This window comes from Strongylocentrotus purpuratus, unplaced genomic scaffold (genome assembly GCF_000002235.5).
Source record: "Strongylocentrotus purpuratus isolate Spur 01 unplaced genomic scaffold, Spur_5.0 spur5_scaffold_18, whole genome shotgun sequence".
Taxonomy (NCBI): Eukaryota; Metazoa; Echinodermata; class Echinoidea; order Camarodonta; family Strongylocentrotidae; genus Strongylocentrotus; species Strongylocentrotus purpuratus.
In genome coordinates, this window is record NW_022145603.1 from 25,076,778 (window position 1) to 25,365,135 (window position 288,358).

A 288,358-nucleotide genomic window follows, 5' to 3' on the forward strand; every position below is an offset into this window, starting at 1 on the left:
GATCTTATTTTCTGCTTTCGTACAAATGAAATTATCACTAAGGTTACATTGCCCTTAAAGTGTCTGCACACACAACCCCCCCCCCCCCCCCCATAATTGTCTTTAGATTAGATAACACTGCTTAATTGGGGTTTGGAGTTCAAAGTACACCAAGTAAAAACAAAGTCCATAGGGTCTAATATAGCCAGTCATTAACAGATTTAATCAAAGCTGGTCAGTGGCGGTTCTAGATCAACGGAGGCTTAGGGGCTAAAGCACCCTTTCCCAAATGTTACTGATTACAAATGAATTTAAGTGAGGCATGTGTAGAACATGAATCTAAAAGCACCCCAATGCCCCACCCCAAAGCACCCCCTCCTTAAAGCCCCCTTCCCAAATAATACTGATTACAAATGAATTTGAGGCATGTGTAGAAAATGGCTCTGGAAGAACCCCAATTTGTAACTGAAATGTGAATCCTTACACAGATGGGACCTTAAGGAGAGTGGTGCGCTTTGCTGCGGGGACACATCGGCTTCAGTTCACCAATCCGGAGAGAACCACCGCAGAGATCGTCTCTCTGCTCGACGCTTTGGGGAGAAGATGATGATGCTTGACTGCAGGGTGAGGGACACACTAAGGGTGCGTTCTAGCGATTTTTTGAAGCTAGCATCACAAACATGAATCACAAATCAAAACGACGTTAAAAACCATAGTTACTGCGCAAAAGCGTTCAAGCGATTTTTCATCAACGCTGATTCTCGCTCATTTCTACCCAGCCACTGCTCATAGAATCATGATTGAGATCTCCGTTCGTTCAAGCTAATTTTAGCGTCTGCAGAACGATACAAAACTCATCTTTTTCAGCGTTTCATGTGTTTATTTTTACGACCGACGAAAAATTGCTTGAACGCAACCGTGTTTATAAACGTCTTTGAAAACCGTGATTCTAGGGTGAAAAAGTGTTGATTGAACGCACCCTAAATGAAAGGAATAGTAACGATAGTCTATAATTCACACAAGACGATAGGTCAATTAAATCTGTTTATCCATCTATGTCCCACAATGAAATGGACCTTTAGACATGGGTTCTCCATAACTTTCCATCTTCAGCTGTTCTAGTTAGCTTCTCAAATGATATCCTCATCCACTGTTTGATGTTATCAGTCCTTGTCCTGGGTGGACTGCCCCTCTTTCCTCTCCCATAAAGTTCCTCCTTGCAAGATGGCGTTTGCCCTGCACTCTGGATGTGGACTGCGGTCCGGACTTTAGACAATTACTTTCAAAATTTCATCACGCACCCAGAACTCAAGTTCATCTTTAATTTAAGCGTGCCAATGATAGAGGATTCATGCCATACTGTAAGAGAAAAACAACAACTGGGAACTGAGGAAAGATAAGTTGTTCTCCCATTTTACACTTACCAATACTGTTCTCTACCTTTCTGCAGCGATCTGTGGTGTAATTCCAGAATGATTATGAAGAATTTAAGATACACCAACAACATGGTGGCCTGTACTTCAACAGAAGAAGAAGAATTGGAGATGGTGCACCTTTACCTCAGCATCCGATGAACTGAAATCGGTGATTACTGGTATACGTAGCTGTTTTAATCGACATCTTTATGACGCACAAGTACATAAGGTTCATAAACAATCTGCTTTGCCACTAGCAATTGTTGAAACGGAATGGTGTACTACAATTTTTTAAATTTTGATTACATTACTGTAATTATTGTAGACCTGGATGACATCTTTATTATACTTCATAAACCGATGTTTCAAGTTATTGATTTATACATATATATATATATACCGGTATGCATTAATTATGCAAGAGATTTATTGTATCCTTCTATGAATATGTTTTGTGAACTGAAAAGTATTGATAATACATCATTGAAATATAAACAGTATTGTTGAAACAATTTTTACTTCAAAATATTTTATCAAAATCGATGTCTTCCTATGCTGTGTTTGGCCAAGCCTTTATTCTGAAAGTCAGAAATGTCAAGACAAGGTAAACAAGACAAGGTAAACTACCTTTGTGTGCAATATGTGAAGACTTCGCATGTTCAATGGTGAATGGAGAGATTCAATTTTATGGTGGTAAAAAAGACCCGCTCTAACGAAAAATATTGCTGTTTAGAATGATAGCCACCATGTATGCTCTCCAGTCTGTGTGCTTTGAGATACAAAGTGTGCTACCTCAGTCACATTACCTCAGTCACATTATAAGAATTTATGAAGTTTTGAAATTGTAAATGATCAAATGTTGATAAAGTAATAGATTTGTCATATATGAAGTTCGTAATAACATAATTGCAGTTAATATATTTTAAGTACATAGAAAACAAATATTTTTATGAAAAAAGAAGTATGAAGTTTTTTTGGGGGGGTTTTATTACAGTGCAAATTTGGGAGGACCTTAAAATATGCATCATAGAGTTGTCAAGTTATATTTCATTACAACTTCAAATATTCACTAGTTTCATATTTTTTGTTACATTTTGTCAAAATCTAAATAATTTTTCTTCTTCTTTTTGGTCTCCTAATTTTTCTTCTTCTAGTATAAGCACCATAATTTCAGGGTGGACATCCTTTTGATATTGCTATAAAAATGAAACAATTTTTGTTGTTGAAATTTATACAAATTGCTTTCATGATTACAGTCATGTGGGAATGGGCATTTAAAAAAAAAATATGTATACACCATTCAAACTTTCTGGGGAGTGTCCCTGTTATTATCATTGCCAGCAGTAGAAAATTGTATGGCATTATCCAATGTGTGTGTGCTTTGATAAAACTGAATATATACCGTATATTTTGTGAGAAGGAGACATAATTATATGAGAACATGATTATAATATTATTAACCTAATTAGAGAAGAGCTCAGGTCTACTTTAGATGACAGTCTCAAACAATCTGCATCATTACAACAATTTAAGTATAAATATAAACAATATCTTTGCAATTCTAAATAGTCATATCAATTTAAAAACAATTATTATTATGTTTCAAATCGCAATTATGTTACCATCGGGTCAATTTAATCTAATTATAAAACCAGAGACATTTGAAGGGAGAGTCCACCCCGAGGATGGGTTTACTCCGCCTTAACTTGGCCACACACATTCTCAGGGTGGACTTCCCCTTCATTGCTACCGGGGCTAGACTCGATAAGCTTCGCTTTTTCTAGCCCCATCTACATTACTCACCTTTTTATGTTTTAATGTTGATGTTTGTTAACTGATGTAGATTTTCATTGTTCTTTTATGCTTATGTATCTGTTTTTCATTTGCTTTGTGTCAAATGTATAAAATGTATTTTCTTACCTTGTATATTCTTCTGGTTTTTAATGTGGAAAATAAATGAAATGAAATGAAATGAAATGAAATGAAATGAAATGAAATGTTTTGTTCTCTATCTTGTTATTTTTCTTAGACTTTTTTGAGATATCTTGCTTTTGGGTAAATCAAGTAAATCTTAAAAGTATATTCCTTCTGGGTTTTAGGAAATTCACTGTTTAGATTCAGTTGAGTTCTAAAGAGTGAATGTGAATTTGGAAGAGTGGAGGGTGTGTGGGAACAGTAACAAAAAGGAGAATGAGGAATGGAGGGGGAGGGGGGGGGGGGGGGAGGGAAAGAGGAAGAAAGTTGTGGAGAGAGGACAACAAAAGGGGACAGATTGATATAGGGACAGAATTTCATCAAACTCGCCGGGACGTATCAAAATTACCCAGAGAAAAATAAACGCCAACACGCCTTTACCTTTGGAGCCCATTTTGCGGTCCACATCAACATAAAGCAAATAACACACAAAATATGAAAATACCTAATGTTAGTTTTATTAATATAAATACAGTATAAAAAAGTAAATAAGTACAAATCTGATTCTAAAGCTATTATTAGAAAGTCTGTATAAAAAGATCAAATGCAAAAATATGTCAAAAACCTGAAACTCCTTATAACCAAGACATTGTGCTATGAAAATTACCTTAATCAGTGGTTAAAAAAAAGAAGAGAATAATATAAAGAGCTGGGAGCAGCAATAGTACGTTATCGCACCAGAGTTCTTTACTATGAGTTTCAACTGTAATAATACTGATAATAATATGACGTATACAGGGCGTATCATAATAAAGGATATTGAAGTTTAATGACGATTTATATGAAAACTACTAATTTATAATCAAGCATTTTATGTCTGTTGTAAAGGACAGAATGTCCTCTTTTTAATGACACCCCGATCATACTACTACTGTCACAGTTGACTGAATAACAAAGCATTGCTGTCCACCATGTGAAAGGTGCACTGTGACAAGTTAGCATTCACAGATAAATTATAAAGATTAGTGCTTGTGTCAGCCCAGACATATTGAAATGCTGAACAATGAGTGGATTATGTGTCTAAGAAGGAAATGTTATCAAACTTGGCACAGTGCACCTTTCACATGGTGGACAGCAATGCTTTGTTATTCAGTCAACTGTGACAGTAGTAGTATGATCGGGGTGTCATTAAAAAGAGGACATTCTGTCCTTTACAACAGACATAAAATGCTTGATTATGAAATCAGTAGTTTTCATATAAATCGTCATTAAACTTCAATATCCTTTATTATGATACGCCCTGTATATCACAGAATGTCGACACTATCAGTGCTCCCAGACTTGTGTTTTTAAAGGGATAGTTGAGTTCTGTTTTCAGACCGCAAATGCCTTCAAAGTGCACGGTTATTGCTCTTATTCTTATCTATGACTTTTCTGGTGCCCTTTTAGAACCTAAAATTGCTATGAAGGTAATTTTAGACCCCAAAATGTGTGAAATTTAGCCAATACGAGCATACTAATTCAGCTCCACTTTAAAAAAAACACAGTGACCCTTAATTAATTATTTAATTAAAAATAACAATACATGGGTCGGCTGGTTGTGCGTAATATAAGCAACACAAAAAAGCAAAAAAACCCACCAACATCGGCATTGGCTGAAATACAACGTAATAGGCGTTAATTCGTTTTTTTTTCAACATTTTTTTTAAATTTTTCAAAATATCTAATATTTGTGGTGGTACACAGGTATTAGAAATTGTTATTTTTCAGCCGTCTCTGAACTAATTTTGACCAAACAAAAATGATTTTGTCATTTAAATATTATGCTCTTTCAAATTTGACACTCAGTTTTTCATTATCTCACAAAAAATTATTTTGTGTAGCGCCCTCTGCAACAGAACTCAACTATCCCTTTAATACAACTTTGTAAAAATGTTACATAATAATTTTCAACTTATTGTTAGGACTGCACTTTTGTTGGATACTGGAAAGAGTTAAAATTAGTTCTAATTAGCTTTAAAGCCCCTCTGCACTAGTTTGGCATGGAGGGATTAGACCTCCTGCAAGGTCACTGGCAGGTGGTTATCTCATCAAATCAGCTCTCAATTAACATAAGAAAAAAGGCGATCATGGGGGACCAACGGTCATTGATTAGGCATTGTTTGCTATATAGAGAGCGCAAGTAGCTATACATGTGTACGTATTGCAGTGGGGCTTTAAGATTAGGGTTAAGTTCAGAGTTAGGGTTTCAGAGCTTGAAGCAAGAAACTGGTGAGTGTAAAATTTGTCATCCAGCAACTATCGCCAGAGCCTGTGTCGTACAACCAATCTATCACATTATTTCTCTCTTAAAGGCCCACTGCACTACTTATAGCTACTTGCTCCCTCTATATAGCAAACAATGCCTAATCGATGACGATTGGTCCTCCATGATCCTCTTTTTCTTATGTTAAGGGAGAGCTGATTTGATGGGATACCCACCTGTCAGTGACCTTGCAGGGTGGTCTAATCCCTCTTGTAAACTAGTACAGATGGCCTTTAAAGCGAAACTGAACTGATGAACTCTCTGCACTAGCCTACTGCTTATTGCACAGTGCTATCTCATGATCAACTTGCCAACAGTGGGTAACACAATACCTAGGAATTGATGCAAGTACCAACATACCGCTACAGGTGACCCAAAAAGGTGCTAGAGGGAATTAAGCGGTTGTTCTTCTAGTAATTTATGGCATAAATAGACATAAAATTCTGGCATTCCCTTGGCCAATATTCTACCCTATCACTCATAAATAGTATTTATATCATATATATATATATATATATATATATATATATATAAAAACGTATCAAAAATATTTCCTTTAATTTCATTTCAATGATGGAGCATGCATCAAATGCATTGGATGCTAACAGGCCGTATGACGACCATGCAACAAAAACTGACGCACCATGTGCAATACTTTTTTCTCTTTAATTGTGCTCAGTTTGTGTATCTGGTACATCTTAAATGCTATTAATAATAATAATATTTATAAAGCGCACATATCCATTGTAAAAGACTGCTCAAGGTGCTCTGTACAATATCAAAATAATTATACAATATTAAAACTACAACATAAACACATGGTGCTTAGGTTTTTTGTTAAATATTTAAATTGATAATGATTGCCTTATTTTTAAAGTGTTTCATAAATTGGGTGCAATGTTAGCAAAAGCCATGTCCCCCCCATTCATTACTGGTTTTGGGTGTACATAACTGGAGCTTTGAACCTGGGCCCTGTTTCATAAAACTTGATATCAATAACAAGTTACAAGCTACTGTTATAAGCTACTGTTATAAGCTACTGTTATAAGCTACCGTTATAAGCTACTGTTATAAGCTACTGTTATAAGCTACTGTTATAAGCTACTGTTATAAGCTACTGTTATAAGCTACTGTTATAAGCTACTGAAATCATGGCATCTGATTGGCTGAGAGCAAATTTGTCATAGAAATTTAGCAGTTGTTATAGATAAAAAGTTTTATGAAACGGGCCCCTGAACGCAAGTTCCGCTGTGGATTGTACGGTTTCAAAATCTGATACAAGTAGTGGGGTGAAGAATGAAGAAGTGTTTTGTAAGTTATGAGTAAAATCTTATACATGATTCTTCTACTGCTGAGAGTGACGAGCCGAGCTGCCATCTTCTGAACACGTTGCAGACGGGATTTTTGATTCTGAGGAAGGCCAAAATACAACAAATTGTACATATTCAAACAATATGTAATAAAATAATGAACAATCTGCTCAGTGGCTTTCTGATTCAGCTATTTTCTGATCCTCCAAATATTGTGAATATGGAATGATGCTGAACTAACAACATTTGAAATCCGAGAGTTCATGGTCATTCCAGCATATTGAATCAAGACTCTATACATCTATTTAATTTTGAAGCCCATCTTCTTTGACAAGGATGCATGGCTTCATCAGTGATTTATAAATCAGATTTTCCTCCTCAAATTGGTACTACCGGTTAATTACTGCTATATTTTTCACTTTATTCAAAATATGAGCTTCAAATATTACTTCTGTTAGTCAACATTAGAGCGACTTGGGAATGGAATACTTGACATAACCGTACCCGCTCACTAAAACCCAAATCTGATTTGGGTTCCATGTGCAGTGTTTTGTGTTATTCTTTATTTTCTTCATACTCCTTATCCGTCAGCCTATGGAATGGCAGGTATTTTTTTTTCAGTCTGAATTGATACATTCTAGCTGGAAATAATTTATGGCTATTAGGTGATTGGTACTCACTCACAAGCAAATCCGCATACCGGTCTATTATAGTCAAACCTGCTTTTTGACCTGTATAGAAAGACCATTGTTTTTTAGAGAATGGTGTACCTCATTATTTCCACGTCAAGATAAAAACATTATTATACAATCTTTAAAATACAAACATATAATATCCTGTTAATAATGATCCTCTCAAAATATGCAAAATAACAATAACTTTGGTACGTTATCTAAATAAAATCAAGATTACCAAGAAAAAAAGGGAAGATAAAAAAAATAGAGAAAAGAAGGAGGAAACATTGCATGAACATAGACATTATAATTGGAATTACTGCATGCAACTGAGCCGCGATAGAAAATGAAGTTATAGATATATACGATTAAACGGGGGATGAATATTTTGGGCATCTATATTAGGAACCTGTTCATTAAGACCACCTGCCTATAAAGATCCTGTTTTTAGTGTCTCTTGAGCGGTCTTTACAATATATCGGGTAACTTCCTACAAAGTGGGCCTTTACATATAGGTTTCACTGTACTTTAGATCCATATCACGATAATCCTGGGCCCCGTTTCACAAAACTTGTCATCAGTGACAAATGACAGTGTTTGTTATAAGCTACTGAAATCCTTGCTTCTGATTGGTTATCAGCAGATCTGTCATTGATTTTTGTCATTTGTCATTGAAAAAAGGCTTTGTGAAACGGGTCCCTGGTGCTGTGCTTGTATCATCGACCCAAGGGACCCAGCAGTTGTCATGGTATTTTGGGTAGCTCCGTGGGTCAGGTTCCTTGTTCCTGATGGGAACCATCGTTGCTCTGTACTCTTCAATTCTCGTCAGGAGCAGCTCAACAATGTCTGTGAAAAGATGGATAGATGCTTCATGAAATTTCCTGAGATGGTCAACATTATTGCACACAAGAGGCCTGTTTCATAAAACTTTTTATCAATAGCAAACTCTAAAATTCTATGACAGATTTGCTCTCAGCCAATCAAATGCCGCAATTCCAGGACCGGTAGCTGTAGCTGTAACACAGTAATTGTAACTTGTTATTGATAACAAGTTTTATGAAACAGCGTCCTATAATTATTGAACTTCTGTCAAAATAAAATAGGATATATTATATCCCACAACTCCAGTGCAAAGATTGGCCACATACAGATGGCTCACATGACACGTAATACTTCCACAATGAAGAAAAAAAATGGATTTTGCTTGAACAGTGATGTCAAACAGGGCTTATCCAGGATATTAAGCAAATAATTACCATTGTTGAAGTTGACGGGACAAACTATCACTTCCAAGGCAATCTGGATGTAGCTATCTTTCCGAAGCGAAGCCGAGGAAAGATAGCGTATACATCCAGATCGCCGAGGAAGTGATAGTTCGCCATCACCTGAAACCAAAAGGTGATTTTTTGCTTAATATTCCACATCAGAAACATTTCACTTCTTCCGTCATTTTAGAGCAACAAGTCATCAATCATCAATTAACAGCTAGCAAACGGTTTACGATACGTACAGTGCATGCGGTACTTACGTACGTACGAATACGCAACGTATACAATCTTCAGTGTAACAAACTTTTCATCTCCCATCAATGATGGGCGAACTATCTTTCATCACATGATTTACTTTTAACCAATCGTAGCGGAAAAATCTTTGTTTGTGGAATATAAACCCCATTTGCATCACCGTTCTAAGCAATCAATAGGCCTATCATAATTGCCACTGCAGCCACTGTGACGTGGGATGTGTAACGCAGCGTTCTTTGGAAGCGTAGTGTGTATTTGTATTTTGGACTAAGGCGTGAGTTGAAGTTCATTTTGAGATGCATTTCCTTTTAATTCACATTTTTGGTTTTTCATTTTTTGATAGGGGATATATGTCAAATATACCACACAAGCTTTTCGAGGCACCTGTAAAATTATGGATATTCGTTGACTAGCATAATAACTATTTAATGTGGGGCTGCACCCTTCCGAAAAGATTGCTACGCCCTTCAGAAAAAAGTGCTATTCCTGCCACCTCGATCCATAATTTTAACTAGAGCCTCTCAGTGCATAGTATATTTGTATACTATCACCCACCCTGATTCCAGTTGGCTATGTTGTTAAATTCACAGGGATCATGGCGAATGTTGAACAGACACGGTTTCTTATAGGGATTACAGTTGGTAGAGGCATTGGCAGGCTTGTATGGGCAACTCACAACAAAGGCGTTAGGAACTGGTTTAGAATCCAGATCTGCTGTAAGAAAGAGAAAGAAACAAAATGAGACATGTATTTGACTTTATGGAGCTTTTACCCCACGTATCTAGTATTAAACCGATCGCATGCCCATTGGGCAGAAGTTATCACTGGTACATTTCCTAGGAACTTATCTCATCTCTCAAACAGTTATAACCCTTTTTATTATTTGGGTCTCTTTAAACTTGCACCAAAAGGGTTTCTCTGATTATTTTTTCGCTTTCAACTGAAGATATTCACAGGAATTAGTATCGACTTACCATACCACAATCACAATTATTAACACCATCACCATCATCATCATCACAACGTTACCACAACCATCCCATGCATCACCACCACTATCATCACCACCACCACCATTACCATCAACACTAACATCATCACCACTTCTACAATTACATATAACACCATCATCACTACTACCACCGTCACCACCACTACTACCACCACCACCACCTTACCTAATGACACGCCTTCTGGTGGATACCAGCCATTCCTACCGGTTCCTCTTTGCCCTTGTACAAGCTTGTAGTCTCCTATACGTATGGCCGACAGGTCAAGCAAAGGGTCAATAGTGTGGAGAATTTCTTGGCGAGGTGATTGCTTCCCTCTAGGAAGGAAAAAAAAACGGAAAGTAATAATAATAGTCATCTGGGCCCCGTCTTACAAAGATGATAAATAATCCTGGGGCCCGTTTCATAAAACTTTTTATCTATAACAAATGCTAAATTTCTAAGACAAATTTGCTATCAGCCAATCACATGCCATGATTTCAGTAGCTTACAACAGTAGTTTGTAACTTGTTATTGATATCAAGTTTTATGAAACGGGCTACTGGATTTATATAGCGCTTAATTATGAAATACCGTCTCTAAGCGCTTGACAGATATTATTACCCCGGTCATCAGATTCAATCATGTACATTGTGCACCATTTCCACTCCCTGGGGTCTATACCTACCATATGGTCACCATGAGGGCATATGGCAATTAATATCACAATGGCTTTTGTCATCCTACCAGGTCCCCATTTCTTTCCTGGTAAGGAGTGGCAAATGTAGATTAATGCCTTGCCAAAGGACATCGGTGCTGTCGCAGGCCAGGGTTCGCACCCACAACCTTTGCAATCCAAGTCAAGTGCTTAAACCATTTGGGAGAGAGCGTGCACTGTTGCAGACACATTCCGAGTTTCATTATGTGCTTACTTCCTGCTTGCGGCATACATGTATTTGTCAGGTGCTCCAAGATTTGCTCCGGTGACAATTGCTCTGGACTTTATGCACAAATCTGCCCGGGGGTCTCAGTCATGTAGAAATACTGTAAGCATTCGTGACCACAGGTTTTCCACACATCCCCTAAACGAGGATATTGCTTCTGTAGCCAAAATACACCCTAAATGAGGATTTTGCGTGTTTTTTTTCTTCCCGAAGTCACATCCTAAACGGGTATTTCAAAAAAGTGTACATACTCCTAAACAGATGCGGATCCAGGATTTCTTAGGGGAGGGGGCCCAACAAAAATCGCGCCGGCCAAAACGTCGCTCAGTGGGGGGTTTGGAGGGGGGTGGGGGGGTTGTGGGGGGTAGTGAGCACTTTTTTTTTGTTGCTCCCGAAAATTTGAAAATCGCGCTGGCCGAAAATTCGCTCAGTGGGGGGGGGGGGGGGGGGGGTAGTTAACACTGTTTTTTTTTTTTTTGTCCTTGAAAATTTAAAAATTTGCCAACCCCCCAAAAAGGTAAAAAATCACGTGTTTTAACATGATTTTTTTCTCACCCCGGGCCCCCCCTGGATCCGCCACTGCTCCTAAACAAGTATTGGTCTGGCACTGAGGGTTAGAAAAATACTCCTAACCGCGCATACCGGCGCGTACAGCAGGATATTGAATGATTTTGTTTTCTTGAAAAATGGCAAAAAATGGACATATTTTAACCCCTTAATTAGTGTGGGACCGTGCCGACCGGGTCCAATCTAAAAAAAACCACCCCTTATACGCGTTTTCTTGGTTACGCATACTTACCAGGCTCGTAGCCAGAGTTTGATGTTTGGGGGGCACATACAAGTAATCGATCGATGTCCTGGGGAGGGGTCTAAAAAAGTTCAACCGATCCTGGAAATTTTGTAGGGGGCATGTGCCCCCCCGCCCCCCCCCCCCCCCCCCCCCCCCCCCACGTGGCTACGTGCCTGATACTTACAGTATTCATTTTTGACTGAGACCCCCCGGGAAAATCTGTACTATTGTTTGCACTGGAAACAATCAAATAATCTTGAACTTTCAAGCCATTTTTAAATGCAACGTGGCATAGGGAGAGTTGAAGTAAAATGAAGACAACTCAATCCTACGTTAGCATAGCACTCACCTTGAGAGCATTGGCCAGACATCAATACCATCTAGATGTTGCAACGTGCTGGTATTACCGCCCGCTAAGCCATACAGCGTAGGAACCCAGTCACATACATGCATCATCCCATCGCTCATTCTCCCTGGCTTCTCAATGAGGGCGCCCCACAGGAATCCCACGCCACGCAGTCCGCCCTCCCATGTCGTATGTTTCATTCCTCGCAGAGGCCAGTTGCTGGCGTAGTTAAAGTCGAAGCCGTTGGCGGGGCCCCCGTTGTCGGTCGTAAAAACTATAAGGGTGTTGTTGTAGAGGGAGCTCTCCTTTAAAGACTGGGTGATATTTCCAATAGAGTCGTCCAAGGCTGCCACCATTGCTGTCACAAAGCAAAATAACCAAATAACAGAATTAAAACGAGTCAAAGCATAGCATCCCCTCGCCGGGTACAAATGGCCATTATTTAGCATTTTTTGCATATTTAGTGAGCTGTGACCTTTGACATACATACTCAACAACATTAAACGTTAAAGGACTGTTGGTAATCTTTCTGAGCTTATAGTTCTAAAGAGAACCATATACCGCTGGTTGGAGAGGATGAGTGGTAGGAGAGGATGAGTGGTAGGAGGAGCTCGACGTTTTCGAACAGGTTGACTATCCGTCATCAGGAGTAGGGAATAGCTGGCGTGCGTGGGCTTAAGTCACCAGGTTATAGTTCTCTTTAGAACTATTTAAGCTCAGAAAATAACCAACAGTCATTTTCAGGACTACACACACTCAAGAAAGAAAGATTACAGACACATTATATCTAATAAGGTGCAACAAAGAACATACCAGCATATTTTCTCCTGTTTTCATGTGTGATGTTAGGGAATCTCTTGTAATATTCATGGGGTGCTTGCAGTCTCTGACCGTCGTAGTTGGCGCTGTGTACAGCCTGGTGGGCTAGGTAGATGTACAAAGGCTGGGTGATAAAAAAGAGATAAATTATCAGGTTTTTCAAAACTCTTTTCTACCGAATTGCAGAACTACCAAGTTGACATGATTAGTGATTTAGCCTGGATTATGTCTGGGTTAGCTCATAATCTTCAGTGTGGCAAGCTGGAGCCAGGTGTTGTTTGTATACGCTACAGCACTAATTTCAAATAATGATTTCTAATGTAACAGTTATATTCATCAAGGTTCAATACTCATGGTGCTTAGACATTATTACCCCAGTTATGGCAGAGCTGTAAAGATATCTAGCCCTCAAGCGTATCTCATTTATACCTGGGTAGAGATTGGCATATCTATGTATTGTATTCTTTTTTAATTATCATGATTATTATCATTACTATTCTTATTACAACATTTATTGAATTATCATCACCATCATCATTATTATCATTATTATTACTTTTACTATTATTATAACGTATCCGGACACCTACCCCCTGGACTTCCACCCCTAGGACAACTACCCCCCTAGGACAACTACCCCCTAGGGCAACCACCCTGTAGGATGACTACCCACCAGGACAACTAGCCCCGGATAACTAGCCCCATACAACTACTACCCCCTAGGACAACCAACTACCCCCCGGACAACTACCCCAGGACAACTACCCCTGGACAACTACCCCCCCAGACGACTACCCCCTAGGACAACTACCCCTTAGGATAGTTGTCGTAGGGGGTAGTTGTCCGGGTGGTAGTTGTAAGGGGGGTACTTGTCCTAGGGGGTAGTAGTCCAGGGGGTAGTATTCTGGGGGTAGTTGTCCGGGGGGTGGGGGGGGGGGGTAGTTGTCCTAGGGGGAAATTTATTTGGGAGGTAGTTGTCTGGGGGGTAGTCGTCCTAGATGGTGGTTGCCCTAGTGGAAAGTTGTCCTAGGGGGTATTCGTCCTAGAGGGTTGTTGCCCTAGGGGGTAGTTGTCCCAGGGGTAGTTGACTGGGGGTGGGTATCCGGGTGGATGTCCAGGGGTAGGCGTTTTAGAACCTTATTATGATAATTATTCTCCTTTCTCTTCTTTTTATTATTATTAGTACTGTCATTATCATCACCATCATCATCACTATTATTACTATTATCAGTATTGTTTAAAAATGCAATCAATATCATCATGCTTATCATAGCTGCTCACCTCCTTGGGATTATGTTTAAGAATAATCTCCTGGGTCCTCTCCGTAAATATCTCGGTAGAATACTGACCAAACACGGGCTTATGGACAGACCCATCCATGTGAAAATCAAAACCTGTCATGTTACCGTCAGACTGGACAAAAGAAAAATTAAGGTAGAAAACAATATTTTTAAGAGTTAAGATTAAAACTTAAAAACTTGGTTCAGATATGTAGCGTCAAATCATGGCCGGTTTAACGATGAATTTAGCGTAGCAGGCTTCACATTTTGGTATCATATAACGAAGACCTCAGTGATTACATATACAAGCTCTGTTGCCATAATTGCCATTCATATACACATTGTACAAAAAGTCTTTTTACCATGGTCTACCTCTTTATATCTGAATGGAGGGAAGACAGGAATTTTTGATTTTTTTTTTAGGGGGAGAATTTTACTGCATTCAAGTTACCCTACCTTTCGTGAATATTTTTAAACAAAAGATTGCGTAACCCAACACAAAGACCTGGGCCCTATTTCACAAAACTTGTCATCAGTGACAAATGAGAGTTTTTGTTATAAGATAGTGAAATCCTTGCTTCTGATTGGTTATCAGCAGATTTGTCACTGACTTTGTCATTTTTCATTGAAGAAGGCTTTGTGAAATGGGTCACAGACTAGGGCTTGTGCCGACATACTACATGCAACTCTCACCGTTATTTCATGCGTATAGTAGTCCCCCATTCCTGCATAGTAACCGTAGAAGGACTCAAAGCCACGATGGCTAGGTGTAAGACTCTCCTTGAAGAACCCCAGGTGCCACTATAAACCCCATTGAGGAAAAGATAGGATGGATGGAGGAGGGGGAAGGGGGCAAAGGGGAAGGGGGAAGGTGGAAGGGGGAAGGGGGGGGGGGGGGGGGAGAGAGAGGTGCAGGATCGGTGCAGAGTGTGGAAAGAGAAGATGTAGAGCAGGGGAAGAGAAAGGACAGAGTAGAGGTGCAGTAGGGTGGAGAGTGGTGGGGTGGGGTGGTATAGGGGAGGAATGGGGGTGGAGTAGGGTGATATAGGGGTAGAGAGGGGTAGTATCGGGAAGAGGAAGGAATATGGGTGGAATAGAGGTGGAGTAGGAGTGGTATAGGGGTGAAATAGGGATGGAGTAGGGGTTACATAGGAGCAGAGTAGGGGTAGATGAGGGTGGAGCCAGAGTGGGAGAAGAATCAGGACAGAGAAAGGTTGGTGTAGGAGTGAAATAGGTGCGGAATGGGAGTGGAGTGGGGACGGAGGAGTAAAGTAGGGGTGGCAAAGGGGTGGAGTAGGTGCAGGATAAGGGCGGAGTGGGTGCAGAGTAGGGATGGAGAAGAGGGTGAGCTTGCAGGGTGGGGGCAGGGGCATCGAGGGAGCAAGGTATGTGTATGGGAAGAGTCGGGTTGGAGGGAAGTTGTACAAGGAATTGAAGAAGTAAAAGGGAAAAGACAAGAAAAAATAATTGAAAGTTAAGTAATCCCACAAGTAATACTAGAACCTGCAGGCAGTCTAAAGGTTGTCCACGCTGAATATGTCTTCTTGAAAATAATCATTATTCATTCTGCATCAAAGACAGTATACTTTCTATCATAGGCCTATAGCTACACAGGTGGAAGTACTCTTTTCAAGAGGACTAACAATTCGTGAAGCGCATCCGCAACTCTTGCATTGACTATTCCTACATGCACAGAGTTAGATTTCTCCATGAGATATTTGGGGCTCATTTGTACCTGTGCTATCTCTGCAATGGTATATTGTTTGTTTGTTTAATCATATTCTGCATTTTTTATCATAATAAAAAGGTGCCTATACATACATATATATATATATATATATATACTGGTATATATATATATTAACAAAAGTAAAAAAACACACATATATAATCATATCATAATATAAGTCAATTAAATAATTATGCCTTTCACAAAACACAAACCGGTAGTTGACAAATTTTAATGTTGAAAAATGCAAAAAAATATTCTCAAATTGGTCCACTTACCTTTCCTACCATATGCGTCCTGTAGCCTAGCTCTCTGAGGTACTGAGGCATTAACTTCTCCTCCAGCCCCAATCCATATGGGTGGGATACTCCTATAACTCCATGTTCTAGACCTACAATGAAACAATCAAAGGCATCGTTTAACAAACTTAAGCTCATGCACGCCAGCTATTCTCCAATCCTGATGACGGATAGTCAACCTGTTCGAAACGTCGAGCCACTCCTGCCACTTATCCTCTCCAAGCGCTATGGTTCTCCTTAGAACTACAGTGTATAAGCTAAGAGAGATAACCAACAGTCTTTTTAAAGACTACACAAACAGTCCTTTTCAGGACTACACACCCTCAAGAAAGATAACCGAGAGTCCTTTTCAGGACTCCTCAATCCTCTCTCTCTCTATCACATGGTGCACCCGCAAGCCTACTGTATAATGTTAAATCTGAGATGGATGGCCCTACGTGTTATCAGTGTTTGTGATATGGTGTAATATTAAAGCCCTAAAAAAATTGTGCTTCAAAATGATCATCAAGTTCTTCAAAAAAGTAAAAATCTTTGAGAGACCAGTTTTACCATACTCATTTTCTCTAATAGACTGTTGTTATGAAAACGCAAAATTTGATTTCAATTTCCAATCATAAATATCTTGATAATCAGACAGGCGATTAGCTTGTATATGTCATGGGATTCATGTATGCCCTAAATTGCAGTATGAGCTAAATCAAAGATTTTTTTTTAAAGGATCCGAGACAAAGTTACCGGATCCCTTTAAGAGACATCACCAATCCCATTTGAGCAAACTGCTGCAAGTCTTAATTTGCTCTCAACTTATTCAGGATACGTGGAGACCTATACAATGTAACAATTAAGAGACGAAACAAAGAATGAGTTAAACATCCCTAGTCCCACCCATGCAAACTCTTGTAAGTCTTATCCATTAACATATTCTGAGTATGTTGAAGACCTAAATATAGAGACCAAGAAACAACAAAGAATCATTATTATATCAACTTTGTGGGTCTTTGCAATAAACATTTTCAGGACATGTTGAAAACCTAAACAGAGACCAAAAGACAGGGGGAAAAAAAGAATGATTTTGATATCATCAGTCCCACCTATGCAAAGTTGTGTAAGTCTTTGCCATTAATATAGATTCAGGACATGTTGAGACCTAAAAAGACACCAAACGACAACAAATAACTTAATAAGATCTATAGTTCCAACAAAGCAAAAGATGGGTATTAACCTGGCCTTTTAGCCGTGGGTTATCAGTTTTTGATGGGAACTGTTTTGCACGATCTGAAACTTTGGTAGAAGAGAATGATGAACAGTCCCCTGGTCATAATAATAATAATAATAATAATAATAATAGTAATAAATAATAATATGGGTTTCTTGTATAGCGCTCATGTCTGTCATACTTGACACTCCAGGCGCTCTGCAATTATTTGCCCGGCTTATATAAGCATGGCTGCCATCACAGGCCCCTCTAGCATTTCAAGGAATTAATTCCCGCCAGGTACCCATTTACATCACCTGGGTCGAGTGTGGCATATGGTAATTAATGTCTTGCCAAAAGACATTAGTCCCGCAGCGGGACTCGAACCGCTGACCTTTTGCTCCAGTCTGGTGACGTTATCTACTCGACCATGACACCTCCATGGTTCCATTTGACCAATCAGATTGCCTACATTCTTGAACCAGTACGTCTTATGAAAGGGTACCTGGCAATGCCCAAAGGGAGAGCACCCTTAATAGACTAAATTCCATTACTATCAAACCTGTGTGTATGGGATGCTTGCCGGTCATGATGGCGCTTCTCGTTGGCGTGCAGATGGGTGACACATAGTAGTTGGTAAGAATCACGCCCTCTTGTGCCAGGGCATCAATATGCGGGGTCGGGATCTGTGAAGAACCGTGGAAACTGACATCGTTCCAACCCTGCAAAATTTAAAATATCATAAAACATCAGCACGGAACCAAAATCGAGCTTGGGTTCTGTGCGGGCATATACCTACTGTCTATTTACAAGTCCCTTTTTTTTTGTCAATTAAGAGTGTTTTTAAGATTGCTATATATTTTTGTGAAAGTAATATTTAGAGTTCATATCTTGAATATAGTTTAGCAATATGGAATATTATATGTGTGTAATTTGTACACTTTAACAAAAAAAGAATTATCATTTTCAGAAAACTACCCCCTGGGGCAACTACCCTCTAGGACGACTACATCCCTAGGACAACTACCCCCCTGGAAAAACACACCCTAGACAACTACCCCCCTGCAAAAACACATCCCAAACAACCACCCTCTAGGACTACTACCACCCACACATCTACCCCCTAGGAGATATACCATCTATGGCAACTACCACCCAACTAATCAGACAATAACCACTTGGGGTAATTATCAATCAGGGGGGGGGGGGGGTAGTTGTCCTAGAGGGCGGTTTTCCTAGGGGGTAGTTGTGTGGGAGGTAATCATCCTGGAGAGTAATTGTCCCTTGGGGTAGTCATCCTAGAGGATGGTTGCCCTAGAGGGTGATTATCCTAGGTGTGGTTATCCGGAGGGTGGTTGTTCAGGGGATAGGTGTCCTAGAACCTCCAACATATCCACAAGACCACGATTCCTCTACACATTAGTACCATGTCGAAAATAGAACGGCAAACCATGTGGTCAGATTCTGAAGACGTAAACATCTCTACTCACCAGATCATCTGCTAGAATAAAGATGATATTTGGAGGCTGGTCTGTGTAAACACGCTGAAGCATACAGCCCATAAAGAATGCAAGGACAGCCACCTTGAACGTCATCATCATCATCTCCTCACTTCACATGAGCTCTTTGAACAGAAATACGCTTCAATCTAGATCTGACTTTGCAGTTTCATCTGAAATTAAATAAACACAATATTGATAAAGCAGAAGAAGAACAAATATTTTTGTACGTCCTAAACACTAAACTTCCTTATTCAGAGCCTTTGAATTCCACCCACTTGCACAGCCCACACGCAGGGGATTTACAAGTGATTGCATTCACTTTTATGTTAACATGTATTTTTTTGTTCATATCATTTACTGATAGTATAAAGTACATACATTTCATTTTGAAAGTCCTTGGGCGGTACTCTGAGAATCCAGACAAAGACTCTCCCACTGCACCCTTTCCGTAAAGATAGAAGTGGTTCCCAATACCGGGACAACCTTTTGTTGTATAAAATTGGAGAGTGTAATTTTGTAAAGCTTCTAACAAACACTCCTATGGATCTTTTATAATTTACACAATTTCTTACTGTCTGCTGCCTCGAGATCATTGGAGCGAAGAAATTACCGTAGCTATCCATATTCAGTGAAGGATTAATCCTTTTTATGCAGACGGAGCTCATAATGCAAAGCTTTACAAAGTGTTGTACAGGTACAGTGCGTTTCAAACTCAAAAAAGTGGGCATCCTTCCATTGAATTTGTTGTAAGTATACATTGCACTTTAAAAACGAGAGTACAATTTAAATAATAATAATAAAAATAATTGCATTTATAGGGCGCTTTATACAGGCATTTCTAAATGCACAGGTGGTACTGTCTAACTTAGTATAACTATTCAACATGTTCAATAGCTTAAAGCTTATCTGCCATAGTTTACAGGACGGATTAGACCGCCATACAAGGTCACTGGACAGGTGGTTTTCTCATCAACTCAGCTCTCAGTTAACATAAGAAAAAGAGGATCATGGGGGACCAATGGTCACCGATAAGGCATTGTTTGTTGTATAGAGGGCGCAAGTAGCTACAAGTAGTGCAGTGGGCCTTTAAAAGCAACAAAATTGTTCTCCTACTGAATGAGATGGAATGCCTAATAGACTATGAGGGATTTTTTTGCTCTTTAAGAAGAGCACCGATAGGGGCACTCAGGCACTGCAATTAAAATTTCAAAGGATGGATTATACTTTTTATCGCTCACGACGGCTATCTAGAATGTTCTGAATTGCCATACTCAAGAGCGTCCTGGGGCTCTGCTAGGCCCCCCAATCTCTGCCATGTTGTACTGATCCATTAGAAAGTAATTTAATAAGCCCCAATAAAGAGCACATTTTTTATTTTTTGAGGGTCCCAAAATTTGGCTGATCGATATTTTGTTCGTTGAGGGGGGGGGGGGGGGGGGGGGGTAAGGTCAGCTTTTAATATTTTTTAAATTTTTAATTAAGAAAATTAAAAAAAAAAACAAATTGAAGGGGGGGGGGGGGTTCCTTCCTCCAAAACACACACATAAAAAAGTTTAAGGGGGGGGGGGGGTTAAACCCCTCCCCCCTCCTGCATATGCGCCTGCTACTACTAGCACTGTAGCATTGCTCAGTTTTAGTTTTAATAAAACTAAGATTTTAGTTTTATTTTTTTAACTGATGACATATGTGACTCATGCCTGATCGATGTCCGACATTTCATCTCTTCCAATGAAAAGGTTGAACATGGTGGCCTGCGTATTGTTGTTGAGTGTTACTTTCTAGTTCTAGTAAAATTAATCACCTCCTGCTCCCGAATGATGTACATTAATCACAACTGTAAACAATTACAAAAACACATACAATTATTACAATCCATCAAGAACGAATTGAAGTTAGCTAAAGCTTACCCAAAATATAAACTCAGAATGATGTAGGCCTACACACAACTTCAAGGTAGGTATTGGTAGGCGCGTACAAACATGTATTGGTGCCACGCATGTCACGAAACCAATATCCAACTATAAATGCATTCCAGCCTGCCAAATCCAGCCTTAATTTAGTGCTTTACCTGTCTTCTTAACTAGACAATGCCCTCCCATAGCTCATCAATACACCACTGCACTGCATAGCTGGATCTGTGGGATTAAACTCAACAGGATTATCAACTGTAGCCGGGGATTAGTCTATGACTAAACTCGATAATCTGGCTTAGCTTAAAGTCACATAGAAGTGAGCTCTCATGGGGAATTTGACACCATTCGGGCGTTTACCCAATAATAAGGGTTAGCCTTGAGTTTTATGACCATTATACCTTATGTAATGCTACGCTTTTCTTTCACCCGAAGCTCTCCGAGCGATAAGGGGGTAATTTTTGATGGGCCAACGGGTTTGCGGTGTGCAGATTTGTACTCCCATTAATGGTATTTCCACGAAGTCTGGTGTCAGCGAATTATAGCCTGCTGTACATGAAAACTGCCGATCCAGTCCCTTTAATTGCAGAATTAATAATACCCTAATCGGAGGTAGCATTAAGGGCTGGCTGGAAATGTTTTTTATGATATTGTATTCCAGATCCAGCGAGCTTTATTAAACGCACACATAGGAGCATCACTATCCTGGCTGTGTAGTAAAAGCTGTGCTTTTGATTAACAACATTTCAAACATGCACTGGTCTGGCACTGTACAAATCTCAACTGATTTCACTCAAAATCGTTACTTTAGTGACAATTGATGACACCTAAATAGCAGTAAAATAGATTATTTTCAACTTACTGATGTTAAAAAGAATCATTTAAAAATTCAAATTGTAACTGTAAGTCTACTGTCAAACTTTGCTTACAGCCGCATCGGCATGATTGTGTGCAGTCTTTGAGCGCGTTTATCTAGGCTTGCCACTAGATATCTACATATCGTACCCCACTATCGAACCCCACTATCGTACCCCACTATACGATCGTGATTTGCGGGATGTCGCGTTTATCGACCCTTCACGATTCAAAATAAAGGCCTTGTGTCTGCCCAGCCGTTTTGACCCGGGAAGCAGACAGTTTCTCGGAGGTCAACTTCACACGTATGCTTGTACACAACACCTGGGTGATCATATTTGTATGTGAGGTTCAAAACAGCTTTGCGTTTATCGATCTCTCAGAAACGTGATTCTGGCTGTATGTCACATTCAAAACGCACCTTTTTGCGTCTTTAGATATGCCCATATCTAAAGACGTTTGAAAAAGGCTTTGCGTTTATCTACTTCTAAATTTGCCTAAAAGACGTTTGAGAAACCTGATTCTAGCCAAAAATTTGCTAGATAAACGCAACCTTAGACAGAAATAACCGACTGGTATGGGTCATTCTTTAATAAAACTGACATTTGTTGATATTCTAGTGGAGCCAGACGTAGTCTCAGTGGAACAACCGACGATATGTAGAGACTGAAGCTTTTGGTCTAGTGCAGTCTTAGACCGAAAACTTCAGTCTCTCTAATCGTCGGTTGTTCCACTGAGACTACGTCTGGTTCCACTAGACCTCCGATTATAGATGTATTGGGGAATGACAACAAATGTCAGTTTTATTAAAGAAATGACCCAAATCAGATGGTTATTGCTGTCTAGTGCAGTCTATGCAATATGTTCTAGTTCTAGTTCGATCCTCATGATCCTGCTATTAATAAGTGCTAGTGCTACATGTCAAAGTCTGCATGATATGTGGAGTGTATATTTGAGTATAGATCGAGGTCTACCTGCGCTGGAGTGATTAAACGGCTCCCATAGTACTAGACAGCAATAACCATCTGATTTGGGTCATTTCTTTAATAAAACTGACATTTGTTGTCATTCCCCAATACATAATCGGAGGTCTAGTGGAGCCAGACGACGTAGTCTCAGTGGAACAACCGACGATTAGAGAGACTGAAGTTTTCGGTCTACCATAGTACTAGACCGAAAGCTTCAGTCTCTATACCGTCGGTTGTTCCACTGAGAAAACTGTGATAACGCCATTACGAACGTGTAGATGGCGCACAGTTTTTCCTTCATAATCATTTTTGCCTTCGGCGTAGACTAGAAGGGATGAGATTGACGGCAGCGAGAGTTTAACACGGCTTGCAAGATTTTCAACATGGATGTCGATTTTGACCCATAATTTCCTTAAAAGGGACCATTAAACGGATTATTTCAATCAAGTTAGTAAGTGGAACCGATGTATTATAGCCTAGGCCTAATGTAAAATTGGATATGCACAAGGTAAAATGACATTTTGGGGGATTTTGGGGGCATAACAATACGGCCGTGGCAAGTTTGTTCATGTTTGTGGGAGGGGCCTAACGGCTAAAATCTAGCCGTGATATCTTCAACATAGGCTGGCATAGGCGATCGTTCTGTCTCTATAACCGGAGGTCTAGTTGAGCCAGACGTAGTCTCAGTGGAACAACCGACGATATAGAGACTGAAGCTTTCGGTCTACCATAGTACCAGCCCGCAGAGAAGCGAGTATTACAAACCCTAAAATAACCCTTGAACTTTGAAGTAGACCTCGCCTCTCAGACTAGGGGTCGAGTCTAAACAAACCCTTAAAATGTGTGTCCCAAATCACACTTCCCCGCACCCGACCAATAATATTGGACAGTGACCTCGATACATTTATTTTTATGCCACTTCTTCACCTAGACTATCTGCCTGCTTAAATTACAATTTGGATGACAAAATCACGAAATATCTTACCAGACTAATGCAGCTTCTTAATCTTAGCTCCCGGTCCCTTTTCACGTGTAGCGTGCATGTGTGTTTGCAATAAGAGTCTGTGCCCGCTAAAACGTAAACAACAGGTCAGAATATCACGTGACTTGTGAAGGTGACGAAGTCATGTGACACTGATGCATGCAGCACAGGCATAGGATAGAGGCTAGACACTACTTACTTACTAGACACAGAGCTGAGCTGAGATCGAGCTCGGGATAAACGAAAACAAAGGGATAACTCCAGCTCCAGGGCACGGATCGCTGGTGAAGAAAGGTAAATCTAACTGAATCTGTATTTGAATGATAGTTTAGGTGAGAAGATGAGATCGTCTAAGGCAGCGGCTAGCTAGCTAGCCGTATTAAAGCGATCACGGATTCAGCCTTCTTAAGAAGTTCAGTTTCATTTTTACGCAGAACTAGGGCAGGCGCAGGCCACACATAGACCTCTAGGCCTATAGCTGCATTACTACTATCCTGGCTGTGTATCAAAAGCTGTGCTATTGATTCTCAACATTTCAAACACTTCTGTACGAAACTCAACTGATTTCACATAAAAATGGTACTTTAGTGACAATTGATGACACCTAAATTGCAGTAAAATACAATTTGTTCAACTAGGGTCTATTACATACATGTACATTACCGTCCGATGTAAAATAATAATTAAAAAATTCAAATTTTACAAAAACTATGCACTAGCTCTGACAAGAGTTTATGATGCTGGTTCACAAAAATATCAGTTTTTTCGGTTTGCCAACTTGATAGTTACTTTATAATAGCGATTAGTTTATTGTACTAAGGCACACGCACTGAGTTAGCTGAATTTAGCAAACTTCATTGTTGTGCCTTTTTAAACAAATTGCTATATTATAGCCAAGAGAACAAAATAAAATAAACGTTGCGTGAGCACAGCAGCCTGTCATCAGCATGCTTTGACACTTTAATGTATTTTATTTCTATTTTTCTTTCATATTTTCTTTATGCAGGTCTTCAGCTAAATTGCTTAAGAGTGATTAGAACTGCATGATTTTGTTGAAATTCATGCCAAGCTGACTTGAGGGACATGCTTTCTAAGATGTTCAACTCGGCCATCCTTACGTTTTTTCTTCTTGGCTGTATGCTTGAGTGTGTGTATACCGCTCAGCCTCCAAACATCATCTTTGTTGTCGCAGATGATCTGGTGAGTAAGAGGTCTTCAACGCCAATATGATGTAAGCTTTACGGTCCACCAATGAACGACTATTAGTATTCTGGGTTTAGTCTCCAGTCATTTTGTCCCATACATGCATTATCAAGGACATTTAAGAGGTTGGTGGGGTATTCTGATCATTGCATTTAATGGTTTTTGTGTACACTGTAGAACGTATAAAATCAATTTAATAAACCTTTACTTGACACTCTGGAGGTAACAGTTAAGGAGTGTGAAAAATTGGGGGGGGGGGGTATTTATTTGAATATTATCTCTTTGTTTACAAGATTTTGGCCTGTATTATCTCTCAAATTCCATGCAGGGTTGGAACGATGTCAGTTTCCACGGTTCTTCGCAGATCCCGACCCCGCATATTGACGCCCTGGCACAAGAGGGCGTGATTCTTACCAACTACTATGTGTCGCCCATCTGCACGCCAACGAGAAGTGCCATCATGACCGGCAAGCATCCCATACACACAGGTTTGTTTTACTGTGATTCCCTACCGTACATGCTTTTTCTTGTCTCACCAGCCGAAAGTCGATGCGAGACTTAGAGATCCAAATGTTATCTGTCCATTGTCCCTCTCAAAGGTTAAAGTTTCAATTTATCTTGTGATCCAGGATGCTGTAAATCATAAACAAAATCCCTGTTCTCTCATATCGTAATTCATCTACTCTCTATATTGAAAACTTCAGTCCTGCAGTATGACGTTATAGCAGATGAGTGCTATACCCCTACGTAGCACAATATTTCATACAGTGGAACCTCATTATAAAGGGCTCTGATATAACGAGGTATCCGTTACAACAAGATTTAAATATTCTTTTTTTTTTTACCCAGATGTAACAAGATTTCTGTTACAAAAAGGGTAATTCCCATAGTCCAAAGGACCTCGTTATAACGAGGTTCCACTGTAATTGTAAAAGAAGTAAAAGAAATATTCATATTCATATTCATATTCAACATGATTCATAAAAATATTCTTGATGCTACTAAGGTATGATGTACTTGCTTTACTTGCTAAACTTCACTGTCAAACACTATTGAGTGACTGACTGGCTTTTTTTCTTCTTTGGTAAAAACATACATAAAATGAGCTGTAAGGGTACATGAGCATTTGTCTACATCAATAACCCACTTCTTGTGATGGCCAAAATTAAACTGATCGAATCTTTGCGCAGCATAAAACGTATGACCATTCGGTACAATGGTCTGAAAATCAAGACTATTACTTATTGGCTCTATAGCTCCTAAGTCGATTTTGACAACTAATAGTCGTTATTTTCCCACTTTACATTTTCAAGCCCCACCTTTTTTAGGGAAGTTCTTTCAAAGTTAACCTTTTCATTTTTTTGGCCTGCAAATGGGACATAGTACCTTTAAAGGCATCATATTGTAATTAATCTACATTTTTTGTCCTATGTTGCAAACTTTAGGCCTGCAGTACTCGGTTATTATAGCAGACGAGCCCTATGGTCTTGGGACCAACGAGACCATCATGCCTCAGTATCTCCGGTCTTTAGGATACCGTACACACATGGTCGGAAAGGTAAGAGAAATCTATGCTCATTAAAGGCCCGCTGCACTACTTGTAGCTACTTGCGCCCTCTCTGTATTAAAGAATGCCTAATCGGTGACCATTGGTCCCCCATGATCCTCTTTTTCTTATGTTAACTGAGAGCTGAGTTGATGAGATAACTACCTGTCCAGTGACCTTGCAGGGCGGTCTAATTCCTCCTGTAAACTAGTACTGATAAGCTTTAAACCATCGCCTTAGTGACAGTTTTGTATTATCTTTTGATCCGTAATGCTAGGAATTACACAATATACATGAACAGAGAGAACAAAAATTACTGGATGATAACATAACTTAAATTTCTAGGTATTATAGGGCTCGCACGAAACCCAAGTCGTCTTTGGATTCAGTGCACGCCCTATTCTATACATTTGTCTTCCTGTGCATTATTAAAGTAGTCTACTCATCAAGTCATTTTACAGTTTGCTGGGAGTGTATTTAAACCGCAATATCTCTTTGTAGAAATAATGTTTGAAGCTCATAGTTTGTCTACAGTTTAGCAACATGGAACCCCTTACATCAAGAGTAAAACATATTTTTCAGTGGGTTGTACACTTCCACCCTATATTGTAAAATATGACCGTACCCTGTATGTGTCTTCATATCCACGCTTTTCGTGTGCCACAACAATGCTTGTCCCCCTAAACCTGAACCATCCACTATGGTGATAGAGCTTTGCGCCATGTCGCACCACTTTTGTGCAACAAACTATACCTTGTACATGTAGTATCAGAAATAGTATCTTAAAATTTTTAAAATGAAACTGAAGCATCTTCTGTTTACCAAGAGCTACACTAACTAATTTTGTGTATGTGTTGTATAACATGTACATGTATTTTATTTAACTTAAACTATGAATGTAATTGTACCATATAAACTTTAGTATATTAAAGTGTTTGTTTGTAGAAACAATTATTGTAGTGCCTTGACTGGCTTATTTTGTCAGAAAGTGCTGAATAGAAATCTATATTATTACTATCTTATGTTATACTACACATTATCTATACACTGTATATTTTGTTTATCTGGGTTTGGGGTTTTAGTGGCATTTAGGGTTTTACAGCAAAGAGCATACACCGATCGAAAGAGGATTCGAGTCGACGTTTGGCTATTACCTTGGGCAACAGGACTACTTCACCCATGAAACTCAAGTGAAAAGAAAGGTAGTGGATTTGAGGCCTGAAAATGCTTCGGTCATTCCCTTTAGTTCATGATTTTTCCTTGCATTTGCATGTACACTCAAAGCTATGCATGTGGAGTGTCATTGAGAAGGTGCATGGTTCAAATACAATAATAAATAAGGATCCAGAATGCAGGCTGCGTTCATCTGATGGCATTCAATGGAGCAAATGGCGGCTTGCAATCCTCTCCGAGGGACTTGGTAATGAGGATTAATGCCTCACCAAAGGGCAATAGCGCATTGACTTGGTCCACACCCAGGACCTCCCAGTTCTGAGACCACTGCTCTACCACTGAGTCATCACCCCTCCATGCACTTTCTCTTGTAAAGCCTTGAGTGTGCATGCGTCCAATTTTTGTAAAGCGAGGAATAGGGAATTGATTTTAATGTTTCTATTCTCATTTGCTATCTCTTCCGTGGCAATAATAACACATCCATGTTGAACATTAACCTGGCCTGGCTGCATGCCTGCACCACCCTACTGACTACTCACCTACTACTACGCACCTCACCCCACCCCCACCGTCTTCTAACTCAACCCTTGCCCCACCCAACCTGGCATCCTATCCTCAATGGGGACTGCATGCTTTATAGTGGCATCTGGGGTTTTTCAAGGAGAGTCTCACACCCAGTCATCGTGGCTTTGAGTCTTACTATGGCTACTATGGGGGAATGCAAGATTACTTTACGCATGAATCCACCGAGGTAAGAGCTTCGCGCTCACTAAAGCACATTTTGCACTCGTACTAAAAAAAATTGTGCTTGTGCATACATATTTCGCATTCATACATGTATGCATGATTTCGCACCCATACACACAATACAATACAATACAATGAACATTTAGGGCGCCATTCCCATAAGGCTCAGAGCGCTAACATCAAATAATATTATTGGTCTTTACTACATTTCACACACATTTCGCATTCAGCATTCACACACATTTCGCATTCATTCGCACACATTTCGCACTCACACACACACACACGTTTCGCATTCATACACACACATTTTGAACTCATACACACACATTTTGCACTCAAACACATACATTTTGCACTCATACACATACATTTTGCACTCATACACACACACACATTTCGCATCCATAAACAAACATTTTGCATTCATACACAAACATTTCGCATTCACACACAAACATTTTTTCATACACAAACATTTTGCAATCACACATGCACAGAATGCATGATGGCTCAGTGGTAGAGCAGTGGTCACTGGGAGGTCCTTGGTTCAAAACCAAGTCAATGCGCTTTTGCCATTGTGAAGGCTTTATTCTGCCTTACCAAATCCCTGAGAGCCTCAGAGCTAGAGGACTGAATACTGTAATAATAATGAAAATGTTGTAGATAAACCAAACTGTAGCCAATTCTTTTTCATCATTTCCGTTCATTCAGCCCATTTTACTCTCAATTATATTTACTTCAATCTGGTCCGTAAAGATTTGATCACATCCACTTGCAAAGCTTGCAAAAGATATCATGTAACATTTCCGTATATTTAACTTCAACAAATAAAATTGATTTGAATTGAATTAAAGACATGTGCTTCACAAAATATGAGATTTATATACTGTATGGTGAAGTTGAAGTGTAATGATGTTTGAAAATAATTATTTTCCCCCTCGTTTCTACACAGCATACATTAACTGGGTTTGATTTTCATGTGAATGGATCTATCTACAAGCCAGTGTTTGGACAGTATTCTACCGAGATCTATACAGAGAAGACCCAGGAGATTATTCGTAACCATAATCCCCAAGAGGTAAGATTTTCTTAAACTTGTATGGGTGGTATTCTTGAAAGCAGACTAACTCTAGTCATGGTTTAATCCACCGACTGAGTATGGAATGCCAAGTGTCCATGTAAATATGTTTTTGAATAACTTAATCTGTCACTATATTAAAATAAACTGTAATAAAATTAATAAACAACAATATAACTAGATGTAATTATGTTATCATGGTAATTTAGGGACATATCAAATTATTCAAAAATATGTTCACATGGACACTTGGCATTCCATATTTAGTCGGTGAATTAAACCATGGACTAAAGTTAGTCCACGTTCGAGGATACCACCCATAGAAGTTCTATACAGAGAGGACCCTGGGAATAATTTGTAACCACAATCCCCAAGCGGAAAATTTGTCTTAAACTCATAGGCTCGAATTCACCAAGGAGGTTTGTCGACAAACCGAGGTTTATGTACGTCATATGACGCGTTTTGACACGTTTTTTACAAACCTGGTTTGTAAATAACAAAATGAGGTTTGTCGAAACAAAAGGAGGTTTGTCGACAAACCTCCTTTGTGAATTCGGGCCATAGAAGCTCTATACAGAGAGGACCCAGGAGATAATTTGTAACCATAATCTCTAAGAGGTATACTTAAACTCGTAGAAGGTCTATATAAAGAGGACGCAGGGGATAATTTGTAACGATAATCCCCAAGATGTGAGAGATTCTCAACCAATAGAAGTTTAGTGTCTCCTTTTTATGACTTTAAAACTATATCTTTTGATCTTAAAGTCTAGAAAATTACATCTCACATGAGCAAAAAGAACAAAAATCACTATAAATTATGAGTCCATTTCTAATGTGGTACATTGTGCCATTCATGAATAAGCAAGATTTAATTATATGTATAATGTAATCATTACATGGTCTAGATTAGCAATGCGGTGCGAAAGTTAAAATCACTCTTTTTGCACACATAGTGGCATTTTTAAAAAAAATTAATAGATTTCCACTCACATTGGTTTATTTTGTTTACAGTTTTTTGTTGTTGTTTAACTATGTACAAGTGGAAAATGAAAATAACCATTTTGTTGGTCCATTGTGCTCTCAGTCTTGAAGCCTGTCAGTCTCTTGACCCATTTGTCAAAGTTGGTCTCCTGGACTGTCGATCTACTAAGATGACCCCATTTAAAGGAATCCGGTAACTTTGTCTCAGATTCTGAAACAAAATCCTGGATTTAGCTCATGCTGCAATGATAGTTATAAACCTTTAGGGCAGTCAGGAACCCCATGACTTTTACAAGCCGAGCGCCTGTCTGATTATCAAGATATTTATGATTGGAAATCAAAATTTAAAAATTTGATTTCCTAACGTTTTTTATAACACTACAGTCTATTGGGGGAAAAGACTGGTAAAACCGGGCACTCAAAGATTTTTACTTTTTTGAGGCACTTCATGATCATTATGAAGCGCAATTTTGTTAATGCATCAATATTACACCATATCACATACACTGATAACACGTAGGTCCATGCATCTCAGATTTGACATTGTTAAACGATAAAGAGAAGGTTGTGTAGATTGAAAACTAATTTGGGAGCTTTCTCATTCTTTATAAACTATTTGTCGGTTCGAAGAATGTCATCCAGTAGAAAGGTGAACCCGGTAATGGCAAAACTCAATATGGATTTTATTTTAGTATCGTGATATTTTTATTTTATCTGAATATTGTGTTATTTAGCACTTTATTATAACGTACTGAACGCTTTAAGCCACTTCTCTTTTTGCCTCTCACTATTTTGTTCAGCCTTTGTATATCTACCTAGCCCACCAGGCGGTACACAGCGCCAACTACAACGGCCAGAGACTGCAAGCACCCTATAAATATTACGAGAGATTCCCTAACATCACCAATGAAAACAGGAGAAAATTTGCAGGTACACACTGTGAAGAAGCTGTTGTGAAATCGCGAGTTGTAACAATTATTGTCATTATTGTTATTGATATTACTATTTTTGATCTGATCCAATCTGATCCATATTTTGAAGCATTTTCAAACACAATAGTTGATCATAAATGTTTAATAGTTCATGAATAATATTGCAGGCCTTAAATTTCAATACTTTTAGGGCAAGGCCACTTTTCTGTAGGGCACATTCCTATATTACAGCACAAATAGGAAGAATTGGAAAGGGCACAAAAAATCTCCAAGGCCAATGAGAGGGGCATTGAGGCCAATCAAGGCCTTGGTGGCCTTGGATTAATTTAAGGCCTGATATTGGTTGAGAATGAATATTAACCTGTAGCTAATTTCCAAACCTGTACAATCATAGTTTCAAACCTGTCGCTGTTACATGTTTAAACTATTGTGGACAATATTGTGTTACATGTAAGATATGGGGGACAACTTTATCTCAAAAATCTTATTTCAGTCCACCTTTATGAGTATGAGCTTATGATCTCTTTAAAAAAAATATCCTTTTGTCTTTTATTAATTGTCCCGTTGATAGCCATGGTGTCTGCCTTAGATGACTCTCTCGGAAACATCACTCAGACTTTAAAGGAGAGCTCCCTCTACAACAACACCGTTATAGTTTTTACGACCGACAACGGGGGACCCGCTCATGGCTTCGACGCAAACTACGCCAACAACTGGCCACTGAGAGGAGTGAAGGACACGACATGGGAGGGCGGGCTTCGTGGCGCGGGATTCCTGTGGGGCGCCCTCATTGAGAAGCCAGGGAGAACGAGTGATGGGATGATGCATGTATGTGACTGGGTTCCTACGCTGTATGGCTTAGCGGGCGGTAATACCAGCACGCTTCAACATCTAGATGGTATTGATGTCTGGCCAATGCTTTCAAGGTGAATAGCCCAATTCAATTCAATTCAATTCAACTCAATTCAATGCATTCTAACAGTAAATTGAATTGAAATTGATTGAATTGAATTGAATAGCCTAACGATTGGCATTTGAGATTGTAATTAGTTTACTGTTTAAGTGGTTACTTTCGCGGTGTTTCATTCTCGCAAATTTCGTAAATCACTAATTGATGAAGTAGTGCAGCGCAGTTTGATACAACACTGATCATAATGGGGCACTTCAATAGATAATAATCACTTATTTCTCCTGAAATAATTCTTATATTACAATGGTTAGGATAATCAGTATTGAGTTCATGATCCATGGAAGAAGAATGATTATGATTGAAAAGTAAAAAATTGATAGTGGTTGTGGCTTTACGTGACTTTGTCCATGAGCTTCTGATCCGCAAAAATTTGTTTATGCATCATCACTTTTGTTATCTCTATGTTTATTTTGTAAATCATTTCTACCATTGTCTGATTGTTATGTTTTATTTGTACAGTCAAACCTGTCTATAGCGACCGCTCAAGGGAGACACTAAAAGTGTTCTTTGTAGACAGGTTCCTTTGATACACATTTCAATGAGAAACCATTTTTAAGGGAAACAAAAAATGTGGATTTTGTAGACAGGTGGTCTTTATAGACAAGTGGTCTCTAAAGCAGGTTTGACTGTATTTGAAATCTAACCTTTTGGTTCCAATAAATATGAATAACACAATACATTGTATCGTTTTACAGAGCGGAACCCTCGCCTCGCAAGGAAATTCTGCACAATATAGACCCTGTGCGCAATGTGTCTGCTATACGTATAGGAGACTACAAGCTTGTACAGGGTCAGAATTACAATGGTTCGTGGTCTGACTGGTATCCACCAGAAGGCGAGTCTTCAGGTATAAAGTCTTTTTCCAAGATTTAAGGCACATAGAAGTGGGCTCTCATGAGGCCTGTCCTCATCAGCTCGAGTTGGCCAAATAGCCCGCTATTTCTGATTCAGGAAATTAGCCCGATCACGAAATAGCAGGCTATTTGGCAGGTGAAGATGCAAATAGCGGGCTATTTGCTCAGGAAATCTTCTCAAGATATCTCGAGCTAGTTTGCAATATAGCTTGCTATTTGTCCGGTCCGTCTTCACCAGCCTGAAGATTTGCACTGTGCGCGAACACTGAGCAAATTTCTAGACCTTTAGTTTCGAGCTGATGAAGACACGATTTGTAACTTCGGGCTAATTTCCCGAATCACAAATAGCGGGCTGTTTGGACAACTCGAGCTGATGAAGACAGGCCTATGGGGAATTTGACAGGGTTCAGTTGTTTACCCAATAATAGGTGGTGTCAAACACCAGGATAAGCCTTCAGTTTTATGACCAACAGGCTTTATTATATGCTCTGCCTTTTTCCCCATGAAGTAAAGTAATTATCTGACATTTGCATGACCCGAACACTCTCCAAGAGAGCAAGAGGCGAGGGGGTGTTTCTTGATTAATCTACAGGTGTGCTGTGTGCAGACTTGTACACCCATTATTAATGGGTGTACAAGTCTCGGTGTACTTGGTGGAAATACCATTACCGGTAATGATTAAGGGTATTTCCACCAAGTCTGGTGTCATGGAATTATGACCTTCTGCACATGTCATATAGTACAGATGATTCATGCACAAGAAAAACAAAACAAACATCTTTATAGTAAATGAGAGATTACAACCAAAAAAACGGACAAATAATATGAATGAGGTGGTGATGTTCTAAACATTTGGAGAGATACCTAAACAGGTCTAACAAGAATCAACCTGGATATGGATGCAGTATAGCGTGTGTAGTACTAATAGTCATAGTGGATTCATGCGCTATTTTCTAAATTCTAATGAAATTTAAATATGGTAACAATGGTAAGTGTGACATACGGTTCATGCAAATTTCAACAAACTTTATTGCCTTCAAAAATATTAATATTTTCATCATCCTAGTATTTCAAGAGATTCTTCGAATTCTAAAATGCATGAGCAGGAATGGTGTAAAGCACAGCACCTCTTAGATCGATTTCTGTTGCACTAGGTATATATTTATACTATTGGTAAATAATGCATAAAATATAGAAGAACATTAAAGCTCTACTGCACTACTTATAGCTACTTGCGCCCTCAATATAGCAAACAATGCCTAATCGGTGCCTGTTGGTCCCCCATGATCCCCTTTTTCTTATGTTTAATTGAAAGCTGATTTGATGAGATATCACCTGTCAGTGACCTTGCAGGGAAGTCTAACCCCCCTGGCCAAATTAGTGCTGACAGGATTCAAATAAGCAATACAATGAAGTGAATGCATTTAGTTGTTGCCTCCACAGATTGGCACTTTTGTGTCTACAGCCTGCTTTTTAATATTATATAGATGTTTCTTCACTCCTTTCTAGTCGATGTGGATTCTAAACCAGTCCCTAACGCCTTTGTCGTGAGCTGCCCGTCTAAGCCTGCCAATGCCTCTACCAACTGTGATCCCAAAGAGAAACCTTGTCTGTTCAACATTCGCCATGATCCCTGTGAATTTAACAACATAGCTGACTGGAATCAGGGTAAGTGATAGTAAACAAATAATGAATAATAGATATGAGTTCAATAGTGATGATGCCTCGTTGAATAGAACGTTAATCTTACAACTCATGAAAATATTTGCACTATTGAACGTATGAAAAACATTCATTATTTGTTTTATATATAAGATCTAAGTACATCTATGTAGATCTTTGTCATTTGCTTCGAGGAAATTATACGGAAAATAAAATTGTAGGCTGAATATAACCAAAATGCATGGCGAATATAACCATAAAATGCACGCTCGATGACGTAGTCATCCAATAGATTATTTATTGAATATCATGTGATCAACAATCCTCTAATCAAATGACAAGGATCTACTCATATTTTATATAATATATACCATTTGATTTTGGCCTGCCTATGCCTATACTGACTGTAAGCCTGTAGGAAACCCTCCAGAAAAAGAAAAATCAACTTTATATTGTTGACTGATCACCAAACGATTTTAAGTGTACAGGTGTAAAGTTATGTTGACAATTTTTTATGGCATTTCGTACGTTTTTTTATCCCTCTTTTCACAGACATTGTTGAGCTGCTCCTGACGAGAATTGAAGAGTACAGAGCAACGATGGTTCCCATTAGGAACAAGAAACCTGACCCACAGAGCAACCCAAAATACCATGACAACTGCTGGGTCCCCTGGATTAATGATACAAAAACATAAATTATAGTATAATATGTCTGAAGTATTCTTTAAGATTTTTTTTAACTCATTTATATTTTGATAATTTAAAATTTGGTAACATATAGTCTACATGTAGTTTATCCGTCTCCTTTTTGGCTAAATCCAAGACATCTGGTTATCTTGTGTCCCATATGGACTTTGCCAAGTAATTTGAAGTTCCAAACACGAATTGACTTCAAATATGTAACTTTACTTCATACTTGGTTTGATCTTGGCTTTAGTTGTGGCTACTCACTTAACCCCTTGTCTATGGGGGGGGGGGGGGGGGGGGGGGGGGTCTCTGTGTTAAGCTAGTATGTGATTGAGAGAATTCAGTATTCTACAGGTTAGATATGATCAGTAATGTATGAGATGGAAAAGTTTTCAGTTAACCACTTGTTGCTGTTTTTATGATGAAGCCTCACATTTCTGTATCTTAACACAGATATCAAAGTGAATGGTGCAAAACCACTGTTAAAGATGAAGTTGAGTTCTGGTCATGCGATTGCATTGTGAAAGAAACGGTGTGGAACCGACCAGAAAAGGTTGATCATCTAGCATATAAGAATTTGTGTGTACGGTATTGCAAGGTTCTGGAATCATCAAAATGATAAGAAATTTGGCCAAGTCTTGGTAAAGTTACAAACACTGTACACAGAAAGATTTATATGGGACTATACGAACACGTGGCGTAAAAAGCCGGCCCCCCCCCCCCGATTTTTACGATGTTCAATATTTAGAATATGAAGGCATTTGAAGAGCCATGCTTTTCAGGGAACATGTCTTATCTGATGTTCTTCCACACTTGCATAATACGAATGAGTAATGCTCACAAATTATTTTTCACCTCTTCCCAGAACTCAACCTTCTCTTTAAGTGTAGTTGCCATTCATAGTACAATCATGTTAAAAAAAACTTTGCGGTTTATCGCTTCATATCGAACAAGCTTTCAGTGTTTCAAATTATGGAAGTACATGTATTTGATTTGTGCAGTATCTCTTGTAAATATGAATTTCTTCATGAATATTTGTAGTGGTTTATTGAAAAAAAGATTATCAAGCATTTAAGCTAAATTATGACATTGTTAAAATTCATATTGTACATGGCATAAAATTTGGGATTATATTTTTGTACTATGTTATGTGATATAGTGAATATGAAATTGAAAGGACTGGCTCCTATTATATATCATGATGTCTTTTTACCGATTCATTGAGTGTTTTATATGTTGGTGAATATTTTTTCAATTGGCTTACTACATGTATCTTTCCATTGGGTTTTCATTTCTGGTCGGGTTGTCGGGTTACATAAACTTGCATGAATAACCAAGCCCTCTTTATGAATAGTCAGGTGTTACTTTTGTGAATTACATCCCTGTAATCTTCAAAGTGCCGGGTCCAGTTTACCAGACACTTTATGACAAACTTACATTGAATCTACAAAAAATTTGTGTCTCAACTTATCATCTTTTCATATGAGATTAATAATCACTAGAGTACGTAATAAAGGCTGGTGATCAACACATTTTCATTGTAAGGGTATGTTGTCACATGACGCATCCCAACCTTTTGTATGTATGGAGGTATGTCTTCATGAAAGTTTGTGTAACTTGACAATTAATTAATTGCTCGTCATGTCAATTGTGTAAGTTATTATATATCCTACTTCTGTTCCTTTATTTTTAATGCAGGTGCTTCAATTTATATGATCCTTTTTTTTCTTTTTTTTCTCAAGTGTGACTTGATCATTTGATTTCAAGTGGACACGGTGCCTTATAAATCTCATATATTATTATCATTATTATGCAATTTCGTCTTTGTGCACAAAACAACTTTTCGACACTGCTGTGCTATGATCGATCTACATGTAGCGCAAGATTTTGGATCGAAAAAACAGACAATGTTTTAAAAAAAAAAAATAATAGTAGGAAGCAAAAACTTTAGTTAAGTATAGGGCTTCTCAAAGTCTAGACCGCCCAAAGGCAGGAAGCTCTGTTTTTGTTTGTTCTAAACAATAACATTATACAAGTGCGATTACCAGTACTGTAAATTTTAGGACTCCTAAAATTTACAGTACTGGTAATCGCACTAGCTTGTCTGAACATTTGCATCAATGTCTTTTTCTTGTAATCACTCCATCTGTGCCAATGTCTACTGGTTTAACCAGAGCAATATAACACTGATTTCCTATAGGAAATCTATTTATTCAAATGGTCATATCTCAGCCAGTACTTAACATATACAATTGGTTTTCGACATTTGGACATTATTTTTGATGCTCTTTCGGAAAATGAAGAAACACTTGAGAAATTCTAAAAATAGATTTTGGATGACATCATCACACTTCACCAGCTATATACCCTACATGCATACCAGAACTTTCACTTTGTTAACTCTAGAAATGAAGAAACACGGTGTAAAGACACGTTTCTCACAAACTTATATGTATGGAAATAATTGATAAAGCAAAATATATATTTGCCCATTTGAGCTTTCATGGAAATCACATCTGGACCGTCACAGATAAAGTTTGAGAACCCCTGGTCTAGTAAACCAACGAATTCCATAATGGTATCAGTTCATATTAGCTCATCTTGGGGCCTTTTTACTACGGTATGTATATTTGTGCATTGTGTCATAATGTCATGTTATGTTTTTCCAATTTTTCACTGATTTTCAATGTAATTATTTCCTATTTCAATGTTATGCTTTTAATGTCTGTTCATACATGATTTTAATATAAACACAATTTGTAAAAATCCCACAATGATATTCCATGTCATTATTTAATGAAATAAAATTTACTTGAATTTAATTGAATTGATAAATTTCTCATAAACAGGGTAATATTCTTTTTTATTTTATTTTTTATTTTATTTATTTATTTATTTATTTATTATTATTATTATTATTTTTTTTTTTTTGGGGGGGGGGGGGGGGGGCTGGGGGTGGATTTCCCACACTCTTCTATGTTGGCGTTGTATGACAAAGGGCAGCCGGTATGAGTTGTTGAACAAATAAGGACTTTCATAAGAAAGGGACATATTTCCTCTAAGTTTGCAAATGTAGGAATGCCTATATGTATAAAATTGGGTACTTTGGAACGATTACTTGATAAGCCAAAGTTACATTTAGAGCCCATTTTGTACTCATTTTATATGCAAAAGGGAGTCCTATTTTGCAGAAAACAGATCTTGAAAGTATTGAAAATAGGGGGTGTTGTTCACTGGCGTACCTATGGGGGGGGGGGGGGCAGGGGGGGCAGAGTGCCCCTCCTGACGGGCTCCAGGGGAAAATAGAAAAAGGGGAAAGAAAAGAAAAGAAAGGGAAAGGAAAGAAAAAGAAAAAAGGAAAAGGAAAGAAAAAAGGAAAGAAAGAGAAAAAAGGAAAAAAAAAGAAAGAAAAAAGGAAGAAGAAGAGAAAAGGAAGAAAAAGGGAAAAGAAAAGGAAAGGAATAAAAATGGGGAAAAAAATGAAGAACATGGCCGTAAGCACCGGGGGGGGGGGGGCAGTTGACCCCAGATATTTTGAAATCGTACAGTTTTTTTCCTGAAAATGTAGTGTAGGCCTATACCAAATCCTTCAATTCTACTTTTGAAAATGCAAAATTACCCTCATGACCAGTTCGGTCGCTCGAACTCCCTTCACTCCTTTTGCTTTTGAGATTCTTCGAAAACTTTTAACGCATCTTTCTCCCTTCCCCCATCAGAAAAATATTCCGCATACGGCCCTGAAAAATTAAAACAAATGAAAATAGGAAAATATAAGTGATATAACTAATTTGAAACTCTTCGCTGGCGCGAACTGCTTGCTAGCCTATTTTGTATTAAATATTTTCACTTCCTCGTCCCCCTGAAAAAAGAAAAGGATTAGTATTGCCTAGAATACAATTGTGCCTGCCCCAACGGGCCCCGACCTGCAACCATGGCAACAATAACACACAATATATGTACCAAATGTTACTAAAAGAGACTAATTCATTTTTCTCGCTCGCTACACTCGCTCGCGAATAAAATGAATAGACATTGCTTTGGAAACAATTGTGCCCACCCTTGACCTGCAACAATATCATTAAAAATGGAAGAGTTTTTTCGCCCTCTCGCCAAAAAGGAATTGAATCGCGTTAAACGCGATTGCGTCCATCCTGACCTGCACCAATAAAAACAAGTTTATTTATTAATTTCTATTAAAAGAGAATTTATTTGTTTTGCTTGCTCGCTATGCTCGCTCGCCAAAATGGAATTGACACCGCTAACGTGCCCGCCCCAACCTGCAACAACCAATTAATAATTATGTACGAAACGTTATTCAAAGAAGTTTTGGTGTGCTCGTGCTCGCCAAAACGGAATTAACATCACCTTAGACATGATTGTGTAAGCCCTGCCCTGCAACAAAAAAATCTGAAATTTATGAACCAATTATCATTACAAAAATTTTGCTCGCTCGCTACGCTCGCTCGCCAAAATAGAAATAACACCGCTTTTAATAATCACGTCCCTGACATGGAACAATTAAACCAAGTTTATATACCATATTTTCCCTATAAAAAGAAGTGATTTTTTTTTGCTCGCTCGCTACGCTCGCTCGCCAAAATAGAATTAACACCGCTTTTAATAATCATGTCCCTGACATGGAACAATGAACCCAAGTTTTATGTACCATATTTTCCCTATAAAAGAAAAGTGATTTTTTTTTTCGCTCGCTACGCTCGCTAGCTCGTGGAATTATATGCCCACCACTAACCTGCTACAATATCATTAAAAAGAGAAATGTAGGGGGTTGCCTGCCCGCCAAAATGGGATTGACATTGCCTTAAACACGATTGTGCCCGCCCCCTACCTGCAACAATGAAACAAATTTTATATAGCAATTCATTGAGAGAAAGATGTATTTTCGCTCGCTATAGCTAAAATGGGTATAAAATCACCCTAAACACAATATTGTTCCCGCGCCCTGCATGGGACAATTGAACCAAGTTTAAGTGGCAATTATTAAAAAAGAAGTGATTTTTTTTTCTTGCTCGATCGCTACACTAGTTTGCAAAAAAATGAAATTAACGTCGCTAACAAGTGTATGTTCCCACCCCCAACTTGCAACAATACCAGTTTATATACCAAACGTTACTTCAAGATTTTTTTTTTGCTCGCTCGCTCGCCAGAAGTGAAAATTAGCATCGCCTTTTTTGTTTGTTTCGGTCGCTTGCCCCCCCCCCCCCCTGACGGAGTACCCCAGGTACGCCACTGGTGTTGTTTACTCCACAAATGATCGTTTGAATGTGCAAAAGAAATGCCGGGGGCTATGGATATATATGTTGTGGTCTAGTGGTTAAGTTCCAGACTGAACCACAAGGGACAGGGTTCAAATCCCAGATACAGCACTAACTTTCTTTGGCAAGACATTTAATCTACATTTGCCACACTTGACCCTGTAATGTAGCTGAAACTATATACCTCATTTTGTGGTCCTAATGGAAAATTATTTTCTTGTATTATTAGACATATTTGAAGATGTTATTGTCCTTTAAGCACCAGCAGGGCATTAAAAAATACACTTTGACTCGGGGTTAGCTTCTTTATGACTATTTTTGTATAATATGCTACTTCAAAAGTATGCATTATAGTTTTACATGAATTACAAAGTATATTATAGGCCTTATACTGTGTATCAAATTAACAAAAAGATAATATATACATATTTCATTCAATGAATTCAAGAGAACATGAAAGGAAAATGGGTGCGTAAATCATAAATGAGGCAATTAAGGAGGGGATCGAGAGCTACACGTAGATATGTGTGAGAGAGAGAGAGAGAGAGAGAGATGTGATATATAGAAGCATGGAGAGGGAGAGAGAGATTTCTGTTTCAATTGTGCATCATTTCCATGCAATGCGTGCGACCATGGCTGTAAGTGTGCCCTTCCCCCCCCCCCCCCCCCCCCCCCCCCCCCCCCGTCGCTCGAATCGACGTGCTAATATAATGCTAAACCCTGACCCTAAAAGATTTCATAAACATCAATCATGCCGGGACAACTCGGGCCCCGTATTCGGAATCGTCCCCGGGTCCGAGTTATCCCGACTCCCTCATTGAGCACCTTATCGGAGAGAAGTGAGTGTCCCGGGTGAGTGTACACAAAGACGTTTAAATATAATTACTAGACGGAAAGCAGCACGCGCGGAAACCATGCAGACGAATGGGATTAGGCTCCGCCTCTTTTGGATCATTTGAAGACAAAATAAGCACCCGAGGCGGCTTTTTGATTGGATATGAGCCTCATGAATATGTATTTTATCGATAGTATCGTTTAAGAAACCGGATAATATATTTGACCTCATTGCGTCACTTTAATTATGCAGATTTATGCACGACGCAGGCTACTCGCACAAACTGAGAAGATTTTAGTTCATTGAGAATGGGTGAGTAATTGATTGAAATATGAGTAGATTAAGTGAATTTAGTCATCAATTTTGAAAAAGCTGCAATAGTCTTCGTGATCTACGGTAATTTCGTTACATTGTGAGACCGTTCTCAACAGATTTTTGGGGAAAAGACTAGGAAATTATTGCTCTTGAAATTGAACTTTGATTTTCATCGTCATGAAGTAGTTTGACTGCGGTTTGCCGTCATTTCACCCTAGTACTCCAGTTAGGGGCCCGGCCGTTCCGCCAGGCCCACACCGGGGAATTTCGGTGCTCATCTGCATCAAGATCAAACTTTCTAATCAAGTTTTATTTGAGATTTGATCGTCATCATGAATCTAATTCACCAATCATCGATTTAATTTAAATATAGATTTACCGTTACACCTTACAATAATCTCTGAAGCATGATTTTTTTTGATAATCCAAGTGGATTAATTCTTGTTAAAATCTTTAGTAGATGTTGACTCTGATGGCTTTACTTATCAGTGCCATCCGTTCGCTCAGTTGCATCCGTGTCAACTTTATATAGACCAAAATTATCTGTGACCATTGATAATCAAACAACTCCAAATCCTATTTCATTTAGATGTAAACCTGGAACTTATTAATAAAAAGTATTCAAAAAACATCAACACTAGGATTTGTTTATTTAATAATTAGATTTTGTGTGCATGGGTCCAGCATGCTTGTCAAGTTATCATTATAGTCTAGACCTTGACCTTACTAGAGTCTACTAGATCTAGATCTAGACCCCTATCGGTGGCGTACGCAGGATTTTTTCAAGGAGGAGGGGGGTTAACATTTTGAAATCGGACCAAAAATTTCGCAACGACTCAGCCAGCCACTGAATAAGCATTGGGGGGGGGGGGGGGGGGGGGGTTTAGGTCATCCATTTGGATTTTTTTTGTATTAAAAAAAAAAACAACAACAACAACAACACTAAAAAAGGGGGGGGGGGTTTCCAGAAAAAAATGAAGGTAGGGGGGTTTACCCCCCCCCCCCTGCGTACGCTTCTGACTCCTGTTATTACTTTATTATTAGAGATTTTTTTCTTTGAATTGTGCAGTTCATGTTGATAAATCTATTTGTGTAAGAGAAGACCCCTTGTCCACAATTATGTTTACTTATGAAGTCCACTTCTTCTTGTCTTAATAAACCAATTCTACTTAAGACTACTTTATGTTTATAGGCCATATAAAGCACTTTTTGAGGCACAAGTTAAATCTTCCATTTGATTTTACTTTGAACTGTGGTCCATTAAATTGGAATGTTGATTTCCACACTATATTAAAATTAAGGCCAACCATGACATGAAAAATAGCTTTTATGCTAGATCTATTTTTATTTTGTTAAGGAGAAAGGGACGCCTTGATTGTCGTATTGATTTTGTTTTCTTTTTGTTCCAACAGATGGAAACTGATGAAGAGCTGGAAGGAGCTAACTGATGAGTAGACATTACAACATTTCTTATATTTTCAAGATGAAGCTGAAAGTCCCATGCAGGTAAAATTTTCAGGATATTTAGCACACAAATATTAAACGACCACCTATTAATTCACTAAAAAGGAAATGGAACTAAGTGTATGTTTCAAGTATGTATAATGGAGGGAATATTTTATTCTAGTTCTTCCCTTTCTTTGTTTACAAAGGGGTTTGTCCTTATTTACAGGAGGTCCTGTGTGTAGAAGAACGATGTCTAATGCACATTCAATAAAGCACTACATAATAATGATAATGATCATACATGTAGGGTATACACAGGACCCCTCATTACTTTTTTTTGTAAGTGGTCCATTCACTTCTTGAGCAATGAAGATGAAGAAGAACACAACATAAGATTAACGAAAGTCTGTTTATACGATGAATTATGGTTGATATGTATCTATTATTATCACTTTTTAATTGAAGTACCTACATTGCTTTCTCTTATGTAGGATGATGCTTCTCTACAGTGGATGATGAAAGCATGCTGATTACAAACCCAGGAGAGGAATAAAGAACAGATATTGACAGAATCATATCTAGAGATGTGGGCCTACTGCACTTCATACAAGCAAGTGTGCTAATATACCATGTAGGTACCCCCAATAAACTATTGTAGAACACATTTATCATGCAGAAAGTTATAGATCTGACAATTATATTTTTCATTGTCCATTGACTTGTAAAAGAATACTTGACTGAATATCACAATTGTGATTTAGATTAAAACTAAAATGTCAATATGCATGAAATATAAGCATACATGCCAACTGTTCAGATTAAAGAGGAACATTCCTCTTTTTGGGAGAAGATAATTATCATTTTAATGCAGGTGTTCCTCTTCCTGTACAAATTTGTCTGTAGTATTGAATAGGAGAGTTAGGATTGTTCCTCTTTTTTTTTTAAATAGCATAATTTGTACAGATTTCTGATTTTCAAATGTTGGCATGTATGTATAAGTCTACATAACGTATGTTTCAATAGCATTATTTCCTGTACATTCTCTGTTCCAAGTTGTTTGGTCATTTTATGTAAACCGAGTACTATTCATTTATGACCATGAGTTTACATTACAAGTACATTGTACATGTACCAGTATTACTTATTTCATACTTGTCTGATCCAAGCTCCATCAGGCCTATTGTCTTAATGGGATCATCAGAAATAATCTAACATGTGGTCAGTAACTAGTTTTGTAGGAAAAAAAGTTTAGGTTTCCCACTAGAACCCCAAGTGAATATTAGTCCTTCCTCTTTTTGTCAGAGCAGGTATCAGGGTGTATGTTATTAGTTGTTGTTTATTTTCTTATACACTGTATCTTATTTCATTTTTCCATTCAACAGACTTGGGTTATCATCACAGCCCTTTCTTCTGAAAACTAGCCTACAACTTCATCGATGAATGCAGAAGACATCTACATGGGACTACGTCTTAAAGATGCCCCCTCATATAATGAAAGAGGACAGTAGAGATGGGTTTAATCTTGAATATTTACATACTATTTATTTATTATGTTTGTAGAATACCACATTTAAAAAAAGCTAATGAATTTATCATCTTGTCAACTTTCAAATAATTAAAGATAACTAATCATCAATGAATAAACATTAATGACATTTTAACAATGTCAACTACCATCTTATAGGATGAAACTGAGTGCTGGGCAGAAAGAAATTTCCTTGAAATTTGAGTGATAAAGATTTATCAGTCTATATCAAAGATTGAATCAATCAATGATATTTATAATTATAATTATACATGTTGAAATTCATTTACCTCAGTCTATGGACTTCTGTATTTGAAGTTTTGTAGATTATTACATTATTGCTGCTTCAAGTATTGTATGTAAGAAGGTTTGAAAGCCGACCCTCTAAATGCACTAAATATGGAAACTGCTAATCATCATTGCCTGTTGTATCCAAACTGCTAATTTAATAGAATCATGTTTTGATACTTCCTAGCTTAAGAAAACAGGGGGGGGGGGGGGGCTTGTTATCCTCTTCCTGGTGCTGTTTCTAAATGGACCATGTAACAGGTTGCAAAAGTGTAAACAATATTATATTTGTTATATGTTTATATTAGAAGGATTTAGAAAATGAAAACGTTTTGAATTATAGAATTACTGTTGCTAGAAGTAATGGCAGTATTGATGTGTAAGGGAAGGGGTGGTTTTCCCAGTGAAATTAACGGTATACCAATGTCAAATTGATAAAAAAGAGAAAACTATTCCTAAAAATAAAATTATAAAGGACATGGGCCTCCCAACTAACTAACCCTGGTACCACTCCTGGTTTTTTTTTTTTTTTTTTTTTGGAGGGGGGGGGGGCGCCCCAATTCAAAATTTCCAGTGTTAAATTCCATTGTCTTTAAACAAAAAATATGTCAAGATATTGAAAAACAATGTTTCACTTTCCGTTTTCAATTCGAATAAAATGATTAACATATTTTCCGATCTCTCTGGTCTCTACATTAAAAATGTTCAAAGCTCCTGCAAAGGCTGCAAAAAGGAAAAGTGAAGATAATCCAAGTGAAATGTGGACAGTAATGGAGTGAATATGGATCAATGGTTGATCGTAGTTGATAACGAGTAAATGTAAATGAATGGTATTACGACTGAAAGTGAGACAGAAAGGAACTGCAACAGATTGTTCAGTCAAGACAACAAACCGTTAGTTGCAGAAGATAATTTACGAAAGACAGAGAAAGAGAGAGAAGGGGAATCATTAAGGTACGATGAGAGTGGGTGGAGAAAAACCATCCTCTTTGCCACATAATTTGTTTGTATAAAATAAGGACACTTTATACATTAGCATATTTAACATGTATAATCATAGCCAGAGAATGTGTTGTTATATGGCTTATAGCATGTTTGAGTTAATAAAACAAAAACAGACCCAGTTATTGATAGACTAAAAAGGGAATAAGATCGGATCAGTATTTCTTATTCAATGAAGTTAAGGCCACTCCCCCATATTAAAAAACAACAACAACACAACAACGAGAGGTCCACTTCCCGATGCATTCTGGGTACACCAGCTGTTATACTGGTGATCGATAATACAAGTTCGAGCGCGTATTTCACCTAACGGTGATCGCATCAGAATAGTCCACACTGATTCGCTGAATCACTTGCGTTGCTAGCGCGCAGCGTGATGAATAAATTACCCATAATCCCGTACAGTAGATTATTTGACCTCTCTAATTACGCTGATACGCGTATTGTCTTGTACCATGTAGTGAACATCATTCCAGTACACGTTTCGTGGGGATCATCCTACAGAATGCATAATTCATAGGGCTCATGAATTATGCAAGGGGGCTTATTTTGGCTTCTAATGGATCCGGACAAAATGGCGGAGCTTGGGGGGCCTGAGTGTACACCAGTCTTGTTTTTGTCCTGTGCACGCGAATATAAATTCTCACACGTACGGTATGGTACGGTACACGCGTGCAGGACAATGTTGTTGCTCCGATGTTTTCATCACATGTTGTGGGACAGTGCAAGTAGGCATCAGCAATGTCGTCGCCGGTGTCGTCGTGGGTGAGTTGACCTCAATTATTTTTAACTTATCCATTATAGACCGGCTGTACTCCTTTTGCTTGAGCCTTACCGAGTCTTGATCTACGAGAATGCAGTACGAAAGCAGCCGTGAGCTGATCTCGACTCTAGCACGCTAGCTCGCGCTCGCATGCACTTCATTTGACTTGCGGTCACACAGCTGCATTACTATCCTGGCTGTGTATTAAAAACTGTTCTATTCAGGCGCGGATCCAGGATTTCTTAGGGGGGGGGGGGGGGGGGGGGGGGGCGGGCCGGGGGGGGGGGCCCAAATTTGAAATTTTGTGAGCCAAATATTGGTACGTAATGGTGACTAACAGTGACGTAATGCGGGGGGGGGGGGGGGTCAGTGCAGGGAGGGGCGAGTTTCCCCTCCCTCCTCCGCGAAACGCGGAAGCTTTGACGCTTCATTAAATTATTACAGAAAGAAGACGATTCGTTGTACCGTTCTCGAAAAAAATTCTCGTCTGAATTAAGTTTTTCACCTCCCACGCGAAGCGCGGAAAATTTCACGATTTATTATTAGAGAAAGAAGACGGTTCGTTGTAGAGTTTTCGACTCTTAATCCTCGTCTGAATTCAGGTTCCCCCCCCCCTCCGCGCGAAGCGCGGAAGCTTTTAAGTTCTTTCAATCATTAGAGAAAGAAGACAATTTGTTGTACCGTTTTCGAAAATAATCCTCGTCTGAATTTAGATTTTCCCCCTCCCGCGCGAAGCGCGGAAGCTTTTACGTTTCATTAAATCATTCGAGAAACAAGACGATTCGTTGTACAGTTCTCGACTCTTAATCCTCGTCTGAATTCAGTTTTTCCCCTTCCGCGCGAAGCGTGGAAGCTTTTACGATTCATTAAATCATTAGAGAAAGAAGACGATTCGTTTTACCGTTCTCGACTCTTAATCCTTGTCTAAATTCATCCCCCTTCCCTCCCCCTCCTGCGCGAAGCGCGGAAGCTTTGACGTTTCATTAAAATATTAAAGAAAGAAGACGATTCGTTGTACCGTTCTCGACTCTTAATCCTCGTCTGAATTCAGGTCCTCTCCCCCTCTCGCGGAAGCTTTTAATTTTTAATAAATCATGAGAGAAAGAAGACGATTCGTTGTACCGTTCTCGAAAATAATCCACGTCGGAATTTAGTTCCCCTCTATCCCGCGCGTAGCGCGGAAGCTTTTATGTTTCATTAAATCATTAAAGATTCGTATTATAGTTCTCGCCTCTGAATCCTCGTTTGAATTCAAGCTTTGACGTTTCATAAAATTAAGAGAGAAAGAAGACGATTTGCTGTACCGTTCTTGATTCTGAATTTCAAAGATATCCTTTGTCTGCTCCTTTTGCTTCCTACGCCCCCCCCCTGGCTACGTGCCTGCGGTCCGATAAACACATTTTGATACCTTGTCCGACCCCGCAAGCTCAGGGGTTTAAGGCAATAACTTACGGTCAGGTAAGCATTCAGGGGCCCGCCTTAGGGCCCCTGGTGGGGTCGAGACGGCGGAGCCGGCCCCGGAAGCTCAGGGGTTTTAGGCGTTTAACTAAGGTCCGATGAGCATTTTTTTTGTATACCTCTGAATCCTCGTTTGAATTCAGGTTCCCCCCCCTCCCGCGCGCAAAGCGCGGAAGCTTTGACGTTTCATAAGATTAAGAGAGAAAGAAGACGATTTGCTGTACCGTTCTTGATTCTGAATTTCAAAGATATCCTTTGTCTGCTCCTTTTTCTTCCTACGCCTCCCCCCCCCCCCCCTGGCTACGTGCCTGCTGTCCAATAAACACATTTGATACCTTGTCCGACCCCGCAACCTCAGGGGTTTAAGGCAATAACTTACGGTCAGATAAGCATTCAGGGGCCCGCCTTAGGGCCCCTGGTGGGGTCGAGACGGCGGAGCCGGCCCCGGAAGCTCAGGGGTTTAACTAAGGTCCGATGAGCATTTTTTTTGTATACCTTATTATTTTGTGACACTGGCAGGACACTATTGGCGTGGGGTACAGGGGGGCAGAGCCCCCTAAAATCAGGGGTTTTAGGCATTAAAGTACCGTCAGATGAGCATCTATGGGCCCCCGTAGGGCCCTATAGGTGGAGTCCGTACCTCGGGCCCTGACATGTAGGAATCTCAAGAATCATATTTCTTGCCTGGCTGTAAATTTAGGAATTTGTCATTTTCCAACAAACACATACAAACGTATAATTTACTAAAAAGTGAGGAAAAATCTCGGAAATTAAGTAATTTCAGCATTATTTGTAATCCACCGTTGTGGAATTAGAAATAATCCACGTTTGAATTTGATTTCCCCCAAGCCCCCCCCCCCCCCCATCCGTACGCCAGTATCTCCTCTTTTCCTTTTTTCTTTCCCTTTCCTTCCTTCTCTCTTATTTTTTTGATTAGGGGGGGGGGGGGGGGGGTCAACAGCCTGGGAGGCAATTAGGCTCTTTCGGCCCCCCCCCGATCTCCTTCTTTAACCTTTTCTTTTTTCTTCCTCTTTTTTCTTTCCCTTTCTCTCCTCTTTCCCTTTCCCTTCCTTTCCTTTCTTTCTCTTTTTTTTTTTTTTTTTTTTTTTTTTTTTTTTTTTGCGGGGGGGGGGGGGCCAAGGCCCGCTCGGCCCCCCCCTGGATCCGCGCCTGGTTCTATTGATCATTCTCAACATTTCAAACACCATGTGACCATGCACCACTGTACAAAACTCAACTGAGTTCACTAAAAATCGGTACTTTTGGGCCCGGTGGGGTCACTCAATGTGACTTCCGGACCGCATGACCGTTACCAAAATCGCGGAAAAAGGGGTCAATTTCAAGCAATGTCCGCGGACAAAATATTCCTCGAAATATAGAAAATAGGGGTGCACAGGTGTCCTCGAAATTGATAAATAGGGGTCAGAAAAAGGGAATAGAGAAAACCGGGGAAAAAAATGCTCGGAGCCGAGTCTTGTCCTTGAAATATGGTAAAATAGGGGTAAATTTGCGAAAGTGTCCTCACAATCTTATAAATAGGGGTATTCCAAAGTACGATTTTGTCCTTGTTTTGACGTAAAAAAGGGGGTTAAATATCACAAAATTTCCTTGAAATTGACCGCAATAGGGGGGTATTTGCATTTGTGGTAACGGTCATATGCGTCACCCTCTGCGGAGGAGTGACCCCACCGGGCTTTTGGGACAATGGATGACACTAAATAGCAGTTAAATACAATCTTTTCAACTTACCGATGTTAGAATATTTTGAAAATTCAAACCTGGAGTTTAGACCTAGGTCTACTGTCAAACTTGTCGATAAGCCATTTTGTATTCATTGTGTGCATTAGTGTTCAATTGCGTGCAGGGTATGTATTGTGTGTAATTGCTGCCTCTCAGCAAGTAAACAGCGCGAAAGGTCAATACGCATTAATTAGCATTGATTGACTATGCTTTGCTGGAGTGCTTATTGGTTTAATCTGATTAACACCCAAAGAAGACACTCACTGGCATCAAAAGTTGGACGGAGGCGCGATTTCAGCACTTGCCCCAGGCGCTGTTTCTATTAGATGCAATTACCTTTTCGTTTGTCATGTCCACATAGACGATGTAATTTCAGCGATTTGCGCCATGCACAGGTTGTCTCATGTCGTCTGGCCAAATTTGAGAACCCGGGCCACAATTTGAGGTTCGCGTCAGAAAACTTGTACCCTTTCGTCAAAATTACGTCATCTTGCTATATTGCAGCGTAAATCAAAGAAAGAAAGAGAAAGTGATATTAGAATGATATAAACAAAGAATATAAACATAAGAGAAGGTGAAGGAAGAAACAAAGAATAACATAAGGAAAGAAAGAGAAAGTGATAGAATGATAGAAACAAAGAAGAACATATGAGAAGGTGATAGAAGGAAGAAACAAAGGATAGCGTAAATAAAGATAGGCGAGTTGGCTCGGGCTGTATAAAGTGTCAGCCTGTCGAACCAAAGATCCCGGGTTCGAATCCCATGCACCCAGGCGGATGACTGAAGCCTGTGTTGTGTATTAAAGGGGAAGTCCACCCTGAAATTAAGTTAGTTTTAATAGGAGTAGAAAAATGAGAGAAACAAGTCGGTGAAAGTTTGAGCAAATTCCGATTAAAAATAAGGAAGTTAGGATGTTTGAAGTTGTGATCAATCAGACACAAATTGGCAACTCTATGACGTATCATGCGAGCTCAACTTCCATTTGCTCAGTACTAAAAAAATCTAAAATTTTCATTTTCCCTCAAGAAAAATTTCAACCATACATGCACCCTAAATATAATAATTGCAAATATGTTTCTATACTCCCCCTGCAAGGAACAAATATATATTCCGTCATCAATAACGAAGAAAACATGATTTTATGGAATATTATGCACAAAGCAAATGAAGGAGAGCTCGTATAATAAGTCACAGAGTTGCCAATTTGTATTTGATTGATCACAACTTCAATAATTCATAACTTTCTTATTTTCATTCAGAATTTGCTCAAACTTTCACTCACCTGATTTTCTTATTATTCTGCCTCTATCGAAACAAACTTATTTTTGGGGTGGACTTTCCCTTTAATGTGCCCTCCCCTTGTTCACAGACGCAGGCTATGTTAAGTGGAAAACACTCTGTCCCTTGGATAGGACGTTAAATGAGACCTGTGTAGAGAAGAGTCACTACCTTTGCACGTTAAGAACCCTCTGCACTATTCGTATAAGAGTAGGGGGAAACCCCGGTGTAGTGGTCCACCTGCCCCTGCCCCCCCCCCCCCACTCCGAGAACGGACGGACCCCATGCGTGATACCAAAATGTCCGGTAAAGGGGTACTTTTCGTGCGACAAAGTCCGGCCCGAGAATTGTAAAAAAGGGGGTGTATTAACTTTTCACCCGGAGATTTCTTTAAAAAGGGGGTGTCTTTTCTTTTTTTTCTCTCATCTCTTTGGACTCCTGGGAAATTATTCCGAATTTAGGGGGGGGGGGGGTACATTGACCATTTTTCATGATTTAGGGGGTCTCCAGGGCAGGAAAAGCCTGCGAAAAGCCCGCGAAAGGGGGGTTCGGAAATGTTGGCAGTCCTCAGATGGGTGCTTTCAAAAAGAGGGAACAAGCATATATGCGTACCCTAAATAACACTGAGTGGGGGGAGGGGGGGGGGGGGAGGCGGGCCACCTGCACACACTCTGTAAAGAGGTATGTACTCAAAATGGAAGAAAAGAAGAAGAATGGGAAATAAATAGAATAATAAAAACAAAGCATAACATAAGAGAAGGTGATAGAAGGAAGAAACAAAGAATAACATAAAGAAACAGAAAGAAAAATGATAAAGAATAGATAATGGACAGATAGAAGAGAAGATGAAAGATTGAAAAACAAAGAATAACATAAGAAAAATAGAAAGAGAAAATGATAGAATGATAACAACAAACAATATTAAACATAATGATAGACAGAAAGAGAAAATGATTTTAGATAATGGAAAGATAGAAAAACAAAGAATAACATAAGAAAAACAGAAAGAGAAATGATAGGAAGAAACAAACGATAACATATAATGAAAGACAGAAAGAGAAAATGATAAAGAAAGAAAAGAAGATGAAAGATGGAAAAACAAAGAATAACATGAGAAAAATAGAAAGAGAAAATGATAGGAAGAAACAAACGATAACATATAATGAAAGACAGAAAGAGAAAATGATAGGAAGAAACAAACGATAACATATAATGAAAGACAGAAAGAGAAAATGATAAAGAAAGAAAAGAAGATGAAAGATGGAAAAACAAAGAATAACATGAGAAAAAACAGAAAGAGAAAATGATAAGAAGAAACAAACGATAACATATAATGAAAGACAGAAAGAGAAAATGATAAAGAAAGAAAAGAAGATGAAAGATGGAAAAACAAAGAATAACATGAGAAAAAACAGAAAGAGAAAATGATAGAATAACAAACGAAGAATAACATACATGTAAGAAGTGAAAGAAGGAAATATAGGACAAAAGGGCATCCCGGGGAGGGTTGATACGGGACGTGGAACAAATGATGAAAGTACGGGACGATCCTGTTTATATATACGGGACATCTGGTCACCCTGAATTTTTGATTCTTTGCAATTTTTTTTACAGTGCAGTATCTTTTTCTTCTTCCTCCTTGTGGGCAGTAAGTTATTTGATACCATTAAGGAATATCATGTAGTGCAATGATTTGGGAAGTAATAGATAAAAGAGTCAAACAGTGGACCACTCGACGTTACTACATCATGCACTGTCAGTCTGAAAAACAACTTAAACCAGATGGACTTTTGTTTTAGGCAGCTACATTCTGTTCCAAAATAGAGTGTAGTTGTGTATTTTGGCAAATTAGCTTCAAATTGTTAACCCTGCAGCATCTCTTATTAGATCTTTCCTGCAATTACTAAGTCCCTGAAATATTTTTTGTTCTACTTGTCTCATGAGTATTTTTTTTTCTTCCAATTTCATTTCTCTTCAGATTGGAAGTAATCCAGAGCACATCGTCAATATGTTAAAATACCGCATATCTCCGGCTATATATCTCCCACATATTGAACGTGGAGGTACTCTTCTGGAGTTACTGGACATACTAGGCAAAGATTCCAACAGTGAAGAGAGCGTGGCAGAATCTGAGAGGGACGAAGAAGAACTAGTGCCAGTGAAAATTGAGCAAGAAGAAGAGAAGGAATCAGAAAGTGGTGACAGTAATGACAATGATGTTGACAACGTACTAGTGCCAGTGAAAATTGAGTATGAAGAAGACGAACTTCAAGAAGAAGAAGAGAAGGAACCAGAGAATGGTGACAGTGATGACAGTGATGACAATGATATTGACAACGTACTAGTGCCAGTGAAAATTGAGCATGACAAAGATACAGAGAAGTTGCATCCTGTGGAAACTATAGAGACAAATAAATCTGTAAATGAAGGAGTAAATGAAGAATGGGATCCAACAAATGACATTGATTTTTATGTACAGCTGTTTACTTCTGAAGGCGGTTTAAAAGAAGCGGATGTGACACAAAGTGGTATACAAATATCAGCTTCCAGCATCAGGGAAAAGGGTAAATTATGTGTTGAGTATCGAAACAAGAAGGGAGAAGTAAATGAAAAAGAACAAGAAGAAGAAAACAATGATGAAGAAGAAGAAGAGGAAGAAGAAAATGACAACGAAGGAGAAGAGGAGGTGGAAGAAGAAGGAGAAGAACTTCAAGAAGAAGATGACAATGATGTTCACAACTTAGTACTAGTGCCAGTGAATATTGAGCATGAACAAAATGAAAAGCACAAATCTAAGGATGAGAAGTTGCATCCTGTGGATACTGTGGAGAAAAGGAAATTTTTAGATGAAAGAGAAACAGAAGAATTGGATCCAAAAAATGACATTGATGCTCCTGTAGAGCTGTTTACTTCTGATGGCGGTTCAAAAGAAGCAGATGTAAAACAAAGTGGTAGACAAAAAGCAGCTTCCAGCGTCAGGAATAAGGGTAAATTATGTTTTGAGTATCTACATTATACAGTGTGTCTCTAAAAAAAGTAAACCCAACTTCAACGGCAAATTTTCAGAAAACTATGAAATATTTACACATTATTTTTTCATGGTTAGATAGTCCAATAAGTCCTCTGTCCAATTATATCACTTAGGTTATCTGACGCTCATGCATGACTGAGCATGATTCAACTTAGTGAACTGGTGTCAAATCATCACTGTGGCAAGTTATTTCTTGCTATTGTCATGCATTCAGGGCCTATTTGAAGTTAAATCTTTGTCACATGTTAGGCCTATGATTACATAACAACTTCAGCAAAGGTTGTTCCTAACACAGGCACACTTCACATGCTTTCCAAACATGGTACAGTTGACAATTGAGCAGAGAGTATTCCTGGTAACTCGATACCAGGAAACAAGAAGTTTCGTGGAAGTTCACGATGCTTTTCGGGTGCAGTTCCCCGAGAGGCAGCCTCCAACAAAAAGAGCCATCTGGTACAATGTGAGAAAGTATGCTGATCACGGAACCAGTTTGAACAGGAATAAAGGACACTCTGGCCACAGACGAACTGGGAGGTCTGCTGAAAACATCCAAGTGGTAAGAGAGGCCATCCAAGCCAACCCACGCATAAGCACCAGGAGAAATGATACTGGAATACCACGCGCAACTTTTAACAGAATAGCAAGACTGGATTTGCATCTCCATCCATATCATGTTCATGTTCAGCACCAACTTCTACCAGCTGATTTTCCCAGACGACTTCAATTTTCACAATGGTTTGTGAACCGGTGCAACCGAGATCGACAGTTCCTCCAGTTTTTTACCATCGGGGATGAAGCAACGTTTTCCATGGATGGAATGGTAAACACCCACTATGAGCACGAGTATGCTGAACTCCATCATCCACCGGGATATGCTTTTAATAAGAACATGAGCAGGGAGAAAGTGAGTGTCTGGATTGGTCTTTGTGGCAATGGTTCATTGGTGGGACCTTACTTTTTTGAAGGCAACATCAATGGCAGGGCGTACCTTGACATGCTGAACAATTTTATTGTGCCTGAGATGGAACAGATCTTCCCCCGACAACGACGTGGAGCATTCCGCAGGGCCTGGTGGGCTCAGGATGGGGCCCCAGCCCACAGACTTATTGCTGTGAGGAATCGTTTGACTGAACTCTTTGGCAATCGCATCATTGCTCTTCATTTCCCAGTTGAGTGGCCTGCACGTTCACCAGATCTGACACCATGCGATTTCTTTCTTTGGGGGTATCTTAAAGGAAAAGTGTTCCAAACCCCACCGGCCACAATTTAGGAGCTGAGGCAACAGATAACAGGTGAAGTGAACCGATTACGACAAGATCAGGGAATGATCAGGCGTGCTGTCAGGGACATGAGGAGGCGTTGCGAGCTTTGCATGGAAAGGAATGGCGGTCATGTCGAGGGTACACATCCCTAAGCTATGCTTGTGAGAAATCAGACATTTCCTATGTCATTTGATTGATGAACTTCCAGTGCAATTCTAACTTGCCACAGTGATGATTTCACACCCATTCACTAAGTTGAATCATGCTCAGTCATGCATGAGAGTTACATAACCTACGTGGTATCATTGGACAGAGGACTTATTGGACTATCTAACCATGAAAAAATAATGTGTAAATATTTTATAGTTTTCTGAAAATTTGCCGTTGAAGTTGGGTTTACTTTTTTTAGAGACACACTGTATATTATTTGTATTTGGTACTCTCTTCGTCTTTTTAAAAGCATCCACCTGTACATTCATTGCTTAAGCCTTTGCAGCTTTCACTATTGTAAAGCATGTCATTAAAGTGAGTTTTGCAAACCAGTAAATACAGTTTACAAACTGATATGTATCTGTTTATATACTTATTTACTGAGCATAATTTTATGGTCTTCTCAGAATAATGAATATATGAGTTATGATTTAGATTTTATTTATTATCACAGAGCTTTGAAATGACTTCTATAGTTCAAATGATTAAAGGTAATCCAAAGTTTGGGAAATTTTGAAAATTGGGAGGATAGGGATTCTTTACAATTTTGATATATTAGGATGCCCCTGTGGATGTATTATAAGCACTAGAAAATTTAGCCCCTAAAACACTTCTGCTTTTGAGAAAATTTGAGTATAAAATTTTACCGGTGCTCCCGGTAAATTGTGATAAATTTCAAATAGCGCCTACGGCCGTACAATGGTAGCAGCGACCATGAAAATCTCAGAATATGTAGTTGTGATATATAATTTCCAAACGGGAATAGCTAATTTGTTGATTTTAGTCAAGAAACATTGTTTTATAGCTTCATTAATATCTTGACCTTGAGAGGGAGCTGTACAACATAAAGAGTTTATTTTTTACAATTTCATAACTTTAGACTCGATTTCAACCCTGACAACGATCACTGCATATTGTAGGGTCGCATACATGTATGCTTCCAATATGTTCATTTGAACCACATTCATGACCCCATACCAAAACTTTGTATTACCTTTAAAAGAGTTGGCCAGGGTCAGTTGCAATCGCATATCATAATTAATTTCCAATTGCAATATTTAAATGATTGTTTGTCTGTTACATTCCCAGAATTACTTAAATCACTAATTACAATTTTGTCTTTCCTTATCTGAATTGTATACCCTACAAATTTCATATTTCCTTCCGTTTATCCTTTACCTACTAGGGAAACGGTTCCGAATTACAAGGGTCTGTGAAATATGTTCTGCATCTACTGATGACATGTCAAAGCATCTTGAAAGGACACACAAACTGTCGAAGGAGGAAAGGCAGAAATATCTATTGGCTGCACGGGGCAGGTAAAATGGATTTTCATTTACTTTTTTGTAATTTGTGACCATGTGACCATAAAGAGCATTACTATAGCTGTTAGAATCCATCAATTGTAAGAGTTTTTGTTGATTTAATTGAGAACTAGACTGCTGTGGTAGTCTAAAATCACTCAGTAACAGTACTAAAATGGGTGAATATCCACCTAATAATGAATTTTGTTAAACAAATATTTTATCATGATATCGATATATTGGTACTTGTAGAAATAATTTAGTATGTGCTCTTTAAAGTGACTCGGTAACATTGTTGAAGGTTGATGAAAAAAATTGCTTAATTTTTGTATAAAATGTTACTTACTATATTTCTTCTACTATACTAACCCTCTGACATGCAAAAAATCCTGAAAAAATTCTCAAACCACGAAGATATCTATGGTTTTCTTTGCAGGCGTCGATGTTAGACACCCTCTAACAGTGATTAACAGTAAATTCTCCCAACCATTTTTGAATTTTCCCAACCGTTTTTCCATGAAAAAAATACATAAAACAGGCTGTAAAAATCTGTCAACACTTAACTGTCTGGAATGGAATGTAGAGCCATTTTATTGCTTTGTGACGATTTACATTCACCTAAAATGTAATAATATTGTCCTTGTCTAGATGCTGAGCAGGCTTTGACAAGTAGCAGAATAGAAGTAGAATAATATAGTTGGGAGAATTAAGGAATCGATCAGATCAGTTTTTCCCAATTTTGCCATGAATAATGGTCCGTTTTCACTCAAATTTTCAGATTGTCTTTAATTGTACATCTAGCATTGAAGTCACTACCTTAGCACCATGCACTATCTCTCATCTGAACAATGTTACCCAGTCCCTTTAAGACATTTGTCGTGATATTGTAATCATAATCATGATCATTTTGTTTGTGCTTCATGAGAACATTCAGAAACACACACATTTTCAAGCATGACAGTTTGATTTATTGTATGATTCATTTAATGTTTCACATATTCTTTTTCCATAGAATCCCAATTAGAAGAAGAGCGATGATTGAGAATCCCAGTACCGGTAGAAAGCAAAGCAAAAGAGCAGACTGTCCATTGTGCCAGGGAAAAAATTATACTTCATTACAAAACCACTTCGAAACCAAACATGGACTTGAGGCCAATGAAGCAAAGGAAATCCGTAAGAGAATGAAACAAGGTACTGTAGTCCTTCATTGATATGTTATTTCATTCGGTCTTGCTGTTGCTTAACCCTAAAAAGACACGGTCCATTTGTTATTTCTCTGGAGCAAGCAGTTTCCAGTAATCCTTCCACCTCCCTGGAGTTTCATTTCTCTGCCATAAAGTCAAAATAAACTAGCCTGTAAGGTTTTCATATCCATCTCAAACTGATCTGGAATTATGATAGTGGTAGGATGTTGAATGAATGAATGTTCCATAGGGTGTGGCAGTAATGCAACTGAAAGACTGTGCTGTAAGAAGGTGAATGAAAAGGGAACATGAGCTGGGAAAATGAATATGCAAATGAAGAATGCAAATATATAAATGAATATGTAATAGTGGATAAGGAAGAAAGTATGAAATTTGCTAACTGAAGTGTAAAGACATATTCAAAGTGTTGCACTAATAAGATTTATTCTATGTCCATGTATACCTATATACTTTAAGAATGGAATACTTGCTACATGTATATCATGGTACAGGTGTAGAACTGGTTGAAGCTGATCAGCTAGGAACAGATGCAGCAGATTCTGAGAGGGAAGAATCTGAGATGGAAGAAGATATGAAGGAACATCAGGAAAGCTTAGAAGATGCAGGAATGAACAAGAAGCAGAGACAGACAGAAGAGGAGAGTAATGATGAGGATAACGAAGATGATGAAGGTGATGACAAGGATGAAGACTGGGTGCCTCCGAGAGATTGGAAAAACACAAGGCAACAGGAATGTGATCGACCAAATGTAGAAAAGGAAAACAAGAAGGAAGAAGAACATGAAAAAAAAGAAGAAGAGGAAGATGACAACAAAGGAGAAGAGGAGGAGGAAGAAGAAGGAGAAGAACCTCAAGAAGAAGAGAAGGAACCAGATAGTGTTATCAGTAATGACAATGATGTTCACAACTTAGTACTAGGGCCAGTGAATATTGAGCATGAAAAAAATACAGAGAATGAAAAGCACAAATCTAAGGATGAGAAGTTGCATCCTGTAGAAACTGTGGAAACAAGTAAATCTTTAGACGAAGGAGAAACACAAGAATTGGATCCAAAAAATGGCATTGATGCTCCTGTAGAGCTGTTTACTTCTGATGGCGGTTCAAAAGAAGCGGATGTGAAACAAAGTGGTAGACAAAAATCAGCTTCCAGCATCAGGAAAAAGGGTAAATTATGTTTAGAGTTTATTATTTGTATTTGGTACTCTCTTTGATTTTTTAAAAGCATCCACCTGTAGGCCTACATTCATTTGCTTAAGCATTTGTAGCTTTCACTATTGTAAAGCATGTCATTAAAGTGATTTTTTGCAAACCAGGAAATACAGTTTACAAACTGATATGTATCTGTTTAAAAACTTGTTTACTAAGCATAATTTGTATGGTTATCCAGGCCTTAAATTTCGTCATTTTTAGGGCAAGGCCAGTTTGGCCTTAAAGTACCTCATATTTTTAAGGGCACCAAGGCCATTACAAAGGGCACCAAGGCCAAAATATTTTTTACAAAAAGGGCATCAAGGCCAAAAAAAAAATTGATTCTATTTTTGTTAGATGTCATGTGTATTTTATAATGAAACTTGTGCGGGATCAATTTCCCATGACTTTTAGCACCAGCTTCTTCACAGAATGTCTACGGTACATACAAACAACGGCGGTAGCCCCGCAAGCCTTAGATTAAGCAGCCAGGAGTAAGGGGCAATTTTTTTTTCTAAAGTTGCCCCTTGCCCACGGAAATTTACCAGAGCAAGGGGCAATTCCCTAAGAACCAGGGGCAATTTTCCAAAAACAGATACACTAGGCCCCTAATCTAAATATAAGTTCAAAGATACAATGTTAATTTCATAATGTGAATAGAACGATCAATTTAATAACTTTTTAATCCTAACAATATCAACAGGAAAGATTGATTAAGAACATCAAACTTGCATATTTTAAAGTAACCAAAAATATTGATGAGCAAATGAATAAATAAATTGTAAATTTCACAAACATCGAAAGTCAGAAGGACTTGGCAAGTTTACCGGGTATCCCAAATCGAAATCGCATCTCACACACAAACCTTCCGCCACACTCTCGGTAACTGGTAGTAGGAGAAAATTTGAAGAAATTATCTTTTTAATTGTTGTATAACCAACCCAGGGAAAAAATTAAGTTTTTCATTTCGGGGGCTCCATTTCAAATTTTTGGGAAATTTTCGGGGGCTACTTTTTCAAATTTTGGGGGCTTTTTTTTCCATTTCGGGGGCTACTTTTTCATTAATTCTTAAAAGGACAGGCCTAGGGAGTCTACAGTTTGTTGAGATTTGTTTAGTAGGCTAAGGTTTCGGGCTTCCTGCTTCATAATTGCCTATTAAAAAAGAAACCCCTTTTTCTAGTTCAATTAACTAAGTTTTCATGCATTGATTTGATGCAAGAACTGTGACATAATAGACCTCTAGCTTGTGATTATTTCTGGCCATGAATTTCGATAATCATTTTTCAAAGTAAAGTTTTTCCAAGAAAATCAGACAGTCGTTTAAAAACTTAGACATTAGTAATACTTTTACTAATTCTAAGCTCAGGTTTCGTACATCTATTCACGAAACTACATGTATATTGAAATCGCGGCAATAATGATACAAACCAACAGATAGCAATTTCAAAGTGTCAAAACTCTTTGACTCAGCTCAACTCACACACTGCACAGCGCGCAGCGTGACTCCAGGAAGGTCCAACACCGGCCGCCGCAGCCGTCCGCCTGCGGTGCTTGTGTTGGAGCCTCCTGGAGTTAACTGCCGCGCAGCGTCCGTCATGGTGATTTTGTCTGATTTTCTTTACTTTAAAGAAATGATTATCAAAATTACGTAAACATGGCGATGTTGGAAAATAATCACAAAATAGGCTTTAAGTTCATACCTCTATTCATGGAAACTTTATAAAATTGCGGCAATCATGATGGAAAGATTTCAGTTTCGCGATTAGAGGTCTAGGTTCAGCTAATATGATCCACCAAAACAAAATCGACCGCGAAAAACTCGATCCCTACTCGATCTCGCAACTGCGAAAACGTACGTGTTTTGGCATACTTGCGTGCGACATGGTAAGCCAGGTAAGGTCTGGAATATGGTTCGATTTTTTTTTACGACCGATTTTTTTGTGTATACAATTTTACACGGAGATTCAGCAAAACGAAGCTAGTAGAGAGCTCATGGGCAGCAAACTGTTCGTGATTCGTGCTGTTCTAATAATTTATGGGCGCATTTTCACGGAAAACACTTGCGCCTTGCCGTCTAGTTTTAGATGATTATGGGCGCAATTGGTGGTTTTATGAGCGCAAATTTCTAAAAAGGGGCACGTCCAGTTGGAAAAAAAGGCACGTCGGCCAGTTTGAAAAAAAAGGGCACGGCCTTTTTGGCCGTGAATTTATCTTTAATTGGGAGAGCACCACGGCCAGTCGATGGCCGTCGATTATTTTAAGGCCTGATGTGGGTTCACGACACCCTTTTACCACCAGCTGATATAAGATTACACCTGTGTGTAGGGGGGGGGGGTGGTGTCTTATTTGAGAAGAGTGCAGAGAGCTGTGTGATGTGGGTTCACGACACCCTTTTACCACCAGCTGATACAAGATAACTCCTGTGTGGGGGGGGGGGGGATCGTCATGTTTGAGAAGAGTGCAGAGAGCTGTGTGATGTGGGTGCATGTTCACCCTTTTACCACCAGCTGATATAAGATTACACCTGTGTGTACGGTGGGAAGGTTGTCACATTTGAGATGAGTGCATAGAGCTGTGTGATGTGGGTTCACCACACCCTTTTACCACCAGCTGATATATGTTTACACCTGTGTGTAGGGGGGGGGGGGGGGGGTGGTGTCTTATTTGAGAAGAGTGCAGAGAGCTGTGTGATGTGGGTGCATGTACACCCTTTTACCACCAGGTGAAATATAATTACATTTGTGTGTAAGGGGGGGGGGGGGGTTGTCATGTTTGAGGTGAGTGCAGAGAGCTGTGTGATGTGGGTTCACCACACCCTTTTACCACCAGCTGAAATATGATTACATTTGTGTGTAAGGGGGGGGGGGTGTCATATTTGAGATGAGTGCAGAAGGCTGTGTGATGTGGGTTCATGACACCCTTTTACCACCAACTGATACATGATTACTCTTGTGTGTAGGGGGGAGGATTGTCATATTTGAAAAGAGTGCAGAGAGCTGTGTGATGTGGGTTCACGACACCCTTTTACCACCAGCTGATACAAGGTTACTCCTGTGTGTAGGGGGGGGGGGGGATCGTCATGTTTGAAAAGAGTGCAGAGAGCTGTGTGATGTGGGTGCATGTACACCCTTTTACCACCAGCTGATATAAGATTACACCTGTGTGTTCGGTGGGAAGGTTGTCACATTTGAGATGAGTGCATAGAGCTGTGTGATGTGGGTTCACCACACCCTTTTACCACCAGCTGAAATATGATTACATTTGTGTTTAGGGGGGAGGATTGTCATATTTGAGAAGAGTGCAGAGAGCTGTGTGATGTGAGTTCACCACAACCTTCTACCACCAGCTGTTACATGATTACTCTTGTGTGTAGTGGGGAGGATTGTCATATTTGAGAAGAGTGCAGAGAGCTGTGTGATGTGGGTTCACCACACCCTTTTACCACCAGCTGAAATATAATTACATTTGTGTGTAAAGGGGGGGGGGGGGGTTGTCATGTTTGAGATGAGTGCAGAGAGCTGTTTGATGTGGGTTCAGCACACCCTTTTACCACCAGCTGAAATATGATTACATTTGTGTGTAAGGGGGGGGGGGTGTCATATTTGAGATGAGTGCAGAAGGCTGTGTGATGTGGGTTCACGACACCCTTTTACCACCAGCTGATACATGATTACTCTTGTGTGTAGGGGGGAGGATTGTCATATTTGAGAAGAGTGCAGAGAGCTGTGTGATGTGGGTTCACGACACCCTTTTACCACCAGCTGATACAAGGTTACTCCTGTGTGTAGGGGGGGGGGGGGATCATCATGTTTGAGAAGAGTGCAGAGAGCTGTGTGATGTGGGTGCATGTACACCCTTTTACCACCAGCTGATATAAGATTACACTTGTGTGTACGGTGGGAAGGTTGTCACATTTGAGATGAGTGCATAGAGCTGTGTGATGTGGGTTCACCACACCCTTTGCCACCAGCTGAAATATGATTACATTTGTGTGTAAGGGGGGGGGGGGGGTTGTCATGTTTGAGATGAGTGCAGAGAGCTGTGTGATGTGGGTTCACGACACCCTTTTACCACCAGCTGATACATGATTACTCTTGTGTGTAGGGGGGAGGATTGTCATATTTGAGAAGAGTGCAGAGAGCTGTGTGATGTGGGTTCATGACACCCTTTTACCACCAGCTGATACAAAATTACTCCTGTGTGTAGGGGGGGGGGGGATCGTCATGTTTGAGAAGAGTGCAGAGAGCTGTGTGATGTGGGTGCATGTACACCCTGTTACCACCAGCTGATATAAGATTACACCTGTGTGTAGGGGGGGGGGGGGGGGTAGTGTCTTATTTGAGAAGAGAGCTGTGTGATGTGGGTTCACGACACCCTTTTACCACCAGCTGATACAAGATTACTCCTGTGTGTAGGGGGGGGGGGGGGGGATCGTCATGTTTGAGAAGAGTGCAGAGAGCTGTGTGATGTGGGTGCATGTTCACCCTTTTACCACCAGCTGATATAAGATTAACCTGTGTGTACGGTGGGAAGGTTGTCACATTTGAGATGAGTGCATAGAGCTGTGTGATGTGGGTTCACCACCCCTTTTACCACCAGCTGAAATATAATTACATTAGTGTGTAAGGGGGGGGGGGGTTGTCATGTTTGAGATGAGTGCAGAGAGCTGTGTGATGTGGGTGCATGTTCACCCTTTTACCACCAGCTGATATATGTTTACACCTGTGTGTAGGGGGGGGGGGGGGTGGTGGTGTCTTATTTGAGAAGAGTGCAGAGAGCTGTGTGATGTGGGTGCATGTACACCCTTTTACCACCAGCTGAAATATAATTACATTAGTGTGTAAGGGGGGGGGGGTTGTCATGTTTGAGATGAGTGCAGAGAGCTGTGTGATGTGGGTTCACCATCCCCTTTTACCACCAGCTGAAATATGATTACATTTGTGTGTAAGGGGGGGGGGGTGTCATATTTAAGATGAGTGCAGAAGGCTGTGTGATGTGGGTTCACGACACCCTTTTACCACCAGCTGATACATGATTACTCTTGTGTTTAGGGGGGAGGATTGTCATATTTGAGAAGAGTGCAGAGAGCTGTGTGATGTGAGTTCACCACACCCTTCTACCACCAGCTGTTACATGATTACTCTTGTGTGTAGTGGGGAGGATTGTCATATTTGAGAAGAGTGCAGAGAGCTGTGTGATGTGGGTTCACCACACCCTTTTACCACCAGCTGAAATATAATTACATTTGTGTGTAAAGGGGGGGGGGGGGGGTTGTCATGTTTGAGATGAGTGCAGAGAGCTGTTTGATGTGGGTTCAGCACACCCTTTTACCACCAGCTGAAATATGATTACATTTGTGTGTAAGGGGGTGGGGGGTGTCATATTTGAGATGAGTGCAGAAGGCTGTGTGATGTGGGTTCACGACACCCTTTTACCACCAGCTGATACATGATTACTCTTGTGTGTAGGGGGGAGGATTGTCATGTTTGAGAAGAGTGCAGAGAGCTGTGTGATGTGGGTTCACGACACCCTTTTACCACCAGCTGATACAAGGTTACTCCTGTGTGTAGGGGGGGGGGGGGGATCGTCATGTTTGAGAAGAGTGCAGAGAACTGTGTGATGTGGGTGCATGTACACCCTTTTACCACCAGCTGATATAAGATTACACTTGTGTGTACGGTGGGAAGGTTGTCACATTTGAGATGAGTGCATAGAGCTCTGTGATGTGGGTTCACCACACCCTTTGCCACCAGCTGAAATATGATTACATTTGTGTGTAAGGGGGGGGGGGGGGGTTGTCATGTTTGAGATGAGTGCAGAGAGCTGTGTGATGTGGGTTCACGACACCCTTTTACCACCAGCTGATACATGATTACTCTTGTGTGAAGGGGGGAGGATTGTCATATTTGAGAAGAGTGCAGAGAGCTGTGTGATGTGGGTTCACGACACCCTTTTACCACCAGCTGATACAAAATTACTCCTGTGTGTAGGGGGGGGGGGGATCGTCATGTTTGAGAAGAGTGCAGAGAGCTGTGTGATGTGGGTGCATGTACACCCTGTTACCACCAGCTGATATAAGATTACACCTGTGTGTAGGGGGGGGGGGGGTAGTGTCTTATTTGAGAAGAGAGCTGTGTGATGTGGGTTCACGACACCCTTTTACCACCTGCTGATACAAGATTACTCCTGTGTGTAGGGGGGGGGGATCGTCATGTTTGAGAAGAGTGCAGAGAGCTGTGTGATGTGGGTGCATGTTCACCCTTTTACCACCAGTGATATAAGATTACACCTGTGTGTACAATGGGGGTTCATGACACCTTTTACCACCAGCTGATACAAAATTACTCCTGTGTGTAGGGAGGGGGGATCGTCATGTTTGAGAAGAGTGCAGAGAGCTGTGTGATGTGGGTGCATGTACACCCTGTAACCACCAGCTGATATAAGATTACACCTGTGTGTAGGGGGGGGGGGTAGTGTCTTATTTGAGAAGAGTGTAGAGAGCTGTGTGATGTGGGTTCACCACACCCTTTTACCATCAGCTGAAATATGATTACATTTGTGTGTAAGGGGGGGGGGGGGGGTGTCATATTGAAGATGAGTGCAGAAGGCTGTGTGATGTGGGTTCACGACACTCTTTTACCACCAGCTGATACATGATTACTCTTGTGTGTAGGGGGGAGGATTGTCATATTTGAGAGAAGAGTGCAGAGAGCTGTGTGATGTGGGTTCACGACACCCTTTTACCACCAGCTGATACAAGGTTACTCCTGTGTGTAGGGGTGGGGGGGATTGTCATGTTTGAAAAGAGTGCAGAGAGCTGTGTGATGTTGGTGCATGTACACCCTTTTACCACCAGCTGATATAAGATTACACCTGTGTGTACGGTGGGAAGGTTGTCACATTTGAGATGAGTGCATAGAGCTGTGTGATGTGGGTTCTCCACACCTTTGCCACCAGCTGAAATATGATTACATTTGTGTGTAAGGGGGGGGGGGGTTGTCATGTTTGAGATGAGTGCAGAGAGCTGTGTGATGTGGGTTCACAACACCCTTTTATCACCAGCTGATACATGATTACTCTTGTGTGTAGGGGGGAGGATTGTCATATTTGAGAAGAGTGCAGAGAGCTGTGTGATGTGGGTTCATGACACCCTTTTACTACCAGCTGATACAAGATTACTCCTGTGTGTAGGGGGGGGGGGGATCGTCATGTTTGAGAAGAGTGCAGAGAGCTGTGTGATGTGGGTGCATGTACACCCTTTTACCACCAGCTGATATAAGATTACACCTGTGTGTAGGGGGGGGGGGGGTAGTGTCTTATTTGAGAAGAGAGCTGTGTGATGTGGGTTCACGACACCCTTTTACCACCAGCTGATACAAGATTACTCCTGTGTGTAGGGGGGGGGGATCGTCATGTTTGAGAAGAGTGCAGAGAGCTGTGTGATGTGGGTTCACCACACCCTTTTACCACCAGCTGAAATATGATATTACATTTGTGCGTAAGGGGGGGGGGTGTCATATTTGAGATGAGTGCAGAAGGCTGTGTGATGTGGGTTCACGACACCCTTTTACCACCAGCTGATACATGATTACTCTTGTGTGTAGGGGGGAGGATTGTCATATCTGAGAAGAGTGCAGTGATGTGGGTTCACGGCACCCTTTTACCACCAGCTGATATATGTTTACACCTGTGTGTAGGGGGGGGGGGGGTGGTGTCTCATTTGAGAAGAGTGCAGAGAGCTGTGTGATAAGGGTGCATGTACACTCTTTAACCACCAGCTGAAATATAATTACATTTGTGTATGAGGGGGGGGGGGGGGTTGTCATGTTTGAGGTGAGTGCAGAAAGCTGTGTGATGTGGGTTCACCACACCCTTTTACCACCAGCTGAAATATGATTACATTTGTGTGTTAGGGGGGGGGGGGGTGTCATATTTGAGATGAGTGCAGGAGGCTGTGTGATGTGGGTTCACGACACCCTTTTACCACCAGCTGATACATGATTACTCTTGTGTGTAGGGGGGAGGATTGTCATATTTGAGAAGAGTGCAGAGAGCTGTGTGATGTGGGTTCACGGCACCCTTTTACCACCAGCTGATACAAGGTTACTCCTGTGTGTAGGGGGGGGGGGGGGACCGTCATGTTTGAGAAGAGTGCAGAGAGCTGTGTGATGTGGGTGCATGTACACCCTTTTACCACCAGCTGATATAAGATTACACCTGTGTGTACGGTGGGAAGGTTGTCACATTTGAGATGAGTGCATAGAGCTGTGTGATGTGGGTTCACCACACCCTTTGCCACCAGCTGAAATATCATTACATTTGTGTGTAATGGGGGGGGGGGGGGTTGTCATGTTTGAGATGAGTGCAGAGAGCTGTGTGATGTGGGTTCACGACACCCTTTTACCACCAGCTGATACATGATTACTCTTGTGTGTAGGGGGAGGATTGTCATATTTGAGAAGAGTGCAGAGAGCTGTTGATGTGGGTTCACGGCACCCTTTTACCACCAGCTGATACAAGGTTACTCCTGTGTGTAGGGGGGAGGATTGTCATATTTGAGAAGAGTGCAGAGAGCTGTGTGATGTGGTTTCACCACACCCTTTTACCACCAGCTGATATATGTTTACACCTGTGTGTAGGGGGGGGGGGGTGGTGTCTTATTTGAGAAGAGTGCAGAGAGCTGTGTGATGTGGGTGCATGTACACCCTTTTACCACCAGCTGAAATATAATTACATTTGTGTGTAAGGGGGGGGGGGGGTTGTCATGTTTGAGGTGAGTGCAGAGAGCTGTGTGATGTGGGTTCACCACACCCTTTTACCACCAGCTGAAATATGATTACATTTGTGTGTAAGGGGGGGGGGGGGGGTGTCATATTTGAGATGAGTGCAGAAGGCTGTGTGATGTGGGTTCACGACACCCTTTTACCACCAGCTGATACATGATTACTCTTGTGTGTAGGGGGGAGGATTGTCATATTTGAGAAGAGTGCAGAGAGCTGTGTGATGTGGGTTCACGGCACCCTTTTACCACCAGCTGATACAAGGTTACTCCTGTGTGTAGGCGGGGGGGGGGGGGGGGGGGGATCGTCATGTTTGAGAAGAGTGCAGAGAGCTGTGTGATGTGGGTGCATGTACACTTTTACCACCAGCTGATATAAGATTACACCTGTGTGTACGGTGGGAAGGTTGTCACATTTGAGATGAGTGCATAGAGCTGTGTGATGTGGGTGCATGTACACTCTTTTACCACTAGCTGAAATATAATTACATTTGTGTATGGGGGGGGGGTGTCATGTTTGAGATGAGTGCAGACAGCTGTGTGATGTGGGTTCACGGCACCCTTTTACCACCAGCTGATATATGTTTACACCTGTGTGTAGGGGGGGGGGGGGTGGTGTCTTATTTGAGAAGAGTGCAGAGAGCTGTGTGATGTGGGTGCATGTACACTCTTTAACCACCAGCTGAAATATAATTACATTTGTGTATGAGGGGGGGGGGGGTTGTCATGTTTGAGGTGAGTGCAGAGAGCTGTGTGATGTGGGTTCACCACACCCTTTTACCACCAGCTGAAATATGATTACATTTGTGTGTAAGGGGGGGGGGGTGTCATATTTGAGATGAGTGCAGGAGGCTGTGTGATGTGGGTTCACGACACCCTTTTACCACCAGCTGATACATGATTACTCTTGTGTGTAGGGGGGAGGATTGTCATATTTGAGAAGAGTGCAGAGAGCTGTGTGATGTGGGTTCACGGCACCCTTTTACCACCAGCTGATACAAGGTTACTCCTGTGTGTAGGGGGGGGGGGGGACCGTCATGTTTGAGAAGAGTGCAGAGAGCTGTGTGATGTGGGTGCATGTACACCCTTTTACCACCAGCTGATATAAGATTACACCTGTGTGTACGGTGGGAAGGTTGTCACATTTGAGATGAGTGCATAGAGCTGTGTGATGTGGGTTCACCACACCCTTTGCCACCAGCTGAAATATCATTACATTTGTGTGTAATGGGGGGGGGGGTTGTCATGTTTGAGATGAGTGCAGAGAGCTGTGTGATGTGGGTTCACGACACCCTTTTACCACCAGCTGATACAAAATTACTCCTGTGTGTAGGGGGGGGGGGGATCGTCATGTTTGAGAAGAGTGCAGAGAGCTGTGTGATGTGGGTGCATGTACACCCTGTTACCACCAGCTGATATAAGATTACACCTGTGTGTAGGGGGGGGGGGGGGGACCGTCATGTTTGAGAAGAGTGCAGAGAGCTGTGTGATGTGGGTGCATGTACACCCTTTTACCACCAGCTGATATAAGATTACACCTGTGTGTACGGTGGGAAGGTTGTCACATTTGAGATGAGTGCATAGAGCTGTGTGATGTGGGTTCACCACACCCTTTGCCACCAGCTGAAATATCATTACATTTGTGTGTAATGGGGGGGGGGGGGGTTGTCATGTTTGAGATGAGTGCAGAGAGCTGTGTGATGTGGGTTCACGACACCCTTTTACCACCAGCTGATACATGATTACTCTTGTGTGTAGGGGGAGGATTGTCATATTTGAGAAGAGTGCAGAGAGCTGTGTGATGTGGGTTCACGGCACCCTTTTACCACCAGCTGATACAAGGTTACTCTGTGTGTAGGGGGGAGGATTGTCATATTTGAGAAGAGTGCAGAGAGCTGTGTGATGTGGTTTCACCACCTTTTACCACCAGCTGATATATGTTTACACCTGTGTGTAGGGGGGGGGGTGGTGTCTTATTTGAGAAGAGTGCAGAGAGCTGTGTGATGTGGGTGCATGTACACCCTTTTACCACCAGCTGAAAATAATTACATTTGTGTGTAAGGGGGGGGGGGGGTTGTCATGTTTGAGGTGAGTGCAGAGAGCTGTGTGATGTGGGTTCACCACACCCTTTTACCACCAGCTGAAATATGATTACATTTGTGTGTAAGGGGGGGGGGTGTCATATTTGAGATGAGTGCAGAAGGCTGTGTGATGTGGGTTCACGACACCCTTTTACCACCAGCTGATACATGATTACTCTTGTGTGTAGGGGGGAGGATTGTCATATTTGAGAAGAGTGCAGAGAGCTGTGTGATGTGGGTTCACGGCACCTTTTACCACCAGCTGATACAAGGTTACTCTGTGTGTAGGGGGGGGGGGGGGGGGGGGGGGGGATCGTCATGTTTGAGAAGAGTGCAGAGAGCTGTGTGATGTGGGTGCATGTACACTCTTTTACCACCAGCTGATATAAGATTACACCTGTGTGTACGGTGGGAAGGTTGTCACATTTGAGATGAGTGCATAGAGCTGTGTGATGTGGGTGCATGTACACTCTTTTACCACTAGCTGAAATATAATTACATTTGTGTATGGGGGGGGGGGTTGTCATGTTTGAGATGAGTGCAGAGAGCTGTGTGATGTGGGTTCACGGCACCCTTTTACCACCAGCTGATATATGTTTACACCTGTGTGTAGGGGGGGGGGGGTGGTGTCTTATTTGAGAAGAGTGCAGAGAGCTGTGTGATGTGGGTGCATGTACACTCTTTAACCACCAGCTGAAATATAATTACATTTGTGTATGAGGGGGGGGGGGGGGTTGTCATGTTTGAGGTGAGTGCAGAGAGCTGTGTGATGTGGGTTCACCACACCCTTTTACCACCAGCTGAAATATGATTACATTTGTGTGTGAAGGGGGGGGGGGTGTCATATTTGAGATGAGTGCAGGAGGCTGTGTGATGTGGGTTCACGACACCCTTTACCACCAGCTGATACATGATTACTCTTGTGTGTAGGGGGGAGGATTGTCATATTTGAGAAGAGTGCAGAGAGCTGTGTGATGTGGGTTCACGGCACCCTTTTACCACCAGCTGATACAAGGTTACTCCTGTGTGTAGGGGGGGGGGGGACGTCATGTTTGAGAAGAGTGCAGAGAGCTGTGTGATGTGGGTGCATGTACACCCTTTTACCACCAGCTGATATAAGATTACACCTGTGTGTACGGTGGGAAGGTTGTCACATTTGAGATGAGTGCATAGAGCTGTGTGATGTGGGTTCACCACACCCTTTGCCACCAGCTGAAATATCATTACATTTGTGTGTAATGGGGGGGGGGGGGGGGGTTGTCAGTTTGAGATGAGTGCAGAGAGCTGTGTGATGTGGGTTCACGACACCCTTTTACCACCAGCTGATACAAAATTACTCCTGTGTGTAGGGGGGGGGGGATCGTCATGTTTGAGAAGAGTGCAGAGAGCTGTGTGATGTGGGTGCATGTACACCCTGTTACCACCAGCTGATATAAGATTACACCTGTGTGTAGGGGGGGGGGGTAGTGTCTTATTTGAGAAGAGAGCTGTGTGATGTGGGTTCACGACACCCTTTTACCACCTGCTGATACAAGATTACTCCTGTGTGTAGGGGGGGGGGGGGATCGTCATGTTTGAGAAGAGTGCAGAGAGCTGTGTGATGTGGGTGCATGTTCACCCTTTTACCACCAGCTGATATAAGATTACACCGTGTGTACAATGGGGGTTCATGACACCCTTTTACCACCAGCTGATACAAAATTACTCCTGTGTGTAGGGAGGGGATCGTCATGTTTGAGAAGAGTGCAGAGAGCTGTGTGATGTGGGTGCATGTACACCCTGTAACCACCAGCTGATATAAGATTACACCTGTGTGTAGGGGGGGGGGTAGTGTCTTATTTGAGAAGAGTGTAGAGAGCTGTGTGATGTGGGTTCACCACACCCTTTTACCATCAGCTGAAATATGATTACATTTGTGTGTAAGGGGGGGGGTGTCATATTGAAGATGAGTGCAGAAGGCTGTGTGATGTGGGTTCACGACACTCTTTTACCACCAGCTGATACATGATTACTCTTGTGTGTAGGGGGGAGGATTGTCATATTTGAGAAGAGTGCAGAGAGCTGTGTGATGTGGGTTCACGACACCCTTTTACCACCAGCTGATACAAGGTTACTCCTGTGTGTAGGGGTGGGGGGGATTGTCATGTTGAAAAGAGTGCAGAGAGCTGTGTGATGTTGGTGCATGTACACCCTTTTACCACCAGCTGATATAAGATTACACCTGTGTGTACGGTGGGAAGGTTGTCACATTTGAGATGAGTGCATAGAGCTGTGTGATGTGGGTTCTCCACACCCTTTGCCACCAGCTGAAATATGATTACATTTGTGTGTAAGGGGGGGGGGGGGGGTTGTCATGTTTGAGATGAGTGCAGAGAGCTGTGTGATGTGGGTTCACAACACCCTTTTATCACCAGCTGATATATGATTACTCTTGTGTGTAGGGGGGAGGATTGTCATATTTGAGAAGAGTGCAGAGAGCTGTGTGATGTGGGTTCATGACACCCTTTTACTACCAGCTGATACAAGATTACTCCTGTGTGTAGGGGGGGGGGGGGGATCGTCATGTTTGAGAAGAGTGCAGAGAGCTGTGTGATGTGGGTGCATGTACACCCTTTTACCACCAGCTGATATAAGATTACACCTGTGTGTAGGGGGGGGGGGGTAGTGTCTTATTTGAGAAGAGAGCTGTGTGATGTGGGTTCACGACACCCTTTTACCACCAGCTGATACAAGATTACTCCTGTGTGTAGGGGGGGGGGGATCGTCATGTTTGAGAAGAGTGCAGAGAGCTGTGTGATGTGGGTTCACCACACCCTTTTACCACCAGCTGAAATATGATATTACATTTGTGCGTAAGGGGGGGGGGGGGGTGTCATATTTGAGATGAGTGCAGAAGGCTGTGTGATGTGGGTTCACGACACCCTTTTACCACCAGCTGATACATGATTACTCTTGTGTGTAGGGGGGAGGATTGTCATATCTGAGAAGAGTGCAGTGATGTGGGTTCACGGCACCCTTTTACCACCAGCTGATATATGTTTACACCTGTGTGTAGGGGGGGGGGTGGTGTCTTATTTGAGAAGAGTGCAGAGAGCTGTGTGATGTGGGTGCATGTACACTCTTTAACCACCAGCTGAAATATAATTACATTTGTGTATGAGGGGGGGGGGGGTTGTCATGTTTGAGGTGAGTGCAGAAAGCTGTGTGATGTGGGTTCACCACACCCTTTTACCACCAGCTGAAATATGATTACATTTGTGTGTTAGGGGGGGGGTGTCATATTTGAGATGAGTGCAGGAGGCTGTGTGATGTGGGTTCACGACACCCTTTTACCACCAGCTGATACATGATACTCTTGTGTGTAGGGGGGAGGATTGTCATATTTGAGAAGAGTGCAGAGAGCTGTGTGATGTGGGTTCACGGCACCCTTTTACCACCAGCTGATACAAGGTTACTCCTGTGTGTAGGGGGGGGGGGGGACCGTCATGTTTGAGAAGAGTGCAGAGAGCTGTGTGATGTGGGTGCATGTACACCCTTTTACCACCAGCTGATATAAGATTACACCTGTGTGTACGGTGGGAAGGTTGTCACATTTGAGATGAGTGCATAGAGCTGTGTGATGTGGGTTCACCACACCCTTTGCCACCAGCTGAAATATCATTACATTTGTGTGTAATGGGGGGGGGGGGGTTGTCATGTTTGAGATGAGTGCAGAGAGCTGTGTGATGTGGGTTCACGACACCCTTTTACCACCAGCTGATACATGATTACTCTTGTGTGTAGGGGAGGATTGTCAATGTCATATTTGAGAAGAGTGCAGAGAGCTGTGTGATGTGGGTTCACGGCACCCTTTTACCACCAGCTGATACAAGGTTACTCCTGTGTGTAGGGGGGAGGATTGTCATATTTGAGAAGAGTGCAGAGAGCTGTGTGATGTGGTTTCACCACACCCTTTTACCACCAGCTGATATATGTTTACACCTGTGTGTAGGGGGGGGGGGGGTGGTGTCTTATTTGAGAAGAGTGCAGAGAGCTGTGTGATGTGGGTGCATGTACACCCTTTTACCACCAGCTGAAATATAATTACATTTGTGTGTAAGGGGGGGGGGGGTTGTCATGTTTGAGGTGAGTGCAGAGAGCTGTGTGATGTGGGTTCACCACACCCTTTACCACCAGCTGAAATATGATTACATTTGTGTGTAAGGGGGGGGGGGTGTCATATTTGAGATGAGTGCAGAAGGCTGTGTGATGTGGGTTCACGACACCCTTTTACCACCAGCTGATACATGATTACTCTTGTGTGTAGGGGGGAGGATGTCATATTTGAGAAGAGTGCAGAGAGCTGTGTGATGTGGGTTCACGGCACCCTTTTACCACCAGCTGATACAAGGTTACTCTGTGTGTAGGCGGGGGGGGGGGGGGGGGGGGGGGGGGATCGTCATGTTTGAGAAGAGTGCAGAGAGCTGTGTGATGTGGGTGCATGTACACTCTTTACCACCAGCTGATATAAGATTACACCTGTGTGTACGGTGGGAAGGTTGTCACATTTGAGATGAGTGCATAGAGCTGTGTGATGTGGGTGCATGTACACTCTTTTACCACTAGCTGAAATATAATTACATTTGTGTATGGGGGGGGGGGGGTTGTCATGTTTGAGATGAGTGCAGACAGCTGTGTGATGTGGGTTCACGGCACCTTTTACCACCAGCTGATATATGTTTACACCTGTGTGTAGGGGGGGGGGGGGTGGTGTCTTATTTGAGAAGAGTGCAGAGAGCTGTGTGATGTGGGTGCATGTACACTCTTTAACCACCAGCTGAAATATAATTACATTTGTGTATGAGGGGGGGGGGGGGGGGTGTCATGTTTGAGGTGAGTGCAGAGAGCTGTGTGATGTGGGTTCACCACACCCTTTTACCACCAGCTGAAATATGATTACATTTGTGTGTAAGGGGGGGGGGGGTGTCATATTTGAGATGAGTGCAGGAGGCTGTGTGATGTGGGTTCACGACACCCTTTTACCACCAGCTGATACATGATTACTCTTGTGTGTAGGGGGGAGGATTGTCATATTTGAGAAGAGTGCAGAGAGCTGTGTGATGTGGGTTCACGGCACCCTTTTACCACCAGCTGATACAAGGTTACTCCTGTGTGGGGGGGGGGGGGGGGGACCGTCATGTTTGAGAAGAGTGCAGAGAGCTGTGTGATGTGGGTGCATGTACACCCTTTTACCACCAGCTGATATAAGATTACACCTGTGTGTACGGTGGGAAGGTTGTCACATTTGAGATGAGTGCATAGAGCTGTGTGATGTGGGTTCACCACACCCTTTGCCACCAGCTGAAATATCATTACATTTGTGTGTAATGGGGGGGGGGGGGGGGTTGTCATGTTTGAGATGAGTGCAGAGAGCTGTGTGATGTGGGTTCACGACACCCTTTACCACCAGCTGATACATGATTACTCTTGTGTGTAGGGGGAGGATTGTCATATTTGAGAAGAGTGCAGAGAGCTGTGTGATGTGGGTTCACGGCACCCTTTTACCACCAGCTGATACAAGGTTACTCCTGTGTGTAGGGGGGAGGATTGTCATATTTGAGAAGAGTGCAGAGAGCTGTGTGAAGTGGGTGCATGTACACCCTTTTACCACCAGCTGAAATATAATTACATTTGTGTGTAAGGGGGGGGGGGGGGTTGTCATGTTTGAGGTGAGTGCAGAAAGCTGTGTGATGTGGGTTCACCACACCCTTTTACCACCAGCTGAAATATGATTACATTTGTGTGTAAGGGGGGGGGGTGTCATATTTGAGATGAGTGCAGAAGGCTGTGTGATGTGGGTTCACGACACCCTTTTACCACCAGCTGATACATGATTACTCTTGTGTGTAGGGGGGAGGATTGTCATATTTGAGAAGAGTGCAGAGAGCTGTGTGATGTGGGTTCACGGCACCTTTTACCACCAGCTGATACAAGGTTACTCCTGTGTGTAGGGGGGGGGGGGGGGATCGTCATGTTTGAGAAGAGTGCAGAGAGCTGTGTGATGTGGGTGCATGTACACTCTTTTACCACCAGCTGATATAAGATTACACCTGTGTGTACGGTGGGAAGGTTGTCACATTTGAGATGAGTGCATAGAGCTGTGTGATGTGGGTTCACCACACCTTTTACCACCAGCTGATACATGATTACTCTTATGTGTAGGGGGGAGGATTGTCATATTTGAGAAGAGTGCATATACTTGTGATGTGGGTTCACGACACCCTTTTACCACCAGCTGATACAAGATTACTCCTGTGTGTGGGGGGGGGGGGGGATCGTCATGTTTAAGAAGAGTGCAGAGAGCTGTGTGATGTGGGTGCATGTTCACCCTTTTACCACCAGCTGATATAAGATTACACCTGTGTGTACGGTGGGAAGGTTGTCACATTTGAGATGAGTGCATAGAGCTGTGTGATGTGGGTTCACCACACCCTTTTACCACCAGCTGATATATGTTACACCTGTGTGTAGGGGGGGGGGGGGGGGTGGTGTCTTATTTGAGAAGAGTGCAGAGAGCTGTGTGATGTGGGTGCATGTACACCCTTTTACCACCAGCTGATACATGATTACTCTTGTGTGTAGGGGGGATCGAGGATTGTCATATTTGAGAAGAGTGCAGAGAGCTGTGTGATGTGGGTTCACGGCACCCTTTACCACCAGCTGATACAAGGTACTCCTGTGTGTAGGGGGGGGGGGATCGTCATGTTTGAAAAGAGTGCAGAGAGCTGTGTGATGTCTGTGCATGTACACCCTTTTACCACCAGCTGATATAAGATTACACCTGTGTGTACGGTACGTGGGAAGGTTGTCACATTTGAGATGAGTGCATAGAGCTGTGTGATGTGGGTCACCACACCCTTTGCCACCAGCTGAAATATCATTACATTTGTGTGTAAGGGGGGGGGGGGGGGTTGTCATGTTTGAGATAAGTGCATAGAGCTGTGTGATGTGGGTTCACCACACCCTTTTACCACCAGCTGATATATGTTTACGCCTGTGTGTAGGGGGGGGGGGGTGGTGTCTTATTTGAGAAGAGTGCAGAGAGCTGTGTGATGTGGGTGCATGTACACCCTTTTACCACCAGCTGATACATGATTACTCTTGTGTGTAGGGGTGATTGAGGACTGTCATATTTGAGAAGAGTGCAGAGAGCTCTGTGATGTGGGTTCACGGCACCCTTTTACCACCAGCTGATACAAGGTTACTCCTGTGTGTAGGGGGGGGGGGATCGTCATGTTTGAGAAGAGTGCAGAGAGCTGTGTGATGTGGGTGCATGACACCCTTTTACCACCAGCTGATATAAGATTACACCTGTGTGTACGGTGGGAAGGTTGTCACATTTGAGATGAGTGCATAGAGCTGTGTGATGTGGGTTCACCACACCCTTTGCCACCAGCTGAAATATCATTACATTTGTGTGTAAGGGGGGGGGGGGGTTGTCATGTTTGAGATGAGTGCAGAGAGCTGTTTGATGTGGGTTCACCACACCCTTTTACCACCAGCTGATATATGTTTACTCCTGTGTGTAGGGGGGGGGGGATCGTCATGTTTGAGAAGAGTGCAGAGAGCTGTGTGATGTGGGTGCATGTACACCCTGTTACCACCAGCTGATATAAGATTACACCTGTGTGTAGGGGGTGGGGTAGTGTCTTATTGAGAAGAGTGCAGAGAGCTGTGTGATGTGGGTTCACGACACCCTTTTACCACCAGCTGATACAAGATTTCTCCTGTGTGTGGGGGGGGGGGGGGGGGATCGTCATGTTAAGAAGAGTGCAGAAAGCTGTGTGATGTGGGTGCATGTTCACCTTTTACCACCAGCTGATATAAGATTACGCCTGTGTGTACGGTGGGAAGGTTGTCACATTTGAGATGAGTGCATAGAGCTGTGTGATGTGGGTTCACCACACCCTTTACCACCAGCTGATATATGTTTACACCTGTGTGTAGGGGGGGGGGGGTGGTGTCTTATTTGAGAAGAGTGCAGAGAGCTGTGTGATGTGGGTGCATGTACACCCTTTACCACCAGCTGATACATGATTACTCTTTTGTGTAGGGGGGATCGAGGATTGTCATATTTGAGAAGAGTGCAGAGAGCTGTGTGATGTGGGTTCACGGCACCCTTTTACCACCAGCTGATACAAGGTTACTCCTGTGTGTGGGGGGGGGGGGGGGATCGTCATTTGAGAAGAGTGCAGAGAGCTGTGTGATGTCTGTGCATGTACACCCTTTTACCACCAGCTGATATAAGATTACACCTGTGTGTACGGTGGGAAGGTTGTCACATTTGAGATGAGTGCATAGAGCTGTGTGATGTGGGTTCACCACACCCTTTGCCACCAGCTGAAATATCATTACATTTGTGTGTAAGGGGGGGGGGGGGTTGTCATGTTTGAGATAAGTGCATAGAGCTGTGTGATGTGGGTTCACCACACCCTTTTACCACCAGCTGATATATGTTTACGCCTGTGTGTAGGGGGGGGGGGGGTGGTGTCTTATTTGAGAAGAGTGCAGAGAGCTGTGTGATGTGGGTGCATGTACACCTTTTACCACCAGCTGATACATGATTACTCTTGTGTGTAGGGGGGATTGAGGATTGTAATATTTGAGAAGAGTGCAGACAGCTGTGTGATGTGGGTTCACGGCACCCTTTTACCACCAGCTGATACAAGGTTACTCCTGTGTGTAGGGGGGGGGGATCGTCATGTTTGAGAAGAGTGCAGAGAGCTGTGTGATGTGGGTTCACCACACCCTTTGCCACCAGCTGAAATATCATTACATTTGTGTGTAAGGGGGGGGGGGGGGGTTGTCATGTTTGAGATGAGTGCAGAGAGCTGTGTGATGTGGGTTCACGACACCCTTTTACCACCAGCTGATACATGATTACTCTTGTGTGTAGGGGGAGGATTGTCATATTTGAGAAGAGTGCAGAGAGCTGTGTGATGTGGGTTCACGGCACCCTTTTACCACCAGCTGATACAAGGTTACTCCTGTGTGTAGGGGGGGGGGGGATCGTCATGTTTGAGAAGAGTGCAGAGAGCTGTGTGATGTGGGTGCATGTACACCCTTTTACCACCAGCTGATATAAGATTACACCTGTGTGTACGGTGGGAAGGTTGTCACATTTGAGATGAGTGCATGAGCTGTGTGATGTGGGTTCACCACACCTTTGCCACCAGCTGAAATATCATTACATTTGTGTGTAAGGGGGGGGGGGTTGTCATGTTGAGATGAGTGCAGAGAGCTGTGTGATGTGGGTTCACGACACCCTTTTACCACCAGCTGATACATGATTACTCTTGTGTGTAGGGGGAGGATTGTCATATTTGAGAAGAGTGCAGAGAGCTGTGTGATGTGGTTCACCACACCCTTTACCACCAGCTGATATATGTTTACACCTGTGTGTAGGGGGGGGGGGTGGTGTCTTATTTGAGAAGAGTGCAGAGAGCTGTGTGATGTGGGTGCATGTTCACTCTTTTACCACCAGCTGATATAAAATTACACCTGTGTGTACGGGGGAAGGTTGTCACATTTGAGATGAGTGCATAGAGCTGTGTGATGTGGGTTCACCACACCCGTTTACCACCAGCTGATATATGTTTACACCTGTGTGTAGGGGGGGGGGGGGTGGGTCTAATTTGAGAAGAGTGCAGAGAGCTGTGTGATGTGGGTGCATGTACACCTTTTACCACCAGCTGATATATGATGACTTTGTGTGTAAGGGGGAGGGTTGTCATGTTTTAAAAGAGTGCAGAGCTGTGTGATGTGGGTTGACCACACCCTTTTACCACCAGCTGATATATGTTTACACCTGTGTGTAGGGGGGGGGGGGTGGTGTCTTATTTGAGAAGAGTGCAGAGAGCTGTGTGATGTGGGTGCATGTACACCCTTTTACCACCAGCTGAAATATAATTACATTTGTGTGTAAGGGGGGGGGGGGGGGGTTGTCATGTTTGAGGTGAGTGCATAGAGCTGTGTGATGTGGGTTCACCACACCCTTTTACCACCAGCTGAAATATGATTACATTTGTGTGTAAGGGGGGGGGGGGTGTCATATTGAGATGAGTGCAGAAGGCTGTGTGATGTGGGTTCACGACACCCTTTTACCACCAGCTGATACATGATTACTCTTGTGTGTAGGGGGAGGATTGTCATATTTGAGAAGAGTGCAGAGAGCTGTGTGATGTGGTTTCACCACACCCTTTTACCACCAGCTGATATATGTTTACACCTGTGTGTAGGGGGGGGGGGGGGGGAGGTAGTGTCTTATTTGAGAAGAGTGCAGAGAGCTGTGTGATGTGGGTGCATGTACACCCTTTTACCACCAGCTGAAATATAATTACATTTGTGTGTAAGGGGGGGGGGGGGTTGTCATGTTTGAGGTGAGTGCAGAGAGCTGTGTGATGTGGGTTCACCACACCCTTTTACCACCAGCTGAAATATGATTACATTTGTGTGTAAGGGGGGGGGGGGGGTGTCATATTTGACATGAGTGCAGAAGGCTGTGTGATGTGGGTTCACCACACCCTTTTACCACCAGCTGATACAAGATTTCTCCTGTGTGTGGGGGGGGGGGGGGATCGTCATGTTTAAGAAGAGTGCAGAAAGCTGTGTGATGTGGGTGCATGTTCACCTTTTTACCACCAGCTGATATAAGATTACGCCTGTGTGTACGGGGGGAAGGTTGTCACATTTGAGATGAGTGCATAGAGCTGTGTGATGTGGGTTCACCACACCCTTTTACCACCAGCTGATATATGTTTACACCTGTGTGTAGGGGGGGGGGGTGGTGTCTTATTTGAGAAGAGTGCAGAGAGCTGTGTGATGTGGGTGCATGTACACCCTTTACCACCAGCTGATACATGATTACTCTTGTGTGTAGGGGGGATCGAGGATTGTCATATTTGAGAAGAGTGCAGAGAGCTGTGTGATGTGGGTTCACGGCACCCTTTTACCACCAGCTGATACAAGGTTACTCCTGTGTGTAGGGGGGGGGGGATCGTCATGTTTGAGAAGAGTGCAGAGAGCTGTGTGATGTCTGTGCATGTACACCCTATTACCACCAGCTGATATAAGATACACCTGTGTGTACGGTGGGAAGGTTGTCACATTTGAGATGAGTGCATAGAGCTGTGTGATGTGGGTTCACCACACCCTTTGCCACCAGCTGAAATATCATTACATTGTTTGTAAGGGGGGGGGGGGGGGGTTGTCATGTTTGAGATGAGTGCAAAGAGCTGTGTGATGTGGGTTCACCACACCCTTTTACCACCAGCTGATATATGTTACACTGTATGTAGGGGGGGGGGGTGGTGTCTTATTTGAGAAGAGTGCAGAGAGCTGTGTGATGTGGGTGCATGTACACCCTTTTACCACCAGCTGATACATGATTACTCTTGTGTGTAGGGGGGATTGAGGATTGTAATATTGAGAAGAGTGCAGACAGCTGTGTGATGTGGGTTCACGGCACCCTTTTACCACCAGCTGATACAAGGTTACTCCTGTGTGTAGGGGGGGGGGGATCGTCATGTTTGAGAAGAGTGCAGAGAGCTGTGTGATGTGGGTGCATGTACACCCTTTACCACCAGCTGATATAAGATTACACCTGCGTGTACGGTGGGAAGGTTGTCACATTTGAGATGAGTGCATGAGCTGTGTGATGTGGGTTCACCACACCCTTTGCCACCAGCTGAAATATGATTACATTTGTGTGTAAGGGGGGGGGGGGGGTTGTCATGTTGAGATGAGTGCAGAGAGCTGTGTGATGTGGGTTCACGACACCCTTTTACCACCAGCTGATACATGATTACTCTTGTGTGTAGGGGGAGGATTGTCATATTTGAGAAGAGTGCAGAGAGCTGTGTGATGTGGGTTCACGGCACCCTTTTACCACCAGCTGATACAAGGTTACTCCTGTGTGTAGGGGGGGGGGGGGGATCGTCATGTTTGAGAAGAGTGCAGAGAGCTGTGTGATGTGGGTGCATGTACACCCTTTTACCACCAGCTGATATAAGATTACACCTGTGTGTACGGTGGGAAGGTTGTCACATTTGAGATGAGTGCATGAGCTGTGTGATGTGGGTTCACCACACCCTTGCCACCAGCTGAAATATCATTACATTTGTGTGTAAGGGGGGGGGGGGGGTTGTCATGTTGAGATGAGTGCAGAGAGCTGTGTGATGTGGGTTCACGACACCCTTTTACCACCAGCTGATACATGATTACTCTTGTGTGTAGGGGGAGGATTGTCATATTTGAGAAGAGTGCAGAGAGCTGTGTGATGTGGTTTCACCACACCCTTTTACCACCAGCTGATATATGTTTACACCTGTGTGTAGGGGGGGGGGGTGGTGTCTTATTTGAGAAGAGTGCAGAGAGCTGTGTGATGTGGGTGCATGTCACTCTTTTACCACCAGCTGATATAAGATTACACCTGTGTGTACGGTGGGAAGGTTGTCACATTTGAGATGAGTGCATAGAGCTGTGTGATGTGGGTTCACCACACCCGTTTACCACCAGCTGATATATGTTTACACCTGTGTGTAGGGGGGGGGGGGGGGGTGGTGTCTAATTTGAGAAGAGTGCAGAGAGCTGTGTGATGTGGGTGCATGTATACCCTTTTACCACCAGCTGATATATGATGACTTTTGTGTGTAAGGGGAGGGGGTTGTCATGTTTTAAAAGAGTGCAGAGCTGTGTGATGTGGGTTGACCACACCCTTTTACCACCAGCTGATATATGTTTACACCTGTGTGTAGGGGGTGGGGGGGGGGGGGTGGTGTCTTATTTGAGAAGAGTGCAGAGAGCTGTGTGATGTGGGTGCATGTACACCCTTTTACCACCAGCTGAAATATAATTACATTTGTGTGTAAGGGGGGGGGGGGGTTGTCATGTTTGAGGTGAGTGCATAGAGCTGTGTGATGTGGGTTCACCACACCCTTTTACCACCAGCTGAAATATGATTACATTTGTGTGTAAGGGGGGGGGGGGGTGTCATATTTGAGATGAGTGCAGAAGGCTGTGTGATGTGGGTTCACGACACCCTTTTACCACCAGCTGATACATGATTACTCTTGTGTGTAGGGGGAGGATTGTCATATTTGAGAAGAGTGCAGAGAGCTGTGTGATGTGGTTTCACCACACCCTTTTACCACCAGCTGATATATGTTTACACCTGTGTGTAGGGGGGGGGAGGTGGTGTCTTATTTGAGAAGAGTGCAGAGAGCTGTGTGATGTGGGTGCATGTACACCCTTTTACCACCAGCTGAAATATAATTACATTTGTGTGTAAGGGGGGGGGGGGGGTTGTCATGTTTGAGGTGAGTGCAGAGAGCTGTGTGATGTGGGTTCACCACACCTTTTACCACCAGCTGAAATATGATTACATTTGTGTGTAAGGGGGGGGGGGGGTGTCATATTTGACATGAGTGCAGAAGGCTGTGTGATGTGGGTTCACCACACCCTTTTACCACCAGCTGAAATATGATTACATTTGTGTGTAAGGGGGGGGGGGGGGTTGTCATATTTGACATGAGTGCAGAAGGCTGTGTGATGTGGGTGCATGTTCACCCTTTTACCACCAGCTGATATAAGATTACACCTGTGTGTACGGTGGGAAGGTTGTCACATTTGAGATGAGTGCATAGAGCTGTGTGATGTGGGTTCACCACACCCTTTTACCACCAGCTGATATATGTTTACACCTGTGTGTAGGGGGGGGGGGGGGGTGGTGTCTTATTTGAGAAGAGTGCAGAGAGCTGTGTGATGTGGGTGCATGTACACCCTTTACCACCAGCTGATATATGATGACTTTTGTGTGTAAGGGGGAGGGGGTTGTCATGTTTGAAAAGAGTGCAGAGCTGTGTGATGTGGGTTGACCACACCCTTTTACCACCAGCTGATATATGTTTACACCTGTGTGTAGGGGGGGGGGGGTGGTGTCTTATTTGAGAAGAGTGCAGAGAGCTGTGTGATGTGGGTGCATGTACACCCTTTTACCACCAGCTGAAATATAATTACATTTGTGTGTAAGGGGGGGGGGGGGGGGGTTGTCATGTTTGAGGTGAGTGCAGAGAGCTGTGTGATGTGGGTTCACCACACCCTTTTACCACCAGATGAAATATGATTACATTTGTGTGTAAGGGGGGGGGTGTCATATTTGAGATGAGTGCAGAAGGCTCTGTGATGTGGGTTCACGACACCCTTTTACCACCAGCTGATACATGATTACTCTTGTTTGTAGGGGGAGGATTGTCATATTTGAGAAGAGTTCAGAGAGCTGTGTGATGTGGGTTCACGGCACCCTTTTACCACCAGCTGATACAAGGTTACTCCTGTGTGTAGGGGGGGGGGGGGGATCGTCATATTTGAGAAGAGTGCAGAGAGCTGTGTGATGTGGGTGCATGTACACCCTTTTACCACCAGCTGATATAAGATTACACCTGTGTGTACGGTGGGAAGTTTGTCACATTTGAGATGAGTGCATAGAGCTGTGTGATGTGGGTTCACCACACCCTTTGCCACCAGCTGAAATATGATTACATTTGTGTGTAAGGGGGGGGGGGGTTGTCATGTTTGAGATGAGTGCAGAGAGCTGTGTGATGTGGGTTCACGACACCCTTTTACCACCAGCTGATACATGATACTCTTGTGTGTAGGGGGAGGATTGTCATATTTGAGAAGAGTGCAGAGAGCTGTGTGATGTGGTTTCACCACACCCTTTTACCACCAGCTGATATATGTTTACACCTGTGTGTAGGGGGGGGGGGGGGGTGGTGTCTTATTTGAGAAGAGTGCAGAGAGCTGTGTGATGTTGGTGCATGTACACCCTTTTACAACCAGCTGAAATATAATTACATTTGTGTGTAAGGGGGGGGGGGTTGTCATGTTTGAGGTAAGTGCAGAGAGCTGTGTGATGTGGGTTCACCACACCCTTTTATCACCAGCTGAAATATGATTACATTTGTGTGTAAGGGGGGGGGGGGTGTCATATTTGAGATGAGTGCAGAAGGCTGTGTGATGTGGGTGCATGTTCACTCTTTTACCACCAGCTGATATAAGATTACACCTGTGTGTACGGTGGGAAGGTTGTCACATTTGAGATGAGTGCATAGAGCTGTGTGATGTGGGTTCACCACACCCGTTACCACCAGCTGATATATGTTTACACCTGTGTGTAGGGGGGGGGGGGGTGGTGTCTTATTTGAGAAGAGTGCAGAGAGCTGTGTGATGTGGGTTCACGACACCCTTTTACCACCAGCTGATACAAGATTTCTCCTGTGTGTGGGGGGGGGGGGGATCGTCATGTTTAAGAAGAGTGCAGAGAGCTGTGTGATGTGGGTGCATGTTCACCTTTTTACCACCAGCTGATATAAGATTACGCCTGTGTGTACGGTGGGAAGGTTGTCACATTTGAGATGAGTGCATAGAGCTGTGTGATGTGGGTTCACCACACCCTTTTACCACCAGCTGATATATGTTTACACCTGTGTGTAGGGGGGGGGGGGTGGTGTCTTATTTGAGAAGAGTGCAGAGAGCTGTGTGATGTGGGTGCATGTACACCCTTTACCACCAGCTGATACATGATTACTCTTGTGTGTAGGGGGGATCGAGGATTGTCATATTTGAGAAGAGTGCAGAGAGCTTTGTGATGTGGGTTCACGGCACCCTTTTACCACCAGCTGATACAAGGTTACTCCTGTGTGTAGGGGGGGGGGGGATCGTCATGTTTGAGAAGAGTGCAGAGAGCTGTGTGATGTCTGTGCATGTACACCCTTTTACCACCAGCTGATATAAGATTACACCTGTGTGTACGGTGGGAAGGTTGTCACATTTGAGATGAGTGCATAGAGCTGTGTGATGTGGGTTCACCACACCCTTTGCCACCAGCTGAAATATCATTACATTGTGTGTAAGGGGGGGGGGGGGGTTGTCATGTTTGAGATGAGTGCAGAGAGCTGTGTGATGTGGGTTCACCACACCCTTTTACCAGCTGATATATGTTTACACCTGTATGTAGGGGGGGGGGGGGTGGTGTCTTATTGAGAAGAGTGCAGAGAGCTGTGTGATGTGGGTGCATGTACACCCTTTTACCACCAGCTGATACATGATTACTCTTGTGTGTAGGGGGGATTGAGGATTGTAATATTTGAGAAGAGTGCAGAGAGCTGTGTAATGTGGGTTCACGGCACCCTTTTACCACCAGCTGATACAAGGTTACTCCTGTGTGTAGGGGGGGGGGGGGGATCGTCATGTTTGAGAAGAGTGCAGAGAGCTGTGTGATGTGGGTGCATGTACACCCTTTTACCACCAGCTGATATAAGATTACACCTGTGTGTACGGTGGGAAGGTTGTCACATTTGAGATGAGTGCATAGAGCTGTGTGATGTGGGTTCACCACACCCTTTGCCACCAGCTGAAATATCATTACATTTGTGTGTAAGGGGGGGGGGGGGGTTGGCATGTTTGAGATGAGTGCAGAGAGCTGTGTGATGTGGGTTCACGACACCCTTTTACCACCAGCTGATACATGATTAGTGTGTAGGGGGAGGATTGTCATATTGAGAAGAGTACAGAGAGCTGTGTGATGTGGTTTCACCACACCCTTTTACCACCAGCTGATATATGTTTACACCTGTGTGTAGGGGGGGGGGGGGGTGGTGTCTTATTTGAGAAGAGTGCAGAGAGCTGTGTGATGTTGGTGCATGTACACCCTGTTACCACCAGCTGAAATATAATTACATTTGTGTGTAAGGGGGGGGGGGGTTGTCATGTTTGAGGTAAGTGCAGAGAGCTGTGTGATGTGGGTTCACCACACCCTTTACCACCAGCTGAAATATGATTACATTTGTGTGTAAGGGGGGGGGTGTCATATTTGAGATGAGTGCAGAAGGCTGTGTGATGTGGGTGCATGTTCACTCTTTTACCACCAGCTGATATAAGATTACACTGTGTGTACGGTGGGAAGGTTGTCACATTTGAGATGAGTGCATAGAGCTGTGTGATGTGGGTTCACCACACCCTTTTACCACCAGCTGATATATGTTTACACCTGTGTGTAGGGGGGGGGTGGTGTCTAATTTGAGAAGAGTGCAGAGAGCTGTGTGATGTGGGTGCATGTACAACCTTTTACCACCAGCTGATATATGATGACTTTTGTGTGTAAGGGGGAGGGGGTTGTCATGTTTGAAAAGAGTGCAGAGCTGTGTGATGTGGGTTGACCACATCCTTTTACCACCAGCTGATATATGTTTACACCTGTGTGTAGGGGGGGGGGGGGGGTGGTGTCTTATTTGAGAAGAGTGCAGAGAGCTGTGTGATGTGGGTGCATGTACACCCTTTTACCACCAGCTGAAATATAATTACATTTGTGTGTAAGGGGGGGGGGGTGTCATATTTGACATGAGTGCAGAAGGCTGTGTGATGTGGGTTCACCACACCCTTTACCACCAGCTGAAATATGATTACATTTGTGTGTAAGGGGGGGGGGGTGTCATATTTGAGATGAGTGCAGAAGGCTGTGTGATGTGGGTTCACGACACCCTTTTACCACCAGCTGATACATGATTACTCTTGTGTGTAGGGGGAGGATTGTCATATTTGAGAAGAGTGCAGAGAGCTGTGTGATGTTGTTTCACCACACCCTTTTACCACCAGCTGAAATATAATTACATTTGTGTGTAAGGGGGGGGGGGGGTGTCATATTTGACATGAGTGCAGAAGGCTGTGTGATGTGGGTGCATGTTCACCCTTTTACCACCAGCTGATATAAGATTACACCTGTGTGTACGGTGGGAAGGTTGTCACATTTGAGATGAGTGCATAGAGCTGTGTGATGTGGGTCACCACACCCTTTTACCACCAGCTGATATATGTTTACACCTGTGTGTAGGGGGGGGGGGTGGTGTCTTATTTGAGAAGAGTGCAGAGAGCTGTGTGATGTGGGTGCATGTACACCCTTTTACCACCAGCTGATATATGATGACTTTGTGTGTAAGGGGGAGGGGGTTGTCATGTTTGAAAAGAGTGCAGAGCTGTGTGATGTGGGTTGACCACACCCTTTTACCACCAGCTGATATATGTTTACACCTGTGTGTAGGGGGGGGGGGGTGGTGTCTTATTTGAGAAGAGTGCAGAGAGCTGTGTGATGTGGGTGCATGTACACCCTTTTACCACCAGCTGAAATATAATTACATTTGTGTGTAAGGGGGGGGGGGGATTGTCATGTTTGAGGTGAGTGCATAGAGCTGTGTGATGTGGGTTCACCACACCCTTTTACCACCAGCTGAAATATGATTACATTTGTGTGTAAGGGGGGGGGGGTGTCATATTGAGATGAGTGCAGAAGGCTGTGTGATGTGGGTTCACGACACCTTTTACCACCAGATGATACATGATTACTCTTGTGTAGGGGGAGGATTGTCATATTTGAGAAGAGTGCAGAGAGCTGTGTGATGTGGTTTCACCACACCCTTTTACCACCAGCTGATATATGTTTACACCTGTGTGTAGGGGGGAGGGGGTGGTGTCTTATTTGAGAAGAGTGCAGAGAGCTGTGTGATTAATATCCAATTGAATTACTTAAACAATTACTTACAATTCAATATCTGAATTGTATACCCTACAAATTTCATATTTCCTTCCGTTTATCCTTTACCTACTAGGGAAACGGTTCCGAATTACAAGGCACTGTGAAATATGTTCTGCATCTACTGATGACATGTCAAAGCATCTTGAAAGGACACACAAACTGTCAAAGGAGGAAAGGCAGAAATATATATTGGCTGCACGTGGCAGGTAATTTTTTTTTGAGGGGGGGGGGGAGGGGGGTGTTCTCATTTCAAGAGCAGGTACTTTGTATATTCTGAAGATACATGTAGGTGTAATAATACATAATGTTTTGCATTTTTTTGGACATTTTTTGTGATTGTAATTTGTGATCATGTGAGAGCATTATTAATATAACTGTAAAATGGATAATTACAGAATCCATCAATTGTAAGAGAATTTGTTGATTAGATTAAGAATTAGAACGTTGTGGAGGTCTAAAATCACACAAAAGTAACAGTACCCAAAATGGGGAATGTCCACCTACATGTATGCATTTTTGGTCAAGAATTATGAAGGATGATTTGGTTCAATATCATGATAAAGAGATCATTTTATTTGTACTGTATAAGAAATTTTGTCATGATATTGTAATCATAATTATGATCCTTTTGTTTGTGCTTCATGAGAAAATTCAGAAACACACACATTTTCAAGCATGACAGTTTGATTTATCGTATGATTTATTTAATGTTTTACATATTCTTTTTCCACAGAGTCCCCATTAGAAGAAGAGCAATGATTGAGAATCCAAGTTCCGGTAAAAAGCAAAGCAAAAGAGAAAAACTGTCCATTGTGCGAAGGAAAACATTATACTTCATTACTGAACCACCTCAAATCCAAACATGGACTTGAGGCCAATGAAGCAAAGGAAATCCGTAAGAGAATGAAACAAGGTAATCCTTTATTGATATGTTGTTACATTCTGTCTTGCTGTTGCTTAAAGGCATCGTTTAACAATGTTATATCTGAGATGCAAGGCCCTACATGTTATCAGTGTCTGTGGTATGGTGTAATATTGAAACCCTAAACAAATTTGCGCTTCAAAATGATCATGAAGTGTCATTAAACAGTAAAAATCTTTGAGTGACCGGTTTTATCATACTCGTTTTTCCCCAATAGATTGTATTGTCATGAAAACCGTTAGGAAAAAAAAAAAATTGATTGGGATTTTTAATCATAAATATCTTGATAATCAGACAGCGATCGGCTTGTAAAAGTCATGGGGTTCCTGACTGACCTAAAGGTTTATAATTATAATACAGCATGAGCTAAATCCAAGATTTTATTTACTGAGCAGAAGACGTGTTGAGATTTTTCTCATGGTCATCTCAGAATAATGAATAAATAAGTTATACTTTTGATTTTATTTATTTTTGCAGAGTCTTAAAATGACTTCTCCAGTTTAAATGATTTAAAGAATTGGCCAGGGTAAGTTTTAATCCCATATCATGATTAATGTACAAGTGTATTATTTAAATGAGTGTGTGTCTGCTACATTCCCAGAATTACTTAAATCACATATTACAATTTTTCATGCCTTATCTGAAATGTATACCCTACAAATTTCAATTTTCCTTCTGTTAAAAGTTTTTATTTTATCCTACACTACTAGAGAAACAGTTCAGAACTACAAGTCGCTGTGAAATATGTTCCGCATCTACTGATGACATGTCAAAGCATTATGCAAGGACACATAAACTGTCGAAGGAGGAAAGGCATTATACTTCATTACTAAACCCTCTAAAATCGAAACAAGGAGATGAGACCAATGAAGCGAAGGAAATCCGTAATCATAAATCTAAGGATGAGAAGTTGCATCCTGTATATACTGTGGAGACAAGTAAATCTTTAGATGAAAGAGAAACAGAAGATTGGGATCCAAAAAATGACATTGATGCTCCTGTAGAGCTGTTTACTTCTGATGACGGTTCAAAAGAAGCGGATGTGACACAAAGTGGTAGCCAAAAATCAGCTTCCAGCGTCAGGAATAAGGGTAAATTATGTTTGGAGTTTATTATTTGTATTTGGTACTCTCTTCATCTTTTAACAAGCATCCACCTGCATATCCATTGCTTAAGCCTTTGTTGCTTTCACTATTGTAAAGCATGTCATTAAAGTGTCTTTGCAAACCAGGAAATACAGTTTACAAACTGATATGTATCTGTTTAAAATCTTATTTACTGAGCATAATTTTATGGTTATCTCAGACTAATGAATATACGAGTTATGATTTTATTTATTATCACAGAGCCTTAAAATGACTTCTATTGTTAAAATGATTATTAGAATTGGCCAAGGTCAGTTGCAATTGCATATCATGATTAATGTCCAATTGAATTACTTAAACAATTACTTACAATTCAATATCTGAATTGTATACCCTACAAATTTCATATTTCCTTCCATTTATCCTTTACCTACTAGGGAAACGGTTCAGAATTACAAGGCACTGTGAAATATGTTCTGCATCTACTGATGACATGTCAAAGCATCTTGAAAGGACACACAAGCTGTCGAAGGAGGAAAGGCAGAAATATATATTGGCTGCACGTGGCAGGTAAAACATTTTTTTTTTGGGGGGGGGGGGTGGGGAGGAGGAGGGGGGTGATCTTATTTCAAGAGCTGGTATTCTGAAGATACATGTATGTGTAATAATTATATAATATTGACTGGCCTTGAGGGGTATATCAGAAATATTGACCAAGCTCAGATCATATTGCCCCGAGTCGAAAGACGAGGGCAATATGGTCTTAGCGCGGTCAATATTTCTGATATCCCCCGAAAGTAAAGCCAGTCAATATTTTTATTGTTATCCAAATCAGACATCTAGAGCAAATACAGAAATCCACCATGACAATCTCAAGAACTGAACAAACTTTGTCAAACCAACACTGTGCATCCAGTGCTTGACAAAATTTTCGATACACTGCAAACAGTGTGTATTTGGTGTGATTATTACGTCACAATGGAGTGCGCGCAAAGTGCGCAGGTTCTCGTACGCATAATAGATGCGCAATGAAAATGCTTCACGGTCAATACAAGATGCCCGGATACAAGACCGTGGAAAATACCAAGGTATATTTTCACTCGTCTCTACACACGCAAAGTCAATACGCGCAGGGAGACCAAGGAAAATACAAAGAATATACCCCTCCGTTCCCACTGCTAGTGAAAACTAGGGCAATACGGTTTTCTAAATGACCAGCTCAGATGTCTGATACGGGTAATAATACATAATGTTTTGCATTTTTTATTGATATTTTTTGTGATTGTAATTTGTGACCGTGTGAGAGCATTATTAATATAACTTTAGTATGGATAATTATTGAATCCATCAATTGTAAGAGAATTTGTTGATTAGATTGAGAACTAGACTGTTGTGCTAGTCGAAAATCACACAAAAGTAACAGTATAAAAAATGGGTGAATGTTGACCTACAGGTATATATGCATTTTGGTCAAGAATTATGAAGGATGAATTGGTTCAATATCATGATAAAGACATCATTTTATTTGTGCTGTATAAGAAATTTGTCATGATATTGTAATCATAATTATGATCCTTTTGTTTGTGCTTGATGAGAACATTCAGAATTACACACATTTTAAGGCAGGACAGCTATGCTGCTATGATACTTAGATTTATTGTATGATTTATTAAATGTTTTACATATTCTTTTTCCACAGAGTCCCCATTAGAAGAAGAGCAATGATTGAGAATCCAAGTTCCGGTAGAAAGCAAAGCAAGAGAGAAAACTGTCCGTTGTGTGAAGGAAAACATTATACTTCATTACAAAACCACCTTGAAACCAAACATGGACTTGAGGCCAATGAAGCAAAGGAAATCCGTAAGAGAATGAAACAAGGTAATCCTTTATTGATCTGTTGTTACATTCTGTCTTGCTGTTGCTTAAAGGCATCGTCTAACAATGTTATATCTGAGATGCAAGGCCCTACATGTTATCAGTGTCTGTGGTATGGTGTAATATTGAAACCCTAAAGAAAAAATTGCACTTCAAAATGATCATGAAGTGCCATTAAACAGTAAACATCTTTGAGTGACCAGTTTTTATCATACTCGTTTTCCCCAATAGATTGTAGTGTCATGAAAACTGTTAGGGGGGGGGGGAATTGATTTTGATTTTTAATCATAAATATCTTGATAATAATTAGACAGGCGATCGTCGTGTAAAAGTCATGGGTTCCTGACTGACCTAAAGGTTTATAATTATAATTACAGCATGAGTTAAATCCAAGATCTTATTTACTGAGCAGAAGATGTGTTGAGATTTTTCTCATGGTCATCTCAGAATAATGAATAAATAAGTTATACTTTTGATTTTATTTATTATTTCAGAGTCTTAAAACGACTTCTCCAGTTTAAATGATTAAAATAATTGGCCAGGGTAAGTTTCAATCCCATATCATGATTGATATGGGATTGATACGGTTCGAGTCCCGCCGCGGCACTATTGTCCTTTGGCAAGACATTAATTGATCTACATTTGCCACACTCAACCCAGGTGAGGTAAATGGGTACCTGGTAGGATTATTCCTTGAAATGCACTGTGCGCTGATAAGGCTGCCGGAGCTAAAGCTAGGGTAATAAAGTCCAAAGCTCTTTGGAAGCGCATAGAGATGTTATTTCATGACGTATTATGCGCTATACAAGAACTGAACTATTATTATTATTATTATTGATGTACAAGTGTATTATTTAAATGAGTGTGTGTCTGCTACATTCCCAGAATAACTTAAATCGCATATTACAATTTTTCATGCCTTATCTGAAATGTATACCCTACAAATTTCAATTTTTCTTCTGTTAAAAGTTTTTATTTTATCCTACACCTAGTAGAGAAACAGCTCAGAACTACAAGTCGCTGTGAAATATGTTCTGCATCTACTGATGACATGTCAAAGCATCTTGCAAGGACACATAAACTGTCGAAGGAGGAAAGGCAGAAACATTATACTTCATTACTAAACCCCCTAAAATCCAAACAAGGAGATGAGACCAATGAAGCGAAGGAAATCCGTAATCATAAATCTAAGGATGAGAAGTTGCATCCTGTAGAAACTGTGGAGACAAGTAAATCTTTAGATGAAAGAGAAACAGAAGAATTGGATCCAAAAAATGACATTGATGCTCCTGTAGAGCTGTTTACTTCTGATGGCGGTTCAAAAGAAGCGGATGTGAAACAAAGTGGTAGACAAAAATCAGCTTCCAGCATCAGGAAAAAGGGTAAATTATGTTTGGAGTTTATTATTTGTATTTGGTACTCTCTTTGTCTTTTTAAAAGCATCCACCTGTAGGCCTACATTCATTTGCTTAAGCATTTGTAGCTTTCACTATTGTAAAGCATGTCATTAAAGTGATTTTTTGCAAACCAGGAAATACAGTTTACAAACTGATATGTATCTGTTTAAAAACTTATTTACTAAGCATAATTTTATGGTTATCTCAGACTAATGAATATACGAGTTATGATTTTGATTTTATTTATTATCACAGAGCCTTAAAATTACTTCTATTGTTAAAATGATTATTAGAATTGGCCAGGGTCAGTTGCAATCGCATATCATGATTAATGTCCAATTAAATTACTTAAACAATAACTTACAATTCAATATCTGAATTGTATACTCTACAAATTTCACATTTCCTTCCGTTTATTCTTTACCTAATAGGGAAAACGGTTCCGAATTACAAGGCACTGTGAAATATGTTCTGCATCTACTGATGACATGTCAAAACATCTTGAAAGGACACACAAGCTGTCGAAGGAGGAAAGGCAGAAATATATATTGGCTGCACGTGGCAGGTAAACAAATTCTTATTTCAAGAGCAGGTACTTTGTATATTCTGAAGATACATGTAGGTGTAATAATACATAATGTTTTGCATTTTTATTAACATTTTTTGTGATTGTAATTTGTGACCATGTGAGAGCATTATTAATATGCCTGTTAAAAAATCAATACGGATAATTACAGAATCGATCAATTGTAAGAGAATTTGTTGATTAGATTGAGAATTAGAACGTTGTGGAGGTCTAAAATCACACAAAAGTAACAGTATAAAAAAATTGGTGAATGTCCATTTTTGGTCAAGAATTATGAATTGAAATTGAATTATGAATTGGTTCAATATCATGATAAAGAGACAATTTTATTTGTGCTGTATAAGAAATTTGTCATGATATTGTAATCATAATTATGATCCTTTTGTTTGTGCTTTATGAGAACATTCAGAATTACACACATTTTAAGGCAGGACAGCTATGCTGCTATGATACTTAGATTTATTGTATGATTTATTTAATGTTTCACATATTCTTTTTCCACAGAATCCCAATTAGAAGAAGAGCGATGATTGAGAATCCAAGTACCGGTAGAAAGCAAAGCAAGAGAGAAGACTGTCCGTTGTGTGAAGGAAAACATTATACTTCATTACAGAACCACCTCAAATCCAAACATGGACTTGAGGCCAATGAAGCAAAGGAAATCCATAAGAGAATGAAACAAGGTAATCCTTTATTGATATGTTGTTACATTCGGTCTTGCTGTTGCCTAACCCTAAAAAGACATGGTCCATTTTTATTTGCTCTGGACCGTAAACTTTCCACCTCCCTGGAATCCCAGTTCTCTGCCATAAAGTCAAAATAAACTAGCCTGTAAGGTTTCATATCCATCTTAAATTGATTTGGAATTAAGCTAGTGGTAGGATGTTGAATGATTGTTCTAGACTAATGAGATGTAGTCTATGTCCATGTATACGTATATCTTGCTATATCATGGTACAGGGGGGCGTTTCACAAAACTTGTCATCAGTGACAAAGACAGTTTTGTTATAAGCTACTGAAATCCTTGCTTCTGATTGGTTATCAGCAGATTTGTCACTAAATTTTGTTATTTGTCATTGAAAAAAGGCTTTGTAAAACAGGGCCCAGGTGTAGAACTGGATGAAGCTCATCAGCTAGGAACAGATGCAGCAGATTTTGAGACCAATGACCTGCTCAGCAGGTACCGCTCATTTATTAATCTTGCCTCTGACACTACCTATGGGGAATCTTCATCTACTCAACATTGTAGGCAGTTAAAGAAAATGTGCGAGATGGCATTTTCAAAGCTGCTCAAAGGAGGCCTGACCCCCAGAATAAATGTAGGTATGCTGAAAGATTTCCTGCCTAGCTAACCAATTTTGACAGGATGACCAGATTTCGAAAATGAAATTTGGGACACTCCACGATGAGCGCAGTAGGCTACATGCAGTGGCGTATCTTTGGGGGAGGGGGCAAGGGGTGACGCCTTGGAAGCCACTTTCAGGGGGCGCAAAAAAGGCAAAAAAGAACAAAAAGAAAAGGTTTACCGGAAATCTAATTGTTGTGTCTATCAACATAGACTATGTCTAGTTTAGTAAAAGCTAATCCAAGTATGAATAATAAAGTGCAGAGGCTAATTTTCAAAGCAGTTTGAACCAGTAAGCATTCTATTAAAAGTTAGTGTTCAACTACAAATGTATCATAAGAATATATGGTAAGTTAATAACATTTTTGTATTCTTTGAAAAGGATGATGTGGTTCCCTCTGGAGAATGCAGCAAGCAGAAGGAAAGAGAGGCATCAAATTCTCAGATGGATGCAGTTAAGGTATTATGAATATACAGTATGCCCCCCCCCAAAAAAAAAAAAGATTTACCAATGTTAAATCATATCTTAAGCCCCACTGCACTACTTACAGCTACTTGCGCCCTCTATACAGCAAACAGTGCCTTATCGGTGCCTGTAATTGGTCCCCCATCCTCTTTTCTTAATCTTATGTTTATTGAGATCTGATATGATTAGATAACCACCTGTGCCTATGCAGGGAGGTCTAATCCCTCTTGGCCAAACTGGTGCAGATGGGCTTTAAAATTTGTTATTTAAGTACAAACCTATTATAAGACTATGGTAAGTTGATAACATTTGTTGTATTCTTTGAAAAGGATGATGTGGTTCCCTCTGGAGAATGCAGCAAGCAGAACGAAAGAGAGCAATCAAATTCTCAGGTGGATGCAATTAAGGTATGACTATACAGTGTGCCCCCCCCCCCCCAAAAAAAAAAAACCCCACAGGATTTACCAATGTTTAATCATATCCTAATCTCCAAAAAACAATAAAAGAAGAAGCACTAAGCTTTTCAAATATGTGAAATTTATTATTTATTATTGTAATTAAGATATGATTAAACATTGATAATTCTCAATTTCGTTTTTATGGGACACACTGTAAAGCAATATATCAATGTTGTGATAATGTTAAATAAACAATTTCTGTCATTCAGGATGTTTTTAAAGGAGAAAGAAACCCCCTTATTGTACCGTAATTACGGTGTATTAACCGCACCTTTTTGCCGCCAAAAAAAAACAAAGTCGGGTGTGCGTTTTTTTTTTTTTAAAGTTTTAATTTATGCCCCTCCACCTGGCCCTATGCCTGGCAATGTCTCCCAGCTCAGTAATCGGTGTGTTGACTCACCACTCGGAAACTAGAACAACACTCAAATTTGTCTGTCATCTTGGTTTGAAAGTAATCTTTCTGATAGATTTCAATATGTAGTTTATAATAATAATTCCTCCAATTTTTCTTCTATTACATGGCGTACCACAAGGTACTATCCTAGGTCTTCTACTGTTTTTTAAGTTGGCAAAAAAAAAGTCAGCAATTTTTTTTTTTTTTTAGGGCGAAACAGAGGGTGCGGTTAATACACGAGGGCGGTTTATACAACGTTAATTACGGTATGCACTTTAACAGAAGCATATTCGTGTTACATAAAAAAAAATCTCCTTTATTTAATCTATTGCCTGGTGGTGATAAAGAGGATCTTTCATCAGTTCCTGAAACTACAAAAACACTACACTACAGAACTTATCTTATGACAGGACTTAGCCTGAGACTTATTTTAAAAAAAATTGTGTTCTTTTGATGTTTCAATTGAAATTAATCAGCCTTGAAAAAAAGATTAAATGAATATCTAGATATATTAATTTTCTTTGATAAAAATTGATATACCGGTATCCAAAAATGAGTATGGAAGCTAGGTTTGTTTTCTCGTTTTTATTTCTTATTTGGTTTCATTTTTAGGCATATTATTTTGTTTTCAACATTATATTTGTAATTTCAATTATTTAAACATATTTGTGGCTTACACCCAGTAAATAAGATGGACCAGTGATGGCCTGGTGGTAGAGTCGCTGCCTGGCAAGCAGTAGATGTGCAGGTTCAAGTCCCGCTGGTTCCAAGATTTTTTCTGACTTGTTTTTCAATACAGATCGATCGATCAATCTTATTTACTGGGTGTAAACCACAAATATGTTTAAATAAATGAAATTGAAATTTCTCGCCGGAAGCATTACATTTATAAAGTTATTGTCCTATGACGGACTAATGAATATTAATAAGTCAGAATAAATCAGGAGAACTTGGGTATTTGTTTCTGGTTCATTGTGACTCTGCCATGGACCAGTGATGGCCTGGTGGTAGAGTTGCCTGCTGCCTGGCAAGCAGTAGATGTGCTGGTTCAAAGATTTTTTCTGACTTGTTTTCAATACAGATCGATGAATCGATCTTATTTACTGGGTGTAAGCCACAAATATGTTTAAAATAATTGAAATTGAAATTTCTCCCAGGAAGCATTACATTTATAAAATTATATTTGTAGTATCATGATTTAGGAAAATTATGTTTTCTTCTTACAGGATGTTCCGGGAGAAGGTGCATGCAGTAGCGTAGAAGAGAGACCTACAAAGGTAAAGAATGTTACAGCCCATTTACAATATTTGTCCAAAAGCAATAATGAAAGTTCTTATATTTATTCTGACATTGTTGTAATTGTATGAAAACACATGTGCCACACATTTTTATATTCCAGTTGTGTTTTTTTTCGCCTGCGTAGCAAAAAGCGGGACATAGGTGCCGCTTTTCCGGTGACAGCGGCGACAGCAGCCTCAACATCAAAAACTTAACCTAGAGTTACGGCCCGGTCACACATAGACGACGTACGACCGGCGCATTAAAAATCGGAAAAAGTTGTGAAGTGACTTGACCTTAGAAGAAGCATCCACCCTCAGTCGTGAGCCCGGCTTTTAAAGGATTTAAAATGCAAAGCGTGTTGCTAGCGCACTGGGCGTATACAGGGCGTGTGCTCCGCATGTGTCTGGCGTTGGTCTAGCGCGCTCCGCGCATGTCTGGCATCCTTTTGGCGTGTACAATCATGCCTCGAGCTCCGCGCACACTTTTGAGCATGCTCAAAATATCCTGACGCACACAGCGAATGACGACGAATGCATAGCGTTGGTCCAGCGGGCTCGAGGAACGAGTAACGAATGATGACGCACACCTAGTGAACCACAATATTGCAAATTTCCATTGTGCTGGCCATGCGTCCCCCATGCGTTCCCTATGTGTGACCGGGCCTTAAGTTTTGAAATTTAATATAGTTCTTCTTCAATCAAAGTATCCCCAATTGTGTGAGTAGAATTAGGTTTCTGTATAATGATCACTGAAGGAGTTGAAATTGATAAAATTTGGTTGCTCTTGTTGTATACATAAACTAGAAGCCATAAAATTAGCAACTTGAGGATCATTTTCATCAAGCCTTCATATCTACATGTATCAATGATCACATTTTACCATGGAGATTTCTTGCATCATTTTTTTCTTCAGAGGAAGCGAAAACTCCTGGATAGCGAGGAGGAGGACATTTTAAGAACAGAAGTACAACAAGCGGTCAACAAGCCAAGAAGGAAAGGCTTGCGTTTCAGAGAAATAGTAAGTTGCTTGTTTGGTGAATTTGTAAAGGTGCTCTCACACTAGAGCATCGGTCTGGTGTTAGTCATGTTGGTCAACGACGGTTAAGTGACCATTCTGGACCGCAATACTGCCGTAGTAGAGCGTAGTAGTACTTAGTAGAGCGTAGTAGTGCGTAGTAGTGCGTAGTAGACCGAACATGAACCGTTCTCAGTGGTATGGTCCAGAACGGACAAGACGGTCACTCAACTGCAACTGACTCTGACCGTTACTCTAGCGTGAGCCAGAGCACCTTGACTAAAGTAGACACGTATTAGAATATTTTCATCTTTAGAAATACCACATAGATAAAAAAACAAACCATAATACTTCAGAGAGTTTTTGATTAGAGAAAGTTGATAGTTCCAACTAGATTTTGGTCCATTCTAAGCAACACAGAATCTTTACCCATTGGCTAAGGGAGCTGGGTGGTCACTGTATTAAGCCTATGGGAGTTAGAGATATCAGATTTATATCTTTATAAAGCCATTTTGCTCTATGTATGATACTATGATAATAATAATAATAATAGCTAGACATGTTCAGGCGCGGATCCAGGATTTTCCAATAGGGGGGGGGGGGCCGGAAATTCGAAATTCGCGCAGACCGTTATATAAACTTACCAATACTGACAAGGTCATATAAGAAGCACTGTACTTTAATAGTGTATTGGTACCTACAATTATTTTGGAAAGGGGACATGCTCACGTCACATCTCTTGTCCGATATCAACATTCCCCATTTTCAAGTTATGCTCGCGCGCAATTTTTTTTTGACATTTCCATCAGTGGGGGCTGAAGCCTCTTGCCCCAATATCTATTTCCTGGTTTAATAATTTGGCGACGAGTGAGCGGAAATTTGAGCTTATGTATGTTGTGAAAAGTGTTAATTGTCACCAAAATATACGAGATAAGATATAACAAATGCATATTGGTAATTTTTAAATTTTCGGGAAAGAGAGGCTGCAACACCATCACGCATTAACTGCAGGTATTTTGAAATCAAATCAGACTCCCAAAAAATTGTTAACCAAAACGCACGAATCCAGTTTCAAAAATCCAAAAAAATGTCAGCTTCAGAGGGGGCACATCACCCCTCAGACTCCCTCTAAAAGTATTAACCAAATCGCACGAATCTAGGTAAAAAAAAAAAATCAGCTTCAGAGCTAGAGAGGAACCCCCCCCCACACACACCCACACACACACACACACACCCTGTGCGCGCAAGCGTGAAATTAACGCTGGTGCTAATGCGTAAGCAGGGGCGGAGGAGCTATTTCCAAAGTGGAAAGCACCAACAAAAAAGGGCACCTACAAAGTGAAATCTCAAAGCGAAAATATACATTTTTTTAGGCATTGGTATAATACCCTTTCATTGTGATCCCATTATCAGGGACGATTTCAATATTTGTTTTTCTTTATATATCATACAAGTTATTGCTTAAGCATCACACTTTCGGCTAAGTGTGATTGTCTGAATATTCATTTTGCGAGCGAGCAAAGCGAGCGAGAAAAAATGTAAGATCTGTGAGGTCGTAGAGTGAAAAATCACATCTTATAAAGAGGAAAAAAAAAAAAAATCATGATGGGGTTATAAGCATCACGGAAGACTAAAAAAACATTTGTTTTAAAGTGACATATAATTGTATCATCTATAAATGCGAGCGAGCGAGCGAGCTTTAGGGGAAATTACTCTTAGTCGCTTTAAATTAGGTGCAAGACTAATGATGAGCAGGTTAGGGGGCACATGCCCCCCCCCCCCCCCCCGATGATGAGAGGTTAAGGGGACACATATCGAAAGGGATAAAGACACTTATTAGAAAAGAAAATGGGCATGTGTCAAGGTACAAAGAGTAATTATCAAAGGTTCAAACTGGGCACTTCTTACACCTGAAAGGAGGCACTCACCAGAAATGAGATAGGGCACTTATGAGTATGGGAAATGGGCATTTGTCGACGGAAAAGGGGCATCCATCAGAAATTGATTTATCAGAGGTGAAAAGGGGCATTTATGAAAAGGGGATAGGTCCCTATATAGAAAGGAAAAGGGGCACGATTCAAAATTAAAGGGCAGTTAGCAAAGGTGAAAATGGGCACCCATCATAGATGAAAAGAGTACTTATCAGGAGGGGAAGGGGTACTTTTCAAAGTAAAATGAGCATCTCTCAGATTCGAATAGGGGCAATTATCGGAGGTGAAGAGCGCACTGAAGTGAAACGAATTAACTTCATATATATGAAAATGGTCATTTACCAGAGATGAAAAGGGACACTTTTTATTTATGAAGGGCCTCATTTTTCTAAATAGCCCTATTCAGATAGGAAAGGGGGCACATGTGTTGATGAAATGTGCGCTTATCCGAGTTAAAAAGGGGAAGGGGCACTTCTTTACAAAGTAAAAGTGGCCCTTTGGGGGGGGGGGGGGTACTTGAAGAGTGGGGCGAACTTTGCCCCCTACCCCTGCCACCCGCCCCATCTTCTGAAAATCCAAAATGATGTTGTAGGGGCCGGGCGCGGCTTTATCATGAGTGCTTTTATGTGAACCTCTTTTTTTATAAATATATTATGCTGGATTCTGACCCAGATTGCACACTCTAAAATGATAGTATGATCATCCCCAATACGCTTGTAGTTCACGTATGCATCCCTTCCTCCTAATTCGTCGTTACCATCACTGTCATTTACGTATGGCCGGTGTGACCGCGTAGAATGTAACCCGCACCGATCGTCCGACTATTAGAGATCGATCGAGAGCGGACGATCGGTGCGGATTTTATCCGCGCAGAATGTCCGTGTCGGACATTCCGTGCGCGCCTCAAATGTCTGACGGACAATCCATGCGGAAGAGGTCTCGCACCAATAGTCCGCCTGCCGCACCGAATGTCCGTACTCTAGTCCACACATATACATAGTCAATATAATGGAGGCTGTTAGGGCTAAATAGGGGTTGTTTGGTGCAGATTCTTCTAAAAGCACCAAATTTGGCCCAGAGGTAGATTATACCATACTTTTATGATTTCTTCCGGACGCCAAGAAGGGTACCCTCTGGGTATGCCATATTGGGCAAATCCAAAATGGCCGCCATCTGAGTTAAAGGTCAAGCGTAGTTCCAAAAGGAAAAGCGGTTGTATGATAATAGTTTATATATTTATGGGGTTTTGGGGTCAGAGAATCTGATTATGATATTCTTTCATCAATTTAAGATCTCCTTGGGGCTGCCATACTGGTCATATTGGTCAAATCCAAAATGGCCGCCATCTGATAGTTACAGGTCAAGTGTAGTTACGAAAGAAAATGGGCTAGTATGATAAAAGTTTATATATTTATGGGGTTTTCGGGGTCAGAGAATCTGATTATGATATTCTTTCATCGATTTGAGATCTCCTCGGGTCATACTGGTAATATTGGTCAAATCCAAAATGGCCGCCATTTGATAGTTCCAGATCAATAGTAGTTCCAAAAGGAAAAGAGCTAAAATGATTTAAAAAAAATTATATAGTAAGGGGGTTTTCTGGGTCAGAGAATCTGATTATGATGTTGCTTGTATCAATATTGCAGGTCTCCTTGGGGCTGTCATGCTGGCCATATTGGCCAAATAAAAAAAATGGCCGCCATCCGAGTTAAAGGTCAAGCGTAGTTTCAAAAGGAAAAGGACCAGTATGATAAAAGTTGATGAATTCATGGGGTTTCCGGGGTCGGATAATCTGATTATGATGTTCTTTATCAATTTTATTTCACCATCCTGTCCTAAGGCTACAATGAAGTCCATTTCCTAGTTGAAGAAGATGAGTGAAGATGCGCCAAATTCACACTTGAGTGGGTTTAAATCTTGGCCTGCGCCCATATGTTTCATCAATATGCAAACTTTCCTCTGTGAAATGCATAATACATTCGTTTTCGAGGATTGGCAAGGAAAAAAGATAAACAGTAAAAACAGACCATGAATAAAGAAATAAACAGCTTGTTCGATTTGTTTTGAAGCATTATATTCACTGACCCTGACAGCTTTATCTTTATTATCCATATAAATAATGTCTCTAATCACTGTCAGACGGGAGATAATACCAATACGAAATGCATTAAGCAACGTCTAGACATAACGGTCGAATCTCAACTTTAGTTTTCTCGTTCTTCTTTACATTTCGAAGCGTTACATGGGATCTTAATCCTTTTTTTCTACATACATCAATGCCCTCGTTTAAGCATACTTTGAATCTGGTCACGCTTCGAAAAGTTCGTGGCCTAGCATTTTGCTTCTGTTGATGATCAAATAGAGAAAGCACCCTTTATAGATCAAGGAGAGTGTGAACAAAGCACGAAGTAGGAGCAGTGCAATTTAAATATCAAGGGATGGATTAGAGTTTATTTCTAAAATGAAATGAAAGGGCTATTTTATTTTCATGAGTCCTTTCACTTCATTGAAGAAATAACCTCTCTTTATATCTTAGAGACACTTTCTCTTGAAAGTCAAATAAACTCGAGAGCATCCTGGGGCTCCGCCATGGAACCCCTGGTAGGGGCTCTTCCAGGCCCCTAAAGCTGTGCCATATTGTACGGATCCATTAGAAAGCAAAATAAGCCCAATAAATAATTTGTATATATATATATATATATATATATATATATATATATGTATACATATATTTTACTAAAGGCGTCATTAGAGGGACATTTGGAGTGAAAAAATGAGTCATTAAGTAGACATTGTCATTAGAAGGACAATATGGTGTCCTCTTAACGTTTTTTACGTTTTATTTCTCATAGAAGGCCCAATTTGTTTATATATCTCTCTCTGTAATTTCACTAAAGGCGTCATTGGAGGGACATTTGGAGTGAAAAATGAGTCATTAAGTAGACATTAGGGTTAGGGTTAGGGTAAGGATTAGGGTTAGGGTTAGGGTTAGGGTTAGGTTTAGGTTTAGGGTTAGGGTTAGGGTTAGGGTTAGGGTTAGGTTTAGGTTTAGGGTTAGGTTTTAGGGTTAGGGTTAGGGTTAGGGTTAGGATTTTTATGATGTCCGCCTAATGTACCATGTAGGGTTATATAATATATATATATATATATATATATATATATATATATATAGTTCTCCTATGCAAACTTCCTTTGTGAAATGCATACTAAATTCGTTTTCGAGGGTTGGCAATTAAAATAGATAAACAGTAGAAACAGACCATGAATAAAGAAATAAACAGCTTGTTCGGTTTGTTTTGACGCATTATCTTTAAAAACCCGGACAGCTTTATCTTTATTATCCTTAAAAAATAACTTCTATAATCACTCTGAGATGGAATAAAATACCAAAACGAATTGCATTATGCAACGTCTCGACATAAAGGTGAATCTCAACTTTATTTTTCTTATTCTTCTTTTAAATTTCGAAGCGTTGCATGGGATCTTAATCCTGTTTTTTTTTTCTACATACATTAATGCCCCCATTTAAGCATACTTGGAATCTGGTCACGCTTCGAAAAGTACGTGGCCTAGCCTTTCGCTTCTGTTGATGATCAAATAAAGAAAGCAGTCTTTATAGATCAGGGAGAGTGTGAAAAAAGCACACAGTAGGAGTAGTGCAGTTTGAATATCAAAGGATGGATTAGAGTTTATTTCTAAAAGAAATGAAACTGAAAGGGCTATTTCATTTTCAAAAGTCCTTTCACTTCATTTAAGAAATAATCACTCTGAGATGGAATTAAAATACCCAAACGAATTGCATTTTGCAACGTCTAGACATAAAGGTGAAATCTCAACTTTATTTTTCTTATTCTTCTTTTAAATTTCGAAGCGTTGCATGGGATCTTAGTCCTGTTTTTTCTACATACATCAATGCCCCCATTTAAGCATACTTAGAATCTGGTCACGCTTCGAAAAGTTCGTGGCCTAGCATTTTGCTTCTGTTGATGATCAAATAGAGAAAACACCCTTTATAGAACAGGGAGAGTGTGAACAAAGCACAAAGTAGGAGCAGTGCAATTTAAATATCAATTTAAAAAACCCAGACAGCTTTATCTTTATTATCCTTAAAAAATAACGTCTATAATCACTCTGAGATGGAATAAAATACCAATACGAATTGCATTATGCAACGTCTAGACATAAAGGTCGAGTCCCTGGGGACTTGGATCACGATAATGCCGATAATACTTTACCGATGACCAGATTTCAAGTAAAGTTTACTATAAAGAACCAATTCCGACATTCAGAAATGATTTTCGGTGACTGATGTGTCAGATGTGATCATTCACAAAGGAAAGGCCAGCACACAAAAACAAATTACAGTTCCTCTCTCAGCTCTCTTTATGTTCATGTAATCTTTGTAAAAGTTCGTTCCCGATTTTGGCGCATGCGGAGTGTGCAATTACGAACTCGCTTATGGATAAAAGAACATCATAATCAGATTATCCGACCCCGAAAACCCATGAATTCATCAACTTTTATCATACTAGCCCATTTCCTTTCATAACTATACTTGACCTGTAACTCAGATGGCGGCCATTTTGGATTTGACCAATATGACGAGTAAGGCAGCCCCAAGGAGACCTCAAATCAATGAAAGAACATCAAAATCAGATTCTCTGACCCCCAAAACCCTATAAATATATAAACTATAATCATACAAGCGCTTTTCCTTTTGGAACTACGCTTGACCTTTAACTCAGATAGTGGCCATTTTGGATTTGCCCAAGATGGCAGTCCCAGAGAGCGCCCTTCTTGGCGTCTGGCAGAAATCATAATAGTATGGTATAATCTACCTCTGGGGCAAATTTGGTGCTTTTAGAAGAATCTGCACCAAAATATCCCTAACAGCCCCCACTAATACAAGTATAATTATACTTAATGAATGAAACGACTGGATAACCCATATTCAGCTTTGCCAGCTAGCTAGGGACTACACTACAGGTCTTCCCGGCGCGGGTCCATGGGGGAGGGGGGGGGGGGCGCGGGGCGAGAGGGTCTTGACCCCAAACCGCCAACAAAAAATGAAGAGAGAGAGAGAGAGAGAGAGTCAGAGAGAGAGAGAAGGTAAAGCGGAGAGTAAGGGAAAGGAAGAAGAGGAAGAAGAAAAGAAAAGGGGGAAAAGAAGGAGATCGGGGGCGAAAGGCCTTTGCCACCCCCTCCCCCCTCCCCTCAGCAAAAGAGAGAGAGAGAGAGAGAGAGAGAGAGAAAGATAGAGAAAGAAGGAAGGAAAAATAAGGGAAAGGGAAAGAAGAGACAAAGGGAAAGGAAGAAGAAAAGAAAAGGGAAAAGAAAGTGATCGGGGAGCCGCCGAAAGGGCTTTGCTTCCCAGGTTGTTGCCCCCCCCCCCAAGCAAAAAGAAAGAGAGAAGGAAGAGGAGGGAAAGAAAAAAGGGAAAAGAGGAGATAAAGGGAAAGAAAGAAAAGAAGGGGGATATCAGTTGCAGTTTTCCCGCCAACAAGTTGGGGATCGGGGGAGGGCAAATGGCCCTTGTCCCCCCCCCCCCTTCTACAGCAAACTTAAAAGAGAGAGAAAGGAAGAGAAGGGAAAGGGGAAAAAAAGAAAGGTACGGGAGATCAATTGTGATTTTTCCCACCAACGCGGTGTGGATCGGGGGCGAAAGGCCTTCGCCTGCCCTCCCCTGGCAAACAAAGAGAGAGAGAGAGAGAAGGAAGAAAAAGAAGGGAAAGGGAAAGAAGAGAGAAGAGGAAGGAAGAAGAAAAGAAAAAGGGGAAAAGAAGGAGATCGGGGGGCGGAAGGGCCTTGCCGCCCATGCTGTTGCCTCACCCCCCCCCCCGCAAAACAAGAGAGAAGGAAGGAAAGGGTAAGAAAAGAAAAGAAGAAAAGAAAAGAAGGGATATCAGTTGGGAAAGAGGAGAGCTAAAATGGAACACAAAAGAGGAAGAAGAAAAGAAAAGGGTGAAAAGAAGCAGAGATCAGTTGCGATTAATCCCACCAAAATCGTGTGGATTGGGGGGAGGGGGCGAAAGGCTCCTGCCTCTCTCAGCAAACTTAAATGTGTGTGAGAGAGAGAGAGAGAAGTAAGGGAAGGGAAAGGGGGAAAAAAGAGGAAGAAGAAAGGTAGGGGAGATCAGTTGCAATTTGTCCCGATTTATACCCCTCCCCCCCCCCCCCCCCTTAGCAAAGAGAGAGAGAGAGAAGGAAGAAAAGAAGGGAAAGGGAAATAAGAGAAAAAGAAGAAGAAAAGAAAAAAGCGAAAAGAAGGAGATTGGTGGGCCGGAAGAGCCTTGCCGCCCATGCTGTTGCCCCCCCCCCCCCCCCGCGCAAAACAAGAGAGAAGGAAGGAAAGGGAAAGAAACAAAAGAGGAAAAGAAAAGAAGGAATATCAGTTGCAATTTTTCTGCAAACAAGATGTGGATCGCGGAGAAAGGCCTTTGTCTCTGCCCCCTCCCCTCCCCTCCCCTCCCCGACCATCCCACCCCTCCCCGCCAAAAAATAAGAGAGAAAGAAGGGAAAGGGAAAGAGGAGAGCTAAAATGAAACACAAAAGAGGAAGAAGAAAAGAAAAGGGTGAAAAGAAGCAGAGATCAGTTGCGATTAATCCCACCAAAATTGCGTGGATCGGGGGGAGGGGCGAAGGGCCCCTGCCACCCTCAGCAAACTTGAATGAGAGAGAGAGAGAGAGAGAGAAGTAAGGGAAGTGAAAGGGAAAGAGGAGAGAAAGGGACAGAAAACAAAGAGGAAGAAAAGAAAAGGAATTAGGGAAGATCAGTTGCGATTTTCATTGGTTCTTCTATCATCATTTTATAATTATCATTGTACAAATGTATTTATATATTCATTTAGTTATTCTTGTTTGATAACAAAAATATGAATATAAACTCATAAACTCATAACAGCAACAAAATTAAATGTAGAAGGAAACTATCTTGCTGGGAGCAAGAAGCGCAAAAATTATCATGCATTTGCATGTACATGTCAGTGTATCATTAATATAATTCATATTGTTTAATTACATCTTGTGAAATAGTATGCATTCAAGCTTTGGGGATTTTTTGTTGGTGTATTTGTTTGAAAGAAAGCGTTTGGAGCTTATAATGCACATGTTGCAATTTCAGGTGCAACTTAGTGTTCAAATATGGAACACGCACGGCCAGGCACTAGTGTAGGAAATCTTCAAATGTTAATCAGGTATATGACTAAATTACTTGTCTGTTGCCTTACGAAAAAGTTTATATTTAGTCAGGCCTGAATTGAGTCGCAAAACAATTATTATATTAAAAGGAAAAAAACATATGTGATGACATTCGAAATTCCCCAATAACCAATACGATTGGAGAGCGAGTACTCGTTTTTGTTTTTCTTCAAAACTTACTCAACTATAAATAGCTGGCCCGGATACTTGAGCCTCTCACAAAACGCAAGTATAGGCCTGATGTGTCGTCAGTGGCGTCGCTAGTCGTTTTTCAGTGGGGGGGGGGGGGGGGGGGGGGGATAGAGGTCAACGATTCCCAACAAAACAAGCCACCAATTAATTACCGACAAAATTAAATGTTCCAATATCTACAAATTTAACCCTATAAACCCGGGGCCAAAGGCTAAATTGTTATGCGCAAATGGTCATTGTCGTCGACGACATCAATATACAAATTATTTCGTCAACTTAATAAGCATCATAGCTATATATTTTAATGCAGGCGCGTAGCTAGGATCTTATTTCAGGGAGGGGCGGTATTGAGCAAGCGAATCACTTAAAGAGTGCGCAAAGCGCTCCCTAGGTGGGGGAGGGGATGGGCGAAAGGCATCCCGCGCGAAGCGCAGTAGCTTAGACGTTCCATTAAATTATTATGAAAAGAAGACGATTTGTTGTACCGTTCTCGACTCTTAATCCTTGTCTGAATTCAGTTTCCCCATCCCACACGAAGCGCGGAGGCTTAGACGTTTCATTAAATTATTATAGAAAGAAGAAAATTTGTTGTATACCGTTCTCTACTCTTAACCCTAATTGTCTGAATTCAGTTCTCCCCCTCTCGCGCGAAGCGCGGGAGCTTCGACGTTTCATTAAATTATTAGAAAAAGAAGACGATTCATTGAACCGACTCTAAATCATTGTCTGAAGTTTCAAAAATGTTTCTTTGTCCGATAAAAAGTCACAGCTCTAAGGGGAACAAATTGCTGGCCGACCGACATAAAAAATACCACCGACTTCAACCCCACACCCCCCCTTTAGCGACGCCCCTGAATGTAGAGTGGCCTGAGCGGGTAGGCACAGGGCGTGGTTCTAAACTTACAGAGACACTTCGATGAAGACACCTTTATTTCATGATTGCGTGTGTGTTGAACTGCCATGGGCTTTACAACTTTAAACCTCCAGGGTTTATTTTGCATATATAGGGATTTACATGGTCATTTATATAATAAAAGGAAATAATGAATATTCAAATATCATAGGTAGCAAATAAAGGATGACTAACAGAGGAATGAAAACAAACAGATAGGAGAGGATGATCAAGCATAATGATGTGCACCAATCTATACATGTGAATTACTAAGTAGCCTGTTCACACTACAGCTCTACAATAACAAAGCATTTGTAGCCTTACTTTTAAGCAGTTGAAGAAATAATAAAAGTAGGCCTACTTGAAGAAATCGTTGAATTATAAAATATTCAGTTTATTTTATTAAGTATGACAAAACACACATTTAACACCTTTGGAAAAAATAATACCCCAGGAACGTGAAAAACAAAACTTTTATTGTCACACATGCCTATTATCGGACATATTTGAAAACGGAAATGTGGCACTTTGTCTTTGTCTTTAATTTGCACCTGAAAATAAATTCTTTGTTCCTCGTCTATGTCATCGCGGCGAAAAATTTCAGACTTTTCTTCTTTTCATGCAGCCTCAGACAAATGTGCCAAAGAAGTTCTGTCTTCTTGTATTCCTGGAAACAAAGTTTGGGCAATAGTTTTCAAGTTCAGTTTATCTTTACGAGATTTCGTGTAATATTAAGCTTTGGTTGAGATTTCTTTGGGTCATTGTACTTATCAGAGAAGTTTTGATCCGTTTCAAGACAGCGAGATGTTCTCTCGCAAGTTGCCGTTGTAACCGGGATTGTAAGGTAAATGAGAAGAAGGATGTGCACCTCTGAGAATGATCTCTGATAGATTGGACTGTTGTTGAAAATCTCACAGATTGTTTTAATGTATATTTGATAGGTTTACTCTCATCGTCGCACACGTCTTGGAGGCTTGTTAGCTGCCGAGTTAATGCTACAAAGTCAATATCTCCGGCATACACTTCCCAAACTCATCAGCACGAACAAAATATTGGGGAGGGGGCTCATGATAACCGAGCCCGGCTGAAATATATATATATATATTTTTTTTTTTTGGGGGGGGGGGGGGGGTGGTTCAATGATATCCGGGCCCCTCAAAAATATCGGGGGGCTCCGTTATGTTATCCGAGCCCCACACAAATATCGGGGGGCTCCGTGATTTTATCCGAGCCCCACCAAAAACACTTGAGGGGGGGGCTTATGATATCTGAGCCCCACCATTATATGGGGGGGGGGGGGGGCTCAATGATATCAGAGTCCCTCCAAAATATTTGGGGGTTTAAATGATATCCGAGATCTACCTCTCTTCCTCTCTTATGCTATGGTCACATTACCCAAAAGTAGCCTGCTCGGCGGGCCGAGCGGCGATTTTTCAACCAATTCTGCCCGGCGGCTGCCCAGCCACCGAGCGGCGACCGGCCAGTCACCGCTCGTTGTTAGGGCATCGCTCGGTCGCCGCTGAAGTTTTAGCGCGGAGTTAAAATTTGGGCGGCGCCTGCCCACTTTTCACTCGCCGCCCAAAATACGCTCGGTGCCTGGGCGGTCGCCGCCCGGGCACCGAACTAATCGCTGGGCGATGCCTAATTCCAGCAGCGACCGAGCAGGCTACTGATCGGTCGGTCGCTGCTCTAATTTGTGACCATAGCTTTATAGACAATTTTCTCTCTTGAAAGTCAATAACCCTTTCATTTCATTTTTAGAAATAACCTCTTTTTTCTCCTAAAGACAATTTCTCTCTTGAAAAGGCTCTGCCAGACCCCTCAAGCTCTGCCATGTTGTATGGATCCATTAGAAAGCAAAATAAGCCTACTCAATAATTGATATATATTAAAACGTCATAGCCAGGGCTCAAATTAATTTTTTGTCCACGGGGGCTCTTCCCCCCCCCCCCAAAAAAAAAGAGCCCCCGTGAGCCTTCTCACGGGGGCTCTTTTAGTACTGACGGGGGCTCTTTTTTATACAAATATTCATTGAATTGGTACCTACATGTATGATACTCCTCAATTATTTGCTATTTCATCATTATCATTCCAATCAGCATTTTCCCTCTTACAAATTTACAAGCTACATAGCTGTTACTGGCCTGTGTATATAATATATACGCATACAACACTGATCTTTATGATGTCTTTAACGTGACATATCTTCTTCTCCCCTTGCAAACGAGAAAGAAAACAAGGTCATTAAAAGGGATTAAGCGACAAATAATGATTGTGATTCAAATTGATGCGAATATTATTTTGTTTGAATAAGCACTGCTATTCACCCGAATCTTCTTTGTACAAACAACTTTTACAAATCTCAGTCATGCTTACTGAGTTGAGACTCATAGCGATTCATCCAAATAAGAAATCCAAGTAAGAGGCATTTTGAAAGTTTTAAGAAAATTCTTTCAAATTCCAGGATATTGGGTGTTCTTTTTCAGGAAACTCTATTTAAACGAGTGGAAGCACTGGCGGTTCTGTTTTTTTAAACTGTAACAATTCTCCTTGGATCAGATATAGACCAAAAACAAGCCTCATTATCTTCAGTAAACAAGTGTCATTTCGGACCTTACAGCTTTCATAGAAATCGCTTCTGGACCGTCAAAGAAAAAGTTTGAGAACCCCTGGTCTACGCATTATACACATCAGGACCAACTTGACAACTTGACAAAAATTTGAGGGAGGTTCGACCCCCCCCCCCTCCCCCCCCCCCCTCCCCCTCCCCTCCCCCTCCCCCCCCCCCCCCCCCCCCCCCCCCCCCCCCCCCCCCCCTGCGTACGCGCCTGCATGTGCATCCCTTCCTCCTTATTCCCTTATCCATCGTTACGGTCACTACCATTTGAGTAGGGCCGGCCCCCTCCTTAATAACGACTCCAAAGCCATCAAGAATGACCCCATAATTTATAGATTACCATTCTGCCGTTCTTTGGAGGGGCCGGGCGCGGCCTTTTCAGAAGTGTTTCTACACTAACCTTTTCATGCACTCCGGCTTAACATAAACAAGCATGCTAAGATTGTTTTGAAAAGAAGCATAATTTCGACCCAGTTTCGCATAACCTAAGAATAAGAATACGGCCAGTCACCCCTTCCCCCCCCCCCCTCCCCTCAATGCATCCTCCTTCACGCACCCCCTTCCCCTTGTCTTTCCCTTATTCGTCGTTACTGTCACTATTTTTTAGTGCCATTTCGTTGTCTTTCTTTCTCCCCGGCTCCTCTCTTCTTTTTCTTTCCTCTTTTTTGAACTCTCTCTCTTTTCTTTACTTTTTTGTTCTCTTTTCTTTACTTTTTTGTTCTCTTTTCTTTTATCTTCTCCTTTTTCCCCCTTTATTTTCCTTCTTTTTTCTTTCTCTTTTTTCCTTCTCAATTTTTTTTGCTTCGCCAATAGGGGGGGCCGCGGCCGTTTCGGCCCACCCCTGGATCCGCCACTGATGTTGGTTTCCTAATTATTCAAGAGATCATTGTTGAAGCAAGTATGCTTCCGCCAACTGATCATGAATGTGGGTGCCAGAAGCATTATGCTTTCTGGTTGTTCGTCCGTCCCTTTATCGTTCTCTAACAATGTACAAACCATTGGATAGATCAACTTCAAACTTGGCTGTGGTGGTGGTGGTGGTTATTTTACCTGACTGCTAAGAAAGCAACCAGACGGCCGACGGCTTTAGGTCCTCTCCGAGGGACCTGGTAATGAGGATTAATGCCTTACCAAAGGGCACTAGCCCATCGCGTTGGTTTCGAACCGGGTCACCGGATTACAAGACCACTGCTCTACCGACTGAGCTATTGCGCCCCTTATGTATATTGGAGGGACGATGATCTGATTAGATTTTGGGGTCATGAGGTCACTGTCATAGGTCATAGAGGTTATTTACATATGAAAATAGCAAAAATGTACATGAATGTATGATCCATTTCAGATCTGGATATGGAGGAGGCATTAATTTTGACTGCACAGTCGAGAATCCATCTACATTTAGTCTTAATCTATGTCTCTACCAATAGCTGTGAAGTTTTTCATCAAAGTTTGATTTCTGCAGCAATAGCCATTGGGGTACAGCTTTTTATTTCATTGTTACTCTACAGATTGCCGAAGCATACAGCAACAGCCAACTCAAAAACGTGGTAGTGGTTCAACAGTACTACGATAAAGCAAGATACATGGGTCTTTTGAAGTGAAGCACCGTTATCTACAGAAGGAGTACAAACAACTTTGCTAGGTCCATCCAATCCCATCTGAGTCTGAGTCCTGATTGGAACCCTTAAAGGCATTGTTTAACAATGTTGAATCTGAGATGCACGGTCCTACATGTTTTTAGTGTCTGTGATATTGTGTAATATTGAAGCCCTAACAAAATCACGCTTCAAAATGATCAAGAAGTGCTTCAAAAAAGGACAAATCTTTGAGTGACCGGTTTTACCATACTCGTTTTCCCCAATAGACTGTAGTGTTGTGAAAACCGTTTGGCAAATGCAAAATTTGATTTCGATTTTCAATCATAAATATCTCGATAATCAGACAGGGGATCGGCTTGTAAAAGTCATGGGGTTCCTGATTTGACTGACCTAAAGGTTTATAATTATCATTGCAGCATGAGTTAAATCAAGGATTTTTTTAAAGGATCTAAGTTACCGGATCACTTTAAAGAGAAATCCAACCTTATTAACAAGTTGTTCGGGAAATTTCAAATTGGCCAAATCGCTAATATCACTGTGATGTAGTTGCGGACATCTCCCCCATTGGCTCCAACACAAGTTCAAGTTTATTTGTCTTTCTTCCAACATGAATGTAATACAATTGAACAAATTTATAACATGTAGAGTACATAAAAGGAACACTAGTAAGGATCAAGTTCATATAATGCATTTAAGTGAGAAAACAGAAGAAAAGATGAGGAGACCTAATTAAAGCGTGGCTTGTAGAGGTCAGGTCCCTCAAAACAATAACATTTCATTGTTTTTTTAACTTATGTATTTTTATTGTTTTTGTTGTTTTATTTCATTTCCAACTACAATTTTGACTCCCAGAATAACCACCTCAACTTTAAACAAGACCCAACAACCCATGTTTGATCTATTTTTAGGAAAAATGACTTTTCCATATGTTTTGTACACAAATCACGAAAATGAGGGATTTTTGGGCTGGCATGCAAAGACAAAAGGTCACGTGACCTTGTAACCGTAGGTCCGATTTTCAAAAAAATTCTTTTAAAAGTTGCGCAAGACTTGAAAGAAAAAAGTCAGCTAGCAGCGGGGCGCCATCCATATGCATTCTCAAACAATCCGAAAAATCGTGGAGAAGGGGGGGGGGGGGGCCATGATGCCCCCTGGTCTTATTAGGGTTAAAGGGATAGTTGAGTCTGTTGCAGAGGGCGCTACACAAAATAATTTTTTTGTGAGATAATGACAAACTGAGTGTCAAATTTGCAAGAAGATTTTTTGTTAATATATAGAGCTGAATTGGCATGAATCTACTGGCTAAATTTCACACATTTTGGGATTTAAAATCACCTTCATAGAAATGTCATGAACACGAATTAGAGCAAAAACCATGCAATTTGAAGGCATTTGCGGTCTGAAACAAAAACTTAACTATCCCTTTAAATTACATTTGAAATAAGTAGATTTTATTTCTCTGTGAATTTGAAAACTACCTAATGCGGTGGTCACATCCCGCCGTACTTGCAAGTGCGTGCTGTCTACGTGCAAAAACGTGGGCAAAATTTGGGTATCCGTACGTGATGAGTACCGCCTCCGTACAGATTTGGGAGCACGCAGACACACCGCAGCACTTTTAGTGCACGAGGAACTTTCGCTGCGTTCGGGCTACCGATTCACCCCAGTGCGTGTGACGCGCGTTGCCGGTACTCCCTCCCTGCCTTTGCCACTCTCTCTCTACGTTTTCAGAAAAACGTGGCGGCCGTGGCCTCCCCAAAAACCGTACGGACTAAAAACACGCACGGTGGGATGTGACCAATGCTTTAGATTTGTTGTTTTGTCTTCGAGGACACGATTAATTTCCCAAGATTCTTTGAGCTATGATTTCCTGACAAATAGATGTTGAAAGTTGTTGTGATCAGATTCAAAACATCCCAAATTTACCTAATGTTTCATGTTGATATTGCCCAACAAGAATATAATATGAAAATTAGATGTTTGCATTCAATGTATATCTACAAAACGATTTTTTGTTGGTAAATCTTTAGTGAGATGTTTTGAGATCAAAGTTTGTTTTGAAAATATTTATTACATACACTGGGAATAAATGTGCAATGTATCCGCTACACTGAAATACTGAGGAGTGTTAATATCATAAACAAAATACCTAAAATAATATGTATTTACCGGTAGTAAAACAAGATTATTATGATGACAGGATATAAATTTTGGTGCTATAAATATGAGTTTTCAAGTTAATGAAGCAGAAGATGTATTAGAAAGTTAATTTGTTTTCTGTAAAAATATCAATTATATGTTGAACCTTCAAATTTTGAGAAGTTCAGATAAAAAGCAGTTTAGCTTTTCGAAAGAGACATACATCTAAATTAAGTCTGCTTTGCTCAAAATGTAGTTCAAAGAAAGCACATACATGACATTTTAGAGTATAGGCCTATGTGCATTGGAAGCTATAGCGAGTTCTATGAAAGCGGTTCTTAAAAACAGCAAGTAGACCCCATCCAAATCGATCATCAGTGCTTTACTTTGATTAAGGAAATTTGTTCAGCTCAATATTGGGTGCATCATTGGAAATTTAACCCTATTTTAACTGGGCCATTTCAGACCAGGTTTTTACTGGGGGGGGGGGTCAATTTGACCCCCCCCCCCTAAGATCTCGGCCGTTTCACCGCCGATCGCCGCGAAAATTTGCATGCATGTCAAGTGAAGTGTATAGAATACTATGGTAATTTCAAATTTTTGAAAAATTCACTCATTTGCATATTTATGGTAATTTATGCAAATAAGGTCATAAAATTCACATTTCGGCCCATAAATCATAAATTATTCATATTTAAGCATTCTTTTTCACTACATATATTTATTAGACCATTTGGAATAATAATACAACACAAAAAATTGGAAGAGCCAGGTTATTCCTTATGTTATCTCTTGTTTATATAATTTCTTATGTATTTCATTGTTTTTTTAACTTATGTATTTTATTGTTTTTGTTGTTTATTTCATTTATAACTACAATTCAACTATTTTGACCCCAAAACAAACATCTAAACTTTAAACAAGACTGAATAACCAATTTTTATCTATTTTTAGGAAAAATGACTTTTACATATGTTTTGTACACAAATCACGAAAATGAGCGATTTTCGGGCTGACATGCAAAGACAAAAGGTCACGCGACCTTGTAACCGTAGGTCCGATTTTCAAAAAAATTGTTTTAAAAGATGCGTAACACTCGAAAGTAAAAAGTCATGAGAGGAAAATTTTATATCTGCCGCGGTTTCGGAGTAGTCGCTAAATTTCTACAGGGGGGGGGTCAAATTGACCCCCCCCCCCCCAGTTAACGTAGGGTTAAGACATTTCAATGTAAACATAATGTGAACGAAAATCTTAAGAACTCTGGTGGAATTTATTGCTTAATTAAGCTGGTTGAGATAGCTTCCTATCACAGTAATCCATTTTTATATGGTATAAAGGTTTATATTAAACGTCAAACGTCAACATTTTAAAGAAATCTTAATTCAAATGATATGTCGCATACCATTTTGATGAAAAACATATTTTGGGGGAATAATTAACTCAGAAAATAATTTTTATAAAATTCATTTTCCATGAAGCTTTATCGCTAAAAAAACTTAAGAATAGCAAAAGTATACAATACTACTTCGTTTCCATTTGAAAGTGAGTTTGAAAAATTGTCATTTTGGCTCATCGGCAGGTGAAACGGGTGTTTGGAGGAGGAGCAAGAATTTGCATAATGGTTAAAATTTTCTTTTCGTTCGAACTATATTGAAATATTTGGCAGAATGAACATAATAAGTAGGAAAGAGGATCTTTTGCTGGTCATTAGCAAGTGAGCTAGAACAAATAATGAATAAGACTAAAAGAGACATATTTTTTTGTCAGAAAGAATTGAGGGGGGGGGGGGGTGTTGCGCGTACGAAACTTATAAATCACGTGACCAATGGATTGCAAAATCACGTGACCAATGGATTGCGAGTCATGTCACGTGACAATAACACGCGTCCATGAATACATCCTTGCCTTGGACTTGGTTAGTCGCGTCTGATCGTGATGGTGCTGGAATTTTAAGAGGTGACGTACATAATTAAATTCTTAGCTCCTCCGTTTGACTAGAAATGAATGATGTTAGAGTGTAGCCGAAAGTTTAGCAATATTTCCATTAGAAGGATTCATTGAATTTCAAGTTGTTTTGCTTTGCTGACTGCGGACCGCGGACTGCGTCCGCGCCGCGCTGCGCTGGCCGAGCCAGGCCCAGGGATGAGGGGATGTCCCAGTGGGCAGCTTTCGGGTCTTGCACCATGCACCAGGCTAGCTAGGGTCATTTTCACTTCTGTCTCTTGCTTGCTGGGTCACGTGTATAATCAGGATTGTCATAATGCATAATTCAGACTTATAAATTGTAGTACATTTATTACTGGACATTGACTTTCGGCTTGGGGATCATATGGAATATTAGACCGAATTTTCCGTCTCTTTCGTTCGTTAGCCTCTTATTGGTGTAGGGTCGGCCGGCTCTCTCTTTAGAGACGGAAACCGTCTATACACATTCCCTTGATAACGCCACGGCCATTTCAGGTCGTAGCGTTTTGCCCCCAAAATCCCCCAAAATGTCATTTTACCTCGTGTAGATCTATATCCAAATCTAAATTAGGCCTAAGCTATAATACATCGGTTCCACTTACTAACTTGATTGAAATAATCCGTTTAATGCTCCCTTTTAAGGAAATTATGGGTCAAAATCGACATCCATGTTGAAAATCTTGCAAGCCGTGTTAAACTCTCGCTGCCGGAGTCATCTAAATCAATCTCATCCCTTCTACGAAGGAAAAACTGTGCGCCATCTACACGTTCGTAATGGCGTTATCACAGTTTTTCCTTCATAATCATTTTGCCTTCGGCGTAGACTAGAAGGGATGAGATTGATTTAGATGACTCCTGCAGCGAGAGTTTAACACGGCTTGCAAGATTTTCAACATGGATGTCGATTTTGACCCATAATTTCCTTAAAAGGGACCATTAAACGGATTATTTCAATCAAGTTAGTAAGTGGAACCGATGTATTATAGCTTAGGCCTAATTTAGATTTGGATATACACGAGGTAAAATGACATTTTGGGGGATTTTGGGGGCAAAACGCTACGACCTGAAATGGCCGTGGCGTTATCAAGGGAATGTGTATAGACGGTTTCCGTCTCTAAAGAGAGAGCCGGCCGACCCTACCCCAATAAGAGGCTAACGAACGAAAGAGACGTAAAATTCGGTCTAATGGAATATGAGAGATCTAGATCCACACATAGGAGCATCACTATCCTGGCTGTGTAGAAAAAGCTGGGGGGGGGGGGTGGTGTCCGAACACTTAAGGGTCACGGTTAAAACTATAGCTCTTGGCCTTGGTGATCTCGAGAAATGAGCTAGCCTAGAGCTACCGGTATGCCCCTCGACTTTGTCTTGGGGAAATAGGTTTATCGGGTGCGTGCGGCGTGCCACTCAAAGCAGACATGAATTTGACTATGATAGATAACTTAAAGACTGTTCACACCGGCAGAGAGCGCGCGCTAGTATAAAACTTCTCTTTCACCTTTGGATTTATTAAAACTACAAAATATTTATTAAGAAGCACTAGCGATTGATGTACTAATATATAGATATTTGTTGTTTATAATATTTTTGTTCAACATAAGTCTTAAAATATTTATGAAATATTACTTGTAATTATAGCTTCTTCAAATTGCTTTAAAAAAAAAAAAATCAACTGTCTGGAAACACCATGTGCGGAAACAGGCAGGGGCACAGCCAGCCAGTCCCCCCCCCCCCCCCTTTTGCAAGCTACAAACAAAAAGAGAAAAAAAAGAAAGAAAAGAGAGAAAGAAAGAAAGAAAAAAAAAAAGAGAAAAGGGGATAAAATTAACTGAAACAAGTATGGGTAAGAGCAGTGCTTCTCATCTGGACCACCTGGGACAGAGTCTCCAATTGCCTTATTTTAAGCATTTACAGAAAAATCAAAAATTCAAAAGGAATGTAAGAAATCCTGAAAAGTAAAAATATTCACTATTTTATCATTTTATTTGTTAAGCTTTAGAAACAGTGGAGGATCCAGGTGAGGGCCGAATGAGCTGAGGTCCCCTTTTTCCTGGCGGTCTAAAAAATTAAAGAAAAACGAAAGAGAGAAGGGGAAAAAAGAAAAAAACATACTAATAATATAAACATTGCTACTCTGAGTAACTGGTCGGCAGCGTATCAGATCTAATGGAAACTAAATCCCAACGCATCACTGGCTGATTGAGCGAAAGAGGGGGGGGGGCAAATCTGCTGCCCCTTCCAAAAATGGAAATTGAAAAAATGAGGACGAGGGAAGGAAAAATGAGAAAAGAAAGAGAAAATAATATAAAAGCGAAGAATGTAGAGGGTGGAGGAAAAGGAGAGAGAGCGAGAGAGAAAGAAAGAAAATGGATTTAAATTTACACTTACAGATTACATTTCTGATGAGTAATTGGCTTGACCTAAAGAAATCTGCTGACGAAAGTACAATGCAAAAAAAAGTTCTATAAAATTGTCTTTCAGAGAAAAAGAGAGGTAACTTCTAAAATTAAATGAAAAGGTTAATGTGACTTTCAAGGAGAAAATTATAATTTTTATTTATTTATTATTTATTTCTAATCTTTTAACAGGGTAGCCCATTCACCAGCAAGAAGTGGTCTTCTATGGGGCTCTGAATAAACATGAACATATTTACATCGTTTATAACGTTTATACATCTAATAGTTTAAAAAAATAATACTCATTTGCAAAATAAACATATATCATTAACCTAGTAAACAGTAATGTCAATAGGAAAATATTGATGAAGTCGCAATTATGTGAATAAGTCATGTTTGTTAAAATTACAGAACATGCACGTAGTGTATGTTCGGCTAAGCCATTCACAAATTACAACTTTGTTTAAATGTAGTAATGTGAGATTGTTGCCTCCTGTGACTGGACCTGGGTTTGGTGCAGGCTATTGTTCAGTGTGCACTCGGGCCTCTCTTGCAATGGCTTGAGTGCACGCTGGACAATAACCTGGGCTTGGGTTCAGTTGCAGGAGGTGACAGCTTTCACATTACTGGAGAAGACATTACTGCAGAGAAGTCACAAGTGGTGCACGTGCATAGTGGGCATTTGAGTTACATGTGAGTTAATCATTCGATTATCCTTATAAATGTTACATTTATTTATTGTTATATATGTACATGTACCCTACTTATATGCTTGTTGAACAATTATTGATGTCCCTATGGATATTGACAGAATTTGAGTGTGTAATGGGTTCTTGCAATGCGATCCTTTTTATAGTATTTGAGTGGTGTATGTGCATGTACACAAAGTGAAATCCTAAACTCGCACTTGTTAATTTTATTGGTGGTACAATGTTTTACGATTTTACACAGATTAATGGTCTATATTACTGAATTGTATGTATTCATACTGTAGCATAACTAGCCCAGTAATTTAGTAAGACATAGAGGGCGTTATAGCTAATTGTGAAATATATATGTGGACATCGTGAGATGTCAGTCAGTTTGGTGTTGACCTGTCGTTGCGACAGGTCGATCCGTTACCAGGAACGAGTAAAGTTACTTGAATTGCAGATATACTGTGCAAGTGTTGTTTCTTTAGTCCTGTCAGACATTCAGTGATTGCGGGAGTGAGTAAAATGAGAGCTAGTCCACGTTATTTCTTACACAATATACTTTTGTGAGAGCCCACTGAGAGATATAGTTGATGAATGATTGTCGAGAGCGTGGACCGGGTTTTGAGAGACTGCAAGGCAGAACGCTACCCCGGCAGAGCCCGGTTACGCCACAATACCTTTGAATTTTGCTGTATGCTAATTGTAATATATTACGTTTTATCCCTCATAGGACCACAAAGACTGCATTGTACAAGGGCGTACGTTGAAGACAAGCCTTTTTTTATATAGTGAGGGCGGTGAGTCTTATTGGATTTTTAATTTGTATTAAAAAGATATTGTTTGCATTATGTATTGAATGAATCTGTTGTTACTTTTTACACTTCTAATGTAATTTAGGTTTTGCTTAAGTGATGTAAGGAATTATATTGTGAAATGAAAAGTTAACTGTCCTTCAGCCGTTATATTAGACATGATATATTATTTAATTAACCTGTTCATTGAAGTCATGAAAATAATAGTGATGATTATTTAGTTGATACGTTTGAAGCTGGTCTATAATGAACTTATTTACTGAACACCTTCTTTGTTGCTGATACAGATCATGAAGTATATAATTATGTAATTGGTTATTTGAATATCATGATGTTTTTAATTTACATTTGTTTTTACTCTTGTGTTTCTACAGGGGCTGTTTTTGTTGCCTTCAAAATAAAATAACCTTCCATCAACTGCAAAGCGTCTAAGAGTGAAGTTATTGGCCTTTCTTTCATAAACAATCTCTTAAATGAATTGACAGAGGAAGTCGTTCTCAACAAATTTATCTAGCTTATTCCATTCAAATATGGAAGAAACGATTGGGCTACACTTAAACAATCAGTGTGAAATCTAGGCACACGTAAACATCCACTGTCTATTTTGCCTTGTATGATGCTCATGTACATCATTAGGATTGATTAAGCCTACCTGAAGGTAAGAAGGTGCTAAGTTATGAACGCATTTATATATCATCATAACGCGACTTAACTCAAACCGCTTGTCTAGTGTCATCCGTTTAAGACTTGTGAAAAAATCAGCCGACGGTGTGTCATGTCTTGTTCAATAATATATAGCTCGTGAAGACTATTTTGAATTTTTTAAATGTTAAAAAATGCAAGAACTTCCGCCCCCTAGACTGCACCCCATATGTAGAAGTTGTTCTCAATACAATGTTTTGTTATATAACATTGGAGAGAGAGTGTGAACTTTATACGTAGTTTATAAGCTTCTAACAACCAAACTTGTGGACCTTGTATTATTTACACAATTTCTTGTTGTCTGCTGCCTCAAGATCATTGGAGTGAAGAAAAGTAACAATGTATAGAAAGAGGCCCTTTTTGGTGAAGGATTAATGCTTTTTATCCAAATGGATTCTTCTAGGCCTTGAAGACTTGAATAGCTTTTCCGGGATAAAAGATCTTATGGTCCCTACACAATGATATGGTAGTTATGGCTAGCCTTACATGGTAGGCGATAATGTGATAGATGTATAACTAGCACCCTGCATGAAAAAGCAGGTAAATAAAACCTAGAATAAGCTCAAAATCCCCCCTTTCTGCACCCAACGATCATTGCAACCGGCTTCAGAGTTCGCTAGTGGACTCTTCTTTCTTATAAAAAAAAATCGGTCAAGAATTTAATAACAAATGTGAAAAATTGATATCGGAGTGCCAGCGATTCGCTTACCTTCAACGTTTTCCTAATGTTAATTACATGTAGTTAATGTGTGATTTACATTAAAATAATGCTGACTTCTAATTGGAGTTTACGATTAGGGTTCAGCCGGAAATGCAAATACACATGGTTTAACCATATTTAATGTACGGTAATAGTGATTATTGTTTAGTATGCTAAGGTTGCAAAATTCATGCCTTGGAAGTGTGAATTTGATCAATCAGAGGCCTTCGGTTCGGGCAATATCAGCGTGCCTTGGCCCCCCCCCCCCCCCCCCGCAAAAAAAAAAAAGGAGAGAGAGAGAAGGAAAAGAAGGGAAAGAGAAGAGAAAGGGAAAAAAAGAAGAGGAAGAAGAAAAGAAAAGAGGGAAGAAGGAGATCGGGGGGGGGGGAAGGACTTGCCTCCCTCCTTCCCCCCCCCCCACCAATAAAAAAAATAAAAGAGAAGGAAGGAAAGGGAAAGAAAAAAGATAAAGAGGAGATAAAGGGAAGGACAAAATAGGAAGAAGAAAAGAAAAGAAGGGGGATATCAGTTGCAATTTTCCCGCCAACAAGGTGTAGATCGGAGGGGGGGGGGGGGCCACTGGCATACTGATAGGGGAGGGGGGGGGGGGTTGGAGAAATAGAATTCAAACGTGGTTTATTTATAATTCCATAACGGTGGTTAACAAATAATGCTGAAATGAGATAATTTTCCTCACTTCATGCGTTTGTTGGAAAATGACAAATTCCTAAATTTACAGCCAGGCAAGAAAATGCTTCTTGAGGTGCCTACATATTTATCAGGGCCCGCGGAACGGCGGGGATCGGGATCCTCGAGCCCCTCCCCCACACTTTCTTTGAAAAAGTATATTAAAGAGAAATAGAAAGAAAGAGAGCGAGAAAGAAAAAAATGTTAAGTGCCAGTGTCACATTATAATGGGGTATCAAAATATGCTCATCTGACCATGATTAAAATGAATGCCTAAAATCCTAAGGGCTCTGCCCCCTGGATTCCACCTAGGGCCCTAAGGCGGGCCCTTAGATGCTCATATGACTGTCATTTAATGCCTAAAACCCCTGATTTCTGGGGGCTCTGCCCCCTGGACCCCACGCCAAATAGTGTCCTGCTAGTGTCACAAATAATAAGGTATAAAAAATGCTCATCTGACCGTAATTAAACGCCTGAAACCCCTGAGCTTCTGGGGGATCTGCCCCCTGGACCCAACCAAGAGCCCTTAGGCGGGCCCCTCGATACTCATCTGACCGTAATTGAGTGCCTAAAACCCTTGAGATTCCGGGGCTCCGCCCCCTGAACCCCAAGCCAATTAGTGACCTGCCATTGTAACAATTGGGTATCAAAATAATGCTCATCTGACCGTAATTAAATGCCTAAACTCCTGAACTTCCGGGGCTCTGCCCCTGGACCCCGTCTAGGGCGCTAAGGCGGACCCCTGAATGCTAATCTGACCGTAAATTAAAACCTTAAACCCCTGAGCTTCCGGGGCGGACAAGGTATCAACATATGCTCATCTGACAGCAGGCGCGTAGCCAGGGGGGCGGTGGGGTGGTCCCCCAATAAATGCCGGCCAAAAAAGAAAGGAGTGTAAAGGAAGAGGACGTAGGAAGAAAAGGGAATAGACAAAGAACATATTTGAAATTCAGACAAGGTCTTCTTTCTCTAATGAATTAATGAAACGTCAAAGCTTCCGCGCTACGCGCGATGGAAGGGCAGGGGGAACTTAATTCAGACGAGGATAATTTTCGGGAACGGTACAACGAATCGTCTTCTTTCTATAATAATTTAATGAAACGTCGAAGCTTCCGCGCTTCGCGCAGAAGGGGGGGGATTGATTTAGACAAGAATTAAGAGTCGAGAACGGTACGACGAATCTTCCTCTTTCTCTAATGATTTAATGAAACGTAAAAGCTTCCGAGCTTCGCGCGATGGGGGAAACTAAATTATTTTCGAGAGCGGAACAACGAATCGTCTTCATTCTCTAAAAATTTAATGAAACGTCGAAGCGGGGGGAAAACTGAATTTAGACAAGGATTAAGAGTCGAGAACGGTACAACGAATCGTCTTCTTTCTTTAATGATTTAATGAAACGTAAAAGCTTCCGCGCTTCGCGTGAGAGGGCGGAAACTAAATTTAGACAAGGATTAAAAGTCATAACGGTACAACGAATCGTCTTCTTTCTCTAATGATTTAATGAAACGTACAAGCTTTCGCGCTTCGCGCGGGAGGGAGGAGGGGAAAACTGAATTCAGATGAGGATTAAGAGTCTAGAACGGTACAACGAATCGTCTTTTTTCTCTAATGATTTAATGAAACGTAAAAGCTTCCGCGCTTTGCGCTGGAGGGTAAAAACTATTTTCAGACGAGTAAGCACGTACGGAAGGGGGGGGGGGAGGGGGTTAGGGGGTTGACCCTCCCCCCTTCGGTTTTTTATGTGTGTATTTTGGAGCACCCCCCCCCTTTTCTGTGATTTTTTTTTCCTCTCCCCCCCCCCCCCGCTTATTTAGCGGCTGGCTGAGTCGTTACGATTTTTTTTCGGACCAAAAAAAAAAAAGTGGGCCCCCCCCCCCTAAGAAATCCTGGATCCGCGCCTGGGCAATATAATATGTTGTATTGCCCTGAAGGCAGTCAATATATTACTTAATTATACCTCAGTAAAAAATATATAAATTTGATATTTCTTTACTTGCTCTCTTTATGAATAGACAAAATTACTATGGAATGGAGGAAAGCAATGGAGTTCATCACTTGTTTCATGGTTCTCCTGGCTGGGGCTTTGGGGGATGAAGAATCTAAAGATCATGGCCAGCCACCACACATTATCTTCATTGTAGCTGATGATTTGGTAAGATGGAATATGTTTAACCTTTGCTTTGTAGACCCTCAAGTTATATTAATAATAGCCATATTTGTATAGCGCTTGATACTTTTTTTCTATTAAAAATTAAGTGCTTTACATTTTAATTGATATCTGCAAGGATGTTGCTAGAGGTTTTGATCTGGGCTTCATTACTTTATCCCTAAATTCACCATCCATCCATCTACCCGTCCATATATCCATTCATTTATTTATCAATCGATCAATCCATCCATCCATCCGTCCTTTGATCTATCCATCCATCCGTCCTTTGATCTATCCATCCATCCGTCCTTTGATCTATCCATCCATCCGTCCTTTGATCTATCCATCCATCCGTCCTTTGATCTATCCATTCATCCTCATATCCATCCATCTACCCATCCATCTATTTGTCAATCAATTGATCGATCCATATATAATAATAATAAAGATAGATTTATTGACGGCATAATAAACTGAAGTTTTTTCTATGCGCTTTACAAATTAAAAAATAAAAACATGTACAAGTATATCCATCCGTCCTTCTATCTATCCATTCATCTTTCTATCCATTCATCTATCCATGTACATGTACATGTAGATCCATCCCGCATTCTTCCTATTCATCCACATTTTATCTCCATTTTCTATCTCCCTCCATATTTAACCATCCAATTAAGGCAACTATATGTATCCATCATTTAACTGACTCCATTCATGCATCACTTGTATCCACCCATCAACCCGCCCCATCTACCCACCTACCATCCATGCAGCCATGAATCAACCAAATAATTCATCCATCTATCTATTCATCCATCATTCCACCCATTGATTCATTCATCCATCCATCAACTATTCATCCATCTTGTCATCTGTCCATCTATCTATTCATCCATCATTCCACCCATTCATTCATTCATCCATCCATCAAGTATTCATCCATCTTGTCATCTGTCCATCCATCTATCCATCCATCATTCCACCCATTCATTCATTCATCCATCCATCAACTATTCATCCATCTTGTCATCTGTCCATCCATCTATCCATCCATCATTCCACCCATTCATTCATTCATCCATCCATCAAGTATTCATCCATCTTGTCATCTGTCCATCCATCTATCCATCCATCATTCCACCCATTCATTCATTCATCCATCCATCAAGTATTCATCCATCTTGTCATCTGTCCATCCATCTATCCATCCATCATTCCATCCATCCGGCCATCCATCTATCCATCCATCAGTCCATCCATCCGGCCATCCATCCACCCATCTATCAGTCCATCCATGCATCTGTCTAGCTACCAGTCCACCCATTCATCTATCTATCCATCCATCATTCCCCCAATCATTCATCCATCAACTATTCATTCATCTTCTTATCTGTCCATCCATCCACCCATCAACCTATCAAACAGTCCACCCACTATTCCACCCATCCATTTATCCATCCATTCACCTTCCAGCCATCAACCAACCAATTCATCCATCTACCATTCCACTTCCATTCTGAGTTATGCAATGACCGTTTGGGTAGATTTCCAATTTCATTTAATTTTTGGTCATCATCAATAGTGATCCGTCAGTTTATGACAGGTTCAGTGACCCAAGCAAAATTCTATATCAAGTGTCTCTCCAAGTTCCTCGGTCTTGACCCGTCCGTTTCAGTGTTTCATACCCTGTTGCTCCACATTCTGTGATTACATCGTCTAGAAAGCCTTTACGAGGTCTTCCCCTCTTCCTCTTTCCATGAATGAGACCTTCTTTGACTCTGAGCATCAATCCCTCATCATGCCGCATTATGTGTCCGAGCCATTTCTTCTCTCTCTCTCTAATCTTTCGGTATTCATCTATTAATTTCTATCAGGGTTGGGATGATGTCAGTCTCCACGGTTCTAGTCAGATCCCGACCCCAAACATCGACACCTTGGCACAAGATGGCGTAACATTGACAAACTACTATGTGTCGCCCCTCTGCACGCCATCGAGAAGCGCCATCATGACTGGAAGACATCCTATTCATACAGGTATGCATAGGTTTGAGCCCAGCGCACTCAAAACGATCCAACTTTAATCCAATTTTGGAAGAATTTGCCGTAGCAATTCATATATATATTGAAATGCATGTAAAAACTTTAAGCAACACTGCACTACTTGTACCTACTTGCTCCCTCTATATAGAAAACAATGCCAAATCGGTGACCATTGGTTACCCATTTTCTTATGTTTAGTGAGAGCTGAGTTGATGAGATAACCACCTGTCCAGTGACCTGGCAGGTGGACTAATCCCTCCTGTAAACTAGTACAGACAGGCTTTGAGAGCACAATCCTCTCTGGTTTAATACTTAGAAATGAAATGAAATGAAAATTAGAATGAAACCCTTCATTGTAACCTACGTCATTATGTAGAGGACATTTACTCGCCTTTTCATATACAACAATCAGGTTTGTAGGATATGTATATTCACTAAAGTTTCCAAAATAAGAAGACAGTTATCGTCTGCTATTTATAAGTTCAGAAGGGAGCAGCCATTACATATTTGCGCTGTACTCCGCCGATACCACGGTCTTTACGTGACCAATTTGCCAAAGTTGACAATGGGAGGATATGCGTGCGATTGGCAAGGCTTGCATACAGGGTCCAAGTTTCAAGCGATTCTCATTTCCTGAACCGTATACATTGGTTCAAATGCACATAGCTGCTGACCATTCATTTTCAAATGCAAAATTATCATTTTTTGACTTTCATTCACCTTTAAGGTTCTGTAAAATCAAAGAAAATCTAGATTTGGCTTGGGAGGCCTCCATGTGGGAGGGAAAGTCAAATCTGATCCGAATCGACAGCAGATCTTTTATGCAATTGTCTATGATTTGAAGCCGATGTCTTCGAAAATGTCAAGTCGTATATTGTACGATAGGCCTTGGTGAAAGATTCAAAATTCAAAGATTTATTTTGCTTCTCTTTATATTATTTTCAACGGTTACATTTCATAAGTAACAGAGAATACATAACATCTTGTGTAGTATATTGAATATCATAATTTTGAGAGTGCTTAGGGAATTTCATTGAAAACGCCCTCTATTGTTTTCATTTTTACAGGCCTGCAGTTTGGTGTAATATCTCCAGAAGCGCCATATGGATTGGGTCTGGAGGAGAAGACTATGGCACAGTATCTTAAAACATTAGGATACAGTACTCATGCAGTTGGAAAGGTAACATTTCACATCCACAAACCTTTTATATGTTCCACAATCTCTTATTTTTTTAATAAGCGGAGGGCCAAAGTAAGAAAAAGAGGGGTTAATACACCTTGTTCATTCAAAAGATTTTATCACAATACACAATATTTCAGCAAACACCCCTAAATCGGAGGGGGCGTCCAAAAAAGACACCCTTTTAAAGAAAAATAGTATTTTTGTGAATACAGAATTAAATGATCTACATTTTAATAATAATTTTAACAGAATTGGGATTCATTTACATCAAAGATTTCCAAGTGAAAAACATTATTTTAGATTTTCTTTTCTCGAAATATTGATTTTTTTCCCCTTTTTTTCCATATATCAAATCAGAGAGGTCCTTTTTTTGTATAACTTTCCAGGAATTTGTTGAATTAAGTATTGCTGTAAATGACAAGCCTTTTGTTGACGATGTTGCCATTTAACCCTTACTGTACTGGGCTATTTTGAGCACCCACTGACTGGGGGGGGCCTGGGAGGCCCCCCCCTATGATCTCGGCCGTCGATTGTCCGATGAACACGAAAATTTGCACGTTTGTAGATATTTACGTAAGGAACAAGATGGTATAATTAGTTTTTTCCGAATATGCAAATTTTTGTCGTTAGCCTAATTTATTATGCAAAAATGCTAATTTTATGCATTTTACAGAAAACGTTTCAAACTCCACTTTTTGAATGTTGAAACTCATTATTCATATGAAACTTCTTTTTTAACTCAAACAAGTTAATTTAATGTAATTAATAATGATAATTTATGCAAATTTTGATGCAATTTTTTTTTTTTTTTTTTTTTTTTTTGATGACATGCGCATACTAATTGTTATGTAACGCCTTACAGGTATATCCGATTTCGACGGAAATGGTATCAAAATGTGCGTGAGACTTGAGGGAAAAAAGTCATGAAACGACAATTCAAAATTCCAAGCGGTTGCGGCGCAAACTCAGAAAATGTCGAGGGGGGGGCCTCCCAGGCCCCCCCCAGTACAGTAAGGGTTAAGAGGGAAGATGACATGTCAAGAAAGAACTTTTATTGTCGACATATTATGTTTCAATTGTATCTTTTGACGTACGTCCGATTTTCTTTAAATAAAAAGTAATTCATTATCTTAATCAACTAACACCCCAGTTCACAATAATTATGTTTCTCATTTTTAAAGAAAGGTGTGATGTAAATTCATCATTCAATAAGGAAGTGATTAATTAAAATTAATCAACTTATGCCTTGGTTCCCTCTAACATTACTCATTTTTATGCCTCCGCCACCGAAGGCATCATGTTTTCGGGTTGTACGTCCGTCCCGTTTGACCGTTATCACAATATCTCAAGAACCATTTAAGATTTAAAATTAAGACTCGGGAATAGTATTTATCACCATAGGAAGACGATCTGATTAGATTTTGGAGTACGTAGGTCAAAGGTCACAGGTCACAGAGGTCAACTTATGAAATTCCTTGTATTGAGTTTGTTAGCGCGATATCTCAAGAACCATTTGAGATTTAAACTTCAAACTTAAGGATAGTATGTATCACCATAGGAAGACGATCTGATTAGATTTTGGAGCACGTATGTCAAAGGTCGAGGGTCACAGAGGTCAACTTATGAAATTCCATACATTGAGATTGTTATCATGATATCTCAAGAACCACTGGAGATTTAAACTTCAAACTTAGTGATAGTGTGTATCACTATAGGAAAACAATCTGATTACATTTTGGAGCACGTAGGTCAAAGGTCAAGGGTCATGGAGGTCAACTTATGAAATTCCATACATTGAGATTGTTATCATGATATCTCAAGAACCACTGGAGATGTAAAAACTTCAAACTTAAGGATAGTATGTATCACCATAGGAAGACGATCTGATTAGATTTTGGAGCACATAGGTCAAAGGTCAAAGGTCACAGGACTCATTATGTATGCAAAAACAGCTTGTGATCGCGTTATCTGAACAACCGATTGATGGATTCCTGCCAAACTTTGGTCATGTATGTATCTTGCAGAGCTGATGAACTGATTAGATTTTGGGGTCACGAGGTCAAAGGTCAAAGGTCACAGGGCTCATTATGTATGCAAAAACAGCTTGTGATCGCGTTATCTGAAGAACCGATTGATGGATTCCTGCCAAACTTTGGTCATGTATGTATCTTGCAAAGCCAATGAACTGATTAGATTTTGGGGTCACGAGGTCAAAGGTCACAGCGCACATTGTGTATGCAAAAACAGCTCGTGATCGCCTTATCTCAAGAACCGATTGATGGATTCCTGCCAAACTTAGGTCATGTATGTTACTTGCAGAGCTGATGAACTGATTAGATTTTGGGGTCATGAGGTAAAGGTCAAGGTCATGCGGCTCATGTATGCAAAAATAGCTTGTGATCGTATTATCATTAGAACAGATTGATGGATTCCTGCCAAACTTAGATCATTTATGTATCTTGCAGAGCCAATGAATGGTTCATAAGATCAAAGGTCATGGGCTCATTATGTATGCAAAAATAGCTTGTGGACGCATTCTCATTAGAACTGACAGATGGATTACTATTTAACTCAGGAAATCTTGCAGAGCCAATGAACTGAGTAGATTTTAGGGTCATGAGGTCAAAGATCAAAGGGTCATATATGTATATGAGAAATTGCTTGTAATCACGATATTCTGAGAACATGTTAATGGATTACAATTGAACTTGAATTTGAAAAATTTCTTCCGTTTCGGTTTGTAAAATTGCTCTATGACGGAGGCATCATTTTCGACTGCGCGCAGTCGAATTCCATCTAGTTTTAAGATGGCCCAATGTACATTGGAAGTGGGTTCATTCCTAGATGATGAAATGATTAGTTAATATGTTAACCCTATATTGCCTTGGGAGGGGGGGGGGGCTTTAGAAGCCCCCCTCTACATTTTTTTGTGATAATTTTTTAACACAAATTAAATTTGCGCTAAAGTTTTATGACTTTTCCCTTTTGAGTCTTGCGCATCTTTTGAATTTTTTTTTTGAAATCGGACCAAGCGTTGTTATGTAGATCAACTCACTTCTGTTGGAGAGTTCATGAATATTGACAGTGTAAGCTTTTCAAAGCTCAGCTTACTGCTGGTAATACAACCCTTTTCACACTTCAGGTTTTTATTTTCTGTGTTGGTCTTTTCTTTTCTTTGGTTACAGTGGCATTTGGGATATTTTGCCAAAGAGTACACCCCAACGTGGAGAGGCTTCGATTCTTTCTTTGGCTTCTATAATGGAAGAGGCGATTACTACACTCATGAAGAAGTGGTAATATAAATCAAGCAATATGGTGTCAAAGAGGGTGTCGGGTGCTTTAACGGTATGATGATCACTAATGTTTCACTAAAAAAATATCATCCATGTCATAGTTTCTCCTCTAACACATATTTTCAATCTATCACTAACAATCGGCACTGTTCCCAATAAAATGAAGATCGCAAAGGTTATACCTATTTTAAAAAAGGTGATCAACAAGACGTAGGAAATTACTGCCCCATTTCACTTCTAACCATATTCTCAAAGATCCTTAAAGGGGAAGTCCACCCTGAAATTAAGTTAGTTTTAATAGGAGTAGAAAAATGAGAGAAACAAGTCAGTGAAAGTTTGAGCAAATTCCGATTAAAAATATTAAAGGAAGTTAGGATTTTTGAAGTTGTGATCAATCAAACACAAATTGGCAACTCTATGACGTATCATGCGAGCTCAACTTCCATTTGCTCAGTACTAAAAAAATCTAAAATTTTCATTTTCCCTCAAGTAAAATTTCAACCATACATGCACCCTAAATATAATAATTGCAAATATGTTCCTATACTCCCCCTGCAAGGAACAAATATATATTCCGTCATCAATAACGAAGAAAACATGATTTTATGGAATATTATGCACAAAGCAAATGAAGAAGAGCTCGTATGATAAGTCACAGAGTTGCCAATTTGTATTTGATTGATCACAACTTCAATAATTCACAACTTATTTTCATTCAGAATTTGCTCAAACTTTCACTCACCTGATTTTCTTATTATTCTGCCTCTATCGAAACAAACTTATTTTGGGGGTGGACTTTCCCTTTAAAAAAATTGTTTATTCTAACCTTATTGCTTTTTTGAATTGTAATCATGTTCTCTCCGGCTCCCAATTTGGTTTTCGCAAGAAGCACTCAACCGTGCACGCACTTCTATTATTTATCAATAAGATTGCAAATGCTATCGACAATGTGTTACATACTGCAGGTACTTTCCTGGACTTCTTCAATAATAATAATAATAATAATAATATTTTAGTCCACTCCAAATTTTATTAAACCGAAAATGGAAATTCTTTTTGCCCAATTGATCGTGAGCCCGGCAGCCACTGAGCAGCGCCAGATCGACATTGCTCTATCCTTCGATACAATTAATCACAATATTTTACTCCATAAGTTATCCCACTATGGTGTTCGAGGGAGGGCCTTGGAGTGGTTCAGGAGCTACCTCAGTGGTAGAAAACAGTTTGTATATATAGATGGTTCGGAATCGACTCTTCAACCAATTACCTGTGGCATCATCCAAGGTTTTCTATTAGGTCCGCTCCTTTTTATTTTATACATCAATGATCTCAAAAACTCTTTTGAAATGTCATCATTTATTCTTTTCGCGGATGACTCCGATTTTTTTTGCTCCAACAAAAACCCAGAAACACTTTAAATTGATCCAAGCAAATAAATTGACACTTCATATAAATAAAACATATTTCATGCTATTCAGTAATTCTGTATCATCCTTACCAGGTCATATCAAAATCAATAACATAACTATCAACCAGGTTGAATCCACCAAATTCTTTATAGGTGTCTATATAGACAGTAAACTAACATGGACAGTTCACATCAATTGTTTATGTAAGCTGTTGTCACGGAACTCAGGTGTAATGAATAAGTTGAAACCTTTTGTACCTCCTCATGTCATCTTTCTACTCTATTCTACCTTGATCTTGCCTTATCTTAATTATTGTATACTCCCATGGGGGAATAGCTCTATAAACCTTATGGACAAAGTTAACGTTGTACAAAAACGGGCTGTTAGAATAATAAATAATGTTGGTTTTCTTGCCAATACAAATATACGTTTCTATAATTGTAATATTCTTAAAATATCTGACTTACACTTATATAATATTGGAATATTTATGTATGAACTATCGAAAGATAATTTACCAGATGCTAGGAGCCTATTCACATACAAGCTATGCTTTTTTGTTTAGGCTCCCCACATTTTACATTGTTCTACCTTGCCTGTTATATCTACATATTTCTTCTTTTTTTTTCTTGTGTGAAATCTACTCTTTTAATAATATACGCCTGTTTAAAAACATTATAAAAAGAATATAAACAGTTTATATTCTTCTATGTAAAATGTGGAATAAATAAAACTTCAAACTTCAAAATGAGAAGGTTGAGTTCCGGGAAGAGGTAAAAAATATTTTGTGAGCATTACCATGTATTATGCAAATGTGGAAGAACATCAGATAAAAAATGTTCCCTGAAAAGCATGGCTCTTCAAATGCCTTAATATTCTAAATATGGATCATAAAAGATCGGGACAGATTTTTATGCCACATGTCGGTGTAGTCCCATATCTTTCTGTGTACATGTAACTTTACCAAGACTGGGCCAAATTTCTTATCATTTTGATGGTTCCAGAACCTTGCAGTACACACCAATACTTATGCTAGATGGTTAACCTTTTCTGATTGATTCCACGTTTCTTTCGCAATGCAATGGCATGACCAGAACTCAACTTTATCTTTTAAGTGGACCATTCACCTTAACAAAAAATTATGTTCAGCTGGGACGTGTAAAATCAACCTAAAAAAAAACTTCTCACATTCAATGGGATATCTGATAAAGAGTATGAAGAAAATAAAGAATATTATTAAACTGCACAGAACTGAAAACGTAAAACGGGCCTTATTTCATGCGAGGCAAGTTTTATGCAGTGTCTCGAGTAGTCTTCTTACAAGTCACTTTTATTTTCATTGAGAGTGTCATGGAAAGTCTCTTATCAGGAGTACTATTTGAAATTAGTATTTTGACATAGTATTGCCACATGGAATGACTAACATACAGAACAAATATTTTGTGGTTATTAGTTCACTTGAAACCCTTGATTGGAATTGTAATGGTACTGGGTTTGAGCCCAGCCCAGCACTGCACCAGTGTACTTTGGCAAGACATTTATCTATATTTGCCACTCTCCACCCAAGTGTTAAATAAGTACCTGGTATTAAAGATGTGAACATTAATGTGGTTGGATTGGCATGTTTGTGCTTGTAAGCTGCGCCTGGCTAGATTACTCCTCAGAGAGAGGAGCGTGTGCACTGTGATTACAGATCAATAATTGAATCCATAGACCAGGGTAATAGTTATTACAATGTAAAGCCCTTAGAAGTTAGAAATTTAGTAAAAGCGCTATACAAATATGACTGCTAACATTATTATCATTTTTTAAAATTCAATATCTAATCTGTGATTTTTTCGCCAATAAGACAAATTAGAAGTGGTTGCACATCTGACATTGTTTTACTGTACAGGAAATTACCCAAATATATACCTATTCCAAACTCTGTTGTATGTGATTTTTGCGTACATGTATTTTGATAACCCTACCTGCATATGAAAGCTTGCCTACTAAAGTTTAAGGTGGGTAGAAGCAAAATTACATCAACCCAAACAATTTATTTTTATCTACTGTGATTCCATATACCCCTTGATAACCCTTGAGTACAATGTCTGGTCTGGTCTGCAGCAAAGCGAGGTTTCTGGATATGACCTACACAAGAACGGAAAGGTTTATAGGCCTGCCTTCGGCCAGTATTCTACAGATATCTTTAATCAAGAAGCTGAGCAGATTATCAAGGCCCACAATGCATCACAGGTGAGAACTGAAAATATTCATCACTAGTTGGTTATTATTCTACAGATATCTTTACTGATGTTCTTTCCTTCATATATTTCAGACGAAAGATAGTCAACCTGTTCAAAACATAGAGCCACTCCTTCTACCCATCCTCTCCAACTCAAGAAAGATTACCAACAGTCCTTTTCAGGACTACACATGTGCTCAAGAAAGAAAGATTACCAACAGTTCTTTTCAGGACTACACATGTGCTCAAGAAAGAAAGATTACCAACAGTCTTTTTCAGGACTACACATGTGCTCAAGAAAGAAAGATTACCAACAGTCTTTTTCAGGACTACACATGCGCTCAAGAAAGAAAGATTACCGACAGTCCTTTTCAGGACTACACATGTGCTCAAGAAAGAAAGATTACCAACAGTCCTTTTCAGGACTACACATGTGCTCAAGAAAGATTGATTACCAACAGTCTTTTTCAGGACTACACATGCGCTCAAGAAAGAAAGATTACCGTCAGTCTTTTTCAGGACTACACAAGCACTCAAGAAAGAAAGATTACCGACAGTCCTGTTCAGGACTACACATGCGCTCAAGAAAGAAAGATTACCGACAGTCCTTTTCAGGACTACACATGCGCTCAAGAAAGAAAGATTACCGACAGTCCTTTTCAGGACTACACATGTGCTCAAGAAAGAAAGATTACCGACAGTCCTTTTCAGGACTACACATGCGCTCAAGAAAGAAAGATTACCGACAGTCCTTTTCAGGACTACACATGTGCTCAAGACAGAAAGATTACCGACAGTCCTTTTCAGGACTCCCCAATCCTCCCCCTTCTCCTTTTCTCTCACATGCTGCAACCGTAAACCTACTGTATATGTATTTCTGTCCTGTCTTTTCTTTCTTATTTCTGTTATCCTTTTCTTTCCTATTCCTGATGATGCAGCTTTGAAACCTTCATTGATAAAGCCATACAGCTTCTTGTTCATTATTAATGTATCATTTGACATTTCCATATTATGTGCATTTTACTTTTACAATGTTTCATTAAGCTGAATCAACAGAATTCTCGTTCATTTGCTTACATTTTTTTGTCATAAATTGAACTCTCTTTTCTTTTTTCTCTTTATCCTTTCCCTCTCCCTCTCTTCCACTTTTCACTCTTTCTTTCTTTCTTTCTTCTCAATTCACTGACAAACTGATTATCACCATTTTATAATTTACAATCACTTTTTGTTGTACTATAAGTTATTACTGAATTTTTAAATCTACTGTTTTTAATGCATTTTTATGTTTTCTGGTTGTCCGTCCGTCCGTACGTGGTACCGTACGTCCGTCCGTACGTCTGTCTGTACGTCCCATTCTCGTGATCGCGTTATCTCTAGAAATGATTGATGAATTCCTGCCAAAATTGAATCAGGCATGTATCTTGCAAAGCCAATGAGCTGATTTGATTTTGGAGTCACAAGGTCAAAGGTCACAGGGCTCATTATGTATGCAAAATAGCTCGTTATCGCGTTATCTGTAGAACCGATTGATGGACTCCTGCCAAACTTAGGTCATGTATGTATCTTGCAGAGCCAATGAAGTCGTCGCTGTTTTCATGAAGTGACGGTAGTGAAAAAAAATTGCATTCGATTTGCGTTACGATTTTCCTCACTACCGTCACTTCGTGAAAACAGGGACGAAGTGATTAGATTTTGGGGTCACGAGGTCACAGTTCAAAGATCACAGGGCTCATTATGTATGCACAAATAGCTTGTGATCACATTATCATGAGAACCAAAAGACAGTTTACTATCAAACTCAAGACATGTATATGTATCTTGCAGAGCCAATGAACTGATGAGATTTTAGGGTCATCAGGTCAAAGGTCAGTGGGCTCATTAAGGATGCCTATAAATAGCTTGTGAATCCATTATTAAAGACGACAGATGGATTACAATCAAACTTGAATTTTAAAAGTTGCTTCCGTTTTGGTTTGTAAAATTGCTCAATGGCGGAGGCATCATTTTCGACTGCGCACAGTTGAAGTTCCATCTAGTTATATGATACAAGGTGAGCAATGTACTTAACTTATTACTGAATTTTTAAATCTACTGTTTTTATTGCATTTTTATATGATACATTGTGAGCAAATTATTGTTAGTCTTTGGACATTTTATTTGGTATATTTGTAATTAAACTGAAATTGAATTGAATTGAATTTAAATTATTTTCTTTGTCATTTCTGTTTATTCAGCCACTGTTCCTGTACCTTGCACATCAAGCTGTCCATGCAGGAGTGTATCCTGATCGACTTCTTCAAGCACCTGACAAATACTATCAGAGGTTTCCTCACATTGAGACAGAGGGGAGGAGAATGTATGCAGGTAACACTTTATTTTCACTGATTCTATGTAACATTTTTGTGATCCTTCACCAGAAAACCACCAACAAGTTTTAAGGGCATAGTTTAATAATGTTTCCAGCTATACAAATATGAGATGCATGGCCCTAAGTGGTATCATTGTCTGTGATATGGTGTAATATTGAAGCGCTACACAAACTGCACTTCAAAATGATCAGGAAGTAACTAAAAAATGTAAAAATCTTTGAGTGACCGGTTATACCATACTCATTTCCCCCCGTAGACTGCAGTAAATAAAAATTAATGTGCACTTAACGTGCCAAAAAAAATGCGCGCTAATATAATTTTGCGCAGGTTATGACACTGGGTTAGAAAACCATGTGCGTGCCTATCAAGGCCTCCAAATATTTGGATTAAGTCTTGTAGGGAGCTGTCTTAAATTTAGGGTACAATACTTAGCCAAAGGTTTGAACTGAATACCAAAATTGGCTAAGTATTTTATCGAAGCCAAAAACTGAGTAAAATACTCATATTTCAAACTTGAGTGTTGAATTGAATACAAACCCAGACCTCTACAAAAGAAAGCTACCAGTAATATAGGGCCCTTGATAATGGTTTCAAGATTCATTTCACCATTGTGCTTACAAATTATTCTGTAATGTGCTTAGAGAAAGCATGTCATGAATGGGACATACATGTGCTTGAGTGTGCCATTTACCAGTTTCTATCGTTTTTCCTGATCAGCAATGGTGTCTGCTTTGGATGACTCTGTAGGCAGCATCTCCCAGACGCTACGAGATGCGGGCCTCTATGACAACTCCATCATCGTCTTCACAACCGACAATGGAGGCGCCACTTATGACTTCTTTGACGGCACCCACGCCAGTAACTGGCCCCTGAGGGGATGCAAGCACACTCTATGGGAGGGCGGGGTGAGGGGCACTGCCTTTGTAAACAGCCCTCTCATTAAGAAGCCCAGACGCTTCAGCGACCAGATGATGCACGTCTGCGACTGGTTACCCACGCTGCATAGCGTAGCCGGGGGTGACCCCAAGGAATTGAAGAATTCGGATGGATTCGACCAGTGGGATGCACTGTCCAAGTGAGTTAGACTTTAATGCATTAAAGACGCACAGGAGAGAGCTCCCATTGGGAGTTCGCCTCCACTTGGGTGTTACCCAATAACAGGTGTTATATAGGTTAAAGGTTAGGGAGTATGAAGAAAATAAGGGGTAGCATAAAACAGTGCATATGGAGCCCAAGTTCAAATTGAGTTCTATTTGGCCTCTAATCATATGAGTGCCTATACGTGCGTCAACTTGTCTACTTTACAAGTATTTTTACCGTTTACTGACGGCTATATTTGAACTGCATTATATCTTTCTAGAAGGGATAATTTTAGCTTATATTTAAGAGCAAAACATGTTATGGTGAGCACATGGCGTGTCATTTTGCTGACAGGAATTTGTCATATTCTACTGTGGTCTTTTCCCATAACAGTGTTAAACCGTAACCAAATACATGTAGAATGCATATACAGGGAATAATTTTTCTCAAATTTTTTGATTAGCAATGTCAACCGATGGATAAATATTTTAAATGAAATTCTGTACATTTCTATGGAAGAAAACTGCTACACAAAAGATATTTTGTATAGCAGTCATGCAAAAATGCATAGCAAATTGCGATGCGATACCAGGAAAATTATTCCCTGATATACCGGTTATATGAAAATACAATACTACATTGATTTACTAGTTTGTAGGTTGCAAAGACTTGATAAGTGTGGATTATAACGAATTGAAAAAATGCCTGACGCGGAACTGGTATTTCTTGTTCTGTTGTGTATTGCCTTCATCTCTAACTCATATCCTGCCATAAGGCCGCATGCATGTTACCGTTATAGTGCTTTGTACACGCGAGCGCGCTATCGATTGGAGGCACAATTCATGCGAGTGAGCCACAGCTTAACTGCTTCATGCATGCATGCTCGCATTCGTAATAGCAGTTATTGTTCATGCTCATTGTAATGTGCTGAGTGTTTCCCACGCGCTATTGATCGCACCATCAGATTCTCAGATTATCTCAAAATATACTTGGCACTGCAGGGGGGGGGGGGATTTTTGGCTTGGTACAATGGGAATTGGCCCTGTGGCACTGGGCTGTATTCATCATGGCAGGATAAGAGTAAAGTGGCTGTTGTTCCCACGCTGATGGGTTGACGCTTATTTTTCCTTATGGCTCCTATCCAAGCCTTCCTGTCTTCAGCATCTGCCTGGGTACGGACCAGGGCCGTATTCAATTCAATACTTTAGTACAAAATTCGAGCTTTTTACTTAGTATTTGGCTTAGATAAAATATTGGGTATTCAATTCAAACCTTGGCTAAGTATTTTACCCTAAATTTAAGACAGCTCCCTACCAGACTTAAGCCTTGAGACTTGATATCCTGCTAGAGAACTCTCTTCTCCAGTTTGTTAATGAAGTTACCCGCCCTGCATCTGAGAATACACTTGATCTTCTTCTTGCGTCAAATCCAACACTGGTGTCCGATGTCCTTGTCCATCCAGGAATATCGGACCATAACATCGTTGCTTTTTCGATCTCGGGGAATCCAAGAACTTGCCGCATTCCGCCAAGAAAAATCTACCAATTCCACAAAGCTGATCTTCAGAAACTCCGCAAGGCTGTTGCGAAATTCTCAATGGATTTTCTATCATCTTCACCAGAGCTGAAGTCAGTTGATGAAAACTGGACCTGTATCACATCACTCATCAACAAGTGCAAGGATGAATTCATCCCATCCAAGATGTCAAGAACCAGACGCAACTTGCCTTGGATCACCATTTCCCTCAAAAGGCAAATGAGGAAGCGGGATCGTTTGTTCAAGAGGGCACGAAGTCAGCCTAGTGCATCCAATTGGAAGGCCTACAGGCAGCTTCGAAACGTACTGACCAAACGTGTCCGCCAAGCTCATCACAATTACGTCTGCAACATAATAGGTGAGAGCCTATATGCGAACCCCAAGGCTTTCTGGTCATATGTAAAACAGCGTCGATCTGAAAACTTTGGTATACCACCCTTGAGAAATGATAACAAGCTCCATATCACAAACAAGGACAAGGCTGAATGTTTGAATAATTACTTTCATTCTACCTTCACCAAGAGCAACGTGGATCAAGTTTGCATAAACCGGCCCTCCCTATACAATGACATAGGGCATCTCCACATCCACCGGTCTGGTGTAGTTAAGCAACTGCTTCAACTGAATCCATCCAAAGCCAGTGGCCCAGATAAGATACATCCAAGACTTCTGAAGATGCTAGCACACGAGATAGCCCCTGCATTGTCATTTCTGTTTCAACAGAGTTACAATACCGGAGAAGTGCCTTTGGACTGGAAACGTGCACTTGTAGCCCCTATTCATAAGGCAGGAGATAAATGTTGCCCAGGTAACTACAGACCTATATCGCTGACGTGTATCTGCAGTAAGGTGATGGAACATATTATGCTTAGCCACATTTCTAAACATCTTGCAGCTAACAACATACTCATTGATGAACAGCATGGTTTCAGACAGAATCTTTCGACAACAACACAACTTGTCACAGCTACCGATGATTGGTCATCCTCTCTTCAATCTAGAGGCCAAACTGATATCGTCTTTCTCGACTTCCAAAAAGCGTTTGATCGCGTACCACATCCACACCTTAGATCCAAACTACATTACTACGGAATCAGGGGAGACTCTCTCCGCTGGACTATGTCACTCCTAGCGAATAGACATCAAGCTGTCGTCGTCAATGGTGCTCGCTCAGCATGGATGCCTGTTACTTCAGGAGTACCGCAGGGTTCTGTCATCGGCCCCGTACTTTTCCTGCTGTACATCAATGACATCAAACTCAACATCAAGTCCACAATGCGTCTATTTGCAGATGACAGTGTCATCTACCGGCGTATCGACTCTCCCTCAGACACTCATATACTGCAAGAAGATCTCCATGTTCTTGCAGACTGGTCTACTAAATGGCTGATGGGATTCAACATCAAGAAGTGTGCTTCATTGTCAATCACAAACAAGAAGCACCCCATCACAGTGGACTACACCCTACTAAATGAGTCAATTCCTCGAGTAAAACAATACAAGTATCTTGGTGTCACGATTACCCATGACCTTAAATGGAACACCCAATGTAAACTCACCACCCAGAAAGCCAATAGAACCCTTGGCCTCCTACGCAGAACTCTATCACCGTGCACCAAGAACATCAAATCCAAAGCCTACACAATGCTTGTTCGTCCCCAACTTGAGTATGGCAGTGAAGCTTGGAACCCTCGGACTCTGACATCAATACAAAGTCTTGAGAAAGTACAGCGAGCTGCCGCCCGTTTTGTATACCAAGACTACCGGAGAGTAACATCAGTCACAGCACTTGTCAACAAACTGGGATGGGATACCCTTCACAATCGCAGGCTTCTTGCACAGTCCACTTTGTTTTACAAGATGCACCATCATCAACTCAACATGCCTTTTCCCACTCACATTATCCCAGCTACATATCTGGGCAGAAATGATCACCCTCTGAAGTATGCAGTACCCCCAGCTTCCATTGATAGCTTCAAGTACTCCTTCTATCCTCGCACCATCTGGACGTGGAACCACCTATCAGCTGCTGCGGTAATATCTCCAACAGTGACCATCTTCCAGGAGGCTGCTCTACCCATCATCAGAGCGTTGCCTCCTCCTGTTGGGTCCAAGCTACTGTAGACTCCACGTCTTGGCTTTTACTTGCACGTCCACCGTTTTATTGTAAATAATAGACATCATTCACTGTTTTGAATTACTTCATGCACTGTCACTATGCCAGCACGTTGCACGGACATCCCAGTTTAGCTGTATGATAGCTGCCATCGGGATTATCTCTACAAGTAACAAGTAACAAGTAACAAGTAACAAGTAACAAGTAACAAGTAACAAGCCAATTATTTGGAGGCCTTGATTGGCGCTGGCAGGCAGGCATATGGTTTTCGTACACAGTATTATAACATGTGCACAATTATATCAGCGCGCATTTATTGCGTATTACTTTTGATTGACCGTGTGATGTCACGATGCTTATCAGTTAGTATTTGACTTAGATTTTGTCTTACATAAGTACAAGTCTAAGATGCAATTAGAATATGAGATAAGTAAATGTCTTAGCTTAGCCATTTACTAAGTAAATTTTTTACTTATGCTAAGTATTGAATTGAATACCGGCCCAGGGCCCTGTTTCATAAAACTTGATATCAATAACATGTTACAAGCTACTGTTATAAGCTACTGAAATCATAGCATCTGATTGGCTGAGAGCAAACTTGATATCAATAACAAGTTACAAGCTACTGTTATAAGCTACTGAAATCATGGCATGTGATTGGCTGAGAGCAAATTTGATATCAATAAAAAGTTACAAGCTACTGTTATAAGCTACTGAAATCATGGCATGTGATTGGCTGAGAGCAAATTTGATATCAATAAAAAGTTACAAGCTACTGTTATAAGCTACTGAAATCATGGCATCTGATTGGCTGAGAGCAAACTTGATATCAATAACAAGTTACAAGCTACTGTTATAAGCTACTGAAATCAAGGCATCTGATTGGCTGAGAGCAAATTTGTCATAGAAATTTAACAGTTGTTATAGATAACAAGTTTTATGAAAGGGGCGCCTTATTCCCTCAAGTCTTCCCTTCCAGGTTTGTGGGGTCTGCTTTTTAAGCGATAAACTGAACATTCTTTGTTTTCTAAAGCCAGTCTCCATCAAGCCTGTCTACACACTCAGAGCTATCCATTCTTTAGACACTGCTTCATTTATTTCTCTTCTTCCTCCAAATGTATGAAACCAGAAGCAATTGTTGCTTGAACTAAGCTCAAAGCAGTGTGTCTTTAATATCTGCTTTTCTTACAGTAATGTGCCTTCACCTAGAAATGAAATCCTTCACAACATCGAGCCTATCGAGAAGTACGCAGCCATCAGAGTAGGAGACTTCAAACTTCATTACGGTGCCTTCGGGGGTAAAATCGGGAGTAAATATTTCTCCGGCTGGTACCCGCCAGAAGGTACGTTTGATTATTTTCTGGGTGCTCTACATACCATTATCTCCATGATAATGATAATAATATTGATAATAATACAAGACTACAAACTTTTTTACGATTCCAGATGGTACATTTTTTTTTTCTAGGTACCCTTTGAACCAAGAATCTTAAAGGTAATACAAAGTTTTGGGAAATTTTGAAAATTGGGTGGATATTGAATCTTTACAATTTTGATATATTTGGATGCCTCTGTAGATGTATTATAAGCACTAAAAAAAATTAGCCCCTAAAACACTTCTGTTTTTGAGAAAAATTGATAATAAAATTTTACCGGTGCTCCCGGTAAATTTTGATAAATGACCGTACAATGGTAGCTGCGACCATGAAAATCTCAGAATATGTAGTTGGGATATATTATTTCCAAACGGAAATAGCTAATCGGTCGATTTTAGTCAAGAAACATTGTTTCATAGCTAAATTAATATCTTGACCTTGAGAGGGAGCTATACAACATAAAGAGGTTATTATTTTTAATTTCATAACTTAAGACTTGATTTCAACCGGGACAATGATCAATGTATATTGTAGGAACGCATATGCTTCCAATATGTTAATTTGAACCAAATTCATGACCCCATACCAAAACTTTGTAATACCTTTAATGATAATAATATTAATGATAATACAAAACTACAAAATTCATGACGGTTCCACAAGGTAAATATTGTTTTTTCTAGGTATCCTTTGAACCAAGAGTACTAATGATCATGATGATGATAATATTGATGATAATACAATACCGCAAACTCCATTATGGTTCCAGAGGGTACATATTATTTTTTCTAGGTACCCTTTGAACCAAGAATCTTAATGATAATAATATTGATGATAATATGAGACTACAAACTCCATTATGGTTCCAGAGGGTACATATTGTTTCTAGGTACCCTTTAAACCAAGAATCCTCCTAATAATGATGATAATACGAAACTACAAACTTCATAACAGTTCCAGAGGGTACATATTGTTTTGTCTAGGTTCCTTTTGCCCCAAGAAACTTAATGATAATGATAATAATGCTGCTTGTAAGTATCGGCTTGCATGTTGATGTAAATATACATACTATTTTTTCTAGGTACCCTTTGAACCAAGAATCTTAATGATATTGATAGTAACATTGATGATAATACGAGACTATAAACTTCATTACGGTACCAGAGAGTACATATTATTTTTTATAGGCAACTCTCAAACCAAGAATCTTCATGATAATAATATTAATAATGATGATGACTGGAGATTATAAGCATCATTATGCTACCTTGAAGGATTATCTCTCATTTAAATTCATTTATTTGATGAATTTTAATTTCTTCCATTTCTGAATTGAAAGAAAAAAATGTCAACCCTACACAAAATCTTATCCCATACGTTACCGACCACATCTGGAATTTTCATATATCTGATCACTTTGTAAGGTTTTAACAATACATCTGGTTTTATTAAGTGCTAAATACCAAATACTGTCTCTAAGCGCTTTACAGATATTGCCCCAGTTATCTGATTCATTCACGCTCACAGTGTGCGCCATTTCCACTCCCTGGGGAGTTTTTCTACCATATGGTCACCGGGAGGGCATATTAAAGCTACTATTGAAGGCTTTCGGCTTCCTACCTTGTCCCCATTTCTCTCCTTGTTATGGAGTGGTGTAAAATGCAAATAAATGCCATGCCAAAGGACATCAGTGCTCTACCATGGATCAAACCCAATGGCCCAAATTCACAAAGGAGGTTTAGATTTAACCCATGGTTTAAATATTCATTGACATAACCAATGGTCTAGTGGCGCAAAATAAGCGCGACACAGTCAGAGGTCCAATATTAGACACGCCCAAGACAAGGTACGCTTATTTTGCGCTACTTTTCAATCCATGGGTTATGTACATGAGGATTTAAACCATAGGTTAAGTTAAACCTCCTTTGTGAATTTGGTTTGTTATCTTTGCGCTGTGAATTGCCGTTTGGTCTACAACCAGTTCGTCTACTATCCACATGATCCCATAATCATTTTGTCTACTTATCATTTGGTCTAATGACATTTAGGCTAATCTCCAATAAGTCTATCACTCATTTCGTCTAATTTGCCAGTCGGTCTAATTTCCAGTTTGTGTTATGCTCATTTTGTCTACTGTCCATATGGTCTCATAATAATTTAATCATGAATAATAATAACCATCAAATGGTTATTAGACTTCATGGATGGTAAACAAAATTGGTATTAGACAGACAAATATAACCTTTATATAAGTTACCTCTTTCATTTATTTGTTTTAGGAGCAACTTCCAACAAGGCAGAGTACGTTCCTAACTCGTTTAGGGTACGATGTCCCTCCAAGCAAGCCAATGCTTCCACCAATTGTGACTACGGTGACCGCAAGCCTTGTCTGTACAACATCCGTGACGATCCCTGTGAATATAATAATATAGCCGACTGGAACCAAGGTGAATATACATGATGGGTAATAGTGTTGATGGTGATGATTATTTTCAAGATGATGCTCTCAATGTTATTGTTAATGATGATGATGATAGTGAGGATGATGATGATGATGGTGATGATGATGTTGATGATGATATTGATGGTGAGGATGATGTTGATGTTGATTGTGATGATGTTGATGATGTTATTGATGATGATGTCGATTTTAATGTTAATGTTGATGATGATAGTAAGGATGATGATGATGGTGATGGTGGTGATGATGTTGATGATGTTGATGATGGTGATATTGATGGTGAGGATGATGTTGATGTTGATTGTGATGATGTTGATGATGTTATTGATGATGATGTCGATTTTAATGTTGATGATGATGGTGATGATGTTGATGGTGATGATGGTGATGATGTTGATGGTGATGTTGATGATGGTGATGTTGATGGTAGTGATGATGATGGTGATGATGAAGATGATGATGGTGGTGAGGATCATGTTGATGTTGATGGTGATCATGTTGATGATCATGTTGATGATCATGATGATGGTGATGTCGATGATGATGGTGATGTTGATGGTAGTGTTGATGATGGTGAGGATGATCATGATGAAGATGATGTTGAGTATATTTAAACTGCCCAACAGTCCTTTTTCAGGACTAAAAATATGGTGAAACTGCAAAAATAAGGAATGTTATATGCAAGATCTAACCTTCAGAGATCGTCTGGCATAAGTGGTGATGTCTATCATTTTAACCCTCATCGTTTTCCTTCCCAGATATTGTTGAGGCTATGAAGGCTAGACTCCAGGAGTACCGTCGATCAGCCGTGGAGCCTAGGAACCAGCCCTTGGACCCTCAGAGTAACCCAAAACTCCATGGAAACGTGTGGGAGCCTTGGGTTACGCTATCAGAAGACGATCAGCATGTCACATACGCATAGCTTCCACTTAGACCCCAGCACTTCTGTCAGAAGGGCAAACTAAACTCAGAGGGTACTTTTCGGTGAAACCAAATCCAAATTGTCTTCAAATCGACCAACGGTTGGCTAATCTGGGTGATGTAAATGGAATTTTTGTAAGTGTAGTGTGGATCTCGCCCAAATGTTGGCAACCGGTATTCGGGGATATGATATATAATTTTTGGTTTGGTCAATTGGAAAAGAGAAAGAAATTTCACGGAAAAGGGTCATATCAAAGAGGGATCTGCAACTCAAATTATGTATGTCAAACTCCACAAAAAAATAGGGTATTTTATTGTGAATCTGGACTTGATAAGCCATGATATAACCGTTAGAGTTTGAGCCAATTTTGTTTAAAGGTAAAAAAGGGTCATATTTTGTGGTGTTATATTATGGTGCTACTAATAACTACTTTAATATACATGATATCTTTTGTAAATTTGTATTCAAATTATATTTTTTGGAACATGTACTTAAACTTTTGCTATGGAATCCTTTTTGAGTCTTACATATTATGAACTCTAGAGTGTATACAATTTTAAAGTTGTAGAGATTATCACTATAATTCTACCCCGCGAAGGACTCGATCTTATATTGTGTTGTCTTCCATAAAAATATATGAACAGTGTGGTTTCATTTTGGGCTTTCAAATCGACTTCAACTGTATGTGATTATGATAGTACACTATTCAGACGAATGCTGTGTATATTTTTTCTTAAGATATAGTATTTGTATGTTATTTACATTTTCTTGATTATATAATTCTTTTGAATTATTTCATTTGATGAATACAAGACAATAGGGAATGCTATAATCCCCTCACGTGGCAGTACTTTATAAGCGACATTACTGAATGTCATGGAGAACAATGTTTGTGTATATTTTGTAGAAGTGTCGTGGTCAAGTGGATATTATCACCGGACTGTAGATCACAAGGTCCGCTGTTCAAGTCCTGAAATGGCACAAATCTTCTTTGGCAATACATTGATCTACATTTGCCACTCCCCACCCAGGTTTTAAATGGGTACCGGTAGGATGCAAAAGTAAATGTGGTTAGATTAGCAAGTGTGCGCTTGTAAAAATGATGCCTGGCTGGAATGCTCCCCAGGGAGTGGAGAATGTGCATACATTGTGTGCGGGTAAGCCTGAATCTAATGACCGGGGTAATAATACATATCTGTAAAGCGCATTGAGAGGGCCTGTGGTCGAACAAACTCTTATGTGTAGTATTAAATTAATCAACTAATTGATACCTTCTTGATTATTGAATTCTTCTGAGTTATTTCATTTGATGAATAGAACCTCTCCAATAGGAAATGTTATAATCCTCTCCCATGACAGTATTTCAGAAGAAATTTTTTTCTATACCATAGGGAACAATATTCCTGTACCGGTATAGTAATGGACTAATTAATATCTTCTCGGTTATTGAATTAATTTTAGTTTTTTCAATTGATGAATACACAAGGGTGAACACAATAGAAGAGTGATTGGACTAGTTGCTAAAATATAAGTCCACTACCTAGGACTTTAAGTATCGTGTAATCTATCATACAACTATTTGTACTTGAATGTCTGGGGTCCCCGAAAGCCTTGATTTGTGAAAACATCATTTTATGTCATACAACTGTACATTATTCTTCAAGTTTTGGTCTTTCAAATTCAGAATTACACACTGGATGAGTTAGAGCTATATGAAAATATGCAAAACTACATGTATTTATATTTTTTCATATTGTCATGGAATCAAATTTGTGTATATATGTACGAAAGCCCTCTTTGGTATAGAGTTCTCTCAAATGTTTTTGATGTGAAGAAAGCAAAAGTGCTCAGCAGGTGGTAAGGCTGAATGCTATAATAGTCCTTGCCAATTACAGTACATGTACTTCATAAGTGGCATTATTTGATATAGTATCATGGGAGAATATTTGTGAGCCTATTTTCCTCACCAATTACAGTACTTTATAACAAATTGATTTCTTCTAACAGGAGAGTATTTTTATGCCAATAAAATAAGGGGTCAATAGTCACTGTGCTTTGAAATTGTTAAAAAATACTAAAAAAGATGTTGTTTCTGCAGTATGTAACTGGAATTCCATTTAAGCAATTCAAACGAAACTAGGACGAAGCATGAATTAGGATAATTCCACAGCACTTACATCTACGACAATTACCCCCTCGACAATCGCCACCCAGAAAATTACCCCCGGAAAGTTACCCCTGGAAAGTCCCCCCCCCCCCCTGGAAAATAACCCCCGGAAAATGCCCCCCAAGGACAATAACCCCCGAGGACAACTACTCTCCCCCCAGGACAATTACCCCCTGCACAATCACCCCCGGAAAACTACCCCTGGAAAGTTCCCTCCGAAAAACAACCCCCAAGGACAATAACCACCGAGGACAACTCCCCCCCCCCCCCTGAAGACAATAACCCCAAGGACAACTACTCCCCAGGACAATTACCCCCCAAGGACAATTAATAATGCTTCTGATGAAATGTGCGGAAGAATTGCATGGAGGGTGGAGGCGTTATTCAATTTCACGCAGTCAACTACCTCTTGTTGCATTTCATGCTACTATACAAATTCAGGTATATCAGTGTGTTTTGTCTTTCAAAGTAAACCAGCATTATATTTCAATATGTGTTTAAGACACGATGAATACTGCCTATATATCATTTTGAGAAATGAAAATGCAGTCAATTACCTCTTGCTGTATTTCATGCTATGTGTATTTACCATACAAATTCAGGTATATCAGTGTGTTTTGTCTTTCAAAATAAACCAGCATTACGTTTCAATATATGTTTAAGACACTATGAATACTGCCTATATATCATTTTGAGAAATGAAAATGGTGAGTACCATTATTCTATGACTTTCATTTCTAAAAAAGTATTTATTTCCAAGAGAGTCGTAGAAAGAACTTATATTGGTGTATCTTATATTAACATTACCGTTTATTGTATGTATCATCCAAAAAAAAATGTTGATAGAAATTAAATTGCAATACCTTTTTTTAAATCTTATTTTGAGTAAATTTATATATTACAGCTTAAAAAGCACATTAAAAGTGTTTTGTGCAAGGTATTTTAGTGTACTGGAAGACACATATATTATATCTCGCATTTATTTTGTAATACACATTGAAGAAATTTACCTCAAAAGTTATCTTTTTAGAGATTTAATTTCTTGAGAGACAGTCATAGTACAGTGTTTTATTGCTTGGATTTGTGCCCAAACTATGTTCGATGGCATTTTACCGTTGGGATTTTATCGTTGCTACCAAATGTGAGATATGACCTCAACTTGAACTGAGTTGAATTTATAAGTGAACGGTTTCTAATAAAACTACTTCAGGGAATTCGCTGTCATGTTTGTTCATTCACAATACGGATATGTACATTGAACATAATATACGAGTTTTGTTATTATTATCATTATTTGTACTATCATTTTTTTGGTGAGATAATGAAAAACTGAGTGTCAAATTTGAAAGAACGTACAATCCAAATGACAAAATCATCTTTGCTTGATCAAGATCGGTTCAGAGAAGGCTGAAATATCCATAAATATAATCATTTCTATTATTTGTGTACCACCAAAAATATTAGATAATTTTACCCAGCCGTTGAAAAATGAAATAACGCCTTATAAGTTGTTTTTTTCTGGTGGCTGTCCAGACAAACCCTCTAGGGTTTTTATACAGCAACCTAATTCCTATTTGTTTGTTTTTACTGTCAATATTGTACTATGTTAATCATATTTATGTAAAAGTAATATTTTGATGTCACTGTTAATTTTACTATGGAATTTAATAAATACTGAACTTGAACTTGAACTTTTGCTCCAGCCGATGCCGATGTTGGCTTTTTCGTGTTGGTTATAATACGCACAACCAGCCGGCCCTTAATTAATTAATTAATTAATTAAGGGCCACCGTATTTTTATTAAAGTAGGGCTGCATTGGTATGATCGTATTGGCTAAATTTCACACATATTGGGGTCTAAAATTACCTTCATAGCAATTTTAGGTCCTAAAAGGGCACTAAAAAATGTCTTAAATAAGAATAAGTGCAATACCCATGCACTTAAAGGCATTTGCGGTCTGAAACAAGAATTAAACTATCCCTTCAATACTATTATCATTATTTTTGTTTATTGTTTTGATATCATTATTATAATTATTAAAATTATATATAATAATTATTATTATTACTATTACTATTATTATAACAATCTAATCTGCTTTAGTGACCACTTGTCCACAAAGACCACAGATTTTGTTTCTTTTGAAACTGCATCATTGAAACATGTACTAAAAGAGTCTGTCTACAAAGACCACTTTTCGTGGTTACCTTGGGCGCTCGCTATAAACAGGTTTGACTGTATTATTATTATTCATATTATTATTACTAGAAGGGCATTTTATCATATTATTTTACACAGAGTTAACGCCTTTCTTCAAACAGACCAAATCAAAAACTCAACTTCACCATGGGCATGCATTGCGAAAATGTTAACCGTTTCTGAATTTCGAACCTTAATTCCGATGCATGCACGAACGATCAGAATAACGATCATTGGGCCTACAACAAAAAGGTGTTGTATAATTGCCCTTTGCGACCGACCCAAAATTTCGAAATCTACGGTCGGCTTTTTTTTTAACCGTTTTTTAGAGAAAAAAAAAATATTAAAGCATTAAAAACTTAAAATATTAGTCCAAAGAGGGAGAAAAAAAGAAGAGAGATTTCCGACCGACGACCCATGTTTTGGCACTGAAAAGGGCAATACAACATATCCCCCCTAATATTTCAGGTTGGGGGAGGATGGCCTGTACAATCATCCCCCCAATAATTCACCATAAAAAAAAAATTAAAAAAAAAAGAGAAAATTAATGATGAGAGCCCGATGAGAATAGTTGATGGTTATTATTCGCAAGATGACCACCAATTTATACATTTTACTATCTCATTTTCATAATACATACATATATAAATAGAAAACGAAGTAAATGAGACGACCGTATAAGAGACATGAATAAATTGAATTCTCGCGCATACGGCTTCATCAGGAATTGATGAATTTATTCAATTTATTCAATTAACAGCATCATATAAATGCAGTGCGCCAAATGCAAAGCCACAGCGTTAAAAAGCAACGAGCTTAGTAAATGTTAAGCGCAAAAAAGCAAAAAAGAAGAAGAGAGTGGGAGAGAAAGATAATGAGAGACAGAGAGGATACAGGCGCGTAGCCAGGGGTGGTGGGGGTGGTCGCCCCCCCAACAAAAAAAAGCCGACCCCTCCCCCCTCCCCCCAAAAAAGAGAGAGAAAGAAGAAAGGAAGAGGACGCAGGAAGAAAAAGGATTTAGAGTCGAGAACGATACAACGAATCGTCTTCTTTCTCTAATAATTTAATGAAACGTCAAAGCTTCCGCGCCTCGCGCGGGAGGGGGAACTGAATTCAGACAAGGATTAAGAGTCGAGAATGATACAACGAATCGTCTTTTTTCTCTAATAATTTAATGAAACGTCAAAGCTTCCGCGCCTCGCGCGGGAGGGGGGAACTGAATTCAGACAAGGATTAAGAGTCGAGAATTGTACAACGAATTGTCTTCTTTTACTAATAATTTAAGGAAACGTCAGAGCTTCCGCGCTTCGCGCGGGAGGGGGGGGGGGGGGGGGGGGGGGGGACTCCCCTCCCTGCACTCACCCCTAGGAGGTGCTCACTACCGCCCCTAAAATAAAATCCTGCCTAGTTTGAGAGGATAATAACCCAGGTAGCAAAGCATGTGGAACCACATAGGTCCCATATTCTCTCAAATGTTATCTTTATTGAGGATGACTTGAAAAAGTTAAAAACTTGGAAGGGAGGGGGTGCAACCTGCCACACGCCTCTACCTCTTGGTTGCTTTGATCCATTGCCGAAAATATTTTGGCACCCATCATCCCCCCCCCAACCAGGGATACAAATCGACACCCTTGGTGATTGTTATTGTGAATAAGAGCGTTGGCCCAGCGATATAATAGACCGTATTCATGTAAGTGCAGTGCACTGCACTTACGGATGCAAAGAGGATGTAAAACGTAAACAAATCTTGCCATCCGTTGGAAAACGCTATGCATCCGTTGTGTACTCACTGCATACGTGTTTCATACGCTCTATCCATCGAGCATCAGTCCACTGTGATTTCATCCGCGCAAAAAGTTATGAGCTGCAAAAAACTTTTAGAACGGATGAACTTCCGTCATTGTCAAAATCAGTCCATAAATTGGGGTAAAAATAATTATTCCACTATTATGACCAACAGTGTAGAATCATTGATTGATGTAACTCATGAAGTGTCTTGTACCAAAGATCTTGTTTTATATTGCTTATTTTGATAATTTCTTGTTATGTGAAATTATGAGAAAGGAAATAAAATGTCATTTAAAACAAAAAATATGTCCTTCCTCCTCCTAATTGAATAACAAGAAACCATAGGAAGCGTACCCCGACGTTCTTATTATAATCTTTGATTTGTGACAGCCAATCTAAGGTATTCACTGTCCTGTGTATATGAAGGGGCAAAGGGGCAAATCCCCCCCCCCCCCACCCCCTTCCCCCATTGCAGTATTACTCTACATATCAAAATAAGGATCGACATACATTTCTTGGCAATGATTCCCGGGGTTTTAGCGATCGAAATTTATTGATAAATGAATCTTCAAGATAATATGAACAGTATCTGTCGGGATTGGGTCGTATTGTCGGGGTCATCTCTTGGGGGGGGGGGGGGGGGGGTGTGGTAAAGAGCCCCAACTGTTGAGACCTTCAGAAGCACGCTTTAGCATGTACCACCTGCCATACAAGTTAGCGACATGCGGAATACCGCCCTTCTGACTTCAATTTCAGAACGGAAAAAAAATACTTTCAGTTTTGTGTGCAACATTGCGTGTATTATATTCCTGAAGAGGCCAATGGTTGTATGTAATTTTGAGGGTCATTTCTGTTTTCTAGTGAATGTAATTTCACATTTGTACTCATTTTGACTAACTATATTCATATACGATATATCTTTGATAGTTATGATTCGTTAACAGAATTTCGACGCTACATGCTACAGCAACATATTGAATTCGAATCTGAATTTGAACACATACATAATTGTTTTACTATCATGTTGTCTTTTATTCTTTAAACAAATTGTAAAAAGTAATAAGAGTGATTTGATTGATTTTGAACTCTTTATTATATTCCAAAAGAATCCATTCCTTGTTATTGTAATTTTTGTAATTTTGACTTTTGCACTAAATTATCTATGTTACACCAAATGTGAAATTCGTTATCCATTGTTATAAAGAAAATGAGAATGGTCCTATTTGGTGGGATTATAATCAATACAAAATTGAATTGAATTGAAATTGTTTTAACAAAAAATAAAATAAAGAAAAATCTTCTTATTCCTCCAACCTTTCCCACTGAAATCAGGCCCCGGAAAAGTAATTTTTCGTTTCGGAACTACCCCGCCCCCCCCCCAACAAAAAGGCAATGTCTGTATACAAACGCCACCGACATTTAAAGGTAATACAAAGTTTTGGGAAATTTTGAAAATTGGGTGGATGGTGATTCTTTACAATTTTGATATATTTAGATACCTCTAAGGATCTATTATAAGCACTAGAAAATTTAGTCCCGAAAAATTGAATACAAAAATTTACCGGTGCTCCCGGGAAATTTTGATAAATTTCAAATAGCGCCTACGGCCGTACAGTGGTAGCTGCGACCATGAAAATCTCAAAATATGTAGTTGTGATATATAATTTCCAAAGGGAAATAGCTAATCGGTCAATTTTAGTCAAGAAACATTGTTTTGTGGCTTAATTAATATCTTGACCTTGAGAGGGAGCTATACAACATAAAGAGTTTATTATTCACAATTTCATAACTTTAGACTCGATTTCAACCGCGACAACGATCACTGAATTTTGTAGGATCGAATATGCTTCCAAAATGTTCATTTTAACCAAATTCATGACACCATACCAAAACTTTGTATTACCTTTAAGACAGTCTGTATTGTATATATGTCCCTTTTGCAGCCAACATCAAATTCTGTAGCACTTTGCAGGAATTATGAATATGTCATGTATGTCGTACCTGTGAAATGTAAGCATCAGCAGTGTCCTAGTATTTAAATTATGCAAGGAAACCCGTTTACCTTTTAGATTTCACTGTTAGACACTATTGAGTGAGTGACTGCGGTTTTTCTTTTCTTTGGTAATAACATACATAAAATGAGCTGTAACAGGTACATGAGCATTTGTTTACATCAATAACCCTCTACTTGTAATGGCCAAAATTTAACGGATTGAATCGTTTACGGTACAGCACAAAACGTACGACCATTCGATAAAGGGGTATGAAAATCAGACTATTACTTAGGTGATTGCAATCACTTCAGTCGATTTGACAACTTACGGTCGTTATTCTCCAACTAAAACCATTTTCAAGCCCTTTCGTGTTGAGGGAGGTTCTAAATTAGTATCGTCTTTCAAATGCCGTTGGAATTTAATCTTTTCATTTGTTTGGCCTGCAATAAGACATTGTACCTTTAAAGAGAAGGCTGGGTTCTGGGAAGACGTGAAAATAATTTGTGACCGTTATAATTGTTATTATGCAAGTGTGGAAGAACATCAGATTTAAAAAAAATCCCTGAAAAGTATGGCTCTTAAAATGCCTTAATATTCTAAATATGGCATTTATTGTGTAGTCCCATATACATCTTTCTGTGTACAGTGCTTGTAACTTTACCAAGACTGTGCCAAATTTCGTATCAATTTGAAAATTCCTGAACCTTGCAGTACACACCAATACTTATATGCTAGATGATCAACTTTTCTGATCGATTCCACACAGTTTGTTTTACAATGCAATCGCATGACCAGAACTCAACTTTGTCTTTAAACTTGTTCGATTTTTAGGTTTTTTTTCCTATTTTATTCCGGATCAAGTATCATAATAATTATACGGAAGGACAGAGGAAGGTTTGTGCTTCATTATGTTTCCTCTATTGGGCTCTGTTTCATGAATACTGGTTACATTGTATTAGTGACAATTTACAATAACTGTTATAAGCTACTGAAATCATGGCATTTGATTGGCTGAGGGCATATTTGTCATAGAATTTAACAGGGCCCTAAAAGTGCACGTTGGTTGCTGTTTGATAAGAATAAGGGCGTAGCGTGGGGCCAATCATAGAGGGGGCCGGGGTGCAGGAAGGGTGCAGCGATCTTAGCACCTTGGCTGCTTTCTTCGTCATTCTACACGGGCGCAGGAAGGATGCAGCGATCTTAACACCTTGGCTGCTTTCTTCGTCATTCTGCACGGTCGTTCGTTGGCCACATGTGCAATTTTGCATAAAACAATAGGCACCCATTGATGGAGGGATTGCTATGTTCAATACATTTGCTTTGCAAAATTACTCATGTCTGGGGTCGACTAGCTCCTGGATAACCCTTTTAACACCGGTGTAAATTAATTTTCCACCGAAAACAAGCAAATAGTCTCGAAGCTTTGGTATATTTATTCCATGGTACACAGTGAGAAATTGAGTGTGGCATATAAAGACAAAAATAATGTGGATTGGAATGAACCAAGCGCTTCTATTCTCGAAGAATAACTTGGCGGACAACGGGGGGTGGGGAGGGGGGGGGGGGGAGCTTTGAGTAGGGACATTTCCAGTATTTCGTAACAGAGGGTCACAAAAGTGTCATTACATTTTTGGGGCCTTTTTCAGATTTCTCTGACAAGCAAAAAAAATGTTATGGTTATGACCTCAAAATGGCGTGAAATCTTATAGATTTAAGTGCACTACAGGTTTAAGCCAGCTATGATCAAGAAAATAAAGGGGGGGGGGGGGAATTGAAGAAATTTTCCCCTTGAGGCCCCCTCCCCCACCCTAAATTGTATTCATAACCCATGCCCTATGTTGATTTTTCTTTTTACATTGCAAAAGCGAATTTATGACTTTTCATTGAATATGATTCTAAATAAACTCGTGTCAGAAACTATACTATATGTGTACTTATTTTTTTAGTCTAAACACCAAAAGTTACTCGGTATTGTTCCATGAAGAAGCGGGGAAAACACTTATTAGAGATAAATATAAAAAAAAACACACGAAAGGAGTCGTACGCCAAAGAGTAAGAAAGAGAAAGGGGGAGAAATAGAGAGAGAGAAAGGGGAGTCAGAGAAAGCGAGAGATAGAGGAGAGTGGCGGAGGGTAATAGAGAGAGAGAGAGAGAGAAAGAGAGAGAGAGGGTGAGACAGTAAGAAGGGGGCTTTATTAGTGGTCCATTTTTATTCCATCTGTCTCTATCCTTCTTTTCTTTCTTTTTGAAGGGGAGGGTTGGAGCATTTTCCCCGGGTAGTCACGCCACCGTCGATCACATAACTGCTACACTTCTCTAGAGTTAACCATGGAGTTAACCATGCCAATGGCACTGTGCATGTTCAACTATGCTGTAATTTTATTGGATCCCATCGCTGCTGACGTCATGCAGTCGAATCAGCACCTCCACCCTTGTTTCGGATGTGGTGGTGGTGGTGGTGGTAAGTGGGGGGGGGGGGGGGGGGGGGGGGGGGGGGGGGGGGAGGGGGGGGGGGTGGATGGGTTAGAAATCATATTGATATAAATCGCACCACCATGGGATCGAGTCAGTCCATTTTGATGTGAATATTTCGCAGAAAAGTGAAACGCAGTGATACGACGATCTTCACAAACTTGATATCGCTCAACTCAACAGCAGACCAGAAGCTGGTTATTTTCTGACGGTCGACGGTCTACGGTTCATTTATAGACATCATGGCAGCATTTCACTTGCTTTTCTGCTTATTTTCTCCGCTTCTGTTCTCTGTTGTATCACCATCTACCCTAGCATCTGTAACAATTTCTCCAGGTAATTATTCATGCGTTAGTAATTTGTTATCTCATTTGCTTTAGTGATTATAATAATGTTGCTATCTATAACCTTGTCTCGTTTTAATTTGTCGTAAAATGTATGTGTGTGCCCCCCTTCTTCTTCTTCTTTTCTCTCTCTCTCTCTCTCTTCCTTTCTTTCTCTCTCCCTCCCCTCTCTCTCATTATCTCCCTTTTCTTCTCTTTCTCACTTCCTCGCTCTCCGCGCTCTCCCTCACTATCTCTCTTTCTCATTATCTCTCTTTCTCTCTTCCTCGCTCTTTGCGCGCTCCCTCTCTCCCAATCTCTTTTATTACTTCTCTCTATTTCTCTCTTTTTCTCGTTCAAACTTTATCTTGTCATCTGTAACCTGTGTGACGTCGCAATGTGTCTGTATGATAGCAAAATAATCAACAATTTCGTTTTTGTCCTGACTGCAAGTTTGAAGAAAGATTCTCTCTTCCTGTAATCAATGTAGCTATTTATCTCTCAGTATTTTATCGAAGTAATCTGTTCTGTAGTAGATGCATACATGGACTTTATAAACCCCAGGTTTAGATAAATATTTATGTCATTATGAATTCTAAATTTGTTTTAGATGAGACTGGAGAGCCGAATTTAGAGGATTTGGTGACAGATTTTCGCAAGGAGTTGGCTGATTTGAAGGAAATTATCGCATTGCTTCAGGTAAATATTTCGTCAGTCCGATTTATTTTAATTCTTTTGATAATTGTTCCAGACGCCTTCATGCAGCTTATTGGGAAATATTAGTTCCTTACATTTTTTTTTAATAATTAGCTCTCCTCAGACTGCTTTTTGGATAAAGTCAAAATAACAAAGAAACAATCAAGGTTAAAAATGTTTGACTCACTTGATTATATTGTGTTTCTCTCTTCTTCTTTTTCTTCTTACAAATAATAATTGAAGCAACAGCCGCTTAATAACAAATTTTCGATAAACACCAGATAAACGTTATGTATACCTTTCATCCTCATTCATTTAAACTCAATCTGTTAACGTATATGTTCATATATCCATTGTGCTGTTTTTTCCAATCTAATTTAAAGCGACCTTTTCTTTAATTAGTCCCTTCATTGATCCCTGATCTTGAATAATATATAAAAGCATTTGAAATATTTGCATCAACTTCGTAAATTTTGTCGTACTTCAATCTTTCACAGAACCGCATCATTAAGCCCGAGGATGGATCCGAAACTGGGAGACAACAGCATGCTCAAGACGTACGTGATTTTGTTGCGAAATATTTGCTCCAAAACAGACGTAGCGCCCTCTCCTTGACCAACAGTTCTGCAGCTTCGTCCGAAGACCTGAACAGTTATCTCCTCACATATCATACGAACCCACCATCTGGTAAATGACGGATGTTTTCTTTCTTTCCTTAGTTTCTTTCTTTCGTTCTTTCTTCGAAGGATACAGGTAGATTGTATCTTTAAAGTGACTGGGTAACATTATCGAAGGTTGATGAAAGAAATTGCTTAATTTTTGTATAAAATGTCACTTACTATATTCCTTCTACTGTACTAACCCTCTGACATGCAAAAAATCCTGAAAATATTCTCAAACCACGAAGATATCTATGGTTTTCTTTGAAGGCGTCGATATACGACACCCTCAAACAGTGATTAACAGTAAATTCTCCCAACCATTTTAACATTTTCCCAACCGTTTTTCCATGAAAAAAAAGACATAAAGCAGGCTATAACAAATCTGTCAACACTTAAATGTCTGGAATGGAATGTAGAGCCATTTTATTGCTTTGTGAGATTTCCATTCACCTAAAATGTAATTAAATTGTGATAATATAGTTGGGAGAATTATAATCGAACAGATCAGTTTTCCCAATTTGTACCATGAATAATGGTCCGTTTCCACTCAAATTTTCAGATTATCTTTAATTGTACATCTAGCATTGAAGTCACTTCCTTAGCACCACTATCTCCCATCTGAACAATGTTACCAAGTCCCTTTAATGGTTGGGCCGCAGTGCCTTATCGGCATTCCTTGTCGGTCCTAACAAAGGCAGTTCTAAACTGGATACAAAATTTAGTCAGGGTATAGTTTACCAATAACCATTCTTCATTCCCTTCCCCTAAAAACTCCGAGCGACCTAGCTATGACAGAAGAAAGGTCAAACGAATAGGTTTTAAAAATTTGTTTCAAATTCTGCCAAAATGTTCCCCATGCTATGTTCTGAATATTAGGGATTTGTGTGGACTGATACGTGTGACGTCCATTCAAGGCAGTGCATTAAAAGGACGTCGATCGTAGCAATCCCCACTGTCTTCGTGCGAATATAAAAGTCCCTATTATCAATTATCTATAACTTCACCTAATAGGCTAATGATAAAAGTCGGACATGCAAGAACAAGAAGAGACAAAGGCCCTCCGGCATCTCGTCTGACGTTTCTGGCATGGTATACCCGAATAATGCCCCTAAATCCTATTTAAATCCAAGTAAGGCCTTCTTTTCTTACTTTTTTTCTTGTATCTACATGACAACACTTGGACTACTACTACTACTACTACTACTACTACTACCAATATTACTACTACTACTACTACTACTACTACTACTACTACTACTACTACTATTACTAATACTACTATTACTACTACTACTTCTACTTGCTCTTCGACTTATACTACTACTTCTTATAATAATAGGTTCAATAATATGGCATTATCTTATAGCACATATCATATCAAGATAGCGATGGCACATGGGGGTTCGCAAACAGATTGAATTATTTCTCTTTTTAAAATTTAAATGCGTAAACGTTTTTATCTTCATGTTATTATTTTCTTATAGGTGGCGCGGTCTATACGCACTGGGGAAGAGACGACTGTGTCAATGGATCCGAACTGGTCTATACAGGTAGGTCTGCATACATACATCACATCATTTAAAGGCATGGAGGGGCTCTCGGGGGGACCAAAGTGAAGGAGTCATGGGGCCAAACGTTACTTTAGGATGGTTATCAAGTCCAAAAAAGATTCATGGACCGAGGGTTTCCGGAGACCAACGGTAAAGTGGCCATGCAGACGTCCACAAGAATTCATGTTTTCAAAGAGAAAAGTAACACTGACAAGATTAGTATTCCAGACTATTCTAGAATGGCTCGATCTGGTCTTTTTAGGTTACTAATTTGCATTCAATTTGTTTAATTAAAACACAGGTATGGCAACGGGTGCCCACTACGCTCACACCGGCGGTGGTGTCAATTATCTTTGCCTCCCCCACGAGCCCATCTACAGTGACATTGAGACAAGTGCCCACGGGAGTAGATCCCTGCTTTACTCTGCTGAATACGAAACAAGCACGGCTCCACACCTGCAGAGCCTCCACGACCAAACACCATCATGTGCTGTCTGCCGTGCCCCACCAAACCGCCCCACGAAGCTCTTGTTTCCCGGTCGTAACGAATGCCCATCTTCAAAATGGCGTCTGGAATACAAGGGGTATCTCATGTCGAGTTGTTACACGCATAAGACCAGGACCGATTTCGTCTGCATGGACGAGGATGGCGAGGCAGTTCCTGGAACGACTGGCAGTCAGGATGGGGCCCTTTTCTACATGGTAGAAGCTCGGTGCTCTGCAGGAGGGATACAGTGTGGCCCATATGTGAACGGCTATGAGCTCACATGTGCTGTGTGTACCATTTAAACTATTCGTCTTAAATATGCAACTACAATAATATTTGCTCCTGATGATGCAAAGAAAACTGGAACACGCACGATCATTATAGTTTCTAGTCGCAATACTATCAACATTTAATCGAACCTATATTGAAAATGTAATAGAACAAAGCGGCAGCCGGAGCATGTGCGTGCGCGCGTGTGTGTGTGTGTTTATGTAGTTCCTAATTGACTTTATAGATCTCTATCAATATTCGTTAACCACGCTCTTAATAAAAATAATGTTGAAGTCTAAAACATACTCCGGTCTAGCTTATAGGTTAGTTATACCCAATCTGGAATCATTAACACTCAACTTCATTAACAGCAGTGAATAAATTCTGAATATGACACAGGCTATATAGCGTGTAGCCTGATAATTCGTGATACATTTTTCACAATGGCGTAGCTACAGGGGTTACGGGGGCATGCATGCCGCCCCCTCCACCCCCTCCCCCTCCTCTCCCCGGCCTCCCATTGACTAGTGACAAGAAAAGAATGAAAGGGAGAGAGATCGATCGAGAGGGGAATGGCAACGAGAAAATAAGACACATAGACCAAGTTATACATTGACCCTCTATTGAGTAGCCTCGTAAATTCGCATTTGTCAGTACGACCTGTTTTTGTTGTTAATCATTTTTGATTTATCCTTTAATTCTTTTACTCTTTGTACATTCAACTTACCATGCCTTCTTTGGAAATAAAATGAATTGAATTGAATCGTTGTATGATATTTGTTTACCGTAACGTACGAGATTTCAGTAAACTTGTTTTGAAGCCCACTGACACATTTTTGATGAAGTAAATATTAATAGAGAGGTACCAAAAATTATGATTATAAAGTGGAAGATGGGAGATGAGGAGAGTGGCAGAAAGAAAGAGATAGAGAGAGGTGGTAAAGAAGGAGGTACTAAGGGAGAGAGAGAAATTGATTTAAGTGGGGTTAGAAACGTCTGTATAAAGCGCCCTATAAATGCAATTAATATTTTTTGCATCACAATATATTCAGCAGAGTATAGATGTGGGATACTTTCCATTCTCAAATAGCTAGTACAGGGGTAGAGAATGAGAGAGAAAGAGAGAGAGAGAGAGAGAGAGGGGGGGGGGAGGGAGAAAATGAGAGAGAGAGAGAGAGAGAGAGAGAGAGGGGGGGGGGCACAGATGGCTCATGAGGCAGACACCAACAAGTTCATAAAGGTCCACTCATTTGCCAAGCAAAACCCGCAAACAATGCAATACAATGAGGAAGGTTACATTGGTGTGAAGTCATGTGGCAAAGCTCCACGCGATACCGACAAAAAAAAAAGAATATAGGCGAATAGGCCTGTCGTTAATATAGGATTTCTCGGTCAATTTCGTAAGTTGGGCACATAAATTCAATTTATGTTTATTCAATTTCGCCGATTCTGTCTCCGCAGCTGTTATTTGTCGTTTAAATTCGTTTTTTAGCATTTAAATTCATAAAACGATCATTCAAAAACATTGACCGAGAAATCCTTTTATATTCTATTACTAATTTATGGTAATACATTTCTCCTCCGATAATCTCAAAGCAAGATTAATATCCTTCTAATATGATACCAAACATTATTCCTTTAATAAATCCGAAGCACAGGAAAGATTATAACATGAATTCGAGTTTATTTTTCAGCCCTTTACGTTTTTTCCCCTCTCTCTCTACCCCCTCTCTCTGTCTCTCTCTGCCTGTCTGTATGTGTGGGTATGTGTGTGTGTCTCTCTCTCATTCGTTAACTACAGCTTTTTCTTTAATTGTGACAATATTCATCACAAAATGTGCATTTTCTCAAAACGTTCATCCGGTATATACCATAAAGATCTTAGGTGTTAAGATTAACTTTAAGTTAACTTTATTAATGTTCCAAACAATAATATTCCAATTCTAAATACAAGAAGACATATAACCAGCCTACATAATTCCCTGGTGAGAAATGTGTTTAAATTTGTTATAAAATACGCACCTGTTCGTTGTCATATTATTATGCTGGACTCCGGCAAAGATAGGGAAAAGGCAATTTTTGTTCAGTCTGCGTACCCCGCCCCCTCTATTTATGAAGGTCCACCCCCCAGTGAAAGGAGTCAAGTAGAGGGCATGCAGGAAAGGCAGCTATTTGAACTTCACCTGTCTAATGATTCGAAACATAATACTTCCTTTACATTGTCAATAACAGGAAGGTTCAGGGGAAACACATTGCTGCCAATTCAAAGTTAAATTATATACAAATTAATCCAAATGCAAGGCCAGATTGAAGTTGATAACTATTCGGTTTTTCCTGGGAATTTCCCTTCTTTGTCCATGATGATGATAATCATAATAGGAAATGTAGGGGAGAGGTACATTTTTTTTCTTTTTGGCTGACGTTAACTCTTTATTTTTAAAGTACGTGTACCTCAATCACTATCGGGCTTCTTCTCATAATTGTGTCTAATAAGCTATTTCCCCCATCCTGATTCCTATAATCTTCTTAATCTTTCATGTTATATCAAATACTCTCATTTAAAGGGACTGTATCATGGCAAATATTGGTTAACGCCATCTACGACCTATTTTGGACAACTGCACGTAAACGAATGGACTTGATTGGTCAGCGCGCGCCAGCGTTCGCGAAACAGACCGAAGTTTGCGGATGTTGCACGCGCGTGAATACTAAGGCCTACTGCGGTCGCGTCGTCGATTGGCCCCGAGTCAGGGACCGCGCGTTGGCAGACGAATGAACGACAGCGATAGAGAGGACAAAGTATAGGCAGGAGAACGTCATACAGTGAAAGGTAAAGGAATAGAGAGAGAGATACTTTAAAGGAGGTAGACTGAAAGAAAGTGAGAGAGATAGCGAAGAAGGGCTAATTATAGGAAAGAGAATAAGAGAAATAATACCATTGCAACTAAATGTTTATTTGACATTTTAACTCATGGGCAATTTAAAAACCCTATCGTATGTCCTATTGACATCATGATTGGATTATGTAATACATCATTGTATAATGGAGTTTACAGATACAATCTGCGCATGTGCAGATAAAGGTCATTTGTACCAGAGATGAATACTGGATATGCGCTCATGAAAGTTATGTAACATTATTCATTTATGCACCAACGGTACATTCTAAGATAGGCAGGTGGAAGTATTTTTTTCAAGAGGGCAAACAAAAGGTATTCATGAAGCACATCTAGGACTTTGGCAGTTATTATTCTAAGATGCTCAAAATGGAACTTCTCCATGTGTAAAAGATATGTGGATATTTGGGGTCATTTGTACCATGCGCTATCTGTAAACTCCCTTATTGTAATCTTCTCACAATCATTCCAATCGGTGACGCACAAGGTTAACGAGATTTCTTCAATTTTTTTTTAATTAGGTGCTCAGGTAATGCAAAGTTTTGGGAAATTTTGAAAATTGGATGGATAGTAATTCTTAAGAATTTTGATATATTTTGATGCCCCTGTGGATGTATTATAAGCACTAGAAAATTTAGTCCCTAAAACACTTCTGCTTTTGAGAAATTGAATAATCTAAAATCTGCCGGTGCTCCCGGTAAATTGCAAATATTTTAAATAGCGCATCAGGCCATTCCATGGTAGCTGCGACCGTGAAAATCTCAGAATGTGCAGTTCTGATATATAATTTCCAAGAGGGAATAGCAAATCGGTCGATTGTAGCCAAGAAACATTGTTTTAATGTTAAATTAATACCAGTCTTGAGAGGGAGCTACAACATAACGAGTTTATTATTTCAATAACTAGCATAGGTTTGATGGATATAATTGATACTGATTCATCAAGTCCTGTTCCAGTATCTGATGGTATCAAGCTTGATAAGTTTAAACTTTTATCTGAACGGGAAGTAGGGAAACTTGTGATGAAGCTCAGCAAGAAGTCTTGCTCTGCTGATCCGATTCCAACAAAGATTCTCTTGCAATATATTGATGTTATACTACCTGTGTTCACATCCATGATCAATAGGGACTTTTAGATTTGCACGTTGACAGCTTTGACTGCAACGTGTGATGTCATTTTAAGGCACTGCGCATGCGTCACGTCGTCTCAGTAGGCGATCGAGAAGGCGTCAACCTTGATTTTCCTAAATTTAGTACGGTACGAGTATATGCCGCGTGCGCATAATATATACAGTTCCTCAGGTAGACAAAGGAACATCCCTTCCCTGCTATTATGTAAAAATGTGTAGAACAGGTGTCACATGCATATTCACCTGTTCTACACAATGTTTACATAATAGCAGTGAAGGGATGTTCTACCACAACAATAGGCCATTTTCGTAATGTAACCAAATTTAATGCATAGGTCTTTGTGAAGTGCCTCAATACAAACTATTTCATTCACCTGATAAGCATAATAGTATTTCAATAGACAGAATCCTAACTGCATACACTAGTTGTTGCCAGGTTGGACAAACATTATGGCTTGACCTACCTAGCAACACTTAATATATGCAGTTGCATTCTGACTATTGAAATACTATTATTCCTATCAGGTGAATGAAATAATTTGTATTGAGGCACTTCACAAAGACTTATGCATTAAATTTGGTTACATTACGAAAATGGCCTATTGTTGAGGGTAGAATGAGGAACTGTATATTTTGTCCTCTTTCTTTGTCTGTCATATTCATAGTGTTACTTCCTGCATGCATGTTTATCGTCGAGTGCAATCTAAAAGAATTCTAATTGTAGTCAACATGGGCAGTTGAGTACGTTGACACGCATGATCAGTCGGCGTTCGTCGTGTTCTCGTCCACTCAATCTAAAAGTCCCTAATGTCTCCTTGTCTACGGGCCACTTTCCTAAAGAATGGAAAGTCGCACTTGTTTCACCATTAGGGACTTTTGGATTGAGTGGACGAGAACACGACGAACGCCGACTGATCATGTGTGTCAACGTACTTAAATGCCCATGTTGACTACAATTAGAATTCTTTTAGAAATACAGTTCCTCATTCTACCCTCGATCACATGAACACCTTTTTACCTATCGTCGACTTTTCCTTCTTCTTCTTCTTCTTCTTCTTCTTCTCCTTCTTCTTCTTCGCTTCTATTGTGAATCTTCAGAGGGCTGTGCAGCCTATCACGAAGATATATGTAGAAAGATTACCAATTGTGTATGCAGGCACACTAAACACCGAGTTAACACCCCCACTCTTTCCGAGAAGTAAAGTGTAATAACGTGCAAATAGGGTGTGCTTCTCCTAAACACGGTGCCTCCAGTTAACGTTCTAGTCCGAGGTACCATAGGCGCCGGAAGGGGGGGGGGGCAAAACGCATTTTTGCACCCCAAAACGCCCCCCTCCCCCCAAAAAAAGCAGTAAAGGAATAAACATGGTTTGTATTTTTAACCCAAAAGAACATAACAATAATAAAAACCTGAATTAAATCACGTATACAATTCCATTCAAAGAAAAGGATAGTTCACAGGAATTAAATTCATATACATTGCGCATGCCACCTATACGGTATTTATCAATGGAGGTCTTTATAATAGCGATACGCGCATAATATCGTGGACATATTGTGCGAGATTGGGAAAGCGTGTCTGTTTTTTGTTATAGGGGTGAGAAGACATGAGCCCCTGAACGCTGGCGTACTGATTGGGGGTGTATTTCTTATGCGATACCAGTGATTTACATAAATTATGTTGCTGTTATGACATGATTTTCCGGTATTTTTTCTCCATTTTTTGTAAGTCATACCTTTTTATGCATTTGTTGGAAAATAAGAACTTCCCAAATTATAGTCAGGCGAAAAATACGCTTATTTAGAAGCCTTTATATCATGGTCTGCAAAGTGGCTGGGCTCGAGCCCCCCCCCCTCACTTTTTGAAAATGTATGTTAAAGAGAAAAAGAAAGAAAGACGGAGAGAAAAAATAAGTGACCTGCCAATGTCAAAAATAAGGTATAAAAAATGCTTATCTGACCGTAATGAAATGCCTAAAACCCCAGAGCTTACGGGGCTCCGCCCCCGAGCCCCACCAAGGGCGTTCCCCTGGATACTCATCTGACCGTAATTAAATACCTAAAACCCCTGAGGTTCCGGGGGCTCTGCCCCTGGATGCTCATCTGACCGTAATTAAATACCTAAAAACCCCGAGCTTCCGGGGGCTATGCCCCCTGGAACCCCACCAAGGGCACTAAGGGCCCCTGGGTGCTCATCTGACCGTAATTACATACCCAAAATCACTGAGCTTCCGGAGGCTCTACCCCCTGGACTCCACCAAGGGCCCTAAGGCAGGCCCCTGGATGCTCATCTGACAGTAATTAAATACCCAAAACCCCTGAGCTTCCGGGGGCTCTGCCCCCTGGACTCCACCAAGGGCCCTAAAGCGGCCCCTGGATGCTCATCTGACCGTAGTTAGATATTAAAACCTCTGAGCTTCGTGGGGCTCTCCCCCCCTGGAACACGTCAATGGCCTTAAAGAGGGCCCCTGGATGCTCATCTAACCGTAATTAAATACCTAAAACCCCAGAGCTTCAGGGGGCTCAGCCCCTTGACCCCCTGCCGAGGCTCATGTCCTGGACCCCACGCCAACTACGCTCGCTCTACCTGATTGTTAATACTCCACTTTGAAAAACTTTCCGCGGGACCTGCATGTAACGTGTAAGACTGGTGGTGATGCAGATTTTTCGTCTGCTCCCCCCCCCTTTCGAATGTTTTTTTCTCATTACGTCACTGCCCCTGGAAGGTGAGCCCCCTGGAATTTTTGCCCCCCCCCCAATCCCAAACTGCTTCTTGCGCGCCTGCGAGGTACATTGTGTTTTCCCCCTGAACCCGAGCCCTCATCGGGAACAAAGGGGAGTCTGATTCAATTTGTGATCAGTTCGATAATTTCATATTGTACCAAAAGAGTTTTTATCCATTGTGTATTCACCTAGTATCTAGTTAAGATAGCAGTATGATGGCTAGATTTTAAGTGCTTTTCATTTAATTTCATTTAATTTAAATTAAAATTAAAATTAAAGATAAACTCCAGTTCTGGAAAAAAAAAAAAATTCTCACAGAATCAAACGAAACTTACACTGAATGTTCAAGATTACAAATAAATGACATGACTTGTGCCAAACAATTTGGGAAGAAAATGTATACTGGCTGAGTAATGAGCATAGAAAGACAAGGAAATCAAGGTAGTTCTAGCCCCGACACCATGTGCGTTGTCCCATATATAGCTTTCTGTGTACAGTGCTTGTTACTTTACCAAGACTCGGCCAAATTTATTATGATTTTGATGACTCCAGAACCTTGCAGTGCACACCAATACTTACATGCTACATGATCAACCGTTTCTGATCCATTCCACACCTTTTCTTTCACAATGCAATCGCATTACCAGAACTCAAGTTTATCTTTAAATCGAATTTCAGTGATGCAACATAGGCTATACAAAATATAACTTTTTTTTTAACGTGCACACATATAAATGATAAAAGAAATGCTGACATTAAGATACATTTGGTGTTATAATTTCACATTTTGTTTTTTATTCAGAACCACGCAGTTACGCTATGCGCTGACAAAGTCACTTCGTTCAGTTTCGTTTGTGAATTATTCTTAACTTTTTCTGATCCATCTTGACAAGAGTGCTGTATTTATATATAAATATCACAATAAAGTAAACATTTGTGTCAAACAAAAAACGCTTTCACTTTAAATCCATGCATATTTGTATGTACAAAACAATAAGCGAGCATTCACCTTTTTTTGTTAAGAATCTGTTCGATAGATCAATCATGAAATCCATTTCCAGATATCTGATTAGACACGATCGCTGAGGCTTTCGAGAAAAAAATCAACCTCATGCAATTCCAATAGCTTTCATTGCAATGTTTTTATATGTGTGAACTGTACAATGTCACTTAAAAAGAATATTATTTCCATATGCGATACAACGTATTATATTCCAAGTAACCAAGCGGTCCCTTCTTCGTTGGGAAAGTAATGAGAAGGGTGCATACTCATGCAACCTAGATCCACTACGAATAAAGAAACCTAATTCCATTAAACACACTCAAAACAATTAACTCCCTAATTCTTTTGCTTGCTATTCATTGAATATGTATTTCAATCGTTCAATATATATTTCAGTATTATTTAACAAATTGTTGTAAATATGTCAGTCCCTCCAAAGATAAATAATTTCCACTATACACAGTAAAACGCTGCTTAAAAAAGTGATGTTTACTTACAGTTGTACACTATTTTAAACAACAGTTGAGCAAATTGTAAACAATGTTGCTCGAAACGACAGTAATTTTGTTAAACATTCGCTGTTTAAAATTTAACGACTGCTATATTTACTATACGAGAGCTTATAGACAGTGTTGTTTACATATGACGGCATGTGTCACGTCGCGGCCAGTAAAGTGCGCGTTGGCTGAAAGCTTTATTTTACATCATGGCCGAACAAGCTACCGACGCACTTCTAAGTGACTGGGGATCGATTCAATGGCTTCATTGAAATCACTTTTCTATTAACCAATTTGAAGTTTTTAACTTATAGCGTAAGTTCACAGTTAAAATTTTCAGTATCTGTACGCAAATGTCAGAATGTAGGTAGACTTAAAATCGTCGTGTCATGCATTGCGGCACTGATCGCGCACTCGGTTATAACGTGTGCTAACTTCCTTGCCATAGAGATTGCATGCATCCCTATAATGCAGTTTATACGTGCGTGCATGCAAAATGGGCACTGTTTTGGCGCTAATTCATGAATTGCAGAATTACCCTACCCTATTGTTAGTCTTCATATACCTATATAGAGACCCAGAAGTAGTGGTGCACTTATTCAGAGTATCAAACCCAAATTATACCCCATTATACAACCCTTTTGTGGTGAACAACCCCCGCTGAGCAGCAGCTCCTTTTTAAACAACTTTCTTTAAGCAACCTAGTTGGTGTAAACAACCCCCACTGAACAACAGCTCCTTTTTAAACAACTTTCTTTAAACAACCCAGTTGGTGTAAACAACCCCCACAAAAACAGCTCCTTTTTAAACAACCGTCTTTAAACAACACCGGTTGTTTAAATTGTGATTTTAAACAAGTTGTTGAAAATGTTGATCAACTAAGTGTTTAAACTTTAAACAACTCGAGATGCATAACATTTTAAACAACTCTCAGATCAGATCACCCGTTAATCCGAGGTTGTTTAAACTTTTAAACAACTTGTTCACAAAAAGTTTAACTGTGTACTTTCCCACATCTTGGTATATTTGTAATGCACATATGCACAAGCATATACAGTTACCAACTGAATACAGAATACTGGAAATTTATTGTTTTTTTCTTTTTTCTTTTTCGTAACTCAAGAATGAAAGGTGGATTGGTCATTTGTTGAATGCGTTTAGATGCCACATTCTCAAGAAATATAAATTTCGGGCAAATCAATTTGTACACATACTTAAAAGACGCTAATGTCCTATGGCAAGACATTAATCTACAGTTGCCACTCTCCACGCAGGAGCAGTAAATGTGACCTTGTAGGAAGAAATTCCTTGAATGCTTTAGCGCCTTATCACGGGAGCTCAGCTACTATGATAAGATAATACTTATTATTAAGCGCAGTACAGTATTTTCGTAGAGTTAGTGCGCTATGTATTTAAGGACGTATATATTATAAGTAGTATCATAAGGGTACAAAGTTTGGCAAGAGTATTAAATAAGTTAGTTGTTAACTGAATACGTCACCTTTCTTTGAAATGTATAAACTATTATGATCAAATGTGCTCTTTCGTCCCATTATCCCTTTGCTTACACCGTGGACATTCTGAAAGTTCTGCAAACATTGTAGAATCAATTATCAAAGGGCAATCCAACCTTTGTAATACCATTCGTATGAAAACAGAAAAATAAGAGCATCAAAATGACAAAGGTCTAAAATAAATCGGACCAGTAATAAGAGAGAGCCATCAATGTTTGGAATATGAAATCACTAAATTTATGCGAATCTCAAATTCGCAGTTTGGTCTGTAGATTGTGACGTAGTCGTGGACAACTAACGTTGGTTGTGTACAAAGATGTCACTATGTTCTGTTTTTCTCTTCAGTGCCTTCTTCTTTGTGGCACTACTGAAAATATATTTTGGATAGAATATAGGTATTTAAAAAATTAAAGGCTCTCCTGAGACTTGTATTCGGAAAAATTTGAGTCATTTTGCGGGTTGAAACCAATCGGAAAAGTTGTCCGGACAACATCACAGTGACTTTACCGATTCATAAAGTTTGAAGTGCCCATATGTTTAGTGATTTCAGCTTTTAAATTCATAACCTTTTCATTTTTTTGTCCGATTTCTTTCAATCTTGCACCAATCTAATCTGCTTCTCCGATTTTTCTGCTTTCTTTTCGGGTAGTTGCCTGTTAAGGTTAGATCTTTCATTCATGATGACAGACAGCAGGAAGTTTGCAGATGAAGAACATTTCGCGATAACAATCAATGTCATTCCAAAAAAATGAGGGCAAATAAATATGGGCGCAGTCTTCGTTGTTATTACCATTACTTGGTTCACCCGAATTCCATGCGGTGTAGTTGACTGGTGTCCCGTCAGACCAAACAAATGGACCACTAGGGTCTGGCTGATACAGTCCGATCCAATGCAATTCACCGTTGCAGGGAGACTTTAAGAAAGGACAACGAAAGTAATAAAAGAAAATCTATCAGTACTATGAATCGGTTTTTGCATGAATACGTACTAATATAAAAAATAGAAACGACAATCTTGTGTAAGTTGCTTGTTTTTTTAATCAGAATTACGCAGCTACGCCTACGCGTAGGTGAGTTGGCTCAGTCGGTAAAGCGTCTGCCTGTCGGATGCCTGTCGAACCAAAGATCCCGGGTTTGAATCCCACCAAGGCGGATGACTGAAGCTTGCGTCGTGTGTTAACGTGCCCCTCCATTGTTTCATATACGCAGGCTTTGTTAAGTGTAAAACACTCCGTCCCTCGGATGGGACATTAAATGGAGGCCCAATGTAGAGGAAGAGTCAGCACCTTTGCACGTTAAGAACCCACTGCACTATTCGTATGAGATTAGGGTGAAACCCCCGTGTAATTGTCCACCTGCACATACCTTATCAGTTAACGGGAGAAGAGACCCGAGGATTACAGTAATTCAGTTCGCTTTTCGCCTACCAGGCACAGGTGATACCAAATACTTGATAATAATAATAATAGTAGTAATAATAGGCAATTCATTTGTTTTCACTCTTCCCGACATATTGTTTTCAGGTTTAAACAATAACATATTTTTACAATCTCTTTTAGATTAATTCTGCCGGAACAGGGAGACTGTAAGTAAAGACAAAGAAAATGAAGGAAAATCCAACCGTAATACCAAATTTCTCTGAAAGAAAGCATAAATATTAGATAAGCAAGGTACACAGGTGAAAGTTTAACTAAAATCGGACAAACAATAAGAAAGTTATGACATTTTAAAAATTGATATGAATATACGTAAAGGCATTTCACATGGCTGAATCGGTAATGTCACTGTTATAGTGCGGTGCGGACAACTCTCCCATAATTGTTCAAACACACAAAATGTCTTAACTGTAAATTACTTTGTTTTGATGTATGACTCAGGAGGTTTTTTTCCTTTTAGAGGACCTATAAAAATATGCTATCCACTACAATATATTTTGAGTAGTACCCCGACTAAGAAGGCACTTAGGAGAAATACATAAATCAATGACATTTTTGTACATAACAAACGGGAGAGTTGCCAGTGAATACCTTATAATCCACGCATTGCTCTAATTGATAACCCTTTTTTTTTTTTTATTATTGGTCCGATATATCTCAAACTTTCGCCATTCCATTTCTCTTATCATTCTGCTTTCATACAAATAAAATTATGGCGAACATTGGATTGCTCCTTAACAGTTCAATTTCATTCGATTCAATTCGGTTTATTTCCAAATTATTAAATATCACATTCTGATAGTGGTCATGTATTCTTTCCCGTACGCAGAGAGCTAAAATAGAGCCTACAATGTAATAACAAAGGAAAAACAAAACGTAAACAAAACAAAAACTAGCTCTGTAGAAGAAGCTGGATGTTCATTGAAGAAAACAAATCATAAATGTTATGGAGTCCGAGTTGAGGATGAAATATATTGTTCTGACAATTGAGGCAATGCAAAGATATATTTCATGTCAGGTAATCATAATTGATTAAAAACATAAAGCGAAGCATTTAAGTGGTGTACGTAGTGGTATACGTAAATGCATTTCGCATTGGCTGAATCGGTAATGTCACTGTTATAGTGCGGTGCGGACAACTCTCCCATAATTGTTCAAACACACAAAATGACTTAACTGTCAATTATTTCTTTAAGTGTATGACTCAGGGGGGGGGGGGGTCCTTTCTTTTTAGAGGACCTATACAAATATGCTATCCACTACAATATATTTTGAGTAGTACCGCGACTAAGAAGGCACTTAGGAGAAATACATAAATCAATGACATTTTTGTACATGACAAACGGGAGAGTTGTCAGTGAATAACTTATAATCCACGCATTGCTCTAATGAACTAATATTCCAAACATTGATAACCCTTTTTTATTATTGGTCCGATATATCTCAAACTTTCGCCATTGCATTTCTCTTATCATTCTGCTTTCATACAAATAAAATAATGGCGAACATTGGATTGCTCCTTAACAGTTCAATTTCATTCGATTCAATTCGGTTTATTTCCAAATTATTAAATATCACATTCTGATAGTGGTCATGTATTCTTTCCCGTACGCAGAGAGCTAAAATAGAGCCTACAATGTAAAATCAAAGGAAAAACAAAACGTAAACAAAACAAAAACTAGCTCTGTAGAAGAAGCTGGATGTTCATTGAAGAAAACAAATCATAAATGTTATGGAGTCCGAGTTGAGGATGGAATATTGTTCTGACAATTGAGGCAATGCAAAGATATATTTCATGTCAGGTAATCATAATTGATTAAAAACATGAAGCGAAGCATTTAAGTGGTGTACGTAGTGGTATACGTAAATGCATTTCACATTGGCTGAATCGGTAATGTCACTGTTATAGTGCGGTGCGGACAACTCTCCCATAATTGTTCAAACACACAAAATGACTTAACTGTCAATTATTTCTTTTAGTGTATGACTCAGGGGGGTCCTTTCTTTTTAGAGGACCTATACAAATATGCTATCCACTACAATATATTTTGAGTAGTACCCCGACTAAGAAGGCACTTAGGAGAAATACATAAATCAATGACATTTTTGTACATAACAAACGGGAGAGTTGTCAGTGAATACCTTATAATCCACGCATTACTCTAATGAACTAATATTCCGAACATTGATAACCCTTTTTTTATTATTGGTCCGATATATCTCAAACTTTCGCCATTCCATTTCTCTTATCATTCTGCTTTCATACAAATAAAATTATGGCGAACATTGGATTGCTCCTTAACAGTTCTATTTCATTCGATTCAATTCGGTTTATTTCCAAATTATTAAATATCACATTCTGATAATGGTCATGTATTCTTTCCCGTACGCAGAGAGCTAAAATAGAGCCTACAATGTAAAATCAAAGGAAAAACAAAACGTAAACAAAACAAAAACTAGCTCTGTAGAAGAAGCTGGATGTTCATTGAAGAAAACAAATCATAAATGTTATAGAGTCCGAGTTGAGGATGGAATATTGTTCTGAAAATTGAGGCAATGCGAAGATATATTTCATGTCATGTAATCATAATTGATTAAAAACATAAAGCGAAGCATTTAAGTGGTGTTGCCCCCCCCCTAAGCAAACATTCTTATCAACAGTAGATTTGTGAAAGAGAAGGTTTAGTTCTGGGAAAATGAAAAGCTGATTGTGAGGTTCTTCTTTCCTTTTATGTCAGGTAAGATTATTCCTTAAAATGCACTGGGCGCTGTTAACGGCTGCCGGAGCTAAAGCAAGGGTATTAATTTTCCAAAGCTCTTTGGAATCGCTTTGGGACGTTATATCATAATGTATTATGCACTATATAAGAACGGATTAGTCACATACATACTTGTTCTAGACAGAGACTGCCGATGAATTCCTGCTCTTCTACACTGTGAATAGAAACCAAGTCTGCATGGCATGACTGTTCGTTGATCAGATTGCGACAAGTAGACAAGGCCTGATGAAAGTTGATTCTATTGTCGAAGTATTTGTAGCAACTTCCTTGGAAAGAGGTCCAAAAATCATCCGGGCATTTCGCTGAAATAAATCCACCAGAGAAACATTGGTTGATGCAAAGCAATGTGTTTACTCAAATGTTTAAATAGGAGAATGGGCGATTTCGTGAAAAATATCTCCGTCTTTAAAAGGTATATATGTTTGTATCCATTTATTTTATTCAATAAGTAAAGAAAAGCAATTTCTTGAAATGACCACTGATTAATAATATTTTCTTTGTCAATAGATTTTCATTTCTTAATAGGACAACAATGATAGAGTGACTATGTCGTATGGAACACATTGCACGAAATCGCCCTTTCCGATGATAGAAGTTGCAGCCACACACACACACACACACACATATAAACTGAAACTGCAATATCGATATTTACATGTTGGGATTCTATGTCCCACATTTAGATTCCATGCAAAACAGAGAGCTTTCCAAATGACTTACCGTGCTCGCAATGTATTCCGATGTATCCTTCGCAGGAGCAGCTATACCCATCAAGCTCTTCAAAGCAAGTCGCTCCGTTAAGACAAGGATCGGAGTAACATGCTTTATGAAACAGAAATCATATGTTGACAGTTAAAGTCAAACAGCAAAAAATACACTGTTACTCATAAAGTTAGGATACTTGCCTCCTTTACTGAAGTGGCTGTGAGAATATGATTTATTCTGGATACATAAGTTTATACCTTCTCAGAACTTTAAATGACCAAACACTATGACTGTTTGGATTGATCAATGAAGTTCAGAAAATATATAACTCTTTTAAATAAAGAATAAGTCATATTCTCACAATCAATTCATGAAAAGAGGTAATAAAAACAAATTATTCCAACTTGATGGGCAACAGTGAACATTTTGTGCTTATTCGTGCATCTAAACTGTACAACCAGTACCCCACCACTTCGCTCGCTCGCAAAAGTTAGAAACAGATTAGTTTCAGGCAGCGAGGTCTATGAATATCCTCATATGATGATATGATAATATTCGGGCATCTCGGGATGGAAAACAAATCCGCTGAATTGAATTTGGATTGGGGCGACGTTGGGAGGGAGCCGTGACTTAAAGAAAATGTTTTAAAAAGCTGATCTGGTAAACTAAAGACTAGTGCCCCCCCCCCCATGACTGAGCCCACGCTAAGCCACTTTCTACAAAGAAGAACAATAACAGCGTCAACAAAAATATATAAATTGTCTTATATCCGGGATCTTTTTTTTCACTGAGCTCTCAACAGATTTGCAACATAATTCTTTGAACTTTTAAAAACAAAATATTACTCTAAGCGGTAGTATTCATCAAGCTATCACGAGAGAGATTAGGGGAATAAGGGTGTGAGTGAGATAGAGAGCAAGAGAGAGAGGTGGAAGTAGTTGGAGGAGGGAGGAGAGAGAGAGAAGGAGAGAAAGGAAGCTAGGGGAATTATTAATGTATCATACCTGGATGAGCGCAGTACAAGTTTAGTTTGTCCCTCGCTTCTTCTGGCGTTCTGACGTCATATTCCGGATGATCACGTGTTAAATACTTGGGAGTAAACTTGACTGATTCCCCAGTATACTCAGAGATTCCATAAGGACAGATATCTGGCGGTATTGCAGGGCATATTCCACTTCCAAATATGCCTGTTTGTTTAGCGTCAAGGAAAGAAGGGCAAGAAGCAGAATAGGCAGAAGAAAAAGAAAAGGAACAAGGAGAAGAAGAAAAAGAATCAGGAATATTATAACGTAGCAGTAATAGTAGTAGAAGAAGAAGTAAAAGAAGAAGAAGAAGAGAAAAAGAACGATGATGATGAAGTTTTATATCGTTATGCGCATAAACTATAACATATGAGATGTAAATAAGCAACATTTATTTACCTATTTTGACAAGAACCCATTATATTTCACTTGATATTATCATTGATATGCTTATTCGCATTGTTATTATTAATGTTATTATTATTATCACCATCATCATTATCATCATATTAATCCCCATCATCATTATGGTTATCATCATCATTATCGTTATCATGTTCATAATTACCGAGCTCATGTGACCATTATTGTTATTACTCACCAATATTATTGTTCTTGTTCTTCTTCTTATTATTAACATTATATTTATCATTGTTGTGGTAATTATCATTACGTATAATTATTTATCCTTCTCCTCCTCCTCCTCCTCCTCCTACTACTACTGCTTCTTCTGCTTTTGTTATTTCTATTATTGTTATCATCATCATCTTCTCCAACTTTATCATCATTATCATAATATACTATTCATACTACTGTTATTACTATTATAAAATCATCCCTACATAAAGATGGCTTTCTCAAGAAATATAGAATTACACAGCATATAAACGATAAAGCTTCAATCCTTTAAGTTCTTTGTCATTATTTCATTTATCTTATGCTTTTCGAACTGTGTTCTTTTTTTCATTTCGTCTTAGCTTTAAGTACTTGTATGATGCATTAACCTATTACCGGACATTAAACGCTATTTCTTCGTAAAACAGAAGAGATTTTCAATGAAATACCTTGGAAAGATGGTGACATACAAATGTTATACACGTGAATGAAGTCCTCCAACATTAAAACAGTTAATATGCGGTACTTAGCGGGGATCGTCAAAACAATGTAATGATTCAAATTTTGTATTGGCTCCAAAAAAAAAAGGATGCTTAAACTAGTTTGGAAATTTAAAATATCTTCGAAAATGTTGATTTCAAGTACACTGTTGGTCATAAAGGTGGAATTATTTTTAAACCAATTAATCAATCAATCAACCAATAACTGCGATGAATTACATTGATATTGAGTGAATCCCAAATAATTACAGTCAATAACTCACCCTTAAACTGTAGGCTGAGTACGAAGAATGAGACGATTGTGAGCTTTGAATACTGTTTGAAGAGAGTGAAAATTCCGATAAACGATAGATGATACAAAGCCAGCTATGTTTTATTTTATAGACAAAATTATGATCTTTATACTTCTACTTTATACTACTACAGGACATGATAAATAGTCTGTGTAATGTGGGGTTTTGGATTTATAAACAAAAACAATCTGGCCTGTAAAAGAACTAATACTAAACAAAGAAAATGTATATGAGATTAGTTATATATCAGCATTTTAGATGTTTTCTACTTATGCTTTAAAGGGACATAGTCAGAAGGGTCGACCATGGCGCCTCGTGCGCAATTTTTTTTAATTTAATAATAATAATAATGATAATAATAATAATAATAATAGCCTGATAGTCCACTCCAAATTTTATTAAACAGAAACGGAAATTATTTTTGCCCAATTGATCGTGAGCCCAGCAGCCACTGAGCAGCGCCAGATCGACGTTGCTCTATCCCTTATTGTTGAACGCCAAACAAGGTAGCAACAACTCCCATCTTTTAACGTATTTTGGTATGACGCGGCCGGGGTTCGAACCCACGACCTCCCGCTCTACTGACTGAGCCAACACTCCGGTAAATTTATCGATTAAAAGGAGAGGAACTGGAAATGAAAAAGGCATGAAGATTGATACTTTCATTTACCATTACATAATTCTACAGATATAGAACAGAAGTATAAGTAGTAGTAGTAGTAGTAGTAGTAGTACTAGAAGTAGCAGTAGTAAAAGAAGTTGTAAGAAGTAATAATAATAAAAACGGTGCTTATAAGACGCTTTCCACTGAAGTCTCTAAGCGCTAAAACAAACAAAATGCTAAAACAAAGCAAGGGTTTTGAAAAACAGTTAAAAGATATGACTGATATGCTATGATAATGTTCAAATTGTATATGTATATATATTACTGTGAACGTTGTAGATATGTAAAATAAAGTTACCGGAAAGGGTTAAAAAGAAGGGGGAAACGACAAACAATAAAAACATTAAAAAATTAATTATTTATAAAAAAAAAGAATTACAAATAAACCTAGAAATTACAATACATATGAAATATACATCAATGTGAACAGAGTAAGTTAATCATCGAAAGAAATTTTGAATAAATGTGTCTTAAGACAAGTTTTGAATTGGTTGACAGTCTGACAGTTTTTGATAAGTAGTATTAGAAAAAGTAGTAGTAGTAGTAGTAGTAGGAGTAAAAGTAGTCGTAGTAATAGTAGAAGTAGTAGTAGAAGTCGTTGTAAGAAGTAGTAGTAAAAGCAAAAGTAGAAGCAGCAGTGGTAGTAGAGGTAGTAGAACTTAAAGTTGTAGTAGTAGTAGTAGTAGAAGTAGTAGTAGTAGTAGAAGATGTAAAAGAAGAAGTGGTAGTAATAGTAGTAGTAGTAGTAGTAATAGAAGTATTAAAGTTACTATCATTATAGTAGTAGCATTAACAGTTTGGTAGTAGTAGCAGTAGTTGTAGAAGTAGTAGTAGGATTAGGCCCCCCCAAAAAAAAAACTTTTGGTTGTCCTCGACCGCCCGCTCGTCATTTTTGGGGCCGCTCATATTTTTATTATTTTTTTTATATATATATATATTTTTTAATTCAATTATTTATTTATTATTATTATTTATTTTTTTTGGCGGGGGGGGGGGGGGGGGGAGCAATCTTAAATGCCAAACATACCATTTTTTGTATTTGCAAGGATCAAAATGCCTCCCGTTGCCAGTTTGGTATTAATTAAACTTGCCATTTTTATTTTTCTATGTCAAAATGCCGTTCATTCAAATCAGGTTCTGAGCATTCTTAAACTCATTTTAAAGCCCATCTGTACTAGTTTACAGGAGGCATTAGACCACCCTGCAAGTTCACTGGACATGTGGTTATCTCATCAAATCAGCTTTCAGTTAATATAAGATAAAAAGGATAATGGGGGACCAATGGTCACCGATTAGGCATTGTTTGCTACATAGTGGGCGCAGGTAGCTATAAGTAGTACAATAGAGATTTAAAAGGTGCTTTATTTCAAAGCCGGAAATTCTTTCTGTGTTGGTCTTGATATTCATTGTACATTAAACTAGTCTTTTAGCATATTAAAGTGTTTATAGACTTTGTTTGTTTAAATGCTTGACAATCCCAATTATTATTATTTTTTTTTTTGTGGAAAAAATGGGGGGAAAAAAAAAATCAAAAAAAGAAATCAAAAAAGAAATAAAAAAAAGACACACAAAAAATAATTTTTTAAATATTTTTTTAAAAATAAAAATCCGCCCGCCCGCCCCTACTCCAGAATAGCAATCGAGGACAACCAACATTTTTTTTTTTTTTTTTTTTGGGGGGGGGGCCTTAGTAGAAATGGTGGTAGTGGTAATGTAAGTAGTAGTAGTAGTAATAGAAGTAGTAGGCCTAGTAGTACTTACATTTTAGAATGAAAATAACAATTGACCAGTATTCCAACTTACACTTTGTCAATAAAAAGTGCGACGTCTTACTGGTCAAGTTGTCAAACTTGCTGGTTCAACAATGCTTTTGCGCTAAACACTGAATTTGCCCTGCTTTAGCCTGTTGCTTGAGTGATTTCACAATGTAGCTTATGAGCAGGCCCTGTTGTTGGACCAGTAACCTTGACGGCAATAAATGTGATGTTAGCATTGCGGTACTCTATTGACTTCCTGTCTTTAAAAAAAGCGTGGTGCTCACATCAGCCACAAACACTGAATTTGCCCTGCTCCAGCCCGTTGCTTGCATGATTCGTGATGTACCTTATGCACAGACTCTGTTGTTGAACCAGTAACGTTGACGACAATGAATATGACGGTAGCTTGGGGGTACTCTAAAAATCAAATTCCCGTCTTAAAGAAAAGTGATATAAAACACAGCAGATACATACCATTTTGTCTAACACTCACCGACCTCTGTACCAATATGAACAGACTACTGTTTAGGATACAAACGCTATGGATACAAACGCTATGGCAACAAAAATTGATATTACCATCTGAGTATAATTATGTGTAACCAGCTTTCCTGCGTGCGGGGCCGGGGAGGGGGGGGGGGGGGGGGTACGGCAGGGAGCTTGGAAAAGGGATACATTAGTTCACAGCATGCTAATATCACGGCAAAATTACCCCACCCCCCCTCTCTCTCTCTACAAAAAGGAGGAAGAACCCAGCCCCTCCTTCCACTTATTTACGCCAATGCATTACGATTTCATGGACAGCTCATATCCATCCAACCAATTTTTAATGTATGATAAATTCTTTATGCTTTAAAAGCATGAAGTGAAGGACAACAAGATGTATCGGATAATCATATCGACCATATTCAATAGCTGGGTTTTTATTTGTTTATGTTTTTGGTTTTTGTTCGTTATTTCTGAAGTAGTATTAGTAAAGTAGTTATAGTAATAATGATAATAGTGGGAATGGAAAAAGTAATAGTAGTAGCAGTAGTAGAAGTAGTAGAAGTAGTAGACGTGGTAGTAAGAAGAAGTAGTAGGAGTAATAGTAGTAGTAGTAGTAGTAGTAGTAGTAGTAGTAGTAAAAATACTACTAGTAGTAACAGGAGTACCTTGCATGTTAGAATGAAAATAACAATTGACCGGTATTCAGACTTTAAATAGACCAATAAAGACTGTGACGTCATATTGGCCAAGTTGTCAAAGATGCTGGTTCCAAAGAGTTTTTGTGATAAACGTTGGCGTGGTGATTTACACCAGCCACAAACACTGAATTTGCCCTGCGGGCTAGCCTGAATTCGATGATCGGGGTAACATATGAAATGGTAATGGTAATATAATGTTATGGAAAAAGGAAAAGGCACTTATTGGAGAAGAAAAGGAGCACGTGTCAAAGTAAAAAGGGCAATTATCAGAGGCGAAAATGGGACACTTCTCGCACCTGAAATGGGGAATGAGTAACTTCATGTCATGGTCTCAGTAGCTGGTGTAAACTGCCATTATACACTTCATTACAATATATTCGTCATATTCCTTTACTGAGGGTACAGCTTTTAGTTTATGTATTGTACGTATCGAGATCAGGTCGAGTTGCGACTATATATCTACCATCCTGTATGCTATGTGATTATAATAAAAATAATACTAACGTTTTATTTACCCATGTATACGGCTACTCACATGGATTAATATAGGTTTTCCCGCCCAACTTCGTAAACTTAGCATCCGAATTAACGTTACGTTCATTCAAGTTCGTGCGAAATTGAATGAATATGTAGATCAACATTCAAAAAGCTAATTGCGTCATTCAATTTGATTCAGTAGCATGCGATTATATACTCTTGTCACCGAGACGTGCAAAACGAGCTTTCAATTTAGAAAAGCGTGCAAAGAGCATTCAAATTCGCGCCGGACAGACGGTGGTATGTCTTCGTGCATTCAATTTCGTGATTAGGCATGCATATATAAACAGATCTTGGACAGAGGTAGAGTTCAAGTTTAATAGACATGGACATGATGGAAACAAAACACAATGGTGAATAAAGAAAAAGATGTTAAATGAAAAGAAAGAAAGATCACCTACTCAATCAAGATTGATCAAAACAAACCATTTAAAAAATAACCCCGAAGGCATTTATAATGAAAAGTATGAAGATCTGAATAGAGAGATGTTTCAACAAAAATAAAGAATGTCGAAAGAAAAAAGAAAACATAAAATGCAATATAAATATATCAGGCAAATAAGAAGATTGTATAATGTGAAATCATGTCAGAAAATATCATAGAGAAAAAGAATAAATAAATGAACATGAAAAAGTGAATATCCGAATAAACATCGAGCCTCATACAATAATTATGAGGTCTAGTTTTAATTTGAATGATCCGATTGCGAAAGAGGTTGCCCATAGACGAAAATGAAACCGCAATTCGCCAAAGAATTGTCTTCCCACTCAACTTTGGCGAAATTGAATGACGCTATTAAACGCATTTCCGAATTGACTGAACCAAATGTTAATTTGAATGTGCTTGTTTCAAAAATTCGGTGACTCGAAACGAAATTGAATGCAAAAAGTTTAAAAATTAAACAGGTGAGCAACGAGTGGAGAAAATTTGCTCGAACATGAATGCACGTTAGTGAAATGGATTGCTGCTTTAACGAAATTGGCCGGGAAAACCTATATTAGCTGTTCATATGACAATCCGTAACCTTGATGGTTATCTCGGCGTTTTGCAGTTAAGTTCAAAGTGTAAGCACTCATTGTTTGGGAAACTCTGATTTCCCTCCAGGTACATGTATTTATCCAAAATTGATCTTGCGGTTAACGCGCGAACTAGAAACAGCTTGGTCCTCATTCGATGTGTTGTACTGTGTTGACGCGATTAACTTCGATTTATTATACAATAATTTAAGTACGTGTACTTTCTTCTACATTGTAAGAAAGGGAGGGACAATAACTATAAACAGCACCACCTTATGTTTCTTTTTAATTTCACTTTTTATTTTTTTGATTTATTTGGATTGGTCACTATTTAAATCCGTCCTCCATTTATTACCACAAATTATTACACTAGGGCCTACAGCTCTACAAAGCTTTCATGTGGGTCCCATCATATATCTCTCCGTTAAATCAGTATATTGACCATTTATCTTTATGTATTATTGATTGTTATATTATCACACACACAAAAACTTGTGCTTTATTTTGAAATGGATAATGTAACATGAGAAATAAGAAAATAAATGAAATTAAATGAAAAGTTTTGACCTCTCATCATCCAAGGATTGACACTTAATCATATAGTGACATTAAAACAATATATATATAGAGAGAGAGAGAGAGATGGAGAGAGAGAGAGAGAGAGAGAGAGAGAAAGGAAAACAAAACGAGGTCACCCGTTTCTGTGTGCATTGTTGTTTACTTTATGCGATTTTCAGCAACGTTCATCAGTCTGGATGATTTCAAACCTCAAAAACAGGTCAGCCTCTATAGAATTGAAGTCGTTCTGTGGCTCCCTCAAAACGCATAATTAGTTCTTTATACTGATAAATTAAAAAAATTATTAGCTTGATTGCTCACGATCTTCCATGTTCATCCTAATTATCGCTCGATTTGGCTGTAAAACGGAGTTATATACAAAAATGATCTCAAATGATCGGTGCCCCTTTTCTCTCAACAACTGCACATTCCCTTTATCATTAGTGCAGGTTTTTCATTTTCATAAGTGCCCCTCTTCACCTCTGATAATTACCCTCGTTTTTGTTTTCCTTTCTCTCTCACCCTCTCTCTCTCTCTCCTTCTCAAGGGCGAGATATTAATTAAGCTATAACACAACGTTTCTTGACTAAAATCGACCGATTAGCTATTCCCGTTTGAAAATTATATATCACAACTACATATTCTGAGATTTTCATGGTCGCAGCTGCTATTGTACGGCCATAGGCACTATTTGAAATGTATCAACATTTACCAGGAGCACCGGTAAATGTTTATATTCAATTTTCTCGAAAACCGAAGTGTTTTAGGTGCTAAATTTTCTAGTACTTATAATACGTCCACGGGAGCATCCAAATACTGATATCAAAATTGTAAAGAATCCCTTTCCACCCATTTTTCAAAATTTCCCATAGCTTTGTATTACCTTTAAGTGTCAACCCTCTTCCAGAGCGTTGCTACTACTGTTAAAGATGAAGTTGAGTTCTGGTCATGCGATTGCACTGTGAAAGAAACGGTGTGGAACCGACCAGAAAAGGTTGATCATCTAGCATATAAGAATTTGTGTGTATTGCAAGGTTCTGGAATCATCAAAATGATAAGAAATTTGGCCAAGTCTTGGTAAAGTTACAAACACTTGCACAGAAAGATGTATATGGGACTACACGAACACGTGGCGTAAAAAGCCGGCCCCCCGATTTTTACGATGTTACATGCATATTTAGAATATGAAGGCATTTGAAGAGCCATGCTTTTCACGGAACATGTCTTAACTGATGTTCTTCCACACTTGCATAATAAGAATGAGTAATGCTCACAAATTATTTTTCACCTCTTCCCAGAACTCAACCTTCTCTTTAAGCAGCTTACTCAATGTATGTATAGAAGATGTCAACCGAAAACTAACGAAATGTTATCCAATCGGCTCGCTCTGTATCCCCTCCTTATTGAATAAAACCGTATGTTATTCATCACCTGCCAATTAAATATTCCTACTATTCATTATTAGACAGCTCATTTCATTCAAAGGTCTCTTTACATTTCAGCTTATGACCTCTATTTCTCTCTCCACCTTCACACATCAATCATTGCAAAAGGTCATTTTCGTAATGTAACCAAATTTAATGTGAAGTGCCTCAATACAAATAATTTCATTCACCTGGTATGAACAATAGTACTTCAATAGACATAATCCAAACTCCATACATTAGTTGTTGCCAGGTTGGACAAACATTCACTATGAACATGACTGACAAAGAAAGCGGACAAAATATACAGTTCCTCAGGTAGACAAAGGAACATCCCTTCACTGCTATTATGTACAAATGTGTAGAACAGGTGTCACATGCATATTCACCTTTTTACATAATAGCAGTGAAGGGATGTTCCTTTGTCTAACTGAGGAACTGTATATTTTGTCCGCTTTCTTTGTCAGTCATGTTCATAGTGATTATGACTTGACCTACCTGCAGCACTATATATATGCAGTTTGCATTCTGAATATTGAATTACTATTATTCTTATCAGGTGAATGACATAATTTGTATTGAGGCACTTCACAAAGACTTGAGCATTACATTTTGTTACATTACGAAAATGGTCTATTGTCACACCTTGTTTCTTCCGTTCCATTTCCACTTCACACAGTTTTATTGTTTAGTTCATCTCATAATCACCCTTTCATACTGTCTATTGGTTCTTCCTTCTCCCTGTGTTCTTCCATTATCTTGTACTATACAACACCTACGTGGATCCTTGTCATTTGATTGGAGGATTATTGGTCACATGATATTCGATAGATGTTATATTGCTCGACCGTGCATTTTTGGTTATACTGCGTACCTCTCTGCCGTGCGCGTATCCCTGCGTGTATCTGACGCGAAGGCAATCTGAATGTAATCGAGAAGGCTTGACACCAACTTTAATTTATCTTTAAAGGAAACCAAAACCTTCATACTAAGTTACTTTTATTGTAAAGTTTAAGATATTTGAAAAATATCAGTGAAAATTTGAACAAAATCGGGCAAGGAATAAGGAAGTAAGAGCTTTTTGAAATGACTAGTCACTAGAGGGCGGTATTCAATTTGATGACATCATCTGTTAACAACTCTCCATGCCTTTTGTACATCAAATTTCATGTTTTTCCTTCCTTCTTGTGATTGAGATAATGTTCTCCCCCAAAAGCAAGATATAGAATGCAAAATGATATTCTACTTCACATGTTATGAAGTCGGATCAAGAACACAAATAAATACGAAGAAAACAAAAAAATTGTGAAATTTTATGTACAAAAGGCATGGAGAGTTGTTCACAGATGATGTCATCAAATTGAATACCGCCCTCTAGTGACTAGTCATTTCAAAAAGCTCTTACTTCCTTATTCCTTGCCCGATTTTGTTCAAATTTTCACTGATTTTATTCAAATCTTTTAAACTTTACAATAAAAGTAACTTAGTATGAAGGTTTTGGTTTCCTTTAATATAAGGGGTAAAGCATAATTTGTTGATCAAAGTTCTATTAGATCTTCTTCGATGTTGTATAAAACAAATAATGAATGTTTTTCATTCGTTCAATAGTGCGAATATTTTCATTCGTTGAAAGATTAACGTTAATTCTATTCAATGACGCCTCGTTTAATAGAATTAACGTTAATCTTTCAACGAATGAAAATATTCGCACTATTGAACTCATAACCATTCATTATTTGTATATTATTCCATTGTTATGTTTCTGATTGGTTCTTTATTATGATTTCACTTGTGTTCTGATCTGTTAAAATTGAAACTCTTCTAGTAAAGTCAGTGCATCTCAGGATCTGATCGAGTCCAGAGTTCATTTTATTATTTCTCTTTTAATTAGATTAAGCTGTTTAATATTTGAAATGCAAGAGTGTACACGTTGATTTTAGCACGGGTGCAGTATTAGAGCAGAGTTTGAGAGTAGAAATTTTTGAATTGAATTGAATTGAATTTCTTTATTGTCATGCACAAAATAAAATAAAGGCATAAAAATCGTTTTACAGCTCACATTTGTATAAATATAACAATACATTAACATATCATAGACAGTAAGTACAAATAACATAAATAACATAATGTAATATGTAATGTAATATAATTTAACCTCTCTGTTGAGAGCCAGGGGAATTATTTGATTATTTGTACTCCCCTGCTCCCAACAGACAATACTAACTTAAATAAATAACAGAAAATGTACATGACAACAATCAATGTCATATAACATATAAATATAACAAGTCACAGCAAAGATCTAAAAATCAATTATGCATCAATTGTTAAAAATTTCAGATAAAAACTGTTTATTTTGAGTAGCAGACATAAACTAAAACTAAACGTACATCATACTGGATGGCAAAGAGGAAAGACAAGAGAGAGAACGAGAGAGAGAGAAAGGAGAGAGAAAGGGAGAAAGGGAAAGGGAAAGAGAGAGAGAGAGAGAGAGTAGAAGAGACATTGCTTTGTAATAGACATTATTTATATTGCACCTGTGCTTAGTATTGTTACATTTATGAAACACTGCTATGCATGCCAAGAAATACAAATACAACTGTATGCTAGTACATGTACAGTACATATAGATTGTAGATACACTGTACAGTTGAAAGAAGAAAATTGATGCCAGATAGAAGAGGCTAGAAGAGAGACAAGAAGGAAAGAAGAAGAAGAAGAAGAAAGAAAAGTGGAGAAAAGGAAAGAGAGGGAAGAAAGGAAAAGGAGGAAAAGTGAAGTGTGAGATATTGAAAATATTGTTGAAATAAATTGAACTGAATTGATGAGTCCACATGTCACTTACACACTACCAACCACCCAACCATAACAGCAGGGAAGACCCCCTCCCCCTTGACCTTATACAAGCTGACCCATCTTCACCCCCTGTACTTCCAGGATATGAAGAGAGAGAGAGAGAGAGAGAGAGAGACAGACAGAAAGAGAGAGAGAGAGAGAGAGAGAGGGAGAGATATATGTAGGATAGAGAGAGAGAGAGAGAGAGAGATAGAATGAGAGGGTAGGGGATCGTACTCGGGGGTGTACAGGGTCATTCATCTACAGAAATTGTTGTTAAACACTTTCATTACACTTGGGAGAAAGGACCTGCCGAACCTATCAGTTCTTATTCTTGGTAACCTAATTCTTCCTGATCTATTGAAAACCACTACATTATGCAGAGGGTGATTAGAATCCTTCACAATCACTTGCAGCTTAGCCAATAATGCCCTTTCTGCAACATCTTCCAGCTCTTTCACAGAGACCCCAATTACTCTGCTGGCATTTTTCACTATCCTATTCAACTTTGCTCTGTTTTTCCCTCTAAGGTTGTTAAACCAGGCTAGACAGCAGAAACAGATGACTGACTGTATGACACATTGGTAGAACAGGAACATTGTATCACTTTTCACATGTAATGCTTTCATCTTTCTTAGAAAATACATACGATGGTTGCCCTTGCTTAGTATTACCTTGGTATTACTATCCCACTTCAGTTTGTTATCAATTACAGCTCCTAAGTATTTGCATTCAGCCACCTGTTGTATGGCTTTCCCATCAATGTACAGGGGCATGTTATTTGTGCCACCATTTTTCCTGTAGTCAAAGATCATTTCATGAGTTTTTGTGGCATTTAGAACAAGTGAATTCTCTTCGCTCCAAGAAACAATAAAATTAATAAGTTTACAGTGGCATGGGATCAAGCAAACATTAGTTGATCATCTAAATAATGTCTGATAAACATTGTCAACTTTTTAAAATATAAATTACTCCTTCATGATAGCTTAGCAAGGAAAAAAACTCAAGAGTTTGAAGTTTCCTTCATAACCATTTTCCTATTGGAGTCACAATTTTGATTAACATAGTGAAGGCAGGGTATACGTAACCATTGCATATAATGGATAAGGTGTTGCATAGGCTTTATATATATATATATATATATATATATATATATATATATAGAACGGTTTACTAATAATCAGATTGATGGATGTTTTTTCTTTCCTGGGGACCTAGTGACAGGGTCATCATTAAGCTGTGATTAATGAACTACAATAGGGACTTTTAGATTTGCGTGGACTAATACATGTGACGTCCATTAAAGGCAGTGCTTTTATAAAAGGACGTCGAGCGTAGCATAGACCTATTGTCTTCGTGCGAATCTAAAAGTCCCTAATACCCAGAATCAAGTCTGCATACATTATTTATTACTATGCCGTGCAAACCCCAGGCAAGCCTGTGGGTTTTTAGGAACAACCTTTGTTAAAAAGATATGTATACAATTTTGATATCAGAGTAACCCGGTCTATTGTTGGCTATTGTACAACCGGAGCATTGATTGATTGATTGAAAAGGTTTTATTATAATTGCACTTCGCTGCCAGATGACTGAATTATGAACAACTTACATTGGCAATAATACATACAAATGTGGTTTGACATTTTCACAAAGTATATTATACAGTATATAACAAAATTCATTACCAATATGACTAAAGCAATAACAGGCAAATTAAAGAGAAGATTGAGTTCTGGGAAGAGGTGAAAAATAATTTGTGAGCATTACTAATTCTTATTATGCAAGTGTGGAAGAACATCAGATAAGACATGTTCCCTGAAAAGCATGGCTCTTCAAATGCCTTTATATTCTAAATATTCATGTAACATCGTAAAAATCGGGGGGGGGGGGGGGGGCCGGCTTTTTACGCCACGTGTTCGTGTAGTCCCATATACATCTTTCTGTGCAAGTGTTTGTAACTTTACCAAGACTTGGCCAAATTTCTTATCATTTTGATGATTCCAGAATCTTGCAGTACACACAAATTCTTATATGCTAGATGATCAACCTTTTCTGGTCGGTTCCACACCGTTTCTTTCACAATGCAATCGCATGACCAGAACTCAACTTCATCTTTAAGTCAGGTTTAAAATATATTTTGTGAGGTGACACAAGAGTGGGTCAAAGGATGAGCAAGCAGACCCTTTGCTCTTTAATACACGATCTCATTCCTATTCTTACTCCTGTACCATGGACACTCTCATAAACATTCACATTTACACTCGTATACACACTCTCATTCACACTCCCATACACTAGCTAAGATCTGCTCGCCCATCCCTGGACTTCTCGGCCCGAATTCACAAAGCAAGGTTTGAGCTCTGACCAAGGTTTAAGCTCAAACCTCCTTTTGTTTCGCCAAACCTCCTTTTGTTCTTTTCAAACCAGTTTTGTAAAAAACGCGTAAAACGCGTCATATGACGTACGAAAACCAAGGTTTGTCGACAAACCTTCTTTGTGAATTCGGGCCCTCTTGTGTCAAGAAGTGTTGGATATTTCAAAATATTATTTTCTTAAAAATTAAGCTCCCTCCCGACCCTCGTACATTGGAGCAAAATAAGCACATGAATTAAAAATTTGAACACCATCTGATCTGAATTGCCATGTCATGATTGCTACAAAACCTTATCACTATTCAATATACATTTATACATTTAAAACAGATGTTACACGTATTTATGGAAGCATTAAATGTAAAATGCAAAATGCAAAATTTAAAATTTAAAAATATAAGCAGACAATGAGATTCCGGACCATTCAACAGGTAGACAAATAGGATTCGTTCATGCATTCAACATGTCTATCAAGTACGGAATTGAGCTATTTCTATAGCGGTTCGTTTTACAATGAAATTGACGATACTTAGTCCTTCTTCGCAGTGAATAATCTACATTATTGTTAACAGGTAACCAATGTTACAAAGTGGGTTGTTGACAAGAGATGAGGCAAAATTAGTGCACAATTTTTTGCGTCTATCTGACAACGTCTGCAAAGAACACACTAGGCACTTCAAGAGGTTTGTCATAATTAATATATTGATCACATAATATGGTCCTACATGCTCTTTTCCGGATCCGTTCCAAACTTAAGATATGATTTTGGGTGAATTTTCCGTTAAAAATAGGTACTCCATAATCCAATATTGGGCGAATGTATCCCTTGTGAATTGTTACTAGATCACAGAATGGGTATGTTTTGAGAATACGAAGCATGAAAGTTTTTTTTACTGGCACGGCATAAAAGGTTTAAGATATGACTGTCCCATTTCAAATCGGACTGCACCGTTATTCCTAATACGTTTGCTTTTTGTACACTATTTAAGCACTCATCCCCGAGAAACAAAGGTCTGTGATCAGCTATATTCTTAGAATAAGAGATAAACATACGATGACATTTCGATGGATTAAGAGTCATGTTATTACGAACAGACCATTGATAAAAATCAAATAAAGTATTTTGTAATTTAGATGGTTGTGATAATTTACGACTTTCAACTAATGTCAGATCGTCTACATACTTGAAGTATGGTACTTCTGGGTTAACACAAGCATCATTAATCATTATTAGGAAAATAATTGGTCCTAATTTTGTACCCTGTGCTACACCGGCATGAGACGTTGACCAGTCTGAAAAAATGACTGAGATATTTCACACGTTGTTGACGGTGTTCAATAAAATCTAAGATCCCTTTCATTTTAATAGCGGCATTAATTTATCATGGCTGAAAAGGGGGCATTTATAAGAATGGGAAGTGGCTCTTATGAATACAAATTGGCGGCACTTATCACAAAGAAAAGTGCGCGTGTCAAAATGAAAGGGGCACTTAGTATCGGTGGTGAATTGGAGCACTTATTAGAAGAGGAAGGGGAACGTTAATATATATATATATATATATATATATATATATATATATATATATTCACTGTTGGTATTTTATGTTCTATTGGGTGGTCATTTCTGGTGAATCAACTTATATTTGGATTTCACCCGACGGCGCTTAAAGGTTAATTGCATGCATTACGTGTTGTTAGGTAGGACAGGAAGCTGTAATGAATGGAGACCCCGTCTCGAAAGAATTTCCCGAGGAAAAGATATTCAAGATTAACTTGGCTCAACAAAAAGAAATGTAACCCTCTCCAGCCAACAAATCCATCTACAGCTGTCCTTATCAATGCACAGTTCCCCTCTAGTATTCCGAATATTACGAAATGTTACGCAACGCCGTCTGCTTCCCGAAGTTCTCTATTCACTCGGTCGTAAAAATATGCAGGCATCGAGCTTTGAAGACATGCGTGGCACCGACAAATTAGGTCATGTTCAGTGAAGATGTATTTAGCTATATCAAATACAGAATTCCCGATATATGACCAATGAAACTTTATTTTGGTTATCAAATGCTTTTTTCGTGCTCGGATAGCTCTACTGAAGACGAAACTATTTTAACCAGCAAAATCGACCAAGGAAATCGTGAGTTGGAGCGAATGTAAGGTTTTCCTCATCATGATTTTCTCATCTGATTATTGACATTTCCCGAAAATTTCCGAAATTTGTTTATAGCTAGGAAGGTAGTCCAAAGGTTTATCTCCCTAAAGAACTAAATGAAATTGTGTTATATATTTGCGCATTTGTCGGACGATGGTTCGAAGTTGTCAATTCATCACCACTTTTCACCCCAATTACGGGCCGGCAACGCATAAGCCGCCGTGCTCGCAGGCCTTGGCTGTAGGTGGAACGGGAGGACTTCGAGCCACTAGGGAGCTGTATGGTCTCGGAGAGGGATTAAGGGGATTACGGTAGGGGAAACAAAAGACGCGCGGTGCCACGGATGGCTTCAAAGGGGCCTCTTGGGTACCAGTTTCATATTTATTGCAAAATATCAAGTTACCGGCAAAATTTCAGTTTAAATTATAAACTCTATATGGGGATTGTATTGAGAATAGTGCATCAAAAAACAAAAAAAATCAAATTTAGTATAATTTGTGCCAGAGTTGTTAAAAGAAAAATTAGATCTTGACAAAACCTCAATATTTTAGGATAATGCGCTAATTTGTGCATGTTTTAATGTCCCTTTATTTAAAGCTTATCTGCCATAGTTTACAGGAGGGATTAGAGCGCCCTGCAAGGTCACTGGACAGGTGGCTATCTCATCAACTCAGCTCTCAGTTAACATAAGAAAAAGAGGATCATGGGGGACCAATGGTCACCGATTAGGCATTGTTTGTTATATAGAGGGCGCAAGTAGCTACAAGTAGTGCAGTGGGCCTTTAACCCCTGATATATAATATTCAATAACTTTACTTTTGCTAATGCGTGTTTTCGCGTGTTTTCTACATTTTTGCAGTTGAAAAAAGGGATGGAATTACATAAGTTTGTGTTCGCTTGTTCTACTCATTACATATTCAACAATTGATGAGAAATCATTGAAAGGGACAGCGAACAGTTGCTGTAATGCCATTTTGTGATGTAGAAATTCTAAATCCTGAAATTTCATGCGCTCTTTTATCTCACCACCTTGTCATCAGTTGCAGATTATAGCATAACCTTTCGGCAGCTTGGAGCGTGGGGTCAAAGGAAAGCGGCTTGATTCTACTCCTTTCTTTCACCTCTCTGAATTGTGTGACCCTCTGTTACAAAATCCAAGTTACAACGTCTCTGCCTTTGTGTTGCTGAATTTATTAAGATACAAGTATGTTACGTCATTGTCGATAATCTGTTAACGAGCGATAATTATCAAGGATATATAGTTTATAAATATATTTAACAAAAATGTTAGAGTACAAGTGTGAATTTGAATTCTTCAGAAACAGAAATTGCCCCCCCCCAAAAAAAGAATACTAACGACCGCATGGACGGAAGAGTGGGTTTGTGTAAGGGGAAGGATGAGTAAAGGGGAGACCCGTTCTAAGTGTCAAGTCCCGTTCAGATATGGTGCAGTAAACCGCCGCAAATAAAGCCGCCACGGGTTATTTTCAATTTCAATTCATTCATGTTTCCAACAAAACATTACAAATCAATTATAATCATTTAAAACAAATGAAAGAAATACATGTTGGAAAAAGAGGGGTCCACTACGTTTAAACAGATGCCAACCGCCCGCAATTAACCCATTGCTTACTGGAACCTGGTGGTCCCTGTGTTAAGTCTATGTGAATTAGATAATTCAGTAGACAAAGGGTTAAGTTGCTACACGTATTCACTGACCTCTGTGTTATAAGTAACCGAAATGTGAGTGTATTACGATTACTACACTTTAAGTCATCATTAACAAAATAAAAAATGAAGCGCAGTGGTTCTGCCACGTCATATCTGAAAGAGGCTTACAAGGAGAAAGTTTTTACAGAAGCAATTTCTCTAAAACTGTGCGAGAGAGGGAGCTATGGGCTTTCGAGATATAAACCTAATGGCCCGAATTCACAAAGGAGGTTTGTCGACAAACCTCCTTTGTGAATTCGAGCCATATGTACCAACAATGACCACGTGTGAAGTTTAACGGTGGTGGCGCACATGGGAATTGGGGTAGATCACAAAAACACCTTTTCACCTGTCTTTGTCTTTTTCTTTTTCTTCTTCTTCTTCCTTTCTTCTATTGTTAATCTTCAATTTGTAAACTTCAAAGGGCTATGCAGCCTTTCACGAAGATATCAGTAGAAATATTACCAATTTATGTATGCAGGACACTAAACACCGTGTCTACACCTTACTCTTTGCGAGAAGTGTAGTGTATTAACGTGCATTAATATACAGTGCGTCCCAGAAAAAAACGAAACCGAGAATTATTGTTGTTTTATCATAACGTAGTCACATTTATAATTACTGAACGACACATATTTGGAAAGCTTAGATCCTCAGGCTCCTCTTTCATTTGTTGCATATTTCACGCATGAGTGATTAAAATGAATTTGAAGAGAGGAAACCAAAAAGTCATTTGGCGGACGGTATCTGATGTTCAAAGAGAAAATCCCATTTCTAGAAAGTTGAGTTTAACACTGAGTGGGGGCCGGGGGGTGTACGATAGATACGGCTTGATCTTTGCGGATTTGCTAGGGTTATTTCAAGGCGGACCGGGAGCGTCCTAAATATAGAAAGAACACAACATTGTCAAATCTTTCGCAAAATATTTTTCATATTTAATCTTTCTATCTCTCAATTAAAAGTAATATAAAGTTTTGGTATGGGGTCACACATTTGGTTCTAATGAACGTTTTGAAATCATATGCGATTTTACAATATTCCACGATCGTTGTCGCGGTTGAAATCGAATCTAAAGTGATGAAATTGTAAATAATATAATAATAATAATACATTTATATAGCGCAGCTTTTATACAAAAAATATTCAGCTGCGCTGGTTAAGAGCTTTTTACTAAATCCTACAAAGTAAGATCTCTCAGTTGAACAAATAAGTTTTTAAATTGGATTTAAAAACATTGAGAGATGGAGTGCTTCGTATTTCTATTGGCAAGCTATTCCATAGTTTGGGGGCAGCAATAGCAAAAGCACGGTCCCCGAGAGTTACTTTAGTTTTGCCATGGGGAATCTGAAACAATAATTTATCTGTGGAACTGCGCAGGCTACGATTGTGTGACTGGACTTTGAGTTGAAGTAATTCTGTGGTGTAATCAGGGGCTTGACCACTCAATGATTTATAGACAATTGACAATATTTTGAATGAGATTCTTTGACGGACTGGCAACAAGTGGAGTTCTCCCAGAAGAGGTGCGGTTGAAGTGAATTTCGACCGACGATAGACAAATCTTGCACATGCATTTTGGACTCTTTGTAACTTAGCTATCAGAGAATCAGGCATTCCAAACAGCAACCCGTTACAATAATCAAGCTTACTTGTGATAAGAGCATGTACAACCAATTTCATACTTTCTTGATCCAAATATTTGCGGATACGTCTGAGATTGTACAGAAGATAGTATGTTGATTTGCATATATTTTTAACATGTGTTTCCATGTTCAAATTAGTATCAAAGTATACTCCTAAATTCCTTGCTGTAACAGAGGGTATACCATTGGAGGATCCAAATGTTACACCGTTAATGCTTATTTTTGAGATCTGTTATGGAGTTCCTATAACCAAAAATTCACTCTTACTATCGTTTAGCTTAAGATTATTGTTATGCATCCATCTATGAATAAAATTAACACATTTTTCCAACATTGAAACACTTGCATCTTGAGTACTAGTGGATGGTCTAAAGGATAAAAATAATTGTGTGTCGTCTGCTTAACAGTGACAAGAGACTTCAGGAAATTATCCTGAGTGCTCTTGATTAGATTACTCGTGTATAACATAAAAAGCAAAGGGCCTAGCCGAGAGCCCTGTGGCACACCAAAGGGCACCTGGAAAGAGTCAGAGACAATGCCATCAATTTTAACTTTTTGATGTCGATCAGACAAGTATGACTCGATCCAGCCGAGAGTAACACCGTCGATATCGCAACATATCTTCAAAATATCTAGTACTCTGGAATGCTCAATAGTGTCAAAGGCACTACTCAAGTCAAGTAATAACAGTTTGTCCATTGTAATCAGAATATCACTCTTGATCCTGAGTAGTGCCGTTTTCTGTACTGTGAAACTGTCTATATGCAACTGATTGGATGGAAGGAGTGAATTACTGTTAAGAAACTGTAAAATATGTTGCGTGGCTGCACCTTCTACCAATTTAGAAATGTATTGTAGGTTACTTATGGGTCTAAGATTACTAAATTCAAAATCAAGCCCTGGTTTTTTTTCAACAATAGGGACTTTTAGATTCAGGGGACGAGAACACGACGAACGCCGACTGATCATGCGTGTCAACGTACTCAACTGCCCATGTTGACTACAATTTATAAGCGAGTTCGTAAATAGCTCTGGACCGCATGACCCCAAATATCCACAGATCTTTGACACGATGGATACTTCCCGGTGTGCATTTTATAATAATCACTGCCGAAGTGATGGAGGTGCTTCATGAATACCTTTTGTTTGCCTCTTGAGAAGAATACTTCTACCTGTGTATCAGATAAATATACTGTTGGTGCATAAATCGTCTCAATGGTTTTACAATTTGGGTACGAATGACCTTTATCTGCCCATGCGCAAATCCTAATTACGAACTCGCTTATTAGAAATCTTTTAGATTTCACTCGACTATATACATGCATGCAGGAAGTAACACTATGAACATGACGGACAAAGAAAGAGGACATAATATACAGTTCCTCATTCTACCCTCAACAATTGCTGTGGTAGAACATCCCTTCACTGCTATTATGTTAGGGTGCGTTCAATCGAATTTTCGAAGCTAGAATCACAAACATGAATCACAATTCAAAACGCCGTTACAAAAAGCAAGGTCACTGCGGTTTGCGTTCAAGCGATTTTTCATCAACGCTGATTCTAGCTCATTGCGAGCCAAACCACTGCGCATCACACTGCGCAGTATGGCCCAGGAACTTCGGCGCGCGCTTTCTGGAATTGTTTACGGCCGACTGTCGACTGCTGTTTTGAGCATAGATCGCAATAATAAGACAAAGAATGAGAAGGTGATAGAAGGAAGAAACAAAGAATCACGTAAGGAAAGACAGAAAGATAAAGTCGATAGAATGATTAAAACAAAGAATAACATAAGAGAAGGTGAAAGAAGGAAGAATCGAAGAATAACATAAGGAAAGACAGAAAGACAGAAAGAGAGAGTGATAGAATGCTTAAAACAAAGAATAACATAAAAGGTGATAGAAGGAAAAAACAAAGCATAACATAAGAATAGAAGGAAGAAACAAAGAATAACAAAAGAGAAGGTAATAGAAGGAAAAAAACAAAGAATAACATAAAAATAGAAGGAAGAAACAGAGAATAACATAAGGAAAGACAGAAAGAGAATGTGAAAAAAGGAAGGAACAAAGAATGACATAAGGAAGAACAGAAAGAGAAAGTGATAGAATGATTGAAACAAAGAATAACATAAGAGAAGGTGAAAGAAGGAAGAATCAAAGAATAACATAAGGAAAGATAGAAAGAGAAAGTAACAGAATGATTAAAACAAAGAATAACATAAGAGAAAGTGATAGAATTATAAAAACAAAGAATAACATAAGAGAAGATGATAGAAGGAAGAAACAAAGAATAACATAAAGAAAGACAGAAAGAGAAATTGATAGAATGCTTAAAACAAAGAATTACATAAGAAAAGGTGATAGAAGGAAAAAACAAAGAATAACATAAGTATAGAAGGAAGAAACAAAGAATAACATAAGGAAAGACAGAAAGAGCAAATGATAGAATGATAAAAACAAAGAATAACATAAGAAAAGGTGATAGAAGAAAAAAAACCAAAGAATAACATAAGAAAAGGTGATAGAAGGAAAAAACAAAGAATAACATAAGAATAGAAGGAAGAAACAAAGAATAACATAAGGAAAGACAGAAAGAGAAATTGATAGAATGCCTAAAACAAAGAATTACATAAGAAAAGGTGATAGAAGGAAAAAACAAAGAATAACATAAGTATAGAAGGAAGAAACAAAGAATAACATAAGGAAAGACAGAAAGAGCAAATGATAGAATGATAAAAACAAAGAATAACATAAGAAAAGGTGATAGAAGGAAAAAAAACAAAGAATAACATAAGAATAGAAGGAAGAAACAAAGAATAACATAAGGAAAGACAGAAAGAGAAATTGATAGAATGCCTTAAACAAAGAATTACATAAGAAAAGGTGATAGAAGGAAAAAACAAAGAATAACATAAGTATAGAAGGAAGAAACAAAGAATAACATAAGGAAAGACAGAAAGAGCAAATGATAGAATGATAAAAACAAAGAATAACATAAGAAAAGGTGATAGAAGGAAAAAACAAAGAATAACATAAGAATAGAAGGAAGAAACAAAGAATAACATAAGGAAAGACAGAAAGAGCAAATGATAGAATGATAAAAACAAAGAATAACATAAGAAAAGGTGATAGAAGGAAAAAAAAACAAAGAATAACATAAGAAAAGGTGATAGAAGGAAAAAAACAAAGAATAACATAAGAATAGAAGGAAGAAACAAAGAATAACATAAGGAAAGACAGAAAGAGAAATTGATAGAATGCCTAAAACAAAGAATTACATAAGAAAAGGTGATAGAAGGAAAAAACAAAGAATAACATAAGTATAGAAGGAAGAAACAAAGAATAACATAAGGAAAGACAGAAAGAGCAAATGATAGAATGATAAAAACAAAGAATAACATAAGAAAAGGTGATAGAAGGAAAAAAAACAAAGAATAACATAAGAATAGAAGGAAGAAACAAAGAATAACATAAGGAAAGACAGAAAGAGAAATTGATAGAATGCCTTAAACAAAGAATTACATAAGAAAAGGTGATAGAAGGAAAAAACAAAGAATAACATAAGTATAGAAGGAAGAAACAAAGAATAACATAAGGAAAGACAGAAAGAGCAAATGATAGAATGATAAAAACAAAGAATAACATAAGAAAAGGTGATAGAAGGAAAAAAACAAAGAATAACATAAGAATAGAAGGAAGAAACAAAGAATAACATAAGGAAAGACAGAAAGAGCAAATGATAGAATGATAAAAACAAAGAATAACATAAGAAAAGGTGATAGAAGGAAAAAAACAAAGAATAACATAAGAATAGAAGGAAGAAACAAAGAATAACATTAGGAAAAACAGAAAGAAAAAATGATAGAAGGAAAAACAAGGAATAACATAACGGAACAGGCCACGATGGTATAGTGAACGCAAATTGCATGCAAAGCGGGCGCGCGGTTTTTCCCAAACCGGAAGAGGCTTCGTCATACAATCATGATTGAGAACTCCGTCCGTTCAATCGAATTTTAGCGACCGTGATTCTTTTGAATCATGATACAAAACGCATCTTTTTCAGCGTTTCATGTTTGTGTTTTCAAACACGTTTATTTTTACGACCGACGAAAAAATCGCTTGAACGCATTGCGTTTTAAACTAAACGTCTTTAGAAACCGTGATTCTAGGGTGAAAAAGTGTCGATTAAACGCACCCTAAAATGTGTAGAACACGTGAATATGCATGTGACACCTGTTCTACACATTTTTACATAATAGCAGGAAAGGGATGTTCCTTTGTCTACCTGAGGAACTGTATATTTTATGCGCACGCGGCATACACTAGTACCGTACTTGATTTAGGAAAATCAAGGTTGACGCTTTCTCGATCGCCGACTGAGACGACGTGACGCATGCGTAGTGCCTTAATATGACGTCACACGTGGCAATCAAAGCTGTCGACGTGCAAATCTAAAAGTCCCTAATTTCATTGTAAAACGAACCGCTATAGAAATAGCTCAATTCCGTACTTAATAGACCTGTTGAATGCATGAACGAATCCTAATTGTCTACCTGTTGAATGGTCCGGTATCTCATTGTCTGCTTACATTTTTACATTTTACATTTTGCATATTGCATTTTATGCTTCCTTAAATACTTGTAACATCTTTTTTAAATGTATAAATGCATATTGAATAGTGATAAGGTTTTGTAACAATCATGACATGGCAATTCAGATCAGATGGTGTTCAGTTATTTAATTCATGTACTTATTTTGCTCCAATGTACGAAGGTCGGGAGGGAGCTTACTTTAAAAAAATTTGTTTTGAAATATCCAACACTTCTTGACACAAGAGAAGTCCAGGGATGGGAGAGCAGACCTAGTGTATGGGAGTGTGAATGGGAGTGTGTATAAGAGTGTACATGTGAGTGTTTATGAGAGTGTCCATGGTACAGGAGTAAGAACAGGAATGAGATCGTGTATTAAAGTGCAAAGGGTCTGCTTGCTCATCCTTTGACCCATTCTTGTGTTACCTCACAAAATATATTTTAAACCTTACTTAATTTGCCTGTTATTGCTTTAGTCATATTGGTTATGAATTTTGTTATATACTGTATAATATACTTTGTGAGATTGTCAAACCACATTTGTATGTATTATTGCCAATGTAAGTTGTTCATAATTCAGTCATCTGGCTGCGAAGTGCAATTATAATAAAACCTTTTCAATCAATCAATCATCAATCAATCAATGACTTATGTTGTACAATAGCCAACACTAGACCGGTTTACTCTGATATCAAAATTGTATGCATATTTTTTTAACAAAGGTTGTTCCTTAAAACCCACAGGCTTTCCTGGGGTTTGAACGGCATAGCAATAAATAATGTATGCAGACTTGATTCCGAGTATTGTAGTTCATTAATCACAGCTTAATGATGACCCTGTCACTAGGTCCCCAGGAAAGAAAAACATCCATCAATCTGAATATTAGTAAACCGTTATATATATATATATATATATATATATATATATAAAGCCTATGCAACACCTTATCCATTATATGCAATGGTTACGTATACCCTGCCTTCACTGTGTTAATCAAAATTGCGACTCCAATAGGAAAATGGTTATGAAGGAAACTTCAAACGCTTGAGTTTTTTTCCTTGCTAAGCTATCATAAAGGAGTAATTTATATTTTTAAAAGTTGACAATGTTTATTAGACATTATTTAGATGATCAACTAATGTTTGCTTGATCCCATGCCACTGCAAAACTTATTCATTTCTACTCTCAGACTCTGCTCTAATACTGCACCCATGCTAAAATCAACGTGTACACTGTTGCATCCCCAAAATTAAACAGCTTAATCTAATTAAAAGAGAAATAATAAAATAAACTCTGGACTCGATCAGATCCTGAGATGCACTGACTTTACTAGAAGAGGTTCAATTTTAACAGATCAGAACATAAGTGAAATCATAAATAAAGAAACAATCAGAAACGTAAAAATGGAATAGTGCAAGATAATGGAAGAACCCAGGGAGGAGGAACAACCAAAAGACATTATGAAAGGGTGATTGTGAGATGAACTAAACAATAGAACTGTGTGAAGTGGAAAAAAGAAAAAAGCTAGGTGTAGCAATTGCAATGATTGATGTGTGAAGGTGGAGAGAGAAATAGAGGTCATAAGCTGAAATGTAAAGAGACCTTGGACTGAAACGAGCTGTCTAATAATGAATAGTAGCAATATTTAATTGGCAGGTGATGAATAACATACGGTTTTATTCAATAAGGAGGGGATACAGAGCGAGCCAATTGGATAACATTTCGTTATTACATTACAATTACAATTACATTGCAATTACAATGAGCAAGCTGCTTAACAGTAGTAGCAACCCTCTGGAAGAGGGTTGACACTTAAAGGTAATACAAAGCTATGGGAAATTTTGAAAAATGGTTGGAAAGGGATTCTTTACAATTTTGATATCAGTATTTGGATGCTCTCGTGGACGTATTATAAGCACTAGAAAATTTAGCACCTAAAACACTTCGGTTTTCGAGAAAAATTGAATATAAACATTTACCGGTGCTCCCGGTAAATGTTGATACATTTCAAATAGCGCCTATGGCCGTACAATAGCAGCTGCGACCATGAAAATTTCAGAATATGTAGTTGTGATATATAATTTTCAAACGGGAATAGCTAATCGGTCAATTTTAGTCAAGAAACGTTGTGTTATAGCTCAATTAATTTCTTGACCTTGAGAAGGAGAGAGAGAGAGAGAGAGAGAGGGTGAGAGAGAAAGGAAAACAAAAACGAGGGTAATTATCAGAGGTGAAAAGGGGCACTTATGAAAATGAAAAATGTGCACTAATGATAAAGGGAAATGTGCATTTGTTGAGAGAAAAGGGGCACCGATCAGTTTCTAATTGGGGCATTTATCGCGAGGTGAAAGGGGGATCTTTGAGAAGGAGGAGGTGGCTCTTATCAAAAAGAAAAAGAGGCACATGTTAAGATAAACGGGGTACTTATCAGAGATGAAAAGGAGTAATTATGAGAAGGGAATGGGGCACTTATAATAGGAAAAAGAGCATTTATTAGGAAGGAAAAGGGGGCACATGTCAAAATAAAACGGGCAGTTATTGAAGATGAAAAGAGCACTTATCAGGAGGAAGAAGAATTGGCACCTGTCCAAGAAAAAGGGGCACTTCTCAGATTTCAATAGAGTAATTATCAGAGGTGAAGGGGCGCTCATCAAAAGTGAAAAGGGGCGCTTCTCTTAATAAGAAGGGGATACAGAGCGAGCAAATTGGATAACATTTCGTTAGTTTTCGGTTGACATCTTCTCTACATACAATGAGCAAGCTGCTTAAAAGTAGCGTAGCAACGCTCTGGAAGAGGATTGACACTTAATCATATAGTGAAATTAAAACAATATATATAGAGAGAGATGGAGAGAGAGAGAGAGAGAAAGGAAAACAAAACGAGGTGACCCATTTCTGTGTGCATTGTTGTTTACTTTATGCGATTTTCAGTAAGGTTCATCAGTTTGGATGATTTCAAACCTCAAAAACAGGTCAGCCTCTATAGAATTGAAGTCGTTCTGCGGCTCCCTCAAAACGCATAATTAGTTCTTTATACTCATCAATTAAAAACATTATTAGCTGAATTGCTCATGATCATCCATGTTCATCCTAATTATCGCTCGATTTGGCTGTAAAACGGAGTTATATACAAAAACTGTGAATATGTTAGCTTGCAGACATACTCACTTTTTTCTCGTATTTTTATACCACTTTGTCGCTCTTTTCAACCATATAAATTCCGTTCTTAGCATTTAAGTGGCCATCGCGTTTCTCATACTCAATGAAACCATTACGGTGAGTTATTGGCTCACGATCAATTGGGCAAAAGGAATTTCCGTTTCGGTTTAATAAAATTTGGAGTGGACTATTAGGCTATTATTATTATTATTATTATTTATTATTATATACTATATTAATATGGTATTAAAATACGAGAAAAAAGTGAGTATGTCTGCATGCTAACAGATGGACAGTTTTTGTAACTCCGTTTTACAGCCAAATCGAGCGATAATTGTGATGAACATGGAAGATCGTGAGCAATTAAGCTAATTGAATAAGCGTGTAAATTTGTTGATAATAATTTGATGATGAGAGGCCAAAACTTTTCATTTAGTTTCATTTATTTTCTTATTTCTAATGTTACATATCCATTTCAAAATAAAGCACAAGTTTTTGTGTGTGTGATAAAATAACAATCAATAATACATAATAAATAACATAAAGATAAATGGTCAGTACTGATTTAACGGAGAGTAATATGATGGGACCCACATGAAAGCAAGTTTGTAGAGCTGTAGGCATTAGTGTAATTAGTTTAATTAATGTAATTTTTGTTGTAATGAATGGAGGACGGATTTAAATAGTGACCAATCCAAATAAATAAAAAAATAAAAAGTGAAATTAAAAAGAAACATGCGGTGGTGCTGTTTATAATTATTGTCCCTCCCTTGCTTACAATGTAGAAGAAAGTACACGTACTTAAATTATTGTACAATGGGTGCTCAGCTGGAAAACGAACATTACAGATAATAATAAAATGATTGCATTTATGTAGAAACACCTCTATGCCCAAGGGTCTATGTTTAAAGCTTTCTGCTCTGCGTCGAAAATAATTTTTAGAGTACACTCTTTTCAACTTCAGCCTTATATTCCCATGGCAACGTTAATCTTTAAACTTTAAGTTTTCAAGTCCTCGAAGTTTTAAATACCGAAGAATAACGACGTACAACTGCGGGGAAAATGATAGGATGTTATAAATATAGGCAAGCCCAGGAAGCATCCGTGTAGTAACTACAAGCTGGCGAGAAATCGAAGTTAATCGCGTCCACACGGTACAACACATCGAGTGAGGACCCAGCTGTTTCTAGTTCGCGCGTTAACCGTAAGATCAATCTTGGATAATACCTGGAGGGAATCAGAGTTTCCCAAACAATGAGTGCTTACACTTTGAACTTAACTGCAAAACGCCGAGATAACCATCAAGGTTACGGATTGTCATATGAACAGCTAATATTAATCCATGTGAGAAGCCGTATACATGGGTAAATAAAACGTTATTATGATAATTATTACGTACAATACATAAAGCTGTACCCTCAGTCACAGTCTTTATTGGTCTAGTTAAAGTCTGAATACCGGTCAATTATTATTTTCATTCTAACATGCAAGGTACTCCTGTTACTACTAGTAGTATTTTTACTACTACTACTACCACTACTACTACTACTACTACTACTACTACTACTACTACTTCTTCTTCCTACTACCACGTCTACTACTTCTGCTTCTTCTATTACTGCTACTACTATTATTTTTCCATTCCCACTATTATCATTATTACTACAACTACTTTACTAATACTACTTAAAAAAAAACGAACAAAAACCAAAAAACATTAACAAATAAAAACCCAGCTATTGAATATGGTCGATATGATTATCCGATACATCTTGTTGTCCTTCACTTCATGCGATTAATCATACTAAATGACATGCCTTAATGAGCTATTAAAGCAATAGTGAATGTATCACACATTACAAATTGGTTGGATGGATATGAGTTGTCAAATGAACCTTTGAGCATAATGCATTGGCGTAAATAAGTGGAAGGAGGGGCTGGGTTCTTCCTCCTTTTTGTAGAGAGAGAGAGAGAGAGAGAGAGAGAGAGAGAGAGAGAGAGAGGAGAGAGAGAGGGGGGGGGGAATGGGGCTATTTCGCCGTGATATTAGCATGCTGTGAACTAACGTATCCCTTTTCCAAGGTCCCTGCCGTACCGCGCCCCCTCTTTTTCCCCGGCCCCGCACGCAGGAAAGCTGGCTACACATATACTCAGATGCAGGCGCGTACGCAGGGGGGGGGGGGGGGGTTTGGGGGGTTAAACCCCCCCCTTTGGAAATTTTGTGTGTGTAAACCCCCCTAAAAAAAACCTAAAACCCCCCCCTTTTGGATTTTTTTTTTTTTTTTTTTTTTAATTATTAAAAAAAAAAAAAAAAAAAAAAATTATTCCCATGGCCGACCTAAAAAAGGTGACCTTACCCCCCCCCCCCAACGGAGCAAAATGTCAAATTTCCAAATTTCGAGACCAAAAAAAAAAAAAAAGTGTCCTCTTACCCCCCCCCCCCCCCCCCCCCCCCCCCCCCCCCCCCCCCCCCGCTTATTCAGCGGTCGGCTGAGTCGTTGCGATTTTTTTGGGACCAAAAAAAAAAAAAATGTGTCCTCTTACCCCCCCCCCCCCCCCCCCCCCCCCCCCCCCCCCCCCCCCCCCCCCCCGCTTATTCAGCGGCTGGCTGAGTCGTTGCGAAATTTTCGGACCGATTTATAAATGTTAAAACCCCCCCCCCCTTGAAAAAATCCTGCGTACGCGCCTGCTCAGATGGCAATATCAATGTTGTTGCCATAGCGTTTGTATCCATAGCGTTTGTATCCTAAACAGTAGTCTGTTCATATTGGTACAGAGGTCGGTGAGTGTTAGACAAAATGGTATGTATCTGCTGTGTTTTATATCCCTTTTCTTTAAGAAGGGAAGTCGATTTTTAGAGTACCCCAAAGCTACCGTCATATTTATTGCCTTCAAGGTTACTGGTCCAACAACAGAGCCTGTGCATAAGGTTCATCGCGAATCGTTCAAGCAACGGGCTGGAGCAGTGTTTGTGGCTGGTGTGAGCACCACGCCAACTTTTTAGCGCAAAACATTTTGGAACCAGCACATTTTATATATCTTTTCTTTAAGACGGGAAGTCAATAGAGTACCGCAATACTAACATCACATTTCTTGTCGTCCAGGTTTCTGCTTCCAATCAACAAAGCCTGTGCATAAGGTTCATTGTGAAATCAATCAAGCAACATGCTAAAGCAGGAAAATTTAGTGATTGTGGCTGGTGTGAGCACCACGCCAATGTTTAGCGCAAAAGCATTTTTGAACCAGCAAGTTTGACAACTTGACCAGTAAGACGTCGCACTTTTTATTGGCCTAGTGTAAGTTGGAATACCGGTCAATTGTTATTTTCATTCTAAAATGTAACTGCACTACTACTACTGCTACTACTACTACTACTACTAATACTACAACAACTACTACTACTACCACCAATACCACCACTACCACCTCTTCTACTAATCCTACTACTCCCCCACCCCCTTTCGCTTATTCAGCGGTTGGCTGAGTCGTTACGATATTTTTGGGAGCAAAACAAAAATATATATGTCCTCTTACCCCCCCCCCCCCCCCCCTCGCTTCGCTTATTCAGCGGCTGGCTGAGTCGTTGCAAAATTTTCGGCGCGAAGAAAGTCTATTCGTTCGTCGGTAACTTTTTTTTCCCAATTCACATTCGGAATTAACGGGGGAGGACAAAACAATATGAATAACGCCGACCCCCTCTCTCTACGGTCGACCCTCTTGTCTATGTCCCTTTAAAGTATAAGTATGAAACATCTAAAATGCTGATGTATAAGTACTCTCATATACATTTTCTTTGTTTTAATAGTATTAGTTCTTTTATAGGCCAGATTGTTTTTTTTTATGAATTCAAAACCCCACATTACACAGACTATTTATCATGTCCTTCATAACCAAATGTTTCCCAATAACTTGTATAATACATCTAGTATAAAGATCATATTGTCTATAAAATAAAACATAGCTGGTTTTGTATCATCTATCGTTTATCGGAATGTTCACTCTCTTCAAACAGCATTCAAAGCTCACAATGGTGTCATTCTTCGTACTCAGCCTACAGTTTAAGGGTGAGTAATTATGGACTGTAATTATTTGGGATTCACTCAATATCAATTTAATTCATCGCAGTTATTGATTGATTGGTTGATTAATTGATTTAAAAATAATTCCACCTTTATGACCAACAGTGTACGTTGAAATCAACATTTTCAAAGATATTTTAAATTTTCAAACTAGTTTAAGCATCTTTTTTTCTTCTTTTTTCCAGCCAATACGCAATTTGATTCGTTACATTGTTTTGACGATCCCCGCTAAGTACCGCATATTAACTGTTTTAATGTTGGAGGACTTCATTCACGTGTATTACATTTGTATGTCACCATCTTTTCAAGGTATTTCATTGAAAAGCTCTTCTGTTTTACGAAGAAATATCGTTTAGTGTCCGGTAATAGGTTTATGCATCATACAAGTACTTAAAGGTAAGACAAAACGAAAAAAAAAAAGATAAATGAAATAATAAGAAAGAACTTAAATGATTGTAGGTATATCGTTTATATGCTGTGTAAATCTATATTTCTTGAGAAAGCCATCTCTATGTAGAGATGACTTTATAATAGTAATAACAGTAGTATTGATAATATATTATTATAGTGATGATAAAGTTGGAGAAGATGATGATGATAACAATAAAAGTAATAACAAAAGCAGAAGTAGCAGCAGTAGTAGTAGAAGGAGGAGGAGGAGGAGGAGGAGGAGGTGGTGAAGGATAAATAATTATACGTAATGATAATTACCATAACAATGATAAATATAATGTTAATAATATTAATAATATTATAATAATAAGAAGAACAATAATAACAATGAGTAATAAAAATAATGGTCACATGAACTCGGTACTTATGAAGATGATAACGATAATGATGATGATAACCATAATGATGATGGGGATCAATATGATGATAACGATGATGGTGATAATAATAATAACAATAATAATAACAATGTGAATAAACATATTAATGATAATATCAAATGAATAAAATGGGTCCTTGTCAAAATTGGAAAATAAATGTTGATATTTTTGAGTTTATGCGCTAGAAAACTTCATCATCATCGTCATCATCATCGTTCTTTTTATCTTCTTCTTCTTCTTCTTCTTCTTCTTTTTCTACTTCTACTTCTACTACTACTGCTACGTAATAATATTCTTTTTCTTCTTCTCCTTGTTCCTTTTGATTTTCATCTGCCTATTCTGCTTCTTGCCCTTCTTTCCTTGACGCTAAACAAACAGGCGTATTTGGTAGTGGAATATGCCCTGCAATACCGCCAGATATCTGTCCTTATGGAATCTCTGAGTATACTGGGGAATCAGTCAAGTTTACTCCCAAGTATTTAACACGTGATCATCCGGAATATGACGTCAGAACGCCAGAAGAAGCGAGGGACAAACTAAACTTGTACTGCGCTCATCCAGGTATGATACATTAATAATTCCCCTAGCTTCCGCTAGCTTTCTGCTTCTCTCTCTCCTCCCTACTCCAACTACTTCTACCTCTCTCTCCTGCTCTCTATCTTACTCGCACCCTTATTCCCCTAATCTCTCTCGTGATAGCTTGATGAATACTACCGCTTATAGTAACATTTTGTTTTTAAACTCTGCAGAAAAGTTCAAAGAACTATGTTGCAAATCTGGTGAGAGCTCCGTGAAAAAAAGAGATCCCGGATATAAGACAATTTATATATTTTGTTGATGTTGTTATTGTTCTTGTTATGTTTGTAGAAAGCGGCGTAGCGTGGGCTCAGTCATGAGGGGGGGGGGGGGGGGGGGAGGGGGGCACCAGTCTTTAGTCTACCAGATCAGCTTTTTTAAACGATGCACGAATAAACACAAAATGTTCACTTTTCGCCCATCAAGTTGGAATAATTTTTTTTTATTACCTCTTTTCATGTATTGATTATAAGAATATGATTTATTCTTTATTTAAAAGAGTTATATATTTTTAGAACTTTATTGTTCAATCCAAAGAGTCATAGTGATTGGTCATTTAAAGTTCTGAAAAGGTATAAACTTATTTATCCAGAATAAGTCATATTCTCACAGCCACTTCAGTAAAGGAGGCAAGTATCCCAACTTTATGAGCAACAGTGTATTTTTTGCTGTTTGACTTTAACTGTCAACATATGATTTCTGTTTCATAAAGCATGTTACTCCGATCCTTGTCTTAACGGAGCGACTTGCTTTGAAGAGCTTGATGGGTATAGCTGCTCCTGCGAAGGATACATCGGAATACATTGCGAGCACGGTAAGTCATTTGGAAAGCTCTCTGTTTTGCATGGAATCTAAATGTGGGACATAGAATCCCAACATGTAAATATCGATATTGCAGTTTCAGTTTATGTGTGTGTGTGTGTGTGTGTGTGTGTGGCTGCAACTTCTATCATCGGAAATGGCGATTTCGTGCAATGTGTTCCATACGACATAGTCACTCTACCATGTTTGTTCCATTACGAAATGAAAATCTATTGACAAAGAAAATATTATTAATCAGTGGTCATTTCAAGAAATTGCTTTTCTTTAATTATTGAATGAAACAATTTTAAATGAGAGCCAGTTTTTTTTTTCTCTCTCTATTTCTCTTGCTCTCTTTCTTTATCTTCTTGTTTCTTTGTTTTGTTTCTTTGAAATACATCACACCAGTCCTCAAATCACTCCATTGGTTGCCCGTAGAAAAACGTGTTGTTTTCAACATTATTTTGCTATTATTTCACTGTATACATGGATCTGCTCCGCAGTATAACATCGGCTTGATTAAGCATTACTTTCCTTCTAGACAGCTCCGTTCTCAAAACTCTGGCTTACTTGTTACTCCAAGGGTTAAAACAAAGTGGGGGGGGGGGGGGGGGCGAACCTTCGCTCATGCTGGACCTTCATCATGGAATACTCAATGGATTAAGAATAGCAGTTCTGCTGAAGTGTTAAAAAACAATCTTAAGAAATATCTGTTTAATTTAGCTTATAATTGATTACCATAACCTTTCATGTCTGTACCTTTCCTATCGCACTTTGTATAAATGTATCATGTATGTATTTCATCTTTGTACAAGCTGCGCCTTGAGCATTTTACTATCAAGTGGATTTGGCGCCATATAAATCATATGTATTATTATTATTATTATTATTATTATAAAAAAGACATACTTTGTAAAAAATATTTGAATAAAAACATTGCATTGCAACAACCAATGTTTCTTTGGTGGATTTAATTTAGCGAAATGCCCGGATGCTTTTTGGACCTCTTTCCAAGGAAGTTGCTACAAATACTTCGACAATAAAATCAACTTTCATCAGGCCTTGTCTACTTGTCGCAATCTGATCAACGAACAGTCATGCCATGCAGACTTGGTTTCTATTCACAGTGTAGAAGAGCAGGAATTCATCGGCAGTCTCTGTCTAGAACAAGTATGTATGTGACTAATCCGTTCTTATATAGTGCATAACACATTATGATATAACGTCCCAAAGCGATTCCAAAGAGCTTTGGAAAATTAATACCCTAGCTTTAGCTCCGGCAGCCGTTATCAGCGCCCAGCGCATTTCAAGGAATAATCTTACCTGACATAAAAGGAAAGAAGAACCTCACAATTATTTTTTCATTTTCCCAGAACTAAACCTTCTCTTTCACAAATCTACTGTTGATAAGAATGTTTGCTTAGGGGGGCAACACCACTTAAATGCTTCGCTTTATGTTTTTAATCAATTATGATTACCTGACATGAAATATATCTTCGCATTGCCTCAATTGTCAGAACAATATTCCATCCTCAACTCGGACTCCATAACATTTATGATTTGTTTTCTTCAATGAACATCCAGCTTCTTCTACAGAGCTAGTTTTTGTTTTGTTTACGTTTCGTTTTTCCTTTGTTTTCACATTGTAGGCTCTATTTTACCTCTCTGCGTACGGGAAAGAATACATGACCACTATCAGAATGTGATATTTAATAATTTGGAAATAAACCGTATTGAATCGAATGAAATTGAACTGTTAAGGAGCAATCCAATGTTTGCCATAATTTTATTTGTATGAAAGCAGAATGATAAGAGAAATGCAATGGCGAAAATTTGAGATATATCGGACCAATAATAAAAAAGGGTTATCAATGTTCGGAATAAAGTTCATTAGAGCAATGCGTGGATTATAAGGTATTCACTGACAACTCTCCCGTTTGTTATGTACAAAAATGTCATTGATTTATGCATTTCTCCTAAGTGCCTTCTTAGTCGGGGTACTACTCAAAATATATTGTAGTGGATAGCATATTTGTATAGGTCCTCTAAAAAGAAAGGACCCCCCTGAGTCATACACTAAAAGAAATAATTGATAGTTAAGTCACTTTGTGTGTTTGAACAATTATGGGAGAGTTGTCCGCACCGCACTATAACAGTGACATTACCGATTCAGCCAATGTGAAATGCATTTACGTATATTCATATCAATTTTTAAAATGTCATAACTTTCTTATTGTTTGTCCGATTTTGTTCAAACTTTCACCTGTGTGTACCTTGCTGGTCTAATATTTATGCTTTCTTTCAGAGAAATTTGGTATTACGGTTGGATTTTCCTTCATTATTTTCTTTTGTCTTTACTTACAGTCTCCCTGTTCCGGCAGAATTAATCTAAAAGAGATTGTACAAATATGCTATTGTTTAAACCTGAAAACATTATGTCGGGAGGAGTGAAAAAAATTAATTGCCTATTATTACTATTATTATTATTATTATTAAGTATTTGGCGTCACCTGTGCCTGGGAGGCGAAAAACGAACTGAATTACTGTAATTCTCGGGTCTCTTCTCCCGTTAACTGATTAGGGAAGTGCAGGTGGACCATTACACCGGGGTTTCACCCTACTCTCATACGAATAGTGCAGTGGGTTCTTAACGTGCAAAGGTGCTGACTCTCCCTCTACACGGGGCCTCAATTTAATGTTCCATTCGAGGGACGGAGTGTTTTCCACTTAATCCATTGCCTACTGGAACCTGGAGGCTCCTGTATTAAACCTAAGAGGAATGTGACAATTCAGTAGTCAATGGGTTAACAAAGCCGTCGTATATGAAACAGTGGAGGGGCATGTCAATACACGACGCAAGCTTCAGTCATTCGCCTTGGTGGGATTCAAACCCGGGATCTTTGGTTTAACAGGCATCCGACAGGCAGACGCTTTACCGACTGAGCCAACCCACTACGCCTAGGCGTAGCTGCGTAATTCTGATAAAAAAAAACATGCAACTTACACAAAATTGTCGTTTCTATTTTTTATATTAGTACGTATTCATGCAAAAACCGATTCATAGTACTGATAGATTTTCTTTTATTACTTTCGTTGCCCTTTCTTAAAGTCTCCCTGCAACGGTGAACTACATTGGATCGGACTGTATCAGCCAGACCCTAATGGTCCATTTGTTTGGTCTGACGGGACACCAGTCAACTACATCGCATGGAAATCGGGTGAACCAAATAATGGTAAAAACAACGAAGACTGCACAAATATTTATTTGCCCACATTTTTTTGGAATGACCTTAATTGTTATCGCGAAATATTCTTCATCTGCAAACTTCCTGCTGTCTGTCATCATGAATGAAAGATCTAACCTTAACAGGCAACTACCCGAAAAGAAAGCAGAAAAATCGGAGAAGCAGATTGGTGCAAGATTGAAAGAAATCGGACAAAAAAATGAAAAGGTTATGAATTTAAAAGCTTAAATCACTAAACATATGGGCACTTCAAACTGTATGCCCCGTATAGTCACTGTGATGTTGTGCGGACAACTTTTCCGATTGGTTTCAGCCCACAAAATAACTCAAATTTTTCCGAATACATGTCTGAGGAGGGCCTTTAATTTTTAAAATACCTATATTCTATCCAAAATATATTTTCAGTAGTGCCCCAAAGAAGAAGGCACTGAAGAGAAAAACAGAACTTAGTGACATCTTTGTACACGGCCAACGTTAGTTGTCCACGACTACGTCACAATCTACAGACCAAACTGCGAATTTGAGATTCGCATACATTTAGTGATTTCATATTCCAAACATTGATGGCTCTCTCTTATTACTGGTCCGATGTATTTTAGACCTTTGTCATTTTGATGCTCTTATTTTTCTGTTTTCATACGAATGGTATTACAAAGGTTGAATTGCCCTTTAATAATTGATTCTACAATGTTTGCAGAACTTTCAGAATGTCCACGGTGTAAGCAACGGAATAATGGGACGAAAGAGCACGTTTGATCATAATAGTTTATACATTTCAAAGAAAGGTGACGTATTCAGTTAACAACTAACTTATTAATACTCTTGCCAAACTTTGTACCTTTATTATACTACTTATAATATATACGTTCTTAAATACATAGCGCACTTACTCTACGAAAATACTGTACTGCGCTTATTAAAAAGTATTATATTATCATGGTAGCTGAGCTCCCGTGATAAGGCGCTAAAGCATTCAAGGAATTTCTTCCTACAAGGTCACATTTACTGCTCCTGCGTGGAGAGTGGCAACTGTAGATTAATGTCTTGCCATAGGACATCAGTGTCTTTTAAGTATGTCAACAAATTGATTTGCCCCCAATTTATATTTCTTGACAATGTGGTATCTAAACGCCTTCAACAAATGCCCAATCCACCTTTCATTCTTGAGTTACGAAAAAGAAAAACAAAAAACAATAAATTTCCAGTATTCTGTATTCAGTTTGTAACTGTATATGCTTGTGCATATGTGCATTACAAATATACCAAGATGTGGGAGAGTACACAGTTAACATTTTTGTGAACAAGTTGTTTAAAAGTTTAAACAGCCTCGGATTAACGGGTGACCTGATCTGAGAGTTGTTTAAAATGTTATGCATCTCGAGTTGTTTAAAGTTTAAACACTTAGTTGATCAACATTTTGAACAACTTGTTTAAAATCACAATTTAAACAACCGGTGTTGTTTAAAGACGGTTGTTTAAAAAGGAGCTGTTTTTGTGGGGGTTGTTTACACCAACTGGGTTGTTTAAAGAAAGTTGTTTAAAAAGGAGCTGTTGTTCAGTGGGGGTTGTTTACACCAACTAGGTTGCTTAAAGAAAGTTGTTTAAAAAGGAGCTGCTGCTCAGCGGGGGTTGTTTACCACAAAAGGGTTGTATAATGGGGTATAATTTGGGTTTGATACTCTGAATAAGTGCACCCCTACTTCTGGGTCTCTATATAGGTATATGAAGACTAACAATAGGGTAGGGTAATTCTGCAATTCATGAATTAGCGCCAAAACAGTGCCCATTTTGCATGCACGTACGTATAAACTGCATTATAGGGATGCATGCAATCTCTATGGCAAGGAAGTTAGCACACGTTATAACCGAGTGCGCGATCAGTGCCGCACTGCATGACACGACGATTTTAAGTCTACCTACATTCTGACATTTGCCTACAGATACTGAAAATTTTAACTGTGAACTTACGCTATAAGTTAAAAACTTCAAATTGGTTAATAGAAAAGTGATTTCAATGAAGCCATTGAATCGATCCCCAGTCACTTAAAAGTGCGTCGGTAGCTTGTTCGGCCATGATGTAAAATAAAGCTTTCAGCCAACGCGCACTTTACTGGCCGCGACGTGACACATGACGTCATATGTAAACAACACTGTCTAAAAGCTCTCGTATAGTTAATATAGCAGTCGTTAAATTTTAAGCAGCGAATGTTTAACAAAATTACTGTCGTTTCGAGCAGCATTGTTTACAATTTGCTCAACTGTTGTTTAAAATAGTGTACAACTGTAAGTAAACATCACTTTTTAAAGCAGCGTTTTACTGTGTATAGTGGAAATTATTTATCTTCTTTGCACTTTACTTTCGAACTAAATGCTTGGTAATTTTGTTTTATATCTCTTATTTACAACTAATACAAAATAAATAAAAAAGAAAAATTAGCATAAGACAATAATTATAGCGCGGGGCCGGTGACTTGCGCCCACACTGCAGGCGGCGAGGTTATGAGCAGTCCGTATATAAGGCCTCGCTCAGTTGGTCGTCTGTGCGTTCGAATTAGTGAGCATGCACAGTAGTGCCGAGGAAAAAAAAATGTGAAAGCTATTCGTAGCTCTGGCAGAAATTTGTTTTTCCTAGTGCTATTTATTTTATGATGTGAGCTCCAATTGACCAATCATGTTTTCAGAATATTATGAATATTCATGGAAGGGATATAATAGTAAATATTTGATCAAGCTAGGATTCACTGTGTATTGAATGATTTAATGATATATTGATATATTGATTGCTTGATTGATTGATTGATTTTCAGTTTTAATTTATCAGAGTTAACTCTTCAATTGTAGCATTGCTCTCTTGGAGAGCCCATGGTAGAAATCGAAACCATATTTACAACAATTTGTTAAATAATACTGAAATATATATTGAACGATTGAAATACATATTCAATGTATAGTAAGCAAAAGAATTAGGGAGTTAATTGTTTTGAGTGTGTTTAATGATATTAGGTTTCTTTATTCGTAGTGGATCTAGATTGTATGAGTATGCACCCTTCTTATTATTTTCCTCAACGAAGAAGGGACCGCTTGGTTAATACTTGGAATATAATACGTTGTATCGCATATGGAAATAATATTCTTTTTAAGTGACATTGTACAGTTCACACATATAAAAACATTGCAATGAAAGCTATTGGAATTGCATGAGGTTGATTTTTTTTCTCGAAAGCCTCAGCGATCGTGTTTAATCAGATATCTGGAAATGGATTTCATGAGTGATCTATCGAACAGATTCTTTAAAAAAAAGGTGAATGCTCGCTTAGTGTTTTGTACATATATACAAATATGCATGGATTTGAAGTGAAAGCGTTTTTTTGTTTGACACAAATGTTTACTTTATTGTGATATTTATATATAAATACAGCACTCTTGTCAAGATGGATCAGAAAAAGTTAAGAATAATTCACAAACGAAACTGAACGAAGTGACTTTGTCAGCGCATAGCGTAACTGCGAGGTTCTGAATAAAAAACAAAACGTGAAATTATAACACAAAATGTTGTCTTAATGTCAGCATTTCTTTTATCATTTATATGTGTGCACGTTAAACAAATAAAGTTATATTTTGTATAGCCTATGTTGCATCACTGAAATTCGATTTAAAGATAAACTTGAGTTCTGTTAATGCGATTGCATTGTGAAAGAAAAGGTGTGGAATGGATCAGAAACGGTTGATCATGTAGCATGTAAGTATTGGTGTGCACTGCAAGGTTCTGGAGTCATCAAAATCATAATAAATTTGGCCGAGTCTTGGTAAAGTAACAAGCACTGTACACATAAAGCTATATATGGGACAACGCACATGGTGACGGGGCTAGTATTACCTTGATTTCCTTGTCTTTCTATGCTCATTACTCAGCCAGTATACATTTTCTTCCAAAATTGTTTGGCACATGTCATTTATTTGTCATCTTGAACATTCAGTGAAAGTTTCGTTTGATTCTGTGAGAATTAATTTTTTTTTTACCAGAACTGGAGTTTATCTTTAATTTTAATTTTAATTTTAATTAAATTTAATTTAATGAAAAGCACTTAAAATCTAGCCATCATACTGCTATCTTAACTAAATACTAGGTGAATACACAATGGATAGAAACTCTTTTGGTACAATATGAAATTATCGAACTGATTACAGATTGAATCAGACTCCCCTTTGTTCCCGATGAGGGCTCGGGTTCAGGGGGAAAACACAATGTACCTCGCAGGCGCGCCGGAATCAGTTTGGGATGGGGGGGGGGGGGGGGGGGGGGGGGGGGTGGCAAAAATTCCAGGGGGCTCACCTTCCAGGGGCAGTGACGTAATGAGAATAAAACGTTCGAAAGGGGGGGGGGGCAGACTAAAAATCTGCATCACCACCAGTCTTACACGTTACATGCAGGTCCCGCGGAAAGTTTTTCAAAGTGGAGTATTAACAATCAGGTAGAGCGAGCGTAGTTGGCGTGGGGTCCAGGGCATGAACCTCGGCAGGGGGTCAAGGGGCTGAGCCCCCGTAAGCTCTGGGGTTTTAGGTATTTAATTACGGTTAGATGAGCATCCAGGGGCCCTATTTAAGGCCATTGACGTGTTCCAGGGGGAGGGGGAGCCCCCAGAAGCTCAGAGGTTTTAATATCTAACTACGGTCAGATGAGCATCCAGGGGCCGCTTTAGGGCCCTTGGTGAGGTCCAGGGGGCAGAGCCCCCGGAAGCTCAGGGGTTTTAGGTATTTAATTACGGTCAGATGAGCACCCAGGGGGCAGAGCACCCAGGGGGCAGAGCCCCCGGAAGCTCAGGGGTTTGGGTATTTAATTACTGTCGGATGAGCATCCAGGGGCCTGCCTTAGGGCCCTTGGTGGAGTCCAGGGGATAGAGCCCCCGGAAGCTCAGGAATTTTGGGTATGTCATTACGGTCAGATGAGCATCAAGGGGCCCTTAGGGCCCTTGATGGGATTCCAGGGGGCATAGCCCCCGGAAGCTCGGGGTTTTTAGGTATTTAATTACGGTCAGATGAGCATCCAGGGGGCAGAGCCCCCGGGAGCTCAGGGGTTTTAGGTATTTAATTCAGATGAGTATCCAGGGGAACGCCCTAGGGCCCTTGGTGGGGCTCGGGGGTGGAGCCCCGTAAGCCCTGGGGTTTTAGGCATTTCATTACGGTCAGATAAGCATTTTTATACCTTATTTTTGACATTGGCAGGTCACTTATTTTTTCTCTCCGTCTTTCTTTCTTTTTCTCTTTAACATACATTTTCAAAAATCGAGGGGGGGGGGGGGGGGGCTCGAGCCCAGCCACTTTGCAGACCATGATATGAAGGCTTCTAAATAAGCGTATTTTTCGCCTGACTATATTTTGGGAAGTTCTTATTTTCCAACAAACGCATAAAAAGGTATGACTTACAAAAAATGGAGAAAAAATACCGGAAAATCATGTCATAACAGCAACATATGTAAATCACAGGTATCGCATGAGAAATACACCCCCAATCAGTACGCCAGCGTTCAGGGGCTCATGTCTTCTCACCCCTATAAAAAAAAAAACAGACACGCTCTCCCAATCTCGCACAATATGTCCACGATATTATGCGCGTATCGTTATTATAAAGACCTCCATTGATAAATACCGTATAGGTGGCATGCGCAATGTATATGAATTTCATTCCTGTGAACTATCCTTTTCTTTGAATGGAATTGTATTTAGTAAAAATGGAAGTGATTTAATTCAGGTTTTTATTATTGTTTTGTTCTTTTGGGTTAAAAATACAAACCATGTTTATTCCTATACTGCTTTTTTTTTTTTTTTGGAGGGGGGGGGGGGGCGTTTTGGGGGGCAAAAATGCGTTTCGCCCCCCCCCCCCCACACTTCCGGCGCCTATGGTACCTCGGACTAGAACGTTAACTGGAGGCACCGTGTTTAGGAGAAGCACACCCTATTTGCACGTTATTACACTTTACTTCTCGCAAAGAGTGGGGGTGTTAACTCGGTGTTTAGTGTGCCTGCATACACAACTGGTAATCTTTCTACAGATATCTTCGTGATAGGCTGCACAGCCCTTTGAAGATTAACAATAGAAGCGAAGAAGAAGAAGAAGAAGAAGGAAAAGTCGACGATAGGTGAAAAGGTGTTCATGTTATCAACCCCCATTCGCATGTGCGCCACCACCGTTAAACTTCACGTTTTTATTTGGTAAGTACAGAGCCATCTAAACACAGAGTTTGGCCAACTTGGTTTCACGGCGTATATTCTTTATTTTTGTGTTTGCCCAACAAAGCAGTAGTCGCCAAATTGTGTCCAACTCGAACCAGGTTGGCCAAACTCTGTGTATAGATGTCTCTGATCTGGTACAGCCCATAGCTCCCTCTCTCGCGCAGTTATAGAGAATAACTTACCCGTGATAATCCTCATTCAGATATGACGTGGCAAAACCACTCCGTTTTTAATTATTAAAAAACAAAAACAAAAAACGATGAAGTAAAGTGTAATACGCTTACATTTCTGTTACCTATAACACAAAGCTCAGTAAATTCGCGCAGCACCTTAGTTGCAGGCGATTGGCATCCATTTAAACGTTAACAAAAACCGTGGCGGCTTTATTTGCGGCGGTTTACCACGCCATATCTGAACAGGCCTTGACAATCAGAACTGGTCTCCCCTATACCCATCCCTCCCCTTACACAAAACCACTCTGCCGCCTTACAAAAAGGAATGAAAAAGGGGGAATAAAATTACCTTTACTTGCTGCTCATAACTAAACAAACCAGTATCTATGTATTCTGTCAATAATTTAATAACAAGATAACATAGGAAGCGTACCCCGACGTTCTTATTGTAATCTTTGATTCATGACAGCCAATCTGAGGTATTCACTGTCCTGTGTATTATGTAGGGGGCAAAGTGGCAAATGCCCCCTTCCCCCTAACGTAGTACTTTACATATACAAATAAGGATTATCTAGATTCATCTCTTGGAAATGATTTATGGGGTTTTATCAATCAAAATGTATTGATCAATGAAGCTTTCGGATAATATGAACAGTATGCGTCGTAATAGGGTCGTATTGCCGGGGTCATCTTGTACAAGATGTACAATTTTCTTTATATTTTGATATGATATGTAAATTAATGAAGCTGTATGTTTGTTTGTTATATATTTTGTACTGAATGAATACAATATTCAATGCTACAAAACAAAAAAATCTTGTAAAGAAAAAAAAAAAAAAATTAAAAGAGAGAGAAAAAAAGTTCCAGCTTTGGGTGCAACAGTGTATTATATTTCTGAAGTGGCCCATGCATGGTCGTTAATAAATTTTTGGGGGCCATTTCTGTTTTCTGTTTGCACTTTAAGGTAATACAAAGCTATGGGAAATTTTGAAAAATGGTTGGAAAGGGATTCTTTACAATTTTGATATCAGTATTTGGATGCTCCCGTGGACGTATTATAAGCACTAGAGAATTTAGCACCTAAAACACTTCGGTTTGCGAGAAAAATTGAATATAAACATTTACCGGTGCTCCCGGTAAATGTTGATGAATTTCAAATAGCGCCTATGGCCGTACAATAGCAGCTGCGACCATGAAAATCTCAGAATATGTAGTTGTGATATATAATTTTCAAACGGGAATAGCTAATCGGTCGATTTTAGTCAAGAAACGTTGTGTTATAGCTTATTAATTTATATCTTGACCTTGAGAAGGAGAGAGAGAGAGAGAGAGAGAGGGTGAGAGGGAAAGGAAAACAAAAACGAGGGTAATTATCAGAGGTGAAAAGGGGCACTTATAAAAATGAAAAACCTGCACTAATGATAAAGGGAAATGTGCATTTGTTGAGAGAAAAGGGGCACCGATCAGTTTTTAATAGGGGCATTTATCGCGAGGTGAAAGGGTGATTTTTGAGAAGGAGGAGGTGGCTCTTATCAAAAAGAAAAAAAGGCACATGTTAAGATAAACGGCGCACTTATCAGAGATGAAAAGGAGTAATTATGAGAAGGGGATGGGGCACTTATAAGAAGGAAAAAGAGCACTTATTAGGAAGGAAAAAGAGCACTTATTAGGAAGGAAAAGGGGGCACATGTCAAGATAAAACGGGCAGTTATTGAAGATGAAATGAGCACTTATCAGGAGGCAGAAGAATTGGCACCTGTCCAAGAAAAAGGGGCACCTCTCAGATTTCAATAGTGTAATTATCAGAGGTGAAGGGGGCGCTTATCAAAAGTGAAAAGGGGCGCTTCTCGTAATAAGGAGGGGATACAGAGCGAGTAAATTGGATAACATTTCGTTAGTTTTCGGTTGACATCTTCTCTACATACAATGAGCAAGCTGCTTAAAAGTAGCGTAGCAACGCTCTGGAAGAGGATTGACACTTAATCATATAGTGAAATTAAAACAATATATATATATAAATATATATATATATATATATAGAGAGAGAGAGAGAGAGAGAGAGAGAGAGAAAGGAAAACAAAACGAGGTGACCCATTTATGTGTGCATTGTTGTTTACTTTATGCGATTTTCAGCAAGGTTCATCAGTTTGGATGATTTCAAACCTCAAAAACAGGTCAGCCTCTATAGAATTGACCATTTATCTTTATGTTATGTATTATTGATAGTTATTTTATCACACACAAAATAAATTGTGCTTAAGTTTGAAATGGATATGTAACATGAGAAATAAGAAAATAGATGAAATGAAATGAAAAGTTTTGGCCTCTCATCTAATTATTATCAACAAATTTACAGGCTTATTTAATTAGCTTAATTGCTCACGATCTTTCATGTTCATCACAATTATCGCTCGATTTGGCTGTAAAACGGAGTTATATACAAAAACTGTGAATATGTTAGCTTGCAGACATACTCACTTTTTTCTCGTATTTTTATACCACTTTGTCTCTCTTTTCAACCGTATAAATTCTATAGAGGCTGACCTGTTTTTGAGGTTTGAAATCATCCAAACTGATAAACCTTGCTGAAAATCGCATATAGTAAACAACTGTAGATTAATATTTTGCTAAATCACATTAGTGTCTTGGTGGGACTCGGACCGCAAACCATGTAAACCTCTAGACCACGCCACCTCTCATCATCCCTCAGATGCTTCTTTCACATCTAGTTTGCATATACAAAACTCTACTTTGCATTCATATTGTCCAACAGATTATTAATGTAGTATATAACCATGAAAACTCACCGTAATGGTTTCATTGAGTATGAGAAACGCGATGGCCACTTAAATGATAAGAACGGAATTTATAGAGAGAGACAAAGTGTTATTAAAATACGAGAAAAAAATTGAGTATGTCTGCATGGTTACAGATTCACAGTTTTTGTAAAACCGTTTTACAGCCAAATCGAGCGATAATTGTGATGAACATGGAAGATCTCATTACGTACAATACATAAAGCTGTACCCTCAGTCACAGTCTTTATTGGTCTAGTTAAAGTCTGAATACCGGTCAATTATTATTTTCATTCTAACATGCAAGGTACTCCTGTTACTACTAGTAGTATTTTTACTACTACTACTACTACTACTACTACTACTTCTTCTTACTACCACGTCTACTACTTCTACTACTTCTATTACTGCTACTACTATTATTTTTCCATTCCCACTATTATCATTATTACTATAACTACTTTACTAATACTACTTCAAAAATAACGAACAAAAACCAAAAAACATTAACAAATAAAAACCCTGCTATTGAATATTGTCGATATGATTATCCGATACATCTTGTTGTGTTTCATGTAGTTACAGGTATGCTTGAAATATATGTGAAATAAAAATTCAAAAATATTGTTTAGTTTTTTTCAAAATACATTTACAAACATTGCTATTTCTACCAACTGACTGCTGTTGTGTGTGTGTGTTCGCGGGGTAGACTGTTTGCACAGGCAGTGTGATCACCCTAATATGATTATCCAATGCTTGTTATGCTTCACTTCATGTGATTAATCATACTAAATGACATGCCTTAATGAACTATTAAAGCAATAATGAATTTAGCACAAATTACAAATTGGTTGGATGGATATGAGCTGTCCATGAAATCAGCCTAAAAATAAACCTTTGAGCATAATGCATTGGCGTAAATAAGTGGAAGGAGGGGCTGGGTTCTTCCTCCTTTTTGTAGAGAGAGAAAGAGAGAGAGAAAGAAAGGGAGGAGAGAGAGAGAGAGAGAGAGAGGGGGGGGGGGCTATTTTGCCGTGATATTAGCATGCTGCGAACTAATGTATCCCTTTTCCAAGCTCCCTGCCGTACCCCCCCCCTCCCCAGCCCCGCACGCAGGAAAGCTGGCTACACATTATACTCAGATGGCAATATCAATTTTGTTGCCATAGCGTTTGTATCCATACCGTTTGTATCCTAAACAGTAGTCTGTTCATATTGGTACAGAGGTCGGTGAGTGTTAAACAAAATGGTATGTATCTGCTGTGTTTTATATCACTTTTCTTTAAGACGGGACGTCGATTTTTAGAGTACCCCGAAGCTACCGTCATATTCATTGTCGTCAAGGTTACTGGTCCAACAACAGAGTCTGTGCATAAGGTTCATCACGAATCGTTCAAGCAACGGGCTGGAGTATGGCCAATTCAGTGTTTGTTTCTGGTGTGAGCACCACGCCAACTTGTTAGCGCAAAACATTTTTGAACCAGCAAATTTTATATATCTTTTCTTTAAGACGGGAAGTCAATAGAGTACCGCAATACTAACATCATATTGTTTGTCCTTCAGGATTCTGCTTCCAATCAACAAAGCCTGTGCATAAGGTTCATTGTGAAATCACTCACCAACAGGCTAAAACAGGGCAAATTCAGTGTTTGTGGCTGGTGTGAGCACCACGCCAATGTTTAGCGCAAAAGCATTTTTGAACCAGCAACTTTGACATATTGACCAGTAAGACGTCGCACTTTTTTGGCCTAGTGTAAGTTGGAATACCGGTCAATTGTTATTTTCATTCTAAAATGTAACTACACTACTACTACTGCTACTACTACTACTACTACTACTACTACTTCCATTACTAATACTACCACCACTTCTACTAATCCTACTCCCCCATCCCCCTTTCGCTTATTCAGCGGTTGGCTGAGTCGTTGCGAGATTTTTGGGAGCAAAACAAAAATATATATGTCCTCTTACCCCCCCCCCCTTCGCTTATTCAGCGGCTGGCTGAGTCGTTGCGAAATTTTCGGCGCGATTATAAAATGTTAAATCCCCCCTTCGAAAAAACCCTGCGTACGAGCCTGACTTCTATTCTATAACTGTAGACTTATGTAATGGTAAATGAAAGTACCAATATTTATGCCTTTTTCATTTCCAGTTCCTCTCCTTTTAATCGATAAATATTTTTTTTTTACACGAGGCGCGCGAAAAAAGTCCATTCATTCGTCGGTAAATTTGTTTCCCAATTCACATTCGGAATTAACGGAGGAGGACAAAACAATATGAATAACGGCCCCCTCTCTCCATGGTGGACCCTTCTGACTATGTCCCTTTAGAGTATAAGTAGAACACTTCTAAAATGCTGATGTATAACTACTCTCATATACATTTTCTTTGTATAGTATTAGTTCTTGTATAGGCCAGATTGTTTTTTTTTTATGAATCCAAAACCCCACATTACAAAGATTATCTCTCATATCCTTCATAACCAAATGTTTCCCAATAACTTGTATATACATCTAGTATAAAGAGCATATTGTCTATTAAATAAAACATAGCTGGTTTGTATCATCTATCGTTTATCGGAATGTTCACTCTCTTTAAACAGTATTTGAAGCTCACAATCGTCTCATTCTTCGTACTCAGCCTACAGTTTAAGGGTGAGTTATTGACTGTAATTATTTGGGATTCACTCAATATCAATGTAATTCATCGCAGTTATTGGTTGATTGCAGGCGCGTACACAGGGGGGGGGGGGGGGGGGGGGGTTAGGGGGTTAAACCCCCCCTTTGATAATTTTGTGTGTGTAAACCCCCCCCCCTAAATTCCCCTAAACAGAAGCAGTAGTAGAAGGAGGAGGAGGAGGAGGAGGAGAAGGATAAATAATTATACGTAATGATCATTACCACAACAATGATAAATATAATGTTAATAATAATAATAATAATAAGAACAAGAACAATAAAATTGGTGAGTAATAACAATAATGGTCACATGTGCTCGGTAATTATGAACATGATAACGATAATGATGATGATAACCATAATGATGATGGGGATTAATATGATGATAATGATGATGGTGATAATAATAATAACATTAATAATAACAATGCGAATAAGCATATCAATGATAATAAAAAGTGAAATATAATGGGTTCTTGTCAAAATTGGTAAATAAATGTTGCTTATTTACATCACATAGTTTATGCGCATAACGATATAAAACTTCATCATCATCGTTCTTTTTCTCTTCTTCTTCTTCTTCTACTTCTACTTCTACTTCTAATACTATTACTGCTACGTTATAATATTCCTGATTCTTTTTCGTTCTCTCCTTGTTCCTTTTCTTTTTCTTCTGCCTATTCTGCTTCTTGTCCTTCTTTCCTTGACGCTAAACAAACAGGCGTATTTGGTAGTGGAATATGCCCTGCAATACCGCCAGATATCTGTCCTTATGGAATCTCTGAGTATACTGGGGAATCAGTCAAGTTTACTCCAAAGTATCTAAAACGTGATCATCCGGAATATGACGTCAGAACGCCAGAAGAAGCGAGGGACAAACTAAACTTGTACTGCGCTCATCCAGGTACGATACATTATTTATTCCCTCTCGTTTCCCTTCTCTCCTTCTCTCTCCCTCCCTCCCTCCAACTACTCCCTCCTCTCTCTCTCTCTCTATCTCACTCCCACCCTTATTCCCCCTTATCTCTCCCGTGATAGATTGATGATTACTCCCGCTTATAGTAATATTTTGTTTTTAAACTCTGCAGATAATTGCAAAGAATTATGTTGCAAATCTGGTGAGAGCTCAGTGAAAAAAAAGATCCCGGATATAAGACATATTTTTGTTGATGTTGTTATTGTTCTTTTTATGTTTGTAGAAAGCAGTGTAGCATGGGCTCAGTCATGGGGGCACCAGTCTTTAGTCTACCAAATCAGCTTTTTAAAACCTTTTCTTTAAAGTAGATATTCATTGATTTTAAAAACTAACTTTATTTTCATTATTGCAAAGTTGAAACTTTGATACGACAAGGTTATCAAAATTCAATGCTTGGAAACATTCGAAGTAATGATTATTATCAATTACAAAACGCTTAAATACAGCCTCGGCATAGCACCTGAAGAGCTCTCCGAACGCTGCTGAGATGTGTGAGATCACAGTATGGACATGACTTGCACAAGCGGACGATGTCCCATGACATCTCACACATTTTCAGTGCCTGTGTTTTCATTTTCTCTCGAGTTCTTTCTCTTACTTCACTACCGTCAGGCTAAATGTACAAACTATTGTCTCACTCTAAACCCCGCACATGGTTTTATTTTGATGAAAAATGCAGCGATACAAAATTAAAGGAATCTGTCGCTTGTAAACAAAATAAGACGCCATTGTATATTCAGCTGCACACTCCGGGGTATGTTCGGCGTTTCAAGAGGGAACCAATACCGTCCTTTATATAATTCCGGGTTTTTTTCAATTAGAAAGTCTGGTTTCTTTGCCCGGCCCCCCCAACTCAGTGTTATTTAGGGTACGCATATGCGTGTTCCAAGCGACCCCCCCTTTTCAGCAAAAGTCCGGTGTGTAAAGTCAATACGGGTCGACCTTTTTCTTTTGTTACGAAAAGGACATTTTGGTAACACGCATGGGGTCCATCCGTTCTCGGAGTGGGGACCGGGTTTCTTTGATTGTTAATTAACCCCTATTCTGTTTATTTACAAGCATAAGATTTTAGTTATCAGAATCAGGTCATATCCCCTTTTGAATTGTTTGACATGCCATTACATTTATATACACTAAACTCGTTATAATTTGAGAAATAATAGCTTTGCAATTATGTTTATTTTCTATGGGATGTCGTCTGCTTGGGCGGTGTTGGTCCATATAGTGACGTCATTAAAACATCGTTATTTTTCCGGCGAATCTCTCGTATATCCCAGCTGCTATGGAGGTGGTTGTATTTGTATTTTTATAAATCACCCGATATGTAGTTGACCTAAAACTTGTACGATGGCCATATGTTAGCTTACCAGTTTCTAGTGATACATTAGTTGAAATACTTTAAGTCACGTCTCCCTTTTAGGAGTTTAAACGTTTCACGTCGCCCCAATCTGTGATTGGTCATTTAAAGTTCTGAGAAGGTATGAACTAATCTATCCTGAATAAATCATATTATCACAGCCACTTCAGTAAAAGAGGTTAGTATCCCAACTTTATGAGCAACAGTGTATTTTTTGCTGTTTGACTTTAACTGTTAACATATGATTTCTGTTTCATAAAGCATGCTACTCTGATCCTTGTCTTAACGGAGCGACTTGCTTTGAAGAGCTTGATGGGTATAGCTGCTCCTGCCTCGAAGAATTCATCGGAATACATTGCGAGCACGGTAAGTTATTTAGAAAGCTTTCTGTTTTGCGTGGACTCTAACTGTGGGATATAGAATCCCAACATGTAAATATCGATATTGCAGTTTCAGTTTATGTGTGTGTGTGTATGTGTGTGGCTGCAACTTCTATCATCGGAAAGGGCGATTTCGTGCAATGTGTTCCATACGACATAGTCACTCTATCATTGTTGTCCTATTAAGAAATGAAAATCTATTGATAAAGAAAATATTATTAATCAGTGGTCATTTCCAGAAATTGCTTTTCTTTAATTATTGAATAAAATAAATGGATACAAAAACATATACCTTTTAAAGACGGAGATATTTTTCACGAAATCGCCCATTCTCCTATTTAAACATTTGAGTAAACACATTGCTTTGCATCACCTAATGTTTCTCTGGTGGATTTATTTCAGCGAAATGCCCGGATGCTTTTTGGACCTATTTCCAAGGAAGTTGCTACAAATACTTCGACAATAAAATCAACTTTCAGCAGGCCTTGTCTACCTGTCGGGATCTGACCAACGAACAGTCATGCCATGCAGACTTGGTTTCTATTCACAGTGTAGAAGAGCAGGAATTCATCGGCAGTCTCTGTCTAGAACAAGTATGTATGTGATTAATCCGTTCTTATATAGTGCATAATACATTATGATATAACGTCCCGAAGCGATTCCAAAGAGCTTTGGAAATTAATACCATAGCTTTAGCTCCGGCAGCCGTTAACAGCGCCCAGTGCATTTTAAGGAATAATCTTACCTGACATAAAAGGAAAGAAGAACCTCACAATCAGCTTTTTATTTCCCCATAAATCAACCTTCTCTTTCACAAATCTACTGTTGTTTGCTTAGGGGGGCAACACCACTTAAATGCTTCGCTTTATGTTTTTAATCAATTATGATTACTGGTCATGAAATATATCTTCGCGTTGCCTCAATTTCCAGAACAATATTCCATCCTTAACTCGGACTCCATAACATTTATGATTTGTTTTCTTCAATGAACATCCAGCTTCTTCTACAGAGCTTTTTTGGGTTTTGTTTACGTCTTGTTTTTCCTTGGTCTATTTTACTTCTCTGAGTACGGGAAATAATAAATAACCACTTTCAGAATGTGATATTTAATAATTTTGAATAAAACCCCGATTTGAATCGAATGAAATTGAACTGTTAAAGAGCAATACAATGGTTGTCATAATTTCATTTGTATGTAAGCAGAACGATAAGAGAAATGGAATCGCGAAAGTTATCGGACCAATAATAAAAAAGGGTTATCAATGTTCTGAAAATTTGTTCATTAGAGCAATGCGTGGATTATAAGGTATTCACTGACAACTCTCCCGTTTGTCATGTACAAAAATGTCATTGATTTATGTATTTCTCCTAAGTGCCTTCTTAGTCGGGGTACTACTCAAAATATATTGTAGTAGATAGCAAATTCGTATAGGTCCTCTAAAAGGAAAAGACCCTCCTGAGTCATACATCAAAACAAAGTAATTTACAGTTAAGGAATTGTGTGTGTTTGAACAATTATGGGAGAGTTGTCTGCACCGCACTATAACAGTGACATTACCGATTCAGCCATGCGAAATGCATTTACTTATATTCATATCAATTTTTAAAATGTCATAACTTTCTTATTGTTTGTCCGATTTTGTTCAAACTTTCACCTGTGTACCTGCTTGTTTAATATTTATGCTTTCTTTCAGAGAAATTTGGTATTACGGTTGGATTTTCCTTCATTATTTTCTTTGTCTTTTCTTACAGTCTCCCTGTTCCGGCAGAATTATTCTAAATGAGATTATAAATATATGTTATTGTTTAAACCTGAAAATATTATATTATTTAACGTCCCATCCGAGGGAACGGAGTGTTTTCCACTTAACAAAGCCGTCGTATATAAAACAGATTCAAGATTCAAGATTCAAGATTATTTTATTGGTCCATGTATGCAAACATTACATAGAAATTTTGCTTCCAATGGCTTTTTTGACAGTGAAAATACAAATGATAGAAAATACAATATAACATTTAACAATAGAAAACTATGTACATAAATATGGATAACTGTTTATAGTGTGCATATGCCCCTCAATTTCCTATTGCCTACATTTAGCATGCGTCATAAATTAAAATGTCTCGTAATATGATATAGTATTTCTCGTCACCACCCCCCCCCCATCCGCTAGCTCCCGATCCACAGATGGTTTGGATTTGCAGAAAAATAACAGTAATAAATACATTTACATTCAGATTTCATAATTATAAATACGTGATATAATTACGCAACACTTCTTCAGTAAAATGAACTCTTAACGATTGAAAAAGTTAAGTTAACAATTTACCGGCACAGTCGTATGAATAAATAACATGCGTCATAAATTAAAATGTTTCATAATATGATATTTCATTTCCCGTCAGCTCCCCCCCCCCCCATCCGCTAGCTCCCGATCCAGAGTCTCCAGCTATCCGTTTAATTGCACTTCAATATCAGCTACTGAAGTGCAATCAAACGGACAGCTTTCAAAATCAACAATAGCAATTTCAAATCCAGTAGGAAATATATTTCGAATCCAGTAGGAAATATACGATTATAAGGATAGGTAGGTAGCCTTATGTATACATTTATCGCGTCACAGTTGAATTATACACATGTATGGAATTAGGGATGAATGAATTACGAGAGCGTGAAAGGCGAGTACGGGGAGGGGCACGTTAATACACGACGCAGGATTCAGTCATCCGCCTTGGTGGGATTCGAACCCGGGATCTTTGGTTCGACAGGCATCCGTCAGGCAGACACTTTACCGACTGAGCCAACTCACCTACGCCCAGGTGCAGCTGCGTAATTCTGATCAAACAAAACATGCAACTTACACAAAATTGTCGTTTCTATTTTTATATTAGTACGTATTCATGCAAAAACCGATTCATAGTACTGATATTTAAAAAAAAATTACTTTCGTTGCCCTTTCTCAAAGCCTCCCTGCAACGGTGAAGGACATTGGATCGGACTGTATCAGCCAGACCCTAATGGTCCATTTGTTTGGTCTGACGGGACACCAGTCAACTACACCGCATGGACATCGGGTGAACCAAATAATGGTAATAACAACGAAGACTGCGCAAATGTGTATTTGCCTACAGTTTCTTGGAATGACCTTAATTGTTCTAATGAAATATTCTTCATATGCAAACTTCCTGCTGTCTGTCATCATGAATGAAAGATCGAAATTGAATAGGTAACTACCCGAAAAGAAAGCAGAAAAATTGGAGACGCATATTGGTGCAAGATTGAAAGAAATCGGACAAAAAAATGAAAAGGTTAAGAAATTAAATTTGAAATCACTAAACCTATGGGCACTTCAAACTGTATGACTCGGTAAAGTCACTGTGATGTTGTGCGGACAACTTTTCCGATTGGTTTCAACCCACAAAATGACTAAAATTTCAATTTTCCGAATACAAGTCTCAGGAGAGCCTTTAATTTTTACAGTACCTATATTCTATCCAAAATATATTTTCAGTAGTGCCCCAAAGAAGAAGGCGCTAAGGAGAAACACAGAACTTAATGACATCTTTGTGCACGGCCAACGTTAGTTGTCCACGACTATGTCACAATCTACAGACCAAACTGCGAATTTGAGATTCGCATAAATTTAGTGATTTCATATTCCAAACATTGATGGCTCTCTCTCTTATTACTGGTCCGATTTATTTTAGACCTTTGTCATTCTGATGCTCTTATTTTTCTGTTTTCATACGAATGGTATTACAAAGGTTGAATTGCCCTTTAATAATTGATTCTACAATGTTTGCAGAACTTTCAGAATGTCCACGGTGTAAGCAAAGGAATAATGGGACGAAAGAGCACGTTTGATCATAATAGTTTATACATTTCAAAGAAAGGTGACGTATTCAGTTAACAACTAACTTATTAATACTCTTGCCAAACTTTGTACCGTTATGATACTACTTATAATATATACGTCCTTAAATACATAGCGCACTAACTCTACGAAAATACTGTACTGCGCTTAATAATAAGTATTATCTTATCATAGTAGCTGAGCTCCCGTGATAAGGCGCTACAGCATTTAGGGAATTTCTTCCTACAAGGTCACATCTACTGCTCCTGCGTGGAGAGTGGCAACTGTAGATTAATGTCTTGCCATAGGGCATCAGTGTCTTTTAAGTATGTGAACAAATTGATTTGCCCCAAATTTATATTTCTTGAGAATGTGGTATCTAAACGCATTCAACAAATGACCAATCCACCTTTCATTCTTGAGTTACGAAAAAGAAAAACAAAAAAACAATAAATTTCCAGTATTCTGTATTCAGTTGGTAACTTATATGCTTGTGCAAATGTGCATTACAAATATACCAAGATGTGGGAGAGTATAGTGGAAATTATTTATCTTTGGAGGGACTGACATAGCATTATTGCCATTCCCTCTAAAGATAATTCCACTATACTTTCGAACTAAATGCTTGGTAAATTTGTTTTATATCTCTTATTTACAACTAATAAAAGAAAAGAGATCAAAAATTCAGCATAAGACAATATAGCGCGTTGCCGGTGACTTGCGCCGATACTGCAGGCGGCAAGGTTATGAGCAGAGCGCGGGGCCGGTGACTTGCGCCGATACTGCAGGCGGCGAGGTTATGAGCAGAGCGCGGGGCCGGTGACTTGCGCCGATACTGCAGGCGGCGAGGTTATGAGCAGGGCGCGGGGCCGGTGACTTGCCCCGATACTGCAGGCGGCGAGGTTATGAGCAGAGCACGGGGCCGGTGACTTGCGCCGATACTGCAGGCGGCGAGGTTATGAGCAGGGCGCGGGGCCTGTGACTTGCGCCGATACTGCAGGCGGCGAGGTTATGAGCAGAGCACGGGGCCGGTGACTTGCGCCGATACTGCAGGCGGCGAGGTTATGAGCAGAGCGCGGGGCCGGTGACTTGCGCCGATTTGTTTTCCTAGTGCTATTTATTTTATGATGTGAGCACTCATTGACCAATCATGTATTTAGAATATCATTAATATTCATAGAAGGTATATGATAGCAGATATTTAAACAAGCTAGGATTCACTGTGCATTGAATGATATATTGATATATAGATTGATTGATTGATTGATTTTCAGTTTTAATTAATCAGGGTCACCTCTTCAATTGTAGCATTGTTATCTTGGAGAGCCCAGGGTAGAAATCAAAACCATATTTACAACAATTTGTTAAATAATACTGAAATATATATTGAACGATTGAAATACATATTCAATGAATAGCAAGCAAAAGAATTAGGGAGTTAATTTTTTGTTGGTGTGTTTAATGATATTAGTTTTTTTTATTCGTAGTGGATCTAGAGTGTATGAGTATGCACCCTTCTCATTATTTTCCTCAACGAAGAAGGGACCGCTTGGTTACTTGGAATAAAATACGTTGTATCGCATTTGGAAATAATATTCTTTTTAAGTGACATTGTACAGTTCACAAACATTGCAGTGAAGGCTATTGGAATTGTCTGAGGTTTGTTTTTTCCGAAAGGCTTAGCGATCGTGTTTAATCAAATGTTTGGAAATAGATTTCATGAGTGATCTATTGAACAGATTCTTTAAAAAAAAAAAAAGGTGAATGCTCTTTTAGTGTTTTGTACATATATACAAATATGCATGGATTTGAAGTGAAAGCGTGTTTTGTTTGACACAAATAATGTTTACTTTATAGTGATATTTTTATGCCTCCGCCACCGAAGGTGGTGCCGGAGGCATCATGTTTTCGGGTTGTCCGTCCGTACGTCCGTCCGTACGTCCGTCCCGTTTGACCGTTATCACAATATCTCAAGAACCATTTAAGATTTAAACTTAAGACTCGGGAATAGTATTTATCACCATAGGAAGACGATCTGATTAGATTTTGGAGTACGTAGGTCAAAGGTCACAGGTCACAGAGGTCAACTTATGAAATTCCTTGTATTGAGTTTGTTAGCGCGATATCTCAAGAACCATTTGAGATTTAAACTTCAAACTTAAGGATAGTATGTATCACTATAGGAAGACGATCTGATTAGATTTTGGAGCACGTATGTCAAAGGTCAAGGGTCACAGAGGTCAACTTATGAAATTCCATACATTGAGATTGTTATCATGATATCTCAAGAACCACTGGAGATTTAAACTTCAAACTTAGTGATAGTGTGTATCACTATAGGAAAACAATCTGATTACATTTTGGAGCACGTAGGTCAAAGGTCAAGGGTCATAGAGGTCAACTTATGAAATTCCATACATTGAGATTGTTATCATGATATCTCAAGAACCACTGGAGATTTAAACTTCAAACTTAGTGATAGTGTGTATCACTATAGGAAAACAATCTGATTACATTTTGGAGCACGTAGGTCAAAGGTCAAGGGTCATAGAGGTCAACTTATGAAATTCCATACATTGAGATTGTTATCATGATATCTCAAGAACCACTGGAGATGTAAAAACTTCAAACTTAAGGATAGTATGTATCACCATACGAAGACGATCTGATTAGATTTTGGAGCACGTAAGTCAAAGGTCAAGGGTCACAGAGGTCAACTTATGAAATTCCATACATTGAGATTGTTATCATAATATCTCAAGAACCAATGGAGATTTAAACTTCAAACTTAATGATAGTGTGTATCACCATAGGAAGACAATCTGATTAGATTTTGGAGCACGTAGGTCAAAGGTCAAGGGTCACAGAGGTCAACTTATGAAATTCCATACATTGAGATCGTTATCGCGATATCTCAAGAACCACTGGAGAATTTTCACTTCAAACTTAATGATAGTATGTATCACCATATCATAATATCTCAAGAACCACTGGAGATTTAAACTTCAAACTTAATGATAGTGTGTATCACCATAGGAAGACAATCTGATTAGATTTTGGAGCACGTAGGTCAAAGGTCAAGGGTCACAGAGGTCAACTTATGAAATTCCATACATTGAGATTGTTATCATGATATCTCCAAACTTGTTTAAATTGCTCTATGGCGGAGGCATCGTTTTCGACTGCGCGCAGTCAAAATTCCATCTAGTTTTATAATACAGCACTCTTGTCAAGATGGATCAGAAAAAAGTTAAGAATAATTCACAAACGAAACTGAACGAAGTGACTTTGTCAGCGCATAGCGTAACTGCGTGGTTCTGAATAAAAAACAAAACGTGAAATTATAACACAAAATGTTGTCTTAATGTCAGCATTTCTTTTATCATTTATATGTGTGCACGTTAAACAAATATAGTTATATTTTGTATAGCCTATGTTGCATCACTGAAATCCGATTTAAAGATAAACTTGAGTTCTGGTAATGCGATTGCATTGTGAAAGAAAAGGTGTGGAATGGATCAGAAACAGTTGATCATGTAGCATGTAAGTATTGGTGTGCACTGCAAGGTTCTGGAGTCATCAAAATCATAATAAATTTGGCCGAGTCTTGGTAAAGTAACAAGCACTGTACACAGAAAGCTATATATGGGACAACGCACATGGTGTCGGGGCTAGTACTACCTTGATTTCCTTGTCTTTCTATGCTCAATACTCAACCAGTTTACATTTTCTTCCAAAATTGTTTGGCACATGTCATTTATTTGTAATCTTGAACATTCAGTGTAAGTTTCGTTTGATTCTGTGAGAATTTTTTTTTTTTTACCAGAACTTGAGTTTATCTTTAATTTTAATTTTAATTTAAATAAATTAAATTAAATGAAAAGCACTTAAAATCTAGCCATCATACTGCTATCTTAACTAGATACTAGGTGAATACACAAAGGTTAGAAACTCTTTTGGTACAATATGTAATTATCGAACTGATCACAAATTGAATCAGACTCCCCTCTGCTCTCGATGAGGGCTCGGGTTCGGGGGAAGACACATTAGGGACTTTTAGATTTGCGTGGACTGATACGTGTGACGTCCATTGAAAGGACGTCGATCGCAGCAATCCCCGTTGTCGTTGTGCAAATCTAAAAGTCCCTACTGTACCTCGGACTAGAACGTTAACTGGAGGCACCGCGTTTAGGAGAGGCACACCCTAGGCCTATTTGCACGTTAATACACTTTACTTCTCGCAAAGAGTGGGGTGTCAACTCGGTGTTTAGTGTGCCTGCATACACAACTGGTAATCTTTCTACAGATATCTTCGTGAAAGGCTGCACAGCCCTCTGAAGATTAATGATAGGAGAGAAGAAGAAAAAGAAGAAAAAGAAGAAGAAGAAGAAGAAGAAGAAGAAGAAGGAAAAGTCGACGATAGGTGAAAAGGTGTTCATGTGACCAACCCCCATTCCCGGGTGCGCCACCATCGTTAAACTGCACGTTTTTATTTGGCAAGTATAGAGGCATCTATACACAGAGTTTGGCCAACTTGGTTTCACGGCGTATATTCTGTATTTTTGTGCTTGTCCATTAAAGCAGTAGTCGCCAAATTGTGTCCGACTCGAAACCGGGTTGGCCAAACTCTGTGTATAGATGGCTCTGATCTGGTATAGCCAATAGCTCCCTCTCTCGCGCAGTTATAGAGAAATTGCTTCTGTAACAACTTACCCGTGATAATCCTCATTCAGATGTGACGTGGCAAAACCACTCCGTTTTTGAAATTATTTAAAACAAAAAACAAAACAAAACAAAAACGATGACGTTAAGTGTAATATGCTCATATAACACAGAGCTCAGTGAATACGCGCAGCACCTTAGTTGCTGGCGATTGACGTTCATTAAAACGTTAAAAAACCCGTGGCAGCTTTATTTGAGGTGGTTTACCACGCCATATCTGAACGGGCCTTGACAACCAGAATCGGTCTCCCCTATAACCACTCCCCCTTTCACAAAACTACTCTGCCGCCTTAAAAAGGGAAATAAAAAAGGGGAATACCATAACCTTTACTTGCTGCTCCTAAATAAACAAACCAGTATCCATGTTTCCTGTCAATAATTGAATAACAAGAAACCGTAGGAAGCGATACACCCGACGTTCTTATTATACTCGTTAATTTATGACAGCCAATCTAAGGCATTCACTGTCCTGTGTATATGTAGGGGGCAAAGAGGCAAATGCACCCTTCCCCTACTGAAGTAATACTCTACATATCAAAGTAGGATTATCTAGATACACTTCTTGGCAATGATTCCCGGGGTTTTATCGATCAAGCTGTATTGATTAATGAAGCTTCAGGATAATTTCAACTGTATCCGTCGGAATCGGGTCGTATTGTCGGGGTCATCTCATGGGGGTAGGGTTGGTAAAGAAGAAAAGAAAAAGGAACAAAAAAGAGGGATAAAAGGAGAGAGGAGAATAGTCCCAGCTTTGTGTGCAACAGTGTATTATACTCCAGAAGAGGCCCATGGTCGTATGTAATTTTTGGGGCCATTTCTGTTTTCTGATGAATGCAATTTCACACATGTACTCTGAAAGTTTTGTTAACTGTATTTATATAATATATATCCTTGATATTTATTGTTTGTTAAAAGAATAAAATGAGTCGAAGGCCAGAGAGTAACACAGAGAAAGGGGAAGAGAGAGAGAGAGAGAGCGAGAGAGAGAGAGGGGGAGAGAGAGAGAGAGAGAGAGAGAGAGAGGGGGGGGGGGGGAGTGAGAAGGGGGATTTAAAAAAAAATAATGTTCCGTTTCCCCTTTCCCCGTCTCTATCTTTCTTTTTGTTTCTGTTTGAACGGGAGGGTTGGAGCATTTTCCCCTCGTCACTCAATCACATATCTGCCACACACCTCCATATTTGCCCAAACTCCATGCGAATGGCACTGCGCATGTTCAACTATGCTGTATTTCTATTGGATCCCGTCACTGCTGACGTCATGCACTCCAATCCGCACCTCCACCATTGTTCCGGACGTGGTGGTGGTGGTGGTGTTAATGGGGGGGGGGGGGAGGGGATAGGAAGAAGTTATATTGATACAAATCGCACTACCGAGGGATCAAGTCATTCCATTTCGATTTGAATATTCGCAGAGAAGTGGAACGCAGTGATACGACGATCTTCACAAACTTATCATTAGACCCAACAGCAGGCCAGAAGCTGGTTATTTTCTGACGGTCTTGCATTCATGTTTAGACATCATGGCAGCATTACACTTGCTTATCTGCCTTTTTTCTCCACTTCTGTTCTCGGTTGTATCACCATCTACCCTGGCATCTACAACAATTGCTCCAGGTAATTATTCGAGCGTCAGTAATTTGTTGCCTCATTGATAATAATGATGCTATTTCTTGCCTGGTCTCATTATTAATTTATCGTTAAATATATATTTGTGCCTCCCCCTCTCTCTCTCTCATTATCCCTCTATGTTTCTCCCCTCGCTTGCCGCGATCTCGTTTGATAAAATTATGGAAATGCAAGCACTACTTTAATCATACAGAGCTTTGTTATTCCTAACTCATTTTTCGTGATTGAGGTGTCATATGAAAGGGCAGAAACTCAACTTTCTAGAAATGTGATTTTCTTTTTGAAATTCAGATACCGTCCGCCAAATGACTTTTTGATTACCTCTCTTCAAATTCAGTTTTATCACTCATGCGTAAAATATACATTATGTGAGTTGCATCAAATGAAAGAGGAGGATCTCAGCTTTCCAAATATGTGTCATTTATTAATTCTAGTTGTGATTAAGTTATGATAAAACAACGATAATTCTCGATTTCTTTTTTTTCTGGGACGCACTGTTTATAGTCCTCACGTTTAAATGATTATTTTTTAATTTTGAATTCATAATTTAGAGGATTTGGTGAAGGATTTTCGCAAGGAGTTGGCTGATTTGAAGGATATTGTCGCATTGCTTCAGGTAAATATTTCGTCAGTCTCATCTATTGTAATTATTTTGATAGTTATTCCAAATGCCTTTATTCAGCTTTTGGGGGAAAAATATTTCCTTAATCTACTATTTTGTTTATTTAGTTTTCCGTAAAATGTCAATATAACAAGGAAACAGTCATAAAGTTACATATGTTTGATTCACTTTATTACATTGCATTTCTCTCAATTTTGTCTTCATACAAATACAGATTGAAGTGACTGTCACTTAATAACAAATTTCCTATAAATACTAGATAAATGTTAAATATATCTTCCCCTTTTCCATTCTAATAAGTGCCTTTTTACATCTTTGACGAGTGCCCATTTTCAGGTGCGAGAAGTGCCCCAATTTCACCGTTCATAATTGCCCCTTTTCTAGACTGACACATGCTCCTTTACTTTTGGATAATTGTCCCTTTTCCTTCACCATAAAAAGTCCCCCTAATTTAAAGCGACTAGAAGCAACTTTTGTTGCCCCTTCATCAAACCCTGCCTTTTAGAGGCATCTGAAATATTTTGTATCAATATCGTAACTTTCGTTGTACTTCAATCTTTCACAGAACCACATCATTACGACCGAGGATGGATCCGAAACTGGGAGGCAACAGCATGCTCAAGACGTACGTGATTTTGTTGCGAAATATTTGCTCCGAAACAGACAAAGCGCCCTCTCCTTGACCAACAGTTCTGTAGCTTCGTCCGATGACCTGATCAGTACTCTCCTCACCTATTATACGAACCCACCATATGGTGAGACGGTCGTTTTCTTTCTTTCCTTATTTTCTTTCTTTCGTTCGTTCTTTCTTCGAAGGATACAGGAATATTGTATTTTTAATGGTTAAGCCGCACCACCCCATCGGCATTACTTGTCGGGCATATAGCAACAGCAATTCTAAACTGGATACGTAATTTAGACGGGGTATGGGTTATCAATGACCATCTTTCTTCATTTCCTTCACCTAAACATTCCGAGCGACCTAGCTAAGAAAGAGGAAAGGCTAAACGATTCGGTTTTAAAAATTCGTTTCATCTTCTGCCAAAATGTTACCCATAATATGTTCTAAATATAATAAGTTATCTGTAACTACACCTAATAGGCCAATTATAGAGAAGAAATGGGATAATGAAATAGAGGCGGCACATTGGGGTTTGCTAATAGATTCAATTTTTCTCTTTATTAAAATTGAATGCGAAAAAGCCTTTATCTTCATGTCATTATTTTCTTATAGGGGGCGCGGTCTATACGCACTGGGGAAGAGACGACTGTGTCAATGGATCCGAACTGGTCTATACAGGTAGGTCTGCATACATGTATCACATCATTAAAAGGCATAAATAAAGAGGGGCACGTTTCCCAGAGCCTCTGTCCCCCGTCGGGCGGAGGCTCTTGAGACCAATGGTTCACGTTCCAAAGGTTCCTTCGAGACCAACAGATCAAGTCACAAAGGTTCCCAAATTCAAAGGCATTAAGTTGCGAAGATAACCGAGACCAAAAGTTCAGGTTTTCAAGATGAGTTTGTCATGGACCGAGGTGTCATGAGACCAAAAGTTACTTTAGGAAGGATCTCACATCCATATAGATTCATGGACCGAGGGTTAATGAAGCGAATGTTCCAGAGACCAACGGTAAAGTGGCCATGCAAACGTCCACAATAGTTCATGTTTTTTTGAGTGAATGAACACTTACAAGAAATTTATTTTTTACTCAAGACTATTCTAGGATCGCTCTGATCCTTTTATGTCACGTACTTTACATTAAATTTGTTTGATTAAAACACAGGTATGGCTACGGGTGCCTACTACTCTCACACCGGCGGTGGTGTCAATTATCTTTGTCTCCCCCACGAGCCCATCTACAGTGACATTGAGACATCCACCCACGCGACTAGATCCCTGCTTTACGCTGCTGAATTCGAAACAAGCACGGCTCCAGCCCTGCAGAGCCTCCACGACCAAACACCAGCCTGTGCCGTCTGCCGTGCCCCACCAACCCGCCTCACGAAGCTCATGATTCCCGGTCGTAACGAATGCCCATCTTCAAAATGGCGTCTGGAATACAAGGGGTACCTCATGTCGAGTTTATACACGCAAACGACCAGGACCGATTTCGTCTGCATGGACGAAGATGCCATGGGAGTTCCTGGAACGACTGGCAATCAGCATGGGGCCCTTTTCTACATGGTAGAAGCTCGGTGCTCTGCAGGAGGGATACAGTGTGGCCCATATGTGAACGGCTATGAGCTCACATGTGCTGTGTGTACCATTTAAACCGTTCGTCTTAAATATGCAACTACAATAATACTTGCTTCTGATGATGCAAAGAAAACTGGAACAAGCACGATCATATTATTGTAGTTGTTATATTATATAAACATTGCTTGGGTTTATGTGTGTTTATATAGTTCCTAATTGACTTTAGAGATCTCAATCAATAATCGTTCTCTTGCTTCCAATGAATCTGTGTCCAAGTCTAACATAAACTCCGGTCTAATCTATAAGCCTATTGTTTAGTTATAGCCACTCCAGAATCATTGAAACTCCATTTCATTATCAAAATAAATTCCAAGAAGGAAACAGGCTATTTATATGGCGTATAGCCTGATAATTCGTAAAACATTTCCGTAATGGCGTAACTAAATGCATGCCGCCCCTATCGAGTAGTGAAAAGAAAAGAATGAAAGGGAGAGTGATCGAGAGGGGGATAAGGGCGAGGAAGGAAGACACCTGGACCAACTCCGACATTCTCCCCTTATTGAGTAGCCTTGTAGTTTCGCACTCGTCACTACAACCGGTTTTCAATTGTTTATCATTATTTTTGTTCTACCCTTTAATTATTTTACTCTTTGTACATTCAGTTGAACCTTTCTTCCATGAATGCGTGAAATAAAATGAATTGAATTGAATCGTGGTTTGATTTGAGTCTACTGTAACGTACGAGATTTCAGTCAACTTGTTTTGAAGCCCACTAACACATTTTTCATGAATTAACAATTAATAGAGAGGTACCAACAATTATGATTAGAAAGTGGAAGTTGGGGGATGAAGAGAGTGGCAGAAAGGGGACAGATACAAACAGAGAGAAAGAAAGAGAGAGAGAGAGAGATGAGAGAAGGAGGGACTAAGGGAGATATAGAATAGAGATAGGGGTGGGACCTTTTGCATCAAAATGCATATTCAGCAGCGAATAGATGCGGGACACATTCCAATATTTCGGATAGCTAGTACAGGGATAGAGGAAAAGAGAGAGAGAGGGAGAGGGGAGGGAGAGATAGAGAGAGAGAGAGAGAGAGAGGGAGTAGAACCGATTATCCACAAGACTGACATCGAAAAGTTCATAAAGGTTCACTCAAGACCTGCAAACAAAGCAAAACTATGAGGAAATATACATTGGTGGAAAGTGGCAAAGCTCCAGGAGACCGACAAAAAAAATAAAAAAAATATTGGCGAATAGGCCTGTTGTAAATTATCCGTTTCGTGGGCCATTTTAGTCTTGCCTATGAATCATCTGAAAAGTTGCTGAAAGGCATATAGCTGTAATATAATATAATATAGGTGTCGTGGTCTAGCAGATATGTCACCGGACTACTGTGGACCACATGGTTCGCTGTTCGAGTCCCGCCACGAAACTAATTTCCTTTGGTTAGACATTAATCTACATTTGTCACTCTCCACCCAGGTGAATTAAATGGGTATCTGGTTAGAGGAAATTCCTTGAATGCTTTAGCGCCTTATTATGGCAGCTCAGCTACAGCTGGGGTAATACCATGATTTGTATTGAAGCCTCTCTGAAGTGGTGGGAGCCCAACAAATTTGATAGCAAACATTAAATTCATTCATATAATGAAGTGAAAGAGAGTGTCATTTAACACTGACTTCTGAAAGGATTTTCAAAATAAATGTGCAAGAATACGATTATTGATGAAAGAATACTATACATCTCCATACAACACAAAACCCAAGTTTTGTATTCGTTCATCCAGTAGCGTACGCAGGATTAATTCAAAGGGGGTGTTTGAAAATTTGAAAATCGGGCCGAAAATTTCGCAACGACTCATCCAGCCGCTGGGGGGGGGGGGGGGGGGCGGGGAGCACCTTTTTTTTCGTTCTTTGTTTTGTGGAAAATTACGTTTTCAGATATTTCGTTCAGTGGCTTGGGGTTGGGGGAACACACTTTTTTTAGGCCTCCTTTAGCACACACATTTCTTATTTTAATTTAACAAAATAATACAAACATTTGAGGGGGGAGTGGGTTTAACCCCAACAAATCAGGAGTTAACCCATTGATGATATTGGCTTTAAAAAAGTCATAGGTCTTCAAGAGGTCGAAAGGGGAAATATATGGAAAAAGCAATTTTCTTCAGTCTACCTACCCCGCCCCCTCTATTAAATGAGAGAACACCCCCGCCCGCAATCACCGATGACAGGAGTCAAGTAGAGGGCATGCAGGAAAGGCAGTTATTTGAACTTTACCAGTCTATCAATTCGAAACAATAATACTTCCTTTACATCGCTCAATAACAGGAAGGTTCAGGGGAAACACATTGCTGCCAATTCAACGTCAAATTATATACAAATTAATCCAAAGGCAAGGCCAGATCGAAGATGATAAATATTCGGGTTCTCCTGGGAATTTCCCTTCTTTGTCCATGATAACGATAATCATTATAGGAAATGTATATAAGGCCTCAGTACGTTTTTTTTTGGCTGAGGTTTACTTTTTTTGAAAGTACGTGTACCTCCATCACTTTCGGACTACTTATGATAATTGTGTAAAATACCCCCCCCTTTTTTTCCTCCATTTTATTCATATCATATCAAATACTTTCTCTACAAAATAGTCATTCACACAAAGTACGAGATTGTGATGTTCACTGTTTCCCATAGAGTTGAAACAAACCTTTCTTACTTCTTTTCATGAAATGATTTTGATAGTATGAATTATTCTTGATAGATAAAGTTACATCTTCTTAGAACAGTACAGATCAATCTGTATGACCCATTATGGTAATTTTATTAAGTTCTGAAAAGATAAGAACTTTGCCAATCAAGAATAAATTATATCGGGAGGGGGAATGGGCACCGGTCTTATTCGAAAATTTTTAACAAGGCTGCTGATTGGGGTTGGGAAGGTAATCCAGGCGTCTTCATTATATTTCTATTCCCTGATCACTTTTCCTCCTAAAATATATTTTTTCTAATGAAAAGTTTTAATCCCCGTCTTTCTCTCTCTCTCTCTCTTTCTTAGTCACTCAATCTATTTTATTTCTCACTAAAACTAAAGTCTCCATCCTTTCAAACCCTGATAGGCGTGAATTATTCTACTTTCTTTCCACTCTAAGCAAGACTTGCTTCCCGTTCATCTGTCCCTCTCTCCCGCTCTTACCATATGTCTCTTATTTGCTCTGGCGACCTATTGCTCGGGACTCTATTTCGTTAAAATCATTGAGTTAGGGCTAAAGGGCTCCGTTTCACGTTAGTTTTAGTGTCAGGGTTAGGTACACTATTAGGTAAAGAGTTCAAGTTAGGAATTCGGTTTGTGAAGGAAATCGTCCCGGATTAATTGTCGCAGGAGGTTGTGTTATAGATCACCTTTCACCCCACCCCACCCTCGTTCACTAGTCACCTTGTAACCAAAGCAAAACAGTTGAAACCTAGGAAAGGCTTGATGGATTCGAAGTAAACAATTCAATTTAATATAACAATTTCATAAGAAAATCACAAAACTCTTAAAGATAAAGACTAGTTATGGTCATGCGATTGCATTGTGAAAGAAACCCTTGTGGAATCGATGAGAAAAGGTTGACCATCTAGCATATAAGTATTGGTGTCTACTGCAAGGTTCTGGAATCATCAAAATGATAAAAAAATTGGCCCAGTCGTCGTAAAGTTACAAGCACTGTACACAGAAAAATGTATATGGGACTATACGCACACGTGCGCGACACGTGCGTTTATCTCTCATACACCAATAGATAAACCAATTTACCAAATATATCAATTAATAGGCGGTTTCCCGGCAAAAATGTTTTCATCATGTATTAGTCAAAACATACTGTTTCACATGATTGGTAATAAGAGCTTCCATTTCATTTTTTTTTTAATTGGAGCGTTTCCAATACTGGTCTTTACCTTTAACCGAAAATTGGTTCCATGATCGTGCACGTTAATCCGTCTCATGACTTTCCAACTAGTTGTATGGGAGTCCAAGTGACCTATTAAAGTGTCAATCGGTAGCGGGTTAAGACCGGGATTGTGGTTGTTAGGGCTGTACTGACCCTTTGTGAAAGTTTCGGCCAAATGTCATATGTTCCATTTGACCTAAAACTAATCAGTTCTTGAATATTTAGTCTAGACATGTAGGTATTTGGTCTTGTGAACCATAACACATTTTTTTTTAATGAAAAAGATCGATCGGCTGCAATGGTCCCGCGGTCATAATTTTGGCTTGGGAATTAACCTTCGAACATATTTATTCGGAGAAACAGTTACAATCAACACAAAACACCAATTAATATCGATATGAATACAATAATCTTTTCTAAATTGCAAGTAAAGGCTTGTTTAGATATGATTTTTTTTTTGTGTGATGGCGTAATTCCCATTCTGTATTTTTAAACACAGAGGGATATACAGGACTTTTATTGCGCGCAGATGCTATATATTTACATATCCGAAAGGGACTAAATGGATTTATTGGGTCTTTAAAAAGTGTTGTCAAAATGTTCGAAGTTTGGGCCAAAGTGGGTCAGGCCATACGCATGTGCTTCTTTGGTCTTAATTCCTTTTAAAAGGGGAATTATGCCTCTTGCTTTAGTGCTTCATTATTTAAAATGATGCAATGTAACTAGGCTTTAACAGAACCTTGTTTCAATCGACAGGATACCCTGTCTCATGATTTCTAAGTTCTCTCTGCTCACCTGACACCGCACCATTTTAAACGCGTAAGGAGCATAATGTGTCTATATAGAATAGCGATCGAAAGCTCAAAGGTTACTTCACCCAAATGCAAGAAAGATCATTTATGATGATAACTATTTAAATTTTTGACAGCAGACTTTTATTTTAAAAAATACATCCCAAAATGTTTTTAATCCTTTTTGTATAACTCAAATCAAAGAAGGTTCCCTTAAACAAGGGATAAGAATGAAGTCAATCATCATAACGAAAATAATATCATCAATTTGATTCTTTGAGTTTAAGCTGATGTTAACACTTTTTTTTCCAACTGCCTAATAGTCAATGCAAATAACATAGCAATTTTTTTGGGAATGAGATAACACAATCGTAATGGCCCTTGACCCACATTCATTGCCTCAGCCCAAACTTGGTACAAAAGGATTTTGACAATACTTTTTGAAAATCCTGCTGTTCAGTCATACTTGGAGCACAATTTTGAAAATGGTTTAATTAGACACGACACTAGTTTCCTTTACAATAAAATATATGATTCAAGGTCACACAGGTTATATATTTTTTTTACTTAGAAGCTACACAAGTTGGGTTAAACTTTTTTTGATACACACTGTATAGCAATAACAAATATTAAATGTACAAATGATTTGAATTATATATGATTCATACAAAAACTATCAATTATCTTCATGTAATGTTATTTCAATCAACAAACTTGATTATAAATATATATATTTCTTTCAAGAATATAGTAAAATACATCTTCTACAATGGTCCGAGAGTAGTTTATATACAAGAAAAAGAATTATCGCTAGACAGAAGGTCTATTAAAAAGACGGTATAAACAGCATATCATTATAATGATATATGTATTATTGTAATGTCTCTTCCTCTTCCTTCCTGCCGTTAGAGTTTTTATAATATCTGTATGAATTAAGAGATATCATTTGATTTCCAACAGTAACACATTTTTTGTTGGTACATATCAACTGTAAAGTAACTATCCATGACTTTATATCGGGTCTTTAATGTGGATAAAAATGATTTATAGTGATTCTACTTGTCGTTAAATCATGCTTAAACAATGTAACACAAATCTAAGCTCCTAATCTGGCACCTGAGAGGTTTTCATATTCTCGTCTTTTCATTAATGCTTGAACAATCTTACACAAATCTAAGCTCCCAATCTCGCATCTGAGAGGCTTTAAAGTCCCACTGCACTACTAATAGATATTTGCGCCCTCTATATAGCAAACAATGCCTAATCGGTGACCATTGGTCCTACATGATCCCTCTGTCTTATGGTAATTGAGAGCTGATGTGATGAGATAACCACCTGTCGGTGACCATGCAGGGAGATCTAATCCCTCCTGGCCTAACTAGTGCAAATGGGCTTTAAGATTGTCGTCCTTGGTTTTCAGATTCTCGTCTTTCTCCTTCAGGTCATCCAGCATAGTCTTCACAAACTCCCGCTGATCGGACAGGTGGTTGTTGAGGTTAGAGGATTTGTTGCTTGGTTGCAGCAACCGCTGGACATCCTTGGCGTTGTAGACCACAAAGAAGGCCTGGCGGACATCCCCTCCAGAACTCTGAATATGAGCAAAAGTAAACAACAGATCGAGGGGTCAGTGACACAAAGACGTAACTCCATTTTTGGCATTTTGAGAAAAAAAGTGGTTTATGTGTCATTGAGCACTTGGGCCTTTAGGAGTTAAGTCTATGTTTCACTAGCCATTGACTTCAATGGGGTGTTGGGTGGAGTTGTGTCACTGAACTCTCGAGATGAATGAATTCCCTGACGCTTCTGTTTAATTGTAAAACTCCTGTGTTGAAGTAAGTGAGATGGATCTTTTCAATACGAAAGGGACCTCCATAGACTTTATGTCATGCTTAAATATACCTGATACAATATGGGACTTTGTAGAGTGCCCATATCAACTGCAGTTGGCTAGTCAAAATAATCGAGTTCATGATTTGGTCGTGGCCTATAATGTTGGTGAACGGTACGCCCAGTCAGGGATTTTTTGTTGGGGGGGGGGGGGGGGGGGGACACCACGACCATTAGAGATAGTAAGTTTCTTTATATATGTGTTAATTCTTTGTACTTTCCTTTGTCTTATACGAAAGAATAAGAAGAGTTCCTTACCTTAAAATGTTTGCATTTTGCTTTAGAGAAACATATAGTCCATATAACTTCAAAGTGTTATCATTATATTAAACAAAATATAATATACTATAGTCAAAGAAGGTAGGTCATATATATTTCTCCTGTAAATATGTATTTACCAACTGCACGGCTATCTTCTCCTCAGCTGGCTCTAAATCGACCACGCCCTTGGACTTCAAGTATGACAAGGCCTTCGTGACATCCCGTCGTATGAGGGCGCTGTCCACCATTGAAGGCATGGTCCCACGCTGGTTGATGTACTCAGTGAGGGTTTGGATGTGGGTGCTTGTACCAAGCTGGGTAAAGGGAGTCAGTACGCAGTGTTTGGCTAGACTGGCATACAGAGGGTTTATGTTTCGTTGACCGGATTCGTCGGAACTACTGTCGTCCAGATTCTGATCGATGGAGATCTCGGTTTCTGAATGGACCAAGAATCAAATGGAAGTCTTGATGATAGAGGCTTAAGAGGTAACGGTTAGCGCTGGTCTTGGCTTCTGGCTGTAGTACAGATCATGCACGAAAATACGAAGTATATGCGGACTAAGCATGCCAAATGTAGCCTGAGATGAGAATCTGTGTACTTGAAATTAATTGATTTTCTAACATTGTATAAATCTTAATGTCCTAATTGTTACAATCGTATACCTCAGACAGGAAACACATAAATAGGTCAAGTCAATCAACCAGTAAAAACGTTAATCCCAGGACAAGTACCTCTAGGAACACGAGCCTAATTAACACTACTGTCCCTAGCCAACTTAAAGGGCAATCTTACCCTTGTAATAAGTTCATTTGTATGAAGTATTTCTGACCAATAATAAGAAAAACAAAACGGACAAATCTCCCCGCGTTTAACATTAATTTAGAATTTTCTCCCAAGTGCCTTCTCCCTTGGAGACAATACTCAAGTATATTATGTGTAGTAAATCATTATAAGTCCTCTGCGCGTTTCTCAAAAATATAACCCCTTTTGGAAAATATATCTCCCTTCGGTGAGCCAAAGAATATCATATTACACACCCTACCAGTCAATGTCTGTATAATATATATTATAAGATGATGACGTGGATCCTTATTAAATGATTGGTTGAGAGCGAACACGTGACCAGGCATTTTTTTTGCCTAACACGTAATTTTGATAATAACCGGTCATTATAAAATGCTAATGACTGGACATTAGTAAAATCTAGTTATAAAACATCATTTCATAGAACAAACGAAACATAATCTTATAAAACAATAATACACATCATTTTGTTCGGGCATTAGTAAAATTAGCCACATTCGCGGTACCTTAAAAACGGTCCAAACACACCCCGGCTATCGCCTCGATCGGGCGTGTTAGAATGTTCCAAAGGTACCTTGTGTGGGTAATTCTTACTGCTCCACTGCTGTGTATTGTTGTATAATCATTACTTGTATTGACGTCTTGCATGCTCATGTTTGTTGCCAGTGCCTTGGTTCTGAGTCTCTGCTTCCTGCGCTGCTGAAGGCTAGAGAGCGTGTAGAGATAGGGATTGATGGCCGAGTTGATAGGGAGTAGGATCACGGCAGACCAGACATACATGTCAGCTGGGATCTGGGCAGCACCGGACTTCGCGAGGAAACCTGAGAATGAGATATTGAGAAACACCCATAAAATACGAAAATGTGTCTAATCATCAAAGTGAATTTCGTTAAAAAGAAGAAGGAATAGTTAAAATACATGCGCTATATAAACGCACTTATTTTTTACTATGAACCTTAAGATGGTGAATTTCTTATCCTTCTTAACTGGGCCAATAAACTAAAGTCTCATTAATGCTTACTTTGATTTATAATCCTCCATATTCTACCTTAGGAATTGTTTCTCGATGTCTACTATGAATCAGATTTAAGCTTGAAAAATTAGAAATGTTTTGAAAGGATCTTTGGAATTAAACATTCAATAATTGACTCTGCCTTTGAACAGGGTTAATATTGAGCGCTTGATTGAGCCATCATTCATCTATTTGCAATCAATAAACTGTAAATGAATAAGTTACCCATGATAATGACGGGCATCCAACAACAGAAATCAGTGCCCACAATCAGCGCCATCTTGGATGCTAACTTGATCTGACCGTTCATCCGTCTGCTTTGTGAGGTTTGCTGCTTCCGCCCAGCCATGCGCGCAGACGACCGATACACCTCAGCGAAAATGGCGACATAACAGGCGAGAGTCACCGCGAAGCTGAAGAAGTTGATGCCCAAGAAGATAAAGACCGAGTACTCCCAACCGGGTAGTGTGTCTGAGGTCAGGGGCAGGGCCAAGCACACGCTAGACTGCCCGTAGAAATGTCCAACGTAGGATGGGACCAGAAGCGGGACTAGACTAAGCAAGAACGAAAAGATCCAGGTCGCGACGATAACGATCAAAGACTTCCTAGGAGTCAGGTGGAGACTCTGCCGAAAAGGAAAGACGACGCAGAAGAGACGATCCAAGCTGATGATCATGACAAGAAACACAGAGACCTCACTGGACAGCATTGATATGAACCCTGCCGCACTGCAGAGTAGACCACCTCTCCAGTACTCAGAGTGGAGGTAGTATTGACCGCGGTAAAACTCGTCTGTTGAAGCAATGATCATCATGTAGACACCCATCATGAGATCAGAAACCGCAAGATTTGAGATCAAGTGGGATTGAACCTGGAAATAGAAGACAATGAGGAAATAAAAACACATATTCATTTGCTGGTAAAATCATTTCAAATATTTGGAACAGATCAATGATGACATAGTTTCTTGAAATGTAGAATGACAGAAGTTTGAGGTATTTTAGCGATGACTGTTAGCTTGTCAAACAAATTTTAAAAGGCCTTGGTCAATAAAACTTTACCATATTTGGCCTTTACAAACGGTCATTACCGTGAATAATTGTTTTGATACGCAGCAACGTTATCCAAACGTAACGTAGCTTCAGGCAGTCCTACCCCATTTTGCAAGATATATTAAAGATGGTGAGGAATAGGGACCTTTCTTCCTATAAGAACCTTTGCCCGTAGATCTGCCTTTTTGAAACAGTGGTCACTCATCTGTACTTTTAAACTCTAATGAGGATTTGATACTCTCGTTATCAGAGAGAATGCTTTATGAATGAGAATTGAATTCTTCTCCTTTTTCTCTTCGTCTTCTTTACCTTCTTATAAAATCCTGCCACTGTCGGGTGTATTCTCGTTATGTTGTGGGTGCTTCTTCTACAAATTTCGAAAGAGCTAGTCAGCCTGTCGCGAAGATCAAATATTGTGAGGAAGACAAACGCGATCTTATTGGATAAGGGCGTTAACTGCCTTAGGGCATAGCTCAGTGATAGAGCGATGGGCTAAGGGAAGTTGTCTTCGTCGCCCCTTGCTTAGTCCATCAGAAGGGTTTTGTTTTAAACTTTTTAATGTATAAAATGACCAGGTTCGCATCTCATAATCGGAAGTTTGAGGTCCCCTATATTTTATATACAAAGTTGCGATCGAATCGAAAATTATTTGCGATTAATATCAACTCTTCAGTTGATAATGACCAGGTTCGCATCTCATAATCGGAAGTTTGAGTCCCCTTTATTTTATGTACGAAGTTGCGATTGAATCGCAAATTATTTGCGATTAATATCAACTCTTCAGTTGATAATGACCAGGTTCGCATCTCATAATCGGAAGTTTGAGTCCCTTTATTTTATGTACGAAGTTGCGATTGAATCACAAATTATTTGCGATTAATATCAACTCTTCAGTTGATAATGACTAGGTTCGCATCTCATAATCGGAAGTTTGAGTCCCCTTTATTTTATGTACGAAGTTGCGATTGAATCGCAAATTATTTGCGATTAATATCAACTCTTCATAAGACGGGACCCAGACTAAAACCTATACTATCACCACTTCCTACCTGACTATTCTCCACTCGTTTGCGTTGCAGGATACGATAGCAGACCACAAAGGAGTTGCCGATAAGAGCACTGATACCTAAGATCCACATGAGGATACGTAGCAGCTGATTCTGAAGGAGGTTGTCGCAGGATGAGAAGCGGTCTTTCTCTGTTTGGCAATCCACGCTATCGTCAAGAAGGCAGCAGAACACAAAATTGTCAGCGTACCTGCAAAATAGATAAAGAAAATGCTCTTGTAGAGAAAAAAAGATTTGGTCTAGAAGGCTATTAAAGCAGATCATTAGCACTTGGTAAACACAGACTCTGGCCAGTCTGATGGACTGATATTTGAAACTGACTTTCCGCTTCCGGAAGAAGACGCTAATGGTAAGGTCCCCGGACGCTAAACAACTACGGGACTGACGTCTTTAAGTCGCCTCCGAGAGGCGTGGTAACGAGGATTAATGCCTACAAAAGATCATCCAATTGTTTAGGCCTTGTTTAGCTATCATATCTAGCATACTGCCACTCTTGGGGGTGTTTCACAAAGACTGAGATCGATTTTAAGTTGGACTTAATTGTGGCAGGCTGTTCATGCCACTGGTTGCTCTCACCACTGATCTCTCATTATGATCTTTAGATGATATTTTTTCCTTCAATAATGAACTATCAACAAAGGTAGATTCTGTAGATTTGTGACCACGATTTGCACGTTCCTTGATAAACCAATGCAAGGAATGGTTAGAGGAACTAGTGGCAGGAACGGCTTGTCATAGTTATGTCCAACTTAAAGTCAATCTTAGTCTTTGTGAAACACCACCGGGCGCTTCATTATCATTTCATCGGCCTTAGTACGTACTGCTGCCATAACAGCACTCGAGGATTTTGAGGAATTACTTCCTACTCACAATTTTGTCAGAGTATCGTTGACTTCAATGAAGAGATCTTTGTTGTCAGGTCCAGGATCTACCGAAGTGTTGGTGATATCTCTATAGAGATAGGACACATAAACATATGAAGGAAAGACAATTATAAAGCATAAGTGCAATGAAGCCTATTGCGGAATATCAAGGATACTGTTGAACTAATATTATAAGATGGGTAGAAGAATCCCTGCAATCCGATTGGTCAATTACCATGTAATTATTTTTACTGGATTTTTTGTTTTCATAGGTTTTTATTCGTTTCTCTCAAAGAAAATTGTACATTTATAACATAATACATTGGATACAAAATAACAAAATAATTTAACATAGGTCTTTATAAATTTACCAATGATCTTTTACATTTACATACAAAAGTTACACCTCTTCATTTTCCTTTGGAGACACAAAAAAAAAAAATTATATATATATAAAAAAAGGGAAAAAGCTACAAAACACCTACTACCCCCCCACCCCACACAACATTTAAACACATAACATGTACAACAGTATACAAAAAACACGCTAACATAGAACGAGCAAAAAAAAAAAAAAAAAAAAAAAAAAAAAAAAAAAAAAAAAGAGAAGAGAGGGAGGGTCAGGAAGTTGTATAAGAGAAAAAAAAAAAAAAAAAAAAAAACTGAAAACATTTATTCTAAACTTTCCAAAGCTTCCCATTTCCTTAAATGAATTGAAAGTGTGTCTCTTTCCATTGAAAGTTTTTTCTCTTCATTTCTATTTTCCAACAATCTATATTCTATTTCTTTTGCTTTTGGAGGGTTTCCCTTCTCTCTACTGTGGAAAATCATATATTTAATCAAAATTAAAATGTGGTTCAATAATTGCTCTGTTTTAAATGTAGTGTCATCTATTCCTATATGAATTTCTTTCCAGGATAATTTCTTCAAAATTGGTAAATTAAGTCTATCTCCACATTTCCCCCAGACTTCCTTTATTGTATTACATTCAAAGAATATATGTTGATAAGTTTCTTCAAAATTTTTGCAAAATGAGCACAAACCATTTTCATGGAACCTGAATCTATGTAAATGATGATTTGTATATAAAATATTATGCAATATTTTGAACTGAAATTCTCGCAGTTTACTACTTAAGGTACACATCCTTGGTTGAACATATATCTTTTCTACTTCTTTTCTTGGAATATTGTAAAGTGTCATTAAATTGCCGCCTGCCGAGTTTGTTTCTACATTCTTTTTAATTTGACTCTGGATGCACGCGATATCGGCGATCGATACTACCGATATCCTTTTTTTTTTAAATTATTTTTTTGATAATTTTTTGTTGGTGATAATTATTCTTTTTTTCGTGTTTTTTGATAATTATAATCTGTTTAAAAAAATTTAAAAAAAATCTCTCTCTATATATATATTTTTTTTTTAAGTTTACAGTTTAATGTGCACTGACAATTTTTTAAATTTTTATTTAAATTTCATGATCAGTTAACAATCATGCGTCCGGTAAAACAAATTACCGGACGCATGATTTTGCCATGCATCCGGTAAATCTGTAAAATAACAAAATTTTGTATTTTTGACAATTTTTGGGGCCCCATCTTATAAAACAGATGATGCACAGGTTTAATTCGTGGGTCGGTGGAATTGTGTGCACGCGTTACCTTTGAATTTGGTCTAAAACCATTCAAAGGTACCTTGTGCACACAATCCCTACCGACGCACTCAAACCCGTGCATCATTTGTATAGTATAAATCTCATTAATTAGTAGCCCCATGAAAATAAATACAAATGTAAGTAAGATTCATACATCATGTCATTCATTCAGAGCCAGAAGGGCGTTAACTCTAAGTTGAAACTTTACTAGTTAATGCCCTTTTGTGTCCTATCAGATGACGTGGTGTCATCGGACACCAAACAGGGATAAAAGATACTAAATTCACTGTCATGCTTTGTTTTGTATTGTCAAACTGAATGAATTCATATGTATGTCTAAGACTGATCCAATCATATAGACAGTTTGCCAGACAGAGTATTCGGACCTTAATGGCCACAATAGTCAGTGCCCTAGAAACCTTTCAGAAGGATCAACTCGTAGCGTATTAATAGAAATAGCCCTTTCGTAGACAAGACCTGAGAACTATTGACGCCATCCCTTCCAGCTAGTCGACGGAGTGCAGACTCGGTGACATCTACGCGTACGCGAGATGGGTGTTAACTTGAATTATGTTGCTCCAAATAGTTTGCTCCCAAGTATAATCTCTATTAGAGGTAACTATTTGGAGTTTCATGAAATACGTAAGCAATCAGAAGCAATCTCTGATGACGTAACTATCTCTCTTAAGTAGCTATGTGTAGACCATTTCGAAGGCAGTGCGTTATAAGACCGGTATTATCACTTAATATTGACTGTGTGTATGAAAAATAGTTTAAAAAAAGGTGTAATTGGAGGGGGGGGGGGGGGGCTTTCGCCAACCTTCAAATGTTTGCACATTTGAAAAGGGTTATTCCTTGAAAGAACGAGAAGGTCATGAAATTTCAAGGAGAAATATATTTTCATGATGTTTGAAGTCCAACCCGAATCTAATATTACTTTAAAACATGGGTCATACTTGAAAGAAAATGTTCTAGGAACTATGTAAAAAAGGATGTCATTTTCGACTCCGCTAACATACATTTGTTATACACCTTGGGATATGAAGCGAAACCGCTAGGGTTGTAGGGGTGAATATCAAACTTACAGTTCTCGAAGATTTTTAAGACGACCGAGGGTCCCTTGCTCGATATCTGTCAATGCATTGCCTGAGAGATTCCTGCATGAAAAGAGAGAAAGAATGACAAAGTCAATAAAATTGTAACCGACGAGGTATTTAAATCATTATGATTTGAGTCATAATCTTTGTTTAATCCTAACAGCACATCCCCCATTTTTTTTTAATGGTTGATACAAGTTAAAAGATCAATACATTTTTTAAGCTGAAAGTCCTAGTGAACACCCCATCAAAATAGTATATTTAAAACTAGATATAATACACTAAACAAAACATAACTACCGTATATGTAGTGTAGTATATCACTAGTAAAATGATATACATTCAACAAGAAGACAATCTACGAACAGTGGTAACATGAAAAGATGCGCATACCTTTCATCGACTTTAAGTTTGAAAATAAACGTAATTCGTTTGCATCTTCTGGGTTTTTATTATCTCGAACCAATTATTTAATTAAGCAGGTAAATGTAATCTGAGCAAAGCCAATCGCAAAGAATTTCGAAAAATTACCCTCCGGCATTCAGGCTTGTCCATCATCCAATAAAATGTGTGATTATATCATTGAAAAAAGTATATAATGTATACATATTTTCCCTGTGATAAACTATAACAAAACTGCCCTGCGTTGATTTTTTGAAGGTCTTTACAATTATGTTCAAATTATAGTTTCCAGCTTCCGACTCTCTTTGCTCTCTCGTTTTCATTTACTACCAGAAGCCCCGAAGAACCCTCTACATCAATGCGAGTTTTGTTGTTTGTACACAGATTAATCCATCGGTTAAAATAACAGTCGAAGTCCATACTTACATCTTATAAAGATTTGTGTTATTCATGAAGACATTGGAATCAAGATGGACAAGTCTAGTACATATCAACTCCCTGCGAGAAACAAACAAAAATGCTTTCTTTTCAAAACTATTTACCAGAGTAAGGTGGAAACGTTTTGTTTTGTCCTGTTGCATTGATATTTTGTCTATGAATAAAAGTTAAGTATCAATAAATTGCATTGTTCTAATTCCCTATATCATCATTAAAATGCCAATAATACGATCGCTAAAACTTTCTGGAAATCAACTCAAGTTCATCAATTATAATACGCTATGTATAAACAAAAATCATATTCGGATTAGGAAATACACCAAAATAGAGTGCCACCATTTTGCTTAGTGATAGATAAGGCAATTGAAATTGTTTTTGGTTGATTTTTCAAGAGTATTTGTGATCGTTTTAAGTGAAGATAACAAATATATTTAAATGTGCCACCTTCGTAATGTTATCCACATTTAATACATACGCTACATGCAGTGCCTCAATACGAGTTATATCATTAACCTGTTTTGAATAACTGTATTGCAATACTCAGGAAGCAAATTGTAAATACTACGTATGGTTAGGTAAAACAAACATTATAGCTTGTTCTACCTAATAACTACCAATGAATGCAAATCGCATTCTGAAATACTGAGATACAAGTATAAATGACAGATGAGGTAAATATCTCGTATCGAGGTACTTCAGAAAGTTGTATGCATTAAATTTGATTACATTATCATGATGACGAAAATAGTCTAGTGTTTATATAATGTGTTCACTACAAAAGCAATACAATAAAACGTTACTGTCATAGTACATAAACAGAAAGTGCCCAGCAACAATATTTTTCTGTGATTCAATAGTTACACTTTCTTTCCGATTTCAAAAAATTAGATACTTACAATTCAGCGAGGTATGGTAGTTCAGACAACTGGATTGAGATGCGGCGATCTTCCTCTGACGTGGTTGAATTATTATCTCCATAGAGTGTATTCTCATCAACGGGTTCCAATACCAGTGGCACATATGAAATACGTCTGTCAATTTTTTTTTTCAAAAGCCAAAAAACAAATAAAAGAACAACGTCAAAGGGTAAGTCTTGATCAGGGGCGGATCACGATTTTCCAGGGGTGGGCGGGGCAATTAAAGTCACCCCTCTCTCATACTATTACATAATTCAGGTACGTGTATTTTGTAATCTGCAATGATCAATCTCAAACTTTCACTTGTTAAAAAGTTCTTCACGTGTTCATTCTAAATGGGAAGAGGAAAACGGCGGGCAGTCAAAATTTATCGATAGAAGAAGCAAGAAATAAAACTATTTCATTTCAAATACAATTAGAGACTGTTATTATAACCAAGGTCAAAGGCACAAATAACCCAGAGTAGGTTTTCTGTTAACATTTTAACTAAACATGCTTGCGTGGAAGAAAAAAAAAACTATATTCTCAAAGACAACATCAGGTATTCGGTAGTTATAACTTCCAGATGTAAAATGGTATACTTACAATATTCGTATGTCTCTGTGAAAGATAGGTGGGTTATCGCTCTGCCATGAGGGGCTTTCACACGTGACAGATAAACCAACACAGGTGCAGTTAACCGGGCAGGTGAAATCTAATTAGATTAAAAAATACTTTCAGAAAATGACAAGCACTACCCTATCAGATATTCTATACTGGCCTGCATCAATCTATCATGCTCAGATCAAAGTTTATTCAAGGCCTCTTTATAACTGAGCCCCCCCCCAAAAAAAAAAAAAAAAAAAAAAAAACTAGGAAAACGACACAACTTTACCAAAAAATCAAACAGATAAACATATGCTCACTGTATACAGAATCGGATTCAACCTCATGTTTCCCTTTCGACCATATATATATATATATATACACATATACACTTGCAACTGATTTGTATCCTCTTATATTAATTTAACTCATCTTTCAATGCTCAACCTTCCTCTTGTAAGAATAAATCGTATATGTAAATTGTGTTTAAAAATGGAAATAGAAAATATTGTGCAAAATGTATTGATAGGGACTAAAGGGAATGCTTTAATAAGTACATTCGAGTCAATTATTTCATATTTAAAATCAGTTGATTAACTAGTAATAATTTCTTTCTTAAACTATTTTGTACTGACCGCAATATAATTCATCATCTCCTCCAGGACACTGTTTTTGTCTATCGCAGATCTGATCAGGGGCAATGCATATGCTCCTGCCATTTGATGGCTGGCACGCAAAACTCGAAGGTGGGCATTGGAATTCGCCTGCAAAAAAAAGGCGTTTAAAAGTCAGTTCATAGTCCCATTTCATTGCAAAATTATTTTTCTGGACACTTTTCATTGCAGGATTAAAATATTCTGTACAGGGTAAATGATTTGTCAACAGGCACTCCATACAAGTGTGAACTAAGTTAAGCAAGGCTTAACTTAGTACGCGCTATCGGAATACAACCCATTACCATTAACGTCGGTAATCTATTTTCGCTAAGGCTTTGAGCTCTGGCAACCGATTTCATTTCAAGTAATAATCTTACCAAGTACCCGATTACCTCACGAACGTCGAATGTAGGAAATGTAGTTTTAATTTTTGCCAAATGACATTAATTCTATGGCAGAGACTTGAACCTGGTATTCCGCATTGCAGTGACTCATACAAAAGTCTTCTACATTCACACACGCAGTTGCGGATCCAGGGGGAGGGGGGGGGGGCGAAAAAGTGTTTTATTTCTACATTTGTTAACGTTAATTTTACCATTTCTTTGGAGATGCCCCCCCCCCCCCCCCACTGAACAAAATATTGGCCGGCACGATTTTCATATTTCAGCTTACTAAATTTCAAATTGATTTCAAATTTGGGCCCCCACCCCTAAGAAATCCTGGATCCGCGCCTGCACACACGTACACGCACACGCACACATTATAGTGAACGTTTGTAATACGCCTTGTCTGTATGTATATATGTCTACATGAAAACTATATGATAACATCCAAACCTTCATTGCATTCCAGCTCATCCTGACCGTTCGGACAATCCTTGATCCCGTCACAGCGCATGCGCAGTGGAATACAGTAGGATAGTGGGCAGAGGAAGGTATACGGAGGGCACTGGAAGTTATCTGCGGATGCAAAATGAGAGAGAGACAGACAGAGAGAAGAAAAAAGAAGCTTACAATACTTTATAGTGCGTTAACAAAGAAACTTATAGTTGGAAAATCTCATCAATTAATATTTCAATTTTTTTAAAGGAAATGTGCATGTCTGTGGATGAAATCGTATAAATAAACCCACCAATTCTGATGAAGTTAGGATTTTGCATTCTTTCACAAAAGTGGCTTTTGCTCACTCCAGCATGAAATATCGTCATTTCTTTTTTTCCACTTTTTTTTCTTCTAGAAGAGACCATAAGCTATCCACGGGTATGACAAATTTCCAGAAAATAGTTTGACATACTAATTTCGAGAGACCTTTTTTCCAACAGTGAACTTTTTTGAGACACACACTGTAGTCTTTATCATTATTATGCTAGTGATCTTGACTGACCCAATTCAGTGCATTTAATGAAATATCACTATCCTAACTTGGTGAAGTGGAGAAAAGTAATCAAATCACACTTTGTTGTCTATAGCTGACAGAATTTAGTTTATAATGTATATAATGATTCGGACGATCCTACTTTAACTAAGCAAAATAATACAGAATTAATTGTTTGTACTACCCATGATAGGCCTTCATTATTTTGAAAAGCTATTACTTTAAAAGTATAATTACCGCAATTGCGAAGATGAAACGCATCTCTGCAACCAATGATGAACCTTAACCTGTCGACGTCATACATACATTTCGTAGACAGGTCAACGCACTTTCCATTATCACATTGTAGTTCTGTGTCATCGTTACAAGTGTAGTTCTCTGACTGGTAGTCTGGAGAGCAGCAAGGAGAGGAACACCACACCGTTATGCAAAAATTATCATTAAAACATTCATTAAAACAAATCTGTCAGAACGGATGTAGAGATATACCTTGTGAGTCAAAAAAAGTTTACACCTAGAAAGTTGCTAGTTATTAAAAAAATATACATATTAACAGTAAATTATTATACATCTTATGAAAGAGTGTTTTATCCCAAATCATTTGGTATCATTTTTTGTGGTATGTGTTCACGCCTGGATAGACAGGGGGCATTGTTTGCTAGAGTGCAAAAATCGACTTGCGCCAAAGTGATGCCTACAATATGCATTATGCTGGGATTAGCGGATGAGAGACTGAACTGATTGAAATGCAAAATGAAATGCATTGCATATACTTTTTTGCAGAAGGAAAGTCACACACACACACACGCGCACAAATGTTGTTGATATTTGATATTTGATATGTGTGGCTTGATTAATTTTGTTAGGGATGTTATTTGGATCTGCAAAGACCGAATTAATACCAAAATCCCAATAGTTTTATTCAAACATCACGTATGCAACTTTGGCGCAAGTCGATTTTTGCACTCTCGCAAACAATGCCACCTGTTCATCCAAGCATGAACACATAATAATGATAATAATAATAATAATAATAATCACATACCACACAAAAATGATACCAAATGAATTGGGATAAAATACTCTTTCATGAGATGTATAATAATTTACTGTTAATATGTATATTTTTTTAATAACTAGCAACTTTCTAGGTGTAAACTTTTTTTGGACTCACATTGTATATATATATATATATATATATGTAAGTTGAAATCTAAACCTAAAATACAGTACAACATGTGGCTAGCAATTGTTTTTCAATTCGTTTCATGATTATGTTTTTTACTCAAATAATCCTAATGACAATAGTAAGGGTAACAAAAGGGTGAAAATGATGATTGTAATAGCGACAATGATTCAAATAATATTGTGATAATAGTAATACAAATATTACTCCTCCTACTAATACTTAACTACTACTCTTACTACTACTTACAGTACTACTACTACTACTAATATAATAATAGTGATAAATAAAACAGTTACACAATTTCTCTGGCTATATCTAGCTTAAAACATAAACAACACAATTATGATAGCCAATTACAACGCACTCAAATATGAGGGTAATAACAAAATATATAATTTGGTATTCATGTATTGGCCGAAATTATAAACGACTAATCTAAATTTATGGAGGCCTGTAACTCAATAACAATGAATACCTCGACATTTCTAAGCTCGCCCCCGCCAAAAAACAGGAAAACTTACCGCAATTTTTTTCATCTTCATATGATGATCCAATACAGTCTATCATACCATCACAGCGAGCATGGGGAGGGAGCATATTCCCCGAGTAGCATGGGAACAGGTTGTGACTATCATCTTAAAAAGGAATTATAAACAAGATGTCTTCTTTGTAATCAACATTATAGAAACAGTATCAGCAGGAGATGAAAAAAGGGTATCAGTGAATATGTTGATAATTTGACGAATAACTAAAATAATAAAAACATTTCTGCTTTTATAGCGCTTAATACATCCATTCGGCAATGTCAGAGTTTCTAAGCGCTTTACAAATATGTTATTGCCCCGGTCATCGGATTCTGGCTTGCCCGCACATAATGTATGCACTTGCTCCACTCCCTGGGGAGCATTCAAGCAAGAGCTACGAGGCTCGAATTGCTAAGCATACTACATTGGCTGTCACATCCTACCGGCTACCAATAACACTATCTTGTACCGCCATTCATTTGTTGTTGAATGGGTTAAAACAATGCAATGACCCAAAACAATTATTCTATACTTTTAATCATAAGGAATCACTGTTTTTCTTCTCTTTGGGAAAGTCTCATCCAGATATGAAACGGTAAACCGCGGCGATTTGTTATGTTAACAATAATAATAATAATAATACATTTAAAGAGCGCAAAAACTGCCCAACATTTAGTATATATTCTACTGCGCTACAAGAGATCCTGATATGCTTAGATTTACAATTAATTGAATAGAAGTGATGACTCATTACGGATTCATCAGTGTGCAAAAAAATACTTAAAAAGTTCAATGCAGCAAGCTATCACGGTTCAAAAATAAAAGGGAAAAAGAACACAAGCGGTAAAACGCTACGATTTACCGCGGCATAGGGGCACAAGCCTTAACTTACCGCAGTCTGTTTCATCGGATCCCATGGGGCAGTCATCTATGAGGTCACAGGTCCTAGAGAGTGGTATGCACACATTAGGATCACTGGCACATGGGACTTCATCGTTTCGGCAAGGTGAGTAATCTGTGAAATCAACCCATAGGCGCCATGCACATGTAAATGAACAGGAAAGAGATGAACATAAATGCTGGAAACGGCAACATAAATGAGAAATTATGGAGATTTTCGTAGTGTTGAAGGGAAAATAATATTTATGTTTGACATTCATTTTATAAGTGTGAAAGTGCTTGATCTTACGGCATCCCCTTTCATCTGAGTTGTCTTCACAATGGTTGATATTATCACACAGGAATGAAGCCGATATACACTGTCCTTCGGTACACTTGTAAAAGTTCTCTGGGCATCCTCCCTCGTCTAAATAATACAAATGAAATTGAAAGAAGCCTACTAAATACACCATTTACACTAAAAATCCATATTTTATGCTAAATCAACTTTTCCGGGTATCTCTTAAGACTAGCAATTTTGAAGAAAAAAATCACTCTGGCCCATTCAAATCTTGAGATTTTAGAGTTTAATATCTAAAGTATATCTAGTTATAGCAAACTTTTGGAATAAATGGAAATGGGCCTTGAAATGAAGAACTAGGTAATATATTTATATGAGAGTCTTTCTTTTATCCCCACATTGCTAAACATAAACGTTGTCTTAAGATGGACATCAATATGATCTATCCCCTACAATGAAATGAATGCTTAGTCGTAACTGATATTTATTTCATTTTATTTATCTATTTCTATATAGTTTCATTAAGCAAATGATCAGAGTACACTTTAACCTTTTATTTTATTGATATACAAAGTACTTAAAATATATGACTAACTGCCACAAAATTATCATTGTAAAGAAACTTTGCATTGCAATACATTGGATTTGATCAAGGCGCTTGTGGCTGCTTTCGTACATCGAACGTGCACGCCAATACTCCACCAACCGATGACCACTGGCCCGTACATCTCGTATGCACTACGAAGGCTAGCGCTGAGCCGTTTAAGGAATTAATGGATATCTCATATACAGCGTTCAATGAATGAGGACAGACAAGTACGGCTTGGTATAAGGCTAGGACTTACGTGTTGGGCAATCTGATTCATCTGAACCGTTAGAGCAGTGCTTTATTTTATCACAAACGAAAATCTTCTGGATGCATTCGCCTGATATACACTGGAACAGTGACTCTGCGCAAGGAGCGATCTCATCTAAGAGAACAACAAGAATAAAGGATAAATGATAACGAATAATTAATGAACGAATAGATAGATAAATGAATAAACACATGAATGAATGAAATTTAAGTTGAATTCGGAGTAGAATTTAATTAGCTCCACATTTTTAACAAGACTTTGCGATTCGTATACATCTAATTTGATGAATAAGCTACAAAACATTGCAATTTAACATCTTGAATTCATCATCACGTGCAGGAAATAAGCGGTAGATTTCACAGGATAAAGATACGACATGCGAAATAAGGATAGAAAACGTGAACAATTTACGCAAATTAAATGCTTTTGCAGGAGTAGGCTTCTGTAGGACCATAACAAATATCTGGTTTAGTATTTTATTAAAAACAAACACACAAACGAACAGACCTAATTGGTCTCAATATATCTCAAAAGGATATTATATTCCCTCTTTCATTTGGAATACAATGTAATGAAGTTGTGATAATTAGTCATACTTGACGGACATTTTGAAAATATCCCGTATACAACTTACTTGGGGGATGATATTCCACTGGATGATCATCCGTATTAAAAGGTTCGCCCGTTTCTGTGAAGGTTTAACAGATTTTAAGGGATTACAGCTAAACCACAGGTTTATAATAAATTCAAGGTATTTCGTACTTTTCTATGGCATACGTTACGAAATATTTAGGCTTTATTATCATAAACAGGCACAAAAGCACGTGTTCTATTAGATTTTATCACAAGTTTAAAATGTAAATATAACATGTATTTCTCGATGATGTAGTACATTCTATGCGAATTTACATTTTATACTAAATATGTATATTACATTCAACACCATGAATGTTTCACATGTTTCCCAACCTGCTTTCTTCATGCCGTTCTGTTTATTAGTTAAGGTTCACTCTGACTTCTGGCTAACTCAGTGAGCTTGGGCATTGAGATGGGTGTGGCGGATTGATGTGGGAGTGGTCTGGAATATTAGCTCAGTGAACGTGGGCATGGAGGGGGGGGGGTGGGTCGGATCGATGTGGGAGGGTTGTGGAATGTTAGCTTAGTGAGCTTGGGAGGTGGGTGGGTCGTATTGATATCGGGAGGGATCTCGAAAATGATGGGAATGGGGCGTTCGATTTCATTGTTTATTTCCTTTTGGGCGACCCTTCTTTGGATAATTTCTACAATCTGTTTCACAGTTTCATCTCCGTTTTAATCAGGAATTCGATGTGTAATATGTATGTTTATTTATTTAAATTTTTCATTATATATTGTTAATATGATATAGGAAACCTACACGAGTCCCACGTCAGGGATCGAACCCCAATACTAAAATTTTAACCACTCTACCATGACACCTTCATCTCATATTTACCCATAGAAATGGCAGGTTGCTTGCAGATGTATTTTTTAGCGCTAGGTCGGGAGCAGGGAACATCATGCCACTGGGCGATGGAATTTATCTGTGTCATGATAATCATTGTGCATTCCATCAGTGAACTCCCATTCGGCTGACAATAACCCACGTCCGGCCTATAAAAAAGATAGAAAAATGCATTGGGCGAAATCAAATGATAAGGTTATGATTTAAACAGAATATGGAATTAAAGCGATTAAATAGAAAAGTGCATGCAAACATATCTAGGGTAGCAATCACTTGTTAGAGTCATAATCAAAAGAGATGCAGTATGTTTTACTACAGATGATAGGTTGCAGGGATTACATAAATGAAAGAGAAAAACATTGCAAATAACAAATGTAAGAAATACGAGGATCAAAGCAAAAATTGCAATCTATGGTAACAATCGCATAGTACAACTAATTCAATATCTTCAGTAGATAACGATCGCACAGGTTGACTATTTCAATGTCTTCAGTAGATAACGATCGCACAGGTTGACTATTTTAATGTCTTCAGTAGATAGCGACCACACAGGTCGACTAATTCAATGTCTTCAGTAGATAACGATCCCACAGGTGGACTATTTCAATATGTACAGTAGATAACAATCGCATAGTACGACTAATTCAATATATTCACTAGATTACGATAGCATAGTACGACTAATTCAATATCTTCAGTAGATAACGATGGCGCAGGTTGACTATTTCGATTGCTTCTGTAGGTAACAATCGCATTATACGACTAATTCAATATCTTCAGTAGATAACGATGGCACAGTTCGACTAATTCAATATCTTGACTAGATAATGATCGCACAGATTGACTTTTTTAAATTTCTTCAGTAGATAACAATCGCATAAAACGACTAATTAAATATCTTCACTAGATAATGATCGCACAGGTTGACTGTTTTAATTTCTTCAGTAGATAAAAATCGCATAGTACGACTAATTCAATATCTTCAGTAGATAACGATGGCACAGGTTGACTATTTCGATTTCTTCAGTAGATAACGATCGCATAATACGACTAATTCAATATCTTCAGTAGATAACGATGGCACAGGTTGACTATTTCAATATCTTCAGTAGACAACAATCGCACAGGTTGACTATTTTAATATCTTTAGTAGATAACGATAGCATAGTACTCTTAAGTGAGCCCCGAATTCGCCAAGAAATTGATGGCAATATTTCACCGAAACTATCATAATGTAAACGAGGATGTCATTTCAGACACATTTCAGACTTTAGACTTCTTCACCCCAAAATTAGTGTGAAGACAAATATTGACAAGAGAATATATAACTTGGGTTTTCTGATGTATGCTTTTATCAATATTCGACTTCAAACACATTTGTTTTGAAAATCCTTGCAGAATTGTGTCTTAAGCGGCTTCCTCTTTCATATAATTACGGTTAAAGTAAAATTGAGCCTTCAAATTTGTGGGGCTCTCAACACTTTAGAGGGGCTTTAACTATTTCGATATTTACAGTAGATAACGATCGCAACGATCTTTATTGTGTAAGGCCCGTAAAAAAGGAACATTGCCTACTGATAAAATTATACTATTTATCTGTTCCTCGTGCCTTTTCTCGGAAAATGTGCTAAATATTACAACCTACTGCCCTGAAACATAAACAGATTGATAATTGCACATGCTAGCGAGAGTCTAGTCACAAAGAGTAATACTTACGACTGATACAACAATACTTACGACCGATACCACGAGGTAAACGATATAGGGGAATCATCAGACCAACGAAAGTTACCATTATCCTTGCTTCGTTGCAGTCCTGTTATATAAACAAGTATCTTTGGTTAAATAATCCGTTTGCTATCAGCTGCAAACTCAGATTCCGTGTCACGGACATTTTGAAATTATTCAAGAAGGTATGAAATGGAAAATATAGATTATTTCATCAAATTCTTACTTTAAAAACTTTAATTGATGGTAATACATTTTCAAATTGAGTTTCAGTATGATAACAACTTCACAAATTTCGCATATTAATGAACTGATTTAAAAGAAAAGGAAACCACACCCCAAGAAAAATGTATACTTATTCTTAGAGATTGATTATATTCTTGCCCATTAATCTACAAGATCCCCTTTCCATATCGTATGAGAGAGCCATATACTCAAAATAATGTACTGTTTCTCAGCATGACATGGGAATCGCCATTTTCTTGATAACGTGAAATTCTATGTGAAGTCGTTTATCGACTAAATGTATTCGAAATTCGGATAAATGGATGCTTTATTCCTAGGTGTGTGTGATGGTGAAGTACTTCATTCATCTGCTATTATCTTCCGGGGTGTGCATTTCTCAGAAAAGATATAGATTAGTCAACTGCTATATTTTAGTATTTGTATATGAAATAGTCACAATTGTTCCCTGTTGTATATATACATGTAATAAATATAATTTCTATCTTTTAAGCTATGATTCTTCCTCTTTGAAAAGTAAAGGTTTTTTAAATTGATTTAAAAAGTTTTTCCAACTAAAGCTTGGTGCATGATGAACAACTTCAACTGGTACGTCACATTAAAAAAAAAGGCTGCGCCAACGTCATACCAAGCATATCTTCGTTTATATATCTCTCTACATTTTCGTAAGGAATATTTTACGTCAAAGTGCTAAAATACATCTCATTTTTCAGAATAGTTACGCTTATTCTTTGGGGGTGTAGTTCCTTTGAAATGACGAGGTGCTGTGAGATTTCCATTTGGAGAAAAGCCCCACTTAGCCATACATAACAGTGCATTGGGTTGATTTTTACGCTCGTGGTCAATTAAAATCTAAAGTAATCTTTCTTTATCTTACCTATGTATAATGTGTTATCCTTCTCCTCCAAAAGCCAATCAGAGGTGAGCTTATGATGAACATAGTCCATTGCTCCCGTACCCTTGACGCTGACCAGATGAGACTCCGCCCCCTTTACTTGACAGGCAGCTTCTGCCTCATGCCACGTTATACGTTTGTCGTTGGAGAATAATTGGTAGCAGAAGTTCAAGTACATCTCCCAGTCCTCAGGGCAAGTGTAACCTGGGGTGTGTTTCACAAAACTTGTCATCAGTGAAAAAAATTTACATTTTTTGTTATAAACTACTCAAATCCTTGGTTCTGGTTAGTTATCAGCAGATTTGTCACTGATTTTTGTCATTTGTCATTGACAAAAGGAATTAAAGTCTGCACATTCATCTATTTATTTTTTATTTTACTCATTTCACATATTAAAAAAGGATTGCCGATTTAATAAAAATTGTTTTTTACTGGGGTCCACTACAAGTGCAAATATACATATAAATACAAAGATACATTAGACAAAATAAAACAATTACTGTATAATACTTATATACAACATGAAAAACAGAAATAAATTAAGGAATATTCCATGTTTGAAAAAAATTATACCATAATGTAATCCACTGAAACGAACATGTCCTGTGCCTCGAACCGACGCGCTTTGCATTCCGAGTCAAGTGATTAAACATTCGTATGCAATCCTTTGATTATAGGGGAATGATCATCCGTTTAATCTGTTGACTACTAAACTCATTTATTTACATAGGGTTAATACTTGGGCCACCAGGCTTCAGTAGGCAATTGATTAAACCCAGCCTGCACCCGCGTTTTAAAAGGATGAAGAAAAAGAGCAATGCAGATATTAGGATCACCCTTCTTAAGGATAATATTTCTAATATCCCTTTCACCTAGGGCGGACTGGCCATTGGGAGTCAGAGGAGTTTTCCCCCACGTGTCTCTTCGTATTCTGGCCTGAGGGGCGGTCGTTTTGTGATCTGAGGCCAGGTTGATATTTATCTTCAAGATTTTATTGAGTAGGCCGGTCGCACCGAAATTCCAAAACTGATTTCCCGGGCCCAAATTCGACCCTGTCATTTGGATTACCTGGGGCGGAGTTATTTTGAACGGAGCGGAATGTTAGGCTTTGGTATTCTGCATAAAACCTTCCCAGGGCTCCTTCATGGAAAGTCATCTTGATATCAAGTCGATTTCTTTTGCTCAAGAACTTTTCTGGTATAGGGTTTCCGCCTGGGCAATATTCATAAGTTTTAGTGCCACCGTTGTCGTCTCCCTGTTGCAAAAAGAAATGTACACATTTATAATAACAGTTGATGGTAACAAAAAGATCAAGTCTTTTTCCACAGTTTTGAATGTAAATTCATAAAAACCCAAAGCAACAAGACTTGGCAGTAAGTCATGATTTTTTTCCATGCCAAATCAATTGATAGTTCCATATCGTATTTTACTATTGTTATCAGTCATCACTGAACCTCAAGATTGTGAGATTTATGTTTCTGAAAAAGTGAGCCCCGTTTACGATTGCATTGTCTTAGGTTCCAGGTTAAAGTTGTAACTCAGGGTTGGAAATTGATCGGGACCAGTTGTCCAAAAAACCAACCCATCCGCTTTCAGGGATTTTGCACACCCGATTGGAAAAGCCTCGTGTCGGGTCCAACATTCTATAACTTATATGAGACAGATGATGAGGGTTTTTTAGACTCGCAAGGTGCACTCTTACATGTTATTGCACTCATATCGGATGAATAATAATAATCTGGATTTATATAGCGCTTCATACGAAAAACAGTCTCTAAGCGCTTTTCATATATATATATATTATTACCCCGGTCATCGGATTCATTCAAGCAATGTGCACAATCTCCGCTCCCTGGGGAGTATGCCTTCCACATGGTCAGTGTGCTATTATTCACTTCACCACACACCTCACACTGACGCACAGCATATCATCGTCCCATACTGAAAGAGTTGCTGATTTCAAGGTTCAGGGTTCAAGGTTCACTGGCTCAAAGAGCAATAGTAGCAGGAGCACGTGTCGCACATGTACACCCTAAAGAAGGTTGGAACATAGACTTACCTCCCTAATCTCCAGAAAGCTTCTGCATCCTTCGTCACTGCTCGAGGTTTCCGTCAAGTTTAGAAGAATGTTGTCGACCTTGATGTAGGTGTTATTTCCCGTAATGATAGCCCAATCGTTGGTTAAGGCTATATAGGAGGGGTAGTTCAGTGAGGCTATTACACCTGACGGCGCCGTGCAGAAGATCACACGCTCCTCCCCCTCCTCCTCCGAAGCTTGTTTAATTGGGTATCCAACACTACATCCGGGCTTTTCTAGAATAATGAAAATAGATACGTATATGCTATTGATAATGATATAAGTGATAATAGTTTCCGGGTATGCAGGTTGAGATGACATATTCCACGCCAGCATTTTGCTGGAATATTTGGAGTTGGGTTAGCTTTAGGGTTTAATGTTGGTTCTATGGTAAGGGCTGAGGTAAAGGCATGGTATGTGCTAGGCATAGGAAATTTGACTCAGTCCCTTATAATCCTTGATGCAATGGTCAGCACGAAATGTGTCGTAAAACCGAAAGCAAGATATATAGGTTAAATAAGTAAATTGAGTTACCTTTTTAAATCCATATTTTTTATGAATCCTTCAAGTGAGATTCAGAGCAAACATAAAACAAATGGTGGCATGAAGTATCAAATATTCTACAAAGACTCTAACAATGAGCCATCGACATTAATCACATCTTGCTTAAATGTGATATAGACATGAACAACTGGAGTAAACGGGAAAAAACACAATTTCACCTGAAAAGCTATATTTGGCTATGAATCCTTCAGAACTTGACTGCAATCCACTCGACACAATCACTGTCATGCTATTCCAAGATGTGACCTGTAGGGATGGTGTGACGTCACAATCGAAGACCCGTCGCGCGTCAGAAAGGTCAATTAATGATGTGCCCTCAAGAGTCACCGAGTCATCGCAGCTTCCATGGTACTTAGTTATCTGTGGAATAGGCATATGGCAGGTAATCCTATGATTTGTCTATAGGCTTATACTAGATGTTTTCAACATATACATACAAGCACAGAGACAAACAAGTACTAAGTAAACCTTAACCATCATAACAACTCGGCCTTTTTGGTCGATCGTGATAAGGGATATTAAAGGGGGAAGAATGGAGTGGGGGTCCGATCCTCCCTGTTGATTATGAGCATTAAATGGGCGAAGGGAATATATCTGTTAACACCATTTTGGTAAATTCCGAAGATTTTGTTATTTTTTTAATTTTTTAAAATGCCAATTATCATATTGGCTGAAGATGATGACGTGTTGTTCATAAATGTTTTTGTCTTGCGTGTTTTTGACGTCATTCTTTGCACTGTGTAGAACGGGCATCAACATTTTCTGTACGCAAAAAAAAAAAAAAAACGTTAGAGGGGGAGGGGGCGGGGTTACAACCACAAACAACTATGACTAGCAGAAAAGGAGGAAGACAGCCCCTGTGACCCCCTCCCGATCCATCCCAGCCTGCCAATAACTCCAAAGTGCATGAAGTAAAGAATATGCCTTGTGAAAAGCGAATACAGATATCTGTTAATATTATCTCAATACTTACACGGTAATCAACAAACTCCAAAACTACATATAACCTCAGATCCCTGTCGGAAGGTGGTGTGATCTTATAAAAACAATAGCTGTATGGCTGGAAACTAGATGGAAACGGCGAGGTCTGTAGACTGTCATTCCCGACCGCTATCAGTGTAATCTCCCCGCAGCCCGTGGAACAGATGTGATTGGAACAATCTGGAGTCGCAAAGAGAGTAACGTTAAAAGAGTACGGTGAAAACGCTACTGTCCCGAAGTAGACACCCCATTTCACCCATAATATCTTATCCCTTAAAGTTGCCCAGACCCCTCAAAGATGCTTAGATCATCCATGTCAATGACAAAATGTTTGTCAGCCTAACCATAGCAATCGGGAACAGAACAATAAAGTCCGGTCGATTTCACCCCATCTAACCCATGCACTAATCTAAGTCAGTAGGGAAGAGCACGAATGGGCATTACAAAACACACCCACCCACACACACACACACACCCTTAAACTGAAGTTGTGCTCTACAATCTAGTAGATCAATTTAAAAATCTTTATTTCAGACGGAAAAAGTTGAGACTTCAACACATCTACTGCTCCGTCTTCTTTTGGAGACGATAAGAGCAAACAGATCGAAACTTCAGGAACCGATGGCTCTTACCGGAGCTCACTAATGCTTTTTTCTTCAGAACTGTTGTCCCTTAGAAAGAATTTCATCGTGTTACCCTGGAAATTTTACTTACAATTCAGTGTGATTTTTCTTACAATTGTCTACAGTCAGAACATCTTTTGTTTTGAACTGTCTAACTATATAAAATAAAATATAATTGTTGTGACTCACCGATTGCCTCATAGGTAAGACTAAAGCCGATCTCCTTTTCCATATCACTGCTTAGTTTTCCAAGACGGATGAACATTTCCACCACGTTTCCGGTGGGTATTAGAACCAATTCCTTTTCCACCTTTCCACATATCTCACTCCAGTTTCCTCTGTCACTACCCAGATAAATCTCGAGTTTGTCTACGCACACATTATTCTTCTGTCGCAGAATTATATGGTGGAAGGAAAGCCTGTGCATAAAACCAAATAAATTGTTTTTATTACAATTGGATTCAAATGAGGACATGTACGAATAAAAGCAGTTTCAATCTAAATTGTAACATTCGAATTTGATGATATCATATATCAATCTTGTTTTAACGAAGATACTAGAACAGGGCAACGCCCATTAATGAGAGAATTATAAATATATTATAAATAATCCAGAAAATTAAAAAAAAAGTAATCTGATGACACAAGCTTTGAGAAAAACACATTTCAATGATGATGATTGTTTGACCCGACTGCTAAGAAAGCATGTACTTGCTTGTAAATAAACAGTCAGGAGACCGATGGCTCTAAGTCCTCACCGATAGACTTGGTAATTAGGATCAGTGCCATACCAACGGGCACTAGCGCATCGACATAGTTTGGAACCCGGGATCTCCCGGTTAGAAGTCTCTTGCTCAAACACTGTGCCATCGACATCGAACACTTCTTGCTTTATATACATGTATGTATTCATCAGGACGTAACTAAATCTACATGTCTGTGTACACAGCAAATGTTTTTATAAATCTTTAAAGATGCTATTATTGTTTTTAAATTTTATGCCGCGTTCATTCTACCCGACAAAAATTCAATCAATATCATTCTTGCTACGTTACTTTTAATCAGATCACGACGCAACAGTAATAGTTCATTTAAAAAGAATTTATGAATACAAAATTGCATCTATGGATTACGCGCTTTAAACAAAATTAACACAACTAATCATGGTAATTCATGAATTAAAGGGAAAATAAGTTTGTTTCGATAGAGGCAGAATAATAAGAAAATAAGGTGAGTGAAAGTTTGAGCAAATTCTGAATGAAAATAAGAAAGTTATGAATTATTGAAGTTGTGATCAATCAAATACAAATTGGCAACTCTGTGACTTATTATACGAGCTCTCCTTCATTAGCTTTGTGCATAATATTCCATAAAATCATGTTTTCTTCGTTATTGATGACGGAATATATATTTGTTCCTTGCAGGGGGAGTATAGAAACATATTTGAATTATTATATTTAGGGGGCATGTATGGTTGAAATTTTTCTTGAGGGAAAATGAAAATTTTAGATTTTAGTACTGAGCAAATGGAAGTTGAGCTCGCATGATACGTCATAGAGTTGCCAATTTGTGTTTGATTGATCACAACTTCAAAAATCCTAACTTCCTTATTTTTAATCGGAATTTGCTCAAACTTTCACTGACTTGTTTCTCTCATTTTTCTACTCCTATTAAAACTAACTTAATTTCAGGGTGGACTTCCACTTTAAACAAAAAATTCATGCCTGATGCTTGTGTTGACTCTATCAGACTGGATGCGAATCCGTGTTGGTGCTGCTTTGTCGGTGCCGTACCACGGCGCGTAACCAAAGAACTCAATGTATCCATAGGGCGAGTTGATCTCTTGTATCAACGTATCTACAGCTTCAAGGCCATTCGCCTCCCACACATCATCCAGATTAAATAGCTCATATTCTGAAATTTGAGAGAAAATAGGAAAAAGAAATATATTAAGTGTAGATAATATTTACCACAGTATTTTTGGTTGATTTTTGTTATGTTGTGACCTTTATGACAATATTGTGTGACTATTTTCTCAATTTTTTTCTCCATTTGTAATATTTGAGAAAAAGAGCAATAGAATTTGAAATACCTGTGACACAGACGAACGAAAACTTTTTGTCACATGGTTCTTGGATGACTTGGATATGATTAACAGTCGTCAAATTGGCAACGTGGCATTGTGGACTAGGGCCTCGAGATTCGTTCCTGAGCCAGATGAGTGGCCAGCTTGATAAATTAGCTGATTGTAAGTGAGCAATCTATGAGGAAAAAATGCAGATGACACACATGAAATTCTATTCTAAATATTTTGTGATATGATTAAATACATGTATATGATGCTCTTAATTCAATTTGCGTTGAAATTAACCTGAAAACATCCTTAAACTAATTCTTCATGGGAACCGTTTTAAAATGTTGAACAAGTTTTAAGCAATAATCTGAAGATATTTGTTTAAATTGCTCTTCCACTTGGTTCTTAGAGACAGATCCATATTTAAATAGAATTTCAACTAAAACCTTGGGTAATTTGGTCGGCTTCATGATCTGCCTTTGAATGGAAATTAATAAAGACAATGAAATCGTTGTTGTAGGGACTCAATCCTGCAGTTATTGCCATCTCTCCTGTGTGTTCTTGTCTTACCCGAAAAAGTTGTATGTTTCCCCCAATTTCGTTTAAAAATTGTTTTGTGTTTGTTATGTTTTTTTTTTGAAATTTTGTTTGACTAAGTTTGCACCTGTAAGATCGGATAACCCTACTTTAAGCTTGCCAGAGATTTATTGAAATTGTGCCATCCCCGTTTTCAAAATCCCTGGATCTGCCATCGTAAGATGTTAAACCCTCTTGTTTTGTGCTTACTGTGCCCCTTAAGATATTATTGGATCCATCGCCCCTTACTTACCAATGCACTATACCCGACAGTGAGTTGGTTTCCTAGAAGATGTTTATTCTGATTAAGGCATTCTTGGTTCGCTTTATCCCATGTTAACCTCTCACCAACCCACGGACTGACGCATAGGCCATAGTTTTCTCTCAAATGAATAGCGGTTGCGCTTGTCGTACTGCAGATATCTGTTTGATAGGTAGTGAAAACGAAATATTTTAATAATATTTGTAATAACAATAATTTACATTAATAACGTTTGTTCTAACCATTACATAGTTGGCTGGCTTAAGTCCATGTTAACAATTCACTATTACTTCCTGACTAGTGCATAGGCAAGAGTTTCCTCTCAAATAAACAGCGGTTCCGCTTGTCATACGGCATATATATTATGATGACGGAGATGACAAAATATTTCAAAGGTGTTTCATTTTGAATGTAAATAACTTTAATTTTGATAACATTCTTTACGTTAAATATAATGTATTATTTTGGAGCGCTAAAACAAAGAGTACCAAAGCGCTTACAGAAAATATAAATTTGAAGAGAACATACAATTCATGAGATAGGTAAATCATATTTGTATAACCAAGGAAAGAAGTATGTTTCTTTGCAATTAGTTTGAATACAGTATTCCCAACTAACAGAATCCTATGTTTTATTTGAATTATAAGTATACTGTATTTCTGCTTCACACCGGCACGCACGCCCACATAACACACGCAAACGACGATACACGTACACATGTACTGTCACAAACCAGGGACACTCGTATAAAGAACTCTACCTTCACCTTCACGACCAGTGTAAACAACGAGGACGTCCTCAGTTTGAAAACCCTGTAAATTATTCAAAATTTGATGCCGTTCTCATAAGGGTACATTTTTTTAGGTGCTACATTTGCACGGAAAATTAGGCCCTCCGTTATGGTTATGCAGTCATTTTTCAAATCTTCGGGATGTAATATTCCTACAAATGTAAGTGCCTTCAAACCTGTATTTACTAATGTATATTAAGGTCATCGATTTCATTACAGACGTGTATGAAAACACGCGCTTACAAAAAAAAAAAAACCACACAAACAGGAACAACAATAACATGAACAGTTTTAAAGATTTATATGACAATTACCTATGCAGTTATTTCCAGTGTCTCTCCTAAATCTAGACTGACAAACACAATAGTAGCTTCCTGGTGTGTTGCTACACTCGTAGGTACATCCATGATGAGTACCTAGGCATTCATTTATGTCTAGGTTAAATGGGAAGATAATGATACGAATATTAATAACAATAATAATAGTAATAATATTAAAAATAATGCTGACAACGAATTTTGACAATAATGATAATAATAATAATACAGTACTTTTATGCCGCATATCATGGGCGGCGATCTTTGGGGGGGGGGGGGGGGGGGGGGGGGGGGGGGAGGGGGGACGGGGGACACGTCCCTCCCAGAAAACTTTAAAACTGAAGAAAAAAGGTATAGCAAATACAGCAACACACTTTTAGGCTCTGGAGGGCCCAAGAGTGCAGCGTTTAGACTAATACAAAAATTACGGACTATAAAAGCGATACCAAATTGATACACGATCTGCCCTAGCGTTATGCTTCTCGCCCGAATTCATCCCATAGTCAACCCGCCAATAGTGCGTAACTAACCTAATTTCCACTGCGCAGACAGAGGACTGGATGCGAGAACCAACAGCACAGCTAGATAAGCAGCGAGTTATGGGACCATACTGCTATAGCTGACCTGAGATGGCGCTACAGGGAATTTCGAGGTAGTGCTTCTAGTAAAGTAAGGCTTTAAAGGCCGTCTGTACTAGTTTGACAAGGAGGGATTAGACCACCCAGGGTGTTCACTGACACGCGGCTATCTCACCAATTCAGCTCTCAATTAACATAAGGAAAAGAGGATCATGGGGGACCAATGGTCACCGATTTGGCATTGTTTTCTATAATAATAATAAAATTAATAGTTCAGTTCTTGAATAGCGCATAATACGTTATGAAATAACATCTCTACGCGCTTCCAAAGAGCTACAAGTAATATAGTGGGGCTTTAAGATATTCCGGGATCATTGAATTAAGACAGTGGTAAGTCAGTAACGGTAGTTTGGAAATTATGCGTGATTGGACTCGGAGCCAATGTAGCAGACACAATACATACCGTATTGACAAATGATGGCTCTCTTTTGTGGCATGCAGTCATATGTCTTCCAATCGAAGCAGGCATAGGCATCCATGTACACACATACTCGGCCATTTGGTAGTTCATCAACGGAACCATTTAGAGCCAATTGTGAATAGTCTAAAGGTGTTCCGTCGGTCCATTTGAACTCTCCTCCTATTTCCCTCTGTTATCAAAACGGGTGAAAACAAAGTATGCGATTGCAGATATGCCTTGAATTGCTATCAATCATGATAAGCAGGTTACCTCTTAAACTTCTAAGTGCCATTCAAATTATTATTCCTATGTCACGGTGCATATCCCAATTTTTCTCCATCTCCAATTAGTCCTGTACCCATTTGGTCTATTGCTCATAGTCTAAGTCCCAATTAGTCCTGTACTCATTTCGTCTAACTTCCACACGGTCTTAACGTCATGTGAGGATTATCATCATTTATGATTAAATTATTAATAGACCATAGGACAATAAACTATATGTGTATTGCACAAGCTGGTAATTAGGCCGATAGGAAATAAGACTAAATAAGCAATAGACCAAAATGGGTAGTAGACTTAATAATTAGACCAAATGATCTGTAGACGAAATAATTATTAGAACGTGTGAAAAGTAGACGGACTGGGTGTAGATCGAACGGCGATAACCCGTTAACTATGTGGTAGATGATATATTAAGTTAATTTCCTTCTGCCTCTGAACGGACAAATATGAGATACTATGGTTGAATACTCACATCAAGTCCAATCACAAAACGGTCATCTTTGTCATGAAGCAGTGTTTCACTCTTACTTGTTATGAAACCCTAAAGAAAGAACAAGATATGAAATAATCACGATTGCAATATTATTAATAATGCTATATCTTAAGTAACCAATTTTACTTTACGAATCCCTAGTAAGGAGGCTAAAAAAGAAGAAATGGTTTGGTATTTTCAGGTACCTCGTGGGATATCAACTTGAATGGTGATACAAATTGTTTAAGACTTAAATTAGGAGCCACCTTTATATGGAAGTGGCGTCTCATCAACACACTCATGAAAAAAAAAAACACGCACACACACACACACACACACACACACTTTCTTAGTGACGCCCCTCATATGATTCAAATGATTTTATTTCTCATGCAAAACATAATACAAGAATAATCATTTCACAAAAAGTGTGCAATGAAACGACAAAAATTATAGAAAAAGCACGAGAAAAGAGGAACTAACTTGAAGCAGAGCTTGTTGAAGTGTAAGTTCCTCAGATGCTGTTTTACAATATAACATGAACAAAGTATGCTTAGAAATCAATAAATAGAAAAATATGTAGCTCAGAAATTGAATAAGACTTGATGTTAGCGGGAGGATTTCCAGCGGGAAAGATTTGTTCCCGGGATTTGTTCACAGAAACCTTCATGCAGAAATACCATGTCTCCATATTATTTATCGAGGGATCTGTTGTAAAATACGGGGATGGCTCTCTCTCTCTCTCTCTCTCTCTCTCACACACACACACACATACACACGCACACTTACACTCTTGAGTGCACCCACACATCACATGACTCTCATCTCACCTGAATTGATGAGGTTTTGATGTCGGCAGGGTGACTGCCAGGAATAAAGATCTGGTCGCATGCTGAAGGGCTTTCTTCGTCCACTACACCATAACAGAAACCTTGGTGTAGAAACTCTCTGTCGCCACATACTTTATCGGCGTCTTATAAGAAAATAATGCAATTAACATGATTGATGTAGCTAGATTTGTTAGATTCTAGAGGGGACTAATGCCCCCTCAAACAAGTGAAAAAAATACTCTGGAATCACGCCTGCAGAAATCATGGAGAAAATATCTTATTTTCACACGATGTTCAAAAAGTGAACTGAAGGGCATTCTCAGTATTTAACATGTATATCGTATCGAAATAAAGTTCGGATTATGTAATGAGCCACTAACTTAATTATTCGATTTAAATCATTTTATTTTCACATTTTGATAGAAATCACAACAACAAACATTTACAATACAAAGTCGATTCCAAGAAATAACACAACAGAACAGAAGTATCAAAATATGGGGGGACAAACGAAGGCCAAAGGCCTATCAAAGGCTTGTCATGAACTATATAAATAATTAAATATAAATTAAGTGGTACAACTGGAAGACAGAAAAAAGGCAAACATACCGTTTTATCACGGTCGGTTTAGCACGCATTACCCTAATGTTGATGTACAATAACAAACATCGTTTATCTTTTTTGTTTATGATGAATTTATTTTATTATTTTGGTTTTTATAATCTTTATAGATATTAGTGTTATTATTATTGAAATTATTACGATAATCGATTTTTAATTATAATTATTATATTTACTATTGTTATTATTATTGATATTATTACGATGATTGTTTTTTTTATATTATTACTATCATTATTATTGTTCTTTTTAATATTATTATTATGATTATCATTATCACTATAAATACCATTATTAACTCACCATCCAATCGGCAGCCCACAAGTTCAAGTCGTATAACTCTCGGCTTTGTCATATCGGAATCAGGACAGACTCGCACAGTCCGACTGAAGAACGCCCTCTCGAAACGATGTGTCGATACAGTGTAGGGGTCAGGCACATTCTCGAAGTACTGGAAAAGTAATACAAATAATATCGTATATGGTATAACCTCATTGAAAACTGACTATTGTTCTCTTTTCCGCGTATGATTATTTGATAAATAAAAGATCAAGAAATAAAAGAAGACAAAATTGATGAAATAATGAGTAATAATATTCAAACAAAAACTTTACTCACTAATTTTTTTTCAAAAAATGAAATATCAAGAAAGAAATGAATATAGAAAGAAGACAAAATTGATGAAATAATGAATAATAATATTCACACCCCTACTGTTATACCATATCAAGAAATAATTTTTAACACGAAATACCTACTTCAGATTAGAGCATATAAGAATTTAAACAAAATGGAGGGTATGTAAGAAGAAAGAGAGAAGAAGAAGAAGAAGAAGAAGAAGAAGAAGAAGAAGAAGAAGAAAAAAGAGTATTTAAATGTATATTTTTGTATATTCATCATGACCATGTATATTATATCAAATGTATACTAAAACAGGGCCCTATGAATGTCAATTAAATGTTGTTCCTATGTTCATATCTTGATGCAAGATTGTTCATGTGCATATAAACAATTATCCTAAATGGACACAATAAAGAAATGAAATGAAATGAAAATGAAAACAAAAACTCTTCTCACTAAATGGTTTAACAAAATGAAAGGCGTGTCAAACAAGCGAGAAAAAACTTCTTTATGTGATCATAAACATGATAATGACTAAATACAAATGCTCATTTGCATATGACGTGGTTGGACGCTGCATTACAAAAAAACAACTTGTATGTGAATTGCAAATGGGGATGAAAATAATAGTCAAACACGCCACCTCAGCCTTGTTCAGTATTGAGCAGTAAACCGCGGTTGTATAAGATGACGTAAAGTTTTATATTTCTGTATCTTTAGCTATTAAAGTGAAATATGCGCAAGATTTAAGTGACGGTTAACCGCGAAGAAAGAAGAAAGAGCCTTTATTTGTGTCTCAGAAGTGACAGAAATGTAAAGCGCACAACGCTAATTTTGCCCGATATATGTGAACGCAACTTAAAGGCAGGGTACTCTACTGGCACTATTTCAGATTTACGTATACCGGCTTCTACTGCTTGCAATGCCACGATGTGTCAACAGCGATGTCCCACAATGCATGCGTGATGATGCTTGCATACATGAACCGGAAATCGCTCTATGTTTACCTTCAGCGAATGATAGCGCTATTGAAAATACGGCAGTGGTAGCGATGTCGGTACAATACATACTGCCTATTATTTTAATATATGTGATTTTACCATTGTTTCTCCAATGCCATTTTTGTACTCTCTCCACAGTGACTTCCCTGAGTGTAGCAGTTTATACTTCACTTTGAACCTGGTAATGAAAGTCGGCCCGCCGTTAACAAAACCTCCTTGACTCATGATAGCATGGAAAACTTGGACGTCTTTAAAAGCAAACTGGAACCAGATATCATGGTCCTTAGTCGTCGGGAGTACACATCCAGTGAAACCTATGAAGCAGACATTCAGAATTTTGGAATAACCTAATGAACATAGCTAGTGGTGTGATGTATGTAGGTATTGAGTAACATAGGTGCGAAACAAATTTGGGGCCCCGTTTTATCATGTTTATAAAATTTGTTAGCAATAACAATTTAGTGATAAAGATTTACAGCGAAACTACTCTTACCAAATAAAATGCAATGTAGTCAGTAAATTATAACATGAATGGTAACCTGTTATTGATTACACGGTTGATAATCCAGGGCCTTGTTTTGCCCAATATCCTTGAGTGTCGCAGTATGCTTGCAGGGGGAAATAGAAATAGCAATTTATGCTACTTATTAAAGCTAACATCTAAAAGTATTCAACTAAGGCCCTAATTCAACGAGTCCACATTTCATTCTTGGAGCGTTGGATACACTCCCTGTTCAATACGCAATGAGAGACAACGGGGCGGGGTTAGGTTTAAGCGGCTACCTGTAGAGTCGAAGTGATGAAGCCGAGCTTGATCGATGGTTGTTTCATTGCACCCTTTGCACGTTAGTTGTTTTCTGTCTATAGTCCTAGATTCCATACCCAGTCGTTCGCTGCATCCTAGACGAAGAAATTGAATTTCCGTTTTCAGGATGATCTTTTAATCATTTTAATCATTCGAAAAGAAAAATAACGATTTGTTGTGTTCCCTGAAGCAAATTCCAATATCCTATCAATCTCCAAAGGCCTTGTCACTAATGTTACCACGTACAAGAGAAAAGTTAACTAGTTTTAGGAATGGGTGAAGACTCTTGTCTGCTATACCATTATTATATGTTGTATGAAAGATATCCAATAGCGGATTTCTCTTTCTTTCCTGGGGGGGGGGGGGGGCGGCGGCAAATAACCCGTTTTTTGTTCTAAAAACAAATCACGAACATCTTATGTACATCATCGGAAAATGTTGACCCCTTAAAGTGTCTCTTTTAAAGTTTTCCCTTTCTAGATTTTGCCACTTCCCTTTTATAAAATACTTTATGCACCCTTGAAATAACTAAAGGTCATGAACGTTTGACAAATCATACTTACTTGAAAGGTTTTACAACACAAATTCAACGAAACGGGCCCGTACCATATTTTAAAATTCAGTCATATGGGGGTAAGGGGAAGGAGGGGGGGGGGGGGTTCGTGAACGTTTGACGAATTATAATACTGGAAAAGTAAATCAACACGACCCTTACCCCAATCAATTAATATCTTAGGAAAAATTTTGCCACCCTCCTTTCACAAAAAAAACTACTCCCAGTCTAATGTGTAGAGATTATGATAGGTTCAAGGGATCATACTTACTTGAAAAGTTACATCCAATAAGCTCCATTCTGAGGCAGATGTGTGTAGATGTACTCATGGGGTAGAAGCGGGCTAAATCTACCAGCTCAAAGGGTACTGTAAAATTAACCCGTGAGATGCTTGTGTTGTGGTATTCGGCGTAAAACTGAAGACAAAAAAACAACAAACAATCAAAAACGATTCGGATCATTTGTAATAGACTTGAAAACAAAGTTGACGGTTTAAACGATGCTATAAAGTGTTATTCAAAAAACGTGTTATGAATACAAAGTAAAAAAACGTAGTTTATTTGTTATTTGTGTGATAGATGTGACGTTAGTTAATACAGGTAGTACCCATACTGTTTTACAGAAGCAACCATTTTGGTCATCAAAATCTGAAATTGTCACCACTTTTATCATTATCGTTAGTTTACATTACACAACATGATTGCGAAAGACTTTAGAAGAAAAATAACAAGCCGAGGTCTTTTTCAGTAGTCCTGCCCATCAGCTTTTTTTTAAAAAATATGTGAGCACCACAATGACATCTTACGTAATTTGTACATCATTACTATAGGTAATGAACTTGAGTATTTAAATAGCCCTCGAGTTGATAACTTAAACATCTTTGCGATTGTGATCGTTGAGGTGCGACCAAAACGTTTTCTCAAAAACGTATTCATTACTTACAATCTGGGTTAAGTTAAGTTCGCCAGCCTCTATCATCTTATTTGATCCAAACCAGAGTCGGAATGAGTCTATCCGGGTACCGGGGTCAATGCACTTTCGAAGAATAAGGGCTGACATTCGAAAAGGCTCACTGACTGATATCTGTCGGGAATATCCATAGGATGACAATAGAAATGTTATGGACATTTATCATATATGGTATTACTCTATTAATTCCAAAACAATCGATTTTAAGTTTGTCAAAAACGTCTCGTAAGCTGTATACCTCAGTCCTAGCAGTCAGCTAAAACAAACAAAACAGAAAAAGATACGCGTCTGTAAAACCCAAATAGAGCACCAACACGAACTCGTATAATAAATAAATGAATAAATAACAATCTTGACGAAATCAGGAGATGATACGTACGATCCCCCCAAAACCCTTCGGCAATCCTCAAACAAAACTGACTATCAATTTTATACTCTAATTAACGATGCTCAAAATAAACAATTATAACTTACCTGAACCCAGCCATTCGGTGTCTTTGGAATCCAACCGGTGGTGTAATAATCAAATGCTCTTAGGGCAGCTAATACTGACCCAGATGTTCCCCCATCATCTGATTCCTTGACCGATACACCTTCCACCCTCCCTCGCATGGTTCCAAATTCGCTATCACAATCTACGAAAAAATACACAGCAAACATTGTGCCATACTATTACATAAATAAATAAATAAAAACGGTGCTTATAAAGCGCTTACCACCGAGGTCTCTATGTGCTTTAACCACCAAGATTCAATGATAAACATAATACATATTAAACAAAACCAAAAAGTGCAGATAAACCTACAAATTACAATAAATATGAAATATATAGAGTAAGTTAATCATCAAAAACAACTTTGAATAAATGTGTCTTAAGACAAGCTTTGAATTGGTTAACAGTTTTAGAACGATAAGTTTCCTGTAAGGCTGAAAAGTAATTTGTATACTTCCTCAACCCTTTTGTGTCAGTTGGGAAGAATCCCACAGAAGGAATAGCCGTTAAAAGGGGAGCATTTTTCGATGTATATCAATGAAAAAGCTGAAAAGTATAAACAACCTTCCACGCCACATGAATGTGTAATCCCATACCCAAATTACAATGCAATAGATTTCCAGCAACATTTAGACAATTTCTTGTGAGACATATCGAAGATTGCGACATCTCATCATGTTCATAGTATACCCCAATTCCTCTGTGCTATTAGTATATTTTATATGGACAACCATTGGAACTATTGTCACAGACATTTACCTCTGGTTTACCTCTGGTAAACTACCCTCTGAAGCAATTAACCATGGACAAATTTCACGGACAGCTTACCCTATTAAACGACGTTCCTTAGGACAATTACTCATTTACAAGTATCTCGGACCCCACCCCAGAAAAATCCCTACACATAAATTAAACTCCCTCTCTACATGAAATACAGAAGAGCAATACGAGAAAATTAATCTTCTCTTTACTTTTTTCCGAAGGTGAGCTCGAAACTGAACTGTGCCCCGAGACGAATTCAAGGGGCCCGGTGCAGTCCCGATATCAACGGGAATAATGGTTTTATTTTTATTTTATTACGAACAAAAAAAATAAGCAGTCAATATTTGTTTTTTATATACCGTATCCAAAGTGTCAATTCTTAAAAATAATATTTTAACAAAATATGCCAGTTAAAATAACCAGGTAGTGGTTCAAGGGAAATGCTCAATCATAAATGAATTTAAGCAAGGCAAATGTAGAAATGAATGCTAGATCCCAGGTCCCCTAACCCTAAGCCTCTATCATTATGATATAACTCGCATGATACCATCATAAACTAACCATTATCTTGACATCCTAGGATTTCGAGCCTGAGACTAAATGGGTCGTTTGAATCCGAAACAGGTTTGATTCGAAGGCCAAACGTCCAAACAGGTGGATCAAGGAAAACGGGTTGAGGGCACTCACTGTAAAAGATCCCTGGTAAAACCTAAGAAAATAATTAGTAAACAGAATCGTTATAACAAGTTTATCACTTAACCTAACTGAACTTGGTATATTATACTGACTTCTTGGGTATTGGAAGTGTTTAGGTACTTTGTGGGGGGGGGGGGAGGGAGGTATGTTCCTAATCCATATTATTGGAACATTTTAAAGACTAAGGTCCATCTACAAGATTTGAAGATTAGAAGAGTATTGAGGGTGTTATGTCGTAAGGCATTTAAGTTACTTACGAATAGATAATTTTCGTCATGTAAATCTATGCTGCTTATATTTATATTGGTATTTATATAACAACCTACATGTGTATTGCAGTAATTGTGGCAAATTATTATAACGGAAATTTCATTATATTACGGACACTCAAAATAAAATTATTTTGCGGGACAGTTATTTGAGGATTGCTAAAATATTGAGGGAGTGAATTCTGAATTAATGAAAAGAAAGTGCTTCTGTACCAACTTTGTTGGTAAATTCTCCTAACCAATGCATTCTATTTGAGGGTTACTTATTTTCTAAAGGAATGGCAATTTGAGAACTGCTAAAGTCTTCAGGACGCTGTTTTTTCTACGTGTACTTAGTTACTTGCCTTAGGGGAACTGTCCACACCCATGTACGGTATTTGAGGGTCGGCAGCGTATTCAGGACGTGGATCGAAGTCGATCGTGAAGTTGTGAACCAGGTTGATACTGTGATCTTTGTGGCTTCCTGTTTGTAAGACCACTCCAGTTACGATAGTTCTACCGAAAAAAGTTATCTGAAATAAGAAATACGACCACCGACGTGATTTTATTGCTGTTATAGGTATTAAATTGCATTGTCATATTTTGTGAACATGGTTTAAGGAACTATGATGTTACTGTTTTTGTTCTTACTTGTATATATACATTTGCC

General features: G+C 38.9%; 10 protein-coding genes and 1 long non-coding RNA gene across 25 annotated transcripts in view; 7 read left to right on the forward strand and 4 right to left on the reverse strand.

The window, feature by feature from the left end:
* The window catches only part of LOC100892229, a 13,214-nt gene extending 11,296 nt beyond the window's left edge, over window positions 1–1,918 (forward strand). For 2 of the 3 annotated variants that reach the window (XM_030989582.1, XM_003728742.3), the window contains exons 8-9: window positions 468–621; window positions 1,430–1,918. In XM_030989582.1, coding sequence (XP_030845442.1) covers window positions 468–586 — 119 coding nt within the window. In that variant the 3' untranslated portion in view covers window positions 587–621; window positions 1,430–1,918. The remainder of the gene's footprint in view (window positions 1–467; window positions 622–1,429) is intronic. The other variant, XM_011664014.2, reaches the window with a different exon arrangement.
* Window positions 1,919–7,531: 5,613 nt separating this feature from the next.
* Window positions 7,532–23,804, reverse strand: LOC581855 (arylsulfatase I). 2 transcript variants are annotated; one of them, XM_030989585.1, is made up of 11 exons: window positions 23,732–23,804; window positions 19,002–19,183; window positions 18,074–18,233; window positions 16,296–16,408; window positions 14,982–15,089; window positions 14,290–14,421; window positions 13,003–13,132; window positions 12,193–12,547; window positions 10,299–10,447; window positions 9,676–9,831; window positions 7,532–8,443 (listed from the first exon to the last, which is right to left on the reverse strand). In XM_030989585.1, exons 2-11 carry the CDS (start codon window positions 19,113–19,115, stop codon window positions 8,259–8,261), a joined length of 1,602 nt encoding a protein of 533 aa, XP_030845445.1. In that variant the 5' UTR covers window positions 19,116–19,183; window positions 23,732–23,804; the 3' UTR covers window positions 7,532–8,258. The 2 variants fall into 2 exon arrangements, with proteins under 2 accessions (XP_030845445.1, XP_030845444.1); XM_030989584.1 differs by having other exon boundaries at window positions 9,676–9,834.
* A 106-nt stretch (window positions 23,805–23,910) lies between these two features.
* Window positions 23,911–35,845, forward strand: LOC593591 (arylsulfatase I). Of its 3 annotated transcripts, none has more exons than XM_030989587.1 (11): window positions 23,911–24,022; window positions 24,735–24,928; window positions 25,260–25,419; window positions 26,377–26,489; window positions 27,560–27,679; window positions 29,353–29,478; window positions 31,260–31,389; window positions 31,963–32,317; window positions 33,057–33,208; window positions 34,725–34,883; window positions 35,430–35,845. In XM_030989587.1, exons 2-11 carry the CDS (start codon window positions 24,812–24,814, stop codon window positions 35,570–35,572), a joined length of 1,575 nt encoding a protein of 524 aa, XP_030845447.1. In that variant the 5' UTR covers window positions 23,911–24,022; window positions 24,735–24,811; the 3' UTR covers window positions 35,573–35,845. The 3 variants fall into 3 exon arrangements, with proteins under 3 accessions (XP_030845447.1, XP_030845448.1, XP_030845449.1); XM_030989588.1 differs by lacking the exon at window positions 27,560–27,679 and adding an exon at window positions 28,291–28,401; XM_030989589.1 differs by lacking the exon at window positions 27,560–27,679.
* A 6,120-nt stretch (window positions 35,846–41,965) lies between these two features.
* On the forward strand, window positions 41,966–44,915 carry LOC115925530. Its single transcript, XR_004064765.1, has 4 exons — window positions 41,966–41,984; window positions 43,400–43,493; window positions 43,925–44,064; window positions 44,816–44,915. It is a non-coding gene; the product is annotated as an uncharacterized LOC115925530 (long non-coding RNA).
* A 1,979-nt stretch (window positions 44,916–46,894) lies between these two features.
* On the forward strand, window positions 46,895–114,601 carry LOC583635 (DNA ligase 1). Of its 5 annotated transcripts, none has more exons than XM_030989593.1 (13): window positions 46,895–47,013; window positions 53,466–54,051; window positions 57,177–57,309; window positions 58,307–58,485; window positions 58,991–59,662; window positions 89,245–89,377; window positions 92,878–93,056; window positions 96,123–96,355; window positions 96,764–96,841; window positions 97,177–97,254; window positions 98,926–98,976; window positions 99,893–99,997; window positions 114,332–114,601. In XM_030989593.1, exons 1-13 carry the CDS (start codon window positions 46,990–46,992, stop codon window positions 114,422–114,424), a joined length of 2,544 nt encoding a protein of 847 aa, XP_030845453.1. In that variant the 5' UTR covers window positions 46,895–46,989; the 3' UTR covers window positions 114,425–114,601. The 5 variants fall into 5 exon arrangements, 4 of the variants coding, with proteins under 4 accessions (XP_030845453.1, XP_030845450.1, XP_030845451.1 ...); XM_030989590.1 differs by having other exon boundaries at window positions 46,896–47,013; window positions 53,466–54,474; window positions 114,332–114,600; XM_030989591.1 differs by lacking the exon at window positions 97,177–97,254 and having other exon boundaries at window positions 46,896–47,013; window positions 53,466–54,474; window positions 114,332–114,600.
* A 3,809-nt stretch (window positions 114,602–118,410) lies between these two features.
* Window positions 118,411–149,507, forward strand: LOC584392 (arylsulfatase I). Of its 6 annotated transcripts, none has more exons than XM_030989596.1 (12): window positions 118,443–118,516; window positions 122,347–122,413; window positions 126,530–126,669; window positions 128,541–128,700; window positions 129,774–129,886; window positions 133,075–133,182; window positions 136,701–136,829; window positions 139,053–139,182; window positions 139,905–140,262; window positions 145,111–145,262; window positions 147,575–147,742; window positions 148,515–149,507. In XM_030989596.1, the coding sequence occupies exons 3-12, from the start codon at window positions 126,541–126,543 to the stop codon at window positions 148,676–148,678; spliced, it is 1,611 nt and encodes a 536-aa protein (XP_030845456.1). In that variant the 5' UTR covers window positions 118,443–118,516; window positions 122,347–122,413; window positions 126,530–126,540; the 3' UTR covers window positions 148,679–149,507. The 6 variants fall into 6 exon arrangements, with proteins under 6 accessions (XP_030845454.1, XP_030845456.1, XP_030845459.1 ...); XM_030989599.1 differs by having other exon boundaries at window positions 118,446–118,516; window positions 122,347–122,404; XM_030989597.1 differs by lacking the exon at window positions 118,443–118,516 and adding an exon at window positions 121,458–121,614 and having other exon boundaries at window positions 122,347–122,404.
* A 9,903-nt stretch (window positions 149,508–159,410) lies between these two features.
* Window positions 159,411–164,050, forward strand: LOC575796. The gene is made up of 5 exons (XM_776172.4): window positions 159,411–159,635; window positions 160,233–160,321; window positions 160,816–161,005; window positions 162,465–162,530; window positions 162,832–164,050. Exons 1-5 carry the CDS (start codon window positions 159,542–159,544, stop codon window positions 163,317–163,319), a joined length of 927 nt encoding a protein of 308 aa, XP_781265.2. The 5' UTR covers window positions 159,411–159,541; the 3' UTR covers window positions 163,320–164,050.
* A 76,018-nt stretch (window positions 164,051–240,068) lies between these two features.
* On the forward strand, window positions 240,069–243,854 carry LOC763464. The gene is made up of 5 exons (XM_001199449.4): window positions 240,069–240,312; window positions 240,876–240,940; window positions 241,512–241,701; window positions 242,181–242,246; window positions 242,732–243,854. Exons 1-5 carry the CDS (start codon window positions 240,219–240,221, stop codon window positions 243,217–243,219), a joined length of 903 nt encoding a protein of 300 aa, XP_001199449.1. The 5' UTR covers window positions 240,069–240,218; the 3' UTR covers window positions 243,220–243,854.
* A 4,604-nt stretch (window positions 243,855–248,458) lies between these two features.
* On the reverse strand, window positions 248,459–260,662 carry LOC105440727 (G-protein coupled receptor GRL101-like). Its single transcript, XM_030989601.1, has 11 exons — window positions 260,540–260,662; window positions 259,905–260,013; window positions 259,299–259,433; window positions 258,391–258,462; window positions 257,551–257,622; window positions 254,819–254,899; window positions 253,931–254,138; window positions 252,055–252,700; window positions 251,447–251,638; window positions 250,150–250,448; window positions 248,459–249,452 (listed from the first exon to the last, which is right to left on the reverse strand). The coding sequence occupies exons 4-11, from the start codon at window positions 258,414–258,416 to the stop codon at window positions 249,243–249,245; spliced, it is 1,734 nt and encodes a 577-aa protein (XP_030845461.1). The 5' UTR covers window positions 258,417–258,462; window positions 259,299–259,433; window positions 259,905–260,013; window positions 260,540–260,662; the 3' UTR covers window positions 248,459–249,242.
* Window positions 260,663–261,376: 714 nt separating this feature from the next.
* LOC105443381 (low-density lipoprotein receptor-related protein 2-like) lies at window positions 261,377–273,028 on the reverse strand. The gene is made up of 13 exons (XM_030988872.1): window positions 272,833–273,028; window positions 272,093–272,346; window positions 271,102–271,288; window positions 270,016–270,237; window positions 268,905–268,983; window positions 267,159–267,316; window positions 266,319–266,372; window positions 265,673–265,798; window positions 264,837–264,953; window positions 264,540–264,662; window positions 263,645–263,758; window positions 262,241–262,324; window positions 261,377–261,519 (listed from the first exon to the last, which is right to left on the reverse strand). The coding sequence occupies exons 1-13, from the start codon at window positions 272,900–272,902 to the stop codon at window positions 261,377–261,379; spliced, it is 1,731 nt and encodes a 576-aa protein (XP_030844732.1). The 5' UTR covers window positions 272,903–273,028.
* A 5,243-nt stretch (window positions 273,029–278,271) lies between these two features.
* LOC115925244 (coagulation factor VIII-like) overlaps window positions 278,272–288,358 on the reverse strand; it is a 10,758-nt gene continuing 671 nt past the window's right edge. The window contains exons 2-12 of the mRNA XM_030988874.1: window positions 287,306–287,453; window positions 285,964–286,124; window positions 285,463–285,603; window positions 284,792–284,936; window positions 283,946–284,062; window positions 283,262–283,476; window positions 281,844–281,991; window positions 280,920–281,062; window positions 280,090–280,158; window positions 279,339–279,525; window positions 278,272–278,414 (exon numbers count right to left, since the gene is read on the reverse strand). Of these exons, the coding sequence (XP_030844734.1) occupies window positions 278,272–278,414; window positions 279,339–279,525; window positions 280,090–280,158; window positions 280,920–281,062; window positions 281,844–281,991; window positions 283,262–283,476; window positions 283,946–284,062; window positions 284,792–284,936; window positions 285,463–285,603; window positions 285,964–286,124; window positions 287,306–287,453 (1,617 nt within the window). The remainder of the gene's footprint in view (window positions 278,415–279,338; window positions 279,526–280,089; window positions 280,159–280,919; window positions 281,063–281,843; window positions 281,992–283,261; window positions 283,477–283,945; window positions 284,063–284,791; window positions 284,937–285,462; window positions 285,604–285,963; window positions 286,125–287,305; window positions 287,454–288,358) is intronic.

Coding starts and splice junctions, on each gene's coding strand:
- LOC581855 (XM_030989584.1), bottom strand. CDS start 19,115: ATGATGATGATGACGTTCAAGGTGGCTGTCCTTGCATTCTTTATGGGC. Junction 12,548..13,002: donor AAACAGGAGAAAATATGCTG/GTATGTTCTTTG, acceptor GCTTTGTGACAG/CAATGGTGGCAGCCTTGGAC. Junction 8,444..9,675: donor CATAGCCAACTGGAATCAGG/GTGGGTGATAGT, acceptor ATCTTTTCACAG/ACATTGTTGAGCTGCTCCTG.
- LOC593591 (XM_030989587.1), top strand. CDS start 24,812: ATGCTTTCTAAGATGTTCAACTCGGCCATCCTTACGTTTTTTCTTCTT. Junction 25,420..26,376: donor CAAGCATCCCATACACACAG/GTTTGTTTTACT, acceptor TGCAAACTTTAG/GCCTGCAGTACTCGGTTATT. Junction 33,209..34,724: donor ACCAGAAGGCGAGTCTTCAG/GTATAAAGTCTT, acceptor ACTCCTTTCTAG/TCGATGTGGATTCTAAACCA.
- LOC583635 (XM_030989590.1), top strand. CDS start 46,990: ATGTCGTCGCCGGTGTCGTCGTGG. Junction 89,378..92,877: donor ATATTGGCTGCACGTGGCAG/GTAATTTTTTTT, acceptor CTTTTTCCACAG/AGTCCCCATTAGAAGAAGAG. Junction 96,842..97,176: donor CTCAGATGGATGCAGTTAAG/GTATTATGAATA, acceptor TTCTTTGAAAAG/GATGATGTGGTTCCCTCTGG.
- LOC584392 (XM_030989594.1), top strand. CDS start 118,450: ATGAATACATCCTTGCCTTGGACTTGGTTAGTCGCGTCTGATCGTGAT. Junction 126,670..128,540: donor TCATTGTAGCTGATGATTTG/GTAAGATGGAAT, acceptor AATTTCTATCAG/GGTTGGGATGATGTCAGTCT. Junction 145,263..147,574: donor CGGCTGGTACCCGCCAGAAG/GTACGTTTGATT, acceptor TATTTGTTTTAG/GAGCAACTTCCAACAAGGCA.
- LOC575796 (XM_776172.4), top strand. CDS start 159,542: ATGGCAGCATTTCACTTGCTTTTCTGCTTATTTTCTCCGCTTCTGTTC. Junction 159,636..160,232: donor ATCTGTAACAATTTCTCCAG/GTAATTATTCAT, acceptor AATTTGTTTTAG/ATGAGACTGGAGAGCCGAAT. Junction 161,006..162,464: donor TCATACGAACCCACCATCTG/GTAAATGACGGA, acceptor ATTTTCTTATAG/GTGGCGCGGTCTATACGCAC.
- LOC763464 (XM_001199449.4), top strand. CDS start 240,219: ATGGCAGCATTACACTTGCTTATCTGCCTTTTTTCTCCACTTCTGTTC. Junction 240,941..241,511: donor ATATTGTCGCATTGCTTCAG/GTAAATATTTCG, acceptor AATCTTTCACAG/AACCACATCATTACGACCGA. Junction 242,247..242,731: donor ATCCGAACTGGTCTATACAG/GTAGGTCTGCAT, acceptor ATTAAAACACAG/GTATGGCTACGGGTGCCTAC.
- LOC105440727 (XM_030989601.1), bottom strand. CDS start 258,416: ATGAATAACACAAATCTTTATAAGAT. Junction 254,900..257,550: donor CTTAAAAATCTTCGAGAACT/GTAAGTTTGATA, acceptor CTATCTCTATAG/AGATATCACCAACACTTCGG. Junction 249,453..250,149: donor AGAAGATAGCCGTGCAGTTG/GTAAATACATAT, acceptor GCTCATATTCAG/AGTTCTGGAGGGGATGTCCG.
- LOC105443381 (XM_030988872.1), bottom strand. CDS start 272,902: ATGACAGTGATTGTGTCGAGTGGATTGCAGTCAAGTTCTGAAGGATTC. Junction 267,317..268,904: donor TTTACCTCGTGGTATCGGTC/GTAAGTATTGTT, acceptor TCTTTTTTATAG/GCCGGACGTGGGTTATTGTC. Junction 262,325..263,644: donor TGAAGATGAAAAAAATTGCG/GTAAGTTTTCCT, acceptor GCTGCTCTCCAG/ACTACCAGTCAGAGAACTAC.